General features: G+C 40.4%; 4 protein-coding genes across 14 annotated transcripts in view; 2 read left to right on the forward strand and 2 right to left on the reverse strand.

Annotated features, from left to right (window-relative positions):
- Nucleotides 1–30,732: 30,732 nt before the first annotated feature.
- RBM27 (RNA binding motif protein 27) lies at nt 30,733–102,160 on the reverse strand. Of its 5 annotated transcripts, none has more exons than XM_036070014.2 (21): nt 101,893–102,160; nt 89,501–89,619; nt 88,046–88,170; nt 82,767–82,858; nt 81,908–82,101; nt 80,751–81,011; nt 78,258–78,551; nt 76,169–76,303; nt 67,179–67,343; nt 65,387–65,536; nt 62,178–62,322; nt 61,371–61,524; nt 58,320–58,616; nt 56,105–56,245; nt 49,806–49,925; nt 48,772–48,846; nt 48,463–48,627; nt 47,110–47,214; nt 46,797–46,988; nt 32,393–32,503; nt 30,733–31,179 (listed from the first exon to the last, which is right to left on the reverse strand). In XM_036070014.2, the coding sequence occupies exons 1-21, from the start codon at nt 101,949–101,951 to the stop codon at nt 31,096–31,098; spliced, it is 3,183 nt and encodes a 1,060-aa protein (XP_035925907.1). In that variant the 5' UTR covers nt 101,952–102,160; the 3' UTR covers nt 30,733–31,095. The 5 variants fall into 5 exon arrangements, with proteins under 5 accessions (XP_035925907.1, XP_035925906.1, XP_035925909.1 ...); XM_036070013.2 differs by having other exon boundaries at nt 80,751–81,014; XM_036070016.2 differs by lacking the exon at nt 67,179–67,343.
- A 14,930-nt stretch (nt 102,161–117,090) lies between these two features.
- On the forward strand, nt 117,091–188,596 carry LARS1 (leucyl-tRNA synthetase 1). Its single transcript, XM_036070017.2, has 32 exons — nt 117,091–117,271; nt 126,356–126,474; nt 127,832–127,919; nt 128,294–128,374; nt 130,411–130,548; nt 134,042–134,203; nt 134,954–135,066; nt 135,876–135,939; nt 137,918–137,985; nt 138,089–138,314; nt 141,120–141,207; nt 141,294–141,370; nt 145,120–145,173; nt 145,967–146,107; nt 148,796–148,873; nt 153,640–153,725; nt 153,819–153,884; nt 153,982–154,064; nt 154,467–154,605; nt 154,954–155,166; nt 157,039–157,096; nt 159,919–159,982; nt 169,040–169,223; nt 170,252–170,342; nt 171,503–171,643; nt 172,668–172,808; nt 173,058–173,168; nt 176,147–176,257; nt 179,002–179,106; nt 180,739–180,834; nt 183,701–183,833; nt 188,208–188,596. Exons 1-32 carry the CDS (start codon nt 117,266–117,268, stop codon nt 188,411–188,413), a joined length of 3,531 nt encoding a protein of 1,176 aa, XP_035925910.2. The 5' UTR covers nt 117,091–117,265; the 3' UTR covers nt 188,414–188,596.
- Nucleotides 188,597–198,282: 9,686 nt separating this feature from the next.
- On the forward strand, nt 198,283–216,783 carry PLAC8L1 (PLAC8 like 1). Its single transcript, XM_078067342.1, has 4 exons — nt 198,283–198,452; nt 203,768–203,904; nt 214,951–215,087; nt 216,169–216,783. The coding sequence occupies exons 1-4, from the start codon at nt 198,331–198,333 to the stop codon at nt 216,307–216,309; spliced, it is 537 nt and encodes a 178-aa protein (XP_077923468.1). The 5' UTR covers nt 198,283–198,330; the 3' UTR covers nt 216,310–216,783.
- Nucleotides 216,784–218,246: 1,463 nt separating this feature from the next.
- The window catches only part of SH3RF2 (SH3 domain containing ring finger 2), a 127,332-nt gene continuing 57,220 nt past the window's right edge, over nt 218,247–288,358 (reverse strand). For 2 of the 7 annotated variants that reach the window (XM_078067343.1, XM_036081548.2), the window contains exons 4-11: nt 287,598–287,693; nt 280,862–281,185; nt 250,147–250,238; nt 248,699–248,869; nt 242,571–242,824; nt 239,039–239,397; nt 235,885–236,187; nt 218,247–221,884 (exon numbers count right to left, since the gene is read on the reverse strand). In XM_078067343.1, coding sequence (XP_077923469.1) covers nt 235,918–236,187; nt 239,039–239,397; nt 242,571–242,824; nt 248,699–248,869; nt 250,147–250,238; nt 280,862–281,185; nt 287,598–287,693 — 1,566 coding nt within the window. In that variant the 3' untranslated portion in view covers nt 218,247–221,884; nt 235,885–235,917. The remainder of the gene's footprint in view (nt 221,885–235,884; nt 236,188–239,038; nt 239,398–242,570; nt 242,825–248,698; nt 248,870–250,146; nt 250,239–280,861; nt 281,186–287,597; nt 287,694–288,358) is intronic. The other 5 variants (XM_078067346.1, XM_036081549.2, XM_078067345.1 and 2 more) reach the window with 5 other exon arrangements.

Genomic DNA, 288,358 nt, shown 5'->3' on the forward strand with positions numbered 1-288,358 from the left:
TGAGATGATGGGATCAATGGTGAAGGCCCAGATAGTCTTGTCCAGGAATGGCCAATACGTTTGTTATATCCTTGTGTCACTCGTAGTCAACTGGTGATGGCTGTCTGGAACTCTGTGTAAGAATAACTGGGATGGTAAGTTCAGGTGGCGGGAAAGAATACTGAGGTTGATTAGTGATGTCTGTTGCAAGTGAAGAATGGGGGAGTGGCGGCACATATTTGCTTTCTCTGGGGCAGTGGAAAGACAACAGGCAAGAAGCCCATCCAGAGAGACTCTGATTTTATTTCTACCAATAGCTGTGTAGCTTAGGCAAGTGAGCTACCTTCTCTCTGTTCCCTGATCTGTAGAACAAGGATGATAATGTATTCTTTGCTCTATTTTCCTCCCAAGTTTGCTAGTAATAATTGAATGAAATAAAATATGAGAAAGTATTTGTCACCATATAATTATATTGTAGGTTAATATTGTACTGAAAGAATTAGGCTTTAGTCTGGGCAGGGGTAGAAGAGAATTAACCAGTTTGTTTCCCTTTTTTTATGAATTTGATTTTGTTTTCCTATGCAGTCATAATACAGAGAGCACTTGTGTCAGGTAGGTCTTTTTGATGTTAAAGAGCATTCAAGGTAGGAGAAGAGTATCATAAGAATTCCTTTAAAATGAGGAAAACAGAGCTATCACCAGAACCCAGGATAGTGGGGGCTCATGGAGACTGGTTCCCAGTTCAAGATAAGGAGTGTGGTTTATGATCCAATGTCACCGTATGGCCTTATCACTGTCTCAGCAGCTGGAGTCTGATCCCCAACGTCACAACAACTCTGTCATGCTTGCTCCTCTATGTGATGTCAGTGACAGTAATCATGGTGATAAAGATAGTTATTGAGGGGCACCTGGGTGGCTCAGTTGTTAAGCATCTGCCTTCAGCTCAGGTCATGATCCCAGCGTCCTGGGATCGAGCCCCACATCGGGCTCCCTCCTCGGCGGGAAGCCTGATTCTCCCTCGGCTGCCACTCCCCCTGCTTGTGTTCCCTCTCTCTCTGTCTCTCTCTCTGTCAAATAAATAAATAAAATCTTAAAAAAAAAAAAAGATAGTTATTGATGCTGTGCCAGGCACTTCACCCAAGGCTTTACTAAGATATCTTCATTTAATCCTTCCAACCATCCCACGAGGTATTCGTATTTTAGGATGTGTTGGCTGAAGTCTTAAGAGGCTAAGCAACGCCAAGGTCACAGAGCTAGTGAAGATCACCTGAAAGCAAAATCTGGGAGAAGTTAAGATGGCAGGGTAGTAGGGGGACCCTAATCTTGCCTCATCCCTAGAACACAGCTAGATAAATATGAAAGCAAAATCTGTTGAGATCTCACCCACTGCACTCCACTACCATCCATCTCACAAGTCTCCGACTGAGATGATTTGACCACACAACAAAGAGTAATTCACCCATGGTTGGGAGTTGGATTGACAATCCCAAATGCCCCAACAGCTTGGAGCTCTGGGACTCGAGCCCCATGAACACTGGTGGAAAGAACTATTGTCTCAAGTACAAGGGTTATTTTTCAGGAACAGAGAGCCTGATAGATTCAAAGGGAGCACAATTGACCAGGGACATTGTAGTTCTACTATTCACGGGTTTTTTTTTTTTTTTAAGTACTTTGGATTAAGTTCTAGCAAGGCAGCAAAAATTAGAATTTTCTCCCATTTCACTCACATCACCTGTTTCTGTTCCCAGAACTCGTAAAATATCCATTTTGTAATATCACATTTTACAGAGCCCTTGTCCATAATGTAGACCACATCCTTTCAGCATTTACATCCTAGCAGGTAAATAACTTTCATTTTAAGAAGTTCCCATCATATGCTTCTTAAGAACTAGCTGAAGTCTATATATAGTGCAAGTGCCTGGGCCTGTCTAGACCGCCAAAAGGAACCCTCCCGCCATAGAACACAGGCTGAAGTTTGTTGAATTAACAGCCCCCTCAGTCACTGGTTTCAAAATATCTTGGGGTGCCTGGGTGGCTCAGTCGTTAAGCGTCTGCCTTCAGCTCAGGTCATGATCCCAGGGTCCTGGGATCGAGCCCCGCATCGGGCTCCCTGCTCCGCGGGAAGCCTGCTTCTCCCTCTCCCATTCCCCCTGCTTGTGTTCCCTCTCTCGCTGTGTCTCTCTCTTTCAAATAAATAAATAAATAAATCTTAAAAAAAAAAAATCTTGTTGAAACTTCACATCTTCAATTGTGTCCATTTTGCTCACAAAGTGATTATAGGAACTTCTGGATGGGGGGGACATCTGGGGGGACAGTCTAGCCAGATGAAGCTCAGCCGTTTAGTTCCAAATTCAGCTCAAGCTCCACCCTTAGGTAGAAAATTTACAAAGAGTAATTTATCTGCATCCAGAGGATAGTATTTTGTACCTAATCATAGGGTTGTTTAAAGGGGAAAGAATAAATTAATGTGCCCAACATGTTGCCTATCAGTCTGTTCCCCAGGGATCTCTTCTACTCTTGTGGATTAAAACATAACTGTTGTACATTTTGCCCGTGGCATTCAGATTTGGGTCTGTGTACCTGTGGGTGTGTCACGAGGTAGTAGTTAAGAGTGCTAGCAAGATAACTAGTGCCTCCAGTCTGTTCCTTGAAACAGAACGGGATGAGAAAGAACTTAATGGATTCAGCTCCCGAAAAGAACTTGTGGTATGATAACAACCTGCAAAAAGTTGTCAAATGCACAGGCTCGGAAAACAGAATGTTTGGATGAAACACTCTCAGCAGTTACAGAGCTGGGCCACCAGGGTCCCACCCCCACTCAGCCCACAGTCCTGGCTGGTGCTGGAAACCGTAGGTGCAGATAAGACCGTGAGCCTTCCGCCACACGGGCTCACAATCCTGCAGGTGTGAAATGCCACATCGGGACGGGTGTGCGACAATCAGAATGGCAGACAGGGAACAAGGAACATGCCTCTCCTAAACAGGGGCCCAGTGGGTACACAAAGAGGCACTGTGTACAGCTCCCTGGGAGAGGGTGGGAGATGATAACTGGAGAGCGCCAACTCTAGGGTTGGAGGGACAGGAGCCAGAATCCATGCTGCGCCTCTTCCCAGCTGTGTGACTTGGGGCAAATTAATTAACCACTCTGAGCTACAGTTCCACATTTGTAAAGTGCTATTAGTACCTACTTCCCAGGGTTAGGTGTGGACATTCATGATGATTGGTGCAGACAAATAAGTGAGTCCTTATATAGGGAAGCTCTTCTGTCACTAGCCATGCTCCCCCAATCACTCGTGGTAAAACCAGCAACAGTACTAACAGTAGCCAGTATCTCCCAGGCATCCTCTCTGGACAGGTGTCCTACTGAGTGTTTACGGGCACTGCCAACCCCACGACTGTAGGCAGCAGGTGTTACTTGTATAGCCGCGTGCCAGCATGAAAACAGATTCGTAGACTGTCAAGTAATTACGGTAATGGAGACAAGCAGTCTCCACCTGGACTTGCACCCTGGTCTGAGTGACTTCAGAGTCTGCCCAACTGAAGATGTTGCCTCCAGCGGTGGATAAAGCTGTTAAACCAGGAAGAAAAAAAAAGGGTACATAGTTGGCGGGCTCAAGTATGGGCTATGCTTAAGCAATTTGTACTTAAAAATCCCCTTTGGCGGGGGGGGCAGTGCCTGGGTGGCTCAGTCGTTAAGCGTCTGCCATCAGCTCAGGTCATGATCCCAGGGTCCTGGGATCGAGCCCCGCATCGGGCTCCCTGCTCGGCAGGAGGCCTGCTTCTCCCTCTCCCACTCCCCCTGCTTGTGTTCCCTCTCTCCTGTGTCTCTCTCTGTCAAATAAATAAATAAAATCTTAAAAAAAAAAATCCACTTTGGGGCTCCTGAGTGATTCAGTCGGTGAAGCGTCCGACTCTTGATTTCAGCTCAGGTCATGATTTCAGGGCGTGAAATCGAGCGCTCCATTGGGCTCCACACTCAGCGTGGAATCTGCTTGAGGATTCTCTCTCTCCCTCTCCTTCTGCCCGCCCCTCCGCTCTCTCTCTCTCTTTCTCTCTCAAATAAATAAATCTTTTTTAAAAATTCACTTTTAGCCTGAAAAATAGTATTTCTCTACATAACTACATAACACTTTCTTCCTTCTTACGCCGTAGCGGTCACTCCCTCGGGGTACTGCCGAGAAAGTGGGTGCTGCTGCCACAGGAAGCAGGCACTTTCAAAAGTTATAGGACTGGTGAGGGCTCCCAGAAAACTTTGCCGCGCTCTCACAGTCCCTAAGTTATAACCAGAAAACATGACTGGATAAAAAAAAATTGTTATTCTCTGCTTATTACAGGAACATTAGAAAATATAAAGAAGCACAAAGAAGGCAATAAAAGCAATTCACAACCACAAATACTCTAACATTTTCTTATATATCCTCCTGTTTTTCTCCCCCTAGACATTTGGATGCATTCATACAACTGTTGATTTCTCCCACCTTCACCCTAAGTTCTCTCCTCCCTCAGAGTGGCCTGTCCCCAAAATAGTACCACCATTTGCCTAGCTGCTCAGTGTAGTATCTAGGAATGATGTTTAATTCCTCTCTTGCTCACCCCACATCCAATCCACTGACATATCTCATCTCTCCCGCTTCCCAAATATAGCTACTTCCAAGCCCATCACCATGTCCAGACCACCACTCCTCTTGCCTTTTGACCTCCTGACTTCTACTCTTAGCTCCCTGTCTCTCTAGCTGATTTTCAAAACAATAGAGTGATTTTTTTAAAAAAAGTTTCATCATATCATACCCCTGCTCAGAACCTTCCAATAGCTTCCCATCACACTTAGAATGAAATCCAAGACAGTCCCAGGGCCTACAAAGTCCTACGTGACCTACTCCCCTCCCTCACTGCCCCTCTGATCTTCTCCTTTCCGCTCGCTGCTTTCTGCACCCAATCTCAGGAGCGACAGGACCCCAGTGGAGCCCTCTGCTGCCATTCTGAGCACATGACTTGTTTTCATGCAGGTCTCAGCTTTCTCTCTTTATGATCTGTTTCTGACCAGGTGAAACTCCATGAGAGCAGAGGACTTGGTTTACCTTGGTCTGAGGTCTCACATTCTAGTACAGTGTCCATTACCTTAGAGATGTGGATCATACGTAAGACTAAAAATTGGACTTAGTGAATGTAAAACCACAACTTTGGTAAGAGAATATATGGTCAGTAGAAGTTGGGCTATGCTGCGGTAACAAACAATGCCTACGTCTCAGTCACCTAAAATAACAAAGAATAGCTTCTCTTTCACACTTGTCCATCAAGTGTGGGGACCAGGAGGTAGTCTCTGCCCAGGGCGCCGTCACTCAGTGATGAAGGCTGACGGAATCTCTACCCTGGAGAGTTGCAAGACCATGGCTGGGAGGAAAAATGAGAGCAAATTGGACTGCTCTTTACAGGCTTCTATGGGGAATTGATATATGTTGTTTCTGCACCCATTTAATGTACCAAAGCTAGTCTCGTGGCCACCCTTAACTCCAGGGAGGCAAGGGAAGCATGATCAATCATGTGCCTAGACAGAGGGGAATCAGAAGTACAGGGTGTCCACAAAGCTGAAAACATAAGAGAATACATTTTGAATAGTTTGTTGATATTTTTTTAAAAAGATTTTATTTATTTATTTATTTGACAGAGAGAGACACAGCGAGAGAGGGAACACAAGCAGGGGGAGTGGGAGAGGGAGAAGCAGGCTTCCCGTGGAGCATGGAGCCCGATGTGGGGCTCAATCCCAGGACCCCAGCACCATGACCCGAGCCGGAGGCAGACGCTTAATGACAGAGCCACCCAGGTGCCCCAAATAGTTTGTTGATATTATAGTTCATGAAAAAATTATATTTTCTTGTTTCCAGACTTTAAATACTCTCTATTTGGTCAACAGCACTGACAACTTCCACAGTGCTGTGCAGAAAAATGTCTTTCTCATCTCTGTGGCCCTGATAAGGTATAACAGGGATCTGACCCCTATTTGTGGGAAGCGATGTTTGAGTTGAGATCTGAAGGATGAGTTGCTTCAGGGAGAAGGAAGATGTTTCAGGAAGAGTGAACTTTTTAGGCCATGGGGCTGGGTGTTGTAGGGGGAGTCAGGGAAAGAGTCAAGGGAGAGAAAGCTGGAGACTGAGTAAGAGAGGCAGGCAGGACCAGGGCTCTGCGCGCATTTGGCTAAGGGTGAGGCTGTGTATGCACGGATTATATTTGCAAAACGGGCATCAAACTAAAATTGTCTCAGAGCCTGGTTTTTTTTAACTTAACATTATATCATAAACAACTTTCCTTGTCACCATAAGCCTTAATGCAACTTATTTTTAATGACAGCACAGAACCATTATATAACCAAATCATAATTCATTTAACCAATCTCCTACCGTTCAGTTTTGAAATGGCTTCAATTTTTTCACCACTGTAAACGATGCTACAGAGAAGACCCTTGTAATTTAGTGTTTGTCTCTTCCACCATCATTCACTTGGGATGAATTGTTCAAAGCACAGTTGCTGGGTAAATGAGTACGCACATTTGTTAAGCTTTTTTTTTTTTTTTTTTAATGAATTAAAAAATTCATCCTCTGGACAGTTTGTGCCCCTGTCTACTCACACCACCAATACCACTTTCCTTTAAATGTTAAGACATCTGTAAGTTACTTTGTTTCACTATTTTCCAGCCCCATACACCATACCCGGGCAGAGGGAAGGCGAAGCGAGGAGCGAGATCTGCAAGTGCGCGGGGATACTTCCATTGAGACAAACCGGCAACACTCATATATCAGGCCATAGTTTCCAGTAAGTACCATCATCTCGTCCACAATATAGATCTCTCTAGCAGCAAACATTTAGGGGCCATATAATTCAGGAGTCGCTGTTGAAACAGATCAATGGGCCCTGCACATGATAACGAGCTTTCCCCCGCAATTGAGAGCTGGGGAGGCTGCGCCTCTCTCCACCCCGCGACTGGTCCGTGAATGGCGCGTCACCATTCAGCCCTGCCAGGGCGGCCCTGAAGCCGCGGGAGGGGAAGCAGGGCGGCTCTGCGGGCTGAGGAGAGGACTGCGTTATTAGAACTTCTCTTTCGGGCTCTGCCGCGGACTTGGGCCGTGGCCTCAGAGCCGTCTGTCTCCTTTTTCCTAGTGGTGAAATCCACAGCAGCGCTAGCTTCTCCCACGTAAGGAATCCAGGCAAGCGCTCAAAGACTTTGAACACGTCTGCGCCTCGGCAAAGGAAATTTTGTTGCCCAGGGCAATTAATTGTTTGGTGGGTTTTTTTAAGATTTTATTTATTTACTTAGAGAGAGAGAGAGAGAGAGAGAGAGAACGCGCGCGCGCAGACGCGCACACAAGCGGGGGGAGGGGCAGAGGGAGAGGGACATGTAGCACTTCAGAAAAATCTAGATTTCATGGTCAAGGAAAGAGGGCAAATCAAAATCAAGGCACCAATGAGAAATAAGAAATGTGGCAAACTGTCTTGTCTTTTGCTCTACAATGAACCAGTAGGCTAACATGATACTAAAATATGCAGCTCATTGGAGGTCTGAAAACAATGTAGAGGAAATATTTTTTCATAATTATGGAAAGATAGCAACTTATTTTTGGAAGAAAAAGATAATGAAAGCAATATAATCTACACGATTCCGTTTTTTGAAAATTGTGAGCATAAATACATGTAAATACAGCCTTCACAGAATGTATGTAAATACATTCACTAGAGGTATACACAGGAAAAGTATCAAGTGGTTGTCTGTGGGTTTTCATTTTTCTTCCTTTGGCCAATCTCTATTTTCTGGTTTTTCTACAATGAACATAAATTACTTGAGCAGTAAAAATTACTTTAAAGTAACTGATGAATATTTTAGAGGACAATGATCTCTGTGAACCTAAATAGAGAATAAACCGGGAAGCTTTCATATTCTATATATGGACATGATCCAAAACTGAGTAATATGAAATATTTGTTTTCATTGAAAAGAAGTGAGGAAGTCAAGGGGAGGGGGCATTTTCTGACTTGAAGTAAACATATTTGGGGACCTGATCAGAAATAATATTGAGGGGCACCTGGATGGCTCACATGGTTAAGCGTCTGCCTTCGGCTCAGGTCATGATCTCAGGGTACCGGGATGGAGTCCTGGGATCGAGCCCCACATCTGGCTCCCTGCTCAACGGGGAGTCTGCTTCTCCCTCTCCTTCTCCTGTTCCCCCTGCTTGTGCTCTCTCACTCTCTCTGTCAAATAAATAAACGAAATCTTAAAAAAAAAAAAGAATATTGACTTTTATATCTCCACTCAGAAAAATTCTGTTTCTAAATGTTGTTACAGATCAAATTCTCCTTCTCTGCAAACGATGTAGGTTTTACTTCCACAGAATGGATTATCTCTTCAAATTACACTAGCAGTCACCGACTTAGCACCTAGAACCGTGCAGTCCCATGTACGTCTGGAGGGCTCTCCCGGCACATCATGCGTGTCCCCACATCCCAAGTACATACTGTACCAAGTAACAGAGCTAAATGGGGTTCATCCATGACTATGATAACAAGCCTATATATGGCAGCTCCTCTTATAGATTCCTTGTTCATACCACTCCTGGGGAGGGATCAGATGAAATGTTGAGAGAATATAATGTTAATCTAACCATCATCCTTTCCCCCTTCCACTATTAGACACTCCAGTTTTGCTTTGGGGAACTAGCCCTTCTTGAACAGATACAGTCTTGGTGGGACTGTCAATCATGAGTCCTATCCTCTTCTGGTTGATGGTTTAGCATATGACTCAGGGTTGGCCAGGCAACATGAATCCTGACTGGACTGACAAGGGCTGTAGGAGCTCATTCACGACAGTTGCGACACCTAAAAGTATGGTCCCATTATTCCTGCTGCCTCAGAACTGCCTGGCTCCTGTCATTTTCTGAGATTTTCAGCCTTTTCCTCAATTCTGTATGCTACTCTATATTTTCAGTAAATTCCTTTTTTTTAATTAGCTAGATTTATTTTCTGTGGCTCATAACCAAAGAATTCAAAAAAGATAGAGACCTCTTGTCACAGACCAGCCTCTGAATCTCTGCAAAGTCACAAGATGATACTGGATGATTACTCCTGTATGGCTGGAATCAGGTGACAAGAGGTCACAAAATATCTATTATTCCCTGGAAATGAAATGAATACAAATATATATGTGTATACACACATGCGTGCATACACACAATATATATATGATATGTAAATATATTGTGTAATGAATAATATTAATGTATATAAATATATATATTTAGTAATAAAGTGCTCTGAAAATAGCACTCTTTTGATATTAAATGAGTCCCCACCACCACCATCTGCTATAAGAAGAGAAAAACATTCTGAATTATAACTAATGCAAAATAAACTAAAATTCTGGAAAACATAATCCAAAGTCATGACAATGTGGCTGCAAAAGTTTCAGTGATCCCCAGGTCAAGAGTTCCTAGAAGGGAGAGCAGGATAAAAGAAGCAAAGATGGGACAACATAACACATAGACTGCTCTAGGCTGGGAATCAAAAGAGCTGGTCTTTAGGATGTAATTCTGAAGCTGACGACTCCAGGCATTTCTGCAAGACATCACTCAGATCTAGGAAGGAGAGAGCATTATTTCTCAACCCTCTCTTTCTTTGTCCAAATTCCCATGGGACAGTTGGCTGATTCTACCCACCAATGACTGCTCAGGTCACGTGTCCATCTAGGGTTCAATCACCTGAGGTCACAGAAGGTCAAGGTCATGTCATATAAAAAAGGATGCAGAAGCCCAGCCCTGGGGGTGGAGAGGACAGTTCTGAAAGTCAGGGACAAGAGTTGGGAAAGGCTTGTCTGCTGCAGCAGGATAATTTTAGAACAAGAAGGGGGATTAGAAAACAGGTCCCTCGTTCCCAGACAAACGTTTCAGCTACCAGACCACATCATCACTTGGAATACAAATTTTCTGAGAGAGAGGGTTGCGTTAGATAATTTCCAAAGCCCAGCCAGCACTAAAGCACTGTGGTAAAGTTTCATTACAGCGTGAGGACTGCTTTGTTAGTAAACAAAGAACATTCCTTCGAAGTATTTGTTTCAGTGGGGGTAGGTATACTGCGTGGTCATAGAGTGTAGGTTTTGGAATCGGACTCTCTGGGTTCGATCCTGGCTCTCCAGGGTCCCTCCCCATCCACACATAGTCTCTGAGCCACCTCGTATGTTTTTTATGAAAGATACACGAAATAGCCGATGCGAAGAACTCGTTGCAATTCCTGGCATTTTACTTTTATGAGATATAAAAATACCACTGCTGTTATAGCAGGAAAGGATGGATGAAGAAAAGCCTTTCTCGCTCTAAGCCTGATTTCAGTTTTTAGTCCATAGTAAATCTATAATCTGATATTGACCTTTTGTGATATCAACCTGATCTCAGAAATAATTTTTTATCATGATGACCTCTTAGGATAAAGTCAGATGAACAAAACACAAATCACTATCTCATCACATAAGCATTGATCATTAATTTTTTTTAAGTGATGAGGGAAAAGGCACTTCTCAGTAAACCCTGGTTCACACAGTGAATATTAACATAACCTCCCCTCCTCCCTCCCGCCCTCCCTGCTGCCCCCACATTCTCCTCCCTTCATCCTTCCTGTGAGCATCTCCCTAGCATTGTCCTAACTCCTGTGATGTACCCTCCCAGGACTCTCTTCAATAGAGGAAAAAATACACTTTTCATTGATTTCATTTCATATACATTTATGCTGTTGGTTGGCTGCTTTTATGTTACATCCAACCTTCAGAATTCGGGTTGAATATGTCATGCCATGATGCGCAGGAGGCCTGTGGAGAGAGCGCCCCTGGACATTAATGGGAGCCGAGTACATTCAAAGGAAGAATTTTGCTTTCAGTGTATTTAACACTGTTTGCCTAGAGTTCTGTCTCCACAGGGGCTAACATCTGTGTAAAACAGCAGGGAGGGGAGCTCCTGGCCTAGGCCCTGCTGAGAACAAAGCCAGGACACCTGAGAATTAAAGAGCTCCCATCCTTCAAAGCTTTCCCAAGACTTATCATCCGTCTGTCTGTCTTGACGCTTCACGACCTGCGTCCGCACCACTGAACAATTCAGACACAGCGTCGCTGCGCAGCTTGATGAACTTGATGTAAATGGCATCATACGTATACATCTTATTGCCCCTCGCTCTTGTTGATCAGAATGACGTTCCTGAGATTTATCCACCTCGCTCTAGCTCATTCATTTTAATAGCTGGAGAGCATTTTATTGTTCATAATGTTTTATTTCTTAAGCTGAGCAGTGGGTACCTTTGGTATTTGTCCTATTCTTTTCTAAACTTTAGCGGAAGTCTGAGATAATTCATGATCTAAAGAATAAAGTGAGTGCTGTCTTGCGGGTTCTCCTGGACATACAGTGCTCCTTGCAGCCATGCTTGGCTGTCCTGGTGGGTTGCAGAGTGCCTCTCCCCACTCATCCACGTTCCTGGCTCTGTAGGCTTGAGCTCAGCAACTAATAGTTTTGCAATAAGACTAGTTGTGTTTACTGAACACTGATGCTGTGCCAGGCACCGTGCCAAGTGCTTTGAGAGGGTGATCTCACTTAGTCCTCATAACAACACTACAGGGAGGGGAGTGTCATTATTGTCCCACATTTATAGCTGAGAGAGATGAGGCTCGGAAGTTTGGTGACACGTCAGATGGCGAGGAAGGTGTAGCCAGCATTTCTTTGCAAGCAGGCCTCTCTGACTGCAAGATTCACGTTCTCATGAATCACCCCCCCATGTTTTTCCATAGTTTGTGGGGGGAGGGGTGCCTTTGGCTTGGTCTGGACACTGTTGGTTGGCCTGGCCCCTCCTCAGGACATGCTCACCCAGACACCCATGGTAGGACGGAAGGACGAAAGTAGCATTGGGATTGTGACTTCCAGCCAACCCCTTCTTCACTATAGTAAGAGTGAAGAAAATACACTTTAGGATGGTTTGATCTGCATGCTAAGATGGTTCAAAGGACCAGACACTACCCCGTATCCACTTCCACCCCACTGCACACAGGCATTTACCCAGTGGCTGTCTTCCCACACCAAGCCTCCGACCTACCGCAGGGGCTGGCCAAGTGACTTTGGGGAAGGGCCTTCAGACCTGTGAGATTTTTCTCCTAACAAGTTTATACTTAAAGTCATGGTCATTTTTCTTTTCTATTTTTTTCTCCTTTCTTCCCTTTCTTCTTCCTCTTCCTTAAATATGAAAAGCATTTACATTTTTTTTTTTAAAGATTTTATTTATTTACCTGAGAGAGGATGAGAGGAGAGAGAGAGCACATGAGAAGGGGGAGGGTCAGAGGGAGAAGCAGACTCCCTGCTGAGCAGGGAGCCCGATGCGGGACTCGATCCCGGGACTCCAGGATCATGACCTGAGCCGAAGGCAGTCGCTCAACCAACTGAGCCACCCAGGCGCCCCAGCGTTTACATTTTTTAATGCAAGGATTTTAAGTATGCCAATTTCAAATTCTTATTTTGTTTAAATGCCTGAGGAGCCTTTAAAACATGGCAGTGGCTGGACCCCTGAGAAGTCTCACTGGGGCTCTGTAGGAGGGGAAGGGTCAGGATCTTGTAGGTCACCCCGCAGTGTGCTGGGAATTCCCTCTGGTACCCTGGAGAACTCTCTGAGTTGCAACAGCCAGACAAAATAAAGCCTCTTGCATGGGTATGTATCCTCTCTAATAGAAGGTAACTTGAGGGGCGCCTGGGTGGCTCAGTCGTTAAGCATCTGCCTTCAGCTCAGGTCATGATCCCAGGGTCCTGGGAATGAGCCCCACATCGGGCTCCCTGCTCGGCGGGGAGCCTGCTTCTCCCTCTGACTGCTGCTCCCCCTGCTTGTGCGCGCTCTCTCTCTCTCTCTCTGACAAATAAATAAATAAAATCTTAAAAAAAAAAAAAAAGAAGAAGATAACTTGAAAGATATCAGGATTTGTTTGTTTGCTTGTTTTTACCAAAATTTGCACTGGCTGTGGATGAATAACTATTTAAGATCAGTGTTACAGGACCAAGCTGACAGGTGGCACCTCTCAGCTGCAACCTTCCCCCAAAATCTATTCCAACAGCCCCACAGTAGGGGGAATTCTCTTCTGTGGCATGCTACCAAAACCTAAACCAGCAGTCATGAAAGAAAAAAAAAAAGAAATCAACTTCACGCCCCTGAAAGAATCAGCAGCATTGTATTCATCAATCCTAGCCAGGAAGCTGCTCCGCTGTTTTAATAATTCCAAACGTTCTGAGGAGGACCCCTGCTCCTTGGAAAAAGGCTGTCGTAACTTCAGGCACTTGTGACAAAACCTGGGTGAATTATTAGACAATTTCATGCTGGTTTGTGGAGTGATTAAAACAAGTGGCCTTGAATGATAGCACATGTTATAAAGAGATGGAGACTTTCAGTTATAAAAGATGTATCAATCAGGGGAAAGCAAATACAAGTTAAAGTTTGATGAGCAATTGGATATGAATTGGTATTAACTCTGCTTTTTATGTCACTTTGATGTGGAGTGGATCATAAACATGGTAAGCGATACTAATAATGTATATTCACTTCAATTCAACTTTATGGCGTCATTTATTAAAGAAACCAGTATTGAGATTGAGTTGTTGGTGCACTGGTGTGCGCTCTTCGCATTGTGTACCTAACTTCGCTCGCGTCGTGTAGGCTCTCGGCCCCAGCCTGCGGGGGGCACTGCAGTTGGTTAGACGTGTGAGACCCATTGCCTGGTTTTTGCTTTATGCACCAATTCTAAATTATAGTGGAAACAGGTTTAATAGCAACCTAGGGTCTTATGCTTTTTTCCAGAATTTTTTTTTACAAGTTGCCTGCTTTTTTCTGAATTTAGACAGCAAGTTCAAGGAAAGGAATGTCTTCTTAAGGTTATTAAGTAAACACCAAATAGACACTGTAGCATACGTCTATAAATAGCCACCATGTTTTACGTCAAGTATAACCCAACACATTTTATTTCCAATATAAAAGTAATTTTTTCCAATTACAAAAATGCAAAAGTAATACATGATTACTAATAAAAGAAGAAAAAATTGTCTTCAGGGGGCACCTGAGTGTGTCAGTCATTAAGCGTCTGCCTTCGGCTCAGGTCCTGATCCCGGGGTCCTGGGATCGAGTCCCGCGTCGGGCTCCCTGCTCAGCGGGAAGCCTGCTTCTCCCTCTCCCACTCCCCCTGCTTGTGTTCCCTCTCTCACTGTGTCTCTCTCTGTCAAATAAATAAATAAAATCTTTTAAAAAAAATTAAAATGGAAGCACACTGGATAATCAGGTTCGTAATGTCATTTTTTCCTTTAATAATCCATTTGGACAATTTTTCAATTTCATTTTACCTGGATTCATAGCCCAGTTCTGCCATTTCTTCACTGTGTGACCCTGGGCAAGTTACTTAATCTCTCTGTGCTTTCTCATCTGTAAAATGGGAATAATCTTACGCACCTTAAGGAGTAGTGTAAATGTAAATGAGACATTTTTGAACACATCCTTTTAAGCTACTATTTAGTGCTTAGCACTATGACTAACATGTTCAAAAAGTTACCTCTTTTTATTAAGCCAATACTGTTTCTAATGAGTGGGGTCTAATTGGCTGCATTGCCAAACTATAATTTATTTAATCAATAGACTAATGCTGATATTTCAGGTTGACACTGACATTTCAAGAATACCTGGCATTATTACCTTGGGATAAACCTTCAGGAGCCCACATGGCTAAGAAAACATCTAAGAAATACGGCTTCTCTTTGCTGCACTGGTTGCCATGACTTAGAATTTTAGCACGGCCAGTACTTTATTACTACATTATTATTACTTGCCCCCATATGACAAATTTACTCTACTAGTTCTGTTGTTTTGTTTTAAAAATCAACCACAGTTTCCCTTTGGTTGAGTGAAAGGTAGGCCAGCTTAGAGTGAGGCTGAAAAATCACTGGAGATCTTTGGGAAGTCTAGGACGGTATTTTATTGATATTTGGGAGACAAACTTTGCCTACTCTGGGGGTCAGAAGCAGGCAAACACTGATGTGCATTGGATTTTTTCATAGAAGGAAATCTATTAATTAGGCTAATGCTCTGAGGAAAGTATTTCACCGAGCTGTTTGCCTCAGAACCTATATTTTTATTTTCTGCCCATTAATTTAAACAGATTATTCAAAGGGGATGTGTATTAATAAATAGCAAGGGAAGGGACTGAAGCTAACCTGGGGCAAGGGTTCCATCGTACATGTATGAACTTAGAGGAACGCCCATCAAGGAGTAAAATGGGCTGTTTGTACAAAGCAAAAGGAGGAAGGCAGGCGAGTGCAGAGATGGAAGGGATCCTTCTGTTCCAGATTTATTTGATTAAAAGGCAGGTTTGCTGTCATAGTTTGTAAATATGTCAGGACCATAATTACTACTCACACCACATTGGGGGGAAAAGGCAGGTTTGTGTGAAAATTAGAGAACCAGATCACAGAACAGGCACCCTGTGATGGCAGGCACTTGGCAAACAAAAGACATGTGTTGCATCTCATTAAAAGAGGTTTCCTTTCATTGCCATGGAGGGACTCAGATGTCATATTTCCCCTCCAAAGTAAATGGCCTATTTTCAAAATAGGCAGAGAGTCCCCGCTCCTTGTATCTGCTCTTAATTCAAGAAATATATCTAACGGTAGTCTAACAAGAGTCAGTTTCAGAAGAAATTAATGAGGAACATCCATTAATTATTTATGCTCTGAAACAGTAGGTCTGCTAATGTTTCTGCTAATCACCAAAGCTAAACAGATGTATCTTCATAAAGACAACCTTGAAGGATAGAGTGAGTATAAAGAGGTGCAAATAGGAGAAATCCGTCTAGGTACAGGGATGGAAGGAAGCAATACTAGTAGAAACACTGTCCCCGCCCAAGGCAGTAGTTGTTTAAACTGCAAGGCATAGGAAAATCGCCAGAGCAGGTTCTGTTCACATTTCCCAGTGTTTAAGTATTCTATCAAGCAGTAAGAATGGAAGTTGAGTGGAAGGAGGGGAGGACAAAAAGAACGAGACCACTACTCTGAAACAACTTCAAAAGCTGCCCCCTTTCCGGAGCCGTTCCAAAAGCAGCTTCTTCCGTGGCTGCTGAATGAGTGGCAAGGCTGTAAATGTTGAAATCATCGTGTACAAATCTGGATGATTCAAACCTGTGTTTTTGCTTTCACGCTGATTTGGACAGAATAAAATGTGTCTGTCCCTTTTCTGAGTTGCAAAAGTTGTGTCCGGACCTGCAGTATGGAGTGGCAGTTTGTGTGGGGCCATTTTTTTTAAGATTTTATTTATTTATTTGAGAAAGAGAGAGAAAGAGAGAGCAAGCACAAGCAGGGGGAGGGGCAGTGGGAGAAGCAGATTCCCTGCTAAGCAGGGACCCCGAAGCGGGGCTCGATCCCAGGACCCTGGAATCCTGAGCTGAAGGCAGATGCTCAACCATCTGAGCCACCCAGGTGCCCGTACATGGGGCCATTTCTGAGAGCTAGCCTGTCCGGATTGAAAGCCTGGCTCTTCCACTCACTAGCTTTGTGCTGGGGGGAGTGACCTCTGAGTACCTCAGCTTCCTGACTGGCAACATGGGATAGCAAGAGGTCCCACCACTAGGTTGTAAAATGATGCTCTTAGGACAACCCAAAATACATGCTCAGTTTTTGTGAGGTATTATTATTATATATTATTATTACTTATAGTTATTATATTCAGGACAGCTTTACTGTGGTCAATTTATGAGTGTGGCAGTAGTGGGTATTTCACACAGAATTCACATTCTGTACGTCCACAGCTTTCGTGATGGGATGATCGTGACGGTTTCCACCTTGCCTTCTAACTCACACTGTCCGTCATGATGATTTCTCATGATCCTTTGAGAACAGAATTCCCTTCATGTTCCAAGGAAGATGTACAGGTTGCTTGGTATCATCCTGGGGACCAAAATGGCGGCCACAGGAGACTGGCGTGCTAACCCTGTGCCTTCTCCAGGTGTGCCTCTTTCCATCTACACTGGAGACGGGGGATTAGTTCCTTTCGAAGGCACTTGTAGCCCTCAGACCTTGTATCCAAAGGGTCACAGGGAATGACCCCTCTTTGGGAAGGTCATCTCTGTCTTGCCTGTTGAATCATGTGTCATCAACGTATGGAGTGATCCTAGGAAGCATTTCTCATGCTGCATGCAGAATCACCCGGGGAAGTTTAAAAAACATATATGAGTATTTACATATGTATTTATTTATATTGAGTGTGCAGTGTGTAAGTGCAAGTGAGCATATGTGTTGTGTGTGTTGTGTGTGTGCATGTGTGATGTGTGCACATGTGTGGGCGTGTGTCTACTCAAGCCCCTCTCTAGGACTACCGAATTAGAATCCTCTTTGCTGGGGCCCAATAACCTGCATTTTCTGAAGCTCACTAGGAAACTTCCAGTGTACAGTCAGATTTTGGAACTACTATTCAAAGGCGAGGATTTTCTACATCCTGTGTCATAGCGCATTTGCATGTTTCTCATCGTTTGCTGTGATTAAAGAGTATCAGTATTTACAAAAGACCCGCTGTCATAAATTAGGGTGGATGTGAGCTTATCCCCGTAGCATGGACACTCTCCCTCACTCCTGTGCTCTAACACTTTCTTGCACGGCGGGAAGAGGGAGTTATGTTGCTAGTGCTGGAACCAGCATCCTGTCTCATCTCTGCAGGAGTCGGCCATGAGCGAGGGCCACTGATGGGCCGTTAGTCCATGCGGTCAAAATAATGCTTCACTTACCAGAAAAAAATGGAGGGCGGGGGGAGGACTACTTTCAGTAGCTAGCGCACTACACTCCTGAGAGTGCGTTGCTCAGGGGATTGTGCATTACCCGCCGAGGAGGTCTACACCAGACCAACAGCGTGTTCTCCCGGGGCCAGAATGCCTGTCTCACCTCTCCAACCAGAACCTGTCCCTGGCATGGGTCCACCCTCTTTCCACGGGCAACCTCTTTTGATGCCTGTGAACATTTTCCGCTCTGAGCCTGGTCAGCTGGGATGGCTGCAGCCAAGGACCCACCAGAGACTCGAGAGGAGTCATGAAACAAGACAAAAACAATAGATTCCTTTAGTATCCATCCCACCCCCTGCTTTCCACCATCCCCTGTGCATACTCCCTTAACATCAATGATCCCTGGACTAGTCATCATTAGGTTGTGAAATTAAAATAGAAATACCACAAAGAGAGGAGAGCCTATTACCTAAAACCAAGCTCTCTGGAAGTAACATTAGCTCATTTGTCCAAGTTTGGGGGAAACGGACAGGGGCTGGGCCAAGTGCGCACGCCATTAGCTGTTCTAACAAAATCAAACCCAACGTGCAGCCAAAGCTTTCTGCGTCACTTCTATGTTTTATTAAACAACACAGCCTGTCAGGCTGGGTAACTGGCGCTGCTTCCCGTACACAGACCAGCTGAATTCAGAGGTGTATGGCGACAGTATATTTAGGTCTTTCTACCCACACTGGTCAGGTTTCTGATTCCTTCTCCACACATTTCTAAACCCCAAGGACATGCTTACTCGCTCTGTGATCTGTAAAAATACATAAACTCTCACAGAGCTGAATGCAATTAATCTGAAGTGGGATCACAGGCACTTTATAAACCATAAAATGAAAAAAGGTGGGGGGGGAGTGAAGAGGTGAATTCTGATAATTCTTACATGTTTTGTGCCGCATTGAAACAAAAAAATTTTAATTTTCCTATGAAGGTATGGAAAAGTACGACTTCCAGACCACTCTTCTATTTAGCTGACCTGCACAAACTTCTGCTCAGATATTTTTACTTTAGGATAGATACTACTACCTTTAAAATGCAACACCCAGAATAGTGCCCACTACTAAAATATCTGCAGAGTGCACTGTAATAACAATTAAACCAGCTAGTGGGAGAAAGGAAGAAAATGAAATCGTTATTCCAGAATTTCTCTACCTCCCAGTGCTGCCAACCTCTGAATGCTCAGAAGAAGGAGAAAGTCCTTAGAAAAATCTTAGCTAATAACGTCATACAAAAATCAAGTTGTATGGGGGAAAAGGGCAAGGATGTTTCTTCTCTGTTTATCATATAATTTAACATACTCTTGAAACAAATGGGCAGATGACACTCACTTGTTCCGGATGTCATGCAATAAATAAGTTCTTCAAAAATTCTCCGAGTTGCTTTTCAGTATTACTACCAGTGCAAAGAGTGACAATAGCAAATGATCTTTTCCTACAGGAAAGCTCAAAACGTTCGTGTCTTCTGGGATCCCAGTGTGTAAAGTACTGTAACATTGTAAAGGTTTGAATGATTACATAATCCTTAGGTCTGTTGCCTTAAAAAAAAAAGCGCCTTGTTGGTTATAAGACAGGCTCATTTCTTTCCCTGCAAGAGCTTACTCTTTTGGGTTACAGCGTAGTTTGAGAACGGAATCCACAAGTAATATTCATGACCAGTGGAAAAGGCCCCTTCGCCTAATATTCCAGATCTAGTCCAGATAAAGCCATTATCAAAAATTTTACACCTGCTCTCCTGTTTTGATTTTAAATTTGAAGTGCAACTTCGCCTCTGGCTTCTGGGTAGTCACATTAAGTTAATCATTCCAACAATAAGAAAGAATAAGGCAGAAAACAAAGGAGAGGGACTCCCAGTGAATTACGCACACTACCCCTGGCGATCCACCACCTCCTTTCTCCCTTAAGCGAGATACTTTGCTACAGGAAATGGGTTTTAAAAAAGAAAAAGTCTTGCCGTTTTATGAATAGAGAGATGATGTCCTGAGGAAGTGTAGAGACATAAACACATCCTCAGAGAAGAAAAAGTCTCCGCCTGGTTAATGGTGTGGTAGGTTAGACATGAGGAGGGGAAGCAAGCAAGGGGAAGACTCCATCCTTTCCAGACAAAATGTGTCTGTGTATTTTCAAGTTGAGTGTTTAAAACATTTTTATCTTCCAGAATGCTCAATAAATCAATACATTTGCTTAAATGGTTACAAGAGAACCCACTAAAAAAAGAAATGTTTAATAGTTTTAATAACATGACTTTTCAGAGTTTATCATCTGGATGATAATTTTACAAAGAGGTGAGGAAAATGATAGCTTGCTTTTAAATAGTTTTCTGCCTTTTACCCAGAAACAAAAAATCCATGAACAGTTTGTGCAGTTATTTCACATACTGTGTACTAACGACGTATCTATTCAACAGCTAATTCTTGTGTCCCCCAAATAGACTCCAAATGCAAAATAGTTTCATCAACTTTTCTAACTTAATTGTTTTCCTTTGGGCTCACCGTAGAGCGTGATTCATTGACCACCTTTTTACACACAGGTATACCCATTGTACAGAAACGTGACAGCAAGGAAAAATCTCATTTTATGTAACTAAGAAATTCACATGAAAGGATTTTTCGGCCTGGAGCAAATTGTGTGGCAAATAACACAACAGCCCATGAGGGTGATTCTGAAGTATGCCTTTTAAATTCCCAAGTCACAGGGCTTGAGACTTTGGGGTGATAATTATGCTTCTCTGTGATACACTGTCAGTAGACAAAAAATACTTATCTTCTTCAGGGGAGACTGGTAGGGGGATCCTAGCCAGGAAAGCGAGCCCTTTCATTCTTCTGCAGGAGGTGACTTGGACGACTGTCAAAACACACGGTATTTGACTCAGCTCAGGGCTACGTGTAATGTGCATTTACAACCGTTAAGTCGTGAGAAAATGTCATTACCTATAGTCCAATTGTCTTTATCTGGTTGAGTAATGTGGCATATTATGGAAACATAAAAGTGCAAACTCGGGTATGAAGTATTCCCTTGTCTCCAACATTGCTAAACACAGTTATTTAAGTAATTCCCTAAGATTTAATAGCCAAAGTAGGTAGTTGAATATAACTCCATTTGGACAATTTGATGAGGCTTAGAAGATGTGCTAATAGTGGTTTACATTTCACAAAGTACTTTCAGAGGTTTTATCTCATTGAATGCTTATTGCAACCCTGTGAACATTAAATGGGTACTGATATTAAAATGCCCATTTTATTTAAGTTGAGCGTTTAAGACTAATTAATCCAAGCTTGCACAGGTAGCAGGAATTGGGATGTGAATACAGGATCAAGCAACGGTTAAAAGACTTACTGTGAAGTCAGATATAACGTGACTTTCAAACTGGACTTCGCTTCGAGACTTTGAGGTGACAGAGCCTGTCTGTGACTCACTTTTCCCTTGAACAAAAAGAGAAAAACCAGAGTATACCTCTCAGCGTTGTTGAAAGGACTAAATGAGAACGTTTGAAAACATGCAGCTCAGTGAGTCACATAAGGAACACTGAAATGGTAGCCAGGATAACTGTGACCCTAAGGCTGGGCCTCTCTTGGCCACTGTAGGGTGAGGGACGCCCCAGTTGTGGGAGATGAGTTGCCTGCCTCAGATCTTTGGGTCCTCAGGGTTCTGCCTGCCATCTCTCTTCACAAAGGGAATACTAACAGAAACACTACTACACACAGGGCGCTTGGCTGGCTCAGTTGGGGGAGCACGCGACTCTTGATTTGAGCCCCATGTTGGGCATAGAGATTACTTAAAAATAAAATCTTTTTTTTTTTTAAAGTACTACACAAAAAAGGGTACCATGCTTTAAAGAAACCAACACTCAAAAAAAAATAATTCATAGAAAATACATCAGGTAGGGGTGACTGAGTGGCTCAGTCGCTAAGCAGCTGCCTTCAGCTCAGGTCATGATCCCAGGGTCCTGGGATCAAGCCCCGCATCCGGCTCCTTGCTCAGTGGGAGGCCTGCTTCTCCCTCTCCCACTCCCCCTGCTTGTGTTCCTTCTCTCGCTGTGTCTCTGTCAAATAAATAAATAAAATAAAATAAAATAAAAAGAAAATACATCAGGTAGTAAGTCTCCACAATTCTTTTTCCAAGTTGACCATAATTTCTTAGTGCCATTAAAAGGGACTGTGCTGAAATGAAATGAAAATGAATCAAATAAAAAGCAGAGATAGTTATTATCCGCCCTGGTTCTTCCAGTCATTTACTCAACAGTTATTACAGGGCTTGTGTGTGCAGAATATTTCACCTGTCTGATCTAACATGTTTTCTTAATTTCTTATTTATGGCACACACACACACACACACACACACACAAACGGGTCATGTTTCTGGGCAAGCATGGGCAAGGAGTCCCTAGTAAAATGTTGAACAGAATCAAAACTTGTACTTTTCTCCTATTTTAAGTGTGCAAATTCTCAGGAGTCTAACTCACGTAGGCCACAAAGGGAGAAAAACAAGTGAAACCCTCTCCTGACACCAGTCCTGCGGCCCACAGTCTAGGAAGCATAAAAGCGCTGCCAGTGATGATCACTGAAACAGCAAAACGTAGGAAAACGCAGTCCTCCTGGGCTGCAGGACACGAGGTGCAAAAGAGGCTACGTGCTGGTTTTAGACGTTTAAAGTCTTCCGAACATGTCATAATGTACCAGGTAGGGTCTTGTTTTTTTTTTTTTTCTAGATATGGTCATTTCTGAGAAACTGATGGGTGCCTACAAGTCACAAACAGATTTCCAAAAATATGAAGGCCTCAGCACAGAAGCTTGCCATAAAAAGAGTTCCTGTGTAAGTAAGTCCTCGCTTCTGGCAGATTTTAATCATTTACTTCAGTCTTTAAAGTCTTCTCTTTAGCTTTATCTGACTTATCAAGAACAGTCACCAAAAATATAAAACTAAGAGTGAATGAAACTTCTTTGACATACTTGGAGCCTCAGGAGACCGCACGGCAACATTCTATTGAGCTAACTCCAAATAATGTTCACATGAGTGGCTAAAGTACAGAAATGTATAATTTATTAGGATTTAAATAAATCACAGGGAGAGAAGTGCTTTAAAATCATTGGTAGATTTAAAAAAAAAAGTAATTCTAAGGAATTAAGTTCTGTGTATAAAATTCTTGACCATCTTTAATTGAAGCAAAACATGTTGATAACGCTTTAAAAACAGCACACCTGCTTTTTTAGCATTTAATGACAATGAAATATTTGTTAATGGCAGAATCCAATTTTCAGGGGTAAACATCTAAAAATATGTACTGTTACCAGCAGAAGGTTATAATCACTGTCTTTTGTCTCAGCCATTTCCCTGAGACAGTTGGTATACTGGAAATACTCCCAATGGCTACTAAGTTTGTCAAGAATAAAAGTCTTTTTTCTGTTGAATCTAGTAGAACATGCCTAGATTCCTCATGGGCTGTCAAGGAAAAAAAAAAGTCCCCTTTCTCCCAAGGGTGCTTACATCTGCCTTTTTTTTTTTTTTTTTGCAGGTGACAATTACCACTATACAATTAGTAGTCAATAAACACTTCATAGTTGCCAAAATAGCTAAAATTAGAAATTCCCCAAGGATCTAGAATGACATTACTAAAATAAGAAATCCAAACTTGTAAAAAAAAAAATCAAATAACTCTATAAATAGAACAATGACATGAACATCAGTTTTATTCACTGAGAATATATTTTTTTAAAAAATCTATGGCATAAACATAACTATAAACGAACACTGCTATTCTCAGCACTTTCTGCCTAGAAAATTCAGTATACTATATGAAAACATCATTAAATTAAAGCATGTAAACTTATTTACGTACAACATGATTTTTTTAATGCCAAGGTTAAAAGGAAGAAGGCACCAGAAATATTGAAAAACACAAAGAAGCAAGGTAGAAATACGGCAAGATTATCATAATCCAGTTTGCCATGGGGAAAATATTTAAGATAAAATTGAAAATAAAATAAACATAGGTTATGATATAGCCAAATTAGTGTGAAATGTATCAAATTGGCTGGCTGTACACTATGGAGGTCACAGAAAATTACTTTAAAATGTTTCCCCACAAATTAGCATATATAAACTGTTGTCTATGGTTTCCAATATGCTACCTAAAAACACAGTTGTTGCTCCCCAAGGGAACTTGGTTCCAATCCAAGGCAGATGAGATAGATGGAGCCAGAATGGCAGTGTTTTGACAGACACTGATAAAAAAGGCCAGTGACATTCTATAGACTTGCAGTATTCCACTTTATTAGAAGCAGCAGAGCAAAGAGGTTAAGAGTATGAGCTCTGGAGTCAGACCAGTGTTTAAATCCTGGTCCTACCACTAAAGGCTGGAATCCACTTAACCTCTCCAAAACTCAGTTTTCAAGTTGAACAAAAGGAGGTTAGAGCACTTTCTTCAAAGGGCAGCCGCAAGCAAGAATGTAGGCAAACTTCTGAACCATTACCTGGTACACAGCCTGCATTCAATACATGCCAGTTATTTTTAAAAAGTGAATAGCTTAAAAATACCAATCAGTTTCATTGAAAACATTTACTTGGTACCATTGGTATTACAGCAAAGTCAGGCTTTATTGCTTAAGGAATCCCACAAGGAATGTACAGAGAGAATAGAAATACTGGAATGTACATATAACATATACTTCCATGATTAGTACTGATTTCATTACTTTGCAGGTTTAATGGCTTTCTCTGCGGCTTTCTGAAGATATGGCAACATTCTCATCAATACATTCCCAACTTTCTCTTTACATTTTAGGAACTGAAAAAGCTCAGGTACATAAAGCTACAAATGACACACTTGCCCAAATTTAAGAAAAGTGGCACGGAATGGGTATTTTTTATACAGGGGTTTATTGAGACCAATCAGAAACCTACAGGGCAATGTGTTTGAAAGGATAAAGTTCAGTGGCACAATGTTTGGAATATGTAGTGTTCTCACAGAGATAGCATACTTGATTTGCTTTGAATGGTTGATAGCTAAGGTAAACTCCATATGCAAACTAAAATTCAAAGCCAAATAATTTGTATTGATTCACACCCACTAAGTAGTTGCAGTTGTATGGACTTCACAGGCAGGTCTTTTATATATATAATAAATAATATCTGCAAAGTGACTTGAATTTTGTAAAAAGTAGCACCAATAGAAGAGTATTCCACTCCATTCCCTGGACAAATGACAAAAATTTAAAACTGCAAGTAGGTTTAAAGTCTCTGAGAGTTGTCTATTTAAAAAATTGAAAACTATAGGGGCACCTGGGTGCCTGGGTGGCTCAGTTGGTTAAGCATCCAACTCTTAGTTTCAGTTTAGATCACGATTTCAGGGTAGTGAGATTGAGCCCCACGTCAGGCTCTGTGCTCAGCAAGGAGTCTGCTTGAGATTCTCTCTTCCTCATCCTGTTCATGCACACGTGCACATGCGCTCCCTCTAAAATAACACCTTTGAAAAAACTGAAAACTATAAAACACCTTCATGTTCAAGAGCATCCACTAATCAATAAAGATGTCATTGTATACATTACTTCCACCTTTAATTTTAGGCCAATGGTCAACAGCACACTCCAGACTGACTACTTTTCCAAGCAAAACACAGAAGATAAAATTTTAACATTTTATATTCAAAATAGTAGTGATGACAGCAAGGGAGAGAGTGGTTTAAAAGTGCAATTCACCCTGCAATTCAAAAGTCTACTCTTTTCCAAACTGCAGTTCTGAAAGCCAAATATTGGGTCCTGACAAGAATTTTTAATAGACTATAAAACTACCAGGTGCCTACTGCATAAGGATACACATTGGTAAACTTTTTTCTCGTGTGTGTTTGTGTGTACTAGGTCACAATGCAAAATGTGTTTTTCACTGAGTTGCTGTGAAAGACTGAGTCACTGCTCCAAGGCCAGCTAAAGTTTGCCTGCTGGAGCCCCCTACAGGCTCTCAATGTTAAAAACTTCAATCCTACAGTAAATAACCCTTTTGTTCAGAAACTAGAACTCAATAGTTTATAGAGGAACAGATGTTTCCATAGATAAATAGGCAGTGTTTGGTCCAAAAACATAAACTGAACATGTGTGCAAGCTCATTCTTGAAGCCAAATCATCCTCAAGAAACCAAATGAATTTAGCAAGTTCTGTATTAGCCCTTAGATCTAATTTCATTTAAAATCGGGAGAATATATACCCGTATTTCGCAGTAATAGCTGAGGGCAAACTAAGAGAAGGAACCGCAAGGGCTTTAGAAAACTGTTAACCAGACATCCACTTTTATGAAGTTTTCACAAAGCAGTGTTAAAAAAACCAACAGAAACATGAGGAGGGTCACTGAAAAGCTTGTTTTCACACCTCCATACCCCAACAAAGGATTGTGTAAAGAACAATTTTGAAATATCAAGTCTATACTTAATAGACTCTATTATTTTAAGAACTAATGGATCATTATACCAAAGTAGTGGAACTCGATGAAGTGGTTGGAAAACTGGTGTAGAAAACACAGGCTGATTTTCATTGAAAACAAGCTAATAGGGTATAGGTTAGAGCCTTCTTCCCTTGCTCCTCTTTCATAAAAGGAAAGATAACAAAGAAAAGTTAACAGCAATGTTTATCATGCTTAATCACCACCATCATCAAAAACAAAATAAAATTGCAGAAGCCCAAGAAAAGAGTAGCTTCCATCTACAAATACCTTGCCAATAATCATCAAACACTATCCTGACCTTAATTTCAACTGTATCAAGTCACCTATATCAGAATGCTGGGACAGTTTAGTTAACCTAAGGTCGAATGCAGAATCAGGTTAAGAGGCCAAATGGTAGATGATCCTGTAGAAAGGAGATCACTTGACAGTAAGATCAATGTAGCATAAATGGTGATTCAAAACACAAGCAATAGCAGTATATTTTTTTTGACTCATTGTTAGCCCCTCACATAGATATTTGAGACTAAAATTGAAAAAAAGTGCGCTACCAATGTTGGTTCACATGTTTAAAGCTATCCTGACTCTCTCATCTAAAATGATCCCACACGTTGACATACGCTCACCCCTGTGTTTACAGTAACATAATTAGATCCAGGCTAGATAGTACACTGGGGCTTGGGATTCAAAATTTATCCTTGGCTTTAGAAGAATTGACATCAAAATCAGTAAAAACATCACATAAAACCAGTAATTGCTGTCCATAAGAGCTCCACTGTAGCAAAATATTTGCCTTGCTACCATTAAACAGATATAACTATGTTTAGAAGTATCCTTGAACCCTTCCAAATGCCCAATTAATGTTAATTATAAACATAATGCTGGTTAAATCATGTATTCAAAACAAATGGTCACACAGACCTTGCCATTTACTTAATTCATAAAATACAGATAAAATTTATTTGAAAAGAATGAAAATGAAATTTGTTCCCATTCCTTGGTATTTTCCTGTAAAATTGAGATTTAAAGAATTCTTCGTAGACAATGCCTAATCATTTGAAGGGGAATTTTATAATAAGAAAAGCAGTTTTTTTAAAATGAGAAAATAAGCCCGAATGATATACCTCCCCTTCTCATCACCATCCAGTCCTTGATGTGTATTATCACTTCCTTCTCCTGTTATTCCTTACAAATACTCATCATGACCTATCTGTAGGTCATCTCTTCAAGGTGTTCTTTCCCTTCTCTCTATTCCACTGATGGAAAATGTCCTTCCAATTCACTGGTAAGCATACTGAAAAATCTCAAGATAACATTCAAGTAACTTTTTTCATAAAAACTGTTTGTGTTTTTTGTTTCTGGGATACCAGGACCCATCCACAACCAAAAAAATATGGTTATCCAAGGTTACTCACAACTACCACTTCAATACCCTTCTCATTCATTTTTAAGACCGCCCTGTTCATTACATCTTCTTGAATTCATTGAATATTTAATAGCTAGGGACTTCGGTACCCAAATTCATATTGAGTGCATTCTCTCATGTACATGAACCCAACATGAAACACACAGGCATATCCACTGCTCACTCATTCTCACATACAAACAAGCATACACACACATTTTCTTTCTTTCCAGAACAAGCCAGAATTACAGCTCTTTCGGTGATTGTTAGAATTTTTGGAATGGTTCATAAATTTTCCAAATTATTTTAAATTTGTAATACTTTTATCTTTTTTTTCTTTTTTTCCAATTGTGAACCATTCCATATTGCATCTTTATTGCAAAAGTCAACATGCTTCTTAGAAATTCAGATTGTAATCGATAAAACAAACATTACATATATGAATTTAAATGTATAAACAGTTAGAAATTCAACAATATCTCCTATTATACTATTACACAAGTTCACAATTTTGTAAAAACTATAATACAGGCATACTATACATCAAGAGGAACCACTATTCCTTTTCACATGATTTTTTCTTCTTTTTGAAATAATGATCCATCACCACGGACCTACCTAACTAGACTGTTTCCCAATTTATCATCTTAGCTGGTGACAATGTTTTCCCAATGTTACAACACGAAGAAAGTGAGGGAAATTCTGTATTCCCTAGGGTTACCTTGTTAAGCTTGGGCAGCAACCCACTAGTAAACGAGGCTAACCTATCTAGACTGGTGGCTGTTACTGCTCATCAGCTTCTTAGATGTCATACTCATTAAAAAGAACAACATTTGCCTCAGATGGAGTATGTTATTTCCGTAAGGGAAGATGCCAGGAAAACAAACCGTGGTAGTTACTCACTTTTAAGAGAAATTCTAGGGCTTGGGGTTTTGAGGGTGGGGGTAAAAAAATCCTAAAGGAAAAAAATATACATTTAACTATTTTATGCTAACCTTAACTAAATTTTCTAATATTATATTTAACCCATATTTTGAATTCATTTTGGAGAGTCAAATATGTCTTAGACTCTTAGGACATTTTTAAATTATTTTAGTCCTATTTTAAGGTGTATTGAAAACTACACTATTTTATAGAAAGAGCTTCCAATCTTCCTGAAAACAGTGTCCGTCTATTCTTTACTTGAACACCCTTTTCTTTCATCCCCTCTCCCCCAGTAACTAAAAAGTCAAACAAATCTTCTATGCTGAGAGTATTATCAAACGATGTCAACTTTGAAGTTAAAAAAATCATATGAAAAGGAATCTCATTCTGCTAAACTGTCAGTCTACTGAAAATTTTCTTTTACAGCTCCATTAATTTACTGTAATTTTCAGTTTCCAAATACAAAAATACAACAATTCTTATTGAAATCTATACGCTGGTAGTTTTAGTACACAAAAAAACCAAACAAATTATTTACAAAATTATACAGTTTAAGAAAAAACTTTGTACAAAAAATATATAAATCCTTTGTTCCCTCTATCACGTTTAAACTGTCAGGACTCAAAATATTCACCACAATGAATCTTTCAAAATATATACCAACTGAGCCACAGACATCAAAATTTCATTAGAGATGATGGAGGAGGAAGGAGCAAGATTGCTTATTCTAGGTACCCCGTTGTAAGGTTTTCCTTTTATGAGCTTATTTTAGCTTCAGTGTTATCAGAAATATAATAACCTAGAAAAAGGAAGTCCTTATTATTGTGAAGGGAAAATTACATGAACTAAAAAATGATCCTGGTTTGAGACATCATTCCAGGAAAATACGTGGAAGAGAAAAGATAATCAGAACGTGGGATTTAACTTCTTACAGCTAGGTAAATCTAGAGTCCTGATGGTTTTAGGTTTCTTAGCGAACAGTTTCTATTTTGAGAAACAGCCTTTACCTCAGGAAACAAAATCCTTGATATAGTAATCACCAAGAACCTTCTGAAGCCAACAGGAAGTTTCAAATTTTCACACCACACATATATAAAAACATAGATGTGTATATCCTTGAAAAAGTGACATCCTATGTACATTAATCATTTTATTTTCCCAGGGGTCAATACAGTGTAGTGTTGCTCCTCTGCTTTTCCCTCTAACATTCAGAACACAAGGACATAAATTTACATATATATTTTACTTAACAGATATTCTACTCTATACAGTGTACAGTAAAAATGCACACAGTGAAGGAAACTGTCTACTGAAGGATGCATATGTTCATGGATAGCAACAAGCTACAAAATTATGAAAATATAAAGTCATCTGATCAAAGTCAAGTTATGACTCCCATTTATTACTAGCATCCCCATCCCCCTACCCCACCCCGCCCCCACCCTATCCCCAGTCACCTCACCATCATGGTTTAAATTTAGGAAAAGAATTTCAGACACTTTTTAACCCTTTTGTATAACTATTAACTAGACTGAAGCTTCGAAAAAGAAAAAAGAAAAGCTGGTGACTCTCTTCCCCCGCCCCGGAAACCTTCCATTATTCTCATCAAAACATCACTTATTTATCAAGGTGCTGGTTTAAACTTTTTATTGGGGACTGACTTTTGGTGGCTCAAAAGAATCACTTATCTCAATAGTTGGTAAGTCAGGGCTGTTAATAAAAAGGCAGGAGAAAGAAAATGGGGATAAGAAAGGGGCAAGACGTGAAAGCCTTTTACATTCTGAGAATATTTTTAAAGAGGACCAACTGAACCAATACTCACTAATTTCAAAGCAAACTAAGGGTCAGTAGCATAAATCCAGGACAGTTAATACGACAGAAGGGAAATACCATGGCGCTAGCTACCACTGCCGTACAGCATTTAAGAATACAGTCTGATTTACACTAAAATAGTACTTCTACTGCACATAAACACCCCCCCACCTCGAAAATTTAGATTGAATACAAACTGGGCTCCTCCACAGTAAAAAAAATTAAAATAAATTTACTTTTCTTCTTCCAAGACAACTCTTGAAAGCAAAAGGGTATTTTAATTACAAATATCTCCTTCTATCTGACGACCCATCCATAATAGCTGAGAGTTAAGAGATTCCAGGCGATTTTGACATTTAATGAAATTTTATCAGATTATAATCCAAAATAAAATTTCTGAACACCCTGCCATTTACATCATAATCCAACACCAATAGCAACAAAACAGGTGGTGTGGAAAATAAGGCTCTAGAGATTATCCATATCATTCCTGTGGATCTTCACAACTGTGTAAAAGTCACTAGGCCTTTGGTGCTTTAATATCATGAACAGTTATGAGATGTGTTTAAATAGCAAACTTGCTGTCCTTAAACCTACTGTGTGGAAAAGAAAAATAAAAAAAATTTTTGGCTCATTGACTTCTTTAAATAATTTTAAAAAGTTGTTCTTCTAAACAATATTCCTAAAAATTATACAGCTCGCATCAGATTTCATCTTCGCCATGAACGAGACTCATATTCATCTTCATCTTCATCATCATCATCATGCAGAAACAAATCTGAGGTCTCTGTTTCCTGAAGAAAGAGAGGGTAAAATCTGCTTAGTGGTACAAGAAAGTTAAATTATTAGGCCAAAGGACAAATAGACTAGTATACAAAACGCAGGCTGGATTTACAAGCGATGCACTCAGAGAGTATCCTTCAGGGCAAAAACACCCAAAACAGTTTTTTAACATATATATATTCTCCACCCCCTTGCTAATTTTGCTAGTTTTAATAGATTTCCATTCTAATACCATCAGGAAAATAAAGAAAATAATATATGAATGTTTAGTAGGAGAAATAAAAAAAATCTATGAAATGTTTTTGATAGAATATTAATTTAATAAAATTAAATAAATTTAAAATTAATTTTATTCCATTAACTTAAAAAGAAGGAAAATAAATGACCAACCTCCTAAACCTTTCCTTTAATATCCAATTATCTGTGAATGGAGAACATACCAATTTCCCCATGACGCCAACATTCTCAACCTTACATAAAAATCTAAAATCTTACAGTAGAAATATCTATAAACATTCCCAAAACACCAAGATTTTTCTTTCCTTTTGTTTTTAAACATGGGAAATGTTTCTGCTTTTGCTTTTTAAAATTACCCACATAGTCAGAGGACTCTTGATCAATGATAAATGCTAACATCTTTTAAAACCAAAATTACAACAAATCAGGAATAATTTACAATGTTGGCTAAGTGTCCATTTTAATAAAGAAATTAGAAATAGGGAGTAAAAAAACAAAATTATTTTTCATGTATTTTAAGAGTTTCATTATTTAGCAGTTCTATTATGTTAACTCCTTGGTTTTCATATTTCTTCCCTATTATTCCCACTTCCTTACTCTCATTTTAACCAATTGGACACAGAAGGAAAATAAGAAACTCAAATCTCTTACTTATGGTACATGAACAAAAAGCTAAAACAACCAGCTAAAATTAAATCTGTTCATGTAATCCATGTCCTCACTTACCAGAATAAAAATTTTTAGAGCACAAATAAAGCCAAATAAATGCAAAGAAAAAAGAAAAAAAAGTCTCTCCTACACCAGAAAATATCCCCCCGCAAAGAGGTTTTTATGTCTGCAACTGTTCTGATTCTTTAGTAAACTTGTAGACTAGTCTTAAGTTACTGCATGCATAAAAGAACAATATTTTATTTACTTTAATGTCAAGAAAAATCTTAATTGAGAAAAAATCTAATCTGAATGCTTATTTTCAATCGTTACATTTACCTCCTCCTTGACTTCTTCTTCCTCGGTCTCCGTGGATACAGAAGGCACCTTGGCCTTGTGCCATGATATTTGCAGCCGACGGTCTTTGAATTTTGACCCTTGGTTTGCAGTCTAAAATAGATTTTAGAAAAACACAAAAGTCTGTATTCAAATTGTATACTATTTAAAAAGTGTAATGACTTGGGGAGGAAAATATTAAAGTGGATCTATACAATCTCCAGTAAGAGCTAGAAAAAGTGAAATCCCTTCCTCCCTTTTTAAATGTACTAATTTCAATTAGTGAGCATATAGTCTATCATTAGTTTCAGATGTAGAGTTCAGGTATTCATCTGTTGCATGTAGCACCCAGTGCTCATTACATCACGTGCCCTCCTTAATGCCCATCACCCAGTTACCCGATCCGCCCACCGACCTCCCCTCTAGCAACCCTGAAGTCCCTTTTAATTAAAAAACCACATGTACTATTTTGCCCAGATAATTTATGACTTGTATTGATGTCATGTTAACTTTAAAACTTCCTCTTGGTTTAGATGATACTGTCACTCCACTTAAAAAAGTCATGATGAAAACAACAAATACTATCTTTTTTTTTTTTTTCTGCTCATGATTTTATTGACATCAGGAGTTTATTGAACAAGGGCGCCTGGGTGACTTAGTTAAGTGTCTGCCTTCAGCTGAGATCATGTTCCCAGGGTTCTGGGATTGAGTCAGTCCCGCACTGGGCTCCCTGCTCAGCGAGGAGTCTGCTTTTCCCTCTGTCCCTCTTCCCCACTCGTGCTTGCTCTCTCTCTCTCAAAAATAAATAAATATTTTTTTTACAAAAGAGTATTGAACAAGATGCTAGGATTAAAAATCTTGATCCAGCTCTACCATTAACTGGCACGTAACTGAACATAAATGAGCCTCCATAAGTTGCTTAATATCAAAGTATCTCAGTTTTCTTTTATTTTTTCCTATTTTAGGATTGCTCTAAGGAGTCCATAAGAACAATGTGAGTGTTCTATCCAAATGCACAAAACCATTGTTAGCACAATTATAAATATTAAAAGGCATTAAACCAAAAAACAAATTAATATACACCCTAACATACAAATTATTAGTGTGTAGCAAAGTATACAGCTATGCAAATGACACACTTGTTTAATCTCAAGCTTTTTAAAATTTAAATTCAATTAATTAACATATAATGTATTACTAGTTTCAGAGGCAGAGGTCAGTGATTCATCAGTCTTATATAACACCCAGTGCTCATTACATCACGTGCCCTCTCTAATGCCCATCACCCAGGCACCCCATCCCCCCACCCCCTTCCCCTCTGAAACCCTCAGTTTGTTTCCTATGATTAAGAGTCTCCTATGGTGGGGCGCCTGGGTGGCTCAGTTGTTAAGCTCAGGGTCCTGGGATCGAGCCCCGCATCGGGCACCCTGCTCCACGGGAAGCCTGCTTCTCCCTCTGCCACTCCCCCTGCTTGTGTTCCCTCTCTCGCTGTGTCTCTCTCTGTCAAATAAATAAATAAAGTCTTAAAAAAAAAAAAAGTCTCCTATGGTCACCCTCTCTGATTTCATCTTGTTTTATTTTTTCCCCTCTTCCCCTATGATCCTTTTTCAACAAATACTATCTTAATACAATTGCTGGTCTTTAGCTTTGATAATCTACATAGACTGAAAACTTAAAAGTGTAATTTTTTTTAAATGCCTATTGCTGTCACAGCATCTCTTAGAGCCCAACCCATAGCTGATAAAGCTATTCCCACTTCCTCTTCTGAAATGCCATACAAGACAAGTACCAGCCATTCTACATATTCAACAAATGTTAAACACCTACTCTCCTAACTCAAGGTAAAATTGCTCTGTTTCAAATGTATTTCTTAGTACTACCACCCAATTTCTTCCCCCCCCCAAGAAATTTCATTAAGAGAAAGCAAAAATTTCAAAGAAAAAGCAAGAGAGACAAAAGAACAGGGCCCCAAAGTATCACTGAAGTGAAAGCTCAGTCATTCCTACAGCTTTTCTATCAATGATGCTAGATTGCAGAACATCCCCAATTCTGGGTTCAATCCTGAAAAATGTAATAGAAATGGTTCTTTCTAAATATGGGGGTTCAGTCTAGTTTTTCTAGGAAAAATGCTGATAAATGTCATTAAGCTTTTGCCAAATGTTTCCACAGAACACTCAGATCACTCCATGTTAAGAGTGTATGTTCTCTCTGTCAAATAAAATCTTAAAAAGGTGGGGGTGCATGGGTGGCTGGGTCAGTTAAGCATCTGCCTTCAGCTCAGGTCATGATTCCGGAGTCCTGGGATCGAGCCCCATGGGGGGGGCCCCCCCTCCCTGCTCAGCGGGGAGTCTGCTTCTCCCACTCCCTCTGCTGCTCCCCCTGCTTGTGCTCATTCTGTCAAATAAATAAAATCTTTTTAAAAAATTAAAAATTAAAAAAAAAAAAAAGAGTAGTGCATGTTAAGCCAGATCTGTAACCAGTCAATTACTGTCTGCACAGAAATCAGCCTGTGATCTAAGGAAAAACTCTATTATCCCTGTGGGGGCTGCATTTTTATACCCTGATACCAAACATTTTAACTCAATGGGACATACTAAAATGATGTATCAAAATGGCCCCATCCAAATATATATTTACCATCTTTTTTAAAAATCAAGTAGATGCTAAGAGAGTAGCTCTCATCACCAGGAAAAAGAGAATTCTTACTATGTGAGGTGATGGATGTGAACTACACTTATTTTAGTAATCATTTCACTATATGTACATATATCAAATCATTATGTTGTATAACTTAAACTAATACAATGTTGTATGTCAATTAGATCCCAATAAACTCGGAGAAAAAGTCTGGTAATGTGTGTAGTAGACATCTTTTGCCCTTATTTGTTTAACATACACAGCCCAATTAGAGAGACTTTTTCACTATTTTGCTCACTTCGGTATTACTTGAATTCTTTCCAGCATTACTGAGGTAAAACTGACAAAACTGAAGGATATTTGTAAGTGTAAAACATGATTATCTGATATACATATAGAGTGAAGATTCTATCTAGTTCATTAACAACACATTCATTACCTCACAGTTACCTTTTTTCTGATGAGAATATTTAGGTTCTACTCTCTTAGCAAATTTTAATTATACAATACAGTGTGATCAATCATAGTCACCTTAGACTTTATTTAAAAATTTAAAAAAAGATGTATTACTTTTATAACCACAGAAAGTGATGAAGATTTTTTAACCTATATTTACTGGGTTGCCTTCCAAAGAAGGTAGCAGTTCTATCCTCCAAAAGGAATTTTAGGGCATTAAATGTACTGCATATAAACTACTGGAGGAAGAATTAGAAATTTACTTTGTATGCAGTCAGGAATTAAGAATATATAACTCCCACAATCTAACTTACAACAATAAACAAGATTAGTGATTAGAAAAATATGTATTTTAATAATACCAAGTCAAGAATTTTCGCATGTAAACTACTGGCAGGGATCTACATTAATGAAACTGATGTAATTCATTCAATAATACCATGTACATCCAACATAAATTTATACACATATACAATGAAGGATCTAGAAGAATACTCCTATCAACAGTGTTCGTAAAAATAAAGCGAAAATAACCCAAATACCTATCCACAGGAGAACTGAAGAATAAACTATGTTATATTTATAAAACTGAAAATTATACAGCAATAAAAATGGCAAACTATTGTTACATATGACATTAATGAATCTTACAAACATAATGTTAAGGGAAAAAAGCAGACACAAAAGAATACAGACTGTGTGGTTCCATTCACATTTTTAAAACAGAGTAATATTATCATCTTTAAGAACGCACATTTAGGTGATAAAACTACAGCTGGTTCTCATTATTCGCACTAGTCGTATGAAGTTCACTGCAAGCACAGAATTAGCAAATACTGAACCACTGCTCCGGGGGCCAAGAGAGGGTTAGGTTCCTATGAGCCCCTGTTCAAAATATTTTCTTCAACTGATCAATACATAACCTTGTTTTATATTTAAAGACACCTTATTTAAAATACACTGTTGATTCACTGACATTGAACTCGGCTAAAAGCACTCATTCCTGAACAAAGCTTACATAACACACGGATCTTCACCATAAGGCACATTTCAGCCTTCTTGAACTTTCAACAGTGCACTTGAGAACTACACTTGGGGGGGGCATTTCAAATAGCAAAATCACCAATGAAAAGCACAAAAATGAGAAAAATTTGGTACTAAATAGACTGCAAGAAGGACAGCTGTTTACAGTATGAGAGCTGAAACAAGAAGGGCAGAGCATCACTTTATTTGAACTGAGCTGGGAACACGTGCATCTGGTATCTCAAATTTTTCACAACTCTGTCAAAGTCTGAAAATGACCACAAAAGCACCTTGAATATTGATTTTTGATCTTACAAATAATTTTAGTAGGTAGGTTAATGTGCAAATGCAAAATCCATGAATAATAAGGATCAACTGTATAACAAAAGCAAGGAGGTGATTATCATAAAGTGAGGATAATGGTCACTTTTCTAAGGAGGAGAGAAAACAGTGACTGGAAGGGGGCTGGGAATATTCTTTTTCCTGACCTGAGGGGTAGGTATATACACATTTACCTTCTGCTAAATCACTGAATTATATACATTTCTACTTGGTATAGTTTGTTTCAGTAAGTATTTTAAATTGAGTATTACCCTTATAATTTTAAGAAAACACCAAACAGCTAAGATATTTATGTTAAAAAAGCAAGGCTTGAAATGCAGTTCTGTATTTATAATATAAGCCCACTCTGGTAAATTTTTTCAAGTGAGAGACTTTGTGTATATATTCTTATATTAATAATTTTTTTCTGTACAGCTATCTACCTTTTAAGAGTAGGCAGAGATCAAGAAAAGGGGAGATTTTTACTTCCAATTAACCATATTTTAAATGATTTGCATGTACTCTTTTGTTAAAAAGTACTTTAACAACTTTAAAACTGGCCTCTAAAATGTCACATATCTATTAAAATACATAATTTTTCTATACCCACATATATATTATCTCACACACATATCTATAATTTGGCTTGAAATAATGAAATAGTAGGCAAAAGTTAGCTCTCCATCACTATGGGACAGTTTAAATCCAGTGTGGTACATCGATGCAATGAAATACCACGCAGCCATTAAAAAGAACAGAGCAACACCACGTGCACTCATATAGCATCATTTCTATTAACAAGCTAACACATATTAAATGAAAAATGCACATGCAAGAGAGTACTGTTTAACATACCACCATTTGTGTTAAAAGAGAGACAAAATAATACATATATACAGAAAGAATATCTTCAAGAAGATATGTAAGAAACAGAAAACAATACATGCCTATGGGGAGTGAAACTGAGTGACTGGGTATAGAAGGAAACCTTATCTTTCATTGCATACACTTTTATTTCTTTTACACTTTGTACACGTGTGCCACCCCTCAAAATATATAAGATAATTCAAAAAAAATTATATACTGATATATAGGTGAATATGAGAAAATCAATTATAGGCCATCAATGAAAAGTTACATGTAGTAACTCAGAGGTACTTGGAACCTTAGAGGCAGAAGTTATGCAGAGAGAGATTTATCTAGCCCAACCATTTTCCCAGATCACAAACCGATGCCAGTTTTGTCAGTTATCATTCATCAATCACCTGACTAGCAAATATGAAAAAACAAAACTCAAATGCTATTGAGGATATAAGCAAACAGGTACTCTTATCCAATGTCACCGCAAGTATGAATTAGTACAACATTCCTGCACGGTTATTTGGCAAGCTGTCCCAAAATTTTAAATATGCATGCCTTTGATCTAGTCATCTCACTCCTACAAACCAAAGTAAAACAAGGTTCTCAACTGAGACAGTAACATTACCCTGGGGGCATTTTGGGTGTCACACAGACCGAAGAGCACTTCCTGGCATTTAACAGCAGTGCTAAAAGGTCTTGACATGTGCAGGACTGTCCCGCATAACAAATTATTCTACTCAAAATCGCCAAATCCAGTAAGATGTTATTAACATTGTTCGTAACAGCGAAAAAAAGGGAAAACATGCTAGCCATCAAATGGCAGTAAGTATCAGTAATTCACAAAAGATCTACCACTTTTTTTTTTTTTTTTTTAACAAGGCCTGAGGAAGGGCAGTCACTGAAGTGCTATTCAGAAAAGTTTCTCTGAATGTTAAATGCAGAGAAAGGGTAACTTTTGTTCTGGTAAACACAAAAGCTATTACTTGTCAAACAATAAGGTATCACTTTCATATACAGTAAAACTCTCAAATGTATTTCCACACACTTGGAAGATGGGAAAGGGTAAAAACCGTATCTAGAGAGGCTACAGGGAAAATCTAACCATATGTGAGAAGTCTTTAGTAATTACAACAGAAGTATTCCATTGTCTTACATGAAGTTCCAGGCATGAAGAAACAGGCAAATTAGAAGTTCTTGCCAGTAAGAACACAAAAATTTGAATGAATTACATAAATATTTTTGGGAGTACAGAAACAGATTTCTAAACCTTTTTACTTTCTTAAGACTCAAAATGCTCTCTGGCTACAGATAGAAGAGTGCATTGCATCCATAGTATGCAATGATACTAAAGTGATTTATTTTTTAAAGGCATAAATCCGTAAGAAAAGAGAAAATAGGAGAGAATACAACACAGCCAAAAAAACTGGGGAGCTGAAAAGCAAAAGGATTAATGTCAATATATAATGCTTATAATTTAAAAATCAAGAAGTAACAGTAAAATCACATTATTTAAAAATGAAAAAATACTCAAAAATTCAGCTAAAAGATTTAAAAGTAGACATCCTTAAAGAAGAGAAAATGAGAAATCGAGCAGGAGAATGTTTAACAACTCTGTAAATATAAGTTCATTTGGGTTTTCAAATGATGTACACATATAACTTTTAAGAAAACTAAAACATTCCTATCAAAAGAATCTAAGGTACTTAAAGTTGTTTGCTTCTTTCTGTAACTAAAATGCTTTCCAAGTCTTCTTCAATGAACATCATAGAAGACACTGTCTTGCAGAAGAATGAAACTGAACCATTCTCTTTCACCAAACACAAAAATAAACTCAAAATGGATTAAAAACCTAAATGTGAGGCCTGAAACCATAAAAATCCTAGAAGAGAGCTGAGGCAGTAATTTCTCTGCTATTGGCTGTAGCAGTGTTTTTCTAGATAGGTCTCCTGAGAGAAGGGAAATAACAGCACAAAAAATTCTGAACTACATCAAAATAAAAAGCCTCTGCACAACGAAAGGAAACAATCAATATAAAAGGCAACCTATAGAATGGGAGAAGATACTTGCAAATGACATATCCGATAAAGAGGATCCAACATACATAAAAAACTTATAAAATTCAACACCCCCCCCAAAACAAATAATCAAATTAAAAGATGGGCAAGAGAAATCAACAGACATTTCTCCAAAGAAGATATCCAGATGGCCAACAGACACATGAAAAGATGCTCAGGGGCGCCTGGGTGGCTCAGTCGTTAAGCGTCTGCCTTCAGCTCAGGTCATGATCCCAGGGTCCGGGGATCGAGCGCCACATCAGGCTCCCTGCTCAGCGGGGAGCCTGCTTCTCCCTCTCCCTCTGCCCCTCCCCCTGCTTGTGCTCACTCTCTCTGTCAAATAAATAAAATCTTAAAAAAAAAAAAAGAAAAGAAAAGATGCTCACCATCATTTATCATCAGGGAAATACAAATCAAAATTACAGTGAGGCACACCTATCAGAATGGCTTAAATCAACAACACAAGAAACAACAGGTGCTGGCAAGGATGTGGTAAAAGAGGAAGCCTCTTGCACTGTTGGTGGAAATGTAAACTGGGGGCGGTCACTGTGGAAAAGAGTATGGAGGTTCCTCACAAAGTTAAAAATATAACTACACCTCTGCCCCCCAAAAATAAAACTACCCTACAATCCAGCAATTGCACCACTGGATATTTACCCAAAGAATACAAAAACATTAAATCAAAGGAATACATGCACTTCGACATTTATAGCAGTATTATTTACAATAGCCAAATTATAGAAACAGTCCAAGTGTCCACCGACTGATGAATATATAAAGATGTGTTGTGTGTACACACAAGACACAGACAATGGAGTATTATTCAGCTATAAGAATGAAATCTTGCCATTTGCAATGACATGGATAGAACTAGAAATAGAGAGCATTGTGCTGAGCAAAGTAAGTCAGAGGAAGACAAATACCATATGACTTCACTCATATGTGGAACTGAAGAAACAAAACAAATGAGCAAAGGAAAAAAAAAAAAGAGAGAGAGAGAAAGGGGCAAACCAAGAGAAAGACTCATAACTATAGAGAACAAACTGATGGTTACCAGATGGGAGGTGGGTGGGGGATGGGTGAAGCAGGTGATGGGGATTAAGGACACTTGTCATGATGAGCACTGCATGACGTATGGAAGTGTTAAATCACCATACTGTATACTGGAAGCTAATCTTATACCGTATGTTAACTAACTGGAATTTAGATAAAACCTTAAAAAAAAAAAAAAGACACTGTGTTAGTTGTCTAAACCAACTACTTAATCTCTTTCCATTCTAATTGATCGTGATTTTTATCATTGGCCAACTGGCATATGGAACCATGACTGATTTAATTCAATCATGGTAATGGTTTCCTCAAGAGGGATTGGCTTACAAATGGGTAAGTGACAATTCTGGCTAAGACACATGAGGGCACAAGTCCTGAGTGAGAGTGGCGCATGTCAGGAGTCAGGTGGGCATGGAGGATGAGGGTTAAGGCAGGGATATTTTCCGGGAAGGTTATCTCATGATTTTAAAAAATGTCGTAAGAAAGGTACTGTTCTTTTCTGCCTTTGGACACTCTTTTTAGAGGCCGTGAAGTCTGTGGTTGCTGCAGACATCCTGGTGTCACACCATGAAGAAAAAAGCCTAAGAACAAAAGCCAACATACTAGGATACTAGAGGAAAAATATGAAAAGAAGTTGTGTGCCTGAGTTTCTGAATAAATTAAACCTAAAACCTCCTTACCTCTAGATTTCTTGAAAAGAAAGAAAATAAATGTTCACATTTCCCAAGTTATTCATATTTTACTTGTAGCCAAACACTTCTTGAAATGCATGTATTACTTTCATAATCAAGAAGAAAAAAAAAATCAAGTTCCACCCTGTATCATTGAGTGCAACAGCTAAAACACACTACACCACAGTTCAAAAATCTTGTAACTGATGAATACTACTTGAAAATGCCTAAGTGCATTTCAAGTATTCCAAACATTTAGTTTAAGTAACTCTTCTGTTGCAACTTGCCAAACCTCTCTTTTAATCAGGGGCAAAGGAAAGTACCTTAGCTCTTGTCCTGTCTGTGCCCTCAAGCAAGGCTCTATGACTTAAAATTTTCATCTTCTGACCTAAATTTTAATATTAAAATACTTAGAGGGAATTCTTCATAAAGGTCTGTATTATCCTCAGATCTCTGTCAAATTTTTAAAAGTTCTTCTTGCCAGACTGATTTTACCTTTAAAAACATAAAATTCTATTTATATGCTACATAATACTATTTTATATTTTTTAACTTAAATACTTAATATAAAAAGTAATATGATAAGCATATACCATCTCTCTGCAAACTATAGTCATCAGGCCAAATGTGATCCAGTAACTTGTTTTTGATAGCCTGTGAGCTAAGAATGGTTTTTATGTTTTTAAAAGGTTATTAAGAGTGAAAAAGAAGTTGGGGCGTCTGAGTGGCTCAGTCGTTAAGCGTCTGCCTTCGGCTCAGGTCAGGATCCCAGGGTCCTGGGATCGAGCCCCGCATCGGGCTCCCTGCTCGGCGGGAAGTCTGCTTCTCCCTCTCCCACTCCCCCTGCTTGTGTTCCCTCTCTCCCTCTGTCTCTCTCTGTCAAATAAATAAATAAAAATCTTTAAAAAAAAAAAAAAAGTGAAAAAGAAGAGAGGCACCTGGGTGGCTCAGTCAGTTAAGCGTCTGCTTTTGGCTCAGGTCATGATCTCAGGGTCCTGGGACTGAGCCCAGCATCGGGCACCCTGCTCAGCGGGGAGTCTGCTTCTCCCTTTCCCTCTGCTCCTACCCCCACATGTGCTCTCTCTCTCTCCAAATAAATAAAATCTTTAAAAAAAAAAAAAAAAAGGGAAAAAGAAGAGCACCTGGCTGGCTCAGGTGGAAGAGCATGTGACTCTTGATCTCAGGGTCCTGAGTTAGACCCCCATATTGGCTGTAGAGATTACTTAAAAATTTTTATTTTCTTTTATTTTTTTAAAGATTTTATTTATTTATTTGACAGAGAGAGACACTGCGAGAGAGGGAACACAAACGGGGGGTGGGAGAGGGAGAATTCTGCAGGCACCCCGCTGAGCAGGGAGCCCGATGCAGGGCTCGATCCCAGGACCCTGGGATCATGACCTGAGCTGAAGGCAGATGCTTAATGACTGAGCCACTCAGGTACCCCTACTTAAAAATTTTTAAAAATTAAAAAAAAAAACGTAAAAAAGAAGAGGGAGAGGGAGGAGCAGGTGAAGGAGGCGGTGGAAGAGAAGAAAACTCAAGAGACAGTATATAGTCCACAAAAACCTAAAATATTTACTATCTGGTCCTTTACAGAAAAAGTCTGCTGACCTCTGATATATGCTATTAAAATATTTATATATAGGGGTGCCTGGGTGGCTCAGTTGGTTAACCATCCAACTCTTGGTTTCAGCTCAGGTACGATCTCATGGTCATGGGATCGTCATGGGATCGAGCCCCAACTTGGGATCCCTACTCGGTGAGGAGTCTGCTTCAGATTCTCTCTCCCTCTCTGCCCTTCTCCATGCGCATGCACGCTCCCTCTCATAAAATCTTTAAAACATTTATATATTATAACATATGCTTTATGTTATATATAGTTCTCATTGTATATTAAATATATATTTTAAATATGTATATAGTTTAATTTACACATATTTTTTATGTAAGCATCTGGGATCTAAAAGCCCAACATTAATAAATATCCTCTAATTTGGTTTTAAAATATACAGTATAAAAACACTAATATGGGGGCACCTGGGTAGCTCAGTCGGTTGGGCGTCTGCCTTTGGCTCGGGTTGTGATCCCGGGATCCTGGGACTGAGCCCCACATCAGGTTCCCTGCTCCACGGGGCTCCGCGGAAGCCTGCTTCTCCTTCTCCCACTCCCCCTGCTTATGTTCCCTCTCTCCCTGTGTCTCTCTCTCTCTGTGTCAAATAAATAAATAAATAAATAAATCTTTAAAAAAAAAAACACCTAATATGGGGTGCCGGGTGGCTCAGTCAGTTAGGCACCTGCCTTCTGCTTAGGTCATGATCCCAGGGTCCTGGGATCGAGCCCTGAATCGGGCCCCCTGCTCAGTGGGGAGTCTGCTTCTCCCTTTCCCTCTGTTACTCCTCTCCACTAGTGCTCACTCGCTATCTTGCTTGCTCGCTATCTCTCTCTCTCATATAAATGAATAAAATCTTTAAAAAAAAATACTAATATTGGGGTGCCTGGGTGGCTCAGTCAGTTAAGCATCTGCCTTTGGCTCAGGTCATAATCTCAGGGTCCTGGGATCAAGCCCTGTGACCAGCTCTCTGCTCAGCGGGGAGTCCGCTTCTCCCTCTCCCTCTGCCCCCACTTGGCACGCTCTCTCTCTCTCTCTCAAATAAAATCTTTTAAAAAAACAACAACGCTAATTTTCATCCTAAACGTGAATGTGATGTTAAAAAGTCTGACTTAAGAAGTAATATATGTTCATTTGGAAAGCAAAGAAAATAGCTCCTCAGAAAGAAAGAAATGAAAAACCAACTTGAATTCTGCCAACCCAGAAATATAAATTTAACGGACTTTCATTCCAAGTTTATGTATAATCATCTTGTATCCCACTTTTTTTTAACCTAAAAGTCAATCCTGAGAATTTTCTCGTATTATTATTTAAAAACATGTTTTCAATAGCAGCAAAATGCCACTGAGAATTTAGATTGATGCTTTTTTACTATTACAAGGGGTGCTATACTTAACATCCTTACAGCTCTTATTTGCAGACAACCGTAATTCCCTTATGATAAATTCTTAGAAGTAGATTACTCGATAAAAGAATAAACTGAAGGATTCCAGAATTAGGTCCTCATACTGCAAAAGAGCTTCATTAAAACCCATCTACCATCTTTTCATACATATATGGTTCATCCATGATCCTTTCACAATCTAAGGACAATAAAAGAATACTGAAAATATCCATGTTACCTTTGCCTTTGTGGGATATGAAATACCTCAAAGAAGAGTTACCCTTTATGTTTGCTAAATCTATTTACAATGCTGTCTAGGCATATATATTTCTGTAGTTCTTTCAATGAAAACATACTACACTGCCCAATTATCCATTACTAGGGTGTGTTTCTAGTACTTCAAGACTGTCTAATAGCACCCTATTAAAACAAACAACAAAATACCATCAAAACTGATGGCAATGTCTCCTTCTTGAAGTTACCTCACCTGCATTGGCTTTGTTTGCTCCTTCCCCAAATGCCTGGACATGCCCCTTTCCACAAACCAAATGCCATATTTCAGATTTATAAATATTTGTACATGAAAATTGGTTATGAGATGCTCTAGAATGACCCCACTTATGAGAAAGACAGAGATGCATGTGAGCATGAGTTCTGGGCTAAAACTTAAACATCTACATATAGTCTCCAGAGACCCTCAAGATACAACACACAGCCTCCTACCTAACAAAGATTACCTTGTTTTTGTAACTAGAACTTTCTGCAAATTCAAATTTACAATTCCACTTTACTTCAGTATTGCTTCACCAGAGCTTGTAATGGGTCTAAATGCCCAACTTATTTGGCAAGGAGATATTAATTTTATATATTTCAACATCAAAAGACAAAAATCAACATTTACCCTGCCTCCACAAGAATACTCTACACATGTGTAGTGCTCCTCTCCCTATTTTACTCCTCAAGAAGTCACTTTAAAGCTAGTCTCCCAGTTTACAAAAAAATATGTATATACAATGATCAGACTGGTGAAAGAAACTGGCTCAAGAGTGAACAGAATGCAGCCAACAGAGCTCTCAAATCTGGACACTTTAACAACCCACCATTCTTTAAATGTCAGGGTGAAAAAGGATTAAGGGGCATCATACTAATAAGAAACAGAGTGAAGTCTTGCTCTTTAAGATTTCCTTCACCATCTTTAACACATAATAGGGCTGAAAATGGGGGCGGCCCTCAGTCGGTTGAACGTCTAACTCTTGACTTCAGCTCAGGTCATGATCTCAGGGTCGTGGGATCGAGCCCTGCATGGGGCGGTGCACTGGGCACGGAGTCTGCTTGAGATTCTCTCTCTCTCCCTCTGCCCCTCCCCCCAACTCATGCTCACTTGCTCACTCTCTAAAAAAATAATAAAAAAATAAAAATAAATAGGGCTGAAATGTTTTCTCCAAAAAAAGTCTGATGGGGCGCCTGGGTGGCTCAGTCGTTAAGCGTCTGCCTTCGGCTCAGGTCATGATCCCAGGGTCCTGGGATCGAGCCCCCCATCAGGCTCCCTGCTCTGTGGGAAGCCTGTTTCTCCCACTCCCCCTTGTGTTCCCTCTCTCGCTGTCAAATAAATAAATAAAATCTTTAACCAAAAAAAAAGTCTGAGGAATAGGGATCCCAGATGTTAACAGTCAACTGTGTGTATTTTTATCTTGGTTCTGCCACTTACTAACTGTATGATCTTGGCTGGTTTACTCTTAAGTTTTAAACTTTCATTTTCTCATCTGTATACATGGAATTTCACATGCACTTTATACAGTTATTTAAGATTAAATGAGATCATGTATGAAAACACTCTAGCACAAGTAACACTCAGTATTTATTAAATGAATGAGTGGAAAGAGGATATGCTCTGTTTAAGGAGCAAATTAAAGACAGTTATCTGTAACAAATCTCTATTTGCATGTTTATCTAAAAGTGTTTGCCACTGTATACAGAATATAATGATATATGTGTCTTATCCTAAATAAATTCTTCCTTTGAATTCTGCCTTCATCCCAGATTATTTTCACTTATTGACTATAAACACCTGGTAAACCATGTAATAACCCCCCCCCACAAAAATCAAATATTTGCTTAGAACAACTTGTCACTACAAATGCATTTAGGTGGAGTATTATGGAATTACAAAGCATGAGCTGCTTCTTGACCTTCAAATGTATTAATAAGAATTTGCTAATACCCATTTTTTTTACAACTTGATTTTCTAATCTATAAAACATTTGACATTTATACAGAATGCAGCAAAAAAATGCTGAATACAGTGCTTTTAGAGCTGCAACTGTCTACTTTAAAAACTTACTGAGAAATGCTGAAGTAATTCATCTTTCTCCTCCTCAATGAATCCCCCAACTGATAGTGCTTTGGGGCGGTGGTCCACAACCATGTGATTCAGTGAGCCCCTTCCTCTTCCTCCACGGCCTCTGCCTCTTCCTCGACCTTGAGAGGACATGGTCTTTCCTCGACCCACAGGTAAAATACCTAATCGTGCAGCCTGAGTAACAACAAAAGGTAGAATATAATATACACTGTCAGACTGAAGCCTGGAAAACAGAGGAAGAAAAAAGTATTATTTGAGGCGTTAAATGTAGTGGGTAACTCCTCTTAAATCTCACCTCAACCTGTAACTGACTGAGTTTTTTCCGTAACTCTGTTGTGTCCTCTCCTGAGGATAGCCTCTTGTGAAGGTCCAGTTCAGTATCTAATAGTTCTTTCTGAGCCTTTGGAAAAATTAAGAGTAAAAATGTATTTGTTAAAAAAAAAAAATGTATTTGTTAGATAACATCTAAGATCTTATTCAGAATAGTATACTAACAAGATGACACACATCTCTTTTGGCAAAATGAGAATAAGAGGATGCAATAAACCTGAGTGTTTTAGGGAAGGTTAACTGTGCAAAAACACATAGAGAGTATACTGACATTAGTAAAGGTATTAAGCAGTATTACTGCTTAAGATGACCTAAAAATCAGACCTTGGAAACAGTCAACTGAGAAGAGGGAGCTGAGAATAATTCTCTAATAATAAGAGTCATAAATGAAATAATCAGGCAAAATAAATTACATAGGAAATATTCGTTAATGGTACAAACATAAATAATAGCTACATAATTGCTTTCAGATTTGAACCCTACAACTATTGCCATTCTTTTTTTGGTGTGAGGGACAAACTATCCATCTTTAGATGGCGTGACCGTGAGAGAACTAACCCCCCCCATTTACTTTCTAACTTTTAAAATGTGTATATGTTCCTTCTCTAATTGGGGGACATTTCAATAAAAATATTTTATTACATTTTTTCAAAGCAATCTTGATGAAATACTTTATATCCCTCCAGTAATATAGAGAACCACAATTTCAACTGTATTATAATATTGTACATAAAAATTTGCATTCTATAGATCTGATAAAGTTATTATTCTGAGTTCTCAAAGGACCAGAAATTAATCTAAAACTCCACTCAGAGCTGTGGTATAATGGAACCACTGTGTACAGCAAGTACTCTCCTAGGGTAAGGAAACAAATGGCAATTAACAAAATTAGACTATAAATGATCTAGAACTTCTGATTAATCTTTTCAACAGAATGCCCCATTTTTACCCATATAAAGCCAATGATACCTTTTGAGTATTAAAAGAGATGGTTCCACTGTAGTATAATAGAAAAACAATCCATGAAACAGGAAAATACACTTTTTTTTTTTTTTTGCCATCACTCACTCTAGCAATTTCATCTTCAGGAAAGGGAACCAAAAATCCAGTCAAAAACACATCTTTGTTCAGAGAGGATATTACCACCTCTTTCAAAAGGCGTGCACAGAATATATAGAGACATTTTTTAAAAACTATTACTCTAATGGTCTCCCCATTAGACTATTAGCTACCTAAGGGTTTCAATGTACTTTCAAAGAGCCAAGCATATAACAGATGTTCAACAATCCTATGCTGAATGGAAAATGCAAATAGATACCTCTGTTTTTGTCTTTACTTTAGATGGTGTGGAGACTGTGGAAGATGTTTTTAATTCATCTTTCAACTGTGAGATCTTTTCACCAAGCTCTTTCAAAGTCTTCATTATGTTTGCTCTCTCTTCCGGTTTCATGTTTTTGTTCTTTTCTAGCTTAGATATTAGCATCTATAAAATAAACAGAAAAAGGTAAAACTACACTTAGTAAATTTTAATATAAATAACCCTTATAAACTTTACTATGAGGGATATCTTTGTAAAATCCATTGTATCCATCAATTCCAGCAGGCAAATAATGAGCTCTTATCTTACCTTCTGACATTCTATTTGTTTTTCTAGCACTTCTTGCCTCTTTTTCCTCATGTCTTGTTGTAGCTTCAATGCTTCCTATATGAATACATTAAAAAAATTAGTAAAGGATAACAAAATTGGCCAACGTTTGCATACATTTCATAAAATACCAACGCATTTCTTCTGGGTCTTCCCTATGCTGTACAAGAAAAATTTTGCTCCTAATCAAAACATAGCTGAAACCAGAGATGAAACCTTTAAGTATATTTTCTGCATAAGAGTTTATAACTGTACTTTAAAAAATATTTAAAATGCCGAACACTGTATCTATGACATTTACATTCACTTTTGAATGTATTTATGAAGAAAATGACATGACATGAATGTATTTATGAAGAAAAACAAGAGCTGTTCTCATTTACCAATGTAATAAGCCAATCCTTATTTTTCAAGTTTAAAGTTTAAAAAATCTGAGATGAAGCTAGAGGACAGAAGTCATAGCAAATTCTATGGATTTCTGCCAGGAAAATATTGCCTCTCACCCCTCTCTGTTAATCAAATCTCTAATTATACTGAGACAATACATATAAATACCTATTTTATTTGAAAAACTCTATTTGAGTTTAAATCTAAAATGATAATGAAACTCAGAAGTGAGTCATATGAATAACAACTACATAAATGTTTTACTTTATGTGAAACATTGTCTAACTTACAAAGCAAGAGATGAATTAAAAGAGGAAATAATGAAATAAAACTGTCTGCTTCTTTACCTTGGAGGAAAAAACAAACAAAAGAGGACAACTTAGTGTCGTTTATTTTTATACGGAAAAAATTCTTTCCTTGTGCTTGATGTAGCCACTGAAAGGCAACTGCAAAATACTTTTTTGTCTGTTCATCTCTTTTTTCCAAATGTACACTACATAAAGAAGCAGCTAAATAAACATTTTAATGTAGTTCCATAACAACATGAACTATTCAAATATGTTAACATAATCACTTAAGAATTCAATGGGTCGTTTCCTCTTTAAGGAAATTAGAATCAAGGCTGTTACCTGCTTCTTTTTAAGAACTTCTTGAACATCATGAGATTTAGACCCTGAACAAAGTTTTGAAGGTGTCTTTAAGTTTGAGGAGCTGTAAATCATTTTTGGATGGCCTGGAGCTGAAAATATCTATGAAACACAAATATAATTAAATTAAATTTTAGAAAAGCTTTCAAGTAATTTTTTAGAAAGACTGCATGTATTTTGTTTTTTTCAGGAGTTAAACTTTTTTTTACATTTAAAAACTTCATTTATAAAACGAGTTTCTTATGTATACATAAATTCAACTGTCACTCAAATATAAAAACAAAAATTAATTTTAGCAATAATGTTGTGTTTCAGAATGCAATCACATTATTCCTCTTCTCCTTATATTTTTTTAATTGAGAGAAAAAGAACTGCAGCCCCTTATATCTAGGAGCTGACCAACTACTCTGAGTGAGGCCTTACTGTCCTGTTAAACAAAAACAATTTCACAAAATATCAACCTCCAACATGGCCACTCTTGGGACCAGGATGGGGCAAGACAAAAACAAGATCACTCCACAATCATTACTGAACAGACACAAAAAAGAGGAATACTATCTAAACAGTAAAAACGACGAAGTATCTCTCTAACCTGACTAACAGGAATGACTGCAGCTTCTTTACCAATTACAGCTTTAGCCTCATTCTAGTTTTCCCTCCTTCTAGGTTAAGACTAATTAAGACATTTGATCACAGAATTACTCCTGTTTCCTTAAACCCTCCTTCAAATCACCTAACACAGGATTAAGGTACTTTGTAATCATAATCTTATTATATTTAATCAAATGTAATAATCAAACATAAGTAGTTAGATCACAGATCTGAGCAAAATGGTGGTCATCTCTACTGTGCTGGTTTTGGTATTTAGATTCCTTTCCCCTTCTGAACAGACCACTCTCCAGTTAGTCTTCCCTAAGGCATAGCAGAACTACATGGTACAGTACAATCTCTCTGGTTCAAGTCTTTCCTAACACATGCTCCTCTTTTATTTTTTAATTAAATGTATGATATAAGGGACACAGAATATAATATTGAGAAGTTCATAGAAAACTCAACTGTGTAAATAATATCATTAAATATTCATAACCAAATACAAAACTTCTCTCAATCATACAATAGCTAACTGTCCTCAAAATTAAGCTACTTTAACTACACAAGAGTCTCTGAGGTACTGTAGGAACCCTACATAGCTGAAATTTATGTTTTTATTAAAAAAAAAATGGCAACACCTACAATTTACTGAGCACTTAGTATGTATTAAACACTCCCCTTCCATGCTTTACTAACAGGAAATTTTTCAATCCCCACAGCAACTCAACTTATTGAAAAGGGAACCAATGTTCCCGAGTTATCTAATACAGCCAGTAAGAAGCAGGTCAAGTCAGTCAGGGCTGTCTGACTTCCAAATCTGTAAAATTGTCTTTGTTTTGGTATCTTTTTTTTTTTTTAAAGATTTCATTTATTTATTTGACAGAGAGAGACACAGCGAGAGAGGGAACACAAGCAGGGGGAGTGGGAGAGGGAGAAGCAGGCTTCCCGCTGAGCAGGGAACCCAATGCGGGGCTCGATCCCAGGACCCTGGGATCATGACCTGAGCCGAAGGCAGACGCTTAACGACTGAGCCACCCAGGCGCCCCGGTATCTCTTTATAATAGAATTTTTGAAAAAAAAGAGTTATATTACCAATTTGATGTATCCATCACCAAGCACCAACAATTATCGGGACATAAAATACATTAGTTCCCCCTTATCCACAGTTTGGCTTTCCATAATTTCAGTTACACGTGAGGTCAACTGTGGTCTGGAAACAGATGACCCTCTAACTCATCAGGTCATCAGTAGCCTAACACTACGTCACAATGCCTGTATCATTCACCTCACTTTACCTCATCATGTAGGCATTTTATCATCTCACATCATCACATGAATAAGGATGAGTACAGTACAATATTTTGAGAGTGACCTCTCTTTTATTAAAGTATATTGTTATAACTGTTCCATTTTATTATTGTTGTTATTCATTTCATTGTGCCTAATTTATATATTAAACTTTATTATGCATAGGATATACAGGAAAAAAAATACTATATATATAGGGTTTGGTACTATCTATGGTGTCAGGCATCCACTGGGGGTCTTGGAAAGTATCCCCTGTAGATAAGGGGAGACCACTATAATCTTGTTTTACTTAAGTCCCCAACTCCACATTCATACCAAACACCATGTTGTTCTGTCTGTAAATATTTCAGTTGTATCTTTAAAGGATAAATACCCCTTTTTTAAACATAACCACAATATGGGGAGCCTGGGTGGCTCAGTTGTTAAGCGTCTGCTTTCAGCTCAGGTCATGATCCCAGGGTTCTGGGATCAAACCCCGCATCGGACTCCCTGCTCCACGGGAAGCCTGCTTGTCCCTCTCCCACTCCCCCTGCTTGTGTTCCCTCTCTTGCTGTGTCTCTCTCCGTCAAATAAATAAAATCTTTAAAATAAATAAATAAATAGGGGCGCCTGGGTGGCTCAGTCGTTAAGCGTCTGCCTTCGGCTCAGGTCATGATCCCACGGTCCTGGGATCGAGCCCCACATCGGGCTTCCTGCTCAGTGGGAAGCCTGCTTCTCCCTCTCCCACTCCCCCTGCTTGTGTTCCCTCTCTCACTGTCTCTCTCTGTCAAATAAATGAATAAAATCTTTAAAAATAAATAAATAAACAAACAAACAAACATAACAATACCATCATTACACTTAAAAGATAATGACTCCTTAATATGATTAGATATTCACATCCTAAGACTGTATTATAATTTTCTAAACATTTTTCCCCATTTGAATTGGGATCTATTAAGGTCCATCTACTGCAACTGGTTATATCTCTTTTAAGTCTCCTTTAATACTGTTTCATTTCCCATCTCTTTCTTTTCCTTGCAAATTGCTGAAGAAACCACGTCACTCATCCTGCAATATTCACCACAGAATTATATGATACTCTGGTAACATGTTCTGCTGTCCTATGAATTTCCTTTAAATTAGTGAGTAGATCTAGAGCCTTTATGACAATTTCTCATTCTTTGACAGGATTCTAGAAATCTCTGACAACTTCATTTTCTGGCTGGATAAAATATTCTAGGATCATCTGGAATACTGTCAGCCCTAAATCTGAGGAGAGCCATTTCTTCAAGAACCCCTGGCTCCTCTGAGTGCTTGGGAGGGTGCAGGGGGTAATTACCCTTGGAATGATTATTATTTCTAGATCTTTCCAGTGAGCAGATTTAAGAAATGTTCTAGAGTTTTTTACTGCTTATTTGTTTTTTAAGATAAAACTATCTGAATTTGTATCAGTACAGTTGATCCTTGAAAAACTCAGGAGTTAAGGGGTGCTGACCCCCCATCCCACAGCCAAAAATCCACTTATTTAACTTTTGACTCCCCCAAAACTTAATAGCCTACTGTTGACCAGAAGCCTTACTGATAACATGAACAGTCAATTAATACATACTTTGTATGTTACATACTGTATTCTTATGATAATAAGCTATAGAAAATGTTTAGAAAATCGTAAGAGAAAATACATTTACAGTCTTTACTGTAATTATTTAAAAATCCATGTTTAAAAGAGCCCAGATGTCCATCAATGGATGAATGGATAAAGATGTGGTATTTATAAATATATATACTCAGCCATCAAAAAGAATGAAATCTTATGGGCACCTGGGTGGCTCAGTTGGTTAAGTGTCTACCTTCAGCTCAGGTCATGATCTCAGGATCCTGAGATCCTGAGACCCACATAGGGCTCCTTACTCAGTGGGGAGCCTTCTTCTCCCTCTCCTCCCTGCTCATGCTCTATCTCTCTGTAATAAACAAAATCTTAAAAAAAAAAAAAAAACTTGTCTGCATAAGTTTAAACACGTAATTGTGTACCAGCAAAAGAATTCTTTAAAAAAAAAAAAAGAATGAAATCTTGCCATTTGAAACAATGTGGATAGAACTAGAATGTATTATGCTAAGCAAAGTAAGTCAGAGAAAGACAAATACCATATGATTTTACTCATGTGTGGAATTTAAGAAACAAAACAGATGAACATAGGGGAAGGGAAGGAAAAATAAAATAGTATAAAAACAAAGAGGGAGATAAATCATAAGAGACCCTTAACTATAGAAAACAAACAGAGGGTGGCTAGAGGGGAGGTGGGTTGGGGGTGGGATAACTAGGTGATGGGCATTAAGGAGGGCACTTGATGTAATGAGCACTGGGGGTTATATGCAACTGATGAATCACTAAATTCTACCCCAAAATTAATAATATACCATATGTTAACTTGAATTTAAATAAAACCATAAATAAATAAATAGACAGATAAATAATGAAGATCCATGTTCAGGTGGACCTGGCACAATTCAAATCCATGCTGCTCAAGGATCAACCATACTTTCAATTCAAAGCAGGACTACAGTGTTTTTACTTAATTCCATCTACCGTACACTTCTTTTCAACCACACTAAAAATCTCAGTTGTCAGTGACAACAATATCATTCTTCATTTGATTTATCCTGCAATGCTCACAAACCAGTTTCAGAATAACAACGCTGCCAACATGACTGCTGAAAAATACTTTTTAAAATTGCTTTTTGTGGGGCGCCTGGGTGGTAGAGCTGGTTAAGTGTCCAACTCTTGGTTTCAGCTCAGGTCGAGATCTTAGGGTTGTGGGATTGAGCCCCAAGTCAGGCTCCAAGCTCAGTGCAGTCTGCTTGGGTTTCTCTCTCCCTTTCTCTGCCCCTCCCCGCCCCCCACGTGCTCACACTCATGCACACGCACTCTCTCTCAAATAAATATTTTTTAAAAATTGCTTTTTGTCCTCAGGGCTTATCTCACTACGATCTATAGTCAAGTAACTGTGTTTTAAAGTACCTTTTATGCAAACATTAGTTAATTTGTTTCATTTTTCTTTTTAATTTTGAGATGACTTTTTTCATTTTATTTTATAACTGCATTCACCATTTACATGGTTCCAAGACAAATCTCCAAAACAAGACATAGTCAAAGTTGTCTAGTTTCTTCTATTCTTGCTGTAACCACCAAGATTTAAATTTTAGGAATTAAAAAAAATTTTTTTAATTTTAGGAATTTTTGTTTCTGTTAATAAGCAAATATTTATATGTGTTCATGGGACCTACTTGTTTATACTAACAGGGCTGACTATATATGTTTTGTTCCATTTAACTTTTTTTTACCTAATATAGCCTGATGATCACCTCATGGTTCATATGAAGATACTCCTCATTCCATTGTAAAGTTGCATATACGCTCTTCTATGGATGTACTACTACATTTTAAGTAACTAGTCCCCTATTGATGGGCATCTGGGTTGTTTGCAGTCCTTTGCTATCATAAAGAGTCTACAATTACTAGCCTTGTACATACATTTTTTCACAGTTTGACAAATGTACTTTTGGCATACATTTTGAGGAGGATTACTGGTTTAGAATAAATGCATACATAATTTTGCCAGACACTGCCAAATTTGCTTTCATGGGGGTTGTACCACTTAGCATTTCCATCGGCATCTAAATCTCAAGATCTTTCTAGAAATTATCCTAGTTTACTATGTAATTTTAAAAATGGATCTAATTTTATCTTTTCTATATGGCTAGCCAGTTATCCAAACACCATTTATCAAAAACTCTGTATTTTCCCCACTGACCTAAGATACTGTTTTGACATCTAAAAATTCCTATTTGCCAATAAGTCTATTTCTCGTCTTTTATTCTGTTCCGTTGGTCTATCCATGTGCCAACTGACTTGGTTATACAGACTTCGTAATATTTTTTAATGTCTAGTAGGGCTAGTCCTCCCTTGTTCTTTTTCAGAATTTTTCAGACCCTCTTTGAAATAATCACCATTGTGGAAAGTCACTGTACAGATATATTCCTAAAAGCAAAGAAACTACTTAAAATACATTCCAAAGTTTGACTTCTGATTACGACAGAATCTTCTTCATTAAGTTCTTACTTAAAGAGGAAAAGAAATGGACTAAGAAAGACATCTATCTATTAATAAATGGCTAAAATTCTCAAATTCCTACTTTGCTTTGAATAGGAAAAAAAAATTTAGCCAATTTTTGGCAGAATCATGGAAATTAGAGAAGTATACCTGCCACACTTAGGTTAGCTCTCACATTTACCTTGATTGAAGAAACAAGACACTACAAACCTGGATGAAAGTCAATTTCTTAATTTCTCTGTGTCGCTGAACAGCTTTAAATATATCTGAGGATCGCAGAAATACATACCTGGCAATCCTCTCCAGCACCACCTGACTGATTCAATAAGTGTGATGCATCACTCTGGTTACCACTTGCATGTCCAAGACGATGTTTAACAGGAACTTTGTTAAGAACATAGGCCCCCGATGTCTGTGGTTTACTCATTATCTGCACACACAAAATAAACACATATGTGGTATAAGTTTTTAAAATGCCCAGGAATGATACAAATTCAGGGTGGTGATTACAATGGGGAAGAAAATAAAGAAATGAGAAGGGAGGGTGCTTCAATTATCTGTAAGGTTTTATTTTTTAAGTGGTACACATACAAACGATTGCTATTATCCATATTTCTATGGATGTCTGAAAAATGTCATAACAAAGTGCATGCATATATGTATATATGCTCATATAGATAAACATTTCTAATAATTTTTTTTTTTAAAGATTTTTTATTTATTTATTTGAGAGAAAGAGAATGAGAGACAGAGAGCACGAGAGGGAAGAGGGTCAGAGGGAGAAGCAGACCCCCCGCTGAGCAGGGAGCCCGACACGGGACTCGATCCCAGGACTCCAGGATCATGACCTGAGCCGAAGGCAGTTGCTTAACCAACTGAGCCACCCAGGCGCCCTATTTCTAATAATTTTTTAAATGTTCCCTTTAAGGAATTTGGGGGTTTTAACTGATGGTAGTTTATACCAATAACAGTAGTTTGGTACATGCATATATGCATATATGCTCATTTGGATAAAAACGCATGCATATATGTATATATGCTCGTACAGATAAACATTTCTAATAATTTTTTAAATGTTCCCTTTAAGGGATTTGGAGATTTTAACTGATGGTAGCTTATAACAATAACAGAACAGGGTATAATAGATCATAAAGCTGACAGTATCACTTTTATACACCATTTGGCCAACATCTAGGGGAAGCATTTGCCTTTGGGCTCTAACATGAAGTGGAACAGACAAAAGAAATCCAGGCTTAGGTGCAAATAAAAAGGACGATGACTGGAGTTAAGACTATGTATGGTAAAAATCTTTTTAAAAAAGGGGGGGGGGCGCTCGTCTGTATCATTAAGCGTCTGCCTTCGGCTCAGGTCATGATCCCAGGGTCCTGGGATCGAGCCCCGCATCGGGCTCCCTGCTCTGCGGGAAGCCTGCTTCTCCCTCTCCTACTCCCCCTGCTTGTGTTCCCTCTCACACTGTCTGTCAAATAAATAAAAATAAAATCTTTAAAATAAAAAAGAAGACTATGTACGGTAAGAAATCCTTTTTAAAAATCTGAATGCATTTAACTGAAACAAGAGAACACTAGGAAAAGGTTATCATTATCATCAATATTGGAATGGCTCTAGTGCATAGTAGTTTGTTCTTTCCTTCCTTCGTCTATTCATTCAAGCGTATTGTGAGCCAGGCCTTGTTTTAGGCACGGAAGACAGAATGAATAGACAGAATCCCCATTTTCTTGGAGGTTACATTTCAGTTAAAAGTTTTAAGAGCTTTTTTTTTTTTTTAAAGATTTTATTTATTTATTTGAGAGAGAGAATGAGAGACAGAGCATGAGAGGGAGGAGGGTCAGAGGGAGAAGCAGACTCCCTGCCGAGCAGGGAGCCCGATGCGGGACTCGATCCCGGGACTCCAGGATCATGACCTGAGCCGAAGGCAGTCGCTTAACCATCTGAGCCACCCAGGCGCCCTTTAAGAGCTTTTTAAAAGAGTTTTCTACATGGAAAAATTAAGACAGAAGAGCGGGTACAAGGATGACTGATTCTAACACAAAACAAAGCAAAAGTTCTAGATTCAGAGTTGTTTGATAGTGGACAGTTACTATATTTTAGTGCTGAGAAGAATCACTAAGGGTACTTCTTTAACATGTAGATTTATGCGCCTCATATCTAGAGACTGACTATAAGTTTGGGGAGATAAGGCCCAGGAATTTGTACCCAGGTAATCAATTCCAGTAGAAGAACAGCACTTGTCAAACTTTACAGTTCCTAAGAATCATCTGGAGAGCTTGCTTAGGCCCCAACCATAGTGATTCCAACTGAGTAAGTTGGGGTGAGGTCCAAGAAACTGCATGTCTAATAAGTTCTCAGGAGATGAGATGCTGCTCTCTGTAGATAAAACTGAGTGGCTTTAATGTAGAAGACCTAAGGACCCAAACTGAGAAACAATGATCTAGATAGAGGGTGGGACCAGAGGACCTCTCATTCTCTGTGAACCAGTGGATTACCTTCTGGATACCCCCATGTACCGTTGAGGGAGGAGACTGGGCCACCAGCACCTGCTGCTGATGAAGGTGCTGTGGCAGATGATGGTGCTGCTGTGACAGGTGACTAAGCGTTTGCTGTTGCTGCAGGAGTAGCTGTGTTGGAGACTGTAGTGCTGGCTGCTCGTTGTTTTCTCTATGCCACAGAACTCGAATGAATCGGTTGTTTAGAACTGCTTCAGTACTGGAAATGGCCTTCCTGGCCTCCTCATTAGTAAGATACTGGATGAGGGCTGCTTCTGGATCTCCCTTAAAAGCAACCTGTAAGAAAAAACAAAAGCATCAACAAAAAAACCCCACAGAAATTAACAAATAGTTAAATTCAAGTAAATTATTGATAAAGAATTCAAAAGCAGAGAACAGCCTGCTGAAATCCATTCTGAATACTTTGTAAATAAAGTTCTCCATCCTCTAAGAGATAATACGCATATTTTCCAAAATTATACATAAAAGAATATAATATTATTCAACAAATAATCCTAGTAATGTTACCTAACCACTTGGGGAAAAGTTGTTAGATCCCTCCCAGATATCTTACATTCAAATAAACTCCAGAAAAAGAAACTATTTTACAATAAACAAAAAACCTGATAAAAACACAAAGGAAAAAAGGGTGGATATCTGTATAATCTGAGTGTCTGGAAAACCTTTTTATGCATACATATAAAAGTCGGATCCATAAAGACAAAGAACAGTAGATTCTACCACATAAAATTTTAAAATCTGTCAGTCCACATATGCCCTAACCTGAATGATGAATGGAAAAAGTATTTTTAATATAGATGACAAGCAGTGCCTTAGAAAAGCACTACTGTAAATACTTTCATAAAAAATGGGCAAAGACAATAGGCATATCCAAAAAAAAACCCTACAAAAGATCTATATAAATTAGAAACCTATTTTAAAAAAGCAAATTAAAAGAAGTATAATTTTTCACATACGAAACTGGGCTAAAAAAATTTTAATGGATCCATATTACAGTGTTGATGAGGCTTCATACAGTGCATTTAGGAGTACCCATTGGCACAACCCTTTTGGAGAACAATTTGGCAGCTCAAATAAGTCTTAAAATTCTCTTTAATTCAGCAATGCATCATAAAAAAATAATGAAGGTGCAGCGACAAGGTGGCTCATCACAGCATTGTTTTTATATAAAGCAACAGAAACAAAAGAAATTCCCCAAAACAAAGAACAGTAAATAAATGATGGCCTATAGCTAGGGACTGATTTATAACCCCCCTCCCAAATTCTTATGTTGAAATCTTAACCCTCCAACGTGATTACATTTGGAGACAGGGCTTTTAGGAAATAATTAAAGTTAAATGAGGTCATAACAGTGGGGCCCTAATCAGATGGTACTGGAAGCCTTATAGAAAGAGGAAGAGCTCTCTCTCCCCTTCCACAATTCAAGGACACAGCAAGAAAGTGGCCATCTGCAAAGCAGAAAGAGAACCCTTGTCAGGAACCAAATTGGCCAGTACCTTAACTTTGGACTTCCCCCCAAATAAGTTTTTGTTGTTTAACCCACCCAGTCTATGGAATGTTTTATGGAAACCAGACGAGACTCATCTACCAAACTACATTAAGCCATCTTATTTTTCTAAATGCCATAAATAATAATGACCCAGGAAACATGTAAGAGAAAAAAAGTAATCAGAGACATTTGGTATGACTTTGTATTCTTGAAGTGTGTAAAGTATTTTTTTTTTTTTTAAAGATTTTATTTATTTATTTGACACAGAGACAGCGAGAGAAGGAACACAAGCAGGGGGAGTGGGAGAGGGAGAAGCAGGCTTCCCACCGAGCAGGGAGCCCGATGCGGGGCTCGATCCCAGGACCCTGGGATCATGACCTGAGCCGAAGGCAGTCGCCTAACCGACTGAGCCACCCAGGCGCCCCAGTGTGTAAAGTATTTTTAAAAAGAGAACATGTGGGGTGCCTGGGTGGCTCAGCTGGTTAAGCGTCTGCCTTCGGCTCAGGTCAAGATCTCAGGGTCCTGGGAACGAGCCCCGCGTCGGGCTCCCTGCTCAGTGGGGAGCCTGCTTCTCCCTCTCCCTATGCCTGCCACTCCCCTTGCTTGTGCTTTCTCTGTTAAATAAATAAAATCTTTAAAAATAAGTAAATAAATAAACAAAAATAAAAAGAGAACATGTGTAAATGTGCATATGTGTGTTCTCCCATATAAACAAATATAGTATGTCTTTTCATTAAAATATTAATAATTGTTATTGCAAAGTAGTGCTATTTAGGTGATTTGTTTTTTCACTTTTGTTTAATGTATTTCCAATCATCTATAAAATTAAACATGTACTACATTCAGACACAAAACCTGCTTAAAAATCTCTCAAAAAAAATCTTTCAAAAAGATTTGAGTTCTTTGAAATATCAAATTTCCTAATACTACTTTCTTAAACTCAGTTATATAAATCACATTTTGGTTTGATGACAACACTAACCATCAGGGGTGACTAACTGAAACTGCAAATTAATGAAACCTTCAAGTACTCTCAATCACAGCATAACACTTAACCACAAATTCATAAATTGGAGACAGAATACAAAAGCTACAATTTATGAGATATTAGATAACATGTTACACTGACTAAAATTCTCAAGATTAGACCCATCCTTAACCAATTACTATTTCACTACAATATGAGTCATTCAGTAGACAAAATTGCTATCTTAGAAATCACCAAAAATCTCACCTACCTAGTGAGAATACTAAAGCAGATTAAAAAGTCACTTGTCCTGAGATAGCACTATGAACAAAAATACGCTAACTCTGTGTCTTTCAGGAAGAAGTTGTGGATAAGAAACAAATGCATAAAAAAACAAATTCAACTTAACAATTTCATCATAAAGTTGGGCATAGAGCTATATAGTGGAGCTTAAAACACTTAGCAGAGACAATCAGACTAATTACTGGCTCATTTAAGCAAAGTGAACTTACAAGAGTAATTTCAAAGATGCGTAAAACCACATTAATTCTGTCACCAACCTAGCCACATTTACCTGGATGTTTACAATAGTTCCAAATTTGCTGAAGTGTTCGTTGAGCTTGGTAATGTTGTTCAATTCCTGAGGGATTTTCTTGACTTCTAATTTGGTGTTTGTATACTGATTCTTTCTCAAGAATCCTGGTTTACTCTGACTGTTATTCCCTTGCCTGAAAAGAATATTAATAGATCTTGATTAATTCCCCCACCTTATGCCTAGCCACGAGAAAGGCCAACAAATAATTTAAGCTTTTATGTATTGAAGTGTCATCTGTAAGACATTCTTAACATTCTTGAGAAATTATTTAACATTCTTCAGAAATTACTAAATAATTTTCACATCTTCCTTTTACATGGGAACAGAACAGGTGGAGAGAAAGAAAAAAGATTAAATAGCAAAAGATCACAAAATGAAAGAGGCCCAAATAAGAATAAAAATCATATCCTAAAGAGATTCACCACAATTACCAAGGAGTCTAACTTTAAAGCAAGGAAAGAACATCATTTTTTTTACAGAGTGTTTTTCAACTTCTGCAAAAGTATGTAAGTTTTTCTTCTTTTCTCTTCATTTCCAGTGTCTCAATAATTCTTAATACTGGGCTAGGTCTATATATAATAAATACAAATTACTAATATCTATTATTAATATTGTTAGCTCTTCCATTTTTAAGATGTTCCAATGATGCCTCTGGGAACCCTAACTTTGAGACACATAGTTTGAAAATCATTGGTTAATGACAACTCTTAATTTTCCAAATTTACTAATGCACACAAAAATAACAAAAACACCAATTAGATGTTACTAAGTAGCAAATTATCTTACTTTCCCAGCCAAGGTTTCTTTGTGAGCGGCCCTTCCAAACCACTTATAGCTCTTTTTCGGCTATCTGGTTCAAGAACTACTCTGGTTATGTTGCTATTAATTGAAACAGGAACTGGTGGTTCAGTCTGGATGACAATATTAGCAGCTGTTGGAAACAAAAATTAACATTACTAACAATGCATGGTGTTTGGGGAATTTCAAATGATTAAAATATTTAGCCTAAAAGCTAAAAAAGCACCGTGAACAGCACCCAACTACCATTTCCTTTTCAGAAATGCTTAACAGCAAGAAAAAATTATCAACTGCCTCCTTTTTCTCCTTTGTTAAAAATACAATATCCAAAATACAATATCCAAGTTTAAAAAGTCATAGGCAACTCCAATGTAATAACTGATTCAGGCAAGGATCCTCAATGGATGCAACAAAAGAAAAAAAAAAAATCAGTGAAAGACTGTTACAGAACAAGATTTTTTTTTTTAGAAATTTCTTTTTTTTTTAAGATTTTATTTATTTGAGAGAAAGAGAGTGTGCACGAGGGGGGGGGTGCACAAGAATGGGGGGAAGGATAGAAGAGAGGGAGAAGCAGGCTCCCAGCTGCCTGGGTGAGCAGGGAGCCCAATGGGGGGCTAAATCCCAGGACTCTGGGATCATGACCTGAGCCGAAGGCAGATGCTTAACCGACTGAACCACCCAGGTGCCCTGAGAACAAGATATTTATGTGGTGCCAAAGTACCACTCCACAAATGATTACACTACAAAGGAGAGATCTAACAATTATCATCTCAGGCAAGCAAACTTAGCACCATAAATATAGTGAAATTATTTGTATTCTGATGTGATTCAACAAAAAGTTCACCCAGACAGGATATTATTATGAAATTATGATTTTCCTATGTGTAGCAAAGATACTGTGCTTATATAGGACTACACCTTACTCTTGGATGTAAAATAAAGGATCTAAAGTGCACAATCTCTACAATACACTTTCAAGTAGTTCAAGAAAAAAAAAATGTGAAGGGAGAGGGGAAGAAAGAAGAAAGAGAAGAATGTACATGTATACAAGCAAGTACTCACACCCGAAGGTGATAAAACGGTAACAGATGGTAAACCTAAGTGAAGGTATTCAGATGTTCATCGTACTTCTTTTAATTTTTTGTAGGTTTAAAATTTTTCAAACTCAAAAGTTGGGAGGAAAATCCAAAGCCAATACTATAAAGTGGTATATTTCATTCACAACATTTAAGACTAAAATACTTAAAAGAAACTAACCTTACAATGGCTTATCTGTGGGTGGGAAGAGATGTGTTGAATAAAAAAGTAAGTAACACAAATCTGTGCCTGATATACTCTGAATATTCTCCTTAACTTCAGTAACTCCACCAAAAGTAAAACTAGCAGCAAAGAATAACATGTAGGGCTAGTTGTTAGGGCAGGGATGAGGGGTGGAGGAAGTATATACCATTTCACTGTGTGACAGTCAGGGAAATTGTGAGGCAAGTTCACTCATTTAACATATATTTCTTCAGCAGCTGCTATAGCTCCAACAATTTTATTAGACCTTATGCGTGAATTAGTGAATAAAGTAACTATGATCTCTGCCCTGTTATGGCCTTTCTTTTCAGAAGACTAATGGAGGAGATAGCAATTGTGATGGCATAAAGCATTCTAGAATTTGAGATGCCATTATATCTTCCCTAGAACAGTTATGATTACCTCTTAACATTGCCTCGTGCTTTTCTTTACTGAAGTGTTTTATAATAAAAGGAAAGTATAGCTAGAACTTCGATGACTTGCCAACATGACAAACCAAGCCTGCTATACAAAAACCACATGACTTCTACCTCAGTGAGATTAGCCATGAATTACTATACATGAATGCATACAAAGACCAGACTAGTGGCAAAGGGAAAACATGAATTTCTGAGAATATGATCTTCCCACTAATTTCAAGTAATCTGGTAATAATTTATGCATCATAGCACAGAAGGTAAAAGCATATTCTTCAGAATTAGATACACCTGGGTTCAAGTTCCAGTTCTGTTATTAATAGCTGTGTGACCTTGGGCAAGATCTTTAACCTCTCTAACCCTCACTGTCTTTATCTGTAAAAAGAGAATAAATATAGTACCACTTTCAAGGAGTTGTAGGAAAGGAATACAAGAGATAATAATACATATAAAAGCATTTGGTTTCATCTTGACACAAAACTGTTAGTCTGTGGTGGTAACACTGATATTAATGGCAGTAAAGAAAAGTTAATAAAAGCAAGCTAGGAAAGAAAGTAAGAACAGGAAAATGGACACTATATAATTAAATCAGGATGGCCCATGGCCAGTCATTCAAATTCAAATTAAATATTACAGATCAAACTACATAAGTAAGAAGAATTGGAATGTCATCAAACTTTCTAGCCCAATCTTTCAGAGGGGAGTAAAAAGAAGGACATCAACCCATATTAAAGGTAAATGCTTGCATTTAGTCTTTATTTTTTTACATTTAGTCTTTAAAGGTTTGTGACTATGCTTTGCAAAGGTCCTAACATATGGTTGTAATCATAAATACTAAAAAAGATCAAATGATTTTATTACAGTGTTTCAGATTCTCAGTTATTAGTATGAAGCACAGCTCTTATGATACAAAGTAGGCCCTTAAGTGATCAATTTCTCTGAGGGCAAGAGGCATGTCATTTCATCTTTCTTTACCTAATATCTAACACTGTGCCCAGTAAACAGCTAAAACAGCCTAAAGGTCTACAAAAATAGCAATTAAAAAATATAAGTACTGGGGCCCCTGGGTGGCTCAGTCGTTAAGCGTCTGTCTTCGGCTCAGGTCATGATCCCAGGATCCTGGGATCGAGCCCCGCATCGGGCTCCCTGCTCAGTGGGAGTCTGCTTCTCCCTCTCCCACTCCCCCTTGCTTGTGTTCCCTCTCTCACTGTGTCTCTCTCTGTCGAATAAATAAAATCTTTAAAATATATATATATATATATATATATAAGCATTATTTTTATTTTAAAATAAATATATTCTAATTATAGCTTTAAAATAAAATTTGGAGATACAGTTATTCAAACAAATTTACTTGATATGATTACATAGCACTCTTCAAAAAGACAATGTATAAGTAATTCTGGACTTTGGTGAGGTCTGAAATGCTATACTGAACTCCTGTATAACAAGAGCATCAAAGAAAGTATGAGGCAGTCTCACCTCTTGGATTTGCATCCATATCTCCAGATGTTAGGCCAATCAAGTTTGGGCGCTGTGTCTGTGTTCTTGAAAAGAACTGTCTGTACTGAGATCTACCAGAACTGGTAATACTAGGAGCTTCTGGATTATAACCATCTGGTTCATATGTATCTGGGGGAAAACAAAACAACAAAACACGTAACAAATCAGAGAAGTTAATTTCTCATTAACAAACAACTGCAAAAAATGAATTTTTTCTTCAACAAATATATCAACCTATACATATATATCTGAATTACAGTATATAGACATACCTGTTAGAAGTGAAAGAAATGAAAATGCTCCTGTCCCAAAACACAGATACATAGATCCATTCTTGATTACAGAGGTATTTCCAGATTTATGTACCTAGCCATTTTTATCCTCTATATTAATCACCTAATCCTAACATCAATGAACATTTTAAGAGAAACATGCACATACATGAATACAATATATAAAGGATTGGTTGAGTTTCCCCAGTTATCATGTCTCACCAATTTCCAGGTACTCTTTTAATTAGGGGGAAAATCAATCTACTAATTTGGTTATCTACATTTTAAAAGGGAGATATAATAGCTGGTTTCATACATAAAACATTTCAAATGCTTTCTTTCAAACAGCTAAATAAGATAAATTTTGGATGTCTAAACATAATCATGATCTTACTACCAACAACCTCATCAATGTCACTTTTATCACGTTCCCTTTGTTTTCTCTAAAAATACTTAATTTTTAAAATTCTATTGCTAAATAACTATTTTGTTAATGTTAAAGAAATTGAGTGTTCATCTCTAAATAGTATATATCCTCTTCATCCTACATAAAATCAAAGAACAGTAAAGATTAAGTGAAGACACTGGTTTTCCCCACTGCGCTTTAGAAGTCCTTGCATCTCTTTTTTATTTTCTTAGTGGAAAAATCTCTATGGCGTTCATAGGAAGTTTCAGCTACAAGGTAAGAGACATTCAGATCCTTAATAATGGCCAATCAGTTCTATGATTCTAAGTAGAAGATCAGCAAATTAATTATAAAAAAAAGTTTTCAGTTACTACTTGGTAGTCTTGACAGAAGATCTCCTATAGTTAAATCTCCTATAGCTGTAGAAAGTTTTAAAGAAGTTACATAATCAAATGACCTTATTCTCTAATTCCTGAGAATACACAGAACCCCTAGAAACTTAAGTCCTTAAGTCAATTATGATGAACTGAGATCCAAAGGCAAAGTGAGAAATGTTAAAAACCTCATGAGACACCCACAAAGCACTCCACACAGGTCTTCAACATGTACACGTAGGTAGGAGGGAAGAATTTTCAAGAAATCACTACATTATACACAGCCAGTCCACACATAAGGCAGAGGGGGGAAAAAAAAGACATGTTCATCCTTGATCAGCAAGAAATCAAGATGGTTTTGTTTTGTTTTTTAAAAAATTAACCTAGTTTTTCTTGAAATGTGTAACTGATTAGAAAACATTCAAGTAGATATCCTCTTCCTATTTATTGGATTAGAAATCAAAGAACTAGCATGACTTTTGTTTCTGAGGCATTAAAACTCAAAATAGAGGACACCAGAGATAACAGACACACAGGAGGCCTCATCATCTACCAACCAGTAGGGACAAATCAAAGAAGCAGAGAAACAGGGTAGAAAACTACCTAAGAGGTTTAATGGGAATTTGTGACAGCAGATCAGGATGCCAGTCACCACTTAGGCTGGCAAGCTGTGGTACAAAAGATCAGAGAGGTGGATGGCCATTTGTAGCAAAGCTTACCTGGGACCAGAGGGGTGGGGCTGGAGACTGAGGTATGGTACCCAATGGAGGATCCCATGAGGTTTCGAGGTGGCACCAAACGAGCTGCCAACAGAGGAGGCGGTGTCCCCAACTGAAGTCGCTCAGATGCAGCAGCACCATGTTCACGAGAGTACATGGGCTGTCCTACAGGGGAAAGAATAGGAGGGCAGCTGGGAATGAGAGTCACAAGCTTCTCAGGTAATGACTTACTTCCTGAGACTTCAGCCAAGAACAGAGAAAAGTACACCAATGTGAATGGCAGTCGAGAAAGGTATTACTGAGATTCTTCCTAACTCCAGAAACGGACATGCAACTGGTTAGGATGCACTGAGGTATAAAGAAAGAGTAAGAATTAGGTAGTATGACTGTATAATCTCCATCTTTCATAATCTGAAGTGAGTAACTATGTGCTAACTGTACACAAAACTGAACAGTCAACCATATCACACTATCAGACAAAGGTGCCCTAAGCTATTATTCGTGTAGAAACTTGTATCCAATAAAACATGCAGTTTTGAAGACTGTCATACCCATTAAAAACAATTCTTCTCCTAAAACTCACATAATTTCAGGTTCACACAAAACATACTCCCATATCTGAGGGCAGAAAAAAGAATAAAGAAATTAAAAAACACACACACACATACACACACCCCCCCACAAGGATACCCTCATAGAGAATAAGAAACGTTCAAAAGAAAAAAACTAAACAAGATAGTGAAAACTTGCTACCCCTTAGCAGGTGGATAACAAGTACAGACAAAGAAAAAAAGGACAAAACCTCAGATACACAGACCAAACACTGTACATATGAAATTACCTCAGACATGAGGAACCACTTTTTGAAAGAAAGGAAATTTAGTGCTCACATTTACTAATGGAAGAATGTCTGACACAATGAAGTCAAATTTGGTAGAACAGGATTTAAAAAGAAGTATCAAGGAGGAGTTTTTTTCTTTCATTGGTCACTTACTAGTATCTGTTTTACTGACTACCCCCATGAGACCTATTATAATATTTACTCAATACTTTATATCTAAAGTCAGACATTCACATGTGGCTCAAGATAAAATAAAGTGAATTTAGAATTTTTTTTACACCCAATGAATGTCCTTAACAAGTTATAAATTTCCAAAAGCTTTTTAATACACTTTAACAGAACAAGCCATAAAGCAACCACCTGATTTCATAGGAAATATAGAAGGGAAACAGATGTACTAAATTTTACTATCCTTCTCTTCCTATATATGAAGCAAAGAGGCAAGTGACAAATCATACTGTACAGCAGACCACAAAACTCTGCGCTTAGCACCAATTCTTTCAATATTTACATTTAAAAAGTCTCTTTCAATCATTACGTTACAAAAACAATCTAACATATCAACAATCTAAAAATAGTTGTAAGAATGACCTACTGCGCAGAATTTCCTGCAGAATGAAGGAGTGTACTAAAGAGAAAAATGGGGAAGTACATTCTCAGTCCATATGACTGGTTTAAGTTTTTGACACAGCATTCAATGTACCCAGTATATTTAACTAATAACTGTCTCAAAGTGAATTGAAAAGTTAAAGGCTAATTTGCGCAATGTCCCTTCAACATGAGTGACAAAGAACATGCATTTAATTTATTCAAATGAAGCCTGATGTTCTTCAACAACACCTACTGCAATCTCTAAATACTATTTAAAAACAAAAAGCTTCCTTAGACAAAAGGCTGATTCTAGGTCTGGGCAGAAAATTAAGATAAACCTGGTATACCGTCATATATATATACAACTTGTGTTTCCAGAAGCAAGACAACTATCAAACATTAGGTGTGGGGGCGCCTGGGTGGCTCAGTCGTTAAGTGTCTGCCTTTGGCTCAGGTCACGATCCCAGGGTCCTGGGATCAAGCCCCGCATCGGGCTCCCTGCTCCGCGGAAAGCCTGCTTCTCCCTCTCCCACTCCCCCTGCTTGTGTTCCCTCTCTCACTGTGTCTCTGTCAAATAAATAAATAAAAAATCTTAAAAAAAAAAAAAATTAGGTGTGTCAAAAACAAAACAATCTGCAGGAGCCAACATGAAGAGGCTCCCATGGTCAAAGATGAAACAATGTGAACACCAAAAAGGATGTAATGGGGTGAAACATATCAAACATGTTAAAAATCCATGAGTTCATAATGATCCCCTTTGGAAGATACAAGGAAAGCAGTAATTCATTATTCTGAAAACTAACAAATGAAAGGAAACAAGTATTTATCCTTTTATAAAAACTGCATTTCAAGTTAACCAAATGGTTAACACTACTGAGTTTCACTTCATAGAATGCCTGTCAATAAACGTAGAAGAAATTACAGAATTAGAATCACACTTTTATAACCCCTAATGAAACAACAGATCTAAGCAGTGATCACAAATGGCTGCTGAAACCATGAGCAACTTTTAAAATGGATGAACCAGAATGAAAACAACTGTACACACTGATCAATGTTTACAACAAAGGAAAAAACCCAACATTATGTACATCATGAAATATTGCAGTAGAAAGTACATCAATAAAATATTCATGACCAAACAAACAAACAAACAACCACACCAACCTGAATCTAAAGTCTCCAAATTTAGCCCCCAATTTACAGGAAATATAGAGGACTGAAGAATGTGTTAAATGACACAAGCGGAAGCAATATGCCAAGATCAGAATGTGAAAAAATTCTTCAGGACAATGATCTGTTTCTTAAATAAATGTCAAGGAAAAACCAAAAACCAAGGAAAAACCAAAAAACAGGTAAGGGAAATCGTTATAGATTTAAAGACTTAAGAAAGGTCTCTTCTTAATGTAATATATAACCTTGGTTGGATGCAGCTTCAAAGAACCAGCTGTAAAAGGACACCTATGATACAATTTGGAAATATGAACACTGATTGGATATTTGACAACAGTAAATATTTTGGGAGTGTGATAAAGTATTGTGGTAGTGTGTGTTTAATCCTTATCTTTTAGAGATATATACTTAAGTTCTTACTGATGAAATGTTATGTTTGGGGGTGGTTCTAAAATAATCAAGTCAGTGTTGAGTTATAGATGAAGTAAGATTAACCATGTATGTTGAGGAGTGTTGAAGCCTCTGAGTACCTGAAGATTCCTGCAGTATTTGTTTTCCTTTTGTGTATATCTGAAATTTTCCAAAATAAGTTTTTCTTAAATCAAATAGGTTACAATAATGGTGAAGGTGAGCTGGTCACAATTTATATTCATTCAGTTTAGTTCTGATGGGCATAGAGAGTGACCAGATAATTCCAAACTACAAACATCCCAAGTTCGTGCTCCTATCTTAAGTTTTTCATATATCTTACATACCTGAGAGCAAAATTTTCACATTCTTAATGTTAACTCTAGTCGGGTGAAGACAGTCTTTATGCAAACTGAAATTTTAGCTACTCTGTAATTTCCTGATTTTGTCATTTAGAGTATTCCCAGGAAAAAAATCTTAAGTTTTAAACTAAAAGCTCAATTAGGAAACAAAAAAGCTACACCTTCCAATTATTGGCCATATTTATCATGTATCTTCTGTATTAGAATCCAAGGTACCTGGCACACCATCTGAAGCTCCAGGGCCTAAACGTGCGTAGTAGGAACTCAATAGTCACTTAACGAAAGGATGAAAGCTTATTTATTAAAAGTATCCCAATGACAAGTATTTTGGATGCAACTCTGTATGTTGAAATGGGCAGTAAGATATTGAATATAAGACAAACCAAAGTAAAACACAAGAGGAGAGAAACCCCAACAATATTCAGTGACTCTACTGGATATCAATACACTTCTCTAGACATCAAAATCCATGATTCTGCACTGAGAAATGTTCCACAGAATTAAACAAGGAATCTCAAGTTTAATAGGAGTATAGTGTTTCACTAACTTTACATATTGGTAAGAGGAAATATATTTTCAGAAAGATAAAGATAATTTACATAAATTCATTTGAAGACTACAACTTCCCTTCAACCTAAAAATCAATTTGTAGAATACAGAATATTATATTCTACTATTACTTTTTCACACACTCATTAGAGTGAGCTTAGCAATCATAAAATATTCCTACTATGTCTTCTTCAAATAAACTTAAGAAACAGGTTGAATTTAAGGGAAAACAGAGAATATACTTGAAAATGGTACTGTGAAAACCAAGAATGTATACAGTGAGTTGGTTAATTCAAATTTGGGTAAAATATTTTAAGTACTTCAGAGGAAACAGTTGATTTTAATAGGTGTTACGATATTGCTCTCTTTCCATAAAATTTCAATTACATCTATTATTTAAGTCCTTTTCAGATATCTGTGACATTTTTAATTCAAGAAACAACAAAATTTCAGAGTTTTTTCTAAACTATATCCATTTGACATCACCTTTTAAATACCATTACCATGAGCCACCGATATCCTGCCCAGTTATATGATGTGGATAATTTCTTTTCTTCTGTTAATATTCAATTGGCCTTTTCCAAAACAAGTAATAACCACAGCCAAAATGACAGTTTTTTTGACAGAATTAGTTCCTTTGTCACCTCTATTTCTGAGCCACTCTGTTCATCCAGTCATAACAGCAAAATATACTGTACTTGTTTTTTTAAAAAAACATTTATTTTCCACTATTAAATTTTTTGCTTCTTAGAAGAATCATTTCTTATTCATCTGTATATTCCCAGTACCTAGCATTGAGCAGACTCCTATTTTTATCTCTAAAAATCCAGATTTCATTTTTCTCTGTATATTCCAGGTCTCTACTGACATAATTTTCATAACTAAATACCATCTGATACACTCTATCCCACTTATAAACATTTTCTATGTAATAAATTTTAAAGATAATTTTGACAATAAAATATCCGTAATTTAAACTTTCCCAACTTATTAAACTTTGAGAGCTAATACATTGTAAACATAGTTTTTTACTTCATTTGAAGTGAAGTTCTAATTTTTTTGGAAATTACTGATTATACTATTGAGGAAAGTATACCTGAACAATTTGAAAGATTTAACTTACCTGCCTAGAATGAAATTTAAAAAAAACCTTTTTAAATCAGGTGAATAGAAAGATACAAAAAAATGTATAACAAACTACATTACACCAAAAAAAAAAGTTGTACTGTTTACACTGAGATCAGAAACTATCTCCCACGTTTTCAAATTTCTCTATAAATTTTAGAATCAAAATTTAACTTTTAAAAAAGGAAGAGAGGGGCTCCTGGGTGGCTCAGTCGGTTAAGCGTCTGACTCTTGATTTCAGCTCAGGTACTGATTTCATGTGTCATGAGATCAAGCCCCATATCAGCCTTCAAGCTCAGCGGGGAGTCTCCTTGAGATTCTTTCCCTCTCCCTTTGCCCCTCCTCCCACTCACGTGGGTGCGCTCTCTTGCTCTAAAATAAATAAATCTTTAAAATAAATAAGGAAGAGAGTAGTTTGCATAGTACAAAGTTTTAAATTGTCTGATACAAATAATTCTGTAACTTTCCAAAACATTCAGTTGCCAACCAACTAAATCTCTTTAAACCGCTGATGCAATATATGAGACTATACCCTAAAGCAGTAATTCACAAATGCCAAAAGGATGTTATCACCTTTTACTGGTCGGACACAAAAAAGAAGGAAAAAATGTAATTAGCATTTCAGAAAACCAAATGTAAAAGGATAGTCTTTTAGCCTGTATTTTAATGTAAAAATTTATTTTTTAAATTGAAATGACCCTAGATATTTTCACATACAATTCTACAACGTGGCAAATAAAAAGTTGCTAACTGCACTGCTCCCCCAGATTTTCTTAAAAATGTTACCAGCATCTGAAACAGAAGTTTGGAACTTATATGTTTTAAAAGGCCTTTACACAAAATATTTTTGCTTTTAAAAAGAGAAAAATGGTGTTCAAGTAACATGAAGTTTGCCTTTTTTCATGTTGGCTCTCAAGCATGTAGCACAATGCCTGGCACACAGAAGGCATTCAATAAATACTTGCTCCATTAATGAGTATGAAGCTAAGTCATAATGGTAACTGCCAGATTTTTATAAATTAAAATCAAAATGGAATTTTTACAGGGTGAGTCACGATGTTAAATTTAACAATATTAAAATAAATGGTAATTGCCAGACTTTTTAAAAAATTCAAAACAAAATAGAATTTTTATCGTGAGTCACAATGCTAAATTTAACAGTAAGAAAATGTGCCATCTGCAACAAACTCTCAGATAAATAATCCATTTTTTGTACTTACAAGTCCAAAGGCATTAAGAAATAATGTTAAGAGATGAACTGGGGAGAATAAATGATACAGGATTGATAAATCTTGAAGCTGAGTAATAAGTATATGAGAACGCATTATACTATCTTCTTTACGTTTACGTTTAAAATTTCTCTAAAAAATGAGAGAAGCAGTAAAACAAACATGCGCTATAAAAAGACACTATAGTAGTTAGAAGACTGAGATACTAAGATGTGGTTTCTGTTCTGAGGCTCAGCTGAACATAAAATTAACATACATGAAAGAAATCTAACAGTGGGCCTGTGTACAATTATATGTCATTATGTAATAAATACTTTTTGGTCCTGTAGGAGTTTACAACAGAGCAATAATGTTCCCCATGTACTTAGAAGATTTAGGCCTTGAAAGAAGAGAAGAGAGAGCAGATTACTAGGAGTGAAGACAGGAAAAGAAAGTTGAGTCACAGGGCACCTGGGTGGCTCAGTCGGTTAAGCGTCTGCCTTCGGCTCAGGTCATGATCCCAGGGTCCTGGGATCGAGCCCCGCATCGGGCTCCCTGCTCAGTGGGAAGCCTGCTTCTCCCTCTCCCACTCCCCCTGCTTGTGCTCTCTCTCTCGCTGTCTCTCTCTCTCTGTCAAATAAATAAATAAAATCTTTAAAAAAAAAAGAAAGTTGAGTCACAACGGAGGCACAGACAAGGTATAATTGGCCTAACCAGAGAAGATACATGTGGGAGTATAGTGAAAAAAGGAGATTACCAAGAAGGGCAGGGTATATTATAGAAAGAGAAACTATAGGGAGGGGTTCATTGGTAGTCTGGGAGGAGGGGCACCTGGGTAGCTCTGTGGCTGAGCTTCAGACTCTTTATCTCAGCCCAGGTCTGGATCTCATGGTCTTGAGTTCAAGCCCTGTGTTGGGCTCCATGCTGGGCATGGAGACTACTTATAAAAAAACATATATATGTAATTTAGGGGGAAATTGTGGACACTGCAGAGTTCTCATGAGGTACTGTTCTGATTCATTTTCTCAGGAAAATTAGCTTAGCAACATTATATGGTGTGACTGAGGGGGACTGAAATATAATGGAGTCAAGAAGATTATAGCAATAACCCAAATGTGAGGTGATTCAAGTGTGGATGAGGGCAGAAGCCACAGCAGGAATAGAAAGGGACATTTCAAAGAAAAAGAGAAAGGATTTTTTGATTAACTAGATATAAATAAAGCAAAGCAATGAGTCAATCATGTCAAGGTTTCAATTCTAGGTGACTGGATGGTGTTACTTCAATTTATAAAGACACACAGGGATAGTGGAGGTAGACACTTCAAGAGAAGATAATTATGTTTGATTTCAGCAAAGTTGCAATTTAAGGAGACAACAGTAACCATAGTATTATAAAAACTAATCTTTATATTTAGCTTACTAGATGCCAAGTTCTATTCCAGATAGATGTATTAATGCATTTATTCCTCAAATATGCTTTTGAGGTGAGTAATGTTATTATTATTCCCATTTTACAGAAGAGAAAACTGAGATTCAATGAAGTAACTTGCCTACGATCACAATGACAGTTAAGTAATGGAACCAGGATTTAAACCTGGGCTTCATTATATTGCTGAATTGCCTTACCATGACATGATAAAGATGAAGAAATGTTTATGATAAATACACTGCACAAAAGATGAATTTATTCATAAAGCTACATAGCTCTGTAAATAAAAAAAATCTCGGGGCGCCTGAGTGGCTCAGTGGGTTAAATGTCTGCTTTCAGCTCAGGTCATGATCCCAGACTCAAGTCCCACATTGGGCTCCCTGCTCAGCGGAGAGTCTGCTTCTCCCTCTGACCCTTCTTCCCCTCATTCTCTCTCACTTTCTCAAATAAATAAAATCCTAAAAAAAAAAAATCTCACAATCTGACTTTTTTTTTTTTAAAGATTTTATTTATTTGACAGAGAGACACAGCAAGAGAGGGAACACAAGCAGGGGGAGTGGGAGAGGGAGAAGCAGGCTTTCCACGTAGCAGGGAGCCCAATGCAGGGCTTGATCCCAGGACCCTGGGATCATGACCTGAGCCGAAGGCAGACACTTAACGACTGAGCCACCCAGGTACCCCATAATCTGACATTTTTAACAACCAATTACCTTATTTTTGTTTCTGGAGAAAGGAATATTTTAAAAAGCTTTAAATAAACTAAAAATAACGACAAAAACACCTAAGAAATCAGAGAGAACCAAGATTTAAGAACAAATTATTATAGTTAAACATAAATGTTATAAATAGCATTGCCACTAAATATTACAGTTAAATGATGCTCTCTATCATCACTCCAACATACAAGTTAAATAATTCGGCGTATTTTATCCAACCTTTTGTATACTCTTAAAAGATAAGCCTTATGTTTTTGAAATTTAATCAGAGGAACAATTTTTGAACAGAAGCTTCAAAATAAATTTCCTTTAGAATAAGAGACTAAAACTTCAAAATACATGTCCTTCAGAAGATACTAAATGTTGCTACTTCCTTTATAGCAGAAGGCCTTGCCCTGTTCTTCCATTAGCACACAAGATAAAATACAGCCTTACAGTATAATCACACAGTAAATTGCCTTGTGAATACAAATATAATTTTTATATGGTACAGTCCATAAGAAGAAAAATTGTATTTTTTAAAAGTATGACACTGGAACTTAGCTTTTCTATACCCTAGCAATTTTAAGTCAAGCAATATTTACTTACGTTCTGATACTGTATAAAGGAGGTTCTGGGGTAAAGGAGGAGGTAGTCTTGCTCCCACTGGTGCAAGATTGGGCACTGCACTTGTCCCAGGCTGGTCACGGTTGTTTATCAAGCTTGACTGTGTTATCGGTGGTCCTAAGAATTAAAAAAAAAAAAGAAAAGAAGAAGAAAAAAGGGAGAGCATTAATGTTTCCTAACTAATAAAAATACTCACTATACTAAAACTAATTTGGATAGCCATAATTAAAGTACCTACTTTGGCATAGAACAGAATTAAGGAATTTGATAAATGCAGGCTTCAGCACTGTAAGTTGCATAATTAATTAAGATGACATTTTAGTGCTAGAACAGACAAAACAATTCTAGGGTGGAAAAAAAGGACAGTTACCTCTGGGGAGTGGGAGTGAAAAATGGCTGAGAAAGCACTTGAACAATCTTTCTGGGATAATGGTAAGCTCCTTTTTTAAAAAAAAGATTTATTGATTTATTTGAGAGAGAGAGAAAACTTGAGCAGGGGGAGGGGCAGAGGGAGAGGAAAAAAGAATCATCAAGCAGACTCCGCACTGAGCACGGAGCCCAATGCAGAGCTCCATCCCAGCACCCTGAGATCATGACCTGACCCAAAATCAAGAGTGAGACGCTTAAGATTGAGCCACCCAGGCGCCCCTGGGATAATGGTAGAGTTCTATAGAACTCTTAAGTTCTACAACATTAGGAACATGTTTAAATGTACTGATGTCTGCAACATACTAGGAAATGCATCAAAAATAATAATGGGAGAGAGAGAAAGATACGTGATAATACAAATATAGTAAAATATTAATCACAGAACCTAGATGGTGAGTATATGGGTGTTCAGTGTACAATTATTTCAACTTTTCAGTTTGCTTGAAATTTTTCATAGCAAAATGTTGGGGGAAAATGACATTCTTGGGTTTCACTTTTAAACAGAAATATTCCCACATATCACATCTTTAATTGTGACAATTTCTATATAATAAGATGCTTTTTTATCTGGGGAATAAAATCTCTAGTTGAGCTTCACAATTTTATCATTTACATGACAATGTTAAATCTATGTATCAGGTGCCTGAGTGGCTCAGTCAGTTAAGCGTCTGCCTTCGGCTCAGGTCATTATCTCAGGGTCCTGGGATCAAGCCCTGCATCGGGCTCCCTGCCCAGAGGGGAGTCTGCTTGTCCCTCTGCCTGTCCCCTGGCTTGTGCACTTGCTCGCTCTCTCTCTCAAATAAATAAAAAAAATAAAAAAAGAACCTAATGTAGCCAATGTCTCCAAACCTTTATCAACTTTAATGTATTCTATAAAGAATATTAATGCAGGAATGCTAGGTGATAGGTACATGGGTTCATGCTAAACCATTTTTGCCAACTTCTTATGAATCTATAATAATTTCAAAAATAAAAAGTTTAGGGGCATCTGCTCTCCCTCTCTCTCAAATAAATAAAATCTTTTTATAAGTTCTTCAAGAGTATTAAAATAATTTTTAAAGTCTTTTATTTTGGAAATTTTCAAATACACACAGAAGTAGAATAATATGTGTACCATATGTACTGTCATAAGATTTATTTATTTGAAAGAGAGAGAAAGAGGGAGAGCGGCGCATGAGTGGGGGAAGGAGCAAAGAGAGAAAATTTCAAGCAGATTCCCCGCTGAGTTTGGAGCCCACTGCAGGGCTCAATTTCATGACCCTGAGATCATGACCTGAGCCGAAATCAAGAGTCGGAGGCTTAATTGAGTGAGCCATCCAGGCGCCCCGAAAGAGATTTTCTTTAAAGACTAGGAAATTTCATTAAACTACTGGCATGTTCTTTTTTCTGACATCTTCAAGACAACTGGATCTTAAGATGTTGTCAACTAGCAAGATTTTGACACCCAAGATTTTTTGAAGGTACTATAAATAATCTAATACAACAGTGGATAGAATGAAGAATAACATTTTAATTACAGGAATATATTCTAAATTCTACTCTTTCAAAAACTTTAAATCTAGTATCAAGTTAGTGAAGAGATAGGTTCTTCTAAATACAATTCTTTGCTAAAGGACAAAATATTTAATGAACATGTACTTACTTGGTATGGGAAGCACAACAGAAGGCGGAGGCTGGCCATGTCCCTGGGGGACAGGAAGTCTCATACTGTGGCCAGGACCTGGACCTGGACCTGGGCCTGGGCCTGGGCCAGGGCCTGGGCCTGGGCCTGGGCCTGGCATCGGAGGCATTAACATTCCAGGAGGTGGTGGAGGAGGAAGCCCAGGAGGAGGTGGAGGGAAAGGAATCATGCTTGGCAGAGCAACTTCATCAACAACCAGGGGATCATTTCCGTGATCAAACTGACAAAGGTCACCAAGTACACAAAATCCTCTTTCTGTAAGAATATAAGAAGAATCTTATTATGATCTTAGAGTTCAGAAAACAAATAAAACAAGGCCCTGAAAAGCCTACCAATCTGATTTACAAAGTAATTTTTCTCCAAGGAATTTAAAAGCCTTAGTGTTATTCTGTTAATCATCACATATCCCTGAGGTAAGGCCTGATAGATGTACTCTCTACTTTCTATGAGACTATGCTTTGTTGAGGTAGCAAGTAACAGGGTCCAAAACAGGCTACTAGCCACTTTAGATTAACCGATTTGCCATTACAGTTTCCTAATAAAAATTCAGATTCAGGGTGCCTGGCTGGCTCAGTCAGTAGAACATGTGACCCTTGATCTTGGGGTCATGAGTTCAAGCCCTACATTGGTCGTAGAGATTACTTTAATAAAAAAAAAAAAATTCAGATTCATTTTAGCAAAGGCAGGGTATGGGGGTAAGGACTTGACAATCTATTTTCAATTATCTATTTTCATGGTATTATTCTAAATTCTACATTCTTGCTGTATCTGCAATTTGAAACTAGTTTAAAATACTTAAGTGGGGGGTCAGCTGGGTGGCTCTGTGGGTTAAGCATCCAACTTTTTTTTGGGGGGGGGATTTATTTATATTTGAGAGAGAGCATGAGCAGGGGCAAGGGGCAGAGGGAGAGGGAGAGAGAATCCCAAGCAGACTCCACACTGAGCATGAAGCCTGACGCAAGGCTCGATCCCACAACCCTGAAACCACAAAACCAAGAGTCGAGCACTTAACCGACTGCACTACTCAGGCGCCCCAAGCATCCAACTCTTGATTTCGGCTCCAGTCATGATCTCAGGGTTGTGATATTGAGCCCCAGGTCAGGCTCCATGCCAATCTCCCTCTGCCCCTCCCCCCTTAAAAAATAAATAAAATAAAACAAAACATTCAAGTGGGAAAGGGCCCTGGCTGGCTCAGTTGGTGGAATGGGTACCACCAACTCTCGGGGTTTTAAGTTTAAGCCCCAAATTGGGTATAGAGATTACTTAAAAATAAAATTCCAAAAAAAAAAAAAAAAAAGAAAGAAAATATTCAAGTGGGCATTATTTACTAGGTTATTCACAGCAGCACTGTTTATAACAACAAAATATTAGAAACACCCCAAAAGCACAATAAAGAATTAAGTTAAACATATTTTTCTACATACATATTTTTCTACATATAGAATACTTAGAAACCTAAAAAAGGTATTAAGGAAGCCCTAATGTATTAATATAGGATAACTGCCATAAAATACCACTAACTGAAAAAAACATGCAGAAGAGTATGAAGAGTGTACTAGCGTTTATGCAGAAGAGAAAATAGGGGAGACTATACGTATCTGTTTATGTACATATACATAGACTATGTTTAGAAAGATAGACAAGAAATTAATGACATTAAATTGGCCTTGGGAATGAGAACTCTGTGGCCAGGAGACCAGGGTGAGAATGAGATAATGCTTGAGTTATGATCTGATTGTATTTCCTACTTAAAAATAAAATGTAAAAATATATATTCTATATTTATAGAAAAAACATTACAATGTCTGTGATTTGCTTCAAATGATACAGGTCTGGGAGAAGCAGGAGAGAAGTATCGACGAAAACAAATTTGCCCATGACCTCCTAACTACTGATGTGAGATCATGGATACACTAGGGTTAATTACATTGTTTTGCCAACTTTTATTAATATTTAAATATTTCCATAATAAAAAATTAAAATACACACACACACACACACAGGTTCATTCAAGTGGAAAGTCAGCAAATTAAAATTTTAAGTAGGTTATAATGCTTAACAAATTCCCAGCACCAAACACTACACAAAAAAAATTACAATTCCTAATGTCTACCAAATTTTGTGGTATACTTACAGTGTTTGAAGTAACAAGAACAACAAAAAACAAACGAATGGGTCAAATTTGAACATTCTCTTAACCAGAGCCAAACTATTAAATCAAGAAAGTAAATAAGCATACGCCAAAAGAGGCTTTCCTCCTCATTCATCCCTTTTAACAAAATCTGGACTATAATGAAAAGATCTGCAATATTAACAACATTTGCTTTACTAGTACTTTTGGGTACAAGATAAATCAAGAGAATTTTTGCCATCATAAGTTCTGCATACACTAGCAATATTAGCAACATCTGCTTTACTAGTACTTTTGAGTACAATATAAAAGAGAATTTTTACCATCATAATCTCTGCATCGCCTCTTTGGTGGTGGGTTTCGACCAAAAGAATTGGAAGAGCTATGATTGTTATAGTAATTAGACCAACTCTCTGTTGTGTTTTCAGAGTGGTGCGCAGGTGCGATCACAGTAACAGTGCTGGGAATAGACTGTGCCCCAGAGGAGTACTGCTCAGAAGAGCTCGGAGGTGGTGCAGACACAGGCACATAGGAACTCTCCAAGTCATTCCTTTCACTCTTAAACTTTGATCTTTCCCTGTGCTCTGCTTCAGAGACAAAATAAAAACAAGAAACAAGATTAGACATTTATGTTAACGATGTTTATTTTCTCACGGAACAGGGAAGAAGAGTATATTGCAGTAAACTCACTGAGCTGTCCATATTTCAAAGTGCTCTCATTATTAACATATCCTAAAACCAGGAACATCAAAAACGTGACATATCTTGACCAGTAATTTGTGTAAAATCATCTTTTATAACACCAACATCAATACATAATGAAGAAAGCCTGATATTTAATAAGAAAGGTATCCAAGAACTGACTTCCAAACTGATATCCCGAGAGATCAGTGGTTGGGATCCCAGTTATCCACTTATCTTTTTTTCTTTTTAATTTTATAAACTCTAGACAACCTTAAAGCAAAACAATGGTTTTTAGTGACGGGTTGAGGGATGGAGCAGGTAGTCCTCTTCCTTCAATGATAGCTTTGTTGATTAAAAGACGGGGGGTGGGGGATGGGTTAGCCTGGTGATGGGTATTAAGAAGGGCACGTATTGAATGCAGCACTGGGTGTTATACGCAAACAATGAATCATGGAACTCTACATCAAAAACTAATAATATAATGTATGGTGATTAACATAATAAAATAAAATTTAAAAAAAAAGACATTACTTTCAATTATACAAAATGACTTTAAGTCCAGACATGTACTATGATATCCTTACAAACAGCTTTTTAGTCCAACTCCTTTGACTCCATCCTTACAAGAGAGCCCTGTCTTTGTAACAAAATTAGTATTAGGTTTCTGAGACAATTCTAGATTTTACGTTGCTCAGACATGTTAAAGGTACATGTGCGTTTAAGGGGAGTTCTAATACCCTATGACAGAGGAAGATAAGCAATACAGACTTTTTAGGAGGAAGCCTCATCTACTCACCAACATTCCTATTTGGATCCCGGTCTTTGCTGCGCCCTCTACTTCGGCTTCGGCTTCGACTCAGGCCTCGGCTCTTACTCCGACTCTTACTCCTGCCTCTTCTCCAGTCGTATTTCTCACGGTACAGTTCATTCCGCTCATAGTACCGGTCATAGTCTCTCCATTTGCCATCTTCTCTTTTTTTCTCACGTGTCCTATAATACACCGATATAAAAGCCATATGTACACTATAGAAACCAAGTATGCAAACAAATCAGGAGTATGAAATACCCTGATTCATCAAAATTCATAATCTCTGTGCTTTTTCAGAAAGCTGTAAAACCACAACATAATTCCTCTGATCCATTATATAAAAAGAAAAAACATTCCCTCAATTACACTGGGTGGGGAGAAATGAAAAAAAGAGATGAAACCAAAGTATGGGGAGGGGCAGGGGAAAAATGGAAATTCAAAACTAGAAAAGAAAAAAAGGCAGAAACACAGTTTTCCTAAACAAAAGACTAATTTTTTAATGGCAGGCTGATGAATCAACATATAAACTAACTATTTATAGTATAAAATACTATGGATGATTTTAATAGTGAGCACCCCTAACCAAATGGAACATTTCATTCATTAATATCCTCTAAGGAGACTACTCCCACCCCTGTGCTCTTGGGGAAAGCACATAATGATGACTGTTTATAAAAGGAAGAGAAAGTATGACAAAGACAAAAAATACAGAACGGAGGGAAGGAAGATAACCTCTTTATCGGTTTAGAGAGAGGCGTCGGTACATATGTTAAAAATCCCATTAATGCCCTTATGGTAACTAAAAAGCGAGTTATCAGTGTCTCCCTAATTAAATATAAACACACACCTTCGTTCACTAGATTCTGAGCGAGTCTTCTGGGGACTAGGATACTTCTTTTTTCTACCATCTCGTTCTTCCTCTGCTGGCTCCTGAAATACCTATATGAAAGCATTCAATAGGAACAAGATCAGTCCTTCTATTAATTACGAACACATCTATCTGATAATCTTTCTAGTATAAGAGAGGGCACAAATACAATGAAATACTGAAGTCAAATTATATCCAAAAAAGTTAGACAAGAGAGAGGAGTAAAAAAGATGCTGAAATTACTTTAACAGTAATACACTAATTTTTAAATGTTAATTTCTCTTTTTTTTAAGATTTATTTATTTGAGAGAGAGAGAGAGAACACACGAGAGCAGGAGGTGCAGAGGGAAGAGAATCTCAAGCAGACTCCAGAGCTGAGCATGGAGCCTGACACAGGGCTCCATCTCACGACCCTGAGATCATGACTGAGCCAAAACCAAGGGTCAGACTCTCAATGGACTGCGCCACCCAGGCGCCCCAAATGTTAATTTAAGGTAAGAAGAGCAGTGCAGGAGCAAAACAGCAATTCATCCCTTATAATAAAATCATAGAAAGAACAAGTCTTTATCTCTAAGTATCATATAGTAAAATGGGTTTATGTTTTCCTAATTATAAAATATACTCATAATTTGAGAACTGTAGATTTATTTCATAGAAAAGGTTTCAAGAATAAATGGTGAAGTTAATAAGTGCCACAAAACTACACATTTTACAAGATTTACAGAAAATGGTATTGGAATTCATGGAAATACTATCTTCTTTTAAAGCCTAACAGTTAAGACTGACCAGAAATCTGTGATTTTATTATTTTTTATAAAAGTTAATCTCAACACCAAAAATTAATGATGTAATGTATGGTGATTAACAATAAAAAATTAAAAAAAAAAAGTTAATCTCAAAACAAATATATAGCCTCTACTACAGAAAGGTGAAATAAAGTCATTTGCAAGAGCTAAACAAATGCCCACCTAATGGAGAAGCTCACTTAACAAACAGAAGTCACTGAATGGAACAGATGATAACAATTTAGTAAAACTCAGGCAACATGAAATGGTAGCCACAATACGGCAACCATATGGCACTGGTTAAAACAGGATTCATTTGTTTAGACTATATTTAAAAATCATTCTCTCTACCTATTTACAGGAAATACAGAGTATATATTATTCCCCTTGGATACGATCTGCAAATACAGACAGTAAAAACTCTACAGGACAAAAGACTGAGTTCCTTCAACAAAATAAAATTTAAGGAAAAAAAGGGGGGTGAGGAAAAGAAGACATAGAGAAAAATATAGGTAGGTTTATAAAGGGATTTAAAGATTAAGAGAAACTTAAAAGACATCAAGTTGGAAATCATTTTCCTTTTCTATATTTTGCAAGGATTTTTTTGATGGACATGTATTAACCTCTAATGGAGAAAAACTTTTCTTAAAAAGTTAAAGGATCCAGGGAGCCAGGGTGACTCGGTTGAGTGTCCGACTCTCGATTTCAGTTCAGGTCATGATCTCAGGGTCATGGGATCAAGCCCTGCATCGGGCTCTGTGCTCAGCACAGACTCTGCTTGTCCCTTTCTCTCTGCTCCTCCCCCTGCTCATGCTCTCCTTCTCTCTCTCTCTCCAAAATAAATAAATAAAATCTTCAAAAAAAAAAAAAAAAGTTAAAGGATCAAAGAGAAATAAAAACATAACATCATCTAAAAACTTGGGCATAGGGGCATCTGGGTGGCTTAGCTGGTTAAGCATCTGCCTTCAGCTCAGGTCATGATCCCAGGGTCCTGGGATTGAGCCCCACATCGGGCTCCCTGCTCACTGGGGAGCCTGCTTCTTCCTCTCCTCCCCACTCATGTGCTCTCTCTTGCTATCTCTCTCTCTCAAATAAATAAAAATCTAAATAAATAAATAATAAAAAAAAGAAATAAAAACTTGGGCATAAATGTTCACAGCAGCATTATTTCTAAAAGCAAAAAAAGGATTAACCACTTGCCTATCAACCCAAATATGCATCAACTGAGGACCTAAAAAAGAAAATGTGATATATCCATAAAATGGAATATTATTCAGCCATTAAAAAAATGAATACATGATACAACCAAATGAACCTTGAAAGCATTATGCTAAGTGAAAGAAAGAAGCCAGTCACAAAAGACTACAAATGGTATCACTCTATTTACATGAAATATCCAGAATAGGCAAATCCATAAGGAAATAAAGTAGATTAGTGGTTGCCTAAGAGAGGGGTATGGGGCTGGAGGAGAAGGTGATAGATTAATGGGTACACTGTTTCTTTTTTGGATGATGAAAATGATCTAAAATGGATCATAGTGATGGTTGCACAACTCTGAATACAATAAAAAACCACCACATTTGTACACTGTAAATAGGGGAATGGTATGGTAGGGGAGCAGTATTTCAATAACGCTATTAAAAAGTCAGAGGGCATGCACAATACGGATGAACCTCACATAATAAGCTAATGGGGTATGTGACCAGCTCAGTTGGTGGAGCATGCTACTCTTGATCTCGGGGTTGTAGGAAGTTAGAGCCCCACGTTGGGTGTAGAGATTACTTAAAAATAAAATCTTAAAAAAAAAAAGAACTAAAAAAGGCAAAACTATATGATTCCTTTTACATAAAATGGAAAAAAAACAGGAGAAACTAGTACATGGTATTAGAGGAAAGAATAGTGGTTACCCTGGAAAGAGTAAAATGAGAAGGAATAAGGAAAAGGAAATTAAAAAAATTTTTCAGAGGTGCCTGGGTGGCTCAGCTGATTAAGCAGTTAAGCGTCTGACTCTTGGTTTTGGCTCAGGACACAAACCCAGGGTCCTGGGATGGAGCCTGACGCAGGCTCTGCACTCAGTGCAGAGTCTGCTTGTCCCTCTCCTTCCCTTTGTGCTCCTCCCCCCTCCTGCATGTGTGTGTATGCATGCGCACGTGCTCGCTCTCTCTCTCAAATAAATAAAATCTTTAAAAAAAGAAATTTCAACCAACCTGGTTATTTAGATCTTGATTAAAACATATGGGGAAAAATGGACATTTATGAACAATTAGAAATTTAAACACTAGGTATCTGTTAATATTTTAAGGAGTTACTGCTATTTTTATATAAGATAAAATATTTTAAAAGATTACTTTTAAAATATAACCTTTTAGAGATGCATATTAAGTATTTATAGATAAAATGATATATCTGGGATTTGTTTCAAAATAATTTAAGAGGATGAAAACTGGCTGAAGTATAGTAAAAGACCACTGCTCATTGATCTGTAATTATTGAAGGTGAATGACTGGTATATCGAGGCTCATTTTATTATTCTGGCTTCTTTTAAATACTTTCTTTTTTTAAGATTTTATTTATTTATTTGACAGAGACACAGTGAGAGAGGGAACACAAGCAGGGGAGTGGGAGAGGGAAAAGCAGGCTTCCTGCGGAGCAGGGAGGCCGATGCAGGGCTCGATCCCAGGACCCTGGGATCATGACCTGACCCGAAGGCAGACGCTTAATGACTGAGCCACCCAGGCACCCCAAACCAGCTATCTTTCAAACAGATACTTCTAGTCCACTGAACTTCAATGACTGTAAAAAAGGACACATGGCACAAAAATTTTAACTTTTTATAAAAGATTTGACATATACACATACACCCAAAATTATACATTATCAAGTATGGCAGAAAAGTTTCCTCTTATTTCCATTACTTGAAGTAACATACTGGGAGCCTCTCCTATTTTAATAAGATATTATGAAACAATTACAAGGCATGAGCCAAAAGCAGAACTGTGACAGTGGTTTCGATTGATCTGAAATATAGTCATATTATGTTTTCTTTTAATGATGGATCAATTCAATCAGCCTAGTATTTTATGATGGAGCAGAAATGACAGCTAAATGCAATACATGATCCTTAGATTGAATCCTGTGCTGGAGGAGGAAAAAAGCTATAAAAAAGGGGACACTTTTTTGGGGGGACAAAAAAGGCAGGGGGGACATTGTTAGGTCAACTGATAAAACTGAAATACAGATAGATTAAATTATTTTATTAAAATTAAATTTACTGAAACTAATAATGATACTATAGTTATCTAAGAGGACATCCTTGGGGTGCCTGTGTGGCTCAGTCGGTTAAGCATCTGACTCTTGATCTCAGCTCAGGTCTTGATCTCACGCTAGTGAGTTCAAGCCCCACAATGGAATCCACAATGGGTGTGGAGCCTACTTAAAAAAAAAAAAAAGTAATAGAACATCCTTATTCTTATGATATGCAGAGTATCATGAGATCATGATGTATCTAACTTATTCCTAGATTAAGAACATGATGATAGTCTTGCATGTGAATATATAAAGAGAGCAAATGGGGCAAATTTTCAATAGGTGAATAAAGATAGTGCATGGAAGTTTTAGGTAGGATTCCTGTCATTTTTATGTAAGCTTAAAATTATTCCCAAATAAAAATCGTATTAATCATAATAAAAATAAAAGGTAATATTTCTGTATAATAACCAACTTTTATGTGCCAGGCAGTTGATTAGGATGTGTATGTATATAAAATCTCATTTAAACCTCAATGAAGTAAGTACTACTATGATCATCATTTTCCTGATATGAAAATGAAGCAATAAGTAACTTACTTTAGAGCACAATTTTAACTCATGCAGCCTGATTTTAGAACCCATATTCTTATCATACAACACTGTTTTGTCTATACATAAAAAAGGATTACAAATGAGCTCTAAAATTTTCCCCTCGGTTCAAACAATTAGACTGCCATAAATAATCATGTTTTTGTACTTCAACATTATAAAAACATTTTTTTTCTTCACTCATTCACAATGATATTTATAACTACATTAACTATAAAAAATACTCTCTGGTAAAAAAAGAGAAAATGGTTTGTCTATTATATGGAAATGTGTTACTTAATAATGTCTCTTAAGGTTTCATCAATACTTTACTTTTAGTCAAACTTCTACATTTAACCAAGTTTTCTTTTTCTAAAGTCCCTGAATAAGATTTCTCTGAATTCCTCAATATTACTAAAATTTCTCTTGGAACACTAAACAAGCTATCTGAAATTCTTCCAACATTTCAAGTCCAAAGAAATTAGAAGCCCTGATAAAGAATCTGTATCATGTACCAAACACAGAAACTTCAATCAACAGATAATTACTTTTAAAGAGGTCAACTTCCAACTGAAAATGATACTAGTAAAAATAGGATCTAAGAAGCCCCCAAAAGCAAAAGAAAACTTTGCATTACCTCTTCTTTAATTTCCTCTTTTTCTTGGACTGGTGGTTTTGGCTCAGGCTTAACTGGTTCCAGAGGTGGAAGGTAGTTCTTAGTATAGAGACTTTCGAACAGTTTATCCACAAAACCTGAAGTTTCTAAGGAGAAGAAATAGTATTTAAGTGTTGCACAAACAAAAACAGATGTTTGAAAACACACTCTACGGCAAAGCTGAGGAAAACAGGACATCTCAATACTGGTGGCAGAACTAAAAATGAGTCTAACCCTTATGAGGAAGAATCCCATTCTTGGGTTTTGAAACTACTGTAAACTAAATAGTAGGAATTAATATGTTTGGAAAGAAAATATCCATCTAATACTGGAGAAAGTATTAGATTTTTTATGTGTAAAAAAAAAAAAAAAAGCCTTATAATTCACCAAAAACTATGTAATACTATCTTTTCAAGTGAGAAGCCATAGTTACTATCTTTCCTTTCTCACGAGATATTTGAATTAAAGGGTACCTTCTCATACCAACTGTTAGATCAACCAGTAAGTGTGCATTATCCACATTCCTTTCATCTATTCAATAATATTTACTGAATACATTCTATGTGCCAAGCACCGTAGGTTCCAAGTCACCACTCTCAACAAAGGAAAGACAAATAGGAGGGGGGGGGGGGAGCGATACACAAAGATAAAAAGGCAAACATATAACATGGCAGGAAGTGACAAGTGCCATGAAAAACAAAATGAACCAAGACTGGGAAGTGGAGATGATGATTAGAGGCATGAGGCACTCAGGAGAAACTACTCTGAGAAGGTAACATTTGAGAAGAGACCAGAAACCATAAGAGAAGAAACCGTTTCAAGCAAGAGTAAAATGAGTTCAAAAGCCCTGAGTTGGGAACATGTTTGCCATGCTGAAAAAAAGGCAAGGGGGAAAAGGTGGCTAGAATGGAACAAGTGAGGGGAAGTGGTAGGAGATGAGGTCAGAGAATTAGCCGGGGAGGCCTTCAGGAAGCTCTGCAGGTATGGAAAGGACTTTGGTGAGAAGATGGGAAGTTAAAGGCACAAAGAGAAGAGGATCATGCCCATCTCTTCCTGGACAGCAAGAAGCTCCAGCCAAAAGGGAAAAAAAAGAAAGTAGCTTCAGTCCTAATAAGCAGTAAGCATTAGCAGCTACATTATCCACAAGTTGTCACCCCCCAACCATCAATTAGATTTTGCCACAAGCTACAGAGGACCCATTCCCCTAAAAAGCATTAGAGTTACAAATGCTTCAACAAAGGAAAGAAGCAGAGAAGAAAAGGAAAGGGGAAGAAAAGTCTTCCCAAATACATGATAAATAATTAATAGGAATGGATATATTCAAATGTTAAAGGATGCTGACTGATTTCTTTCCTTCCAAACTTTTATTTCCAAGATTTTATACAAAGTTTTAAATTTAAAATCTTAAATATGTGGCTGAAGGCACATAATAATTACCTTTTTGTAAAAAGACGTCAAGTTGATCAGCACAAAAGGCTTTCAATTCTTTCTCAGGTTTGTCCTTCTTGACCAGTGCTACAACATAGTTGGCTAAGGCTGAAGGGTCAGCATCACATCTAGTTAGACAAAGAGAAAACAAAAATTTTCAAACTTTTTTTTCAAACAGCGATGTCATTAATAAAGTCATCCCTATTTTAGAAAGATAAAGGTCTTTAAAATAAAGTGATTGCAAACAAAGGTGACTTGTATAACAGCATATACATAGTGCAAGCAAGACTGTCCTTTTCTGCTTATTTTTATAAAATTATTTGTCTATGTTCAATGTTCTAATTATACCCAGGATTTTGGACCATATGTACATTTATTTGCTCTCTCAATGGTAACAGGGAAAGGGTGGCAATTGACCCCTGAGTTGCAGGGCTGTAGAAGCACTGTTGATATCCTCAGGAACTATCTGTTGTTCCATGTGACCAACGATGAAGAACCAGGGCAAGTGGGACACCTTTCCCCCATACCTTATAACCCCAGGCACCAGCATCTAAAAATAGCGATCAAGTTCACTGATAATCTTCTCAGTATCTTAAGGATCTCTTTAAAAAATAAGAACACAAGAAGGTTGACACCTTAAATATTACTGACAAACACTCTAGCAGCTATAAGCAGGAAAGAAAAAATCTGGCACCTAGAAGAGAAAGAAAACAAGTGGCAGAAGGGCAGCAGGGACAACCTCTATCTACTTCTCTTTTCTTCCTAGTCAGTAGTAACCTATCTTTTGGTGGTGGTGGTAGTTGTTTTTTTTAAGATTTCATTTATTTATTTGTTTGTTTATTTATTTATTTGAGAGTGAGCGAGAGTGAAGAAGCACACGCAGGAGGAGCAGAAGAGGGAGAGATAGAAGCAGGCTCCTCGCTGAGCAGGGAGCCCGATGTGGGGCTCGATCCCAGGACTCCAGGATCACAGACTGAGCCAAAGGCAGACCACCCAAGCGCCCCAGTCACCGATCTTTCGACATTCAAAATCATCTATGCTAGGGCAGCACATATCAACTCCTGACATGTGGCAATCTTCAAACCCAATATTTTATCTACACTACAAGAAACAGAAAGCTTTTGTGCTCTAAATATACGTGTATATATATATATATATATATATATATATATGCATATATATATATGGGAAAATATATTTTTTAAGTAAATAAAGCAAATTTTATAAAAAGAAAAATAAAGCATCAGCACCTTTACTTCCTTCTAGTCTATATTTTTAAAGTTTATAATTCAATAAAATAGAATTTTTTTATTGCCAATATTGCTGTGGGAAAGGCTAATTCTTTGAACATCAATGCACATTTATGCACCAAATCCAAGGGAGCAAATTTCAATGACTGTCAATCTTACAAAACTCAGAGCTAATAGGGCACCTGGGTGGCTCAGTTGTTAAGCGTCTGCCTTCGGCTCAGGTCATGATCCCAGGGTCCTGTGATCGAGTCCCGCATCAGGCTCGCTTCTCCCTCTCCCACTACCCCTGCTTGTGTTCCCTCTCTCGCTGTGTCTCTCTCTGTCAAATAAATAAATAAAATTAAAAAAAAAAAAAACAACTCAAGAGCTAATAAAATAAGTTGTACTTAAGGGTCAAAGTGCACTAGGAAAGAGTGTAAGTGTGCAAGATGAGGAGCTACATATTAATAAAAACATGCAATTTAAAAGAAAGCCAGGATTTTTCTTAAGTAAAAAATGTAAATTACATTTTCAAACAGATTACCTTGGTAAACCCAACTGCTAAATTCTAAAATGGATATACAGATCAATATAAGAAAAACAAACAATCTGACCAAAAAATGAGTAGAGGGCCTAAAAAAAAAAAACCTGTCAACTATACTTCAATTAAACAAAGAAAAAATTTAAAAAGAAGAAAAAAAGAAAAAACTGGCAGAGCACCTGAATAGGTATTTTTCCAAAAAAGACATGCAAATGGCCAACAGGCATTTAAAAAGATGATCGACATCACTAGCCACCAGGAAAATGCAAATCAAAACCACAATGAGATCTCACCTCACACCTGTCAGAATGGCTATTCTCAAAAAGACAAGAGGGGTGCCTGGCGGGCTCAGGGGTTACAGCATGTGACTCTTGATCTCGGGATTTTGAATTCAAGCCCCATGTTGGGTGTAGAGATTACTTAAAAATAAAATCTCAAAAAAAAAAAAAAAAAAGACAAGAAATAACAACTGTTGGGGAGGATGTAGGGAAAAGGGAACCCTCATGCACTGCTATGGAGAACAGTATAGAGGTTCTTCAAAAAATTAAAAATAGAACTATCACATGATACAGTAATTCCACTTCTAGGTATTTACCTGAAGAAAATGAAAACACTAATTCAGAAAAACATATGCGCCCTTATGTTCATCATAGCATAATTTACAATAGCCAAGATACGGAAGCAACCAAAAATTCCACTGATAGATAAAGGAATAAAGAAGATAAAGATGACATGGTATATATAATGTATTATTACTCAGCCATAAAAAAGAATGAAATCTTGCCATTTACAACAGCATGGATGGACCTATAAGGTATATGCTAAGTGTGCTAAGTCAGAAAAAGATAAACACCGTATGATTTCACTTACATGTAGAATCTAAAAAACAAAACAAAACAGAAATGCTCATAGATACAGAAAGCAAACTGATGGCTGCCAGAGGGAAAGGGAGTTGGGGGGAGGATGGATGAAATAGGTGAGGGGGATTAAGAGATACAATCTTCCAGTTATAAAATAAGCAAGACATGGGGATGTATTTAATAGCATAGGGAATACAGTCAATAATATTCTAATAACTTTGTATGCTGACAGATTGTAATTTGACTTATTGTGGTGACCACCATACAATGTATAAATCAAATCACTGTTGTATACGTGAAACTAATCTAACACTGTATGTCAACTACTCAATCTAAAAAATACTAATACTAAATAATAAAACGAATACATAGTAGGTTCAAAAATGTTACACAGGCCATGCCCACCTTGGCTAATCCATAAATCCCTTAAAACAGAAATGTGTAGAGAGATTTAATCTCACTCCTGAAAACAGTAAGGTATTTAATCAGTATAGTTCTAATGGATCTAACATTCAAATGGAAGGGAGAGGGTAAAAAAAAAAAATCTATCACATTTCTACCTTTACGTAGAACCGTTCAGATCCTGGAAAAGGAAGATATTTTAAACAGAGAAAGAAAAGGATTTTTAAAAATAAGAATGGCAGGGGCGCCTGGGTGGCTCAGTTGGTTAAGCATCTGCCTTTGGCTCAGGTCACGATCCCCTGGTCCTGGGAATGGGCCCCTCATTGGGCTCCCTGCTCAGTGGGGAACCTGCTTCTTCCTCTCTTTGCCCTTCCCCCCACTCGTGCTCACTCGCACTCTCTCTCTCTCTCTCTCTTATGCTCTAATAAATGTATAACACCTTTAAAAATAAAAATAAATAAGAATGGTAGAAAGAGGCAATCTCATTTTTTCTGCTGTTAGGAGAACCTTCAAGGAGTCTCATGACCCAGTAGGTAGAAAGCTGGGTAATATGAGGTTTCTAGTGTGAAGCAGGCACAACATTCAGATTACTGGATAAATGAGGGGAGTTAAACAAACCCAGCTACCTTATACATGTATTTAGTATCCAGACTCTGAAAAACAAATGCAGAGTAAGGTTGCTCCTGATGAAACACATTCTGATGTGATGTGTTAAGCCTCATGATGAATAGTTACAAGAAGGTAAAAGAGCAAAAAAAAAACTAGACACCAAGAAAAAAGAGTGGTCACAGATTTTAAAAAATTTGTGCAGTATGAGTGAACAACTGATTGTTAATAACTGATGTTTAGAATTCTGTACCAAATACAAAAAGCATGTTTACAGCCAAAGGAATGGGACCATTTACATTTAAGCGCACTATGAAGGAAATTGCCAGTCTGAAATAATAAGTCACACCAATTGAATGGTGAAACTTAAATACACTGGGGAGTTTTATGCTGTAATTTTCTATACCTTTACGATTGTTCTTATTTATTCTCTCATCACCCCCTACTATATAATCTTTAAAAACCGACAATTATAATACTGCAGTAGCTATGGCACCAATGCTAACAGTAGCCCAACCAAACTTCCAGAAGTGTGTCCCCAAAATCTGAGCATGAGTAAGATTCTTGATAATTTACAAGACAAATGCAAGACCACTTCTTACTTCTCTTACCCCAGAGTATTTAAAGTCTTTTAGCTATTTATTTGTGACCAAAGCTTATGGAAATTCATTTTACATAACTGTAGGAATAAGAATATCTGGGAATGAAAAAGATTTTAAGATTTTGGATCCATGGCTATGGTAAATACACACATTTCTAGACAGAAAGGGGCTTCTAGTATAACAAAGAGATTAGAAAACATAGTAATAGTCATCTAAAGTTACTATTCTCATATAGTCTTTAAAAGGCCTTAACAGCACAATCAGTGAGTTATTATTCATTTTATAGATACCTAAATTTGTAAATATGTAAAGACAAATGAAGCGATCCACTCAAGATCAGGCAGAAAGCACACCTGTGGAATTAAAACTCAGCTACAGGGGCGCCTGGGTGGCTCAGTCGTTAAGCGTCTGCCTTCAGCTCAGGTCATGATCCCAGGGTCCTGGGATCGAGCCCCACATCGGGCTCCATGCTCCGCAGGAAGCCTGCTTCTCCCTCTCTCACTCCCACTGCTTGTGTTCCCTCTCTCACTGTGTCTGTCTCTGTCAAATAAATAAATAAAATCTTAAAAAAAAAAAAAAAACTCAGCTACAATTCCACAGAGTAAAATCTATTTTATACCACATACACCTTCCTACTGTAAATCCACATGACAATGCATTCTATGGCTCAACCAGTAGTTACCTTCCAATGAAAAGAAAGAACAAACAAAAGAAATTTCCATAAGTTTAATGGAAATTAGAAATATGAGGACTCCTTAAAATTCACATCTTGCATAATAATGTCCTAAGAACATCTTTCAATTATCTATATTTTATTTAAAAAATAAAAGTCAACTAGAATGAATTTTCATCAGGGGACGTTAATAGAAATATTGCCTTAAAAATGTCTTATCTGTAAAACCTCAAATTTGTCTTTTTCCTCCTTAATGAAATCTCCACTGCAGGTATATGACACATCTGCTATGCTGGTATATCAGCTTTACAGATTTCAGACATATACCCAATCCCGAGACCAAAGAGTAAATAAAGGTCTTTCCTTACCTTAGGCCCCAAGTCAAGAAATACTACTTAAAAATTATCAAAGTCTACTTGTTTTAGGAAAAAACCAACACTACTTAAACCTTTTCCACTTTCAGAAAAAATCTACAGGTTCTTGAATATGGGCTCAATTTTAAGTTCTACCTTGGTGTAATGTGTTCCCTCTCTCACTGTGTCTCTCTCTGTCAAATAAATAAATAAAATCTTTAAAAAAAAAGATTTTATTTACTTGAGAGAAAGAGAGACAGCATGCGCATGAGTGGGGGGAGGGGCAGAGGGAGAAGCAGACTCCCCACTGAGCAAGGAGCCCCATAGGGCTCAATCCCAGGACCCTGGGGGATCATGACCTGAGCAGAAGGCAGACACTTAACTGACTAGCCACCCAGGCATCCCTGAAAACAGCATTATTTTTAGCAGAAAAAGAAAAGAAAAAAAAAGTCAACATAACCATTCTCATTGTTAAATGTTTATGAAATATTAGGCCTCCAAAGTGATGGTTATGAAAACAATACACAAATATGAAAAATGTTTCTGATGTAAGGTCAAATGGAGAAATACAGATAAAAAATTTAAATTGATTCTGATTATAGCTATATGGAAGTTCATATACACAAGAGAAACTAGAAATAAATAAACACAAGTAATTTTATTAATTTTTTCTTTCTGCATTTTCTGGAATAGTACTTTTATTTTTACTTTGTAAGACAAAAAGTAAATATAAAAACAAAAAGTCTGCCTCTGAGATCTGTGTTCAGATTATTCCTTTGATAAAACAATATTGGAAAAACAAGTAAAGGGAGGTGGGGGGTGCCCAGCTGGCTCAGTTGGTAGAGCAACTCTCGATCTTGGGGTTTTAAGTTCAAGCCCCATGTTGGGTGTTGGCTTTACTTAAAAACAAAATCTTAAAAAAAAAAAAAAAAGAAAGAAAGAAAAGAAAAATAAGTAATATTGGAGTTGACATTTTCAATTGTTAATGTAACTATTAAGTTCTAAGAACCTGCTAACAGATACTAAAGAGAGAGAAATAATGGCACTTCTACTTTTCAAATAAAAGCTTTCATCTTCCCCTTAATTAATTAGAGGCTTTCATGAACAGAAAAAAATACTCCTAGATTTATTTTGGGTAAAAACATATATATACAGGGGCACCTGGGTGGCTCAGTTGGTTAAGCGACTGCCTTCGGCTCAGGTCATGATCCTGGAGTCCCGGGATCGAGTCCCGCATCGGGCTCCCCGCTCAGCGGGGAGTCTGCTTCTCCCTCTGATCCTACCCCTCTCATGCTCTCTGTCTCCCATTCTCTCTCAGATAAATAAATAAAATCTTTAAAAAAAAAAAAAAAAAACATATATATACATACATCTGTCATATGCAAACACCATTTTGATATTTGGACTATGGCTCACAGAGCAATAGTCACCACCTAAGTATAACCTAAAAATCAGACTAGTAAAAAAGAAAAATCTAGGGGCGCCTGGGTGGCTCAGTTGGTTAAGCGTCTGCCTTCAGCCCAAGTCATGATCCCAGGGTCCTGGGATCGAGCCGCGGCAGGCTCCCTGCTCAGCGGGAACCTGCTTCTCCCGCTGCCTGCCGCTCCCCCTGCTCCTGCACTCTCTCTCATTCTCTCTCTCTGTCAAATAAATAAAGTCTTTAAAAAAAAACTTATGTTTCAAATTGTCAACCAACCTACATATACATATAAGGACATTGATTCATTTAAACGTTTACTGACTGTTCACTAAATGCCAAGCATCTTGCTTGGTAATGGAATTACTCTGAGCAAGACAGATCTTGCCTTGCAGTCTAGTGGCCAAGAGATGAAAATGAAAACAAATAATTATGGTACAAAAAAACAAATGGTTAAAAAAAATTTAACAACGAAGTAAGTAATAACCCTGTGAGAAGATGAGACAAAGCAGTGATAGGAAACACAGAGCTATAAAAGCAACTTCTGGCTTCTAGCCTATAGCAGTTGGGCCAGGATGAAGTCAGATGTATTTAGGAGGCAGACCCAAGGACATAAGAACAAATATGTCCTTAACTTAGGATACTAAAACTTGCCAAGAAGTCTTCTGGTCAAAATAAGTCCTTTTCTGTGAAACAGTTAACAGTCTCCTTAAACAAGTCCCACAGCAGTTTAGAGGCATACTAATTCTTTGAAGTCACTAACCACATTATCAGAACTTCTCAGTCTTAAGAACATACCTCCAAAATACTCATTTCATCTTTGTAGTTTATTTATCTGAGAGGTCAGGTCTCATAGCTGCTAGGTGACAATTTTTCCTCCCATTTGAGCAGCCCCAGACATTACTAATGAGAATTTAATGTGATAAGGATTGCAAATCTATGGTAGCATGTAAACTCTAGAGTTCAACCTAAGTATAACCCCTCCACGACCACTGAGCCAATAAAATGATCTCAGTCTGTGAAGCTTATTGCTGCCTTATCCATCATACTCAGAGATGACAACATATTCAATCTCCTAGTGCACTTAAAAAGACTTTGATATGGACTGAATTCATAGAAGTGCACATCATGGCCATGGCTTTCCCTAGCAATTCCCAGTCCTACCTACAGGGCCAGCAGTGAGACTCTAGCTCTGGCATGCATTAGATTATTATTTTGTAAGTGACAGTAGAGCTTAACATTAGTAAGTAAAATTTTTTGCAAAAACAGTTTAATATATTTTCATATTTCAAAAACCATAAAATTTCATTTATATTTAATGATTCTAAGGTACACAGGCCCTTTTTATAGTCTGCACATTAATATTCATATCATATCTGTGAGGTAGGTAGAAGGCTAATATGATGAGAAAATTTAGAGAATTTCTCCAAAGTCACAGAGTAAATCAGACATAGAGACAAAACTAGAAACTAAATGCCCGATTCACATAATGATGTTTTACTACAATAGACAGATGCAAGTGTCCAAAAAGTATTACAAACCCATCACTCTTTTTAAAACATATGCCAAGACAAATTTTTATAGTAAGCCAAACGAGCAGCCTTGAATTATATGTGTTTATATATATTTAATATATCTAGTATAAATAACTTAAAACATTTCCCATTAAAGAACGTTTTTGGGTAGAAATGCATGTTTGTTATTGAAAAGTGCTTGCTTGAACTTTTTCTAAACTTTTAATTTCTTCAGTGATAAATATATCCCCTAGATTTACTTAGACTTTACTCTTAAAGGGCTCACATACTGAAAAGTGAGAAGTTATTTCTGATAGAAAGAAACCATGACATCTCCCAATTGCGCATAATCCCTACATAGTCTCTATGACTAAGATATCTAGGATATTTTGGAAGTGAAGGAAGATAAAGACCTCAAACAAGACTTGTGAGTTCAGTCTGCTCATGTAGCAGTAAGAAAAGAGATATAAACTTCTTGAGTAAGATGGTTTCTCTCTCTTAACTGCACTGCCAACAAAAATGGTACTAGGTTTTTCCCAACCAGTTAAAGGAGTCATTTCTTCCAGGAACCCTCCTTCTGTCTTTCCTCTAGTAAAAATGATAGGTCCCACATCTACAAAAGGAGTGGAATGGAAAGTAACAGATAAGCTCTACCAGCATATGATATTTCTAATTTGTCTATAGGGAATAATTACATGTAAACTGGCTTGGTTCACAAATAACCCCGCATGCCTTTGTTTCACCAGTGACAAGATGCAACATGCTTAAAAATCTTTTATAAATTTAGTTAACTAACTGTAAATTAAGCTAAATAAAACACACAACAGTGGATCACACGCAGAGACAGTATGAATCCAACATATCCACTGCAACTCCATTATCTGAAAACCTAACAACTGCTCTGAAATGCTATGTTGTAACAACATGCCAATCTGCCATGAAAATTTTCTTCAATTTGGAATATGCAAAAAGTAAATTTACAAATACAACCCATTTTAGTATATCATCTATTACATTTTAGGGTATCTAAACAAACAAAAAATAATCTCCCATGACAACATACTAAGAATGAAAATATGTGGGTGCCTGGGTGGCTCAGTCAGTTAAACGTCTGCCTTCAGCTCGGGTCCTGATCCCAGGGTCCTGGGATCGAGTCCCACACCGGGCTCCCTGCTCAGCGGGGAGTCTGCTTCTCCCTCTGCCCCTCCTTCTACTCATTCACTCAATCTTTCTCTCTCTCTCAAATAATAAATAAATAAAATCTTAAAAAAAAAGAATGAAAATATGTATGATATCGGCATTTGCTATCTCTTTCCTTTTTTTTGCATTTGTTATTTCTTATTACCACTTCCATCCAAAACCATTAGTTATATGTAGTACTTTTATTTTGTACTTCTAGGAAAGCCACCTATATTATTAAAGTTTAAAGTGATTTTTTTGCTCTTTTTAACCCTAAAAAAGTAACGAATTTTTTTTTAAAGCATGATGTGTGCTTTCAGTTGAACATGTAACTCAAAACAAATGGGGAAACCAAATTCAATCACTTTAAAGATACTTTCTACCCATGAAAATTACAGAATATCTATAAACTTATCAGTATAAACAGCCAAAAAAAGCCAAGAGAAAACACTATTGGGAGGTTTATTAAGTTCCTACCCAAACTAAATTTCCACATTAAGAAAAAAACCAGGGGTGCCTGGGTGGCTCAGTCAGTTAGCAGCTCCCTTCGGCTCAGGTCATGATCCCAGGGTCCAGGGATAGAGCCCGTAATCAGGCTCCCCGCTCAGCAGGGAGTCTGCTTCTCTCTCTCCCTCTGCCCCTCACCTCACTCGTGCGTGCTCTCTCTCAAATAAATAAAATCTTAAAAAAGAAAAGGGGCGTCTGCCTCCGGCTCAGGTCATGATCCCAGAGTCCTGGGATCAAGCCCTGCATGGGGCTCTCTGCTCAGTGGGAAACCTGCTTCTCCTTCTCTCACTCCCCCTGCTTATGTTCCCTCTCTCACTGTATCTCTCTCTGTCAAATAAATAAATAAAATCTGTAAAAAGAAAAGAAAAGGAAAAAAAAAACAAAAACCACTACCCAGAATAAAACATTTTAGGGAGCTTACAAAAGAAGGGCAATTAACTGTAAGGTTAAAACTTGTCGCCTTCTACCAAAGACACACATATTTAACTCTTTTAGAAGGATCTCTACTAATAAACTCAGAGCCTGTATGCAAAATTGTTGCACACACACACACAAGGGTTTATGTTAAATAACATGAAGGTAAAGAATTTTTAAACACAGACCTTTTTCCTTTTTCTTTTTTTTAGCCTGTTCCATATACGATCATTTTCACTACATCTATTTCCTTTGTTTCCCACCTTTGTCACAATCCATCTCCATTGCTGTGTTCCAAAACTATACTGTAGAAAAAGTATGATGCACACTCAAGAGACCCATATTCTTCTACAAAACTTTCAAGTAGACCATCACTAATATAAAACCCAAAAGTCCTAGTGTACTTTCATTCATACCTGTATTCTACTCACATACTCCTCATCCTCAGAATGTACATAGCACTTCAGACATCAAAACTCCCCTAATGCTGTCTCCTTTAACCAGCCTACCTTCAAAAGGCTGACACATCAGACTACAGGTGACTCTCTTCCTAGGTGTTAACATCCAAGAAATCAAAGTAGCAAAACAACAACAAGAAGAGTTAACAAGATTTCTCAGGAGGACCAGGAAATAGACAATCGGGGAAGTAGCTGTCTCCCAAGAGCCCCAACTTTACCATACCTCCATCCCTTCCAAACTATCCCTTATTTCCGCCTCTGAAAAACTCATTTTCACTAAAACGATCTAATCTAATGAAGCATAGCCTGCCCACCTCTTCCTCTTCTACCCCGTTTCCTTTAGTCAGTAAGTCCTCACCTCTAATAGAATAACTAAGCAGTAGAAATGAGGAGAGGGCAGGAAATGATCCCTTCCCTTCCCTTTCCATGCCTTCTTTCCCAGGAGAGTTAGATATCATCTCTCTCCCAATCCTCCCTTCACCATTCCCTCTCTTCCCTGTATGGGAGATCTCAGAAACTACATACCCCAGTACCCCAAATAAACACAAAACAATCCTACCCTCTTAAAATGGTTTTAAAACAAGCAAACAAAGCTGGTACCTCTGCTATCCCTTTGAAGCGTCCCAATATTTCTACAGCTAATACTACCGAAATATTTTTTAAAAACGAGCCCTTCTCATTTTTTTTAGCTCCTCAACAAAAATCCTACACCTCAATATCCTCAGTTGCCCTCACAATCCTTCAACAATATTTACAAAACTCTTACTCTTTCTGCTACCCTTTTATTCTTCCAATAGCTATAACTAAAAACGCTTACATGCTTCAGTTATACAACCCTTTCAAATACTCCTCCAATAATACTAAATACCAGAGTAGCCCTTTCAACCCTTAAAATTTTAAACCCCTATTTTTTCCAACCCTTAATGGTATTTAGAAGTTATTAGTCCTCCTAGCACTAACAACTCCTGGATAATATTTTAAAATCCCTTCATATCCTTGTTATCATATTTAACAGCTTTCCAGTAATTCCCAAAAACACTTCAATGCCCACATATCCCTTTCAACCACCCCATGTTTCTCAAATCCTTCAAAATTCTTGAACCCTTAGAGCTCATCAATAATCGCTATAAAGCCCTCAATGTCCCTACTATTCTTTTCTGCCCTCACGTTTTTAAAAGGCCCTCGATACTCCGCTTCTGGATCTTTTAGTCCCGTACTAATATTTGTTAATAAAGCCCTCGACATCCTGCTACACCCTTCGAGATCCCAATATTCACATTTAAAAATCCCTCGATAGCCTTGCGATCTCTCGCAGTTCTCAAATACCAAAATTTTAAATTCCCTCACTATTCCTACTACCCCTTCCAGCACCCCAATATTTATATTTAAAAAGCCCTCGCTGTCCTTGCTGCCCCCCACCCCCCACTCCGGTCCCACAGCCACACCGCCTCTACGCCCCTGGCTCTCGCTCCCCCCGCCACCGCCCCCCCCACAATGGTGATAGTACTACAGAGAAGACGTCGCCGGGACCTCCCGACCGCGGCCCCTCCGCTCCGCCCTCCCCCAGGCCGCCTCCCCTCCCCCCACGCCCCCGCGGGCCCCCAACGCCCACGTTCGCCGGCCCTGGCCCAGCCTGGCTCACTCACATCGGCTCCAGTAACTTGGCCAGCCAGGACTTGAGGGCATCCACATCCTCTATGAGCATGGTGCAGGGAAGGCGGGCTCGGCCGCCGCTCTTGTTCAGGCCTGCCGCGGGTCTCCCCTCGCCGCCTCCTCACGACCTCTTCACAGCTCCCGGTGCCCCAGCCCACCGGGCATCTTAGGAGACTTCAACCTACTCCCCCGGCCGGGGCCTAACAGGAACTAACCCAAGAGCCCTCACTCAACCTAGCCCGACGGCTCAGGCGGGCGGGAGATAGCGTCGAGTGGCGGGCGCAAGAACCAATAGAAGTAAGAGGGCTGTGCGCGCAAAGCCAATGAAAAGGCTCGCTCGCCCCGCCGGCCGGCCGTACCCAGTTAAGGAGGAGGGATATAGCAAGGTAGGTGGAGAGCTTACGTGAACTCCTGGTGCAAGATGGTATCTTGGAGAAGGTGCTGTGCCTCTTAAAGGGGCCACGGCTCCTTTTTTGACCACGCCGCCGCCCGCCGCGGAATACGGTGTCTGCTGCTGGGAGTGCCTGGGGGAACCCGGCGAGCCCCTCAGCCTGGTTCCTTCCTCTCGTTTTTTTCCTGGAAACACATTTGTGTCCCGAAATGACTCAGCTGTAGTAAATCTGCAACACAGCGTGCAATACGTTCACGTTCGACACATTACACAGAATGCAAAATTTTACTTTTTTTTTCCTTACACAATCATTTTGCTCAGCACACATGCTTGTATTTCTCGCCGCTATGCTTAAGTTACGTAGAATGCTTCTGACAACCATGCCTTGGACTCCAATAATCGTCATTTTTAAAACGTGGCGCACAGTTGTAGAAGGCTGAGGCCATTCCAGTTTTAGCAATATTTTTAATATATGCTTTATTTAGGAAGAAGGACGAGTCTAATATTTTTTTTTTTAATTCTCTTTTCACTAGATATCTAAAATTCAGTAGGGTTTTGTTTTTGTTTTTTTTCAGGAAGAACTTTGGTCAGCAAAAAAAGTTTTTAAAAATAATTTTTTTTCAATCGAAATTACCAAAATAAGCAACTTAGTTTGTACTGTGTGCGAAATTCCTTTTGAAGTTTTGAAATTACTAGCTTGGCACTGCTCTTACAGTGCTTATTCAACACTGAGCACCTGCTATATGCCAGCACTATGTAAGGCACTAGCACTTGGATTCCGAAGGTGAGCAAAACAGTCTCTCCTCTCAGAAAGCTGAACAGTTTATGGGATTATGCTTTACAATAATAACATTTTTTTAAAATACCTGATGAGCACACCCCTCCTATAATAGAGATGGGTCAGCCTAAAATAAGCAGGTATGCTATCTATGCATAGAGCAGGAAAAAGCAAACTTTCTCTTAAAAGGGCTAAATAGTAAATATCTTTGGTTTTGTGGGCTGGGAGGTCTCTGGCACCCACCCAACTCTGCCCTCTTGGCATGAACTGGCCATAGGTAATATGTAAACAAATGATTAAGGCTGTGTCTGCATAAAACTTACATAAGATTTTCAATTTTAGATAATTTTCAAATCTCACAATATATTTTCTTGATTTTCTAAAAAAACATTTAGAAGTGCAGAAGCCATTGTTAACCTTGCAGATAAACAAAAGCAGGTGCCAACCAGGGTTGGCTTGCCAGCTGCAGTTTGTGGACACCTTACATAGAATAATAAAAGCAAAATGCACTTAGAAATCATCTAATGAACTCCCTTCACTGACACCTTCTCCCCAACATTGCAAATAAGGGAAAAAGGCCAGAGACTGAGTGGTTTACCCAGAATCACACATATCTGCAGATGGAGCAGAATTTGCAATTTGCAATCTTAGCAAGCCCAGAGCTTTCCCATATCCAACTGTTGCCTCTTCCTTCTCTCCTCCTCCCCTTCTTTATGCTTATCCACATGTTTCGTTCACTTCTTCCTACTACATAGATGAGGTGTTACCCAAAAATGACAAATTAAAAAAAGAGAAATGTAAGTGATGTGATTAGGCCTAGGGCTAGGAAGGAACTTAATAGTAGTGTGATAGAAATGGAACAGGAATTGCTTTTATCACAAAAGTTTGAAAAGTTATATCCATTTATATCGATCCAGGCTTTTGGGAGTTCAGATTCCGGGAGCCTAAGAGTCAGGCATTGTAAATAATAATCCTAGCCACAGTTGTTGAGTACATACTCTGTGCTGGCCCTGTGCTAAATATTTCAATGTATTGTTGCTTCTCCTCTTCACAGTCCCCCAGTATAGTAAACAATATTCACAATGAGAAAATTGCATCCCAGAGAGATCATGAAACTAATGAGTGGAAAGGTCCAGCCTTGATTGTGTGTGTTTGATCACAAAGTCCACAACTATAACCTTCACTTAAATATCTCACTAGCAAACACTGAAATATTAACCATGTGGTTCATTCAAAATTCATCCAACAAATATGTATTATTACCCATTACCCATTACCATCTATTAGGTACTGTTCTTGGGATAGTAGAGAATAAGGCTAATAACATTAAATAGTTAACCTTAGTTAAGGTGGATGTTAAAATGGATACTTTACAAAGATTGGCTTTTCTCTCAGTTTTATCTTCACAAGAGGAGAAAGAGATGTCGATTTATCTAAGAGAGGTTATTGATATAAGGCATTGGAAAGAGAGAGTGACTACAAGAAGAATATACATCTAAACCATCCCTACTCAAACCACGTTCCCTTTCTTGGCTTGAGGGTAGCTGGGCCTCAACCAGGAAGAACTGTTAACTATACAATTTCACAGGTGTTGACAGAAATGGATAGGCCTTCCATAATCAGAGTGGATTTGCCCACAATTTTTTTTTTTTTTTTTTGGTCCTGTTCTCTAACCTGTGTCCAAGAGCTGTCCCAGATGTATGATAAGGGAGGTTAAGAGTAATTTTTCAGATTTAAATTTCTGTGTAATTTACAATCACAATTTGTCTCTCTGAAATGCAGTTAGACACAGCTTTGGTAGAATTTCAAACCAGGAGATTCATAGTTACAAACAGACCCTCTAATGCCTCTACGTTTATAGATGATCATTTAATTAAACACACATCCATCAAAATATCAGTCTCTGCTGAGTCTGGGTCACCAGTAGCAGCCCATCTGACTTAGAGAAAAGTCACTTGGGGGCACCGGCTGGCTCAGTTAGTGGAGCATGAGACTCTTGATCTTGGGGTCATGAGTTCAATTCCCACATTGGGCGTAGAGCTTACTTAAAAAAAATAATAAATAAATAAAAGTCACTTGAATCTTGGCTATGCAAAGGCAAGGTGAGTTAGCAGACAAATAGCAAGTCAATTGGAATTGTCTCTCTTCATTATGGAAATGTAGATTTGTTTTCTAGGAGAACTATGTTACAAGGGTTTTTTTTTTAAAAGATTTTATGTATTTATTTGATAGAGAGAGGGACAGTGAGAGAAGGAACAAAAGCAGGGTGAATGGGAGGGGGAGAAGCAGGCTTCCCGCTGAGCAGGGAGCCTGATGCGGGGCTCTATCCCTCATGACCTGAGCCTAAGGCAGACGCTTAACGACTGAGCCATCCAGGTGCCCCTGTTATAAGGGTTTTTTTAAAAAGTTCTGTCACACTACATAACTATAAGAATGGCTAATATAAATGGTAAAATGGGGCAGCCACTCTGAAATGCATTTTGATATTTCTCTAAAAACGAATGCAGCTACCATATGAACCAACAATTACACTCCTGAGAATTTATCCCAGAGAAATGAAAACATGTTCATGGACGAAAACCTGCATACAAGTATTTATAGCAGCTTTGTTTAAAATAGCCCCAAACTGGAATCAGCCCAGATGACCTTAAACACGTGAGTGGTTAAACAAACTGTGAGACATAGATACCATCATATGGTGGAATGCTACTCAGCAACAGAAAGGACGGAACTATTTTTTTTTTTTAAAGATTTATTTATTTGAGAGAGAGAGAATGAGAGACAGAGAGCACGAGAGGGAAGAGGATCAGAGGGAGAAGCAGTCTCCCTGCCGAGTAGGGAGCCCGATGTGGGACTCGATCCTAGGACTCCAGGACCATGACCTGAGCTGAAGGCAGTCGCTTAACCAACTGAGCCACCCAGGCGCCCATGGACGGAACTATTGATACATGCAAAAATTTGGATGAATTAATCTGAGTGAGGAAAGAAGCCAATCCTCAAAGGTTACATTGTATGGTTCCATTTATATAACATTTTGAAAATGACATAATTTTAGGAATAGAGGACAGAAGTGGGGGTGTGGAGGGAAAGTTGGTGTGGTTATTAATGGCAGCATGAGAGATCCCTGTGGTATTGGAAGTGTTCTTTTTTTTTTAGATTTTATTTATTTGAGAGAGAGAGAGAGTAAGCAAGCACGAGCGGTGGGGAGGGGTAGAGGGAGAGGAAGAAGCAGACTGCCCCCTGAGCAGGGAGCCGACACAGGGCTCCATCTCAGGACCCTAGGATCATGACCTGAGCTGGAGGCAGACCTTAACCAACTGAGCCACCCAGGTGCCCTGGAAGTGTTCTGTATCTTGACCATGGGGGTAGACACAGGAACTACAGAGATGATAATATGGTATAGAATCTAATTTATACATGTATACACACACATGCAAACATGTATAATGAATAAGTATAAAACTAAACTCATATTGATGTCAATATTCTGACTGTGATATTATACTATGGTTTTGTAAATATTACTACTGGGGAAAATTGAGAAGTGTGCAAAAGTTCTCCCTGCACTATTTCTTACAGTTACACATGACTCTACCAGTATCTCGATTAAAAAAAAGTTACTTCCCACACTGAGACCAGTGTCAATACGGAGAAAAAGTTGAAAGTAGCGTATCTGGGTATACACGTACCAGAAATAGTCTTTGCCCCATCCTCTGACTGTGTCATGGGTTCCCACTGGACCTGTGTTAAGGACCCAGGTCTAACATCCTTGCAGATTAGAAGGATATCTAGAAGAGATGTTCAAAGCTCTACTGCCGTAATGACTTTTTTTTTTTTAAAGCAGGAAACATCAACAATGAACTAACTGGACTTTGGTTCCCTCTGGCTATTCCTCTGATAATAGAAGTGAACTGCTCTCCCTTCTTTTTTTTTTTTTTTTTAAAGATTTTTTATTTATTTATTTGACAGAGAGAAACACAGCGAGAGAGGGAACACAAGCAGGGGGAGTGGGAGAGGGAGAAGCAGGCTTCCCGCGGAGCAGGGAGCCTGATGCGGGGCTCGATCCCAGGACCCTGGGATCATGACCTGAGCCGAAGGCAGCCGCTTAACGACTGAGCCACCCAGGCGCCCCTTTTTTTTTTTTTTTTTTTTTTTATTGCTCTCCCTTCTTTAGATAGAATAAGCCCCTTGGGATTTGGACACATAAAATAATAATACCTCATACTCTTGTGCCGGGGACTCTGCCAAGCAACTTCTCATGGATTAGCTTCTTTCGGTTCCTGCATTTATTCATTTATTTACTTATTTATTTAAGGGGGGAGGGCAGAGGGAGAGTGAGAGGGAGAGAGAAAATCTCAAGCAGGCTCCCTGCGTAACGCAGAGCCTGACTCGGGGCTCAGTCTCACAACCCTGAGATCAGGACCTGAGCCAAAATCAAGAGTCGGATGCTTAACCAACTGAGCCATCCAGGTGCCCTCAGTTCTTGCATTTAGCCTTTCTTTTCTTTTTTTTTTTTTTAAGTTTATTTACTTATTTTTTAGTTATCTTTATACCAATCATGGGGCTTAAACTCACAACCCCAAGATCAAGAGTTACATGCTCTTCCCAACTGAGCCAGCCAGGCAACCCTAGCCTTTCTTTCTTTCAACAAATACTGGGGGCACCTAGCTGGCTCAGTTGGTAGACCACGCGACTCTTGATCTCAGGATGGTGAGTTCAAGCCCCTTTGGGCATGAAGCCTACTTAAAAAAAAAATACTTATTGAAAACCTATAATATGCAAAGCACCGTTATAGGCCTTGGGGATATAGCAGTGAAGAAAATAGGTATTCTCTTGGAGATCTATTTTAGAGGAGGAGAATGATGCCAAATGAACAGCCATATAATATGTCAGGTGGGATATATTCTATAAAGAAAAAAAAGTAAGTGTGGGGATAGAAAGTGATGGAGAACTTAAAAGCACTCTCTGAGCAGTGGTCAGGAAGCAGTAAGGGTGTTAATCACATGGATATCTGGGAGAAGAGCTTTCCAGGGATGTGCAAAGACCTTGAGTCAGGAACTAGTTTGGCACATTTGAGGAAAGTGGGGAGCAATGGGGCTGGAGTGGAGTGAGGCAGGAGGAAAGTGATGGTAAAAGAGGTTACAGAAGTCGTTAGAGACCAGGTCATGGAGGACTCTGTTGGTCATGGTAAGGACTTCAGGTTTTTACTCTGAATGAGACTGGAATACACTGAAGGTTTTAAGCAGATGAATAAAATTATCTGATCTAGTTTTTAATTTTTTAAAACAGGATCGCAATGGCTCCCTTATGGTAATCAGGCTGGAAGGGATAAAAGCGGAGGTAGGGAAACCAGTTAGGAAATAATAATCCAAGCATAGGATGATGGTGGTTTGGACTAGAATAGCAGTGAAAGAGATGGTAAGAAGTTGGATTCTGGATATATTTTGAAAGTAGAGTCAATGAGTTTTACTGAGAGATTAATTGTTGGTATGAAACACAAAGAGGAATCAAGGATGACACCAAAGGGTTTGGCCTGAGTAACTGTCCTGAGGTGGGGAAAACAAGTGGGATGCATATTTAGAGAATGGTTGGTAGATCATGGATTCAGTATTGGACATAAAGTAGACATTACATATTTTCCTAGACATTACACATTGTGGTAGCCAGCCTCCAAGATGGCCCCCAATGATCATCACCTTCTAGTATTCACACCCATGTGTACTTTCTTCCCACACTGGATCAGGGCTTAACTGTGTAAACAACAGAATGGTCTAGAAGGAACAGCCATTGACTTCCAAGTCTAGCTTATAAAGAGCATTGTAGCTTCTACTGTGGATCTCTTGTTCTAGGGAAAGTCAGTTGCCATGTTGTATGACAATCAACCCTGTGAACAAGCCCAAACCTTGAGGAACTGAGACCTCTTACCAATAGCCACAACTAACTTTCTAGCCTTGTGAGTAAGCCATGTTAAAAGTAGATCTTCCAGCCCCAGTCAAACCTTTGGATGACTGCAGCCCTGGCCAACATTTGACTGTAATCTCATGACCCCTCAAGCCAGAACCACCTGGTCAAGTTGTTCCCAAACATCTGACCCACAGAAACTGTGAGGGATAATAAATGGTTATTGTTTGAGGTCACTAAGTTTGGGGGTAGTTTGTTAGGCATAACTGATAAATAACATAAAAATCCAAGTGGAGATGTCAAGTAGACTCTTTGGTCTGTGAGTTTGGAGTTCATAAGAAAGATTGGGCCTGGTGTTAAAAATTGAGGATTCATCAGCATGTAAATTGTGTTTAAAACCATAGGCCTGGAGGGCGCCTGGGTGGCTCAGTTGGTTAAGCGACTGCCTTCAGCTCAGGTCATGGTCCTGGAGTCCCGGGATCGAGTCCCGCATCGGGCTCCCTGCTCAGTGGGGAGTCTGCTTCTCCCTCTGACCCTCCCCGCTCTTGTGCTCTCTCTCTTTCATTCTCTTTCTCAAATAAATAAATAAAATCTTTAAAAAAAATAAAACCATAGGCCTGGATAAGATCATCTAGGGAGTGACTATATCTAGAAAGGCCATTAGGGCATTCCCCTATTTCGAAAGTAAGCTGAGGGGCACCTGGGTGGCTCAGTCGTTGAGCGTCTGCCTTCGGCTCAGGTCATGATCCCAGGGTCCTGGGATCGAGCCCTGCATCGGGCTCCCTGCTCAGCGGGAAGCCTGCTTCTCCCTCTCCCACTCCCCCTGCTTGTGTTCCCTCTCTCGCTGTGTCTCTCTCTGTCAAATAAATAAATAAAATCTTTAAAAAAAAAATTTTTTTTTTTAAAAAAGAAAGTAAGCTGAGAAGGCATGGCCATGAGGCAGCAGAACAGAGAGAAAAGAAATAGGTCTCAGGAAAGATGGAGTTTTCAACTGTGTCATATATATAGTTCTTGGATCAAGTAAAATGAAGATAAGGAATTGACCACTGATTTTGGCAGCGTGGAAATCACTGATGACCTCGATAGTTCCATGGAGTGGAAGGAATGAACCCCGGACTGGAACAGGTTCAGGAGAGGAATTAGAGATAGTAAGACAGTTCTTGTGAAGAGTTTTACTGTAAAAGGGAATAGAGCAATGACGGTACTAGAAGGCATTGTGGGATAGAGAAGATAGGGTTAGCTTGCATTTTGTTCTGTTTTTCTTTCACTTCTTTGTCTGCTTGCTTGCATTAGGTGAGATGATATGTATGGATTCAGATGAGTATGATGTAATGAAGAAAGAAAATCTGATGATGTGAGAGGCGGGGTGAGCAACTGCAACAATAAAATCTCTTAGTAGGAACAAAGAATGGGATTTAGTGTACAAATGTTGTGTAGGTCTTAACTGGAGTTCTGATTGTTCATGATATGTAGAGAAAAGAGCACCTGTTGATAGAGGTAAGAAATGTAACTCAAGGACGTTCTTTACTGATTGCTTCTATGTTTTCGGTGAATTAAGAAGAAATCATCAGTTGAATGTGAGGAGGGTATGCTGGATGTTTGGGGAGAGAGGAGTGAGGACAAAGCATCTTTGGTTTCTCAACCATTTCAAGGTCCTTCCCAACTCAGGGCCTTTCTGGTCTTTTTGCCTGGAACTCTTTTCCATATGTATTTGCATCGTTAACTTTTTCTTGTCAGCTCAAATACCACCTCATTAGGAAGGCCTTCCGAGACCATCCCATCTAAAGTGACACCTCACTTCCCTCCTCTGGTTATTTTCTGTCACATAATTCTGTTTTATCTTCCTCATTTTCATGGTCTGAAATTTTTTTATTTATTGGTTTTCTCTACCTCATCCTAACTAGAATATAAATTTTCATGGAGTCAAGAATTTTGTCCTCCTTTTTCCTTAGCACTGAAAACAAAACCTGGTAGGTAATAGATGTTCAGTAAATATTTGTTTAAAGATTTCTAAAATTTACTTGTCAGAGAGAGAGCATGCACAAGCATAGGGAGCGGCAGGCAGAGGGAGAAGCAGGCTGCCCACTGAGCAAGGAGCCCGATGCAGGACTCGATCTGGGACCCTGGGATCATGACCTGAGCAGAAGGCAGACGCTTAACCAACTGAGTCACCCAGGTGTCCCGATCCTCAGTAAATATTAATGGATGACTAATATAACATTACAGCAATATTACCAAATAAGTACTAGGTACTATTATCACCATGTTACTGTCCTAGAGGGGTCAAGTGATTTGCCCAGGGTCACACAACAAGTTTGGAAGAGAGGGGGTGGAGGGTGTCCATGATTCAAAGCCAGGCAATCTAACACTAGAGCCTGCATTCTCAGACACTATATGGAAGAACATCTAGAAAAAGATACTGACTTCTGGCTACTAAGATGTTGAGAGTGTGACCAAAAAAAAAAAAGCAGGCCTATGGTTGTGCCCCCAATTTAGATAGTTTAGAGCAGTCTCATTTCATTGATACTATAAAAAGAGGAATCTTAAATGTCATAAATGTGCAAAATAAATTTTAAAAATAAAGTCCTCGAGGGGCACCTGGGTGGCTCAGTCGGTTAACCATCCGACTCTTGATTTCCACGTGGTTCAAGATCTCCCGGTCATGAGATGAAGCCCCACATCAGCCTACTGCTGGGCATAGAGCCTGCTTGAGATTTTCTCCTTCTGTCTCCCTCTGCCCCTCCCCCCTCCCCCAACTCACTCATACGCTCTCTTGCTCTCTTCAAAAAAAAAATATATATATGTATATATATAAATATATATGGTCCTCAAAATTGGAATCTCATTAATAAATAATTGTTTGTCTTTAGCTGTTCCTTTGCTTTTTCTCCTCCCTTTCTTTCTTCCTTTCCTCCTTCCTTCCTTTCATTCCCTGAGGAGCCCTAGGACTCTGCTCCACGATGGTGATGTTAATGGTGGTGACAATTCGGATAGGTAGGCTATTTAGGAATTACAAGCAGTGTTTTGATGACTCAGGTGTCACATTTCCCATATGAGCCCATGACATGGCTGGCAATGCTTTGTGGAATGTTGACAAGATGGCAGGCTGAAGCTTATGGTTCCTGAGTCTGGAGTGGCATAGCACGAGTGAGTGATTGCTAATTCCTGAGAATTACAAGTATCACTACTTTAGCAGAAATCTAGGCAACAGAGGTTTCTCAAAATTTTAGGACCTATGAAGTGCAACTTCTCTAATTTGGTTACATTTGTCTTAATATCTAAGTCTTCCCAATTAGCATGGCTACTTGTTCCTAACTCATATCAGTCAGATTTAGAATTTCCATTTATTATTCCCTTTTGGGCTGCTATAACAAAATACCACAGGCTGGGTGTCTTATAAACAATAGAAGTTTATTTCTCATAGTTTTGGAAACTAGAGGTGTGAGATCAGGGTGCCAGCGTCAGGGCTGTCTTCAGGGTCCCACATTTTTGTTTGTTTATTCACAAAGTGGAAGGGTGTGCTGAGCTTGTGGGTTCTCTTTTTGTTTGTTTTATTTTGTTTGGGTTCTTTTTTTTTTTAAGATTTTATTTATTTATTTTAGACAGAGAGTGGGGAGAGGGGCAGAGAAAGAGGGAGAGGGAATCTCAAGCAGATCCCCTGCTGAGCTCGGAGCCCAATGCAGGGCTTGATTCTAGAACCCTGAGACCATGACCTGAGCCGAAACCATGAGTCGGATGCTCAACCAATTGAGCCACACAGGTGCCCCTGGATTCTCTTTTATAAGAGCACAAATCCCATTCATAAGGGCTCCATCCTCCCGACCTAAGCACTTTCCAAAGGCTCCACCTCTTAATACCTTCAGACTGGGCATTGGGATTTCAACATATAAATTTTGACACAAACATTGAGACCACAGCACTGATCAAACTGGCTTCCAATATTCTCCACTTCTCTTTCTTCCTTCCTTCTTTCCTTCCTTCCTTCTCTTTAGCTTAATATTTCTTGAACATTCACTTACTATGAACCAGGCATTGGGCTAATTGCCTTGCTTGGTGTAGCTCATTTTATTCTCACAGCAAGCTCAAGAGATGGGTATTATCATTATCCACATTTTACACATGAGGATCCGGAGTCCCAAGGTTGAAGGAACAGAGAGCTAGCATGGGACAGAGCGTCAGTTTAGACCCAGGCATCTTACTCCAAAGCCTTTGAGCACAACCACCACACACTCTTCCTCAGCTGCCTATTCACTGTCAAAGGCTGCACACAGAGCAACTCCAGGATCAGCTAAGCCCGGAAGTCCTAGAAGGATTCTTCCTTCTTCTCTTCATACTCATTGCTTGTATCATTACAAAAAAAAAAAAAATCCATTCACCATTCAGAAAGTGTAAAAGTAAAGACAGAATACTAATGCAGGAAAAAAAAACCAATTTAAAAACAAAAGATGTCTAACTGGGTAGGGAAGTAACAGTATTCTTTGAGTGCTGCGTACCTGTGGAACAGAAGTATTAAAAGAAGTGCCCACAATTCCTTCCTCTGACTCTGTCATCTCAAGATAGGGAAGTTAGGTAAGTATGCATGAAAAACAAACACAAAGAGACTCAGAGACAAGCTAAAGCTAATTATAGCTTTATGGATCTAAATTGAGATGTGGTGATTCAGTAGAATTTAGTAGAGTGACTGGTGGGGTGAGTTTGGACAAAAACAAAAAACAAAAAACAAAAAAAACAAGAGGAAGTGAGTTCTGTTGTGGAGTTTTGAAGAACGAGCAGTATGGTCTGACAGTTGGAGAAGGTGTATCATACAATTATATGGTGATAAGTAGCTCAGTTAGGTTAGGAAAGAGATTAATGTGGGGCACAGGTAAACTTTTCTATTTTTAATCAGACTAATGTTTATAGACCAACTTTCCTAAAATAATAATAAAATAGCTGACATCTTAAAGTTCTTACTATATGCCAGGTGTATACATATATATGTATATATGGTTTATACGCATATTATTATATGTATCCATATTATTTCTTTAATCCTCATAGGCATCCTATGAGGTACTTATTTTTATGACCCTTATTTTACAAAGTGGTTAATTGAATTGCCTGAGGTCACCCAGCTAGTAAAATGATGAACTCGGTCTGTCTGATTCAGAGCCTGAATTCTTATCCACTATGCTACCTTTCTAATTTCATTTATCTAGAAAGGGTATTCCATACAGCATAGTAAAGAACTGACAATTCTCAATTAAAAAGCCATATTACTAAGGTGTAATAAATTTCATTCTCTAAATATCTCTTGAATCTGTTTGCCTTTCTCTACCTTGATTGCCATCGCCATAATCTAAAATATCCTCACCTCTTACCTGGACAATTGCAGTAGCCTCCTTCTTGCACTTTCGCTTTCTTCCAATTCTTCTTCAGAATGAACTTTATAATACACAAATAGGGCCATGTCCCTTCCTCGCTTAAAACACTTTCATGGGTTTCCTTCTCTCCATTTGCTTCAGTGTTTGCCTCTTCCACTAGACTGCGATTGCTACGAAGGAGGCGACTGCGCCTGTCTTGTTCAAGTGTTGTATCTCCAGGCGTGCCTGGCTGGCGCATTCGGAGGAGCAAGCAACTCCTGATTTCAGGGTAGTGGGTTCAAGCCCCATGTTGGGTGTAGAGATTACTTAATAAACTTTAAAAAAAGTGGTGCATCTCCAGCACCTAGCATAGTGCCTTGTACATAGTAGAAGCTACATAAATTTTTGTTGAATGAATGGAATCCAAATGATCCTTAAAAAAAAAAGAATATTACTCATTTACATAAGAAATGGGTTAATAGGGGATAGGGGATGGGGGCATTTAAATAGGGGATAGATTTTTCATAATTTGTAATCACATAATAACCTGTTTATTTTCTTTGATGTCTCATACCCCATAAGGGCAGGAACCATGTCTGTCTTGTTCCCTACTATATCCTAGCTCTATGTCAGGTTCACAGGAGGTAACCAATGAATATCTATTGTATGAATAATTTCAATTACCAGTGTGAATTGGAAGCTGATGAATCAAAGATGACAAATAGTACAGATAAGGGCAGAATTAGAACAGGAAACTATAACCATAGTTATGGGAGATGTGGAGGATGAGGATTCTTATATTCATTCAATAAATGTTTATAAGGCCCCTACTATGTGCCAGACTCTGCTAGGCAGCCTCCGCTGTCATATAGCTTCCAGTCTAGTGATAAATAAACAAGGCAATTAAAATTCAATGAGGGGTGCCTGGGTGGCTCAGTCGGTTGAGTGTCCAACTCTTGATTTCTGCTCAGGTCAAGAACTCAGGGTGGTGAGATCAAGCCCTGCCTCAGCCCCAAGCTCAGCAGGGTGCTTGAGATTCTCACTCTCCCTCTCCCTCTGCACCCCCCGCCCCTGTCCCCTGTGCACGTGCTCTCTCTCTGTCTCTCAAATAAATACATACATGTTTTTAAAAAAATTCAGTGAGAGAAATTTCCCAAGGGAAGGCAAAAGGGTGTGCTTCAGGGAACATTTAGGAGGGGAGGACATTTAACCCAGACTTGGGCTGTCAGGAAGTATATGTCTAAATTGTTAGTAGCTAAAGTAAGAAGGTATGGAAAGTGATGGAGAGTATTTTTGTGTGTAAGAGCCCAGAGGCAGGAGAGTTACTGGTAGGTTCTCCATAGCCTAAGTTTCCTTGTTCACATCCTTTCATGTAACAAATTTTATTTTATTTATTTTTTGGAAAGATTTTATTTATTTATTTGAGAGAGAGAGAGTGTGTGCAGAGCAGGGGGGAGGGGCAGAGGGAGGGGGAGAAGACTACCTGCTGAGTTGAGAGCGCTATAGGGGACTTAGTCTCAGGATCCTGACATCATGACCTGAGCTGGAGGCAGATGATTAACAGACTGAGCCATCCAGGCGCCCCTCATGCAACAAATTTTATCGAGTCCATACCATGTGCCAGGCATCATTAGGTTATTATTAAATTTTTGTCTCATAACTAGTTATTGAAAAATATAAATATAGGGGCACCTGGGTGGCTCAGTCCGTTGAGCGTCTGCCTTGGGCTCAGGTCATGACCCCAGGGTCCTGGGATCAAGCTCCATATCGTGCTCCCTGCTCAGCGGGGAGTCTGCTTCTCCCTCTCCCTTTGCTACTCTCTCCCTCTCTGTCAAATAAATAAAATCTTTAAAAAAAAGAGAGAAAAGTATAAATATACATATACACATATACTTTTAAAGTCATTAAATTTATTAAGCTTTTTATTTAAAATTTCTTTCCCTTAGTCCTTTAGGAAGACACACTTCTGGGCTGGGCATCTACATCCCTCCCGCCCCCCCCAAAAGTGCTTTGTAGATGCTTTATAAATGTTTAGTGAATTAATAGATAAATGCAGGTGAGAGAGTACGTAATCTGACCTCAGAAAGTAAAAACCTCGGATCCTTGCTTGTCAATACATCTTTCTTCCTATGATGTATTCTACATCTGCGCTGTCCGATGATACCTTAACCACTAGCCACGCGGACCATCGAGCACTTGAAAAGTGGCTAGTGCGATTAAAGAACTCAATTTTAAATTTTACTGAATTTTAATTTAAACGTAAATAGCCACATGTGACTCGTGACTACCGGATCGGACAGCACAGCCTTAGTACAGTTGAATAGCGTGAGCTTGGCACTGGAGCCCGGTAGGTTTCAAGCCTCCACGTTTAAAAAGAGAGATTGTTAATATGGTTATAAAATGTCTGGATTCCGGGCTGTTGCATGCTATCGACAGTAGTAAATATCTGTGCACAGCGGCAAGCCATAATTAGCACCTCAGTCACTGAAGACTAATAAACCTTGCATCCTGGCATCCTGACAGACACCAAACCCAGCGCCGCAGGGTGAAAAGGTTGAAGGTCGGGGAACTCCACCTTAGCCAGGGCGCGCTCCCGAACAGCCTCATGGACTTTGTAGTTCAACATGCCAGTGACATCACTACTTGCGTGTCACCACAGCGTGACCCCTGGGTCAATTTCCGGTAGCCTGTTCCTCTCTGGGAATTGTAGTCAATAGGCGCCTGCTGGACCTTGGGTCTAGTGGTCTGGAAACTACAATTCCCGGCGGGCTCGGAGATGCGCAACGCAGTAGTTCGCAGTGGGCGGGCGATTGCCTCATCAGGTGTAAAGTGTGTGCTTCAGTGTCGTGGGAGGCCTGTCTGTCCCCCAGACGGAAGGGAAAGGTGGTAATCACTGCTTTGAGAGGATCACCGAGGTCACTGTCGTGGGGTTGCAGAGTTAGCTGGGCGGTGCCATGGCGGTGAGTTCTGGCGGGAAGAGAGTCCGCTCAGCCCGGCCCTAGAACGTGGCTGATCTGTCGGCTTTTGCCAGAAGCTAGGGGCTCCACGTGGTAGCTGTTGTCCTGAAGGGAAAAATGTTTCTCTAAAGAAGGGGAATGCCTTGACCCCCACGCTAAAGATGTGGATGTTGTGAGGATGTGCCTTTTCTTGCTAGCTGTTGAGCCAGGAGCTGGTATCTTCAACTTTACACCCTACTTAATGTTATGTGTGTTAATTTCACCGAAGTGTCTGAAACCTATTTGGAGAGAGAGGAGTAGGTAACCTCGTTCCTCCTTTTAACAAAAAATTATTGAGTGCTTCCCGGTAAAACAGTCACAAATCTCTACATTCATGGTGTTTACATGTGTTTGTGAGAGTTCCGTACTAATAAGATACACGGTAAAATATGTCAGGTGCTGGTAAGTGCTATAGAAGAAAAATAGAGCAGAAAGGGGAGACCACTGAGTGTGAGGTGGGGTAGGGCTGCAGTTTTAAAAGGGTGATCAAGAAAGGCTTTGCTAAGAAGGTGGCATTGTGGCAAAAAGGAGGTAAGGGAGCAAGCCAGGCAGCTATATGGAGGAAAAGATTTGTAGGCAGAAGCAACAATGTGAGTGAAAAGCCTAACGGACTGAGCCACCTAGGCACCCTGAGTATGGACAACTCATGAGGAATTTTATAAAGGAGAGCAGAGGATTGGGGTAATAGGTGAAGGTCAAAGGAGGACTTTTTTTTTTCTTCTTTTTTTAGAGGTAGAAATTACCCAGTGCTTGTATGCTTATGGGAATTACCCTGTAGATAGGAAAAATTAATGTGCTGTTCCTGAATAGACTAAAGGGGATGAGATCAGGTCATCAGTAGAGGGGTTAAGCAGGACCACACTCATCTATGTAACAGGAAAGAAGACAGATTGTATGGGTACACATGCATGTGGGTAAGCAGATGTGATGAGGAAGACTGAAAATTTTTTGTTCATTTCTGTTTTCTCATTGAATTAAGAGCCAAGATTACCAGCTAAAAATAAGGATAGGAGAGGAAATGTTGGAGGCTTGAGGAGAGAGGCTTGTTTAGGACATTGCTGTCATTAGAACTTTCTGTGATGAAAATGTTCTATATTTGCACTAATTTGGTAGCCACTAGCCACATGTGGCTATTGAGCACTTGAAATATGGCTGGTGCAATGGAAGGACTGAATTTTAATATAATTTTTTTTTTTAAAGATTTTATTTATTTATTTGACAGAGAGAGACACAGCGAGAGAGGGAACGCAAGCAGGGGGAGTGGGAGAGGGAGAAGCAGGCCTCCCACGGAGCGGGGAGCCTGATGCGGGGCTTGATCCCAGGACCCCGGAATCATGACCTGAGCCGAAGGCAGACGCTTAACGACTGAGCCACCCAGGCGCCCCATTATAATTTTAAAATTAAAAAGTTACATGTGGCTAGTGGCTACTGTATTGGACAGTTACACATTAAAGTTTGAGAAGCACTAGTCTAGAAGGAGTAAGTAACTAAGTGGATTTCAGAAATTAGTAGTATTGCTGGGTATCACTTGACATTAGTGGACATGATTTTAAATTGAGGCCGGTCAGCATGGTTGAATTCTTATCTCCTGCCACTTTCAGCTGTCTGGCTGAGGGAACAGAGCAGGTGCATAGGAGGGTTGGAGTTTTGCCAGGCAAGAATGGTAAAGAGAATAGTGAAGGAGTGATTATATAGATGATTTAAGGGATGGAAATAAGGACTTGTGGTGGGAGGGGCCTAAGGATTAGTGAAAAAAGGTCATGATCAATAGATCCTGTTGGGGTTGAAGAATTATTGGAGTTGGAATTCTAGTAGAGTTAAGACCAATAATATCAATAACTAACATTTCTTATGTGTCATGCTTTGTGTTTAGCATTTTATTTGAATTGTCTCATTGAGTCTTCACACTAATCTATTTGAGTTAGGCACTCTTATTTGCAGAAACCCAGGCATAGATTGCTTAACTAACAGGTCCAACTTCTCATAACTAGGACATGATGAAAGTGGATTAGAACTCGAAGAGGTTGACTCATTTCTCAGTCACTATGTCATCTTGCTTTCCAGGAAAACACATGCCTTCTGAGTCCTGGTCCAGGGCTTTTTCTTCTGTTCCAGGTTGCTCGATGACTCCCCACCAACCCCACTCCCCTACAGTGATATCCTTAGCTAATGTGGAATTTGCAGGTCTTTCTCTTTTTTTGGTGTTAATGGGAATGGGCTTTTCAGTTTGAAAGACTTTAATACATTCTTTTTTCTTTTTAAGTTTTATATTTCCTTATATAAGGAAACTGGCAACATTTCTGGTAGATATGATTGTTTTGCTTTATTTACTTCTTGGCCTCTGAAAATATTCATGTTTTACACTGTCATGATACTGGGCTCACGTTAAAGTTCATTTTATTGGAAGAATCCAGTAAGAACTCCCTTTAGAAAGAATAAGTAACAATAAAAATAATAGAAAGTACTGATTGCTTATTCTGTGCCATGCATTAGTGTTTTACATATTTTTTCATCAAAACAACCCTGTAAAAGTAGGTGCTATTTTTATCCCCATCTTACTGATGTGGAAAATAAGGCATCAGGTCTACTCAGAGGAGGAATTAGAATTCATTTGTTTCCATTCTGGAGCCCATTCTCTTAATCATTGTGCTACCCCCAGTTGTAAGCTAATGAGGAAATGTCTTTTGCAAACACCTCCCATTAGGAAAGTTTTCTCTTTCCAGAGGAAATCTTACCAATATGAAGTGTGTAAGACAATGAACATGTGATAGCATGGGTAGAATATTGAATATGTAAATACCAAACTATAATTTTCTTCACATCAGGGTAGTATTTATTTTTTAGAGCTTTTGACAGTTTTAATCTCTTCTAATTATATATCGGACTTTTAGAGGGGATCTGGGGATGTGATATAATAAACATAATAGCCAACTTAAAAAATACTGTTTTTAAACTTTCATTTGGAAAATTTAAATAGTGAACAAAACAGAGATAATAATAGTGTTAGGCACTTCCATATACCCATCACCCAACTTCAATAATTGGCAGTTCAGGGTCATCTTGTTTCATATATCCCTCCCTTGGATCCTGCCCCTCCAGATTCATTTTAGGCAAGTTCCAGGCATCATGTGTACATGTTTGACATATTTTAGTATAAGGTTTTTACATCAATACATAGTTTAGTAAGCTTTTTTAATGTAATGATAACTTCTCTTAAAACATAACCCCAATGCCATTTTCATACCTAATAAAAATCACATGATGTCTAGATGTCTCTTTGTGGTATTGGTTGACATTGTGCATTTACCCTATGTCCAGCACTATGCTAAGTTCTTCATGCATATTAAGTCTTTTAATCCTCATACTAACACTACAAGGTAGGCATAATTTTTATTCTCATTTTATAGATAGGTAGAAAAATGGAGGCTTAAAGAGTTTAAGGAATTTGCCTAGGGTTCTATAGCTAGTAAGTGGTGGAGCTAGGAGATGGCCAGAGTCCCAAGAGAAAGCAGAAATAGAAGTCAGAAGATGAGGATTTTTGTCCATCTCGATCAATTGCTGACATGACGATCTCTGAGCTTCAGATTTATCATTTTTGAGAAATGATAGCTGTTAGTCTGCCCACTTCTTAGGGTTGTTGTTAAGATCAAAAAAGTTAATGTTCATAAAAGCTTTAAGCTGCAAGATACTATGAATATATGAAAGAGTTGTTATCTATTTAGAGATTCTTTACTGGGGATGATTTTGTCCCCCTGAGAACATTTGGTCTGGAGACTGGATTATCACACCTGGGGCGTGTGCTGCTGGCATCTAGTGGCTAGAAGCCAGGAATGCTTCTAAGCATCTTAAAATGCACAAGACAAAAACAAAAAATTATTTAGCCTAAGCTGTCAATAGTGCCAAAGTTTAGAAATTCTGATCTTGGCAAATAACCTTCTAACTAATTATTATAACCAATTGTCTAGTTAAATAGCCAGTGAAGAAATTAAGGCGCAGGTTGATGGAGTGACTTTCCAAGGTTATATAACAAATTGGTGCTGGGGCCAAAGTCAGATTTCATTACAATTGACTTTGATGTTTTGAGAAGCAAATTTTTTCTGAGAAGCAGAAACCTCAAAGAAGAGTTTTTGTGTATTTAGTGTGCTCAATAATAATGAAAAGAAATATATAGTTCTAAGTAATTTGTGATGACTATTGCTTTCATGTTCTTCTTTAAATGGGTGACATGGTCCTTTTTAAGCAAAAAATATTTGTCCTGTAACTTCTTTGTCTATGGCATTGTACTTGGGGCTGAGGTGACTATAAAAGTTCTGAAAGTTGCTGTCTGCCAGGAGTTCACAGGTCAACTGGGTAAATGTCTTAGGGATCATTTGGTTGCATGCAATGGAAGCCAACTCAAGTTGGTTAAAGAGGAATTTAGTAACGATACAGTGGGATTTCATATCACTCATGACCCTAGGGTAGGAGGTACAACTAGGCTTCACGAGCTAGGCTGTTGGTATAAAGACAAGTATGTTAATATTATATTTATTATATGTGTTGCTAAATACATATATTAAATATATTAAAGTTTTATTAATATGTTAATAGTATTAACATATTAATAATCCAAAATGATAAAATTAATATTAATTAATATTAAATGTATTAGTTTTTCTCTTCAACCTTAAAGTTGGTTTATTTCTGACTTTAAAATAAATTAAAATATTTTTGTGAGCCCCTATAGGTTAGAGAGTTCAAGGAATTGGTCTAGGGTTCTATAGGAAGCCTATAGACAAAGGGTTCTATAGGCAACCCAGGCTTCTGTAGGCAACCTAGGCACTTTGCCTATTCTATTTACAGGTTAAGTCAGCTGTTAGGAGTTGTACAGGCTGTTTTTTATTTATTTTTTATTTTAAGATTTTATTTATTTATTTATTTTTTTAAAAGATTTTATTTATTTATTTGACAGAGAGAGACACAGCGAGAGGGGGAACATAAGCAGGGGGAGTGGGAGAGGGAAAAGCAGGCCTCCCACTGAGCAGGGAGCCCGATGTGGGGCTCGATCCCAGGACCCTGGGATCATGACCTGAGCCGAAGGCAGACGCTTAATGACTGAGCCACCCAGGCGCCCCTAAGATTTTATTTTTAAGTAATCTCTACACCCAATGTAGGGCTTGAACTCCCAACCCTGAGATCAAGAGTCACATGCTCTAGCGGCTGAGCCAGCCCGCCACCGTGGAGTTGTGCAGGCTCTTGTAAGGGCTAGGTGGAATCTTCTGCCTAAAACTCCTTTGCTGGAACATAGGTCCAGTCTAACTGGGAATTCATCTGGAAACATAGAAGAGTACATTTAACCACCTCTAATGCACTGCCTTAAATAAGACTGGGCTTTTGTTGTTGAAGAAAGAGAAGGAACAGGTATTGGGTAGGTGATCTGCTGTCCCTGCCATAGCTTATTTTCAAATGGTAGTCTTTGTATATTACTATTGAAAACCGGTTTGCATGTATAGAAGTAGAGAGACTTGTAACTTATAGGTTACTTGTTAGGAGGAGGGTTTTGTAGTAAGAAGGAGCAAAGGAGCTGAGGGTCTGAATGAAGGTGGTTAGCAGCAAAAATGGAAAGGAGTGAATAGATGAAGGCCCTTATTCTTTCCTGGAAAAGGAAATAACCTTATGCAACCACACTTACTTTTATGGAAATTCTTGGGAAAGAGTCCAAATTGCTTAGTACCTTGATTCACATATGCACCTAGTTCCTAGTCTGTTATTTTTTTATGGCCACAATATGCAAAAGCAGGCAATGTATTGTTCACTTCTCTTTTTTTTTTTTTTTAACATTTTATTTATTTATTTGACAGAGACACAGCAAGAGAGGGAACCCAGGCAGGGGGAGTGGGAGAGGGAGAAGCAGACTTCCCGTGGAGCAGGGAGCCCGATGCGGGGCTTCATCCCAGGACCCTGGGATCATGACCTGAGCCGAAGGCAGATGCTTAACGACTGAGCCACCCAGGCACCCCATGTTCACTTCTCTTTTAAAATCTTTAAATATTGAACAGATATTTGTTGAGAACCTGCTATAAGCTAGACCTTGAGGATATAATGAGATACAAGTTATCAGTCCCCACCATGAACAGGCTTCAGTAGTCCTGTGAGGAAGACAGACAGATACCGACACCACTGTGTCATAAGTGCTGGCATGGGGGAAATATTGGTAGGTAGGAACATATTAAGAATGGCATATCATAACCTCTTGGTGACCAGTGCAGGTGATTAGCTGAGACCTGAAGGATGAGAGAGCAAGGCAAAGAGATTGGTGAGGCATGAGGGCAGAGAAAGTACTTTGAACAGCTGCTCAGGTGACAGAGGGAGCTTGGCACATTTGGGAAAATACAGATGCCTTGATGGGCCTGCAGTGGGGGAATGAAAGAAAGGGGAGGAGGGAGGGATCTGGCAGAGATTAAACAAGAAGGGCCTGGAGTGCCAGGTTTTACAGAATAGACTTTATCCTGACAGCTACAGAGAATCTCTGAAAGGGAATTGACTTGATCAGATTTGTGTTTTGATACCATTTCCAGTCACAGCAATTATGATCTGGTCAGGGTTTATAGAAACAAAAGATTTCCTTGTCACTTTCATTTTCCTTTGGTTACTGGAGAAACTTGTTATGTCCCTGATTTTTTTTTTTTTCTAAGTAATCTTTACACCCAACAGAGGCTTGAAATCATAACCCCAGGATCAAGAGTTGCATGCTCCACTGACTGAGCCAGCCAGGCGTCCCCATGACTTCTCAAATTATGGAATTCTTTCTCATTTCCTCTCTGCCTTTGTATCAGGGTTCTTCCTTTAATCCAATATTTCACCTCCTCCTTGTAAGCTGACTTGTCCTTGTCTTGTATCTTAAACATGCTTCACCTCCTCCTTGTAAGCTGACTTGTCCTTGTCTTCTATCTTAAACATGCTTAAAAAGTAGTAAACCATTCTTTGGTTTAAATGCAGGGAACTGGGGCGCCTGGGTGGCTCAGTTGGTTAAGTGTCTGCCTTCGGCTCAGGTCATGAATCCAGGGTACTGCTCAGCGGGGAGCCTGCTTCTCTCTCTCCCTCTGCTGCTCCCCCTGCTTGTGCGTGTGCTCTCTCTCTCTCTCTCTGTCAAATAAATAAATAAAATCTTAAAAAAAAATTCAATAGCTTAAAAAAAAATGTAGGGAACTGAAAATAATAAAACAGAGCTGACAACTTTATAGTAGATTTGTACTAAATCTTTTTTTTTAAATTAATTTATTTATTTGACAGAGAGAGAGCACAAGCAGGGGAGGGGGCAGGCAGAGGGAGAGGGAGAAGCAGGCTCCCCTCAGAGCAGGTGGAGCCCGATGCGGGGCTCGATACGAGGACCCTGGGATCATGACCTGAGCCAAAGGCAGTCGCTTAACCAACGGAGCCACGCAGGCATCCCTTGTACTAAATCTTAATTTTAATACTGTTAGTTATTTTTATTACATAATACACAAAGTATATTTAAGATAGTTATTGGAGAAATAGTGTTAAGGTTGGGGTTCTGTTGACTGCACAGAATTCCTCTTTGCAAAGTGCTCAAATTTGTGTAACCATTTAGAAAACAGTTAAGAATCCAGTATATCTGTGATACGACTAGAAAGCATTTTGTTTTTTAAGTAAACTACGTCCAGTGTGGGGCTTGAACTCACAACCCTGAGATCAAGAGTCACATGCTCTACTGACTGAGCCAGCCAGATGTCCGACTTTTTTTTTAAGTAATATAAAATATATGTATAAATATATATTTAAGTAAGCTCTGTGTCCACTGTGGGGCTTGAACTCACAACTGCAAGATCAAGAGTTGCATGCTCTACTGATTGAGCTGGCCAGGTGCCCAATTGGGAAGCATTTTTTAAATTGTTGGTTGAAAGGAGAGAGGGAGGCATGATTAAAGGAGACTGAGTTGCAGGTGTTAGGTGACTTGGCAAGGTCACCTGTTTAGTAGGTTGTAAAAGTATGAGTAGAGCCCAGGGGTGCCTGGCTGGCCCAGTGAGTGGAGCATGGGACTCTTATCTCAGGGTTGTAAGTTAGAGCTCCATGTTGGGTGTAGAGATTTCTTAAAAACAAACAAACAAAAAAAAAACTTAAAAAAAAGTATGAGTAGAACCCAGATATTTTCTCATTTGAAAATGCTGCAGAATCTGGAAATGTTAGCATATAAGAAGGGGAAGAAAATCTAATTTTAGTTCAGATAACTTTATACCAGAGAATAAAATTTTAGAAACTAAAAGTAAGTTTGAAAACAGAATTAGATTTGGGGATGGTCCATTGGTATCCAGCTTTCACACTTCTCTGTTCTGTAAGTGTTCATTCCACTCCAGCTTCGGCACACTTGCTTTTAGCAGCTAATTTTTTTTTTTTTTCCCCACAGAATCAGCAACTGAGAAAGAAGCTCTGACCTTTCTTTTTTTCAGAAATAGGATGATCATGTGTGTGCTTTGCTTTCGGTTTCAGCCGAAATCAGGATGATGATGGCAATGTTGCCATGTAGATCTGATATTACTAGAGACATGCTTGCTATTCTGTTTCCTTTTAACTTCATATTAATAGTCTGTTAACCATTTGAAGAGAAGTTCTTCATCAGTTTCCTTGAAAAAAAACCATGTAGATGACTAATCTTCCCTCAGCGTCTTCCCACTGGGTCTCAGCATCCTTCTTTGGTGGGAATAATTGCAGCTTGGCCAGCAGGTACTACTCCATCCTATACTTTTCTAAGTATTTATACATTTTAACTAAATAGGAACAGTATCTATTTGACAACAGTATCTGTTTTAGTGTCTGATTTAAAAAAAAGTGTTTCAGAGCTTTTATATATTTAAGTAATTCATTGACCATCCCTTTGAGGTTTAAAGTGGACAGATCGTGATAATCATAATTTTTAATCATGTTTAAAATTCAAGATAACCATGGAAAAATTGCCTCTCAGTAAACAGCTCAGTTCTGTGAACCCACTTTTTCTAAAGCAAGCCTGTCAAAGTATAGAGTGGATTATTCTATCTCTTTTGTGTCCAATAGGAAAGAAAAGGAACAGCCAAAGTAGACTTTTTGAAGAAGATCGAGAAAGAAATCCAACAGAAATGGGATACTGAAAAAGTGTTTGAGGTCGATGCATCTAATGTAGAGAACCAGACTAGGTGAGTAATACTTTGTGAAGTTCTAGACCTTGTGTTTCTAAAACCATTGGGCACCTGGCTGGCTCAGTTAGTAGAGCATGTGACTCAAGCCCCACAATGGGCATAGAACTCACTTTATTTTTATTTTTTTCCCCTAAAGATTTTATTTATTTATTTATTTATTTATTTATTTGAGAGAGAGCGATAGCACAAGCACGGAGGGAGGAACAGGAAGAGAGAATCTCAAGCAGACTCTGGGCTGAGAATGGAGACCAATGTGCAGCTCAATCTCACAACCCTGAGATCATGACCTGAATCAAAATCAAGAGTTGGACACTTAACCAACCGAGCCACCCAGGCACCCCGTGCTTACTTTAAAAAAAAAAAAAGACTTCCAAAGGAAAGAGGATCCTAATTTCAAATGCAGAAAGTAGAAGTTACCTCCTTCAGCCTGTTTCAGACATTATAAATACACTCTGCCTTATCCTTTCCACAAAGTGGGGTGAGGAGCACACAGTACAGCTACAGTGGGCTCATCGGTTGGAGAGTGTGCCGACAGGTGTTCATTTTATTGTGCTTCATAACATGTATGTATGTTACACATTTGACTCATGAGAAGAGGATATAACATAATTAATTAAGCAGCTTTAAAAAGGTGCTTTTTAACTTAATTTACCATGTATCTTATAATACTGAAGATACTTTATTTTACCTGACGGACTTTGAATTGCTTTATATATATCTAATGAAGGCAAATCTTGTTTAGTTACTAAAACATTAAATTAATCCAGTTTCCTAAGAGTATTAAAATCATCTTTAGTAAATTATCTTTACTCAGCATTTTAGCTTAAGTTAAACCTCCAGTATTTGCTACAAGGATATTTATTTCTTTAATGTCTACCTATAAATATCTTATTCTTTCTAAATCAAAAGTAAGTTTCAATTTCAGAGGGCTTTTAATTTCCAGACTTATAAATTTAACTTAATTTAATTTTTAATTTTTAATTTATTTATTTTTAAAGATTGTATTTATTTGAGAGAGAGAGAGAGAAAGAGAGAGCATGAGCAGGGGGGAGGGGCAGAGGGAGAGGGAGAACCAATTTTAGTATATGTGCTGCCGAAGCGAGCACAAGGGAGAGGGAGAACCAGACTCCCCACTGAGCAGGGGGCCCCATGAGGGGCTGGATCCCAGGACCCCAGGGTCACGACCAGAGCCGAAGGCAGATGTGTAACTGACTGAGCCACCCAGGTGCCTCTTAAATAATAGAATTTAAACAAGTTGTTTGTAGTACGCTTTCCCTTCACCCCACCCCCTCATTGTAAAAGGAACTTAACATTTTCTTCTCTGTACTTTGTTTTTTACATGATTGTTTTGCAGCAAGGGCAAGTACTTTGTAACCTTCCCATATCCGTATATGAATGGGCGCCTTCATTTGGGACACACATTTTCTTTATCCAAATGTGAGGTAAAGTTTCCTCTGTGTATAATAAAATGGGGTGGAGGGTCTTTGATAAATACTATTTTGAAGAAAATGACATATATCGAATTTATTTCCTGTTAAGGGAACTTAGAATTCCTTAATTTTAAGCATAATTTTAATATTTTACTTCTATTAAATATTTTTATATTTAATTTGCATATGTGGTATGTAGTAAGTATAAGTAATTCCTAGGATGGTGAAAAGACAGAAAAAAGGAATAGTGGACAGAATTTTGGAATGACTTCCTTCTAAAGGAAGAGAGGAAAGGAAAACTAAATTGATAATCTTTGTGAAAAGTCAGTATTTTATATTTGTCTAGCATTTGAATTTGTAATTTAAATTTAGTTTGCTTTCTGTAGTTTGCAGTAGGATACCAGAGACTGAAAGGAAAAACTTGTCTGTTTCCCTTTGGTTTACACTGTACTGGAATGCCCATCAAGGTAAGATTGCTTTTGGGATTGGTTTCTACTCTTTTTAGGTTAAAACAAATGTGATGTCCAATTTAAGAGCTTGAAATAGGATTTTCAGATACTTATATATTATATTGCAGTGTTTTTTGAAATGAGTTGAATTTATTATTGTGAATATTAATTTTAATTTTAATTTTTTAATTTTTTATTTTTTTAAAGATTTTATTTATTTGAGAGAGAGAATGAGAGAGAGAGAGAGAGAGCACATGAGGGGGAGAGGGTCAGAGGGAGAAGCAGACTCCCTGCAGAGCAGGGAGCCCGATGCGGGACTCGATCCTGGGACTCCAGGATCATGACCTGAGCCGAAGGCAGTCGCTTAACCAACTGAGCCACCCAGGCGCCCGAAAATTAATTTTTAAAAGATACTTGAAGAAGTGCATAAAGGGCACACAGTAAGGTCTAAGTGAGCTCTAATAATTTTGATATTTCTGTTGGTGACCTTACATATTGATATTTCAACTTAGATTATAACTATTAATAAGTAAAATAGCGTGATATTTTGTGTACACATGAGGTGTAGGAAGTCAGCATCAAGTAATAAAGTTTTTTTATGTGTATCAGCTCTTTTTTTTTAGTTGTATCATATTTTCATCATGTTTGCAAAGGTCTTCGTCATAAATGTGTATTGGAAATAATTCTAAGTAAAGAAGGGGCCAGACAGTTAGAGTTGAAAGGATTTCCTAAATGCAAGAGGGTTGGGAAATTTAATTCCCATTTCTTTTGCTTCTCCAACCTTTTGTTTTGAAAAATGTCAAACCTGCAGAAAAGGTGAAAGGTTAGGAGAATGAACACCCATATACCTTTCACACGTAGTTACCAAGTATTAACATTTTGCCATAACTGCTTTAGTTCACACACATGTAATACATGCACACTTTTTTCTCTCTTTTTCTATGAACTCATTGAAAGTAAGTTGCACCCATCATGTTGTGCCACCTCCTAGTACTTTAGTGTGTATTTTTTGAGAACAAGGGCATTCTGCATCATCACAGTCTCATTGTCCCCTCCAAGAAGTTTAACATTGATGTAATATTATCTTCATCTAATCTCTAGTCAGATGTTTCTAGTTGTTCGAAAATGTCCTTTCTGGCAGTTTTTTACTCTGTGTGCTGTGGATCACACGTTGGATTTTGTTATCAGTTCTTCTTGGTTTCTTTTAGTTTGTCATGACATTGATGTCATTTGAGAGTTAGGCCAGTTATTTTATAGAATGCCCCATCATCTGAGTTTTCCGATTGTTTCTTCATGATTAGATTTGAGTGAAATATTTTGACAAGAATACTATATTGGTGAGGTAAACCTCCCGCTGTATCATATCAAAAGGCGTATATTGGTAGTTTGTATAACCTCAGATAAACCCCTTCATCTCTAGTGTGTGTTTTGTAATTTATTTATTTTATTTTTTAAAAGATTTTATTTGTCAGCGAGAGAGAGAGAAAGGGAACATGAGCAGGGGGAAGGGCAGAGGGAGAGGGAGAAGCAGGCTCCCTTCTGAGCAGGGAGCCCGATGCGGGGCTTGATCCCAGGATCCTGGAATCATGACCTGAGCCAAAGGTAGAGGCTTAACCAACTGAGCCACCCAGGCGTTCCATGTGTTTTCTAATTTAATGCCTGTCCTGTCTACCTTGCAGGCTTGAGATGATGATAGAAGATACAAGACAGTAATCTTTAAATTGAGAGATACTATTATTCATGTTGTTATTCAAAATGATAACACTATATCTTATGTATCTTGGTACTTCTAATACCTAACATATAGTATACTACATTGAGTACTTTGAATGTTGAATAAATGCTTGCTGAATAAATGAAGTAAAATACTAATTTATAAATTAGTGAATTTTGATGTACATGAATGATATCATATGGATTTTCTGTAATGATTCACATGTGTATAGATGTATTGTAGAAAATCTCAATTTTAGTTGGCCATAGAAATACCAAAAAAATTCAGATTGTTTCTGACTTGAATTTTGAACTTCACTCTAATGTTGTATTTGTTATAGGCATGTGCTGATAAGTTGAAAAGAGAAATAGAGCTTTATGGTTGCCCCCCTGATTTTCCAGATGAAGAAGAGGAAGAGGAAGATATCAATGTTAAAACAGAAGATGTAATAATTAAGGATAAAGCTAAAGGAAAAAAGGTTTGGGGTTAATACTATTTATTTTGGTTGAAATTTTATATTTTTGTCTAATTTATATTTATATTCCCAGGACCTGGCACATAAAAAGTACTCAGTAATTTTGAAAAAGTAACAAAGCCAAAAATTATCTTTCTGACTTTTTGATGGCCTTTTTCCCCTTTTTACTTTATTTTGAAATAATTTAGATATAGAGAAGGATTGCAAGGTAGAGCAGAGTTCCCTTATATTCTTTACCCAGTTCCCCTTATATAACCATGTACAGTCCTCAAAACTAAGAAATCAACACTTGAACAATACTATTCACTAAACTACAAACTTATTTGACCTTCAGTGGTTTTTTCGTTGACATCCTTATTCTGTTTGCAGGTCCAATCCAAGATCCCACATTGCATTTACTTGTTATGTCTCCTTCGTATGTCTCCTTAGTCTCTTCCATCTTTGTCTTCCATGACTTTGACACTTTTGGAGAGTACTGGTCAGATCATTTATAGAATGTCCCTCAATTTGGCTTTGTCTAATGCTTTCTCATGAGTAGAATGAGAGGTGATGTGTCCTCCTCAGTGCATCATATCAGTGAGTATATGATGTTGATATCTTACTACGGTTGACGTTAACCTTGATCATTTGGCTTTGGTGGTGTCTGCCACGTTTTTCTACTGTAAGGATTCCATTTTTTCCTTTGATTCATAAATATTTTGAGAGAGATACTTTGAGGCTATGGAAATAATATCTCCTTTTTTAAAAATATTTTATTTATTTTAGACCGAGAATGATTGAGCAAGAGTGGGGGTCAGTGCGGGGGAAGGGGCAGAGGGAAAGGGAGAGAGAGAGAATCCCAAGCAGATGCCCTGCTGAGCACAGAGCCCAATGCGGGGCTCAATCTCATGACCCTAAGATCATGACCTGAGCCAAAATCAAGAGTCAGACATTTAAGTGACTGAGCCAGCCAGGTGCCCCTGGAGATAAAATCTTCTTTTTAAATATTTTCTCACTAATTTTAGCATTTGTCAGTGGATCTTGCCTGCAACAATTGTAACTGTATTGCTCTAATGGTGATTTTCCATTTCCTTCATTCCTTCTACATTTATTACCTGGAATTCTTCTGAAAAGGAATAGTTGTCCTTTCTCCCCCATTTACTTATTTATTCAGGCTTTTTTTTTTTTTATATATCTGTGTGGGTTCATGCATATTTATTTTATTCTTTGAGTTATACTCCAGTACTTTGTGGTGTTTTGGGGCAGTTGTTATTGTTCAACTTCCTCTGGTTTTGGCCACTGAGAGTCTTTTCGGTTGGCTCCTATGTCTGTCTGACGTGCCTCCATCTTTTTTCTTTTCTAAGCACTTTATTATTTCCTAGTGCCCAACATACTCCAGGTTCATCTTGTATTTTCCCTGTTGCAGCCTGGAATCAACCACTTCTCTCAGGAATCCTGTTTCCTTTTATTGAGAAACTGTATTTAGAAACTAAGTTCTGAATGCTAGGTACACTCATTGTTTATAGCCCTTCTCAGTAGAAAGAGCAAGGAAATATATATAATAATCCTGGTAACCCACATATATGCACCTGTCTATATTTCTTTACCTATCTCTATATACATTCAAAAAGTTCATCCTACGGGGCACCTGGCTGGCTCATTTAGTAGGACATGTGACTCCTGATGTTGGGGTCATGAGTATGAGCCCCACATTTGGGGTAGAGTTTACTTTAAAAAAAAAGTTCATAGTGATACTCCTGGCTCCGTGTTATAACCATGGGCCTCATTCTAGCATTCTCCCTTTGCTAATTTGTGACTTCTTTCTCCAAACAGTGAGAAACCTGGCTCTCATTATTTATAGTATATAATTTGTTCAATCCTAGTCTACTAGTAGTTCCAGAATTGCTAACCCATACCCCTGGGAGAAACAGTTTTACTAATGAAAGTACAGTGTTTGTATATGCTTTTTGTCTACTTTTTGTCCTTAGAATCTAGTCAACACGTTCTTTTCCAAAGTTACTTTTTTTTTTTTTTTTTTTTGAGTAAGCTCTACACCCAACGTGTGGCTCAAAGTCATGGTCTCTGAGATCAAGAGTTGCATGTTCTACCAACTAAGCCAGCCAGGCACCCCCCCCAGAGTTACTTCAAAAGCTCCTTTCTTTTTAACCCACTTCAAAGTGTGGCTGTATCATATATTTATAATACTGTTAGATACATTTGTCACAGTCTACATTTCATCTTCCATTCCTCCAACATCCTGGTGGATTTTTTTTTTTTAAAGATTTTATTTATTTATTTGACAGAGAGACACAGCGAGAGAGGGAACATAAGCAGGGGGAGTGGGAGAGGAAGCAGGCTTCCCGCTGAGCAGAGAGCCCGATGCGGGGCTCGATCCCAGGACCCCGGGATCATGACCTGAGCCGGAGGCAGACGCTCAACAACTGAGCCACCCAGGTGCCCCTATCCTGGTGGATTTTTTAAACAAATGTATATACAGTAAAATTCACTCTTTGTAGTAGATAGTTGTGTTGGTTTGACAAATATGTGGAGTTATGTTCCTGACACCATAGTACCATACAGAGCAGTTCTGTCACCTCCAAAACTCCTTGCCCTGACTTTTTAGTTCTTTTTTTTTAAAGATTTATTTATTTATTTTAGAGAGAGAGAGGGAGAGAGAGCACGTTTGTGCACACTCATGCACGTATAGGTTGAAGTGGAGAGGGAGAGGAAGGGGGAAATCTTAAGCAGACTCCCTGCTGAGCATGGAGCCCAATGTAGGGCTTGATCCCATGACTCTGAGACCATGACCTGAGCTGAAATCAAGAGTTTGACGCTTAACCGACTAGGCCCCCAGGCGCTCTTCCTTTTTTTTTTTTTTTTTACGATTTTATCTATTTGTTTTAGAGAAAGTGAGCAAGTGAGCAGGGGGAGGAGTAGAAGGAGAGGGACAAGCAGACTCTGCGCTGAATGTGAAGCCAGACATGGAGCTTGATCACATGACCCCAAGATCACTACCCGAGCCAAAACCAAGAGTCGGTTGCTTAACCGACTGAGCCACCCATTTTTATAGTTTGATAGTTATTTTTATAGTTTTTATAGTTTAACTTGTTTACCCATCTCCAACCCCTGACATTTGGTTGCCTTTTTGATATTGGTAAATATTAGAAAAAGACAAAACTCTCGTTAATAGCTTATTTGTAACTAAAACAAGATACATGTGGTATTAGAAAAAAGGAAATAGAGATTGGTGCTGACATCCTATCTTTAATGATAATTCTTTATGGTTCCAATGATTTAGTTATTTCTCATATCAGAGTCTTAGTATTGGACTGTAAAATTTGGCAGACAAAATAGTATGTCAAAATCCATTAGTATTCTGACATACCAACAGCATGTTTTGGAATATAAAAAATTACCAAATCGAATATTCACTTAAAATTATTGCTATCCTGGAATTTGCTAACCATTTGTTGGTTGGTCCTTGATGGAGTTTGTTTTTATTGTTTTTTTTTTTCAGAGTAAAGCTGCTGCTAAAGCTGGATCTTCTAAATATCAGTGGGGCATTATGAAATCCCTTGGTCTCTCTGATGAAGAGATAGTCAAATTTTCTGAAGCAGAATATTGGCTTGATTATTTCCCACCACTGGCTATTCAGGATCTGAAGAGAATGGGTCTGAAGGTATGTCCATCACTCCCATAGTTTAAGAAAATATGAAGAACACATTGTGTTTATGATTATATGAGATTTGGACCACTCTTAATTTAGAATAATATATTCCACCTGTATTGCACTAATGAATTAGTACTGTTATTGTTATGGGTCTTGATGTAAGCAGTGAAGTACTTTAATATTTGTTGTATTGGAATATTTTTTTTTTAAAGATTTTATTTATATATTTGACAGAGAGCGAGAGAGCACAAGCAGAGGGTACAGCAGAGGGAGAGGGAGAGGCAGGCTCCCCACCGAGCAGGGAGCCTGATGCAGGGCTTGATCCCAGGACCCTGGGATCATGACCTGAGCTGAACGCAGATGCTTAACCATCTGAGCCACCCAGGCGCCCCTGGAATATGTTTTAATAACAATTAGTAGAAGGGAATTCTGTTCAAAGAATATGAAGAAGCCAAAGTTTAGCTTATATATTTAGGAATACTTAAAGGTATTATTTAAGTGTTCTTTCTTAATTTATTATAATTCATATATGCTTGTTATATGAATGTGCGTATTTCAAAATTGACCAATTAAACACAAGTTAATATAATTAATATATTTAATAGATGGAACCTGAAAATTGTTTTCTTTTTAATGTTTGATATAATTATAGGTTGGAAAATAAAGAGTAGAAGAGTAAATAATTGATTCGTGGGAATTCTTTTTCATAGAGACTATACAAATTTCTCAAAAATTACCTTTTTCTTTTCTCTTCTATAGGTAGACTGGCGTCGTTCCTTCATCACCACTGATGTTAATCCTTACTATGATTCATTTGTTAGGTGGCAGTTTTTAACATTAAGAGAAAGAAGCAAAATAAAATTTGGGAAGCGGTGAGTTTGTTGTCCTTCAATATAATAAAGCAAGAATCATAAGTCTTGCATTGTAATTCACTGCTTGATAGATAGCCTTCTTTTTCCCATTATCCTTTCTCATTTTGTAAATTTTTTCTTTTTGTTCTCATGTCTCATTTGTTTCCCTTTTTGTCTTACCAGTATTTTAATGCCTCTGAGCTGCTTAGTGTTTATGACAAATAAAAACAGGGAGAATAGAAGTGTTGGCTTTTTTTTTTTTAATATAATACCCAGTGCTCATTACATCACATGCCTTCCTTAATGTCCATCACCCAGTTACCCCATCCACACACCCCCCTCCCCTCCAGCAACCCTCAATTTGTTTCCTATGATTAAGAGTCTCTTATGGTTTGTCTCCCTCTTGGAGTGTTGGCTTTTATGATCTCCCTAAAGATTCTGTTCAGTATTTCCAGCCAAGCACAAAAAATTTTATTTATGTGTTAGTTTGTCCTTTTTTTCTATAAATTAAGATTCTTCCTTGATTCTGTGGATTAATTAAAAGCTACTTGTATTTCATAACTGAAATTATATTTCATAATCTTTTGTTTCATACCACAAAGCCAAGATCAGTGCATATTTTTCAGGGTATTACCTTTGATGAAGGCAGAAAGGTTTCATTAAATAACTAGGCTGGCAACTACTCATAAAAGCATAAATAATTGATGTAGACATTTGTTCAGTTAGAAGTTTTAGAAGAAATATTGTTAGATACTAGCAACAAAAGCAAATATGTTAGGATAAAACTTGTATATTACAATAATATTTGTCACTTATTGTTTATTTTTTAGGTATACCATTTATTCTCCAAAAGACGGACAGCCCTGCATGGATCATGACAGGCAAACTGGAGAGGTAATTATTTGTGACATAGAGTAGCTATTATAATATTTCATAATATGGCCATAGAGTTTACAGAATAGATCAGAAACCTGAAAATAATTTTATTCCGGTGACTGTGAAGAGGGAGGCACAGCGGCACTGTAGGTGTCTGTGTCTTGTCTAGGACCTTGTTACTCCAAGAGAGGTGCTAGGACCAGCTGCATGTGCATGTGATACAAAAGCATATTCTTTTTTTTTGACAGAAAGAGACACAGCAAGAGAGGGAACACAAGGAGGGGGAGTGGGAGAGGGAGAAGCAGGCTTCCTGCTGAGCAGGGAGCCTGATGTGGGGCTCGACCCCAGGACCCTAGGACCATGACCTGAGCCGAAGGCAGATGCCTAACAACTGACTCACCCAGGTGCCCACAAAAGCACATTCTTGGGCCTTAGCCCGAAATTGCTGAATCAGAAGCTCTGGGGGTGGAGCCCAGAAATCTGTCTCTAATAAGCTCTTGATAGGATTCACATGCAGACTAATATTTGAGAAGCACTGCTTGGAGAATACACTGTTCTAAAAAGAGCATGGGGCAAGGTAATGAGATATGTGGCTAACTGATGTACACAGATTCCATTTATACTTGTTTTGATCATGTGCCTACTTGCTTATTTCCAAAGTGCTTCTAGCCATGCATGACATCAGTTCACTCTACATTCCTGTAAGACACATTAGTAGCATTATTCCTTGTAATACTTGAGTGAAGCCAGGGTGATTTGCCTAAAGCCATAGCACAGTCAATCAGTAACAATGACAGAATCTGACCTTAGGATTCCCTATGCTGTATCTTCCTTTATTACCATCTCTGAATGCATTTGTAGTCTAGTGATTACTTTTCAAAGTCAGCTTTCAATTATGATGTAACTTACCTAATAGAAGTGAGAGTTGATCAAAATTTTGAATTTGGAAGACCGAGTTTACTGTTAACTTTTAATGTAGTCAACACCACAGCAATATCCTAAATTCCGGTAGTATGTCATAGTTTTTCAAAGCATTTTCTTGTTCATTGTCTTACCTGCTCCCCAGGACAATCCAATGTGAGTCACAGTACAGTTATTTTACAGATGAAGAAATGAAGGCTCAGAGAGACTGTGACTCCCTTGGGTCAAGCCATTAGTAATGGCCTAGGTTAGGTTTTGAATGCACATCATCTGACCCCAGGTCCAGAGTATTTCTTTGATGCCTGTGGGATTGTTTGATTACATATTCTGACTCCCATTTTGGTAAACACCGTTTTGGGTGATTATTCTAATTTTTTCCCTCTTGTCCTCCACTCTCAAGTGAGCTCTTAGCCAACTGTTTTTACATAGTAGTGTCTGGGCTTCCTTTATGGGTTCTGATCTGGTGTGGGGTGGGAGGGTGGCCTTTCAAGTCACTCTTCTTTTTTTTTTCCCCAAAGATTTTATTTATTTATTTGAGAAAGAGAGAGAAAGAGAGCACGAGCTGGAGGGGGGTGCAGTGCAGAGTGAGAGGGAGAAGCAGAGGGATCATGACCTGAGCCGAAGGCAGTCGCTTAACTGGCTGAGCCACCTAGGCACCCCTTTCAAGTCACTTCTTACACATTAGACCTTGATTTATTTTTTTAATTTATTTTTTAAAGATTTTATTTATTCATTCGAGAGAGAGCACGAGCAGGGGGGAGAGGCAGAGGGTGAGGGAGAGTCCCTGCTGAGTTGGGAGCTCGATATGGGGCTCTATCCCAGGACCCGGAGATCATGACCTGAGTGGAAGGCCCTTCAGACGCTTAACCATCTGAACCATGCTTAACCATGTGCCCTCACATTAGACTTTTATGTGAATGTAGTCATCTCCCTACTCGTAGTCTCCTCATTGGAAGAAAGAATTATTCTAACAATGCGAGAATCCATCTAAAAAATTTGACTCAGATCTCTCACATAGATTGGTGGGTTTAATCCAAGTTTTTTTATCCTCTCAAATTTTTGTTTATTTGTTTAGGGCGTGGGACCTCAGGAATATACTTTAATCAAGTTGAAAGTGCTTGAGCCATACCCATCCAAATTAAGGTAGGTTGCCAAAGAGTTATTGCTTTATCTTTTTGAAATAATAGATAGATGTGATAGAATCCACAACATTTTTTTTACATAAACATATATTTTTTCTTCTTAGTGGCCTGAAAGGGAAAAATATCTTCTTGGTAGCTGCTACTCTCAGACCTGAAACCATGTTTGGACAGACCAACTGTTGGGTTCGCCCTGATATGAAGTACATTGGGTTTGAGACGGTGAAGGGTGATATATTCATCTGCACCCAAAGAGCTGCCAGGAATATGTCATACCAGGGCTTTACCAAACACAATGGAGTGGTGCCTGTTGTTAAGGAATTAATGGGAGAGGTGAGTTGGGTAGCAAATTTTTTATTTTAGTGCTTAGATTTAGAGGAGAATTTCAGCCATGATACTTGAGGAAAGAACATTGAAAAAAATCTTTTTAATTGAGGTATACATACAATGCAGTGTGTAAATCCTAAATTTTGTATTTTGGTGCATTTTTATACGTGTGTACACTCAGGCAAGCACCACCCAAATCAAGATATAGAACAGTTCCAGTAGTCCAGAAAGTGCTGTCTTGTCCATCTTGCAGTCAGTACTTACCCCTCTTCTGCAAAGGTAACCACTGCTCTGATTTAAGTCACTGAAGATTAGTTGCTGTTCTTGAACTTTTCATTCAGAATTATATAATCTGTACTCTTTTGTGTCTGGCTTCTTTTGCTCAAATTATGTCTTTGAGATTCATACATGTTGTGTGTAGGAGTGGTTTTTTTCTTTCTTTTTGCTGTGGAGTAGTCATTGTGTAGACTATATCACCATAGCATTTTGAGTCTTATGTTTCAGTTCGGTAAGTATCTGGTTGAAAAATACAGACAGTCCTTCCTAAGAGATTTAATAGCTGCAGTAGAAGATGATTACCAGCATTCCTGGTATAGAATTGCAGCCATTTTTTTCCCTGAAGAATCTTGGTTGATGGTAACTAAATCTGGATGATTATGTAGCTTTTATCCTTACGGTTTATTTACTTATCAGTATTTCAGAGCATATTTTACTCCCTTTGGTAAATGCTGATCTTAGGTATCTTAATAAATAACATTTATTTATTTTTTAAAAAGATACTATTTATTTGAGAGAGAGAGAGAGAGCATGAGCAGGAGAGGCAGAGGGAAAAGGAGAGAGAGAATTCCGAGCATACTCTGTGCTGAGCAGAGCCTGATGCGGGGCTCGATCTCATAACCCTGAGACCATGACCTGAACCAAAACCAAGAGTCAGACGCTTAACCAACTGAGCCACCCAGGTGCCCCAATAAGTAACATTTTAAAAGAAAAAGATGAGTAGAATACTATCTCAGTTCTTTTGAATTGAGCTTTTATTTCTTGCTTATTTTGTAAACTTACTTTTGGACTAGATTGTTACACATTAGTAGAACTCAAAATTTGAAAGACAAAAAGATACAAAATATGTCCCTAGTCACTCAGTTTCCCCTTCCATAGGCATTCACTAAAATCACTGTTTTATATATCCTTCCAGAAGTATTTCACATATTTATAAGCAAATGCCTGTGTATGTATTCTTTCTCCCTCATATTATTATTTATTTACTTTTTTAAAAGATTTTATTTATTCACTTGAGAGAGAAAGAGCACACATGTATAAGCAGGGGCAGAGGCAGAGGGAGAGAGAAAGAGAATCTCAGGCAGATACCCCGCTGAGTGCAGAGCCTGACTCGGGGCTCAATCCCACTACCCTGACATGATCTCCACCAAAATCAAGAGTCAGATGCTTAACCAGTTGAGCCACGCAGGTGCCCCTCCCTCTTTTTAATATTGCAATGGCAGTATACTTAATCACATTGTTCTCTGTCTTGCTTTCTTTTTTACTTAATTATGTCTTGGTATGTGCCTTATCAGTGCAGAGCTTCCTTGTATCTTCTGTTTTACAGCCACATAGTATTCCATTGTTTGACTCTACCACAGCTTATTTAGCCATTCTCTGTAATGGATATTGGAATAGTTTGGCTTTTTCTGTGATAAGCAGTGCTGCCGCATCTCATTAGTTCCTGATGTCGGAGTTCTGTCTGAGACGTTTTTAGGAATTGTGTGAATAACACAAATATTTTCTGTTCCTAATGCAGTTTCTTTCCATGTAAATTTGAGCAGATTCTGGAGTGTGTGATATAAATAAAAAAATAGCTTGCAGCCCTTATTGAGACTGTCATGATATTTAGCCTTCACCCATGTGACTATAAGTAGCTTCTTTATGAGTAAAGTGGATGGGTGGGAACTGTGTGGAATTGAAAAGTGCATTCCTTGGCTCAGCAAGCAGCTGCAAGCGCTTTTGTTCCCATTCTAAGGGTATGGGTTCAGTATTGTTGAATCTTCGGAATTTTTTTTTTTTTTAAAGAGAAACTGGTTATATCCTTTTTCAGTTTGTCTTTGTAATCATTGTTTTAAATGGATATACAGTATTTTATTTTGTTGGTATCTCATTTTGTTAAATGATTTTCTATTCTTTAAAGTTTTAGCTGTCTCCAGGTTTTGCTGTTGTAGTTAACACAGCATTGGGCAGACTTCTCAAAGAAAAAAAGTTATTTTTTCCTTTGAGGTTAATTTCTAGGATTGGATTGCTGGGTCCAGGTTGTGTGAACATTTTTGTGTCTCTTGCTATGGTTCCTATATTGTTTTCCTCAAGGAGTACACTGTCACAAGCAATATATTAGTGTACTAATTGACTCACAACCTTACCACATTACATTTGGGTATCATAATTATTTACAACTATTTGTAGTCTAGTATGTATAAAAAATGTATTTTGTTTTACTTCATTTATTTTTTTTTTTATTTTTTTTAAAGATTTCATTTATTCGACAGAGAGAGACACAGCGAGAGAGGGAACACAAGAAGGGGGAGTGGGGAGAGGGAGAAGCAGGCTTCCCGCTGAGCAGGGAGCCCGACGCGGGGCTCGATCCCAGGACCCTGGGATCATGACCTGAGCTGAAGGCAGACGCCTAATGACTGAGCCACCCAGGCGCCCCTACTTCATTTATTTTTAAATACTAGCTTCTCAGGGCTTAAAAATATTAACACTGTTTTAAATTTTAATGGTTAAAATAAGTTTTTTCACCTTTATGCTGATCTTTTTGTTGCACAGGAAATTCTTGGTGCATCACTTTCTGCACCTTTAACATCTAATAAGGTGATCTATGTTCTTCCAATGCTCACCATTAAGGAGGATAAAGGTAAAGAGTTTATTTCTTTCTTTCTAGAAATACTTTGGTAATTGCATTCTGGTTGTATTAATTAATTGCACACTTTCTTTTATAAGGCACTGGTGTGGTCACAAGTGTTCCTTCTGACTCCCCCGATGATTTTGCTGCCCTCAGAGATCTGAAGAAAAAGCAAGTGAGTATCTGAGTTTCATGTTCTTATTTCTTCTTAATCATCTAATTAGGTACCACTGAACTATGAAATTAGGCTAAAAAGCTATCATGTATCTTTGAACTATTATCTCTGCCTTCTTTCTTGATGTTTATGTATTTTCCTTTTTTTGTATTTTAAGTATAATATTTCATAGAATCTTTTTTTAAAAGACTTTCAGAGCAGTTTTAGGTTTACAGTAAAATTGAGAGGAAGGTATAGAGATTTCCCATTTACTCCCTGCCCCCACATGTGCACAGCCTCCTCCATTATCAAAATCCCCACCAGAGGGGTGCATTTGTTACCATGATGAACCTGCATTGACACATCATAATCCACCAAAGTCTGTAGTTTACCTTAGGGTTCACTCTTGGTGGTGTATATTCTTTGGGTTTGGACAGCTGTATAATGACACAGATTCATCATTGTAATATCAGAGTATTTTCATTGCCCTAAAAATCCCATGTGGTCTTTCTGTCATCTCTCTCCCCTGTGACCCCTGGCAATCACTGATCTTTTTACGGTCTCCACAGTTTTACCTTTTCTGGAATGACATGTAGTTGGAATCATACAGTGTGTAGCTTTCTCAGATTGGCTTCTTTCAACTACTCATATGCATCTAAGGTTTCTCTGTGTCTTTTCATAGCTTGATTGCTCATTTTCTTTCTACCTGGATGTACCATAGTTTATCCATTCACTTTCTGAAGGACCTCTTGGTTGCTAATAAGCACTGGTAATTATGAATAAAGCTGCTGTATACATCCATTTGCAGGTTTTTGTGTAGACATAAGTTTTCAGCTCCTTTGGGTAAATACGAAGTTGTGTGATTGCTGGGTCCTATGGTAAGAATATATTTAGCCACCCAACTGTGTTCCAAAGTGGCTGTACTGTTTTGCATTCCCACCAGCAGTGTATAAGAGTTCTTGTTGCTCCACATCCTCACTAGCATCTGGTGTTGTCATTGTACCAGATTTTGTCCATTGTAATAGGTGTGTAGTGATATCTCTTTGTTGTTTTAATTTGCATTTTCCTGATGACATGATGTGGTCTTTTCATATGCTTATTTGCCAGCTATGTATCTTCTTTTGTTGAGGTGTGTCTGTTAAAGTCTTTGGCTCATTAAAAAATCAGATTGTTTTTTTTTTAAGATTTTGTTTCTTAGAGAAAGTGCATGAGTGCACGCACACACAAGTGTGTGTGGGGAGAGGGGCAGAGGGTGAGGGAGAAGCAGATTCTCCGCTGAGCAGGGAGCCTGATGTGGGGCTCAATCCCAGGACCCCGAGATCATGACCTGAGCCAAAGGCAGACACTTAACCTGAGCCACCTAGGCGACCTGGATTGTTTGTTTTCTTATGATTCAGTTTTGAGAATTCTGTGTATATTTTGGATAATAGTCCTTTATCAGATGTGTCTTTTGCAAATATTTTTTCCTGATCTTTGGCTTGTCTTTTATTTTAATTCCTGATCCTGTCTTTTGTAGAGCAGCTTTTAATTTTAATGATATTCAGCTTATTATTTCTTTCATGGATTGTGTCTTTGATGTTGTATCTAAAAAGGCACCACCGTACCCGTGGTCATTTAAGTTTTCACCTACATTTTCTTCTAGGAATTTTATAGTTTTGTGTTTTATATCTAGGTCTGTGATCCATTTTGAGTTATTTTTTGTGACAATATAAGGTCTGTGTCTAGATTAATTTTTTTTTTTTGCATGTGAATGTCCAGTTGTTCCAATAACATTTGTTGAAAAGACTGTCTTTGAATTACTGTATTGCCTTTGCTCCTTTATCAAAGATCAATTGACTATATTTTTAGTGTCTATTTCTGGCCTCTGTGTTGTTCCACTGAACTATTTGTCTCTTCCTTTCTTAGTACCACACTGTGTTGATTACTGTAATTTTATAGGAAGTCTAGAAGCCAGAAGCCAATTTTGTTCTTCAATACTGAGTTGACTATTTTGGGTCTTTTGCCTCTCTGTATAAACTTTGCAATCAATTTGTTGATATTCATAAAATAACTTGATGGGATTTCAGTTGAGATTACATTAAATCTGTAGGTAAGTTGGGAAGAATTGACATCTTGACAATACTGACTCTTCCAGTCCATGAACATGAAGTATCTGTCCATTTATTTAGGTTGTTTTTTTAAATTTTATTTATTTTATTTTATTTTATTTTTTTAAAGATTTTACTTATTTGACAGAGAGAGACACCGCGAGAGGGGGAGCACAAGCAGGGGGAGTGGGAGAGGGAGGAGCAGGCTTCCCGCAGAACAGGGAGCCCGATGCGGGGCTTGATCCCAGGACCCTGGGATCATGACTTGAGCCAAAGGCAGACGCTTAATGACTGAGCCACCCAGGTGTCCCTAGGTTGTTTTTTTTTTTTTTAAAGATTTTATTTATTTATTTGACAGAGAGAGAGAGAGAGACAGCGAGAGAGGGAATAGAAGCAGGGGGAGTGGGAGAGGGAGAAGCAGGCCCCCTGCTGAGCAGGGAGCCCGATGCGGGGCTCAATCCCAGGACCCTGGGATCATGACCTGAGCCGAAGGCAGATGCTTAATGACTGAGCCACCCAGGCGCCCCTTATTTAGTCTTCTGATTCTTTTCACAGAGTTTTTTGTTTTTCTGGTATAGATCTTATGTATGTATTGTTACTTTTGTACCTAAGTATTTGATTTTGGGGGGTGCTAATATAAATGTTACTTTATTTTTAATTTTGACTTCCACTTGTTCATTCTTAGTACATTGGAATGCAGTTAACTTTTGTATAATTAACTGTGTATCTTGCAACCTTGCTATAATTGTTTATTAGTTCCAGGAGTTTTTTTCCTTGATTCTTTTGGATTTTCTATATAGATGTTCCTTCCATCTGTGAACAAAGACAGCTTTATGTCTCCCTTCCCAATCTGTATACCTTTTATTTTGTATTCTTCCCTTACTGCTTTAGCAAGGATATTCAGAACGATACTGAAAAGCGGTGAGAGGGGACATCCTTGCCTCATACCTGATCTTAGTGGGAAAGCTTTGAGTTTCTCATCATTAAGTATGATGGTAGTTGTAGATTTTTTGCAGATAGTCTTTATCAAGTTTAGAAGGTCTGCATCTATTTCTGTTTATTAGGAGTTTTTATCATAAATGGGTGTTGGGTTTTTGTCAAATGCTTTTCTTGCATCTGTTGATAGGATCTTTTTAAATCTGTTTTGATGGGTTTCATAAAACTTTAAAAAAAGTTTTCTGATATTCACATTTTCATTGCAACCTGGATATGAAACTCATTTTCATTGGGGTGTGTGTGTGTGTGTGTGTGTGTGCGAATTTTTGCTTTTGGCATACTATTTTTCATCATTTAAGCCATTCACTCTAACTTAAACAGTTGAGTTTTTAAAAGTCATAGGTCCCTTCTTGAGATATTTAGTGAAATTTTATTTTTTTAATTTTTTTAAAGATTTTATTTATTTATTCATGAGAGACAGAGAGAGAGAGAGAGAGGCAGAGGGAGAAGCAGACTCCCAAGGAGCAGGGAGCCCGATGCGGGACTCGATCCCGGGACGCTGGGATCATGACCTGAGCCGAAGGCAGACACTTAACCATCTGAGCCACCCAGGCACCCTTTAGTGAAATTTTAAAAAAATATGGAGAGGAGAACAAAGAATTTAAAAAAGTTTTGGTGTTGGTTCTCTCAATGATTATGCTGGTAAAGTGCTAATCATGAGTGTTAATTTACAAAATTTTTTTGCAGGCCTTACGAGCAAAGTATGGAATTAGAGATGACATGGTCTTGCCATTTGAGCCGGTGAGTACATAGGTGACTCAGAATATCCATACCCATCTCTTTATCAGTGAAAAAAAAAGAGCTAACATTTTCCTTGTAACAAAATTGAATAATTGGTGAATGTAAGAATGAGAGGGAGTTTGCATAAGAGTTTACTTACTTTAATTTGGTATCTGCTGTCAGTTAAGAGTGAGAGAAAGACCAACAATAAGCATTTTCTTAGCGCCCGGCACCTGTAATTCTGGAACAAACGACTTTCTTAGCATCACCAATTTTATAGATGCTTATTTTGCTACTATGGCCGGCCTGTTTCCAAGCTTCTAAAGACAAAATTTTGCCATTTAAGTCATGAATGGTTATGTTTCATATTAATGCCTGGAGAAGAAAAAAATTTTAATCACTAGCAAATAACTTTCATGAAGAATCTAGAAGACTTATCATAAACCAGAAATAAGACCATCCATAAATTTAATTTAAATTGTTTACATCATTTTCCTAGTTTCACTGTTTATTATTTAGTTAATTATATGCCAGTGTGGGGTTGTGAGCTAGAGAAGGTGTGTTCTGTAGTGAGGGAGGGACAATTTGGGTGTTGGTGCAGAGAATTTGGATAGTTCCTGTGGAGGAGAATAGGAAGACACATTCACATCTGGATGTTAGTCACTGTGATTGCCTGATGTGTGTTGCTTCTGTAATGATATATAAAATCTGAAATGGCTTCATTGGACAGTAGAGGCGAGAGGATTATGCCCCATGGGGCTGTTTTTATGTTCATTCAGTGTGAGTAAGTTCCCAACATTGCTGTTCTTTGCAGGTGCCAATCATTGAAATCCCAGGTTTTGGAAATCTTTCTGCTGTAACCGTTTGTGATGATTTGAAAGTTCAAAGCCAGAATGACCGAGAAAAACTTGCAGAAGCAAAGGAGAAGTTATATCTAAAAGGGTTTTATGATGGTGTAAGTAATAATTTTTTAGTTTTGCTCTAATTTTTTCAGTGATTTAGAAAAAAATAGAAAAGTTCAGGATAGTTTCAACTATATACTGATTTGAGAGAGATTAATATGAGACTGTGTTCTTCTGTTTCCAGATTTCTTTTTTATTATTTATTTATTTTAAAGATTTTTTTTTTTTAAAGATTTTATTTATTTATTTGACAGAGAGAGAGATAGCGAGAGCAGGAACACAAGCAGGGGGAGTGGGAGAGGGAGAAGCAGGCTTCCTGCCGAGCAGGGAGCCCGATGTGGGACTCGATCCCAGGACCCTGGGATCATGACCTGAGCCGAAGGCAGACGCTTAATGACTGAGCCACCCAGGTGCCCTATTTTAAAGATTTTTTTTTTTTTTTTTAAAGATTTTATTTATTTATTTGACAGAGAGATAGAGAGAGAGAACAAGTAGGCAGAGAGGCAGGCGGAGGGAGAGGGAGAAGCAGGCTCCCCGGCGAGCAGGGAGCCCGATGCGGGGCTCAATCCCAGGACCCTGGGATCATGACCTGAGCCGAAGGCAGCTGCTTAACCAACTGAGCCACCCAGGCGCCCCTATTTTAAAGATTTTTATTTAATTGAGAGAGAGAGAGAGAGAGGAGAGACAGAGCACAAGCAGGGGGAGGGGCAGAGGGAGAGGGAGAAGCAGGCTCCCCTCTGAGCAGGGAGCCCAACTTGGGGCTCGATCCCAGGACCCCATGATCATGACCTGAGCCAAAGGCAGACACCTAACGACTGAGCCACCCAGGTACCCTTCCAGATTTCTTTTTTCTTTTTTTTTTTTTTTAAAGATTTTATTTATTTATCCGACAGAGAGACAGACAGAAGAGCACAAGCAGAGGGAGTGGCAGAGGGAGAGGGAGAAGCAGGCTCTGCACTGAGCAGGGAACCCAATGTGGGACTCGATCCCAGGACCCTGAGATCATGACCCGAGCCGAAGGCAGACGCCCAACCATCTGAGCCACCCAGGCGCCCCTAGATTTCTTTTTTTAATCTATTTTTTATCCGATAGCATTTACAGAAATTATATTTTTGTGCCCTCTAGGAATCTCTAAGAAATGAGTTTACTGAGAAGATTATTTAAAGTTCATATTATTTTGCAGTAAATTCCATAGATTTATTGCATAGACAATACCTGGTTCCTTCTTTTGCTCTTTTAATTGAGGAGTTCATATTTTAAATTAGCAATTTTATTCAGTTCATTAATTTACTTACTAATGCATACTAAATGTCAGGTGAGCACAAAAACATGTTTTAAACCTCTCTTTTCTCCTTAATTGTGCATATGTTAATGTGGCTTACATTTCCATGGAAAGAAGACTAAGCTAGAGAAAGTAAAAATCCAGCCAAGTTGCTATGACTTGAGGTTGAAATGAAGATTTTTTAAGGCCATGAATGAGAATTCTTTATTTTTACCTTTACTCTCATTTTTCTAGATAATCAACAATTGGTTATATATCTTTTTTTAAGTGACTTACACATTTTGGGTGATAATAAAAGCCACCACTTATATAGCACTTACATGTTAACTTATTTAAATCTCAAAATAACCTTGTGAAGTAGGCAGTATTCCATTTTATAGATGAGGAAATAGAAGTACTAAAATATTAAGTAATTTACCTAAGATCAGCCAGATAGGTAGCCAGTGGCAGAACTGGTACTCACACTGGGCAGCTTGGCTCTAGGATTTGTGCCTGCTTGCTTATTTATTTATTTATTTATTTGAGAGAGAGTACGGGCATGTGCAAGTGGGGTGGGGGCAGGAGCAGAGGGAGAGGGAGAGAGAGAATCTTAAGCAGGCTCCACACGCAGCACAGAGCCCGAGGCGGGGCTCAGTCTCACAACCATGAGATCAGGACCTGAGCCGAAATCAAGAGTCAAACACTCAACCGACTGAGCCACCCAGGTGCCCCTAAGATTTATGCTCTTAACCACTGTACTGTGATGATCAATAAGTATAATTTTATAATGATGAATTAAATAGATAATAAAGCACTTTGGCATGGTAGAGGGTTTGGAGGGTCAAAAAAGAACTTGTGTCTTTTCCATTTAAGATAGAAGCTATTTCAGAGAGAAATAGGAGTCACATAGCTGAAGATCAGAACATCAGCTAGAAGGGATTGTGTGGCTTAGATCTGTGACAACAATGGGCAAGCTAATACTTGGCCCTAGAATTAAATTTCCTCACTACATAAAAGGCAGAGTTGGAAAACAGGCCTTCCTGTAAGGGCTAGGTTTATCACATGGCCAAGCAAAGGAAAATGCTCGCTGGCAACAGGCAGAGTTGGAAACAGAAGTCTAAATGGGGCTGAGCGGCATGCACTCAGTTCATTTTCCCAAAGCCTTCAGGAATGAGGTGAGTGAGCATATTGAAATTCTCTCCACATGGAAATCTGAGAAGTGGGAAGTGAGGGTTCCTTCCTAATCATGTTCATGGTAGCTATCCTAGTTACACCAAAAGAGAAGCAAGTGTGTTGTAAATATTAGTTGTCTAAGCTATGGCAAAATAAAAACTTAAGATTATAAATGTGATAAATTTCACACTAAAAATATCTTGGTTGCAGATGGAAGTAAATTCAGTTAGGAAAAAGTTTGGAGGGAACACAAAGCAAATTTTAATTGTTTTGTCTGTTTTTTTCCCCCCACTTCTCATTCTTTTAGGTAATGTTGGTGGATGGATTTAAAGGACAGAAGGTCCAAGATGTAAAGAAGACTATTCAGAAAAAGATGATTGACACTGTATGTGATAGGCTATCCTCTGAAGGCTGGTTTAGGAGAAAACCTTTTAGTATCTTTTTTTTTTTTTTTTAAGATTTTATTTATTTATTTGACAGAGAGAGGCACAGTGAGAGAGGGACACAAGCAGGGGCAGAGGGTGAGGGAGAAGCAGGCCCCCCGCCGAGCAGGGAGCCCAATGCGGGGCTCGATCCCAGGACCCTGGGATCATGACCAGAGCCGAAGGCAGATGCTTAACGACTAAGCCACCCAGGCGCCCCTAGGAGAAAACCTTTTAGTTAATAGACTTCACTGTTAATTAGTGGTGAGTTCTGTAATAGAACCTGGAGCTGAATTAAAGATAAATAATTTTGTGGCAGAAAATAGGAGACTTATTTAGCAATTCATTTAACTTGAACATCCCACCTGTAATGTTGATGAGTGTAGTGCTATAAAGTTGGCATGTGCAAAGCACAAACGGAGAACTTTAATGATGCTTCCTGGCAGCGGCCATTTAAGATACTGGTAGTTACAGTTCTCTTTGTGTAGTGCTTTACTTTTTACTTCATTGTTTTTCTTCCCCCTCTGTCTTCATTTTTGTTGAAACTTTTTTTCTGTTGTGCTGCTTAATTAGTTTTTAAATTAAATTTTGATTTCTGACAGTTGTATATGGCCTTAGTACAGAGAGACAGTGGTCTGTAAAGCTTATTAAAATAAAAAACCAGCAGTTTCCTCTCCATCCTTCCACATTGTCTTAAGTTTCTCTTCCTTGAACAGGCTTACTTTTAACTGTTTCAGTTGCTTCTTTTAATATTAACCTCTATCTCTTACAGATCTATAATCTAAATGCTAATACAATTTCTGAATTTTGTTTTTCAGTTTTAGGCATTAGCTATTGACTTCGTACTGTAGAAAATCAAGATTTAACTCTTCCTTATAACTGTGTCTTTCTTTCTAACCTCACCATTTGTGTATACTTTTCTACCTCCTGTCTTCCTAGCATAGGTGTATTATAACTTGTGAGAGCAGTACTACAAAAATGTACATTTTAGAGGCATCACTGATCCACAATGAAGTGTACAATGAGAACTTTTCTTCCCAGCTTTCATTTTCCCCTGGCGTTAGTAATTGTCTTTTTTTTTTTTCTTCCTTTAAAATATATCAATACTCCATCCCCAAACTCTGCCCTGTTTATTTCTTCTCTTAATACTTTCACACATCAATATGCTATTGGTTCCCTCTTGGAGAAAGTTCTCCCAGAGCCTTCTGTCCTATTTTAATCTGGACTAGTTGCTTACTCTCCTGGTGCACAAATGTCATCTGGGATCTTTCTCCACTATTACTAAGAATTTCCTTTGTTTCTCTTGAGTTGGACCTGTTGTTTCCTTGATCCCATTGCTGCTGCTTTATTATTTACTCTCTCATTTTGGTGAAGCTCTGCTTCTAGTGGCTTTCCTGAAAAAGGGTACCTGGAAGGTAAATTTTTGCGAGCTTCCATCTCTGAAATATCTTTAGTCTGTCTTCATACTTGATAGGTTGGGGACAGAATTCTAGATTGAAAGTAATTTTGCCGTTGAATTTAATGGACATTACCCCTGGTGTTCTGTTTCAGTAATGTTGCTGAGAAGTCCAAAACCATTTTGGTAATAACTGATTTTTTGTTAATGGCCTGTTTTTTCCCTTCCTCTGGAAGCTTCTAGAATCTTCTTTTTCTTCCCAGTATTCTGAAATTTCATGATTTACCTTGGTGTAGGTCAATTTTTATTAATTTTTGTGGGTGCTTGGTGGATTCCTTCAGTTTGGAGACTTAATTTGCTTTAATTTTGGGAAAATTTCTTGACTTTTTCTTTGATTGTTTATCTCTTTCTGTTCTTTATTTTCTTTTTCTGAATTCTAATTATTCAGATATTGGTTCTCTTGATTCTGGAAGTCCTTTTCTTTCTGGGAGAGTTCTCAACTTTTTCTCCCTATAAGGTTTTGTTTGTTAACTCTGTGTTTTTTATATCTGCTATTTCTGAGCATGTGGAAAAGTTTTTTTCTTGGTATGGAAAATTCAAATTTATAAAAAGTGGAGAGTAGTATGACGAATTCCTATATACCTGTTATCCACCTTTGAAATTACCAACTCAGGGCCAGTTTAAGAGCTTATTCTTGCTATCTGATTGATCCTTTTTTATGGGATGCTACTCCTGTTTCATGGATGTGAAATCTTAATCTCTTATTTCTCTGAGAAAGGTTGTTGATATTTAAGAGTAGGTACAAAAAGGTGATCAGGATCTTTTTGCATGTGAGTAGGGCTTCACTGGGGGAGATCTAGAAGGGCTGTTTGGGAAAAAAAAATAGAAGGGCTGTTTGGGTCTTGGGAAGCCTTTTTTTTTTTAAATTTCTTTTTTTTTTATTATGTTAGTCACCATATAGTACATCATTAGTTTTTGATGTAGTGTTCCATGATTCATTGTTTGTGTATAACACCCAGTGCTCCATGCAATACGTGCCCTCCTTAATACCCATCACCGGGCTAACCCATCCGCCCACCCCCCTCCCCTCTAAAATCCTCAATTTGTTTCAGAATCTATAGTCTCCCATGGTTCTTCTCCCCCTCGATTTCCCCCCCTTCATTTTTCCCTTCCTTCTCCTAATGTCCTCCATGCTGTTCCTTATGTTCCACAAATAAGTGAAACCATATGATAATTGACTTTCTCTGCTTGACTTATTTCACTTAGCATAACCCCCTCCAGTTCTATCCATGTCGATGCAAATGGTGGGTATTCATCCTTTCTGATGGCTGAGTAATATTCCATTGTATATATGGCCACATCTTCTTTATCCATTCATCTGTTGAAGGGCATCTTGGCTCTTTCCACAGTTTGGCTGTTGTGGATATTGCTGCTATGAACGTTGGGGTGCATTTGGCCCTTCTTTTCACTACATCTGTGTCTTTGGGGTAAATACCCAGGAGTGTAATTGCTGGGTCATAGGGTAACTCTATTTTTAATTTTTTGAGGAACCTCCACACTGTTTTCCCCAAAGTGGCTGTACCAACTTGCATTCCCACCAATAGTGTAAGAGAGTTCCCTTGGGGAAGCCTTTATGTTAGCCTTGATATTAGAGCTTCTTGGATTTGTTAGATTCCTCCCAAAAGAGTCTTCCAGTTTCTGGCTTAAAAGAGCTAAGCTAACTGAGCATTCTGGGAGTTGAAAAGATTGCTAGGGGGAATACCAATCCCCAGTGTGCTGACTTTCCGGTTAATTCATTTATTCCCACTGTGATACCCATAGCCTCAACTTAGTTGGTTGAGTTATTCTCTCATCCTCTCCAAAAAAATATACCTTCATTGTTCTGCTGGCATAGGGAGGGGCAGTTGCAAATCTGTATAGTGTGGGATTAGGGTATCTGGGGTTCTAACCTCTTCTTTAAAAACTTCAGTTAGTCCTCTTACTTTCAGCCTCATGTTGCCTCTGCTTCCAGAACTATCTTGTACCACAAATTGTTGAGTTTTTTGGAGGTTCTGTAATGCAAATTGGATGGCTTTTCACCTTCTCTGCTCTGGTTTAGGATTCAGCTAGCTTTCTTCAGCCTGCTAAATATCCTGTTTTTTAGTTTCGAAAATTTGATTGATATTATTTTTTGTCCTATTGTTTTGTCTCTGTAAGTTCATGCTGTCAGAAAAAAGAAAAACCCTCTTTGTTGTCATTTTGTTGAAATTTTGAGAGGCAGTAGAGTTAAATGTCTGTTTTTAATTTACCATCTTTAAACCAAAGTCCTAGCTATTTAACAGTTTGAAGAATTACATTAAAAACACAGAAAAAGGAATCATTTTATGAATAACAATGTTGGATTTATTTTTAAAAATAGCCTGATAAGTTTGGGACCATAATATGTTAAGAGATATTTATAGTTGATAAATAATTAAATTCATGGTTAGTTTTCTAATGGGCTTTTTTTTTTTTTTTTTAAAGATTTTATTTATTTGACAGAGAGAGACACAGTGAGAGAGGGAGTGGGAGAGGGAGAAGCAGGCTCTCCGCCGAGCAGGGAGCCCGACGCGGGGCTCGATCCCAGGACCCTGGGATCACGACCTGAGCCGAAGGCAGACGCTTAACGACTGAGCCACCCAGGCGCCCCTAGTGGGCATTTTTCATGACACTATAAATCTTTAGCAACAATATTTTCCATGTTTAATTTTTGTGCGTCTGTTTTTTTAAAAGCAGTGGTTCCATGCATTTAATTTCATAATTTTTTATATTTTTATTCTAACAAGGATAAAAGGCTTCCATAGGCAGTCTGACCTTCAGACCACAGAATTAGAAACTATTGAACATCTTTTACATTCTACTGAAAAGGAATAATCTAATATAGGAAAGATGATCTGTTGACAAAGATGCTCACCTTTTCAAAAGCAAATGTTGTATAGAAAGAAAGGCAGATAACTTCTACTGGGAAGAGGGAAGACATAACGAACATGTGGGGTTTGGGTTATGGGTGGTGTAACATTTTTTTTTTTTTTTTAAGATTTTTTTAATTTGTTCATTCGAGACACAGAGATACAGAGAGAAAGAGAGAACACGAACAGAAGGAGAAGCAGAGGGAGGGGGAGAAGCAGGCCCCCCACTGAGCAGGGAGCCCGATGTGGGGCTCCATCCCAGGACCCTGGGATCATGACCTGAGCTGAAGGCAGACGCTTAACCATCTGAGCCACCCAGGCGCCCCAACATTTTTTTAAGTTGTTTTTATTATCCCTGAGGAATAGAGATTGACTTAATATCTGATATATTTTTGCTTTTGTTTAGGGAGATGCATTTATTTACATGGAACCAGAGAAGCAAGTTATGTCCAGATCTTCAGATGAATGTGTCGTGGCCCTGTGTGATCAGTGGTTAGTCTCTCTTACAGAAAGAAATTTCCTTCAGTCACTTTACTTATCCTTTTGACTTTTATTTTTTTTTTAATCAATCTTTTCACTCCCAAGGTACTTGGATTATGGAGAAGAGAACTGGAAAAAACAGGCATCCCAGTGCTTGAAGGGACTGGAAACGTAAGAAGGGAAAAAGTGATGAGGGAAGGGAGAGGAGATGAGAAATGTGGAAGATACTGAATGTGAAGGAAGGCACTTTATCTTTCACTCTCTCCAGATTCTGTGAGGAGACCAGGAGGAATTTTGAAGCTACCTTAGGTTGGCTACAAGAGCATGCTTGCTCGAGAACTTATGGTTTAGGTAATGTATACTTCAAATTCTTCTGTTTGAATGACTTTGCCAATTACATGGCAAATTAGCACTTTTACCTTTTCTCCCTCTTTTGTATTATTTTTCTGAATTGGAAGTGAGAGGCTTCAGTTAGAGGGTGAAGGGAACTAAGAGGTGATGCCCTACCATCTACCTGGTGGTAGAAGTATGACCCACATAACTTTATGGATTTTTTTTTTAATAGAAAGTTTCTAGTGCTTTAGCCATTTGGTTTTTTATTTACCAGTCTATTTTATTAAGTATTCAAGCACATTTAAGACCTTCTTAAAATAAGGAGCTTTGTAAATGCTGTATGCTTTGAAAATGTGGATTCTCTAGATGAAGTGTCTCTCGAGTTCCTCATGCATTGATGTTTTTCTTTTTATCTTGCAGGTACTCGTCTGCCCTGGGATGAGCAGTGGCTGATCGAATCACTCTCTGATTCCACTATTTACATGGCATTTTACACAGTTGCACACCTGCTGCAGGGGGGGGACTTGCGTGGACAGGCAGAGTCTCCGCTGGGCATCAGGTTGGTAAATGGATGAGGCAAAGGAGTGTAGTTTGTTAGCAAGGGATAGGATCTTTTGATTTACACACTGAAAGTTCTTTTTTTTTTATTATTTAGTTTTCATAAGAATTCATTTAGCAGAATTTTGTTACGATGTTTTCATTTTTTTGCTGCTACACTGAGAAAAAGTAATAAATAGTCCCTCTCCTGTTGTTACCATTCTTCATTCTTATCTGAGTCTATTGTCATCATTTGTTAGTGTAACTATATTAAGAGAGAGATTCCTACTTCATGATTAGATGAAAATATTAATTCTTTCAAAGAAATTACCTATATATTTTGTTGTTGTTTGTTTTATTTTTAATACAGACCGCAACAGATGACCAAGGAGGTTTGGGATTATGTTTTCTTCAGGGAGGCTCCATTTCCTAAGACTCAGATCCCAAAGGAAAAATTAGATCAGTTAAAGCAGGAATTTGAGTTCTGGTATCCTGTGGATCTCCGAGTGTCTGGCAAGGATCTTGTTCCAAATCATCTCTCATTTTACCTTTATAATCATGTGGCTATGTGGCCAGAACAAAGGTGAGTGCTAAAAAGGCTGTAGATTAAATTTATGCCTTGCGGCTTCAAATATTTAAAAAGTTACTATGCAGGGTATAGTTAGGTTTGCCAGTTGCCTTCTTTTTCTTCTGTTAAATGTATACTGAAGCAGAAAGCACACCTTCTCCTATCTGTTACATCTAGAAATCCTCATACTTACTTTGGGCTCACCAAAGCACGTCACATTTCATACCTTGACAGCCTTTCAGTACTTTATTTGACGTGTTTTGTGACTCTGACCTCTTAGGTACAGAAATAAAGGTGATTTAAGACAGAGCCTAGAACATTAGAATTGGAAGGAAACATCCCTTTAGAGCTCAGAGCCCCAAGGTTACAGCATTAGTTGGTAGCGGTATTCTTTTTTTTCTTTTTTTTTTTTTTTTTGAGAGAGCATGGAGGGGAGGGGCAGAGGGAGAGGACGTGAAAGAATGTTAAACAGGCTCCACATCCAGCATGGAGCCTGACACAGCGTTTGATCCCGTGAGATGCCTGAGATCATGACCTGAGCCGAAACCAAGAGTTGGACACCTAATTGACTGAGCCACCCAGGTGTCCCTGGTAGTGGTATTTTGACTAGAGTCTGAATCTAAGCAGCATTTTTAATCCTGTGTGCTCAAAAGTAATCCTTCTATCATCTTCCCTCTTGACCCAGATATGTCTCTGTGCCTTTCCTTCCAGTCTCTCAAGTAGCCTATAAAATAGACCCCTCCCTCTGTTCAAATTTCATTGCCTATCACCAAAACAATCTCATGTGACTTCCTGTATTTAGAATGAGATTACATTTTCTTTCTCAAGAATAAAAGGAAGATTTCAAAGTAGAGGAATAGAATAAATCTGATGTGGTTCTTGTTATCCGATTCTTTTGTTGTTATTGTTTAAAATGTATTTTTCGGAGAAATTGGGTATCTCAGAAGTACTTGTTGGTAATATGGTTGAGGCTTCATCCCTTTGCATCAAGTTTTTGACATGTATTAGATTTTACAAATTATAGGTAAGTAATAACATCAGGTACTTGTAAGTCATAATGATCAGTAACACCAGGCACTGTTCTAATCACAACAACTCATTTAATTTTCATTACAACTTTTCGAGGAAGGTCTATAATATCCTCGTTTTACAGACAAGAAACCTTACTGAGGCATAGAGAGCTCAAATAATTCACCCTGAGTTACCCAGCAATGGCAGAATAAGGATGCAGTCTGGCTCAGGACTCTTGTTCCCAACCACTATCCTCGCATAATCTCATTGCTAGAATGAATGAGTGGTACATACATAGTTCAAAAATTCGAACAGGTCATAAAAGAAAAAAGTAAAAAGGGAACTTTGGCCCCATGCCCCCACATCACTCTACTTCCCATAGGTAATCCCTGCCACTGCTTTCTTATGATTTCTTCTGGATGACATGTTTCTGAAAAAAACCAGCATCAGATTATTTATTTAAGTAATCTCTACCCCAGCGTGGGCCTCGAACTCACGACCCCAAGAGCAAGAGTCATGCTCTTCTGACTGAGCCAGCCAGGCGCCCCATGCTTATTTTTTTTTTTTAATTATACAAAGATGCCACATTGTAGACACTTTTTTTCCCCATGTAATGTTTCTAAGATCTATTTATATTCACACATCTAGCCCTGCCTGAATGAATTACATAGTATTTCATTGTATGCCTATGTAACCAGGCCTTTACTAATGGACACTTCTTGTTTTCATTTGTTTCCTGTTATGAGCAGGACTCAGTACATTTGAACATTTGTCTTAGCAGACTGTTATAAATCTTTCAGCATTTACCTCAACTTTTTAAGCTTAAACTTGAACCTTAAAGTTTTGTTTTCTGTCTTTAAACATTTACCTATAAAGTGACAAATGGCCTGCTGCTGTGAGAGCAAATGGACATCTCCTCCTCAACTCTGAGAAGGTAAGAAAGTTTAAAATTCTGCAGAAAACTTTTCAGATGTAAGAAGTTGTACTTTTTTTTTTTTTAAGATTTTATTTATTTATTTGAGAGAGAATGAGAGAGCGAGAGCATGAGATGGCGGAGAGTCAGAGGAAGAAGCAGACTCCCTGATGAGCAGGGAGCCCGATGCGGGACTTGATCCTGGGACTCCAGGATTGTCACCTGAGCTGAAGGCAGTCGCCCAACCAACTGAGCCACCTAGGCTCCTCAGAAGTTGTACTTTTTAAAGAAATGAAGAGGATAAAAATCAGTGTTAATCTTCCATTTAAAATGTTCAAGACTACCAGCATAAATTGGGGAGTGATTGGAGTAAATAGTATTAACTGAGGGGAGGGACTGGGAAAACTTACCTATTTTAACATTTGTATTTAGAATGATAGAAGGTGACACAAATTGTGACTGGAGGAGAGAGAGAGGGAGAGAGATAAGAAATATAAAAATCCTAGCATTGTGACCCTAGAATATCTTTCTCATTAAGTTGAGAAAATAATTTGGTGGGATTTGTTCTATACTGTGGTCAGCCACTGAATTAAAATAATAGAACTTTGGAATTTGTTGGATTCTTAACTGTTATTTAATGCTTCTTCCCAGGCAGTGTACTATATATCTCTCTATACTACTACTGCTTCCGGTATTGTTAAAACTACTAATATATATGATTTTTCATAGGCTATGTAAGACTTTATCTCATTAATCAATGTCTTCAAACCTCATGACAAAGCCCTTGCTTACCCTGTGATGCTTTTGTGCACATTTGAAAAGGGTACCCCTCCTCACCTAAACTGAAAATTGCTTTGTTATTTATTTCTTAGTGATAATATTTGTAGCAAGTTGATTTTGTTACAATCAGTGAATTTTGCTACAAATGATGGAATATTAATTGGAAAAGAGTATTCTTTGCTATAAATATCTGTCATAATGGAAATAGGTGTAGATTTATTTTATTTTTATTTTTTTAAATATTATATTTATTTATTTGAGAGAGAGAGAATGAGAGAGAGCACATGAGAGGGGGGAGGGTCAGAGGGAGAAGCAGACTCCCTGCCGAGCAGGGAGCCCGATGTGGGACTCAATCCAGGGGCTCCAGGATCATGACCTGAGTCAAAGGCAGTCGCTTAACCAACTGAGCCACCCAGGCGCCCAGAAAATAGGTATAGATTTAAACAAATAGCAGATGGTATGAATTGCAAAATGAAATATCATTTTTAACTGGCGCCCTAATATTGAAAAGGAATAAAAAAGTTCATTTAAAATAATCTCTCTTTTTTTTTTTAAAGATTTTATTTATTTATTTGACAGAGAGAGACACAGCGAGAGAGGGAACACAAGCAGGGGGAGTGGGAGAGGGAGAAGCAGGCTCCCCGCCGAGCAGGGAGCCCGATGCGGGGCTCGATCCCAGGACCCTGGGATCATGACCTGAGCCGAGGGCAGACGCCTTAACGACTGAGCCACCCAGGCGCCCGCATTTAAAATAATCTCTATATTGGGGGTGCCTGGGTGGCTCAGTCGGTTAGGCGTCTGCCTTTGGCTCAGGTCATGATCCCAGGGTCCTGGGATCGAGCCCCGCATCGGGCTCCCTGCTCGGCGGGGAGCCTGCTTCTCCCTCTTTCTCTGCCTGCTGCTCTGCCTGCTTGTGTTCTCTCTCTCTGTCAAATAAATAAAAATCTTTAAAAAAAAAAATCTCTATATTAGACTGAAAAACAGCTCTTTGATTAGAAGCATGGGCTCTTTTATAGATTTTTTAGATCAACAAGGACTTTTGGTTATCAAACTCATTTTTTACTTTGTAAGGCAAAGTAGCACTATATATATACATTTTCATGTTTGTATATATGTGTATGTGTGTATATAAATATAAATTGTGTTATAACGTGGCATTTTCTTTGGTCTCAACGTTGTTGTACTATACATTGTACTGATTTTATTAGAACTAGATACTTTATTGCCATGTAGTAGAAGACTGGATTATCACCTCTCTTTGGTATCAGCAAAGTTCTGATAAAGACAACAAATTCTTTTCTTTTTAAAGATTTTATTTATTTATTTGAGAGACAGACCAGGAGAGCAAGTGAGAGAGAGCAAGAGAGCACATGCAGGGGGAGAGGCAGAGGGAGAAGGAGAAGCAGATTCCCTGCTGAGCAGGGAGCCCAATGTGGGATTCGGTCCCAGGTCCCCGGGATCATGACCTGAACTGAAGGCAGACCCTTACCCGACTGAGCCACCCAGGTGCCCCAAAGACAGCAAATCCTTAAATAGTAAAGATTGGCAGGCCGTGCACAGTGCATCCTTAAATGCGGTGTCCTTAGGTAGAGCACAACTTGAAACAACCACTTGTTGTGAAGCCAGCGAAGTTCCCTAAAACCCTAACTCTGATGTCATATGCTAGTCCATTCATTTCTGAATGATTCTCATTGCTCCAAAGCTCTTCTTTATGACCAGCTGTAATGTTCCAGAGATATTGTGGAATCATTATGCATGTCTAAACCGATTCCTAGGGGGCAGTATGGCCTACTGGAAAGAGTAGTGCATTGAGTATCAGACTTGAGACCTGTCCTAGCTCCGTCCCTGCCTAGCTGAGTGACCTAGATAAGTCACTCTATTAACTGGATTTCAGTTTCCACCTCTGTAAAATTAGTGCAAGATATCTTTTGCTTTCCCCCTCTAATTTTTTTTTTTTGTCTTTATTTGATTGTGGCTAACTTACTTACTTTGATTTGGCTGATTTGGTTTATTTTATTTATATATATTCTTAATAATGCCTGATCATTGACTTTCTGTTTCAGATGTCGAAGTCCACAGGCAACTTCCTCACCTTGACCCAAGCGATTGACAAATTTTCAGCCGATGGTGAGTATTATTGCTATTATATAGGGTCTGATTCTTTTCAGATTATAGAAGGCAAGTTAAAATTATTGTTTCGGTTTTACTGCTTTTTTCTTTGCTTTTTCCAGTACTTGAAAATACATTTTCTTTTGTGTATAAACAATGTAAGAATTGCTGATGTTGATCTGTTTAGGAACAAATTCAAGCTAAGATTGTTAGAGTCTTTTTTAAAAAGAAACTCACTGTAATTGCTACCTGGCTTGTTTCTAATTTCTTACTACTTGTAAGATTAAAGAGTTGGTTTGTAGAGATGTTGACTATGAAGGTTTTCCAATTTCCTTCATACTTGATATAAATATAGGTGACTTGAACCTGGGGTCATTTGTTTTTTTCAAGAAATATTTTCTCCTTGGCCTCAGTACTGATTTCATCATTACTTTGTCCAGGGAAGAAATGCACTGTCTGATCTGAAGGAACCATTCATTGCTTTGGTCCTCATGGCATGTCTTTCCATGGATCTTGGCTTAGCACAGTTTGAGGCCATGCTGAAGGGATTGGGAAAGAACTAACCTAACTAACTTTGAGAAACAGTGTTTTGACTGGACGCTGTAAGCCAAAAAGAACTACACACAAATACTGTAATTAGTAAAACTATTTCTTACATGAGGTGTAGGTTAGCAATTCTGAAACTAATTTTATGTGTGGACTGGGATTGAACAAATAAATTTATTGTAGATGAAAGCTCACTATTAAAAAAGATACAGATAATAAAGGGGGAATGCTAGAATGTACCCTGTGTTGTTGGATTGAAATTGGCAATTTCCAATGGTTTTAATTTTATATACAGACAGAATGATGTAAAAACAATGTAGATGTAGGGGCGCCTGGGTGGCTCAGATGGTTAAGCGTCTGCCTTTGGCTCAGGTCATGATCCCAGGGTCGGGGGTTCAAGCCCTGCATCGGGCTCCCTGCTTGGCGGGGAGCCTGCTTCTCCCTCTCCCTCTACTTTTCCCCCTGCTTGTGCTCTCTTGCTCTCTCTGTCAGATAAATAAATAAAATCTAAAAAATAAAATAAAATAAAGACTGAGAGTAATAAAAAGAGATATTGTATAACAATAATTAGTTACAAGGTGTAATGAGAAATAACAAAAAATACTGTGGCGGGGGCCAGCATAGGGGGCGGGGGGACCGAAAAGAATAACACTCACTGAAAGGAGCAAGAAGAAATGCCGCAGACTTTTCAGTTTTTCTATTAAATGACTATTGTGTTGGTGATAATAACAATCTTGACATGGCTCAGAGGATAAAAAAAAAAAAAAGTAAAAAAAAAAACGTAGCTGTATATGGTAGGTTAGTATACGTGCATACATTTCCCTAGCCGTGTCTGCTGAGAGGGCTTATGAGCAGTGACACACTAGTAGCAGGGACACACCTGGCATTTAGATCTTGGTTTCTAAATACCATTCTCCAATAAATGGAACTTGGGTGCCTGGGAGAAGTGATTGATTGGCGGGCTGGAGTAGGAAAAATACAAGATGAGCATGAAGCATCTTAGGGTGCCAGAGAATAAGGAAATGTTTCAGTAAGGATGAGGACATTTGCAAGGACACAGATTTATTTAAGACAGAAGATTGTGGCAGAGTAGGAGGAGGACCCTAGGCTTGCCTTGTCCCATGCATACAAGTAGATAATTACCAAATCATCCTAAATACCCCAGAAATCTGTCTGAAGACTAGCAGAACAAACTCCACAACTAAAGACAGTGGAGAGGGTATACTGAAGAAGGTAGGAAGTGCAGAGATGTGGTTTGGGAGAGAAACAGGTCATGGCCACTGACAGGGGGTGGGGAGGTAGGTAGGCACAGTTGCAGAGAAGGGCAAGAGACAAACTAGTACACAGGGGAGTGCACAGGGAAAACAAATCCCCATAGCAATTGGCTTGGAAAGTGAGAGGGCCAAAATTTCATGAGTTCTTGAAACCAATGGAGCTTAAAGCCTGGAGTTTTAAAGGTCACTGTGCTTGGCTCTGGGAGAGCTCAGAGCACATTGGGGCTGCTCTTGGAGAGAAGGCTAGCAAACATGGTGTAGACATATAGAATGGAAAGTGATCTGAAGAGTGCCTGGGGCACACAGTGGGGAGGTTAGTTGCATGTCACAGAGAGGCAGTGTTCACAGAGAAACCCTTCCAGGAGCAAAGGAATTGGCAGGTGCCGATTCCCTTCCCCACCCCTTAGCATATGCATAGGGCCACCTGCAGGAAGCAGCACAGTGCTGACACTTGCCACCTAACTTGCTTACACCAAGCCCCACCCCTCCATGCTCTGGTAAAACTACCCCTCCCAGTCATGCTTGCCTCAGTCAAGCCAGCCTGGCAGGCTCCCTTCCCCAGAAGACCAGCTCAAACCCCTGCCCACACTGTGTTTCTCACCCTAAGAGTTTGATGTGTCCTTGGTTCTGGCAGCGACAGATCTCATTTCACAAGCAGATCAGAGCACACCTATTTAAAATGCCACCACTTTGAGGCCAGGGACCAAACACTGCCCACAACAAGCAAAGAGAGGCTTTGCAGACCACTGGCCTGAAGGATAAAGTGGCCAGGACAAAACGGCACATGCAGCACATTGGAGACACTCCTAGGAGCACCAGGCCCTGGGGAACAGGGGATACTACACAGTAGGGCACTACAGAACATCTTCATAAGGCCATCACCCTCAAGAACAGGAGACATAGCTGACTTTCCTAACACACAGAAATAGGCACAGAGATTTAGACAAAATGAGAAGACAGAGAAATTTGTTCCAAATGAAGGAACAGGACAAAGCCATGGCTGGAGATCTAAGTGAAACAGATAAAAGTCACATGCCTGATAGAGAATTTGAAGCAGTGATCATAAGGATACTCACTGGACTTGAGAAAAGAGTGGAGGACATCCCTGAGACCGTTAACACAGAGATAAGGAATACCATAACAGAGAAAAAGGCTCAGTAGACAAAATGAGAAAGATGCTTGATGGAATGAACAGCAGGCTAGAAGAAGCAGAAGAATGAATTAATGACCTAGAAGACAGAGTAATGGAAAGTAATCAAACTGAACAAAAGAGGAGAAAAGAATTATGCAAAATGAGAATAGACTTAGGAAACTCAGTGGCTCCATCAAATGTAATAACGTTTGTATTTTTAAATAATCTCGACGCCCAACATGGGGCTCGAACTCACAACCCTGAGATCAAGAGTTGCATGCTCCACCAACAGAGCCAGGCAGGTGCTCTTACAAGAGACTCATTTTAGACCTAAAGACACCTGCAGATTGAAAGTGAGGGGATGGAGAAACATATGTCATGCAAATGGATGTCAAAGGAAAGCCAGAGTAGCAATTCTTATATGGACAAAATAGATTTTAAAACAAAGACTATAACAAGAGTTAAAGAAGGATACCATATAATAATAAAGGGGACAGTCCAACAAGAAAATGTAAGAATTGTAAATATGCACCCAAATACATAAAAAGCTAGTAACAAACATAAAGGAACTAATTGATAATAATGCTATAATAGTAGGGGACTTTCACACCCACTTACATCAATGGACAGATCATCTAAACAGAAAATCAACAAGGAAACAATGGCTTTGAATGACACACTGGAATGGATGGATTTAACAGATATGTTCAGAACATTCTGTTCTAAAGCAGCACAATACACATTCTTTTCAAGTACACATGGAACATTCTCCAGAATAGATCACATATTAGGCCACAAAAAAAGCCTCAACAAATTTAAAAAGATTGAAGTCATACCATGCATCTTTTCTGACCACAATGCTCTGAAAGTCAGAAGTCAAAGCCAGAAGTCAATTACAAGAAAAAAACCTGGGGCGCCTGGGTGGCTCAGTTGGTTAAGCGACTGCCTTCGGCTGAGGTCATGATCCTGGAGTCCCGGGATCGAGTCCCACATCGGGCTCCCTGCTCAGCGCCGGGTCTGCTTCTCCCTCTGACCCTCTTCCCTCTCGTGCTCTCTGTCTCTCATTCTCTCTCTCTCTCAAATAAATAAATAAAATCTTTAAAAAAAACAAAACAGAACAAGAATAAAACCTGGAAAGACCACAGATACATGGAGGTTAAATAACATGCTACTAAACAATGAGTGTGTCAACTAGGAAATAAAAGAAGAAATAAAAAAGTACATGGAAACAAATGAAAATGAAAACAACGGTTCAAAACCTTTGGGACAAAGCAAAAGCAGTTCTAAGAGGGAAATTTATAGCAGTACAGGCCTACCTCAAGAAGCAAGAAAAATCTCACATAAACAACTTGACCTTATACCTAAAGGAGCCAGAAAAAGAACAACAAACTAACCCTAAAACCAGCAGAAGGAAGGAAATAATAAAGATTAGAGTAGAAATAAATGATAGAGAAACTAAAAAACAATAGAACAGATCAATGAAACCAGGAGCTAATTATTTGAAAAAAATCAATAAAATTGATAAACCTATAGTCAGACTCATCAAGAAAAAAAGAGAAAAGGCCCAAATAAATAAAATCGCAAGTGAGAGAGGAGAAATAACAACAAACATCACAAAAAATTAGAATATTATGAAAAACTCTATGCCAACAAATTGGACAACCTAAAAGAAATGGATAAATTCCTACAAACGTATAACCTCCCAAAACTGAAACAGGAAGAAATAGAAAATTTGAATAGATCGATTACCAGCCAAGAAATTGAATCCATAATAAAAAAACTCCCAACAAACATAAGTCCAGGACCAGATGTCTTCATGGGTGAATTCTACCAAATATTGATTGATTGATTGATTTTATTTTTAAGCGATCTCTATACCGAATGTGGAGCTCAAACTCACAATCCTGAGATCAAGAGGCGCATGCTCCACCGACTGAGCCAGCCAGGCGCCCCTCCCACCAAACATTTAAAGAAGAGTTAATACCTATTCTTCTTATACTATTTTTTTTTTTTTAAAGATTTTATTTATTTATTTGACAGAGAGAGAGACAGAGAGGGAACACAAGCAGGGGGAGTGGGAGAGGGAGAAGCAGGCTTCCTGCTGAGCAGGAAGCCTGATGTGGGGCTCGATTCCAGGACCTTGGGATTATGACGTGACCTGAAGGCAGCCACTTAACTGACTGAGCCACCCAGGTGCCCCTCTTCCCATACTATTCTGAAAAATAGAAAAGGCAGAAGATCTTCCACATTTATTCTATAAGGCCAACATTAGCCTGATACCAAAACCAGATAAAGACACCACAAAAAGAGCAAGAAAGGCCAGTATCTCTGATAAATAGAGATGCAGAAATCCTCAACGAAATATTAGCAAACTGACTCCAACAATATATTAAAAAAAAAAAATCATTCACCATGATCAAGTGGGATTTATTCCTGGGTTGCACGGGTGGTTCAGTATTCACAAATCAATAAACATGATACATCATACCAGTAAGAGAAAGGATAACCATATGATTGTTTCAGTAGATGCAGAAAAAGCATCTGACAAAGTACAACATCCATTCATGATAAAAACCTTAAACAAAGTAGGTTTAGAGGGAACATACCTCAACATAATAAAGGCCTTAAATGAAAAATCCACAGCTAACATCATCCTTAATGGTGAAAAGCCGAGAGCCTTTCCCCGTAAGGTCAGAATCAATACAAGGATGTCCACACTCACCACTTTTATTCAATATAGTACTGGAAGTCCTATCCACAGCAGTCAGACAACTTGCAGATGATATGGTACTGTATATAGACAACCTGAAAGACTCCACCAAAAAACTGCTAGAACTGATACACGAATTAAGTAAAGTCTCAGGATACAAAATATATCTACAGAAGTCTGTTGTGTTTCTATATACCAGTAATGAGCCAGCAGGAAGAGAAGTTAAGAAAACAATCTCATTTACAATTGCATCCAAAATAATAAGAAACCTAGGAATAAACCTAACCAAAGAGGTGGAAGACCTGTACTCTGAAAACTATAAAACACTGATGAAGGAAATTGAAGATCTCAGAAGGAAATGGAAAGATATTCCATGCTCATGGATTGGAAGAACAAATTTTTTTTTTTAATTTTATTTATTTATTTGACAGAGAGAGACACAGCGAGAGAGGGAACACAAGCAGGGGGAGTGGAAGAGGGAGAAGCAGGCTTCCTGCAGAGTAGGAAGCCCGATGCGGGGCTCGATCCCAGGACCCTGGGATCATGACCTGAGCCGAAGGCAGATGCTTAACGACTGAGCCACCCAGGTGCCCCGGAAGAACAAATGTTTTTAGAATATCTCTGCTACCCAAAGAAATGGCTAAAATCAACAACACAAGGAACAACAGGTGTTGGTGAGGATGTGGAGAAAAAGGAAGGCTTGTGCCCTGTTGGTGGGAATGGAAAGTGGTGCAGCCACTGTGGAAAATACTATGGAGGTTCCTCAACAAGTTAAAAATTGAACTACCTTATGATCCAGTAATTGTATTACTGGGCTTTTACCCAAAAAACACAAAAACACTAAATTCAAAGAGATACATGCACCCCTATGTTTATAGCAGCATTGTTTATAATAGTCAAGATACGGTAACAGTTCAAGTGTCCATCGATTGATGAATAGATAAAGAAGATGTGGTATGTATACACACACACACACTCATGCACACTGGAATATTATTCAGCCATAAAAAGAATGAAATCTTGCCATTTGCAACCACATGGATGGAGCTAGAGAGTATAATATGAAGTGAAGTAAGTCAGAGAAAGACAAATACCATATGATTTCATTCATGTGGAATTTAAAAAACAAAACAGATGAATATATGGTGGGGGAGGAGGCGGTGGAAAAAGGGAGAGAGAGAGGGAGAGAAGCCATAAGAGACTTTTTTTTTTTTTAAAGATTTTATTTATTTATTTGACAGCGAGAGAGAGAACACAAGCAGGGGGAGCAGCAGAGGGAGAGGGAGAAGCAGGCTTCCCGCTGAGCAGGGAGCCCGATGCGGGGCTTGATCCCAGGACTCTGGGATCATGACCTGAGCCGAAGGCAGACGCTTAACGACTGAGCCACCCAGGCACCCCAAATATTTTATTTATTTATTTGTTAGAGCACGAGCAGGGGGAGGGGCAGAGGAAGAAGCAGACTCCCCACTGAGCAAAGAGCCTGATGTGGGACTCGATCCCAGGACCCTGAGATCATGACCTGAGCTGAAGGCAGATGCTTAACTGACTGAGCCACTCAGGTGTCCCCATAAGAGACTCTTAACGATAGAGAACAAACTGATGGTTACCAGCGGGGAGGGGGGTGGGGAGATGGGCAAAATACGATGATGTGGATTAAGGAATATGCTTATTGTGATGAGTACTGGGTGATTAAGGTGAAAAGAAAAAAGAAAGGTACGGGAGCCAACTGGAAGGAGCTCTCAATTATCCAAGCTAGAACAATTTAAGAAATAAATTGATAGTGTTGGATTGTAACCCAGTGAATAGGTTGAATATTTGTGAGTCCATATGGATCTAAATAATAGTTGAATAAATGAGTAAGTGGGGGAGTAGGGGCAGCTCTTCCTTTCCGAAGAGTTCATATTAATAAATGTATAAAGACTGAGTGAAATACAAAATCACCATTAGGCAAAAATTACAGTAATAATTGTTATAGGCAAGATCTGCCAATGATTGCCAAAATCAATGGGTGTACGTTTCTGGAAGAAACAAGATGTTTGTATATTCTCAGAGTATTTCTGCCAAGATATTTTTTTAATCACAAAAAGAAAAACAGTTTACAGTCAAGAAAACTTGACAGACACTACCTCAGTGATGAAAGCTTGCAACACCAGTAATAAGTCACATCAATATCATGTACCTCCCTGGTAGTGATGCCCTGAGAAGACACACAGCATCACTTTTGGGATATTCTTGCCAGAGGTTCATAAGCTCAGTCTAATCATGAGGAAAATCAGACAAACCAAGTTTGGAGAAATTCTATTAAATAACTGACTAGTACTCATCAAAAATGTCAAGGTCATGAAAGACAAAGACTGAGGAACTGTCACAGATTTGAGGAGACCAAGAAGATAAAATGATTAAATGCAATGTAGTTTTCTGGATTGGCTCCTGCAACAGAAATAGGGTATTAGAAGAAAAACCGGTGAAATTTGAATAAGGTCTATAGGTGTACTAATGTTAGCTTCTGGTTTTGAAACCATGGTTATGTAAGTTGTTAACATTAGGGAAGCCCATTAAATGGTTTATGTCTATTCTCTTGCTGTCTTTGCACCTTTTCTTTAAGCATAAAATTATTTCAAATAAAAAGAAATGTTTTGAGCTTCTTGTATATTGGAAAGCATATTTAATGCATCCATAACTTAATGTTACATGTTCTCATCTCCCCCCTTTTAGGCACAAATGGTGCCACAATACATACTCTTCTGAACTTTTCCTTTTTCACTTATCACTTCATATTTGAGATCACTCCATATTGATACATAAAGAATTTTCCACATTCTTTTGCAGCAATACGGTGTTCCATTGGAAGGATGTCTTGTAATTTAATCAGGGTCTTTTTAATGTTTTTTTCAATATTTTAGAATGGAAGATTTTGGTTGAAAAGTAAAATTTTGTTAGAAAACTTAGGAGCATCTGCTTTTAGAAAGAAGAAATTAAAATGTATTTTTGTATATGTAAGGCACCAGTGTGTTCTCTCATGCATTAAAATACAATATTTTGCTGCCACTAAATGAGGCTGAGATGTTGATAGGGGTCTGTATTTCCAGTTTATCATTTTCTTCCTCTCCTTCATTCAAGACCACTTTACCTCATTAACTCAACCAATGTGCCTGCGAAGAAACATATATTGATGCTAAGTGTATGCAAATCAATACAGGTGATTCACATATTTGAACAACATTGTGGATCCTACTTTTGGTGGCTCTTATTTTTGTTGTTGATCCATGGCAGTCGTTTAAAGCATCTGCTATTTCTTAATTTCGATGTAGGTTTTGCAGTATACCCAACTGCAAAGTATACCCATCGTTGATAGTCACTAACCACATTTCTTCTTCGTCTTCTTCTTCTTCATTGTCGTCCTCCTCCTCCAGGAATGCGTTTGGCTCTGGCTGATGCCGGTGACACCGTTGAAGATGCTAACTTTGTGGAAGCCATGGCCGATGCAGGCATCCTCCGTCTGTACACCTGGTTGGAGTGGGTGAAAGAAATGGTGGCCAACTGGGACAGTCTGAGAAGTGGGCCTGCCAGCACCTTCAATGATAGAGTTTTTGCCAGGTGATCTGTCGACTCCAGCCCGTGGTACTTTAGAGTTGCCTAGTCCTCCTGCACTTTTAAGTTTTTTTTTTTCCCTCCTAAAATAAATTAGATGTTAATAATAGCTACTATTCATTGCAAGCTTACTTGTTCTAGGTACTCTGCTAAGTGCTTTGCATCCATTATCTGATTTTAGCTTCACAGCTTATATGATAAAGATATTTGCTCTATTTTATAGTTAAAGAAATTGAAGCTTAGAAAAATTAAGTATTTTATTAAATGCTTCAAAGCTAGTGATTTCAGTTGGGGGTTATGAATTTGCTTCTTTCTCATAACCATTTTACCATGCTGTCTTGCATTAGAGAAGGGCAGCATGGTTAAATGAAAAGTAGATTCGAAGAAAAAGAGAGATGGCAATTTTTTTCTTTTAAAAAACATTTATCATCATCTTTGTATCAGGAGCCATCTTAAGAACTGATTCCCATTACAAAGGTGAATGGGACTTGATCCTTCACTCTAGTTTAGCAGGAGAAGAAAACACTTATCGAACCCATTACAAGTATAGTTATAGGGATAGAGGGAATTTACAGGAGATGGCATGTGCATTCTGGGTTTCTTGAAAAATAAATGGATTTTTACAGGGAGAGGAGAAAGCCATGGAAAGAGTGATATTTATTTGAGGTACAGTATATGGAGGGTAGAGTAGGAGATCAGACACATTGGGGCCAGATTAGGCTAAATTATGAAAGGCCTTTGGTAGCATGAGAAAATTTTTTTTAATATCCAATGTCACTTGTTTAAAATGCAGCAAGTAAACCTGACCACCTTTGTTAAGCTAGCATTTTGGGCTTCCTAATAAAGTTTCCATCCAGAAATTTTTAGACAAGGACATCGTTAACTGTGTTGCAGTTAAGTGGGTTTGTGGTTGAGTGGTCTTAAATGTTTCAGGCGTTGTTCCTGTTTTACTGTTCACTAGTATATGGGGCAGTTTTTTATATCTTTGTGTACTTGCATTTAAACTCAGTTATCTTTTTTTCCCTATTCTATAGTGAGATGAATGCAGGAATTATAAAAACAGATCAAAATTATGAAAAGATGCTGTTTAAAGAAGCTTTGAAAACAGGGTTTTTTGAGTTTCAGGTAGGCTATTTTAGTAGTTATAAAATATGTTAGTGTGGATATGATGTATTTCACCCTTTTTCCCTCCTGCTATAATCTAAAGTGGAGACTGAAAATATTGCCACGCAATTTTTAAATTCTTCAGTGGATTGTGGTTTTAAATAATTTTCTTTGATCCTCTATTGTGTTTATTTAAGTATTTCTGTTTCTAATTGAGCTATGAGTTAATAAAGAGGTTAAATCTACAAATCAGCCACATTTTCCAGGAGAACATTCTTATTTTTATTTTTTTATTTTTTATTTTTCAAAGATTTTATCCATTCATTTGACAGAGAGAGAGCACAAGCAGGGGGAGCAGCAGGCAGAGGGGGAGGGAGAAGCAGGCTCCCCGCCTGAGCAGGGAGCCAGACATGGGGCTCGATCCAAGGATCCCTGGATCATGATGACCGGAGCTGAAGGTAGACACTTAACGGAGCCACCAGGTGCCCCCAGGAGAACATTTTTAAATTGATAAAGGCAAAATTGTAACTAATTGCCTTTAGTTTGAAATCAAGCATTTTCTGATGTTTTCCACAAGGTGTCAGTGTTTCCTTAAGTTTGGCAGTTCAAGGGCTTAAAAATGTAGGTTTCCTCAATCAGTTTTGTAAAATATCACATTGGGATTTATGTAACTTGGTTTTCATAGATGTGGTTAAATAAGGATAAGTGCTGAACATAGCAATGTGTCCTATTTATAGCCTTTTTGATACTTAATATCTTTCTTATAGGCTGTTCAGAGTATCATCAGCCCTTAATACACGTGCAACTTCTATGTCTGTTACAAAATGTCTTTTTAAAAAATTTTTCTTGAGAATCATTAATATAAAACCATAATATCCTTTGACAAGGATTGATGAACATTTAATTGCAAGTTGTTAAAAATGTAAAACCAGGGCACCTGGCTGGCTCAGTCGGTAGAGCTTTTGACACTTGATCTCGAGGTTGTGGGTTCGAGCCCCACATTGGGTGTAGAGATCACTTAAAAAAAAATGAAGTAAAACCTTTATGAGAATTCATTATGGAATTTTTGAAAGACTAAAAGCTTAAAAATGCATTAAAATAGAGGCACTGGATTTTTTTCTTTTAATTTTATTTTAAAGAAGTTTGGGGAGAAAAATGGCAAATAATTTCACATCTTACAGGCTGCAAAAGATAAATACCGTGAATTGGCCATAGAAGGGATGCACAGAGACCTTGTGTTCCGCTTTATTGAAGTTCAAACACTTCTCTTGGCTCCGTTCTGTCCACATTTGTGTGAGCACATCTGGACGCTGCTGGGAAAGGTACCTGTATGTGGTTAAGATGTTGTGGGCTGTTTTGATTTGGCCTTATTAAATAAATACAGTAATAATGTTACTTAAGAAGAAAAGACTGAAAAAAATATTTCAGGAATAATGTTGGATTCATCATCTTGTAATTATTACAACAGGTTAAACTGAAGCTACCTCCTCTTTAGACAGATACATCGTGTGTGTGCCTTTATTTATATACACACAGTGGATGTATTTTAAAAACATGTGACTGCATTTTGTTTAGCTCATAATTCTTGTTAGGAAATGTTAAAGTACATTTGAATATATTTAAAAAATACATTTAATTTGAATACATGTATAACTAATACTGTTTTTCCAACTGTTAAAAAGGTGAAAATATTGAGAATGATATAAACGGCTGTTATGAGCAGCTTATAAACAAAGATGGAAGTGTATATTTGCATAAATATTTTTGTTTTATATAAAATTTCTGGCATATGTAGGGCTGCATATTCAGGGATATTGTATTAGTCTCCTTACTGTGAGGATAAATGCAATTATTTCTCCTAGGCTTGTAGATAAACAGATTGGCTGGTTTAATAATTTCTTTTCATCTTTATTAGTCAGGCTCTTTTGTATTTTTTAACGCATGAACAGTGTAAAAATGTGCTCGTGATGCATATACCAAATAGCTATGCTTTCAATACTGTATGTATTAATAGGATAAAAACTGAGAGTGTATATAATTTATGTAATAATGATTAAATTTAGGCAAATTAGCATTACATAATTTTCTTTGAAAGTGAGCATATGTGTGTGGGTATTAATACACTTGTACAAATGGATGCTAATTAAGAATGTAGAGTCAGACTTCACAGCTTGAATTCTAGGGAACATTAGATCAGGGGCTGTGGAAGTGTGTTATGGGTAGTCAGGTTTGAACTCCGAGCGCGCAATTACAGATGGTAGCCTTGGTATGGAACTGTAATCAAGAACCATAAAATAGTTGTGTGGCTTTAATCCCACTGAACTTTTTTTTTTTTTCTCCTTAAAGCCTGACTCCATTATGAGTGCTTCATGGCCTCTGGCAGGTCCCGTGGATGAAGCCTTGATACGTTCCTCACAGTATCTCATGGAAGTAGCACATGACCTTAGATTGCGACTCAAGAACTATATGATGCCAGCTAAGGGGAAGGTGAAGGCATTTTTTTTTTTTAAAGGTTGTTGTTTTAAAGTGATTAGTCAGGTAACATTTACTAGTAATGAAAATTAAGACCACTATCATTCAAATGTGTCCGGCTCTCTTTACTGCTAATGCAGTTTTGGAGGATGTGTATGCTTCTTAATGTTAAAAGCAATAGTGGTATATACCGGGAGAGGGATCTTTCATTTTTGGTGTATACAAGAGTGATCAAATGTTTTTTCCCTTTCTTTTGCCCTGTAGAAGACTGACAAGCAGCCACCTCAGAAACCTTCACATTGCACCATCTATGTGGCGAAGAACTATCCTTCTTGGCAACATACCACCCTTTCAGTGCTGCGTGATCACTTCGAGGTGATGCTCTCAGCAGACGTTCCCCCAGCGTTGTTGTGTCCTGCCTGTGCTGTTGTTGTTTTAGGATGTTGGTAGTGTCTGAGAGAAGGAAGACAGGCAACTTCGTGTAGTTACCCTTAGGCATGGAGTGTTTTTTGTTAGCCGTGCTGGCTCTTAAGTGGTTGCTGAGGGAAAAGTTGCCGTCTTTTTTATCATTTCTGAAACTTTCATACAAAAATATAGTGGATCTAGTCATATGTAATTAAAAGGTGTGGGACTTTCTCATATGTGGTTAAAATTATGAAGCAAAAGGACTGAGTTTGCCATTTGGGTTTGTTCTGACTTGAACACTGGGATTCATGAAGCCTTCACCTCATTATGTTTCAAAAAATTTGAAGCTTGGCTTTTGAGTGATTTAAAACAAAATGGTCAATTTAATAATTACCTATAGAAATGGAGAGCTGAATGTTTTTGGCTCTGTCAGGTAAATAGCTGTTAAATATGATTGTTGTGTTTAAAGGAAACTCAATATTTAAGCATAGTTCTAAGTTTTCCTGAAGAAAAAAATCCATCTACCTTTTTTCTTTCACATTCAAAATATGGAAACAAAGTATATGTTGTGGAATTTTTGCTCATGTTATTAAGAAGAGGTATCCATAGACACAAATTGTTAAGGTGCACTGAAAGAAGAGAAGGAGAGAGAGAAAATACAGTGATTATGGGCAAAACATAAAGTGATAACTGAAGGAAAATCCTTAGCTTTGATTTTTGAGAACTTTATTGAGATTTTGTTTCAGAAATTTTCATAGTTAAAAAATACTCAGAAAAACTTTTACATTTGGAAATTTGATGGAAGGAGAAGAGTGTTTTTGTATTCCTCGTGAGCTTATTTTTGTGGAAAGCTACTTCATTTGATTGTGTATAATCGAAATAGAATTTAGGGGCACCTGGGTGCTCAGTCGGTTAAGTGTCTGCCTTCGACTCAGGTCATGATCCCAGGGTCCTGGGATCAAGCCCCACATCAGGCTTCTTGCTCAGTGGGAGCCTGCTTCTCCCTCACTCTCCCTCTGCAGCTCCCCCTTCTCATGCTCTTTCTCTCTCTCTCTCTCTCAAATAAATAAATAAATGAAATCTTAAAAAAAAAAAGAAAATAGAATTTAGTCTTTAGAATTGCTTGCAGATTTTGACGTATGGCAAGTAAATAAGTAAAAGCCACTTTGGTAGGTAGAAAAATGATATCATGCCTTAGTGGGTTACATATTCATAACAGCATTTTCAAGGAAGTGGTCAGAACTAAATATAGAATGTAATGTCCCAGATATTTAAAAATGCATCTTTTATTAAAAACTGCTATTCTTTTAGAAGTTACAGTTTTATTTAGTAATTATTGACTAGATATATGGTTTAAAAGCAACATCATTTTCTGGCATTATTTGGAATGATCAGCTTTCTTTTAAATTTTTGTTTGTTTTCATCTAAAAGAACTGAAAGAATGTTAGTTTATGATCAAGGAAGATATTCTTTTCTTTTTTTCTTTTTTAATTTTTTATTGTTATGTTAATCCCCATACATTACATCATTAGTTTTAGATGTAGTGTTCCATGATTCATTGTTTGTGCATAACACCCAGTGCTCCATGCAGAACGTGCCCTCCTCAATACCCATCACCAGGCTAACCCATCCTCCCGCCCCCCTCCCCTCTAGAACCCTCAGTTTGTTTTTCAGAGTCCATCATCTCTCATGGTTCGTCTACCCCTCCGATTTCCCCCCCTTCATTCTTCCCCTCCTGCTACCTTCTTCTTTTTTTTTTTCTTAACATATATTGCATTATTTGTTTCAGAGGTACAGATCTGAGATTCAACAGTCTTGCACAATTCACAGCGCTTACCAGAGCACATACCCTCCCCAGTGTCTATCACCCAGTCACCCCATCCCTCCCACCCCACCCCCCACTCCAGCAACCCTCAGTTTGTTTCCTGAGATTAAGAATTCCTCATATCAGTGAGGTCATATGATACATGTCTTTCTCTGTTTGACTTATTTCAAGGAAGATATTCTTATGTTGTATGTGGCACCTTTTTGGTGGTATAAGGAAGAGCAGTGTTTCCTACCCTCTTTTCTCTTTCATATGTATTTCAAAGCAGCACATTGACAAGTGGAGGAAATATTTTCCCCCTGTACTTTAGTAAAGGTTAGAATTAAAAGTAAACGTATTATTGGAAGTCTTAACTATACAATACTTTTCATTTAGATTCATTCCCAACCTTTGGCTTTGATGCCATGCTTTTTACAATAAGGAGAAAATAAGTCACCCCAAATTCTGAAACAGCCACTTGCTTCATTTCTCACTCTGTAGAAGGGTACAGTTGTGTTTGCAGAAATGAATTTAAATTCAGGCAGCACATTTGGGACTCTGTGCATATTAATGATACATGATACAGGCATTTATTTGTGGCTAGATAGAAATGATACTATTTTTAACAGGTGGATAGCCAGAGACTCTTTTTTTTTTTTTCTACCTTAGTGGTAACAGTTTATAAGGAAGAGTATTCAAAAGCAGACATTCTATAAATCTTGTATAATAGTGCAGTTTTCATTTTGATATGACTAGTGAAGTGTTTTTACAAGTTTAGAGACAAACAAGATCTTTATAAGACTGTTTTGTTTTCTCACCCAGTGAGATCTAATGTTACAATCCTGGAGGTGTTCTTAGTGTAAGGAAAAATTAAATATTCAGCAGGATGCACCTGTTTTCTCCTTTACCCTAAAAAACATGTATCTTTTAACTTTAGAGGGAATGGGAGACTCCCTTCTATATTACACGTTCACCTTTCACTTCCCCAGGATGTGTGGGGTTGCTTCCTTTTCTACTGTTTTCCAGCAGACTGGTCAAGGCCACCATTCTGTGTCTGGCTGACTTCCTACGTACAGGCACATCTACTATTATGTGTTATCTTTAAAATATTTTTCTCCACATTCTTCCCCAATGTTTTTTTTAGGCCAACAGTGGAAAATTGCCTGATAACAAAGTCATTGCTAGTGAACTGGGCAATTTGCCAGAGTTGAAGAAATACATGAAGAAAGTGATGCCGTTTGTTGCCATGATTAAGGTAAGCTGTGGACTTCATGTAGTTAGGACTCTTTAGATAGGATAGTGGAAGGAACGGGAAAACTTTGGGTATAGTCTCTCCCAGGAAATCTGCTAAAAATAGTCTTTTTGATCAGTAGTTGTGAGAAATGAGTGATCATTTTGGGGGTTTATCTGTAAAATTGCTGAGTATTTGGAAATATGCATTATGGAAGAAAAACTGATTTGGAATTGCTCACTAAATGATTCTCTTCATGTTCTACCTCCTTTTCTGTTCGGCAGGGAGGCGTATTCTTTTGGCTTACATTAGGGTGTTTTTATTAGATCCTGTTACTGGAACAAAGATACTACATTTGTATAGGTTTAGCTTAACAGGATAAACATTGTTTATCGTGGTTAGACCGGAGTTTCTCAACAGTGGTCCTATTGATATTGTGGGCCGATAGTTCTCTGGTGGGAGGCTGCCCTGTGCATTATAGGATGTTTAGCAGTGTCTTTGTCTTCTACCCACTAGATGCCAATAGAATGTCCTCCTCACCCGCTCAAGTTGTGACAGCCAAAAATTCTCTAGTCATTGCTAAATGTCTCTGGGGACATAATCTGCTCCCACCCCCTACCACTCCCATTGAGAATCATTGCATTAGACTCAGCTTTCTTCATAGAAATAACAGATTTATTTGATTTCTTAGAGAAACAGAAAGAAGGCTGTATGTTGCTTAAGATCTCAGGCTCTGGGGTCAGACAGATCTTGGTCCAAATCCTTTTTGTCTGTCACTTCTTAGTTTTTAGACCTTTGACAAATCACTTAAATTCTCTGGGTCACATTGTTTTTCATCTATAAAATGAGGAAATTGATAGAACCTACATTTTAGGAGTGCTGTGAGGAGTAAATGAAATAATATATTTAACACACTTTAATACTTTCTCTCAAAAAGTAGGCTCAGTGAATGTTTTTTTAAAATGTAAATTAGTGGGTCTTCCAGGCTGCTAGGAACATAGTGGTTATTCTTGTAGTTTAGATTCATTCTTGAATCTTATTCTAAGCTATAGATGCCTGCCGGTGACCAAAACTTTTAGCTTGTCCTGTATGGAGTAGATTATATTCTTAGGAAAACCTTTTTGCTCTCCTAGATTAGAATCAACTCTCTGAGACTTATGGTCTTTGAAGTTTCAGAAATAATTTAGAATCTTGGATTGACTTACACCAATCAAGTTATAATATATCTGCCGATATGCTCGTAATTCATTGGTTCCCTACTTTAGCTAGTGCCATTGGTCAGAATGCCAGATTCATTGTCAATTTGTGGATTCAACAAAATATCTCATTGTGGGGTGGGTTTTTTTTTCAAGATTTTATTTATTTATTTGTCAGGGAGAGAGAAAGCGTGCGCGAGAGAGCATGAGCAGGGAGGAGGGGCAGAGGGAGAGGGAGAAGCAGGCTCCCCGCTGAGCAAGGAGCCTGATGCGGGACTTGATCCCAGAACCCTGAGATCATGACCTGAGCTGAGCTGGCAGATGTTTAACCCACTGAGCCATCCAGCTGTCCCAAAATATTTCATTGTTGATTGCAAAGGCAATTAAGTTTGATGATGTACTTTACAGATTCCAGTGAAACTGATTTGAAAAGTTCTGTAGTTAAATGATACTAGATTCAAGAGTTGGCTTTTAGGGGCGCCTGGGTGGCTCAGTTGGTTAAGTGACTGCCTTCAGCTCAGGTCATGATCCCAGGGTCCTGGGATCGAGCCCCACGTCGGGCTCCTGGCTCAGCGGGGAGCCTGCTTCTCCCTCTCCCTCTGCCTGCTGCTCTGCCTACTTGTGCTGTCTCTGTCAAATTAATAAATAAAATCTTAAAAAAAGAAAAAAAAAAGAGTTGGCTTTTAGACAACCAGTGTTAGTCTGGTTCAGTAGTAATATATTTTTTTCAGTAATATTGGGGATGTGCTAGGCATATTAGTAGTTTGAAACTTTGCAAAGTGTTTTGTAAATCTGAGAATAAGAAAATGGCTTCTAGGACTTTTTCAGAGGAAAAGAAACAACTTGGACAGTAAATGAGAAGAGTGAATATTAGGAATCATGTCAGGTAACTTTCACGTAAGTGCAGTGCATGCTAGGCAGTTAGCTATACTTGTGCATATGAACTTGGATCTCGAAGGTCACATTTTCTTTGGCAAATACTTTGTTTCATGTTCAAGAAAATTAAGAATAAATTGTTTTTCACATGCCACAGGATTATTTCAGTACCCATATGACTTAAAAATTTTTTTTGATTTGTAGAAATTTTGTGTTTATTATTAATGCACTCTTCTCTGAATTAGCTTTAAAGATGTGTTATCTTAGAAAATTAAAAAAATTTTTTTTTCTTTTTGGTTACCTAAAGAGATTATTTCCGCACATTTGTTTGATTCCTTGTCACAGTGAATTCTTTGGGTTTGCATATTAATTCATTCTAAATAAACAATGATAAAATCATATTTCTTTTTTTTTTTTTTTTTTTCATATTTCTTTTATAAATGAAAACCTTGTCCTTCCGGTCTTTTCAGTGTTGCCTTAATCTTATCATACTTCAAGTGATAATTATTCTGAGCCAATAATTTCATTAACAAGCAAGCATAGATAGGGAAACCATGAGTCCAAGGCCTTTCCTTTAGCTGTTCAAATTTGAAGATTTTATCAGTTGAGAGAAGAATGATTGCTTTGGAGGAAGTGGATTCTTTTCAACGTATCCTTAATATGATTTTTATTTTTCAAAACTGTTTTGGCTCTTAGGAAAATCTGGAGAAGATGGGACCTCGTGTTCTGGATTTGCAGTTAGAATTTGATGAGCAGGCAGTACTGATGGAGAATGTAGTCTACCTGACCAATTCCCTTGAGGTAGGATGGGCCAAGGATTTAGTTAACTATAGTAAATATAATCCAGTTCTTTTTGTTTTATAATAAAGCTTTTTGTGAACATCTTCTATGTTTAGTATCTTTGCCAAATATACTTGTCAAAAATATTTTTGGAGGGAAAGAGATTGGGTGGGTATACAAGTTTCAGGAAGAAAAAATAGCGTGATCGTATTCCATTTATCAATTATTTTATACATAAAATCTCTCATATTATGGAAGAATTGCTTCTTTTTTTCCCCCTTCTCGTTTATACCTCAGATTTACAGAATTGACTTAATTAGAATCCTTTGTTCATGAGGTATTATCATAGGTCCATGCCTGACCCTGTTTTGTTTTGTTTTAAAGTTAGTAATGTAATGAACACCCATGAATCTACTACTCAACTCAAGAACTAAAACATTACGGATAGCTTTGACTTTTCTGGGGAGTTTCTCCCCATTCCATTTTTCTGCCCCAATCACTTTATATAGATTCTAAAAAATGCAGTCTCTCAGATAACTCAGGCAGAAGGGAAGATAATTTGCTCTAGGAAACTGTTAGAGGACTCAAAAAAGTGGTTCTTGTTATAATGAAGACACTTAACTTAAAAAATGCAGGTTTAGATTTTGAATGAAATTGTTCCATGAAAGGGGTGCTTGGGTGGCTTAGTGATTAAGTGTCTTCCTTTGGCTCAGGTCATGATCCTGGGGTCTTGGGATTGAGTCCCACATTGGGCTCCCTGCTCAGCGGGGAGCCTGCTTCTCCCTCTCCCTCTGCCCCTCCCCCTGCTTGTGTGCTCTCTCTCAAATAAATAAATAAAATCTTTAAAAAAAAAAAAATTGTTCCATGAAACATGGTAATTAATGGAAGAAAGTTATTTCTAAATAAGCATTTTATGTCATATAATTATAAATGAGTTAAATAAATTACTAAGTATTGGTAGATAATTATTTTGTTTATATTTCTAAACGTTCATATGTATTCCTGGAGGTCCAAAAAGTTTTTGAATTTTTTTACTGGGACAATGGGGACCCTTTTATTGAGGGTCATCTTATATTCAGGCATATACAGTATGCTACATTTCTGAGTTTTTTCATTTATTTAAGTGAAAGTCTTTTATAAAAAAATAAAATTAAGCGGAAGTCTTTTATTCTCAAATGCTAAATTTCCGAACTTTTATTTATTCAAGCGGAAGCCTTTTATGCTGATCTCATTTTCTCTTATACAGCAGATAGATGCCAGATTTCATTATAGAAAGTGGTGAACATGACTATGTAAATAATAATACTATGAGACAAATAATTGATTATAGATTTCATTTAGTGTTTGTATGGAAAATAATAAAATTGCACACTGTTTTCTTAAAACTTTTAATTAAAGAATTTTTTTTTTGATGGACATGTAAATGATTTAGTCTCTTGCTCTTCAAACAATGTTATGCCATGGGAGCGTTTGATCCTGAGTTTCAGAGTGCTCTCTCAGTCCTGTCCTGTGCCTGGCTGGTTTTCTGAAGAATGCACACATCATTTCGTGTTAAGTGGAGAACCTAGTTTTTGCTCCTTGGGGAAATGAGGTGATGATTAATTTCAATCATATTAAGTGATACTAATGACTTTCATTTTCCCTCCTATTTAGCTAGAACACATAGAAGTCAAGTTTGCCTCCGAAGCAGAAGATAAAGTCAGGGAAGACTGCTGTCCTGGGAAACCACTTAATGTTTTTAGAACAGAAGTAAGTTGAAAGAATCTCACTGAATCATTGCATTTTAGAGCTAGAAGAGACCTTAGATATTACATCCAAGCCCACCATTTAAAGATGGAAGAAAGTGAGGTGCAGAGACGTGAAGTGATTGCTTTGGTCTAGACCACATAATTTGTTAGAATGAAGCTGGGTTTGAGCTCTTCTAATTCCCTGGTTGGCACTATGCTCACTTTCCTTTGCTCTTATGGGTGGCATCGGATGTTATTGTGGGTTTAAAATCAAAATATGATTTTTAAAACCTGAATTTTTTTTTTTTAATTTTAATTCCAGTATAGTTAGCATATAGCGTTGTATTAGTTTCGGATATACAATATAGTGATTCAGCAATGCTATACATTACTCAGGGCTCATCATGATAAATGTACTCTTAGTACCTTTCACCTCTTCTACCCATCCCCTCACCATCTCCCCTCTGGCAATCATCAGTTTGTTCTCTATAGTTAAAAGTCTGTTTTTTTGGTTTGTCTCTTTTTTCTTTGTTCATTTGTTTCTTAAAGACCACACATGAGTGAAATCATATGGTATTTGTCTTTCTCTAACTGACTTATTTCACTTAATATTATACTCTCTAGATCCATCCATGTTGTCGGAAATAGCAAGATGACATTCTTTTTTATGGCTGAATAATATTCCATTCTGTATATAACACATCTTCTTTATCCATTCATCAATTGATGGACACGGGCTGCTTCCATAATTTGGCTGTTGTAAATAATGCTGCAATGAACATAGGAGTGTATATATCCTTTGGAATTAGCGTTTTCATTTCCTTTGGGTAAATACCCAGTAGTGGAATCACTGGGTCATATGTTAGTTTGATTTTAAACTTTCTGAGGAACTTATGTACTGTTTTCTAGAATTGCTGCAACAGTTTGCAGTCCCACCAACAGTGCACAAGGGTTCCTTTTTCTCCACATCCTCACCAATACTTGTTTCTTGTGTTGTTGATTTTAGCCATTCTGACAGGTGTGAGGTAGTATCTTTTTGTGGTTTTGATTTGCATTTCCCTGATGATGAGTGATGAGCATCTTTTCATGTATCTGTTGGCCATCTGGATGTTTTCTTTGGAAACATATCTATTCATGTCTTCTGCCCATTTTTAATTGGATTATTTGTGTTTTTAATTGTGGTTATTATTGGTATTGAGTTGTATTAGTTCTTTATATATTTTGGGTACTAACCCTTTATCAGATATGTCATTTGCAAATGACAGTCAATAAGTTGTCTTTTAGTTTTTGTTGGTTCTTTCCTTTGCTGTACAGAAGCTTTCTATTTTGGTGTAGTCCCAATAGCTTATTTTTGCTTTTGTTTCCCTTGCCTCAGGAGACATATCTAGAAAAATATTGTTACAGCTGATGTCAGAGAAATTACTGCTCTGCTCTCTTCAAGGATTTTTATGGTTTCAGGTCTCACATTTAGGTTCTTAATCCATTTTGAGTTTATTTTTGTGTCAAAACCTGACTTTTATTAAAAAATAGACTGGAAATGGAAATGTAAGGTTTTTCTGAAACAGTGAAGAGGAGCTTTCATACTTTAGATGAGTCTTGGTTTGATAATGTTATTCAAGACTTTTTGACTTCTGGCATAAACCAGATTGATGAATCATCTTATGCTATACTAGAATTGCTTTTTTTTCCCCTTATTTTTTGGCCAGTATTGGTGAAGAAAAGCAGATTTTGGAGTTTTGGGAGATTCTCTTTATTTAGTCTCAAAAAATCCATTGCCCAGTGGAGTGCAATTGTGAGAACCCATAAAATGCCCTACTTTTCTTGAGAAGCGGAGGACTTATAAGTATCCTATTACTTTTACCACATTTAATTGAAAATGCAACAAAGAGGAAAAGCTTATTTTGAAAGAATGAGGTAATCATGATCATGAATATCTGCTGAATTTATCATCGTATTATGAATATTCTCATTACATTAAAATACGGTGGCTTTTTAAAGTGCAGGCCTTCAGCTCATGGATAGGTACATGAAATAGAGCTCCCTGTACAAATGTTTCTTTTCTTTTTTTTTTTTTTCTAAGATTTGTTTATTTTAGAGACAGAGTACGCACACACATGCATGCGCAAATGGGATAGGGACAGAGGGAGAGAGAGAGAAGCAGACTCCTCGCTGAGCACAGAGCCTGACCTGGGTCTCCATCCCACGACCCCGAGATCACAATCTGAGCCGAAATCAAGAGTTGGGTGCTTAACCAAGTGAGCCACCGAGGTGCCCCACTGATAGGTTTCTTTAGAGATACTTTAAAACGTTCTATTAAGCTACTATGTCTTTAAGTCTTTCATAAGACTTAGTTGACTTTTTCCACTTAAAATAATGAGCAGGGTCTTTGACTATATAGCTTATATAATGTAGGACATAGTATGGCGTATGACTGAGTTTAATTCTGGCTCTGCCTCTTATTGGCTATGTGACCTTGAAGTACTTTTTTTAATGTTTCTGGTTCTCAGCTTCTTATCTGTGAAAAGGGGTTTTAAAGAGCTACCTTTCAGGATATAGGAATAATGTCTATAAATTGTTTAGTACAGTGCCTGGTACACAGTAGAAATTCAATAAATGATGGGAGTTGAAGAGGAGAAAATGTAATTACTGTTATTATCCATCATCAGTATTTATATATGTACTCAGAGTCATTTTTATCTAGGCATTTGGTTGTAAGCATGAGCTTTTGTACATTTTCTCTTTTATATTTGAGTATCCCTTGGTCTTGATTTTAGAATACCAGAATTAAATTTTTCATTGGGCATTAAAAATTGAGCAGAGATTTTCTCTCCCTCAGCAGTATTCAAGTTTAATTTCATATAACAGTCATTTTCTCTTTATTTTCCTAGCCTGGTGTGGCAGTTTCCCTAGTGAATCCCCAGCCATCCAACGGCCACTTCTCAACCAAAATTGAAATCAGGCAAGGAGATAACCGCGATTCTATAATCAGGCGTTTAATGAAAATGGACCGAGGAATCAAAGGTAAGTGGTTTCCCTGAAATGCACATTTGGTAGTAGTTTGTTGGTTAGGATGGGTTCTAAGCAGAGGGAAGAAAGAAGAGTAGCTGGCCTGCTTAGGGACAGCAGTGTCATGTTGTGCAAAGAATACTAGACTCTGAATCAGGAAACCTGTTTTCTCTTTGGGACATTGTGGCTGTGTAGCTTGGTGACTTAGCCATGTCACTTAAACTCTAAACTGATCTCTCAGTAAAATGAGGATAGTGGATTAGATATTTTTCTAAGTCTCCATCTAGCTTTCAAATTGTAACAAGCAATTTCTATCTCTTAGAGGTTTTTAGATTGAAGGCACACATGTACTTAATATTTTAAACTAACCTGCCTACTAGGTCTGTTCCTGGGGAAGGAAAAGAGAAACAGTAGAACTTGTTGAGTGTCTGCCATTTATTAGCCATTTAATCCTTTAACTTCCTGAAAATGGAGAGGGTATTTTCATTCCCTTTTACAGATGATGACATGGAGCTCAGAAAGACTAAATAACAAGGGAGATTTCGTTCAGGTATCCTGGAGCTGGAATTCAAATTCAGGTCTTTTTGACTGCAAAGCTTGTGTTCTTTCTTCTAAACAATGTGTTTCCAGCTAAAATATGTAAATAATCTTAATTTCTTATCAAGATTAAGTCTAGATCTTCCATGATTAGATTTAATATAATAATTTATAGCTTCTTTTTTTTAAATCACTTAGCCAGGTCTGAGGCTGAGTGGGGTGTGAAGGGAATTAGTGTATCTCTTTATTATTTTTCTTCCAAATTATAAAGACAACTTAATCTTGAGATTCCCTGTTTTGCATTCTCTCTCTTTTCTTGATGGCAATCAAGAGTTGATTGGGTCACATTCTATCAGTATAGAAATTTTCTGAAAAGATTTAGAAATCCGAGACAGTAACCTAATTTATGGAACTATATTCAGGTCAGCAATATTACATTAACATAGAAGACTTAAAATAGCCCTTTGGAATTCATTCTACAGGTATTTTTTTGTTCTCTTGAGGTCATTCATGCATCTTCTGTGGACATTTCTTGAGAGACTCTCAACATAGCGTATGTAGTATATATGTAGAGACTCCTGCGTATGTACTAAGGCTTTGGGGACTCCACAAAGTACTGTTCATTAGGAGGCTGCATCTAGTGAAAGAGTAGGGCCGAGCTATTCAAGTACATGATCACAATCTAAGGAGGAACTGCTGTGTACAGTAAGGGAGATATAGATAAAGTTGATAGCACAGAAGAAGGTGAGATTATTTCCAGCTGTGGTGATCAGGCATGAATCACAGAGAAAATAACCATTTGGATGTGACCTTGGAAGTTATACCTGGGAGGGGGAGGGGGAAGGGGGAAGGGCATGTCAGCGGGAGGGATGCTCTCATGTTTTGCTATGTAGGAGCAGCATATTAGGGCTAGGGATTTTTCATTTGTAAACATTTTTTTAAATTGTAAAATACATGTAACATGAAATTAACCATTTTAGTCCTTCTTAAGTGTACAGTTCAGTGGTATAAATACGTTTACATTGTTGTGCAACCATCACATTATTCACCTCCAGAACTTTTTCATCATCCCGCACTGAAACCCTGTGCCCATTTAATAACACCTCCCCATTGTCCCTCCCTCTAGTCCCTGGTAACCACTGTTCTACTTTCTGTCTCTTTGTATTCAACTATTCTAGATACCTTGTATAAGTGGCATCATGAAACAGTGAGTAAGTGGCTTATTTTGCTTAGCAAAATGTCAAGGTTCATCCATGTTGTTATAGACATATATCATGTTCTCTTGGTAAACGAGGTAGTGCCATTCTTAGAACTTTCAGGCCACAGAAAGCAGAATTTGGAAACTTTGAAATATGAACGTACAAGGAAGCCATCTTGTGGCCTTCCATTTGGCTGTTCTATATTGCATATATTCGGTCATGAGAAGATTTTGTAATAGGTAGAACTCTTATCTTTGAAGAACATTGTGGTGGCTTTTAAAGAAAATAGATAGTTCTGTGGACCCACTGGGTAGGATTATTATGAAGTTATAGCATGTAATAAGATGTTTTCCTATATTGGAAATTGTATTTTGTAATGTTACAACTGCCTCCCTTTTAAATATGCTCAGATACAGGACTGATGAGGTTCTTCAGAATTGTACTGAAATGTGTTTTCTGTATCTCATCTTTTCTCACTAAGCTTCCGGCATAATTCTTACATCCTTTGTCATACTAGCTGTGAATAATATTATCATAAAGTACTTAAGTTTGATGTTCGTAGCTGCTATGAATTTTCGAAAATGGATAGAAATGTTAGGGTGGAATTTGAAATTGATACTCCTTCAAGTATCTGCAGAAGAGCTCTAACCTTGAGACTTCTCCAAAAGCCCTCAGGATGCTTTGATATATAAGGGGGCTAAGTATATTGAGTGTATGAGACGGGAAGGGAGTGAAATTCAGTAACATATTTCTCATTCTGTTTGCTGCAGTAGCCAGTAAGTCGTCCAATTAGTGCCAATTGCATTGAGGGTGATTATGATCTAGGTCCAGGAGGAACTGGAGTGTAACCATCATTTCTCTCCACAAAGGCCACTGAGTAACTATTTGATGATAATGACTTTAAATCACTCCCAGCCCATGCCGCATATGAACTGATAACATGGAGGTGAAAGGCTGCATTTCACATTATCAGTCCCTAGGGACTGTCAGTCAGTCTCATCTTTTCTCTACGTGCCTTAATTCTTGCGTAGTTGCAGACTTAAATTTCTGCATTTTCAATGATGAGAGAGGTCTGCAATAAGAAAAGAGAGTAAAACCACTAAGAAAGCTCCAAGAATTATTGGCAGTAATGAGCTACATGGTGAAACATCAAATATGTTTTGTCACTTAGATGCCTGATTTAGTATTAAGGCTTCTTTGAATAGTTTGATTCAGAATTGATGGGAATGATGAGGGAGTTCTGTTTCAGAGAGGAATGGGGAGAGAGAGAGAGAAGGATAGAGAAAGAGAGCGAGGGGGGGAGGTGCAGATCTGCAGTAAACGCCTTATGCATAAAATCTCCTGGCAGAACTTCACACTGCTTCCATAGCAAAATATTTAGTATCACCAGTGTGCATGTTGAAATGTAATAGCTGTTAAAATGAATTGTATTTTTTCCCCCAAATAAGACTGTCTGGCCAGGTTTGCCTTCATAGTGGTCTTGGATAATTATTCTGTAAGCTTCAATATCCCTACGCTAAACGTACAGTCTTTCAGTCTTTGTTTCCCAAAGAGAATATAATGCCTGGATAACTTGTACTCCTGGCATAGCCACCAGCTGCATTAATGTCTGCTTTTATCTCTTATCCCTCTCATGCTAAGCTTCATACTCTCAAGGCAGCATGAGGGAGTGTAGCTCATGGACCACCTAGCAATCTGCTTTAGAAAGGGGTGCGAACTAATTCAGAAAATACCTTCTATTTCTGCGGATCGAGTTAAGTATAACTAGCCATGCTACACGTAGAGTGAGATATAAACCCAGAATCAGCATTTGTAGTCACTTATGTTGTTTTTCTACTGTATAAAATAAAAGCATTTGATGTCGGGATGCCTCAGAATTGCTGAAATAAATAAATTTTTTTTCAGGCTCAGTTGTTGGCAGGATTGTTGGATCATAAATTTGTTCAAGGGCCAAGTGCTTTCTTTGCCAGGAGCCATCTTATCAGCTCGCACAAGAGCAGATCAGGAAAATCTCAAGCAGGGCAGGGTTGGAGTGCATCCAGAAGCTCAAAACTCAGAAAGCTGTGCCCTTTTCCCCGTCCTTCTCCGTCTCTCCTTGTCTCTCACCAGCTTGTCTCTCACCAGCTTGTCTCTCACCAGCTCACCAGTCTCTACCAACACTTTTCATCCTTGGAGCAAAACAAGGAACTGGTAATGCTGTTTCTTAGAGTAGTAATTCTTTCTCTAGAAGTATCTTTTGAAAAAAGCTACGACTCTCGCAGTTTTAATGTATCCCAGGAACCAAGACAAGAAAGAGAAAGAAGTTTTAGACCTACTGATATTTTGAAAATTGGTTAATTGAAGCATATAAAAAGTGATTTGAGAAACCATATAGGATAATGGTCAAAAATATACTCAATCCTTCCTCGTGGTTTATAATTCAAGGTGAGGTGTTACATGGAATCTCTGCCTCTTTGGTCTGGGTAGAAGCTAACAGGAGGATTTGTTAGATTTAGCTCTGCTTTCTGAAATTGAGTCTTATTTAATAATCTCATGAAAATATCTTTTAGATAAACAACCAGTGTGTTTAAAGCTTGAATTGTCAGGCTCAGGCATGGGTTTGAGGCAGTGACTGTAATTAAATGCTCATATTGATCATCTTTTTTTGCTATAGACCTTTCTAAAGTGAAGCTGATGAGATTTGATGATCCACTGTTGGGGCCTCGGCGAGTTCCTGTCCTGGGAAAAGAGCACACTGGGAAGACCCCCATTTCTGAGCATGCTGTTTTCCACGTGGACCTCATGAGCAAGAAAATTCATCTCACTGAAAATGGGCTAGGGGCAGATATTGGTGATACAATTATCTATCTGGTTCATTAAACTCATGCAGATTGGAGATATGTCCTGGTTTCTGGGGATGTGACTATTCTGTGTCTACAGATTGGGTATAAGGACCTTAGGCTGGACCTTAAAAGACTTCATTTCTAACCATCAAATTCTGTAATCATAGTTACACCAAGTCATCTTGGATTCCTAACCTAATAAATTTTTTTTTTTTTCCTTCTTGGGACCTCTGAGAGTAGTTTGTACCATACTTTTTTTTCTTTCTAACAAACTATTGCTATAAAAAAACAACTACAAACTATTGCTATTTCCCAGAAGCTTCTAGTCTTTCAGATTAATACAAAAATGTCAGTGTGTTTCTTTTTGAGGTGTAGTTTATACTACTTATGAAGGCTAAGGATCATCTAACAACTTTTTATATTATACCATTATGGAGTTAGTTATATTTCTTCTTTAAAAAGAAAAACTGAATTAGCTAGTTTTACTTTTTAAAGGGCAGAACTCTTATGATGATTTAAAAAAACACAGAATATTTTGACTTAACAAGTATTTTGTATAAGAAACAAATAGGTTTTACATTTATAAGAATTCTTCTAGCTTTAATATATTCGATTAACCATCAATAGTATTTTTTTAGGGCTAACATCAATAATTTATAAGCAGTTTATAATGATTTACACTAAATTTAGGCATTTTAAGAGAGGATTTTCCACCCCCCAGAAATCTGCCATTTGTTAGATTTGTCTCAAGTCCAGTTGTGTTTAAAGATCATGTCTGCTGTATTGCAGATTTATTGTTTTACTCCTGTGGAATGTCTTTTGATGTTATCTGTGCCATTCTGCTTCATATGAGGAAGAATATTAGGTATTGACTGACACTAGAGAAAAATATTTTCATTTCTTTAAGGGTTCAATATGGGCAAAGACTGGGTGGCTCAGTCGGTTAAGTGTCTGACTCTTGATTTTGGCTCAGGTCATGATCTCAGGGTAGTGAGATCCAGACTGCATTGCCACCTGTGCTCACTGGGGAGTCGGCTTGAGATTCTCTCCCTCTATCCCTCCCCCACTCACATGCACGCATGCACTCTCTCTCGAGTAAATTAATCTTAAAAAAAAAAAAAAGACAGTATGGGCAAAGACCAATTCTGATGACTGTAAGGAACCTGAGTTCTAATTTTCAGGTTAAGTCAAGAGATTATACTGAGCTGCTGCTGCTTTGTTTTTTTTAAAAAAATTTTATTTATTCATTTGACAGAGAGAGAGATAGCGACAGCAGGAACACAAGCAGGGGGAGTGGGAGAGGGAGAAGCAGGCTTCCCACTGAGCCGGGAGCCTGAAGCGGGGCTCGATCCCAGGACCCTGGGATCATGACCTGAGCCGAAGGCAGACGCCCAACGACTGAGCCACCCAGGTGCCCCGATACTGAGCTTCTTTATTTTGCAACAGTTTGACATTACTGGACCACACTGAATGCTTTATCATAGATTGATTGAAGTAAGTCATTTCATATTAGAACTGAAAGATCCCTTAGAGGTCAAGTGCAAGTCATCCTTTATCTGGTAAGGGCTGGCAGCATAGCATAGCAGGTAAAGTTACATGCTCTGAAGTCAGACTAGCTAGGTTAGATTTCCACTTCTTCCATTTGCTACTTGGGTGATTTTGGCCAGTTACTCAGCCTCAGTTTCTTCATCTGTAAAATGGAAGTAATAATGTGTCTAGCTACTTTCTAGACTTAGCATGAGATTCTAGGGAAACCATATATATAACATAGTACCTGGCACGTGGTAAGCCTTTAGTAGGTGTTACTGATTAATAATGGTAATAATATAATAATAAATCCAGGATGTATTGGTTTAAGATTATTATAGGCTATAATCATGTCCTTTGTGTTGGTTTCTATGGGGCCACTGTTTTGTTGCTTGCCCTCTAGATTCTTTTGCTGCTCCCTCAATCTGTATAGCCATAGTTATTCCCTAAATCAAGTAATCTTTCCTGGTGCCTAAATACAAACTCACTTATGTTTAACTTAGGTAAATTAAACTATATGTGTGTGGCAAAAAACAAAAAGCAAACAAGAAGGATGGAAAATAATTTTAGTATTGTGGATTATTACCTATTTTATTAGATGAGCTGATGAACTTAGATTTAATGTGAGTTGGGATTCATAGATCCTTTGTTCTTGCAGGCTCAATTCCTTGGTGTCTCTCTTAGAATGAGCATCTTGCTGGGCTAAATATACTTCTTGTGTTTAAAGATACGTAAGTTTTGGGGCGCCTGGGTGGCTCAGTTGGTTAAGCGACTGCCTTCGGCTCAGGTCATGATCCTGGAGTCCCTGGATCGAGTCCCGCATTGGGCTCCCTGCTCGGCAGGGAGTCTGCTTCTCCCTCTGACCCTCCCCCCTCTCATGTGCTCTCTCTCATTCTCTCTCTCTCAAATAAATAAATAAAATCTTTAAAAAAAAAAAAAAAGATACGTAAGTTTTGTACAAGAAAGCCTGTAAGCATAAGCCCATTGCTTCATCTGGTGCTCAACTGAAGAAACAGCAGTTAATTGAATTGCTTTAGGAAAAACAAGCTGCATTGGGCTTACTATATTGATAGGAGATTGGTATCTTCCTAAAGGATTTTAATTCTTCTTGAGTTGTGAGATATGCACACACACAAAAAGTGAGTAACAAGAAATATATAATATACACTCAAAATATGAAAAATATAAACAATTAAATTAGGAAAAATATTACAGCAACAAAACAATTTATCAACAGAGCAAAACCTATGTAATCACATTCAAAGAACAGTACAACACCAGCACCTCAGAAGCCTACTTGTGCCTCCTCCCATAAAGACATGCTTGTGTCCCAGTCAGTATAAATCAGTTTTTATATATGTTTTTTTTTAACTGACATCTTTAAAAAATTTTTTTTAATTTAAATTCAATTTAACATACACTGTCAGATCTTTTTTTCTTCTTCAGCTAACTGTTTTTATACATGTTCTATGTGAATCTGAAAAGAATGTTTATTCTGCAATCATAATGTTCTGTATATGTCCTTTGGGTCATGGTTGTAGATTGAACTGTTCAAATCTGTATCCTACTGTTTTGTTTTCTTTTTTTTTTTTTTTTTTTTAAGATTTTATTTATTTATTTGACAGAGAGAGACATAGCGAGAGAGGGAACACAAGCAGGGGGAGTGGGAGAGGGAGAAGCAGGCTTCCCCGCGGTGCAGGGAGCCCGATGTGGGGCTCGATCCCAGGACCCCGGGATCACGACCTGAGCCGAAGGCAGACGCTTAACGACTGAGCCACCCAGGCGCCCTGTTTTGTTTTCTTGCTTTGTTTTTGAGAGGTGTGCTAAAATCTCCCAAGATCATGGATTTATTCTTCTTACAGTTCAGACAGCTTTTTGTTGTATATATTTTGATGCTGTTTTATTAGGTGCATATACATTTAAATTCTCTTATCTTCCTGGTAAATTGAACTTTTTCTAGTTGGGAAGTGAATTGAACTTTTTCTAGTTGGGAAGTGTTCCTCTGTTTTTAGAAATTTTTTTTTGCCTAAAGGCGATGATATTAATATAATAACATCAGTTTTCTTTTGGTTAGTGTTCATGTGGAATCTTTCTCTATCCATTTACTTTTAACCTTCTGTAGCTTTAACATTTATTTTGACAAATTTTAAACCTACAGCAAAGTTAAAAGAATTGGCCAATAAGCATCCATATACCTATCACCTAGATTTACCAATTGCTAACATTTTGCCACCTTTGCTTTCTCTCTCTCTACACATTTTTTTTTAAATAAACTTTTTATTTTGGAATACTTTTATATAGAAGTTGCATCTATTGTACAGAGAGTTCTTGTATACCCTTCACAGTTTCCCCTCGTGTTAACAGACATTTTATATAGCCTTGGTTCAGTTATCAGAACTAAACAGTTAACGTTGGTATTTTACTATTAACTCAATTATAGGCTTTATTTGGATTTCACCAGTTTTTGCACTGATGTCATTTTACTATTACTATTACAGGATCCAATCCAGGATACCATTTTGCATTTAGAATATACTTTTTTTTTTTTTAAGATTTTTATTTATTTATTTGACAGAGAGAGACACAGCAAGAGAGGGAACACAAACAGGGGGAGTGGGAGAGGGAGAAGCAGGCTTCCCGCTGAGCAGGGAGCCCGACATGGGGCTCAATCCCAGGACCCTGGGATCATGACCTGAGCTGAAGGCAGACGCTTAACGACTGAGCCACCCAGGCGCCCCTGCATTTAGAATATACTTTAAAAAAATTCTGAACCATTTCACAGTAAGTTGCACAGATCATGACACTTTACCTTTTAATATGTTGGCATGTAATTCCTAAGATCTAGGACATTTTCCTGTATAATCACTATACGTGTGTGTATGTGTATGTGTGTGTGTATACACATATTTTGCTCAAGAAATTTAACATGATGCAGTAATAATAGGTAGTAAACTTTCCTAATAAAAATGAAGTAATAAAATTTTCCCAATAACTCATCAATAATATTTAACTCTTAGGATCTAATCAAAGATTAAGCATTACATTTTGTGGTCATGTCTCTTGACTTCCTTCAAACTAAGACAATTTCTCAGCTTTCTTTTCTTTTTTGATATTTCATGACAGTAACATTTTTGAAGACTCCATGGCAATTGTTATTAGTTTGCCTCACAATCTGGATTTGTCTATTTTCTCATTATTAGATCCAGATTTAAAATTCTTGACAAGCTTGGCTACATGGGTGATGTTTCCCATTGTATCACATCAGGATTGACATACTGATATATTGTAGGTGTGTTCACATCACTGGTTAAAGTGGTATCTTCAGATTTCCCCATTGGAAAGGAACTTTTTCCCTTTTATAATTAATAAGGTGATGATTTTGAGACTTACGTGAATATCCTATTTACCTACAAACTTTGAGGAAATGGCAGCATTCATTCGTCATCTTTCTGCCATTTATTATTACATTGATAGTTATAATAAGGAGAGTTCTTAATTTTGTCAGTTCTTTTACATTTATTAGATACAGTTCTTCTGTAAAGAAGAGGTTTCCCTTTTGCCCTCAATTTTTTTCTTTCACCGTTTTCAAAACACTGTGGACTGATTTATTTTTTTTTTTCATACATGCTATAATCTCAATAAATTTACTCATTTGGACTATTAGTGACTTCAGAATTACCAATCCAGTACTATTATTAGCAATAAATCTACTAAGTAGAGTTCAGGTTTTTTTGAATAAGTAAAATACACAGTTCAAAAGTCAAAACTTGATCCATTTAGAGAACTTTTACTTTCTTGTACCATATTCCCTCCCCTGCTGTATAGCTAACCATTTTCATTAGTTTCTTCATTGTCTTTCCTGTGTTTCTTTTTCCAAAAATAAGCAAATATTTATATGTACTTTTTAAAAATTGAAGTATAGTTGACATACAATGTTACACTAGTTTTAGGGGTACAATATAGTGATTCAGCAAGTCTGTAAGTTTTGCTATTCTCACAAGTGTAGCTACCGTCTGTCACCATACAACGCTATTACGGTCCCACTGACTACGTTCCCTGTGCTGTACCTTTTGTCCCAGTGACTGACTTGTTCCATAACCGGAAGCCTGTATCTCCCACCCCCCTTCACCCATTTGTCCATCCCTCCGCCCTCTGCCCTCTGGCAACCATCAGTTTGTCCTCTCTCTATATGTACTTTAATTTCTCTTTTCTCATACAAGAACGCAGCATGTTATATATAATTATTTTACACATTGCTTTTTTAAGTTAGTGCATAGACATCTTCTTTCCTTCTCCTCCTCCTTTTCCGCCCTCCCCCCTCCTGTCTCTTCTTTTCTCCCTGCTTTGTGTCATACTGTTGTGAAAGTGTATCACAATTTGTTCACCTGGTCTCCTATGGATGGGCATTTAGATTGTTTCTGAGCTTTTTCTATTTTATAGACTTTGTATAGAATTACATAGTGAGTAACTTTGTGAATATGTGGTTTTATATTTGTGGCGGTGTATCTTTTTTTCTTTTTTTTAAGATTTTATTTTTAAGTAATCTCTACACCCAATGTGGGGTTTGAACTCACAACCCCGAGATCAAGAGTCGCTTGCTCCCCCGATTGAGCCAGCCAGGCATCCCTGTGGAGGTGTATCTTAAGAGTAAATTTCTAGCAGGAGGCTTGTAGGTCTGAGAGTAAATGAGTACGTAATTTTGTTAGCCTATAATCTGGGCAAAAAGGCATTTTGGGCAGAAGGTAGAGCAGGTATAAAGGCTCTGAGGCAGAATGTGTAGCTGGTGTGCTGAAGGAATTGCATAGAAGCCACCTGAAGAAACAGATGAGAAGCGGCCTGCTGAAGATCCTGTGCACTCGTGGCAGAGCTAAACTAGGGCTCTAGTCTCCATACTTCCCATTCATTGCAGCACACTTAAAAAAAAAATTTTTTTTTAAGTAGGCTCCATGCCCAGTGTGGAGCCCACCGTAGGGCTTGAACCCGCCACCCAGAGATCAAGACCCGAGCCGAGTTCAAGAGGCGGACACCTAATGGACTGAACCACCCAGGCGCCCCTGCAAGCCACTTACTAAACAAGAATGCATACAGGCCAAACAGGAATGTGTTGTCAGGGCTCTGAGAGGAGGGAGAAGATACGGAGCAGGGTGAGCACTTCACAGGTGAAGCAGAGCATAAAGGATGGTTAGGACTGGGGTAGCAGTTGGAGCAGAGCAGTGCACCTTCCCGACTCTTAGAACTCGGTGTGGGTAAGGGCTTGGAAGCGAAAACAAGTATGCGCTTGTTGGGGAGATAATGCCAGGAATGGAATGTTTGTCTGGGAGAAATGAGAGGATAACTGGAAGCAGGTTAAGTAAATCAGGCCTTATAAAGATTCTCAGATTCCAGGATGAAATTTGAAGTTGATTTGTCTGCAGAGTCACTGCAGGTTTTGGTGTGGAGATGAGATAGTATGGTTTTGTGTCTTCTCTAGTTTGTGGTCATTGTGTCCATCTCTTTTTATCTTGAGAAAGTCATTCATTTAGTTGTTCTAATGACTATTTAGTAGAGATCAATGTGCCTGGCTCTGGTAGGGTCTCAGTGTTCGCTGATACTTGGTTACACTCTTTCCTCTCCTTGCTGTCTTTGGACCTAACTTCATCTCTGTATTAGAAAATACTCAGATCCCACCCAAAACTTGCAGGATCAACTAAGATTTCTCATTGCCCACTGTTAGGCTTACAGCTTGATTGGTTATAAGGTGGGAACCCCTTCTCTCACTTCCAGAAAGCAAAACAACAGGAGAGGAATGATCCTTGCCCCTAAGGGCTTAGGAATGTGACAGGGGAGTACTTCCTGCATTTTCATTCTGGAGGACTAAGTGGTGATTTGTTCTTCTATCCCCCGTTGTCCTTATCCTGCGGTTCAGTCTAGAACTGTGCTGTACACTAGTGTAGCCACTAACCACATGTGTGTAGAGCACTTGAGAGGTGGCGAGTCTGAACTGAGGTGTGCTGTTTTAAAGTGTAGAACATGCTTTCACTTTCAAAGACTTGGCATGACAAAGAGAATATAAAATGTCTCAGTAATGATAGTCTTTTTTATTGATTACATGCTGAAATAATGCTTTGAATAAATTGTGTTAAAATACATTAAAATTAATTTCATCTTTTTTTTACTTTTTATTTTTTTTTTTATTTTTTTTATTTTTTTTAAAGATTTTATTTATTTATTTGCGAGAGAGAGAATGAGAGACAGAGAGCATGAGAGGGAGGAGGGTCAGAGGGAGAAGCAGACTCCCTGCCGAGCAGGGAGCCCGATGCGGGACTCGATCCCGGGACTCCAGGATCATGACCTGAGCCGAAGGCAGTCGCTTAACCAACTGAGCCACCCAGGCGCCCTTTTTTACTTTTTAAAAACATGAAATTTAAAGTTGCATCTGTGGCTTACGTTATATTTCTGTTGGACAGTGGTCTAGAGACTTGATGAAATTTAGACATTATTTCGTATTGCATTGTACCAAGAGGTACATAATATGAGTTTGTCCCACTCTTAATGATAACTAAATTTGGTATTTTCCAAAACTGTATTTTAAATATATACTTTGATCACTTTCAGAACTTTCCATTATAAAGGTGTTTGTGTGTGTATATATATATGTGTGTGTGCATATGTATATATATGTGTGTGTGTGTATATATATATATATATATATATATATATATATATATATTAAGGTATGTATTTTTGAAATTACTTCCAGAGTTTTTGTTGTAACGATACTTAAAAAAAAACACTCAGAACTTTCCATTTTAAAGATAGATTTTGAGTATTTCTGGAACTCTCCAGAGTTAAGATACATTTTTTTCTTTTGCAATGAGAAATCTGTGGAGTGATATTTTGGCACCTTGGGAACATCCTCTTTCCATTCTTTTTTACCTAATGGTTTTAGTGCCCCTTCAAGATCCTTTCCTGAATAAGTTATGTTGGATGCTATTCAACATGGTGATTTTTAAATGCTGTTATTTCTTTTTTATATACAGTTGTCATTCTTCTGTAAAGAAGAACATTCTTTTTCTTCTTTCTCTTTTTCATTTTATTTTTAGGTGGAAGAGCTATGTGGCCTACAGCTTAGTTGGTTCATACAATAGATGTTTGATTAGAAAAGTGAAGTACAAATGAAATTTTAAAAGACAGAATCAGCGTACATGGACAATGGTTGTCCACTCCTTAAAGGAATCTTATTGTAAATCTTTTTTTGCAAAGCTAGTAATCACCTGTTAATTTCTGTTATCCTTACAAACTGGAATTTTCATATATAGCACATTTGTTCAACAAATTACTGAGTGCTTATTCTGTTGCAGACACTGTGTTAAGCACTTAGATTGGAGTGGTAAGCAGAAGAAAAATGGCTGTCCTTCATGTAAGACGCATCCTTCTAGATGAGGAGACAGACAGCCCAGAACCCAGTGAGTGAAGGCAATTAGGAAGCTGTATCTGAAGAATCTTGATTTGGGAGGTGTTATACAGGCTTTTCCTCACAAACCTGCTCAAATAAATGCTTTGAAATTCAGAACCTTCAACAGTCATTCTCCGTGGGTCCGATGTGAAGAATATATAGTATAGTTGGCAGTTCCCTGCTGTTGTCTTTCTGTTTTGTTTTGTTTTTTTTTTAAGATTTTATTTATTTATTTGAGAGAGAGAATGAGAGATAGAGAGCACAAGAGGGAAGAGGGTCAGAGGGAGAAGCAGACCCCCCGCTGAGCAGGGAGCCCGATGTGGGACTCGATCCCGGGACTCTAGGATCATGACCTGAGCCGAAGGCAGTCGCTTAACCAACTGAGCCACCCAGGCGCCCTGCTGTTGTCTTTCTGATGGAACCCTGAATTAAGATTGTAGACCTCTTCCCTCAATTGCAATTTTTTCTCAAGTTTTTTTCCTCTCTGGACATTTTCCCAGCATTGCTGGGGTCCACACCTGCGTAAGGCATGTCCCAGAGACATACTTCAGGGACTCCTAATACCCTGAACATGGACATGTCCAGTTAGATGTGTACGTGTCTTTATTTTTATTTTTTTATTTTTTTAAAGATTTTATTTATTTGACAGAGACACAGCGAGAGAGGGAACACAAGCAGGGGGAGTGGGAGAGAGAGAAGCAGGCTCCTCGCTGAGCAGGGAGCCCAATGCAGGGCTCGATCCCAGGACCCTGGGATCATGACCCGAGCCGAAGGCAGACGCTTAACAACTGAGCCACCCAGGCGCCCCTGTGTGTACGTGTCTTTAAAGAAATAAGATGTCTGTTAGTAAAGTGCTGTGACCTCAGATTCCAGAATATCAACGCAACATTCTTTAGAAGAGATGCTTCACTTTGGATGAATCTAAGTTCAGAATCAGTCAACCTCTTGTCAAAGGGAGAAGGAGAGTCCCAGCGACAGGAAAGCACCTCACTATGAATTGGTTTGGAAATTACTTCTCTAAATTTCCTGAGGATGTTTCTTTTCTCAACGTACACTCACCTCTGTTGCTTTCACTCATCTCATCTGAAGATGAACATTTTATTTCTAGTATGAGGTAGAGAGTTGGTGATTTTTTTTTTTTCTATTAACTTTTTCTTTTTGGGTAGCATATCAAATCTCTCTCTCTGTCTCTGTCTCTCTGTCTAAAAATCAGTCTCCTCTTATGAGGAGCCAAGAGAAGAAAACTGGGCTTGGTAAGAAAGTAGTTGCTATCATTTTCTATGGGTGCTTGGAAAGGGGCAACTGATCAGTTCCTTCAGTCCCTGCTTGGATAGCGAAAAGAAGGGCTGGCTTGGGTGAAAGGGTGTCTCTTTATTCTTAACTTTCAATGTTGAACCCTGACCAAGTGAAACTTGACTTCTGGTGGCTGCCAGTAGTTTCTAGTCCTTTGAAATCAAAACTCCAGGGCTTTGGCTTCACTTAAGTTTGAAGTAATCAAGGAAGCCTGGGTAGAAAGCAGAATGAACCCTTTTTAGTTTTGCAAGTTTCATCAAGGAAGAGGGTGATAGGAACCTCCCCCCTCAGGCTGAAGCACCAGGCAAGTGCGGACATGGGGTGGGGAATGCGCTTAGCAGCGGCGAGAAGAGAACAGAGTGAGGTCAGAAAGGGGGGAGGGTATGCATCTCTTGCATCTCCCAGCACCGGGCCTCTTGCCTCGTGCTTCGAGTCAGCCTTCTTCTCTCACCAGTTGAAGCCTCCCTCTATTGCTTGTCTCTTAGGGTGACTAAACTTCTTGGTTCACCTGGGGATGTCCTGAGTTTAGCCCTGAAAGTTCTCCCTCCTGGGAAAACCGTTAGTCCTGGGAAAACTGGATGATGGGTCACTGGGATCGAAGTTTTAGGTATTTGGGCAGCACGTGTGACACCTGAGAAACTGCCCCACAGCTCCTGCCTCCATTCTCTGTTTCTCAGGAAAGGGTACAGAAGGCCCTAGGCCAAGTGCAGGATCATGAAGTTAAATAACAGTAGCCGCCACCCACTGCAAGCCTACTGTGTGCCCGGAGCGTGATCTTGTTGAATCCTCAAGGCCACTGCGGAGGGAGGATGTTTCCTATCCAGTTTTATGGGAGAGAGACCAGAGCTGAGGGCGGTGACGACTTGTGTTCCCCAAGGTCAGCCAAGTAGAAGGCAGCTGGGCCACATGTGAATTTTGGTGTGCCTGGGCCTAAAATCTGTCCTCTTTCCACTCAATGAAGAACTTGCTGAATTTGATGGCAAATGGACAGCTGCTCTGGTGTAGCAGAGCTCTGCGACCGTCCGCCTCGTCCACGGTTTCCAGACTCTTTCCTATTAGAAGATTCCCCGGAGTATCCACTGAGCTAACAGCTGTGCAGGGAGCTACAGCAGTGCTTTAGTCTGATACCTGAAGCAGCCCCTGATAAACTATTCAGGTTTTAAAGGAATTGAGAAGTGCCTGGCACATAGAGGGTGCTCAGTCAAGGGTAGCTGTGCTTGTTTTTTGTTTTTTTTTTAAGAAAAATTTTTAAAGATTTTATTTATTTAATTGACAGAGAGACAAAGAGGGAACACAAGCAGGGGGAGTGGGAGAGGGAGAAGCAGGCTTCCCGCGGAGCAGGGAGCCCGATGCGGGGCTCGATCCCAGGACCCTGGGATCATGACCTGAGCTGAAGGCAGACGCTTAGCGACTGAGCCACCCAGGTGCCCCTGTACTTGGTATTTTCATTATGACACACAAACTATAATCTTGAGCTGAATTTTTTAGCCAATGCATGTCAATTGAAACATTTTAATAAAAAATCACCAAAGATTCAGGGTATCAAGATAATCAGTAGTATACTTGCTGAGTTCAAAGTTAGGCAAACACAAAAAACTTTTTTTCCCCCACCAAGGAGAAGCTATTCTCTTTGCTGTTTGATTTGGAATAGAGGACAGGCTTCCTTGCCATCATAAAAGGCTGAGCTAGAAGCAGAAAATTCTATTCTAGGGCTGCAAGCTGTAAATGGTTCATTTCAGGGGAAAATCTAATCCAGGGGCTTAGCCCTAAGAAATTCTTCTGCTCAAGTCAGAGATAATTGGAAGCTCTTAGTATAAGGATGGAAACCCCAGATTGTGAGCATCACATTGAGCGGTAAATGCCCTAGTCTGTGTGGAGGGATGCAGGAAGCTTTGAGGCTCCTCTCTGCTTTTATTTCCTCTCTCCACACCTGAGAAGTGTACCTTTGCTAGAGAGGGAAACACAGTTAAGATCATATAATTGATGACTAGATTTGAGGAGGACTCAAAGATAAAGGAAGAGATAATGGACATTCAGTTTGGTCCAGTTCACCAAATAACTACATGCCCGCCAGGTATCGGGTAGTGTGCTGGATTCCGGGGTTAAGGGGGGGGAGCAGCTTGTGCCTGCTGACCCCAAGGAGCTCACACGGGAGCAGAGGAAATAAGACAGGCATAAGATGGTTTCTTCAGCACCAGTTTGAAATCTTCATAGCTGTCTTAGTCCACTCTGAGCTTCCATAACACAATACCATAGACTGGCTGGCCTCGTGAACCGAAATTTATTCACTCACTTTTCTGTAGGCTAGAAGTGAGTGCAAGGTCACGGTGTCCGTGTGATCGGGTTCTGGGGAGGGCTCTCCACCTGGTTTGTAGCCTTCTCGATGGGTGCTTATGTGGCCTTTTTACATGGCAATTTTATCAGCCCAGGCTCCCACTGCTATTCCTCACTTAACTGTAATCACCTAAAAGCGCTGTCTCCAAATATAGTCACACTGGGGGCTGGGGCTTCAACATATGACTTTGGGGGAACACAGTTCAGTTCATACCATGGGCCCGAACCCACATTGTAACAAACCTATTAAAGTGTATCCATACCACACATTATATCCATACTTTCCCTGCTATACAATTAAGTGAAAGGATTTTTATAATTTTGCCTTTGAAATTATTTGGCTCTCCGTGATTAGTTCATTTTACGATTGGCTCTTGTTTCTCAGCAATCATTCATACTTGGGATTTTTTTTGCAAATGAGAATTCTAAATTGTTTTTATTTTTAATTTTTTTTTTGAAGATTTTATTTATTTATTTGACAGAGAGAGAGAGAGCGAGAGCAGGAACACATCAGGGCGAGTGGGAGAGGGAGAAGCAGGCTTCCTGCCGAGCAGGGAGCCCGATGCGGGACTCAATCCCAGGACCCCGGGATCATGACCTGAGCCAAAGGCAGATGCTTAACGACTCAGCCTCCCAGGTGCCCCTCTAAATTGTTTTTAAATGTAATAAAATATTTGTGAATCTGTGAATTTGACAGTTAATGAGATTGGCATAATGCTAGATTTCTGTGTTTAGTTGAGCATTAACTAATTTTGCAGTCTGTTTTGCAGTTTTTATATTTTGGAGCCAGTACTTTATTCCAGGTCTCAAATACTGTTGCAGGCTCTTGAAAAGCTCATTAGCCTCTAAGCATTGTCTCTAAATGCCTAAGGGATGAAGGGGTTGGGCTTGTTTATAGCTCCACTTTGTCCTCTGGACATGTAGCTCCTGACCTTAACCTCTCTTGCAGCTCATGTCTCCTTGGCGCTGAAGACCGGCTATGTTCCAGCCGTCCTCTTCCCCACCAGCCTCCCTCCTACTCTGTGTTCTTTGCCATCTCTCTCACGTTGACACCCCCACCCACCCCGTGGGAGACTCAGAGGCTGTTGTGGCCATCAGTGGGCCTCATACCCCCCTGTGTCAGGTTTCAGGCTGGCTGGTGTCAGGATGACTGCATAGGTATTGCTGGCAACCTTGTTAAGAATCTCGATTTCTGTACCTCTTGTCTGGAGACCAGCATTGTTGGCCTGGGTGAGGCTTGGGCATTTGTTTTGTTAACAAGCTAATGTGTTTATTAAAAGCACATCAGGTTTGTAAGGCGTGGACGTGGGCAGTGTTGGTAGAATGAAAGAGATGTGGATCTTAATAACAAGAACAATGCACCCCCATTGGATTTATCGCCCTGATTTAGAGGTTCTCAAAGGGCCCTTCTGCTGTTTCCAAGATGCCCCCAGGGTGTTGCCTTAAGGGTGCTCGGGAATGTCCCTCTGGCCTCCAGGCCATGTGTCACAGGTGCTGAGCCCTGGTGAGTAGTCCTGTAACAGCAGCTGTTACAGGAAGAAATTCTGCTGTCTCTTGTTTATTTTGTCTCGTATGTGAGGCAGGCTCTTTCTTTAATTCTTCACAACACACCAGAGACAGGTACAAACTGTTAATGAGGCTTGCCAAAAGGGAAGCACAAAGTAGAAAAATTACTACCATGTACAGGCTCACACTCATTCTAGTGCGGTCCCTCGACCATCCTCTTGGTCTGCCCCTTCCAGAGGCTAGGTACAGCTTACCCTTCACTGTGGGACTCGCCCCAAGTATCCCCATGGTAGGAGCTCAGGCAAAACCGGCTTTCGGCCCCCAGAAAGAGAAGGGAATTTTTCCACCTCACTTTTGAAGACTATCCCCTGGGCCCATATTTTCTACTTCAGAATGATAACGTGGAATATCTATTCCCTTCAGAGAAAACTAACCCAAAGTTGTATTTTGTGCCCCCCAACCCCAGACAATCGTATAGTACTTTGACATCAGGATATCTTCTGGGGCGCTTGGGTGGCTCAGTGGGTTAAGCATCCCACTCCTGCTTTCAGCTCAGGTCATGATCTCAGGGTTGTGAGATCCAGCCCTGTGTCAGGCTCCTCACTCAGTGGGGAGTCTGCTTGAGAGTCTCTCTCTCCCTCTGCCCTTCCCCCACCAAAATAAATAAATAAATACATCTTTAAACAAAAAAAGACATCTTCTGAAGTCTTGGTTGTTCACTTAAATGATACGGCGTGTTCAACTTCCACAGCCTAGTCCCGATTTCTATGCCCAAGTGTCTTCAGCGAAGGCTCAAAACCCTGGGGGTGCAGCCTCACTCAGGACAACTTGTTAAACACATTCTAGACACAGCAAACTAATTATATGTCCTTCATTCAACACAATAATCCTATGAGGTCATCTTTTTTAATCTTACATTCGAACAAACAGAAACAGAGACGTTAAGCAACAGCCAAGGTCAAGCTGCCAGGAAGTGACAAGCCGGCATTTGAACTGAGGCCTCTTGGTTCCAAATTTGTGGATTTAGCTATTACAGAACACTGAGAAACACTAAGGAAGTAGGCTGGACCTTAAAGGTGAATGACAGGGTCTGGAATAATCATGCCGTTAATAGAGGGCAAAGTCAGGGGAGAAGCGGGAAGGGGGGCAGATGGTGAGGAGCTTGGGCTACAAATTAGGAGCCACTTGACATCACTGGGTCCCTTTCTCCTCTTTATCACTCTGTCTTGGCTTAATGGTTATCCTTCTGAACCATTGCCTTTGTTTTCAAGTGAATCACTGTTTTTGACTCTCCAGGAGCCATGGGCCAGCTCAGGCTGTGGTGAAGCAGCCTCTCCGGGGAACCCCTGGCAGGACCACCATCACAGCGATTGTCCAGACTGGGGGAGACTGGAGCACCGGCCTCTTCAGTGTCTGCAGAGACAGGAGAATCTGTACGTGTTCCCTCTTTATTCAAGTCCTCCTTGACTGTTTTCTTTCCCAAAGCATCCCTGGGTGCGGGAGCTACGTCAGGCACAAGGACAGAAATGTAATGGCTTTAGAATAACCGGACTAATCTCCTAGTGACTCACGTGCACTCCTCGGCAGGAAAAATCTTGCTTTTCAGGGATGGGGATGCTTTTACAGAATAAGCGGTGACTTCATAGATGTTTTAAATGACAAAATCCACTGTTGGCAAAGGTGCATGAAATGGGCTCCCCCATCTGCTGCTGGTGGGAGGATACATTGGTATAACCTTCCTGCCGGATGGTTTAGCAATACGTATAAAAAGAACCTCAAGTGTTATATAGCTTTTGGCCCAGTAATTACATTTTTAGGCATTTAGTCTAAGGAAATAAATCACGTGCAAAGATTTAGCAATGTTAACTTCTGCAGCATTGGTTATAATGGCAACAATCTGGAATGACCTAAAATGTTTGATGGGGGTACACATATAATGAGTTATTATACAGCCATGAAAAGTCACATTGTAGAATAACATTGAATGGGATGAAAGATGTTGTGGTACGTTTTTAAGTTAAAGAAGCAGACTGTAGAACTAAGCACGTTAGACACCATTTTTTGGTGGGGGGATATTTTTAAAATACCTGGACGGATACAAATACAAATGTTTATGACATGCCTCCAGATGGCAGGCTAATGAGTAATTTTTATTTTCTTTTTTGCTTATCTCTTTCTAGTATTTCTAGGAGGAATATGTAGTACTCTTATAAGAACAAGAATAATCACAAAAAGCCCCCTATGTTGACTGGAATATTTTCAGATGCTCTTTCAGCTCTAGAGAGGTACCAATAACACTCTTCTAGCTACATGATTTCCCCTGGGAATGAAGTTCAAAGCATATCGATTCTATTTTTATCTTAGGACATTCTGACTCGTCTCTGGTACCACGTCAGCATCCCCTTCCGGGTCCTGCCTTTGCAGATGCTAGGGAGCATCTCAGCCACAGAGTCTTTCTGGGGGATGCTGGGTGGCTGGGGGGAGGTCTCTGTTGGATAAGTGTTAATCACTAGCATTCAAAATCCAGCAGACCCTGGATCTACTATTTTTGAAGAATATGGCTTTCTCTGCCCTTTGCTGATTTTTGGAAAGATCTGGATTCATTCCTAAAGCCTCACAGGATTGATCAGAGACCCACCTGAGCTGTTACATGGTCCAAGTCCCTATTCAGCAGAGTCTTACAGAGGCTAAAGCTCTCCCGCCATGTTTTGGTGCTCTGGTCCTCTACGCTTGAGCCCTTCACTGTTTGCCTGGGCCCCACAGAGAAGAGACTGCCTCCATCCCTGTCCCTCTGCCCATCTGACGCTGAGCTCAGCAGGTTTCTTCCTGCCTCTGCTACCCGTGTGGACTTCTGATCAGATAATGATGGCAGCCATTCTCTGATTCTCTCAGCTTTCTTCCTCGTTCTCTTCCAGATACTCTGACTTCAGTTGTCCCCTGTACTGAGGTACAGAGAAGGCAGAATAGCCATGTGGAGATGTGGAGACCTAGCGTGGAAATGGGAAGTGGACCATTTTCCTTTCCTAGCTTGTAGTTGGGGGTTAGGGGGTCATCAGTGCATTTTCAAGTAGGGCAAAGCCTAGAATATAGTGTGGTGGGGAGGAGAACATGTTTATGTCAGATGAGACCTTGCCTCGAATCTTAGCTCTGCCTCTTACTGGCTATTTGACCTTGAACAAATTCTCTGGGTCTTCATGTTGCCCTCTCTAAAGTGAGGATAATAAAAGTGCTCACCTCAGGGGTTGCTGTTAACATTAAAACATAATGCCTAGAACCCATTCTTAACACTGGCTTAGAATTTAACTGGATCAGGGTTTTTTTTTTTTTTTTTGGTTGCACGCTCTACTGGGTTGAATAGTCCTTTCAAAATTCATGTCCACCTCTAACTTCTGAATGTGACCTTATTTGGAAATGGGGTTTCTGCAGTGTAGTCAAGTTAAAAAAGAGGTTCTACTACATTAGGGTAGATCCTAATCCAATGGCTGGTGTTTCTCATAAGAAACAGGAAATTTGAACACAAACACTCAGAAGAGAAAGCCATGGGAAGACAGAGGCAGAGATTAGAATAATGCATCCATAAGCCAAAGAATGCAAGGATTGCCAGCATCCACCAAAAGCTTGGAGAGAGGCATGGAATAGACTTTTCCTCAAAACTTCTGGAAGGAACAAACCCTTAAGTTCATACTCCTAGCCTCCAGAATTCTCCAGTGAGAAAATAATTTTTTTTTAAGTTTTTATTTAAATTCCAGTTAGCTAACATACAGTGGAATATTAGTTTCAGGCATACAATTTAGTGATTTAACACATCCATACAACACCTGGTGCTCATCACGACAAGTGTCCTCCTTAATCCTCATCACCTGTTTCACCCATCCCTTCACCCGCCTCCCCTCTGATAAGTGTCAGTTTGTGAGAGAATCATTTCTGTTGCTTAAAGGTGCCCAGTTAGTGGTATTTGTTATGGCAGCTCTAGGAAACTAATACACAAACAAACATTGGATTTCATTTGAAGGCTTTGGGGTAGCTCACAGAACCAAAAAATCAACTAAAAACTAAGCTCAGAAGGGACAAGCTGCATTATCAGGAGCTCGCTGACACTCTGATCAACTCCAAACGTTTTTATTTGTTTTTCCTTCTGAGAATTGATGGAGCAGCTGGAGTTCATTTTGCCAGGCTTAGGTCATTCCGAAGAACAGTCCTATCAGTATTGCCCTCAGTAGTGAAGGGATGATTTTCCCAAATTACTACTGGGGTGCTGTCATCCAGGGATGCCCAACAAGTGCACAACAATGCACTTAGTGAATCTGAGATATTAATATTATTGTGACTATACGTTGTTATTATCCTCTAGCGTGTTGAGAGCAAAGAGTAGAGTCAGGAGGGATAGACTGGCTGCTGCAGTGTGATTTCTACTCCATCCCAAGAGCACCTAAAAAGTTGGCTAAAGAAACAACCATCCTCACCACCCCCCTGCCTTAAACGCTGCTTCACTACTTGGCTTTGTCCCTCACCCCCATTAATGTGCAGACCAACCGCACTCTGTCTTCTGAGGATTCCTGCTGGTCCGTTTGAGAGCCCATTCTGGAGACAAGGTGAGAAGGGAGGATGTGAGGAGAAATAGAACATTCTTTACATTTTGGCATGATCCGTGGAGAAGGGGCCATGGATATACAGTACAAGGTGATCTGGAATGTTCTGGGTCCCAGTGGTTATTCCCGGATGGACCTCCCTTTTATGACTGCTCACAGTGTCTCGAAGCCGGCTCAGAAGAAAACTTCGAGGTGATATCGCCTTAAACGCTCATCCTCTGCGCTGTCATTCCCAGGACACAGGTGGAATGTAAGTGCTATGGATCCTGGGCTTCTTTCCTTGTTTAAAAGGGCTACTTTATCCACAAAATTTCATTTCAAGCCAGCCACTGTATAAATAGTTGTGACAAACTTGGGAACAAAAAAGAGCTGCTTTCCATGACTTTGTCCATGCCAGATTCCCATCCTGGGACAGCTTTCCATTACATGTTGAAAATTATTGCTACAATTTGTCATCCATTAAGCAAAGGATATGTTAGGAACAGCAGTGATTTCCATTTCTTTTTGACGTTTTGCTTCTTCATGTTATTGCAATTACATTTTTTATTTTTATTTTTTATTTATTTTAAAGATTTTATTTATTTGAGAGTGAGAGAGAGAGCGCGAGAGAGAGCACAAGCAGGGGGAGGGTCAGAGGGAGAAGCAGACTCCCCGCTGAGCAGGGAGCCCGATGCGGGACTTGGTCCTGGGACTCCGGGATCATGACCTGAGCTCAAGGCAGACGCTTAGCCAACTGAGCCACGCAGGTGTCCACAATTACATTTTTAAAACTGCCTCCCTCTTCCCACCTGGGCGCTTTTATCTGCATTCACAGTGCACTGGGGTGTTTCTGAGTCCTTTGGAGATGGGGTTGCTGAAAGCTCAGCTGTGAAGATAAAGCCACAGGGAAATGAGTGGCTGCTAAATGTTGTCGTGGGTGAGAGGCGAGGTATCCCGGCTTTGGGAATGTTTGTGATGGTGCACCAGAGAAGGTTTGTGTGGAAGGTTTAATCCACATTGGTTTGTAATTCAATATTTAGAGTTCCTACCCCTGTGTAGACAGGTGATGGGTGTTACAGACGTCATAGTGAATAAGACAGAGAAGGTTTCATAGAGGAGATAGACAATAAGCAAAATAATGGCAGTTGTGATAAGTGCCATAAAAGAAAGAAATAGGGTATTATGGAAGGAAACTAGGAGAGTGGGGTCAGGGATGGCCTCTTCGAGGAACCAACTTAAAGCCGATACTGAAAGATGGGAGGAAACCAGCCACTCAGATCGCCTCCCTGTGGAGGGCACCGTAAGCACTGCGGGGGTGAGGAGCTTGGTGTGACTAGTAGTCACCAGGTACCCAGGATGCATAGAATGAAGTGGGCCAGGATTTTCTTTGGTTTTCTGGAAGAGGAAAAAAGCATTGAAAAGGCCTCAGATTGGGATCTGTGTCCCTGAACTATATCTTGGGTAAAGTGTACCTCTCTCAAAGCACACACCACTGCTGTCTTGCTCAGCCCTGCTGTGCCCAGCAGAGTGCCTGGTCCATAGGAGGCACTGAAAAATGTTTGCTGAACAACCCATCAATGAATGAATTTTAACCTGTATTCTCACTGGATTCTTTCTTTCTTGCCCTTCATTGAAAGAATCATAAATCCTCTGAGTCGGAAGGGGTACTGGGGTCAGGTGATTTGGCCTCTCACCTGCTTGTCTAAGCCTCCCCTGCACTATGCCTGGCAAGAACAGCTTTGGCTTTCTGAGCATTTCTAGGAAGGAGGGCTTTTCTCCTTGGGAGTCAGCTCAGTGCTTTAAAAAAAAAGGGGGGGCGCCTGGGTGGCTCAGTTGGTTAAGTTTCTGCCTTCTGCTCAGGTCATGATCCTGGGGTCTTGGATTGAGCCCCATGTCAGGCTCCCTGTTCAACAGGGAGTCTGCTTTTCCCTCTCCCTCTGCTGCTCCCCCTGCTTGTGCGCACACTGTCAAATAAATAAAATCTTAAAAAAAAGAGAGAGATTTTGAATAGTTTAGCATGCACCTGATGCAAAATTCAAAAGCACCTACCCCTTTGATAGATTTGCCATCTGTCCACCCAGTTCCCTGCAGAGGCAACTACTCTTACCTGAGCCGAAATACTGTCTGTAAGCTTGTAAAGATATAAAATAATTTTAAGTGAAAGTAGATTATTCTTTTTATTATAAAACTATCATGTAATCATCATAAAAAAGAAAACTACAGAGACAAAAGAACAAAAACCAGTATCCTGTAATCCCAGCTGTTGGAGATAATCATTGTTAATATTTTGGTACCTCTCCTTCCAGATTTTTTGCTGTACGTGTATTTATATAATTTCTAGAAATAATAGAATTGTAAACACACCCAATATTTTAAATTGCTGCATAGATTCTGTTGTATGAAGGTACCATAATTTATTTATCCAGAAATCCATTGGTGTACCTTAATGTGGTTTCCAGACATTTTGATGTTCAAACCAACACTCCGTGAATGTCTTTGTACAGATGGCATTTTGCATGTGTGTGAGTTTACCTGTTGGGCAATTGCTGAGGAATAAACCTGCCTATCAAATAGTATGTACCATTTTAAATCTTGATAGATCCTGCCAACTGGATCTCCATTTGGAAGTTGTACTAACCTACACTCCCACCCACAATGTATGACTGTGCCCATTTCTTTCTTGAGCATCTCTTACAGTTCGGTGGTTCTGCCTTTTTGTAATAATTGATCTGAACTATGCGTCGCTGCACTTTCCACCCACCTTTCCTACTTCTGCTCTCTGGGGCTCCACACTCTGGTTCTGTGTAGGCTTTTTCTTTTTCTCTCGACTCGCCTGTGAGTAAGAAGGATGAATAATAAATCACATTCCATGCATGAGGGTGGAGCCCATCTCAGGGGACAGGCCCGGAACATTTAGGCAGTGGATGCTTATATAACCACCAGGCCTTTGGATGTAATGTAAGAGGAAGAGGCTGAATTTCTAGCTCAAATCCCTTTTGAGCCCAAGTCCCTTAAAATAAACAAGTAAATAAAATATAATATATATTTGCATATATGTATATACACAAATAACACATGAGTATGTTCACCTTGTAAAAAAATGAAACATTACAGAAAAGGAAATCATGTCTCCTCTTTTAATCAGTTTGAAGGGTTTCCTTCCAGATCTTTGTCTCTGTGTTTATATATGTAGCCTTTAGTAATATGTACTATTGTTTTGTAACTCTTTAAACAAAGCATAAATAGTATTATGCTGTATGTATCATTATGCAATTTGATTATTTTTTTAAAAGATTATTTATTTATTTATTTGAAAGAGAGACAGCGAGAGAGGGAACACAAGCAGGGGGAGTGGGAGAGGGAGCTTGACGTGGGGCTCGATCCCAGGACCCCGGGATTATGACCTGAGCCGAAGGCAGACGCTTAACAACTAAGCCACCCAGGTGCCCCTCAATTTGATTATTTTTTGAGGATTTTTTTAAAAGATTTATTTATTTGAGAGAGAGAGCAGGAGTGGGAGGGGCAGAGGGACAGGGAAAGAGAATCTCCAGTGGACCCCTTGCTGAGCATGGAGCTTGATGTGGGGCTCGATCTCATGACCCTGAGATCACAACCTGAGCAGAAACCAAGAGTTGGCCTCCCAACTGACGGTGCCACCCAGGCGCCCCTTAAGATTTTATTTATTTATTTATTTATTTGAGAAAGAGAGACCACGAGTGGGAGAGGGGCAGAGGGAGAGAATCTCCAGCAGACTCCATGCTGAGCGTTGGAGCCTGATGGAGGGCTCGATCTCATGACCCTGAGTTCATGATCTGAGCCAAAATCAAGAGTCAGATGCTTAACCAACAGAGCCACTGAGGCGCCCCTGAAATTTGATTTTTTTTAACTCAAAATATGTCTTAGAGATTTAACTCTGTTGGTACTTAATCTTTCACTGCATTCTTAATTATTCCATAGTATGATTTACACCATTGTGGCTTATTTACACTTTCATCTATTAGTGCACATTGAAATTTTAAATTTCAAGCTACAAATAATGCTGCAGTGGACATCCCCGTAACAGCCTCTTACTCTAGGGTAGACGCTCACAAGTGGAATTACTAGATCCTAGTGTACTTAAAATTTTACTAGATTCACCCAAGTTGCCTTCAAAAGGGCTATGTACCTATTTCTCTATGGTTTTCCCACAATGTAAATACTGAAAAATTGGCAGCTTTCATGCCAATATGCATTTCCCTGATGACTAGCTTTTCATGGTTGTTATTGGCCATTTGTGTTTCCTGTTTGGTAAATTATCTGCTCATGTCCTATCCCCATTTTCTTCTTTTGTTTAATCCTTTATATATTGATTTGTAGGAATTTACAACTATGTTGCAATATTTTCTCCTAGAGACTCTTTAAGACAGTATCCCATGGTCCCACTCTTGCCCATTCCTCTTGAGGTGTGAGCCAAGAGTTTTTAATCCCACTCAATCCACTGTGTAGGGCTGTAACATCTGACAAAAAGGAACTTTCCTAAAGTTGCATGATGTAAGAGCATCCCACAGGAATAAATACAAATTAGTGGTAGTGAGGATACCGTCTCGGAGCACACAAATCCACAACCATTGTGACACGCTAAATACGTAAAACATGAGAACATATGGTGTTGTGTGTAGTAGTTAAGACTTTTGGGCTAGACTACCTGAGTTCAAATCTGGCTTCTGCTCCTTCCTAATAAACGTATCCCTCTGCCTGTCAGTTTGCTCATCCATTAAAATGGACACAATAAGAGTATCTGTATTTTAAGATTGTTGTGAGAATTAAGTGAGTTAATGAATGCAATGTATTTTTAGCAGGGCTTGGCACATGGTGAAGTCTAATGTTAGCTATTACATAATAAGAATTTGGCTTTCATACCTTTTTTTTTTTTTTAATCCCATCTGACTACTGTCCCAAGGTAACTGAATGTGCATTTGGTGTGTTGCTTTCAGCATCTAGTAACTGCATCCTAGTGAACACTTAGATAACATGGTTATCTGATGGAAAGGATTAAAAATAAAAATAACAGCATGTATTTTTTAAAAAGACATACCAGTCATAAAGATAAGATACAGGAGTTCCAATGCACAAAACAACGTCTTTACAATATACTTACTGAGGGTGGTGGGCATTTCTCCTTGCCAATGATAGCGGTGCAGCTCAGGTGATTGTGTAAACACAATTTATTATTCACTTAGCTTGCCAGCTTTATAATTATGCAATTTTTGATTAATTTTTTATTTGCAGGCATTTGCACTATTTCATAATCCATGCATAAAATGAGATTTGATTGATTTTTTTTGTATGTGCCATGATTTCCAAGTCTCCTAATTCAAGGTTGCCTGCAATATGACCGCTGTGAACTTGCAGGAAGTTGACTGGGCCATCTGTCCTCTGCGCTGTTCATCCCAGTGGTCGGTGCGGGGTAGGGCCTTCTGATCTAGCTGGGAGTAATGATTTTTTTTTTTTTTAAATGTGGGGCAAAACATCTCAGACTCACTCAAGGCCGAATTCAGAATTTGTTTTGGGGCAAGGGACACCTGTAGTACGTGATTTAGCGGATTATCTCATGACTCCTAAATGGATGAAATAGATGTTCTGTTTCCCAAAGACAGGCTGCTCCTTACCCTCCTCCCCGCAGAGTCCTCATGCCCTGTGGGCACGTGTGCTACCTCAGCCCCTCACAGCCAGGGTGAAGTCCACAACCCTGGAACATCATTCTGAGCTTCTAGGATATAACAGCATTCCTCGCATTTTGCTTTTTTGTCACTGAATCTGGGAGTGGGACTTTGTACTCGCACCTTTTGGGGAGGGAGGGCAGGACAGGTAGCAGAGACAGGCCCTTGACAGGAAGTTCTAGTGCTAGTGACATGGTACATGAGCCTCTTTGTTGGGTGCACTAAAAGGCTGTGGTCATTACTATTTCATACTCACTGAAATGGCTAAAATCAAAAGGACCAACGGTTGCAAATGTTGGTGAGGCCATGGAACAACTAGAATTCTCGTCCATTGCTGGTGGGATCGTTAAATGGTGCAAATATTTATGTCTTGTCAAGTTCAACATAAATCCACATCCAGGAATCCACCTACAGGGAATGAAAATGTATGTCTGCATGAAGACCTGTACAGGAACGTTCATAGTACATATTCACAATAGCAGAGAATGGAATAGCTTGTGAGAGTACGGAGAAACGGTTTGTGTGTTATGGAACCTGGACTGGATCGCCCGACGGAAGAACCAAGCGGCACCCGGAGATCTTGGAGGATAGGAGGTTTATTTAACGCCGGCGGGCTCAGAGGACAGTGAGCTCCAAAGGTCTGAGTCCCCAGCACAAAGGGGGTAATTTATACCCTTCTACTTCCGCATACTTGGCACTTCTGGCGCATGCGCGAAGCGGGGCAGGGAGAGGAACCCGGATTGGTGTGCGCGCGGGAAGCAGAGCGGGGAGAAGAACCCAGAAGAGCCCCAGGGCAGGGGCTGGGACTCTCTTGCTGGCTCGGTTGGCCATCTTAGGACACAGATTTCCCTTATCATGTGCAGTATTCATACGTTGGATTACTACTCAGCAACGATGAAGAACGCACTACACACATAACAGCAAAGATGAACCTCAGGAAACATGTTGAATAAAAGAAGGTGGATATAAAAGTAAACATGGTTCCCTTAATATGAAGTCCAAGAAGAGGTAAAACTTATCAATGGGAAGAGAAATCAGAGCAGTGGTTGCCTCTGGAGTGGGGATGGGAGGATTGGGATCGTCTGGGAAGGGGCACAAGGGAACTCTGAGGGCAATATTCTACTTGTTCTGTTACTTGGGTGAGAATGTGATTGTCACAAGTCACCCAACAAAACATTTACAGTCTGTTCATTTTCTTGTATATAAATTATGTCTGAAAATATTTATTGCATACATGCGTTAAAGGTATCGGTTAGCTTTTTGGTATTTATTTAATTTTTTTGCTGTTTTATAGTCCTAATTATTTGTGTTCTTCAAGGTCATCCTCATTTGCGATGCTAGATGACATAACGTCTTAACTGTGTATGAGGAATTCTTAACCCGCAGTCTGTTGATAGCTTTCAGTGGATCCTTGGACCCCACAAAATTGAATGCACAATTTTGCACGTCTATGTATTTTTCTGTTCCCTTGAGGAGTGACTTCATAGCTACCACCATACTCTCAAAAGGGTCTGTGACCCAAAACGTATTTAAAACAGAACCTCTGCGTTAGATGGTTCATGCAGAATGTGTAAGAAACAGTATCAGGATTTAAAGATCAATGAATGAATCAATGACAAACTGTTTCCAGTTGATGTTCAAGGAACCAATCCTCTAATAGTTACAGATTAAAACTGGCAGATGTCAGTGGCCCCATGAAACTAGCAAAAATTAGAGTAACCTTCTGGCCCGAGAAATAGAATACAGTCCTGATGAGAATAGCAGGCAGAATCAGTGCACCATAAAAGAGCTTTCAATCACATTTACAGAGAAAGACGCCTGCTATTCACAAGTATCATATACTGGGTCTATTTTAAATATTGAAAATAGATAGATGAACATAATAGAAGCAACAGCTACGATTCAACTGTAAAAAATTATTTAATGCTTTTCTCTTGACAGGAAAAAACAATTACCATAGTGAACGCTGACAGAATTGTATCAGGTTCAGCTTTGCCAGTGTTTAACAAAAGAAGACAATTTTGATGTGGGCTCGGTTATGGCAATTTTCATCCACTGAGTTTTGACAATTGGTTATTCATTTTCAGTCCCTGATTGCAGGGAGACAGTGTGGTATTAAATGGATGGCATCGGGTTGTAAATGCTCTTTGAGATGTGAAGTTGCTCTGGGCACATCTGAGAACCGTGGCTTTCTTTTATGTGTTATTGACAGGTTTCTGTGGTCTGTTTTGTCCAATGTGCCTTGAGTGTGACATCGCCAGGCATCATGGAGAGTGCCTTTGTTGGCCACTGTTACCCGGGTCCACCTTTGCACTGAGAATTGGCACCAGAGAGAGACATAAAATACGGGTAAGTGTGTTTGAATGTGTATGTGAACTTGGATCTATATAAGAACCTAAATGTCTTTCAAACCCGTGGTTTAAAAAAAAAAAAAAAAAAAGTCTGGGTGAGAATGCTTAAAAACACCAGACTTAGTGGAAGACTGGGAAAGGAAAGGGAAGAAATTTCTGATTTCATTCATAGGAACCAAAATGCCACATGATGAAAGGTATTTCCAAGGGGTACCTATTATAATGCTGATGTTGGGTCAATGGGCTGCTTCTGTTTCTCTGTCTCTCACTGCATCTGGTATATTGCACCAAATTTGGAGGATATACTTAGGATGGTCTAAGTGAAAATGAAGACTATGGGGCATCCGCAGAGTTCACTTTGGGGGCTCCCTGGGGATGCTTCAAAGAGCTCATCACTTTCCGGTGCAGCTGAGCCTGAGGTACAATGAGAGACTGAGCAGAGACAAGTCATACATATCAGGATGTGGACAGTTAAAAATAAAAAAGACATCTTATATATTCATGTGGAATGATCCCTAAAATATATTTCAAGTGAATAAAAAGTACAAGACACAGAAGTATGCAACTATTGACGTAGAAGGACTATAGATGTACTTGTGTGGACATAGAATTTATCTGCAAGTGTAGATACAAACCTGCCCACAACAGTTGCCCTCAGATAACTTAAGTGGGTGGCTAGGACAGCTGTGGAAGAGGGAGGTACTTTTTACTTCCTGTGCCTTCTTCCTGTGAGAATGTTGGACCATAGGCATTTAGTACCCATTCCAAAGAAATGAAGGAATTATAAGTATTACGTCTTAATAGAAAAAAAAAAAAAAAAAGCTGTTGACAGAGAAACCAGTGGTTTCAAGTGTGAAGTTTGTAGCAAAAGCCCTAAGTGAGGCCAGGTCTCTGAGCTGCAAGGATTGATAAGCAGTTGAGCTGCTTGGCACTTGGGGTCCTGCCGGAGCGGTGTCCCCGGGCGTTCCTTTAGGGCATTGACTTGGTGGAACTCGGAAGCAGTGGGTGGGATAGGCCCCTGGGTGATGGCACTGAGCCTGTGTGATTGCGCCGGGACAGAGACGTGGGTCTTCCCCTAGGGCACCCTGTGTGAGGACTGGCTCGCCGTGCACTGCTGTTGGCCCTTTTCCATCTGTCAGGTGGCCCGGGAGCTCAAGATGAGGGCCTCCCGACTCTACGAAATCTATGCAGCTCCTTCAACCAAGGACAACCTTATTTGACAGAGCGAGAAAACGCCTCCTCCTTACCCCCCTCACCCTCCTCTCAAACCCCTCTTAGAAGAGAGATTGTTCTTAAGCTTTCACGGAAATAATAAGAAAATAAATGATTTCTCCCCTACTGTCTTTGCTTTCATTCTTTCTTCACACACACCTCCGATGAAGTCTCTCTGGCATTTGTCTGGATCTGCTATTCCAGCCTCGCCACCTAGAGATGAGCTTGTGCCTTCCACACCTGCCTGGAGTTGGAGAAGGTTGCATTTTCCCTCATCTTCCTACCACCATCCTTCCCTGGGAAGCTTTCTTCTGCTAACCCCCTTCACCCACAGAGCCAGTAGTGGGGCAGGAGATAGTTAATCTTAGTTAGCACCTGGTCTGGACACTAAGTCTCACTAAAACAGAGAAGCATCGTCCTTCCCTTGTCCTGACTCCTTCAGTCCCCACCGCATGAAGGAGACGGCCTCAGGTGGCTGCCGATTTGAACACTCTCCAACACTGGCGGGTCTTCGGCCCCAAGCTCGAAGCCTTAGGTGGGCAGCTGAATTGGTCTGCCTGGCCCCCCCGCCCCCCGCCCCCCCCCCCCCCGCCAAAAAAAGATATGTTGAAGTCCTAACTCCTGGTGAGTGTGGCCTTACTTGGAAACAGGGTCCTGCAGATGTAATTAAGCTAAGATGAGTCATTAGGGCGGGCCCAAATCCAGCGTGACTGATGTCCTCACAAGAAGAGAGGAGGCACAAAGACAGACACACAGCGGGAAGACAGCCATGTGAGGACGCAGAGATCGGAGCGATGCAGCCACAAACCACGGGATGCCTGGGGTGACCGGAAGCTGGAAGAGGCAAGGGAGGTCTTGGAGGGAGCATCGCCCTGCCCACATCTTGATTTTGGACTTGAAGCCTCCAGACCGGGGGAGATTGAGTTTCACTCGTAAGCCAGCCAGTTTGCAGCACTTAGTTACCGAAGTCCTGGGAAGCTGTACGCTGCCCGTCAGCCCCAGGAATGAAATACGGCTTTTGTCAGGGCGGCGGCACAGAACAGGGCTGATGAGCCTGTGTCCTGAAGCCCGAACTGCCGCCCGCATTTGCTGAGTGTGTAACTATGGCAAATTTTCTAATGCCCCTGTGCCTCAGTTTCTTCATCTGTAAAAGGATGATGCTGAACTCAGAGGGCTGTGAGGATTCTAACAAGTCAGGACTCTTAGCCCACTGCCTGGCAAGTAGCAAGGACTCAGTAAACAGGAGTTGTTATAACAATTTAACTGCTACCTTATATTCACAGCAAATTATGTTAGTTTTCCATTTACAGCTGGGATATAAAGTTTTCTTTTCAATTAAATTTTAGATTAAAATGGAATCCATTTGAATAATCTTAAGTAAGTAACAGTATGGATGGTTGGTGGATGCGGCAAACATTTTGAAAGGTGGTGAAGCTCATTTTAGTGGCCACTTGTCTCTATGCCAGGTCCTGTTCAAAGTGCTCTACCGTGTTTTAAGACGTTTAACCTTACACCCCCCAAGAAGATGCTATGAGAGCTCCCTTTTCCAGAAAAGGAACCGGAGCCACAGAGTAGCTAAGTGATTTGCCCACGGCCACATAGCGGTGAGGCGCCAGGCAGGCAGGTTCTTGAGGCTGCGCTCCCGCCCTCCGCGCTAAGCAAGCGGAGAAGCCTTCTGGCCGAGGTCTTTCTGGGCCCTCGGGGTTGTACAGCTGGGAGTTTGCTCTCCGGAGACGAACCCGGCCTGGGGAGCTCCAAGAGGCCGCGGCGGCCGTCCGCACAGACCCCCAGCCGGCCCCGTCTGGCACAGTGGTGCCTCTCCTCCCGGCCCTCCCTTTCGGACGTCCTGAGCAGCCGCCAGGGAAAGAAATGCTCAACGTTGATATTGAACCCTCGATAACACGCTCCCCCTCCAAGCCAGCTCCTGAAAACACCAGGCCCGAGGGACAGCTAACCCGGCTTTATTGTTCCATGCTAAAACACACATCAGGCTTCTCAGGCTTACAGCTGGGACTTGTACTCAGTTCTGACGAAGGGGACTTGGGTAATGTCCCCACGTTGACATGATGGGCACCCCCCTCCCCACGTGGAAAGCAGATGGTACTGCGGGCCCTGGTCTCTGGCGTGGGTCTCCTGAGCTGGTGGGAGCTGCAGGTGGATGTGTCCAGCAAGGGGACCCTTGTTTCCCTTGGCTTCTTCTCCTTAGTCTGGCTAGGAAAGAGCAAACTCAACACTTCATCAGAGCCACAAACCCAAACAAAACACTGGGCTCCAAAAAGCAGTGGTTCTACCACCAAATCACAGAACAGAAAACAGAATTAGTATGTGAATGGTTCTTTGAAAGCTGATGGTGGAGAGTGGTCCCAAAGCAAGGCAGCTTAGGGCCCTGACTTCTGGTTTCCTCCAGATCATGTCAAGTGCAAGAAAAAAAAGGACCAAAAATACGTGTGTTCTTCCCGGGAGAAAAGTGAACCAACACCCAATATTTAAGTGAGAGACAACAACTCTGGTATTAAACTTCCCATTTCCTCAGACCTGCAAAAAGCTGTCAGTGGCAGAAATCCAAGGGTTTCCCAACAGTGAAGGCATGTTCCATGTATTTTTTTTTTTCACTAGAAAATTTCTTTTGGTTTTCAGAGTTGCAAAGTATGGAACAGATCTCTGATGACTCCGCATGGGCAAACAACATGACACACAAGCAACACACATTTCAAAGTAATCCATACAGATTATTATAAATTACAAAACCAGAAAACACATAAAACCCCACCAAAGTTCTTGCCTTCACAGTGGAATATACTAAGGAAATAAGCTGCCAGCCTTGGAACTTTCTATTTTTTTGGAACAAAGATATGAAAACTTTATAATTCCTTAAGTGTCCCCTGCTCTATAAAATGATTTTTTATAAGTTTCTATATTTTATATATCTAAGCTTTATTTATACAATAGTCCATAATGGTTAAGATTTTACACCCTATTTCATAAACATCACTCACATACATATTACCTCATCAAGATTCTCTTTTGGTCTATTAAAAACACTGTACTTAAAAAAACAAGACACAAGAGTCTATAGGTTCTCTGCTTGCATCTCCATGGGGGAGCGAATTTTTCTCCCCTTCCGTTTTGTCTTTCTGCTTTTTCCCCTAAACGACACCCTCTCCCGAGCCACATGGAATAAGAAGCAACAATTCCAGAGGATGAAATCCAGACTCTGTGGTTAGCAAACTCTTCTAGGGTATTCTAGGGTAAATTTCTGGGCTGACCTCATTCTGACCATTCTAATTCATCCTCACCCGCTTCCCACTCCTTCCACCACTTTTTGGCCCATGACTTTTTGGAATCTCTATGGTGGAATTGACAGTCCGGATGAAAACTTTAGGAAACAGGGAGAGTGGGGTGCTTTTCTTAAGCCTCTGTTTGGCTGGCAACAAATCAGATTCTTCATTTAATGTTTTTAAAAAAATATTTGGTCTCTTGGCTAAGCAGATTCAAAGGAAAAGCTAAATTTCCATGAAACCCTCCACTTGATAAGTCATGGAAAATTCCCAGAGACTTAAAAAACAGCAAGTGTGCAAATTAGGAATGATTTCCTGTTGCTGTCAATGGGAGAGGAAGAAGAAAGAAAATGTGAGAAGCAGCAAATGGGAATGAGAGGCCCTTGAACACGAGGCTGTAATTAGCTAATGTGGTCTAATGGTTTCTGGGGACTCAAAGATGTTGTGTGTTTACCTCCGCCCCCAATTTATACAACTTGCTTTTGTGTGGGCAGCTTGCCTGTACTTTACCTTTCCAAGCATTATCTATAAAAATAAAATTCCTTCCAACTCTGATAATTAAATGACTTTTCTCTGGAAAATGAAGTCACCGAAACCTATTTATAGGTGGGCTGTAGGGCCTCATGGTAGTAACAAGTAGATTCCAGAATCTGAAGGTAGCATCTCTGGATCCTTTGCTACTGGGGCTAAAGAGGAGCCAACCAAACCTGAATTCATCCCAGAGGAAATGGAACCAACATTGAGTCAGAGGAGTTAAGAGAGAAGGGACGACAGACAGTTGGCAACAGCATCACTGACCATGTGTGAGAGGCAGTGTCATCCCTGAATTATCCTTTCTGTGGTCTCTCCATACCTCTTAGCTTCTCACTCACCACCTGGCAGATAAAGCCAATTACTTTGGGGTTGTTGTTGCTTATTATCACTTTCCCCTGGGGTTAACTGAGAGGAAGGTGTGGCTAAAAAGTCCAAGTTACTCATTTAATTAAGAGATGGGTGGTAGTTTGAGTCCTGCATGTGGCAGCTTCACATAGAAGAAAGCATTCCTGTAACCACAAAATATATTCCTTACTCTGCTCAGGGTTTGGCTGATGCTTGCTCCTGCTTACAAGCAGGACTGCATGACAGGCTGAGGTGGTTTCTGTGAAAAATTACAATCCTGAACTTTAAAACAACCAATGTATCCAAATACTGTTGTGTTCTTATCATTGTCTTTAATAATCAGGGCAGCGTGTGCTTTTAAAAATGAAATTCTCATTGATGTCTTAAGATAGGGGATGGCCCGAGGAGGCTCAGGCTACTTCTGAATTGCATTTATCGGGACTGTGGCTCTCTCTGGTTAACACGGATAATTTAAAATTTGTATTTTAGGGTAGGGGACCTTGCTGGCTTAGTTGGGAGACCGTGTGACTCTTGATCTCAGGGTTGAGTTTGAGCCCCATGCTGGTTGTAAAATTTGTATTTTAGAGTTTTTTAAACCAGGCGTAGAAGATCTTCTAATGACTTGCCCTTTAAAATGACTTGTTCCTGAGCAAAACAGAATACATGGTTTAAGTGATTTTGTATCTTTAGACTTCAAATAGCCTCTCTGTAATCTGTGGTAGCTCTCTTCATGGATTTTTCTTCTGAAATTCTTTATGTACCAAGTCCTCATTTCTTTAATCAGTATATTCTAGCAGAAACCCTCTTGATCAGTGTCAGGGGTGGGGGGAAGATAGCATGGAATTGGATTAGAAAAGAACACAGATGTGGTGAAGGACTCAGGATGTTTGCGGGGAGTCAGGAGAGGGGGTTAGAGCTAGGGGCATTGTGAAGAGGCACTGGCCTCTTTGGCTCGACTGTCCAAGAGGAGAATATCATGCCGGCCCCTGCCCACACTGCTCCAAAGGTGAGCTGCATAGACTGGCCAGTCACAGAGCTGGAAGGAATTTGATGGCTAGTCTTTTCATTTGTCAGTTAGGTGCCAAGGTGTGAGAAATTGGCAAGATAAAGTTTGGCTCTGACAAAAGACAGAATAATAGGAGGGGTGGGAGTTTGCTGTAACATGGAACAGCCTGTGAGTCATGCGCTGTTCCCTCTCCGGCTCACCACCCACAGATGCTCTAGATGAGGACAGATGTGTTCCTTCTCCTCTTGCCCTTCTGCCCCAGAGGCCGGCCTGTTGGTATTCCGGTACCATCCCTGATGTCTGAGGACTATCACATGGTCCACAAACTCCATTGAGCAGTTTCCATCCAAGCAGATCATGTGTTCTCTTCAGTATCCCAGTTGTTGCTAGCTCCTCCTGGGAAGATGACCAAGGCAGGGTCTGTGAAGGTGAAAAAGATTTCAGAATCTATTCTGTGAGTGCACCCTGGAAAGAACTATAGCTCTTTAAAATTATTAAGCCTTTTGGACACATGTCTTTCTTTTCATTTCACAGAAGAGGTGTTCATCCTATCGGGAGGTACACAGCGTCTAGTTCCCCACTCCTGGTGATGCTAACTGTGGTCTTTTGGTTAAAGTGGTTTTCTACCGGGCTTCTCCACTATCAAGTTGCTGTTCTCCTCTTTGTGATTAATAAGTGTCATGACAGGAAATACTCTGAGCTCTTCAAGCTTTCATCCACTAATTTTAATATCTACTGATGATTCTTGCATGAACCAAGTATTAGCCTAGTGGCTGCCAAATGGTAATTTTTAAAAAATTCCATCATTCTTTCTACATTTAGTAGTTGGCACTCTACTATATGGAAAAGCTTTTCCTTATATTTATATAGCATGGACTCAGGGACTTCTATCTGATGCGAAAGATTATTATCTGTTACTGCCAAAAATGAGTAATCTGAGTCTAATGATGGAGAAACATCAGACAAACCCCAATGGAGAGAGATTCTACAAAATAAAAGTCCTATATTCTTCAAAATGTTAAGGCCATAGAAGACAGTGAATCTTGAGGAACTGCTCCAGATTGAAAGAAACTAAAGAGAGATGGTAATTAAATGCATTATGTGATCCTGGATGGGATCCTAGATAAGACATTACATTTTCTTTTTCTGTGAAGGAAAAAGAGTAGACAATAGAAAACATAGCAGGATAATTAAATAAGATCTGTTGACTAGTTAACAGTTCTTTATCAGTGTTACCATCCTGGTTTTGGTCATTGTATTGTGGTTATGTAAGAGCACATCCTTGTTTAGGGGACATGCTGAAATGTTTAGGGATAGATGGGCATTTGATTTTCAACTTATTCTCAAATGGTTCGGAAAAATTATATATATATATATATATATAATTTACATTAAATATTTATGTAATATTTAATTAATATATATTATATAAGACCATATATGAGAGAGAAAATCAAAACAAACATGGTAAGATGTTAATATCTAGGGCATCTTGCTTTGAAGGGTATTTAGGAATTCTTTGTACTTTTTCAGCAGTATTTTTATAAGTCTGAACTCCTTTCAAAAACAAAAAGTTAAAATCCATGAGCCCCCAGAATTCCTCCAAGGCCTCACTCTACTTGGATGGCCAAACTCAACCTGCATCCCCACTGTCCCCACGTATGTAACCAGTGTCGTCCTTGCCCTGTCCAGCCAGCAGGCCCTTTTCTCTCCCTGAGGCCGAGAAGGTTCAGAAGGAAGGGCAGCAACAGCTCGGGCTGCCCCTGTCCAGGTGAGGGCAGGCTGTCTGAACACCCAGCCCGGGGGCTGGCTGTTCTCCATGACTATGCTGCTTGGCTCCTGGCCCTCCTGAGTGCAAGTGAAGTCCCAGCTGATCATGCTGAAGGGGGACAGGAGAATGCCTAAAGACTGATGGGAAACTGGTCCAAAAGCGTTTAGCAAGACTTGCCTTCTGAAGGACTCAGCCCCAGTCTGTCCATGAGCGAGTTCCCATGAAAACCCAGTAAAACCGGAAGTGAGCAGGAGAGGGAGTTGGCCATCTCTTGCCCATTTGCTTTCATCTGGGCCTGATTTCTTTTCTCTCTGAGGACTCCAGCTGATTTAACAGAGCAGTTTTCTCTTTGGGGAAACTTCAATGATGTTCACAGTTTTGTTCTTTGCAGGATGGCGTTGGACCCATCTTGCCAGCAATTTATGGGAAACACTGAGGCTTCCCCAAACCCCCACTCTCCAAAGGCAGGGCTCTGATCCATCGCTACAGAGTCAGTCCTGAAGAAGCCTTGAGTTTTCCAGCAGGCAGCTGCATTTGGACTCAAAACCGAGCTTCTTTGAGCTCGCAGGGCCTGCAAATGCAACGCAGCGTTTACTCATTTGCTGACGTGCTCCATTCAGCGCCAACAGCACGGAAGGGCTGTCAGAGTCTCCAGGTGGCTGTTTACATTCAGCGGGAGAAGCAGGCATGAATACGAAGTCTGTGATTACTAGGATGCATTCTGCGACCGCCATGTCAGTAAGTGACATAGGATTTGCAATTATGCTCTCTTCACTGTATACCGCCCAGCGTGGGCAGGAATTTTATCCTGCTGTTCGTGACTTTTAGCCCTTGAAAGGGAAGCCACCTGTGTGGGATATATCCTGCTTCTCTTCCGTGTACCTAAATTCGTGCTTGTGCTGGTCCTGGGCACATGTCTTTGGAGATGGGTTAATATCACTTGGGCCCAGAAAATGGCTGCTTTCATCTGCAGATCAGGCCCGGTGTCAGCAGTGGGGAGCGTGTCCTCTGAGACCAAAGGCAAGGTGATTTGAGATAATGGCATCTGGATTTCAAGGAAGTGGTGGTGGTTTGTTTGCTCTTTTAACTACATTTATTGTGATGTAACATTTCTGAGAGCAAGTGCAGGGGCAGGAAAGTAATAAGGAGGTAACTGCCGAGGGAAGGCTGGCTTCCCCATTAATCTGACCTTCCAGGTTGTGCTAAATGATGTAGGAAGAACTTCAACTTGAAGATCGACTGACATTTTAATAGGCACCCAAAAATCCCATCTGTGGTGGGAGGTGTGAATTTATCTATGGCTGGCCAAGCGTGGTTGGGGGAAGCAGCCCTTGTTAGTGCTGGGGCTACTAGCAAGGGGTTTTAGGATTAGGCAGGTAGTAACTCTTTGTTTACTGAGTGCTCAGAAGACAAGCCTATTTGAAGTAGAAAAACCTGATGTCTGCAGGAAAGCTTTTATGTTTCATTGTAAATGAGGTGGCAAGCAGTTAGCAGCATAGACTGGAGTCAGATTGCCTGGGTTTATTCCCGAACTCCACCAGTTCCTAGCTGTGTGGCCCTGTGGAAGTTATGTACTTGCTCTAGGTCTTAGCTCCTTTATCCGTAAAACGGGCATAGTAATAGTATTTACTTTGTATGGTTGTGGTGAGACGTTTAAATCAGTAAATATAAGTTAAGCACAAAGAACAGTGTCTGGCATATAGTAGGGGATCTGTAATTGTTGGCGCGAGAAAGTATCATGATAAATTAAGAGACCTCTTGAAAGCTGTTTCTTGTGATCCTGCTTCTTGATTATCTCCAAGAATGGAAAACGCTACAGGTGGAGACAGGTCATTAAATGGGCTCATTGTCACACTCACTGCTCCAGTTTCCTTTGCCTTAAAGACCTAAATCTCTGTTCTCTCCGTTGAGTTTTGACAATTTCACACACTAATCTAAAAATAAGGATAACAACTTTAGGGGCGCCTGCATGGCTCAGATGGTTAAGCGTCTGCCTTCGGCTCAGGTCGAGCCCCATGTCAGGCTCCATGCTCCGTGGGGAGCCTGCTTCTCCCTCTCCCTCTAACTGCTCCCTTTGCTTGTGCTCTCTCACTCTGTCAAATAAATAAATAAAAACTTAAAAAAAAATAATTTTAGATGGTTGCTGTGTCTTATTCTCCTCATTATATGGATGAGAACATTGAGACTCAGAGAAGTGAAGTGACTTGCCCAAAGTCACACAGTGAGTCACACCCGGGATATAAGTCAAGTGTTTCAGTTCCGTAGCCTGGGCTCTTCCCTGATCTTCCAGAGAAAGACTGGGGCTGGAGGTGGGGAGGAGCAGAGGGAGGAGGCGGGAGGCTCCCAACTAATAGTGTTTTCAGAGTGAGTGAGTGCGCATGGAAATTCAGTGCGGAGATCCTAATGATAATGAAGCAGATGACAGTGCTTGCTTCGGCAGCACATACACTAAAAATGAAGCAGATGACAGGCCCTGACTACACAATTCCAAACAACCGTCCTCACTGCTTTTAAAAAATGACAGATTGCTGTTTGCTTGCTGCGCAGTCGTTGCTTAAAGAGCTATGAGGGCCTGTCCCCTTGGAAGGTGTTCGGATCCTACAGGCCTGGAATGCTAGTGCTTAGGCCCAGCCCCTTGTTTTCGAGGTGGGGAACGGGGCTGGAGAAAGGGCAACCACTTGCCTCTATGCTTGTGGCATCTCTCCTGAGCTCCTCCTGCCTACACGAGGGTCTTTTTTGGCAGGAACAAAGAGGATGGACCTATTCTTCAGTTGTTGGTTCAACACGTATTTATCGTATGATGAAAATGTTGGATAAATGAACGAATCTCCTTGACATTTGAGCTTGTTTCTCTTCGCCTTGCCATGTCTGGTTCCTTCTCGGTCTTCAATCTCAGCTCACGTCACCTCCTTTAGAGAAACCTTTCCTGGTCACTCTACCTAATGTGGCTCGTCCCCCTCAGCCATTCTTTGGTCGCTTTGTGTCCTTTGTAACATCTATCACAGAGAAGCTGTCCTGTGTGTGTGTTGACCATTTACTGCCCTTCACGAAGGCAGGAGCTCTCCTTGCACGGTTCACTGCTGCATCCCAGCTCTATGGTATAAAACCCGCACACGCTCGGTGCTCAAGCCATGTTTGTTGGGTAGAAATGAATGGATAAGGGAGTGAGGTGACACTGATGTCTACCCAGGAGGAAAACATTCTGTGACCTTACATGGGGGTGCGGTGAGAGCTAGGATGCTGGCCTGCAGCCCTTGGTCATCACGGTGCATCCAACAGGAGTGGCACTCATCGGCACATGCATTTTCTGAATTACAAAGTGTGCCAGGGACATGTAATTTCTGTTAACTGGCACCAAGGAGGAGGGGTTTTCATCAAAATCCCAGCCAGCTGGAAGCACGTCCATGTTAGACCTATCTGCAAGGCAGAATGGACATGTCATCAACGCCGTCCGCCTTCTGAAGCTGCAAGTCCCCAAAGACACCGCACCTGTGCCCTCACCGGCTGGGCCCGGGCGCACAGACAAGCCTATACCTCACACCTCCAACGGGTGAGGAGGGGATGAGGTGGGGGCAATCAGAAGAGGAAAGACTCATGGGCGTTATGGCAGAAGATGCATTGAAAATAACTGTCATATTACCTCAACCCTGGGCTGTTTACCAGCTTATGTGAAAAGTGAAGAGAACAAAAATCCGAGATTTCTAGTCTTACAGAGCCAGCCCTGCTGCTTCCTTACCATGAACTTAGATGAGTGATGTATCCTCTGAGCCTCAGTTGTTTGATCTAATAAATAGGGGATCCTAACACTTAACTCATGGAATTGTTGTGAGGATTCACTGGGAAACATGCATGTGAGTAATCATGATAGTTGACACCACAGATCGATTTATATGTGCCGGGCACCATGCTAATGACTTTACATCCATTCTCTCATTTCCTCGCCACCACACCACTCCAAGAACAGCAATTACTACCTGCATCTTACAAGCCAGGGGACTAAAAGCTGCGGAGATTCAATGACTTGCCCACAGTGGCACAGGGAGGAAACACAGAGCCTGGATTTGAATTTGGGTTACCTGGCTTGCTGCGCTCTTCCCCACCCTGTAAGTGACCCCCCGAGGGGTCAGTGCAGTACCTGCATGGAGCACACGTCTAATGAATGGCAGCTAGTAAGAGTCTGTTCTCCTACTTAGCGTTTCCGCTGCTCACCTGCCTTCAAGCCTCTGTCATGCCCGCAGACTCCTCCGACAGCTATCACTTCTAGATTCCTCGTGCATGCCAGCAGCTGGCCTCCCCGCTCCCTTCATGTTCCCTATGACCCTAGGAAGTGCTGATATATTGTTGTCACTCTTCAGATGAGTCAAGAAAGTCTCAGAGAGGTTAGTTAGCTTGGTCCAAGGTCAGAGAGTCAAGATGACCAGGATCTGAACCCAGGGATTTGTGATTCCAGAGTCCAGGTGCTTTCTCTCCACATGGCAAACAACATTTCTCCATGCTAACATCTTTCAGAACCTGTTTCTCCTCCCTGAAGCCCCCTGACAACTGAAACTCGCCTTCGTTGCTCCCCTCCTTCTCATTTCTGTTCGTACAATAGAGTCTAGTTTTTACTCTCCAATTTTGAATTGTGCCTCCATATTCATTTATTGGTAGTAACTACCATTTATCAAACCCTTCGATGTACTCCATACAACGATCGGAGCTGTACATGCATGATTTCATTTAATCCTGCCGACAGCCCGATGAGGTGGAGGTTCTGATACCCATTTTACAGATGGGAAAACAGGTTTAGGGAGGTGTTGTAACTTATCCAAGGTTGTTTAGTCATTTGCCAAAGGAAACATAACTTGGGAGTGACAATGCTGGGACAGAAACCCAGATGACTTGGTTCCAAAACCCATCACCTGAGTTATTATTATTATATTTCTTCTCCAATCTCACAAAGTCCTAGTGGATTGGGAACATAGCTGGTGTAGCTACCCCCAAATCCTTGCTGACCAAAGCTTTAAAATCTAGTCCTTTGATGGAGGTCTCCATGATGAAGCCCTAGGCTCTCAGAATTGCCAGCATCTAAAAACAGCTTAAGCTTAAAAAAGAATTGAGCTCATAAATAGAATATGCAGAACAGGATATTTGGAAATATGGTTCTGATATCTAAAATTCCCTTCCAACCAGTGTCGCCCCTTCTGACCGACTGCTCTGCTCCTTGTCATGGAAGCTGGTGCTATCTCTCTCAAGCTGTGACTGACATGTCCTCTTCATGCAGTGAAGTTTTTTCCAGCTCTCTCCTTGACATAGATGTAAAACATCTCCCCAAAGAACTGGGACTGGGGAAGGGCTAGGAATCGGGGGTAGGTACCACCCTTTGAAGGCGCTATTGATTTGAATTCCTCTTTGGTCCTCCAGGTGGTTTTGCTGCCTCCTTACTTTTAGATGCAAACTTGCTTTTGCTTTCTTTGTGAAGGTCTGCTGACTGCCACTAGCTCTCACAGTCCTCTTGGGTGGTCCAGGGAGTCGCTGTGTTCATGGGGAGGGCATCAGGATGGCTCTGGCCTCCAGGACACATGTGACCTACAGCAAACTCTGACGTCACAAATGCCCTTCATCAAGTCTGTCGGTCATGCTAGCACTGATTCTAATAGCATTAACTGAAGAGACACAAAATGGCTTTTGCAAATGCCTTTTGCCTTTCTCCCTGGGTCTTGGCTAGCATCCCTTTTAGTCTTTACCGGGTGGTAGCTCTTGTCCATCCCACAGTGACCCTGTTTGCATAATTAGCTTGCATCTGTGGCTGTGTATTTACTCCTGAAAGCAATCACCTTTGAACTCTGGATAAATACCAGCAGGGAACACTGGAAGATGTTCTTGGTCTCGAGCCCTCTTGTTCCCACAGAGAAGACGAAAGTGGAGGGTCATTTTGGAAATCATATCCCCCATCTTCTAGGTCTCTGTTCTGTATCATTTAGAGTGAGGACAGGCAAAACCAGAAATAAACTCACGGAGAGGGAGAGATCTAGGGAATGCAAAATGATTATCGTGCTTTGACGTCAATGATCCAGAACCACACTGCAAGCTTCCGTTCTTTTTCAAGTTGCTTGGTTGTGTCTGGCTGCCCTCGGAGCAGGGGTACATTTGCTTTTTGGATATCTCTGTATAGAACACTCTCAGTTACCTTCCTTCCCACCACTACTTCTTGATTGCAAGACCCGTATAGTTTTAATCTGGGTGGGCTGGACCCTCTGAATTAAACCATCCTCTGACCCTGTCCCCACCCACATCCCTGTGATTTCAGAAGCACATACCCATTTCTGTAACTTCTCCAGCCTCAACCATGTTGTGTATTAATAGTTGCCATTGAACAAGAGGGACGCAGTGATTTAAGATTAAGGTCTGGGCTTAGAGTTCTGGATTCTAGTCCTTGTTGCCTTGGGCCGGTCATTTGACTTCTGAGCCTTAACTGTAATCTCTAAAATAGGATAATGCGATACCTCTTCTCATAGGGTTGGATAGAATTAGATAGCATAATGCATGTAAAGTCCTTGGTACATAGTAGGTGCTCAGTAAATGGTGACAATTATTGCTGGATGATAAGTCAGAGACAATTTTTTTTTTTTTTTAGTAGTCTCCCTAAAACTAATCACGAAACCTAACATAAGGCATTGAAACATTCTGAATCTCAGTTTCTTGATCTGTAGTCAGGGGACAAGAATAGCTTTTCCCTGCAGACTTCACAAGGTTCTTAGGAGACTTTGTTTCAGCAGCAGCCAGATCTGTTTTGGTTGCAGATTCTGAGGAGCTGCTTCTGGTTTCTGTAGTTGGCTCCCCAGAGGGGCCAGGCAAGGCCCAGAGGAGGGCCACCTGGAAAGCCCTATACTCAAATGGTTCAGGCACAGCCACAACCCATATTTTACCTATTTGGGAGCAGCAAGATCTCTCTAAGCAGCTGTACTGGGAAGAATGAGTATAAAAATCCCTCTAAACTAGAACTTCTTAAAACCAGACATGCTGTACATCAAAATCTCAATTCCCAGCAATGACTCAAAGCCTTAGAATCCCAGTGACAGAGGCCAGACGGGAGTTCAAATATTCGGCGGGGTTTCTATGGCCTCAGGTTGTGATACCTGCTTTGACTAGTTTTACTGAACAGATCTATGAGCCGCACTGAAAATTCCATATGGTACATGTGCGGAAAACGTGCAAGGGAATGGTAAGCATGGAGTTCAGGATAGCGGTTGTGAGGGAAGTGGGGAGGAGGGGAAGAAGGAATGAGATTGGATGAAGCACACAGCAGGCTCCAATGGACTGGATAATGATTACTTTTTAAAAAGCTAGATGGTAGGTATATGGTTATTTGTTTCATAATAATATATATATATATATATATATATATATATATATATATATATATACCATTTAATTAAAAAAACGGGAGAAAGGCAGAAAGGAGCCCCCAGATCCAGTAAAATTACTAAGAAACACCACTCTGTGAGGCCCATATATATTTTCTCTCTCCTGTGAACCACTGAACCCCCACAGTCTCTCACGGAGCCTGATCCAGAGTGGGTGATGGATAACTGGTGTTGAATGAATGAATGAATGGATGGATGGGTGAATCTGGAATGCTCCCCTACGCCCCCCGCCCCCGTCACCTTTGATCCCACCTCTGTTGCATTCTATTTGTCAAAGTGTAGGTCAATAGGCAGAAGGGCTTCCTGAGAACATTTTGTTTCTGCTCTGGTCTAGGACACAATACTATGGCCTGGCAAACAGATGGCTTGATCATTTAACATTGTTCTATTTCAAGCAAAATGTCCTTGCAAGGTTTATTCTCAGGGACACCGAGCTGCTGCAAGGATCTTTGGAGTTAACTCCTCTAGTTTGGTCTTGCCTGCCCAGCACATTCCACGAGCCACTGGCATTCACGGTCACCCGAGAGGTTGCTGGAAGTGCTCACACTCACTACGCTCGGCCCAAGGCAGAACTGGGGTCTTTACTGTCCAGACGTAAGCAAGAGGCGCCTGTGGGAGCAGCTGTTGGCCTGGCTCAGCCCAGCTTGCTCAGCGCTTGCTCCCAGCGGAGATGTAATAGGACTCTGCTCTGCTGCCTGCCACAGCCGGTCGCTTCCCACAGAGGCAGTGAGGCTGGTCTGTATGGGCAGAGGTGGGTGAGAGGGTGGGGATCACGCCTGCTCATCTTACCGAGACAAGTGACATCCATACCTGCTTAACTGATGCCAGAGGAGCTGGGAAGCTAAAGGGCATTGCTTGGACCTGTGAAAATGTTTGCTAAAAAAAGGTGGAGACCAGTGAGCAAGGAAGTGCCCACCCTCCAAGTCAGCTCCTTTCCTAAGCCAAGGGCCTGATGGAAGTGATTACCAAGGGCTGGACAGTGGCTGGGAAGAGTGCTGGGCTTGATAGCAGTGCTCGTAATCTCTGAGGGACCTTTTTGGGCCTTATTCTCTATAACAGGGTAATAGTCAAGATTTTTAACCTCTATGGTGTAGGCACTAGCCAGTGAGAATGAAGAAGAGCGTTATTGCTGAAGGTCTCAGCTGTCCCGGGCCTGAGCTCTTAGGCTGTTGGAAGGAAGAGCGATGGGGAGAATGTGGAGAAAGGGCCAGGGGGCAGGAGTGGGGAGAGGCCTCGGGGAGCTCCGAGCATCCACTGTTTACCTATCACCACAGGCATTGTTCAATATGTCGGCAACCAGTGTGGCTACAGTCCTGTCCTACTGTACGGTATGAGAAAGGTAGATTTGATTCTTATATGTCGGAATCACTTGGGGAGTATGCTGACAACACAGATGCCTAGACCCCACCTCAAAACTGTTGGCCCTGTTAGGCCCAGACTAAGCTTACTACACTCGTGAGACCCGAGTGCCTGGATCAGCTGATCAACTTTCACGGCGTCCCTGAAGACTGACTGAAATGACGTTCCGCACACAGACTCCAGGAGAACATGCCTAATTCACATGTAGGTCTGTGAGTGAGCGAAGCAGGGTGGGGGGGACTGTGGCAAACTGAAGAGTGCATGTCCATCTGACTACAGCTTGCCCCTGACCCGGCCCTGCTGGATCGCTGCTGTTCTGGAACGGCAGGCCTGGGGTGGATGGACCTTCCAAAGTTTCACCGGAAGTTGGAAGTCAGTGAGCCTGTATTTACTGGGTCAGTTCTGCATCTCACCAACTCACAGGTGGGGCACTGCTTTAAGCTCTTGTTGCTGCAAAAGCCCTGTGTATGGGATGGTGGAAGGTAGAGGAGGTGTAGCTGGTCCCACATGAGAGGAAGGAGACGAGCCCTAGGTGAGGGTCCTAATGCTGCTTAAGGAGACCATTCCCTCAAGTCTGGCCCTAGCCCGGGCTCCTGGGTGGCTCAGTCGGTTACTTAACCATCTACCTTCGGCTCAGGTCATGATCCCAGGGTCCTGGGATCGAGTCCCATGTCGGGCTCCCTGCTCTGCAGGGAGTGTGCTTCTCCCTCTGCCCCTCCCTCTGCTTGTGCTCTCTCTCAAATAAATAAAATCTTAAAAAAAAAAAAAGTATGGTCCTAGGAGTGTGTTCTCAGCTGGCTGTGCCCCTCCATCACCTCTCAGATGTCCCCCTGACCCCACCCCCAATCAGAGCCTGCTCTCAGCACCTTTCCTAGTGCTCAGATGCCAGGGTCTGATCATGAGGTGAAGGGGCACCTTCCTAGTGACTCAGTCTTGGCTGAGGGATGGAGCTCTCACAGGATGGGATATTTGTCTTCAGACATGAGGTACTTGGTTCTACTTGGGATCCCTGCAATGTTCCACAAAGGAGTGGATTCCTCTAAATGTAAGAGAACTTGGCTTGATTACTGCAAGTGCTAAATGCTTCTTTCTCTGCTTGGAATATCCCTCCCCCACCCCTTTTGCTATCTGACTCCTATTCATCATTCAGGACTTAGCCTACCCTGTGCTCTGACCTCTATGTCGGGGCTATACTCATTTCCTTTTAGCACCACCGCCCTGGCCATGCCCTTGTTTAGGCTTCCTCACCTGGAATTTCAGTGGCCTGCTCCCTTAAAAACATTCAAGTCTGACATGTGTGAGGTGTGTGCTGCATCACTTGATAATACTACGTCAGTTAATCCTCAGGACAGCCCATGGAGACTGGCGCTATTATCATTCCACTATTATCAGTGAGACTGGCTCAGAGAGGTTAAGTAACTTGACCAACGTCATGTGGCTAGCACGTGGTAATGGGGATTTGAACCCAGTCTGCATGTGGCCGAGCCTGCATCTGCATCCGTTACACTATGTCACGTCCCTGCGGCTGGGAGTCAGTGGCCTGGGCTCAAGGTGCCTCTCTTCGTTCACAAAGCACAGTCCCATGTTGGGCTCTGAGGTCAGAGAGCTTGAACTTGGGGCGTGGGCAGCTGTCAAACCCACTCTGCTACTCTCTGTGGCTACCCTTTGTGCCTCGGCTTCCCTGGCTCTGTCCTGGGGACAGTTAGAGCTGCCTTAGGAGGTAACGGCAGACATTAAAGGAGAGGATGTGTCTGTTGTCCTCACTGCGGTGCCCAGCACACAGGAACTGTCTGAAACATGGTGGTGGAATAAATGATTGGAGGTGCCCGTGAGTTCAGAAATAACTCTCTCTTGCTCCTTTCAAATCCTCATATGACTGCCCGGAGATGGGGTTTGGTTTGGGAGGGAGTAAGTGTGATGCTGGGCATTGGTGAGGAGTCTGAAATGGGGGTGGCAAGCCTTTCGAATTGTTGACATTTCTCAGAAAGGTTACCCAATAAAGACAGTGGGCAATTGGAAGAATATTCTGTTTCATGTGGAAGGCGAGGACCGTGTCTCCGTTACTCCTGTCCAACCGCTTGTCAGCCACAGCAGTTAAAAGTTAACTGGATCCACTGCTCCTGAGGCACAGTCTGAATATCTGCTTGGCTGGTCACAACATCTGCCACTCGGGTGTAGAGTAGGATTACTAAACCCATTGCTAAACTCATACAGGGTGTTCTTTTGACAAATACAGGATGCCTCCCTGTCCTTGTGACTTTTTCCCAGTTCTCCATCTGGATAATTATATTCAGCTCAGTGAAGCAAGGAGTTGGTCATCTCACAGAAAACTCTAGAACGTGTTACCATGTTGGCTCTACCAACTCCAAAGTTCTGACACCTGTGCAGTATTCCTTGGCAGGATTATGGTTTTGTTTTCATTTTATTAATATCTGGAAAAGTATGTGGACAATTCAGTTTTCCAAGTGTGTGTGTGTGGGGTATGTAAAAGATCAATGTTTTTAATCCCAGGATTTCAAGAACTGTCCAGGGGAAAGGTCTAATTAGACCTGCCTTGTTTTTTTAATGACACCCAGCCTTAGCGGCAAATGGCATTTATGCACTGAAGAGCCCACCTTCATGAGCGTGCAGTGGATGTTAAATCACCGCAGTCAAGTCTAAGGAGGACTAATGGGTTGTCTTACAACATTGCCTCAGCTCTCGGGGGTGCCCCCTCAACCCTGTTTGCAAGGCGCTCGCTTCGGCCCCATCTCGGTGGGGTCGCCTCGTTTTGCAGGCTCCGTCCTTCTGTCCCCACTTATCAGGAGTGTCAAAGCCGCCCTTCCCCCCCCTTTTCCCTTCTTCCCTGACACTGTCCCCCACCTCCCCATCTTTGTCTTTCTCTCTCATACCCACCCCCCACCTTCTCTCTACCCTCCCTCTTCTCCTCCTCCTCCCTTCCCTCTCCAACCTTCTTTGCCCCGTCTCTGTTCTAGCAGCTGTCCTCCACGAAGTGTCCCCACTCCAGCCTTGGGCTGGTACCTTCTCCCTGACCTTGCTGCCTTATACCATGGTCCGGTGAAACAGCCAGTCTACCCCAAATGAGAAGAAATCAGAGAAGGTAAAGAATGTTGTAATGCAAACGGAATATATATCTAAACTCAAACCCCTTACACAGTTGTCTTGAAGCATGCTGTGTTTTCTTGGAGAAGTCAGACTAGAACCAGGACAAATGAATTATCCATAATTCCATACAGGACCCTATCCATAGCCCTGAGCTTCCTGCTTAAGTATCGTATAGGATTATACATGGGAAAACAGATTCAGAAGTTTAAAGTATGATCATAGCTTCCTCTCTGACCTTCTTGTTTGGACCAAATCCAGTAAGCGGACTCCCTTTGGTTTTAGAGGACTCTCAGAATGATCAGAGTATCCATCTCACACCCTCCCCCAGATTCCCCCTTTGCAGCCAGGATTACGACTCAATGGAGGGAACAACATGGCAGCCACTAGTGGCCAGTGTGCAGAAGTTCTGATGCTTGTTGAGAACACGGTGATGAGGTCAAAGAAACAATGCCAACATTCCCACCACTGTGACACCCCTGGCTGAAGCCCCTTTTAGGGCACCATAGAAATTCTACACAGAACACAAGGGATGAGGCTGCACACTCCATGGAGGGTAGGCAAGACTGTCTCCCACTCCTTGGTCTGAGTGGTGGCCTTGCTGCCTCAAATCGTTATGTTTGCAAGGCCGCATGCTTTATCTTCCCAGCCAGGGCAGGACTCCCTGCTCCCACCTTTCCTTTCCCAGAGGTAACATGGGCAGAACAAGGACCCAGGCTCAAGTAGCCAAAGAATGGCAGGACGCCATCAGTGGAGGCAGACTGTATTTAAATGCAATTCACCTCTTTGGGGTCTGGGAAAAGCCACCCGTAGATTCATTTGCTGGGAAACACGGTCTGTGTGGCCGAAGCAGTGGACACCGGGGTCATGGTCTTGCCCAAACTTGACTTCCTTCGAAGGTCTGTCTGCTGTCCGGAATGGCAGCCGCTTCGGTGGGCGAATAGGACGTTCATCTCTGTGGGGGCGGCTTCAGGCTGGGACCCCTTAGGGGTGGCGGGCTGTTCAGGCTTTCCTGAGGTGGGATGGGAGGTGTACTGTTTGGCAGGAGGAGGACTGTAATTCTGAAATCTCACGGTTTTGACTTGCTGCAAGAAAAAGGAGAGCAAAGGGGCCCAGGTGAGGTGGGAGCTGTGCTGGTTTCCCCGGGACTCGACTCGTGCTGTTTCTCAACACTTGCCCCTCCTTAAAATGCCTCATTTCTGTGTTCATTCAGCAAATACTTGTGTCTTATGAGGGTCTGCTCTGCATCGTGCTGTGGTGGTGGAGGTGTCAGATGCTAGGGGAGGTGTGGAGCACTCTCGAGCCGCGGCTGGGATGGGGTAGCCACAGAAGGCCTCCTAGAGAGGGAGCTATTTAAATGGAGAACTGAAGAATGACAAATTACGTAGGAGAAATGGGAGGGGCAGCCCCTTGAGGAAAGCGCTGAGGCAAGAGGCTAGAGTTCCTTCCAGAAAGTACAAGAGGTTCGCCTTCCCTCTCTCCCCTCCGCCTGCCATTAAGACCTATCTCAGGGCCACCTCTTCTTTAAGGCACCCCCCTGCTGACTCCAGCTTATAAGTTTCATAACAGCCTTATATCCTCAGAGCAGAGTTCTGCTGGCTGAATGTCGTCCGCAGAGTGTTTGAGAGTTTGATTTAGTGGCCAACACACAAAAATCGGGTAATGGCATTGAAAAATCAGAATTTCATATGTCTCTTAAAAAATCAAAGATCTATTGCGCTGAGGCCTGTGCCCTCTTCTGACAACAGCTGCCTGGAGCTGATTAGCAGGCCCCCCTTTTCACGGGAGGCACGGTCTCCCCTTCTCTCCCTCTTTCTTTCACCTCTCCATGCCTGTTCTGTCTCTACCTTGTACCAACAGGTATTTGCTTCAGCACATCCCTGATTTAGGGCTTAATGCTGTTCTGAGCCACTGTTTAGAAATCATTTCTGTTTTCCATGAAATTGGCTCCTAGTGTCCCCCACCGAGAATGCAAGTTTCTTCATACTTTTGACCCTCATCATATCTTGCAGAGGTCTGGGCACTTATTAAATGCTGATAATTCGAGGGCTGTATTTAACAGCCTGGGGTAAAGGGCAACTGGGGCTTGGAAAACAGAATTATTTGAATACTAAAATTTAGAAAAAGAACTCCCAACATTTATATCAGTCAACACTAACTTTTTCCAAATGCCTTTCCTTACAAGCTGATAGCTTAGCATGAAGAGCATGAGTTTTTCTATCAGATCTGGATTCTACTCCAGACACTCCCATGTATCAGCTATGTGCCTTTGGGTAATGTACTATAACTCCTTAAGCCTCCATGTCCTCATTTTAGAATGAGGATGACAACAATAATACCTACTACAGAGGGTTACTGTCAGGATTAAATGAGATGAGACATGTCAAGTCCTCAGCACAGTGCCTGCCAGGTTGTTAGCATTCAGTAAATGCCTAACAAAGAGGAGGAAACCACATCATCTTTCCTTCTGGAGTGGAATGGGTAATGGTGCTGGTGTTGATGGTGATGGTGGTGATGATGGTGATGATAGTGGAGGTGATGGTGGTGGTGATGCTGAGGGTGATGGTCATGGTGGGGTTGCTGGTGAGGGTGATGGTGGTGGTGGGGTGGTGGTGATGGTGATGGTGCTGAGGGTGATGGTCGTGGTGGGGGTGCTGGTGAGGGTGATGGTGGTGGTGGGGTGGTGGTGATGGTGATGGTGCTGAGGGTGATGGTCGTGGTGGGGGTGCTGGTGAGGGTGATGGTGGTGGTGGGGTGGTGGTGATGGTGATGGTGCTGAGGGTGATGGTTGTGATGGGGGTGATGGTGGTGATGGTGGTGGTGATGGTGCTGAGGGTGATGGTGGTGATGACAGTGGTGGTGGAGGTGATGGTGGTAGTGGTGCCGAGGGTGATGGTGATGGTGCAGAGAGTGATAGTCATGGTGGAGGATGCTGGTGAGGGTGATGGTGGTGGTGGTGGTGATGATGGTGCTGGGGATGATGGTGGTGGTGGTGGTGCTGAGGGTGATGGTGGTGGTGCTGAGGGTGATGGTGATGGTGGGGGTGCTGATGAGGGTGATGGTGGTGGGGATGATGGTGATGGTGGTGGTAGGGATGGTGGTGGTATTGATGGTGGTGATGGTAGTGGTGGTAGGGATGATGGTGGTGTTGATGGTGGTGATAGTAGTGGTGGTGGGGATGATGATGGTAGTAGTGGTGGTGATGGTCAATAAAGTAAAAGATAACAATCACCTAATTTTCTTAATGTCACCTCCCCTATCTCACTGTTCCTCCCGCCTCAAGGGTATTAATGAGAACCTAAGACTTTTACAAAAACTCATGTCTCTAGTGGGAAAAGCCCTGGACTAGAAGTTAAAAGATCTGACCCTCTGTCACAGAGGTCACAGTAAAAGTTAGTTGTTGGAGTCATAATTTGCTGTGACCTTGATAAATCACTTAAATTCTCCCGTGTCTCAGTTTTGCCTCTTCTGTATCATGAACACTTGTGTAAGCACTTTACACATCTTCTCTGGTTTCATCTTCACATCAATCCTATGAGGCTGTTACTATTCTTACTGCTATTTTACAGATTAGGCAAAAAGAGTCTCGGAAACGTGATGTGTTTTGGCCAAGTCACCAGATAGCAAGCAGCTGATCTGGAATTCAAATCAAGATGTGTCTGATGCCAAAGCCATGTTTTTTCTACCTCACCTGTGGGGCTCGAAAGAACTATGTATGAAATATTCAGGAAGCATAAAGGGGATCTAGTAGGACATCCGCAGAGGGTGTGAATGGTCTGAGGGAGTTTGTGTGTGTGGGGGAGCACTGTGTGTGAGGATTGTTTTGAGGCTGCGATTTTGATTCTTTGTCCACTAAAACAAATCTCAGGAGCTGGGACACTGTGCAAAGTTAGGGATATAAAGAGTCCGGCCCCCCTAGTGTCACCTCACGCCTACCTTTTCGACGCCATTTCTTGAGTTTTCTGGTTTCACCAGGATCGATGGTGGGGCAGATGCAGGTGGTTTAGGTAGAGGCTCACTCTTGATGGGGATTTCCTTGCCTTCCATGATGAGGGAACTGGCTGCGGAGTGGATCCTGGTGTCACTGCCCCTGCTGGCGCATGTGAGGGCAGGCTCCCCAGTGGGAGTGGGCTTAGGTCCCAGTTCTGCCACCACTGTCGAGGCTGAGGAGGGGACCCCCTGCGGCTGGTAGAACTGGAACTGCTGAGGCCGTACGACCATGGTGGGACTGCGTCTGAGGGAGCCCACCACGAGGGCGGGGATCCCTGACTGGACGGGTCTCTGCAGGGATCCATCTGAGGAATTATATGACACTGATATCAGCATCGGGGGCTGCTGACAGCAGGCTGGGCTGGGGTTGTGTAAGCCATGTGTCCTGATATCCCAGAATAGTTAAGTGCTTTCCCCATTTGAGCGTGCTCACATTCTCTCAGGGTCTTTCAAAGGTGACCTTATTCTTTTTTTAGTGCTGTTTGCTGATGCTGGCAGGAAATAACTGGCTAGCCAAACGTTTGGTGGGGGGGGGGGAGGGGGAGGTGGCGCTGTCAGAAGGTACATGACTCCCATTTGTCTCCTCTCTCCCTCACACACACGCGCACACGGGCACCCCGGCTCTCTCACTTCAGGCCTAGCGGTTGGAAAGTGAAGAAGACAAACCTAAAGAGACAGCTTCACAGTGAGAAGCCAACAAGAGGCATGCAAACCAAAGAGGAAACGAAAGACAGAGACAGAAAGAAAGAGACAGAAGAAATTGAGAAACACGAGACTCAGTCAAGTGGGAGGGATGCAGGGAGGGAGAGAGGGAAGCAGAGAGGGCGGGACGGGGCTCTGACCAGGTATTTGAAGAAGCTGCAGGCATGTGGCCGTGGGATCACTTTTGTTGGGGGCCATGGGGAGGAAGGCTAAGTGGAATTAAGGGAGGGTGTGTGCAGGCAAACGTGACACCACATGGAAGCAAATCTGGAAAGGTTCAGGCTGTGTGTGGATGACAGAGGTTCTGGCACAGACTTACTCCCAGGGAGCCTGGGACAAGTGAGCGCCACCCCTCCTGGCATCTCAGCCCCTCGGATGTAAACTGGAGGTGATGGCGATGTCTCACAGGGCCGACAGGCTTACGTTTTATGATGTGTGCAAAGTGTCAGCACAGTGCCTGGAACCTAGTAAATGCCCCGTGTTTGTTAGCTCTCGTTGGTTTTGGGTAAAGGATGGCAAACCCTAAAAATATAAGGTCCAGGAGTGTGATTTTATCCCTTCCTTGAGCTTTATTTTGTTTTGTTTTGTTAACTGCGATGATCCTCCCTCAGTAACAGGAAGTCATTCCTTCCCCGCAAATTCTCTGAAGACCGGAGGCCTCCATCCCTTGGGCATATTGTCTTGTATGGGACCAGGGGAACAGTCGGGACTTCGGTGCACTCGGCAGGGGGACAGGAGAAACACCCTGAGAAGCACTGCAGTCCACTTCTCCAGAAGGGTCTCCGAGCATTTAGGGAGCCATAGGGGACATCCAGTCAGAGATGTGAGTCTTTGTGATAGCCTGTGGACACGTGTATGAATCAGTCATCTGTGTCCAGCACAGAGGGCCTGAGCCAAGGCCGTGTTCTGCGTTGCGACTCTTTGTCAGGCCGGACGTGAACGTGAAAAGCAGAACGCTCACTAAACACAGTCGGTGCTCCCAGCTGCGGTGAGCAAGCCTGGCGCCATTTACACAAGTCTGCCCTTTCAATGTAGACATTTATTTTTCCACTGACAGCCCTATGAGGCGCACAGTCAATTCTCCTGTCATTTCTCTTCGCTGTGGGTAGATTGATAGCTTGACCAGCCTCACCTTGGGAAAAGGGAGAGAGAAAGCCTCCGGGACCTGAGAAAGTCAAAGCAGCCCTGGGCAGACATGTCCTTAGGTTCCTGGAAATGTGTGAAAAATTGGTTTTATGCCTCATCTATTTATCTTGTTGGCTCCTAATTTCCAAGGGATTTAATGTTTTATCACATGTGCATACAATGCAAGCAGTGAAAACTCCAAGCCAATCAAGATCTCTGCCAAGGTAGAGAAGGAGTGTGTGAAAGGAAATGTGAGCAATTGCCAATAGGACACAATTCTCAGCACTCCTAAGTGGTCTCAACCGAGTGTGAACATGTCAACACTGAGTCAGTTCACGCACTGGATGGACCAAAGATGACTTGCGTAGTTGTAGTAGCCATGATCGTACTGAGAAGATGATCATCCTATACAAACAGTCAGGATTTCTTGAGACTTATTATGTGCCAGGGACTGTGCCATCAGTCTTACATGGATTATTTTACTAAATCTGCACAGTAACCCTGATGAGGTAGGTACAACTTTTATTTCCACTTTATAAATGAGAAAACTGAAGACTGAAGAGGTCCAGTCACTTGCCCACGGCTGCTGTGGTGGATCATTCAGTACAGGGTTTGTGTGGGGGAGGGGAGAGGCCGGAGCAAGGGCCAAGTGGGGAGGAAGGAGGTGGGGGGGTAGAGGCAGTACAATGAGAGTGGAGGTCAGGCAGGTGGTCAGGTGAAAGCACTGGGAGAGGGTGGGGCGAAGACATTTGTTTTAATTTTCTTGGCACATTTTCCTGGGTGGCATACTATCCCACATGTCACCCTCTTGCTTTGACCAGCCATACTGTACTTTCATATTTAATCGTCTTTTAAGATAGCAAGGGAGACTGCAGAGCCCAGTTTAAGTCAGAGGGTGTAGAATAAATCAGATTTGCTTTGTGTGGCTCATGGTCTTCCAGAGAGGTATGCAAATTATAGAAGCTTCATGTTTTGTAGAAAAATGGGTTTCAAACACTTTGTAAAATCCCTGAAAATGATGTCTTACGTAGAAGTTCAATATGTCAGGAGACAAAAGTTTTGCCATGTGAGCAATGTGGATGTTATACAGGTAAAAACAAAAGCAAGGTGCAGAGCAGTGCAGTAGGTATGATTATAAGCTACTATTCATGTACATGGAAGAGCACTTGGGATAGGGGTTAAGGATATGAAGACTTATTTTTATACAATATAATTTTTTTAAACCTTGTGTATATATTAAATAACAAAGCAAGATTTAGGAGCTCTGAGAATTGACTCCTTAACCCTCTTTGCTTCTTTCCCCATCCTTCCCATGTTTCCCTTTTGGCACCCCTGAGCATAGTTTGAGAAGCATGATCCAGCAAGTACTTTGCTTGTTCTGTCTTAACTGGGGCCAGCCTCCACCTTGGCTGTGTTCTAATCATATGTTGGCACTCAGGGCTGCTATCATCCCAGCCATTCAGTATACAGGGATGGAGTGACCAAGGGCATGACCTTAAGTCGGTCTGGCTTTATCCAGTAAAACCAGTCACTATTAGGGAATTAAAAGCACCCTTTACAAAGGCTTGTTTTAAAGCCAAGATCTCATTTCTGCAAAAGGTGCTCTGTCTACCCCAGAGTCCGATCCCCTCACTTAGCTCTAGGCACGTACCTCTCTGCCACCACTTACTCTTTCTCATGCTGCTCCGCCCGGATTTCCGAAGAGAGCCCCGTCCTAAAGTCCCTGGGCTGGCCGTGCTCCTCACAGGGTCGACTATGGCGGTGGGCACAAAGATGGACTTGAAGGGCCGGTTCTGCCGGGGATCACCTTCTGAAATGCTGCCTTGGGATGACACAGAGGAGTTGGATAATGTCCATGTGGCGTAGAGACCAGGACTCCGAGAATCTGGAAAACTAGATGTCTTTCTGGTTGTTGCAAGCATTTTAAAGAGAAGAAATAAAGAAAATGCTCAGTCAAGAGTCCTATTTTAAAAACCTCTCCGCTCTCAACCATATACTAAATGTGGCCTCTCTCCATCCTCTTCCTATCCATATATACTCCCTTTATCAACCACACGGGCTTAACTACGTAGGCCTCACCTCCTACAGCTGGGTCCCTGTGTGGGCGTGCTGAGGGCAGGGACAGGATCTCAGATTGAGGCCCTGATGGAACAGGAAGGCTTGAATTTTGTCATTATTCACTCCAGCTCTGATTACTCTTGAGCCCATGAGCTCAGAGCACAAGATCTTGTATGTGTTCAACTTGCTTTGCAGTTCTGATTTATTTCTTTCTTATTTATTTATTTGAGAGTGGGGTGGGGGAGGAGCAGAGGGAGAGGAATAAGCAGACTGCACTGAGTGCAGAGCCCAGCATGGGGTTCTATCTCACAACCTTGAGATCATGACCCGAGCCAAAATCAAGAGTCGGACGCTTAACTGATTGAGCCACCCAGGTGCCCCAAAATTCTGATTTCTTATTCATTCAGTGACTTTTCCACCGGATGCTAAACTCTTTGAAGGCAGAGATTTTATATGACTTATTTTATATCCTCTGTGTTCTGCATATACTGCTTATTAACAAATGTTTGTTGAATGGCTCTTGTGATGCTTTCGGCACTGATGCCAGTCATCTGGGCTAACACGTGTTGAGCACTTACTGTATGCTGGGCATTGGGCAGTGCTTTGCCCACATTGGCCTGCGGGTTCTTCACAACAGCCTTCTGAGGTAGGTACTATTAGTGCCACTATTTTATAGAGGAGAAAACTGAGACTTATAGTTACTTGGCCAAGCATCTACTAGACCTGAGATTTGAACCCAAGTCCAGGCTGGCCCTCTGCTCTACCACGGAAGTGTATCGTCTTACCACTGAGCATGCCCCGTCCTGGCTGGTTAAAGCCTTCATTATTTAGGTAGCAAGGAAAAGCCTGCATCCTGCTTGAAAGAAACAATCTAGGGCTGGGGGTAGGCCCTACACATGCCTTCTGAAGACCCTAATTCTTCAGCTTTGGGCTCTGAGTTTGAAAAACAGTATCAAAGTTTTATAGAACAGCAATCCCTTGTCAGTTGTTTCCAGCTTGCTACTCCCTGAACCCCACGGGGAATGGCTGTCATTTTACACACCCTTCTTGCCCTTTTACAAATCCTACCCCAAGATCACAGCCGCTCCCGAGCAGTCCATGGATCAGCTTGTCACTCTGTTGATGAAATAACCTCTGCTAACTCCCCGGGAAGGACTGACTTGCCCAAGGCCCTGGCTCAGAGGTGCCCTCCCTGGTGGCCTTCCCGTTAATGTCCTTGGGTTTCTCTTTGGGGAATTTTCCCTTATATTCCTCCTCCTTTTCTCTCTGCCTTTTGCCTGAAAAAAGCGGTATGGAGCTTAACAATGAGCCAGCCTGTTGTACGAAGTCAGGTGAGGCATCATTTAATAGGGTCCACTCTGCCCACGAAACAGATCCAGCCAGATGCCCAGGATGATGCTTGCAGTAAGGGGCCTCCTACCCATGGATGACACCCTGCCTCATGTCCCTGGGGATGTGGTCAGTGAAGGGAATGGGCTGCCCGCCAGTAAGAGCTCCAGACTATTTTCTGGAGCCAAGGGCTGAGCAGTGGAGAGAAATCCCCAGCACTGACCTCCATGGCAAAGGGCTGCATCTGCCCGTCTTTTGAACAGAGGCCTCAAGATGTTGGATCCTGTAAAATGGGCTGGCAACAGGAAAGACATTTCCAAAACGGTTCCCAGCAGCAGCAGGTGCAGCCTTTTCCTCCCTCGGTAATTAAAAGGCTCACTTGCTGAATCTTAAATGAAAACCCTTCCAGTCTGGTCAGCTCTAGTCTCTCTATAGTTAGTCCTAAAGCTCTGGCAGGTCCAGTTTATTAGGGAATAATGCTAATAAGAGCAAACGAGCAAATGCTCAGGGGGCACCTCATACTTTTGAGCCCTGGCTCTTTTTTTTTTTTTAATTTTATTTATTTCTCAGAGAGAGAGAGAGCATAAAGCAGGGGGAGGGGCAGGCAGACGGAGAAGCAGGCTCCCCGCTGAGCAAGGAGCTCAATGTGGGGCTCCATCCCCAGACCCTGGGACCTGAGCCGAAGGCAGATGCTTAACTACTGACTGAGCCACCCAGGCGTCCCAAGCCCTGGCTCTTTTATAAAAGGCTGTACTCTACACCAAGGGGGCTGGTGGCAGTGAGAGGCATCACTGCAAACAGAAAAACAAAGATTGGGGGAGAGCCTCACACATACACAGAACCAAAGAGCCGAAAGGGGCCTTGTACATGTAGTCCAACCCCTTAGTCCTAACACAACCTGCTAAAAGTAGGACAAAGGACAACAATATTCAGCCCTCCCACAGTGGAAAGGGTGGTCAAGAACAAGGGTGAGCTGCTCCCAGGTAGAAAAATTGGGCATATGTCACCCATGTCTAAGATCGGTGACAATGGGACCTTTCTTTGCATTGGGGGCCACCAGGGAGAACTTCACACACAGGAAGCACTGATCCTCTGTCACCCAACAGCCCTCCAGAGAATATACTCTGACAGGGACTTGCTCTTCTTGGAAATGCTGGTTCCCTAGAAGCAAACACACCCATCCATATAAGTGGCACCTCAGTATACACATGTTCAGGATTCTCTGAACTCGAGATGGGGGACATATTCAATGGCAACCTATGGCTGACACTCCATCCACTGTTTGACATGCTGCCGTCTTGGAGCGGGTGAGTCTAGATGCTCATGATTTGCCTAAGGACACAATAGGTGTACCCAGGAGAAAAGCCAAGATGGAGGGAAAGGGAAGCTGGAGTCTTGAAATCCACTGGAATGGAATCCTACGTGCATTCTAGTTAGGGTAACCATTTGTCCAGCTTTTCCTAGGAGAGTCTCAGTTTACACCTGTTCTCCTGGTGTATTAAAAGTGTGTGTCTCTTTTCTTCTTAAAAGTGTCCTAGTTTGGGGGGCGCCTGGGTGGCTCAGACGGTTAAGCGTCTGCCTTCGGCTCAGGTCATGATCCCAGGGTCCTGGGATCGAGTCCCGCATCGGGCTCCCTGCTAGGCGGGGAGCCTGCTTCTCCCTCTGCCTCTGCCTCTCTCTCTCTCTCTCTCTCTCTCTCTGACTCTCATGAATAAATAAATAAAACATTTAAAAAAAAAAAGTGTCCTAGTTTGGGTGACAAATTACATGGTCACTCTTATTCTAAAGGTTTTTTTTTTTTTTCTTCCGTAGAATAACCAGGACTTTGGGCTAAGGCCTGATGCATAAGCAAATGACCTAGTAGTAGACATAGTCCCTAGAGAATTCCTGTCATGGAGGAAACGGTCATAAGTTAGGGTGGGCATCTTCCTTGCTCTTCATTGGCACGTTTAGACCATTCTCCCACCCTCCCCAGCTTTGACTGGTTAGTATCAGACTCTACCACCTGCCACTCTACCTTGTTACCATTTTCTCTCTCAGCCTCTCCCCTCATTTCATGAAGGTTTTAGTTTCTGGCTCACTGTCATTCTCTCTAATGCAACTGATCCTACCGAGATGATTTCATCTAGTCCCAGGGCTTTAAATACCATTTCAAGCCCAGACCTTCTTCCTTAAAATGCTGGGCTTGTGTACTCAACCATTTTCCAACATCTCTACTGGGATTACTAAAGGCATCTAAGACTTAATCTGTGGCCAGCTGAGCTTTTGCTCCCCTGCCGCCCACCTCTCAGAACCCATTCCTCTCGGTTTTCCCGAACCTCTCAGTAAAAGGCAACTCCATTTTCCAGTTACTCAGGGCAAAAAAGGAGGACTCACATTGACTCTTCTATTCTTTCACACCCAATATTTCATTTGTCAGAAAATCCTGTTGTGACTACCTTCAAAGTATACCCAGAATTTAACCACTTCTCCCTGTCTCCATGGCTGACACGTTGGCTCAGTTCACCCTCACCTTTCCTCCAGATTATTATAATATCCTTTTAATTAGTCTCTGTGCTTCCTATGGTTTACTCTCAAGCCAGCAACTACAGGGATTCCGGTTAAAATGTAAGTTAGATCATGTCACTTTTATGCTCAAAACCCTGCAATAGCGTTAAAGCCAAATTCCTCATTATGCCTTAGGAAATTATAGATGATCTGTTGCGATTCTGACCTCATCTACTGCTAACGTCCCCCTCACTTGTTCTGATCCAGTCCTATTGGCCTTCAGGTCAGGCATACTCCTACTTCAGGGCAATGGTACTTGCTGTTCCCGTGGTGTGGAATACACCTGCCTCATTTCCTTCCTTCCTCCTTCTCAGTAAGGCCATTCCTGACCAACATATGAAAGTTTTAATCACCACTCCCCACCACAAATTCTATCCTGCTTTTCTGATTTTTCTTCTTAGCCCTTACTGTTAACACACCATATATGTTGCTTATATATCTTGTTTATTTGTCTGTCTGTCCCACTAGAATGTAAGCTCCAGTGGGCAGAGATTTTGTGCAATGGTGTTTCTCCAGTGTCTAGAAAGGTGCCTGACAAATAGTTTGTGTTCAATAAATATTTGCTGAATGAATGAACTAACGCATCAGTTAAAGACACACTTAGTTTGTGTATGGAGATTTTGCAACTTTCTAACAAATTCCAAGAACCTTCCATTGCAGGAAATAACTTCTACTCTAACCTTCTGCCATGTGAAGAAATCATTTTATATAAGCCTGGATCTATGAAAACCCAGAGTTTGCCCATACTCTTCCTAGAAAGGGGGTCTACCACCTCACCAGCCAACCTTACTGGAAAAATATATGCATTAGAAAGTGTAGCCTTTTACTGAACCAAAACCTTCTAAGATGCATCCACTGGTTCACTGCCCCCTCAGGAAACAGATTTCCTGTCTACACAGCCTGTTATGGTCCCTCTGGCCCTCGTCTTCTGCAGCTTAACCCTAGTTTCTCTATCAGTTTCTCCTGTGATGTACTTTTCTGTCTCCTCACCATCATTGTTGCCCTTCTCCGGACACCGGGCCCCACCTACATGAAGGTCCCCCAAACTGGACATAGGACTCCAGGTCTGACCCCCAGAGAGTGCAGTGGGTTATCACTTTCCTCAGAGGTATGTCATAAAGGCAGCATTTGGTGTGTGGGGATGGCCCCACTGCCTTGTGACACGCTGCACCTGGGCTGGCGTGGGGTGGGGATAGGAGGAGCCACGGGCGGTGCTGGGACCCCTGTGCCTCCGTGGTCATGGTCCGAGCAGCCAGACAGAGTGGAAGTGTCAGGTGTGCCAGAGAATGGAAAAGGCTGGGAAGGCTGTGAGGGACACGGACCTCCAGGGTAACCTGCCTGCGGCCTGGGGTGTGGATGGACAGGTGGTGGTCTGAGTCACGGAAACTTGCCTACTGGCTTAGTGTCCTAGGAAGTTTCCCAAGATGCTCTGAGGGTCTTCTGATCATCGCAGGTTCCCATTATTCGACTAGATGGGAGTGTCAGGGGGCGGGATGTGAATGGGATTTGGGGGGTTTATACAGTGAAAACCTGAAACCCCATTCTTGAGCAGGTTGCTTAACTCTGTACATCACTTTCCTCATCTGGAAAATACTATCTACCTTACGGGAAGGACTCTTGGGCCCAGGCAATGAGGTAAAAGATGAGAAAGTGCTTGTAAAATGTGAAGAGCTATAAAAAAGATAATTTGTTACTATTAAAAAAAAATAAAGTGTTAGGGGGTTACTAGGGCTACTTCTTGGCCCACGCTGTGAACGAGCACTGAGTCCTTCAGCGATGCAACCCACAGATGGCCCCCGGCCTTGGTGACCCAACCTCTGCTGCCTGAGAACGGAGGGGACGCACCTGAAAATGGGGATGACATAGTTGTTGGGGAAGATGCCGACCCGCCCAGTGACCAAGGAGACGCCCCTGAGCCAGCCGTCCGGGTACTTGCCCAGGACCCTGATGCCTTCTCCCTTCTGCAGGTCCAGCTCGTCTGGTCCGTGGGCTGAGTAGGAGTGCAGGGCTACAAACCTGGGGAGACAAGGGAACTGGTGAAGAAGGTGAGCATGCCTGGCAGAGGGCCATGGAACCAGCAGAGGGCGAAGGGAAGCAGAACCTCAGGGACCCCTGTCCCCTGGGTCAGTGATAACAAACTTCTTCAGGACGGAAGGCAGGCAGTGGTGACGGAGCATGGCAGTGAAGCAGCTGCGGAGGGCCCACACCCCTGCCCTCCCCGACTCCTGCATCCTCCATAGAGTGCCACACAGCTGGGAGTTGCTAAGCTAGGCCACCCTGGCATTTTGACAGTGGGGAGAGCAGCCGAGGACAGAGACAGGAGCTGGTGACCAGGGATTAGTGGCAGAGCCTGGTCTCGAACCTAGAAGTGATGGCTACTGCTCAGGGTGCTTTTTCATACTGCTCAGAGTATCACCCGAGAAAATGGTTGCAGCCAGCAAGTTAAGGGAAAGGAGAGGTCACAAGCCTCTCTGATCCACTCCCTCTCCTGACAGTGAGGACATGTTTGACCCCCAGGAGTGGCTTAATGTAGGCAGGGACGTGCGAATCGGGAGGCAGGAGTTGACTTTAGTCTGTGAGCACACAGTGGATCCTGGCTGCGTGGTGGGCTGGAGGGGAATGGGCTTGTAACATCGCAAGATGTCCCTGGGGGAGAGCAGTGACTTTCACTCTCCAGTCCGCACAGGAGTCAGGCAGATAAATAACATCGAGGTAGGCGTCGTGGGGGAGGGGGGGAGACACTAGCGAGGCTGTGAAAGTGAGAATATCTGCCTGAGTAAAAGCATTAAAAAGAACTCACGTTGGCTTGCCAGATTCAGGTTACCAGTGTATGGCCTCAGGATGGACATCAAGAAGTCCTTCTAGACTCCAAGGACTATGAGACACTGGGAGGTTTTATCAAAGGAGCTGGGGGCGTGTTCTCATCCACAAGGTTTTCCCCCTCTAAAATGCTATATTTATTTTCCGCTGATCCTAAAGCAGTATCTATTTATGACACAACATTTTGAATCTGAAGGAAGTCAGTAGAAATTGCTCAATATCCAACCTCCCAGCAGTGTTTTCGTGTATACTCTTCCAGTTTCTTTCTACTGTTGTAGAATAATGAGTTAGGTTGATGTGGTTTACCAATTTGTGTTTTTCAGCATTATTTCCATTGAAGGATACAAAGGAAGGGGAGCTCTTGTCTCTCTGGATGGGATGGTTTGGGAGTGGTGATGCTTGGCGGCAGAGGGATGGCCATGAGGACCCCTCTGGCCAGGACCTGGACATGGAGGGCTGAGCTTGTTACTCACATGTTCGCTGAGAGGTGTTTCTGGGAGCTGGGCAGACTGACGATGGCTGTGGAATGTCCTGGGGAGGCAGGTACAGGGTGGTAAGTGCTGACCTACATAGACAGAAAAGACAGCCAAGCAGAACCAGTGAGTGCCATAAGCCAGGCCCACAGCAGAGCTGCTGCCGAAAGGCCTGACACAGCTGAAAACCAAGAGCCATGCCCAGTGCCGCCCATCGTGCATCTTTGCTGTGGTTTGGGGCTGTGGGCAGAGTGGGTGGGGCTATACTGGTTTATGGCCTGCTGGGGTGGCATGCCAGGACTGCATTCCAAAAGACTGCTCAGATATGGCAGAAGATGAAGACTCATCCAGTTTCCAGTCAACAGGGCACTGCCAGGCTCCTTGATCTTTGTCCCCCTGGCTTCTCCCCACCCCCCTCCCAGTACACTCACCCGCTCTATGGAAACGTACTCTCAGAAAATGATATGATGGCTGCTAATGAGAACATAACACTGGCCAGGCACTTCTAAGTGCTTTACAAGTATCAGCTAATTTAATCCTTACTAAAGGTGCTATTATCATCCCTAATTTTGGAAGAGAAACTGAGGGAAGGATCATTTAATTAGTAAGAAATCAAATTTTAAACCAGGGTAATCTAGGTCCTGAGCCCACACTCTTACTAGTGCTAGTATTAACACACACACAGACACACCAGTTTATCCAGTGATTTATGAAAGGTGAATCTGAATAGTGTTCACTTAGGATGAAAGAGGGAGCAACAGTGCTAGACACACCCAGAAACTACTCTCCTGGCACCCTGCCTGTGTGACCTATGACCTTGCTCACTTCCTTCTTGGCACCTCTCACAGAGGTGACTGCCCCCGCCACTAGGCTGTAAGTTCCATGCGGGCAGGGACTCTCTCTGGTTCATCCTTGTCTTTTCTATGTGTTCAGTATGTACTTGTAGCTTAAAGAACAAATAAATGAATGAAAAGTTCTTCCTACCCAGCAGACCAAGGACTGATGTAATCTCAACCATCTCCATGTCACCCAGAGTAAATACATTCAATCTATCTTCAGTTATCCCCCCATGAGTGAGGGTAACTGTGTATGTGTGCCTTTTTAGGACTATGCTTTTCGGGTACAACTCTTGTTTGTGTATGTGTGTTTGGGCAAGAGGGAATGCGTTATTGAGTGCATGTGTCTCTGGTTCTGTGTTTGTGCACAGCCCATCACAATTGTACGCGCTTGTGCAACAGCATTGGTCTGTTTTATGTCTGATTACGTTCACACATGTGAGTCTGTGGGTTGATATGCGTGTGTACCGTGTGTGACTGTCTGTACAAGAGCCTGTGATTGTAAATGTCTGTGTGGGATTCTATGTGTATGTGGGTGAGCTCTAGAGGTATGTGCCGGTAGGCATGACTTGGTAGTTTTGTGTGTGTTCTTTGCTGACAATTGTCTGAAGATGTGTATGCTGTGTATGTATGTTTTACAGTTCGAGGATATAGTTACAGGATCAGAGAACCATTCCAGTCAGATAATAACAAGGGTTGGGGAGAACATAGAGAAACTGAAACTCTCATACAGTTGCTGGTGGGAAGGAATGTAATATGGTGTCACTCCTTTGGAAAATAGTCTGGTGGTTCCTCAAATGATTAAGCAGAATTAGCATTAGACCCAGTAAGTCCACTCCTAGTACATACCCAGGAGACATGAAATTATATGTCTACATAAAAACTTATACATGAATGTTTTTAGCAGCATTGCTCATAATAGCCAAAAGGTGGAAATAACCCAAATGTCCATCAACTGATGAATGGATAAACAAGATGTGGTGGATCTGTACAATGGAATACTATTCAGCCATAAAAGGAATGAAGTATTGATACATGTTAGAACATGGATAAACCTTGAAAACATTATGCTAAATGAAAGAAGCCAGATCCAAAGACCATATTATATAATTCCATTTATTAAAATGTTCAGAATAGACAAATCTGTAGAGATAGAAAGTAGATTAGGGGTTGGGGATAAGAAGGGTTATGGGAGTGGTAGTTAAAGAGTACAGGGTTTCTTTTGGAGGTGATGAAGTGTTGTAAAGTTGTGGTAATGGTTGTACATATCCATGAATATGTTAAAAACCACTAAATTGCACACTTTAAAATGGGTGAACTGTCTGGCAGGTGAAGTATATCTAAGTAAGCTCTTAAAAAAAAAAAAAAAACATTCCATTAGTCACCTATCTAGCACTAACACTGCATAAAGTGCTCTGAGCTTTGCAATCAAATATTGTCACACCAGTTCTCTTAAACAAAGAAGACAAGTTGCCAGCTTTGGGCTAGGCTGCTCCTTCCCTGTGACTGGGCAAGATAAATCCCTGCTGGGCTTGGGAGATGTGCCAAGGGGAGAGCCTTGTTATGTGAACAATTAATCTTATGTTCTTGGAGACGGTTGGACCACTGATTAAGCAGGATGCACTTCACTTAATACCCATGACTTTCCAGTGTTGTGTTTGAGTAAAAAGCCCTTCTATATGTAAACACTATTAATCATTTAGGGAGGAGGAACATGCCAGAATGCAAAGCCATCCCTCCATGACACCAGGCTTTTTATTTCTCTAGGTGTTCATCTGGAGAGGGGGGTCCTTCCCCCTTTTTGGAACACTAAACCTAGGCAGGACTAAGATCAGCAGGCTTGTGATGGAGTGCTTTCTGATATGGAATGGGAAGTGAGGCCAGATTCTCAGGTTTTGAGGTGTCCTGGAGGAGAAGGGAGAACATGTGTGGACAAGGGGGAAAGAGGCAAAGGAGGAGGGAGAGAAGGGGAGATCATGGACAACTCTGGGGGCAGGGGTGTGTTTCTCAGGAACTGGGACGGGGACCTAGTGGGAGAAAGAAGTAGAGCCAGAGGGATAGAGGAAGGAAGGAAGAAGAAAAGGCAGATGAAAAAATATCAGAATAACTCTTACAACCCATATAGAAGATGGCAAACAACCCAATCAAAAATGGGTAAAGATGCCACAAAAGAAGTTCTATCAAGTGGCCAAGAAGCACTTGAAAATATGCTCAACATCAGCCAATTATGAGGAAAATGTGAGGTAAAACTACCATGAGATACCACTACACACCTATGAGAATGGCTAGAATTAAAAAGACTGACCATATCAAGTGTTGGTGAGAATGTGGAGCAACTGTAACTCATACTGCTGGTCAAATGTAAAATGGTGCCACCACATTGGAAAACAAGTTGGCCATTTGTTATAAAGTTAAATATACACGTACCACACTACTCAGCAATCCTACTCATAAGTAGTTATCAAAGTAAAATGAAAACATATGTCCATACAAGGACTCGTACATGAATGTTCTCAGTGGCTTTATTCATTTTAGCCCCAAACTGGAAATAAACCAAATGCCAATCAACTGGTGAATGAATGAACAAACTGTGTTACAACCACAGTGGAATACTCCTTGGCAATACATGCAATGGTGTGGATAAATCTTAACATCATCTTAAGCAGCAGGACACATAAGACTACATATTCTTTTTTTTTTTTAAAGATTTTATTTATTTATTTGACAGAGAGAGACACAGAGAGAGAGGGAACACAAGCAGGGGGAGTGGGAGAGGGAGAAGCAGGCTTCCCGCGGAGCAGGGAGCCCGATGCGGGGCTCGATCCCAGGACCCTGGGATCATGACCTGAGCCGAAGGCAGACGCCTAACGACTGAGCCACCCAGGTGCCCCATAAGACTACATATTCTGTGATGCCATTTATATGACATTCTTAAAAATGCCCAAACTATAGTAACAGAAAACGGAGCATTGCCAATGGTCAGGGGTGAGGGGAGAGGACTGACTGCAAAGGGGCACAAGAAAACTTTCTGGGGTGATGGAACTGTTCTGTATCTTGATTTTGGTAGTCATCACATGCCTTTATACTTCTGCCAGAAGTCATTGAACTGTATCCTTAAAATGGTTGAACTTAAATGTATGTGACTACAGCTCAATAAAACTGATAAAAAATACGAATATAGGGGCACCTGGGTGGCTCAGTCGGTTAAGCGTCTGCCTTCAGCTCAGGTCATGATTTCAGGCTCCTGGGATGGAGCCCTGCTTCGGGCTCCCTGCTCAGCAGGGAGTCTGCTTCTCTCTCTCTCTCTCTCTCTCTCTCTCTCTGCCCCTCCTCCCTGCCCATTTTCTCTCTCTCTCTCTCAAATAAATAAATAAAAATCTTTAAAAAGATATGAATATATTATCTAGTTGGCAGGAAAATCCAAGTAGCCTGAGCTTGACCCAACCCAAGCCCTGGGGCTGGTCAGAGGAGGGGATAGGGATGGTTCAGCTTATTGATGGGCAGCTAGCAAGTGATCCTTATGGCAGAGGGCCACCTGAATAGGAGAGAAATCAAGAACGGAAACCTATCGATCGGACACAATCTCAATAAATAAGGCCCAAAGAAAAGGAACGAATGAATGAACAAATGAATGAATGAATGAACAAACACGAACAAATGAAGTGATAGGAAAAGAGAGCAAGATAAAGACAGAGGAGAGAGAAACTGGCCAGGAAGGAGGACAGACAGAACAAGACAGAAATGAATGCCCCACCCGGTAAATCGGGACAACTAGGTTGATGGCCAGCTTCTGAGGAGGCAAGTGTGTTCCTGTCACAAGACTGAGTGAACGGGCCTCTGATGGGATCAGTTGTGACCTCAGGTCCCTATGCCACAAGGGACATGCGGCCAGATGGGAGGTCTTCCAGCAACTGGTGCTTCCTGGCATAGCGTCTGGGGGCTTGAGCGGGGTCAGACAGAGGGTGCATATTTGAGGGCGGGGTGGATATTTCTGCTACAGTCTAAAAACATTTTTTCCTCTTTTTGGAAGGAAATGACTCATTTAAAAGAAGCTTTATCAGTAGCAGAAGAATCCACAGCTGCGTGGCTTCTGGGTGTTTCCTGGTCTTGAGGTGTTAAACGAGGCTGAGGAAGCAGGCACAGAGTCTGGCACAGAGTTGCTGCAACATTCTGCGGGCCCCAGTGCCTTCCCCAGCGGCCACACACGGTGTGCAGGATGTGGCTCCAACTCGGGAGTCTGGAGGGGAGGTCTAGCTTAGTATTCAGGCATGTGGGTCTAGCACTTGCCAGGGTTTGTGATTGGGGCAAGTGACTCAATTCTGTGGGTCCTCCATGTCCTCATCTGTAAAATGGGGGCAGTAATGGTAGTTGTCTCAGAGCTGTTATGAGGATTAACGAAAGTAATCCATGTAAGTTATTGAGCACACTGTCAGAGCTCAATAAATGCTACTTATTTCCATCTGGAAAGAGATTAGCTGCTGCACGGGGTGGGGATGGGGTGGGTGGAGCATCTATGTTCTTTTATGCAACAGCCCTGCACGGTCTGAACTGAAAGCAGGACCCAGGCGTGTGGTGGGGGATGGGAAGAAGCAACCCTATTCCTCCGGAGGAGAATGTCCCCAACTCTCCAAAAGCTCAGTTTGCTGTCTGCCCCCCACCCATACCGTGGCGCTCAGCTATTTCCCGCAGGGCTCATGGCTTTTGGTAACTTAGTGGGCACGGGGCGACTGTCTTCCTCAAGGAGCGTGAACTACTCTGGAGCCCATTGTGCTTCTGCATCCCCGCACACCCAGGAGCTAACAAGGGCCTCGAACCTACAGTGTTCACTCAGGGTTAGGAGAAGGGCTGCATTTAGAGACAGAAATCAGGTATTAGGTGATAGTGTCTGTACCCACCACTACGGATAATTTGGAGTCGACTATCCAACTTTATAAAGCTAAAAACTCATTCCCTTGTACAGATTAAAAGAGTCTTAAGAGCCGCATTCGCAATTGCAGTGTGTGGACCTTATCTGGTCCTAGCACTGGGGTTAATGCAGCGAACAAGGCAGTTAAATCCATAATTATACGAGCATGAGGTGTGCTGAGGTGGGGGAAGTTCAAGGTGCTCGGGGTGCTGCCAGGAGAGGCTTGCCTTGAGCTCCAAGAGGGTTTGTGATTGTACCCTGTAATTCCAGTGCTAACTTCTATACCATATTCATGGTCATTCTCCCCATTTTTACCAATGATGAAACGCAGGTAAGAAGTTTACATGATTTTGTGGAGATGGCCGGCAAATGGGTGGTCAGGTTGACACTGGAAGTGAGAACCCCAGAGCCCTTTCTGTAGGACACCAAGGTTAACACTATTTCCTTTTTTTTTTTTTTAAGATTTATTTATTTTAGAGATAGAGAGACAGAGACAGACCATGAGCGGGAGGGAGAGAAAATCTCAAGCAGACTCTGTACTGAGCATGGAGCCCAATGTGGGGCTCAATCTCATGACCCTGAGATCATGACCTGAGCCAAAATCAAGAGTCGGACGCTTCACCAACTGCGCCACCCAGGCGCCCCAACACTTCATTTCTATATTTCGATATGGCTAAAGGGGTCCTATATACGAGGCAGGTTTGTGCACCCTAGATAAAAACCATCCTGCCAAATTCAACGTTCTGTTTCTGTGCTCATGAATATGTTACATTCATGATGACTACCATCCCTGTCCAGTGCCCCATGTAATGTGGAACAGATCTGAAGGCTGGTAGAATAGTGTTATTTTTTGTTTTTCTTCTTCCTTCTCTGGCAGAACCAAGGTCCCAAGAGAGTCAGGGCTCCTTCTGCCAGCCTGCTCTCTTTTCTTTCCATCTCAGTCTCTGTCAGAGCCAGCTCAGCCTGATGAGCAAGACGTGGGCACCCAGTGCTGTGTATTTGTCCTGTGAGTAAAAACGCTGTCTGAGAAAGAGAACTCATTTATGAGTTGGCAGCAGGTCCCTTTAGGTCTACCTCAAAAAAAAAAAAAAAATCTTCTAAAGTACACAGATACGTCAGCAAAGTATCTGTGAAGACTACTAAGTTTATGTCTCCTAGGTAGTCATCAAAGCCTCGAATATTCCCTGTGATCTGGCTTCTGCTTCACCTTCCTACGCTCCCCGCTCCCCCTCACTTCTTCACTTCCTTTAGCCTTGGGTCTTTTCTCAGCTCCCTGAGCAGGTCACACTCACTTTCTGCCTCCCCTGACCTTTGCAGACCCCCCAGCCCCCATCTCTGCTCTGCTATTTTCCTTTGTTATGGAAATTTTAAATGATAAATATATTATGCATACAGTAAGTGTATATAATTTTATGTATCACTGAAAGAAGAATAATAAAACTAACACCTGTATACATACCATCCAATGTAAGAAACAATAAAAATAGTATTGACAGGCCTCCTGCATATTCCTCCATAATCAGATCCCTGCCCGCCTTCCTATAACTACAGTGCTGAAATTGGTGTTCATCATTCCAGTGCTTTTCTATGTAATTTTACCACTGTGGCATACATCCCTAAACAACATGTTGTTTAAATTTGCCTGTTTTTGAACACGGTATGAATGGGATTCACGTTGAGCATATTCTTCTCTGAGTTGCACCTTTGGCTCAATACTACGTTTTTGTGGTGGATTTTTACTGCCAGTGTGTATTTCACTGCATGCATATACCACCATTTAACCATCCTATCATTTATGTGTCATTTGGGTGATTTTCAATTTGGGGCTGTTATGAACGATGTTGCTATGAACATTCTTGTATATGTCCCCTGTGCGCCCCCGTCCCCCTGCAAGAGCTTCTCCACGATACATACCCACAAGTAGAATTGATGGGCCATAGGGTATGAGCCTGCTCAGTTTTATTAGGTAATAACAAATTGTTTCCCAGTGTGGCTGTAACAATTTACACTTCCACCAGCAGCAAATGGCAGTTCCTGTTATCCCATAATCTCGCCAGCATGTGGTAATGCCCTGCTTTTTAATACCTGTCTATGGTGGGTGTGAAATGATATCTCGTTGTGGTTTCAAATTAATTTCTCTGAGTACTAATGAGCTTGAGTTTCTTTTCAAACGTGTATGGGCCATTCTTGTGTCTTGTATGAAATGCCTGTTCATGTCCTTTGTCTATTTTTTCTCCTCAGGTTATTTATTATTTTCTTAAGTTATGGAGTTCTAATATTTTGGAGATGAATTCTTTGTAACTTGTATTTTTACTCTGCGGTGTCTTTTGATAAACTGAAGTTCTTATTTTTAATACAGTCAAATTTACAATATATTCCCTTGTGGTTTATACTTTTAAAAAATCTTGAATATGATTTTTTTTATCCCAAGGTCATAAAGATGTACTTCTCTATAGTCTTCTAAAAGTTTTATAGTTTTCCTTTTCACATTTAAGTCTTTAATCCACCTGGAATTGATTTTTGACAAGGGAGGAATCCAATTTCATCTTTTTCCACAAGGATACCCAATTAGCCAAATGCCATAGTTCATCCTTCCCTTCTGATCTGCAAAGCCTGCTCTGCCATAAATCAAGTCTCCATGCTATGTCTTTTTCTGGGCTCTCCAGTATGTTCCATTGGTTTAATAGGATGCCTATGTTAAATCCATGCTATCTTAATTACTGCAGCTTTGAAATAAAATTTGGTATCTGATAGGGTAGGTCCTCACCCCAACCAGATTCCATCTTCTTCTTTAGAACTATCTTGGCTATTATCTTTTCTTCCATTAGAATTTTAGAATCACCTTTTGAGTTCCAAACAACCTACTGGGATTTGAATTTATAGATAAATCTAAGGGGAATCATCTTTAAGATTATTGAATCTTCCTATTCAAAAGTATGGCAAAATTCTTCATTTATTTTAGGTCTAATGTCTTTCAATAAAATATTATAAATTGTTTCCAAAAAGGGCTTGCATCTCTTTTGTTGGATTTATTCCTAGAGATTTAAACAATTTAGTTGCTGTTATAAATGGTATCTTTTTTTTTTTAAGATTCTATTTATTTGAGAGAGAGAGAAAGAGAGAGGGAAGAGCAGGGAGGGAGGGACAAGTAGACTCCTCGCTGAGCAGGGAGCCCGACAAAGGGCTCAATCCCACCACCCTCAGATCATGACCTGAGTAGATCAATAGTCGGACGCTTAACCGACTGAGCCACCCAAGCGCCCATGTAAGTGATATCTTTTTAAGAAAATATTTTCTATTTGTTTTCTTTTTAGAGTACAGAAATGTAATTAACTTTTTTGTATTGATTTGTAACCAGGACTGTTGCTAAAGTCATATTTATTCCTAATACATTTTTTTCAGATTCTTCTGAGTTTTCTATATAGACAATATTGTCCACAAATAATGACAGCTACATTTCTTCCTTTCAAATACTTAACCTTTTACTTCTTTTTCTTGCCTTACTATACTGGCCAGGTACTCTGGGAGGGACAGTGTTGAGCAGAGCATATTGGGCATTCATTCTGTTCTTTTTCTAAGCTTAAGGGGAATGCCTTTAACAGTGAACCATTAGGTATGATGTTTGCTGTAGGTTTTTATAAATTACATTTATCAAGTTAAGGAAGTTCCCATTTATTCCTAGTTTGCTAAGATTTTAAAAATATATGTATAAGGAATGGATATAGAATTTTTTCAAACTTTTTTTTTTCTATAGGTATAAAGAAGGTCACATGGTTTTTCTCCTTTAATCTGTTAATGTGATAAATTACATCAATTAATTTTGGAAGGTTAAGTCAACCTTTCAATCTTAAGAAAAACCTACATTAATCATGATGTATCCTATTTTTGTATGTTCCTGGGTTCAGTTTGCTAATACACACTTGAGGGTTTTGCATCTATGTTTAAGAGTGAGGTAGAGTTCAGATTTTCCTTTCTTACATTGTTTTCTGGTTTTGATATTAAGGATATATTAGCTCATGAAATGAGTTGGGGGATGTCTTCTTTTCTTTCTTTCTTTAGAAGAGCTTACAAAGGGTGAAAGAATTCACCTGTAAACCTGTCAGGATCTGGGTTTTCTTTGTGGGAAGAGTTAAAAAAAAAAAAAAAGATTTATTTATTTATTTATGAGAGAGAGAGAGAGAGAGAGAGAGAGAGAGAGAGAACATGCAAGGATGGAGGGACAGAGGGAGAGAGAGAGAGAATCTCAAGCAGACTCTATGCTGAGCTTGGAGCCCAATGTGGGGCTGGATCCCAGGACCCTGAGATAATGACCTGAGCTGAAACCAAGAGTCAGATGCTTAACCAACTGGGCCACCAGTGGGAAGATTTTAAATTTCTTTAATGTTGTAATACTATTCTAAAGGGTTGCCAACAGCTGTTTACCAGATGTAAAATGTTTTTCATTAATCCTGTTTGCTGAAGATACATTCCTGGTTAATTTATTTTCCTGATGGCTTCTGTTGGGAGAAAAGATGATGCTTGGAATATCTGCATAGACGCTTGGAAATTCAGGCAACATGGATCCCCATAATGTCAGTTCAAGTCCTTAGAGTCTCCAGAGTCCCACTCCTTTAGTCAAGAACAGCCCTATATAACAGTCACTGACTGTGTGGATTTCTGTAACTCCATGAGACTCTATGCAGCCATGGCTAAGAGGATGAACTTGTGGGCTGTCTGAAGTGAGTTTGAATTCTGGCACTATGACCTATTGGCTGTGTGAAGCTTAGATTTAAATATTCTGAGTCATAGTTTCCTCATCTCTAAAAGGGGGTAGTAGATAGTCATAGCGACCTCCTAGAATTCTTGTGAGAATTCAATCAGAACATGCATGCAAAGTACTTCGCACAATGTCTGGCTGATACGAAGTACCCAGTAAATCCTCACCATTGTAACTATGATGAGATGGGAGACATACAGGACAGATTTATGAGAAGAGGATGGTGACAGGCCTATCTCACTGGGATGCATTTAAGAAGGAAATATTCATTTTCTAGGACACAAGGGCCCCCACAATAGTCCAGATTCCCTTTGAGGAAGACTCAGTGATGGGAGACTGACCATGTGTTTGGGACAGGAATTCAGGAGTCTCTTTCCTGACACTGGATTGGGCTAATCTCATGCACCCAAAGGATTCCAGAAAACGGTAAGGTCTAGCATCTCTCCTTAGCTATGCTCTGCATTGGCTTCTTGGGACAAAGATGAAAATGCAACCCATGCCTCAAACCACAAAGACAAAAATCCTCTTCTTTAAGCTGGGTCCTTTGGTTGGGCACAGTGACCCTGGCCCCACCACTCCCCCTTCCATTTTCTACCTCATGCTTTCCTGAGCCTAGCAGCCTGCTGCCTTGCAGGCAGGTTTTAGCACCAAAGCAGAGTCTGATGGGGTGCATACTATTAGGGCTTGTTCAAAGGCCAGGGTATACCCAAACCTTAATTATAACCCTTGCCCTCCTAGTCCTAACAGTCCACTTAAGAACTAACTGCATGGCAATAATTATAATTAAATCCTCTCACTGGGCTTCGTTAAAGGCCATAAAATTTAAACAAGCAAAGTTCCTCTTAAATTTGCTGGGGGTCCTCTCATGGCACTTATTCAAAGAAGATGCTTGTTATGCATCTACTAAGGACCAAGTGCCGAGCTAGGTCTTAAGGATTGGTGACAAAGGCCAGGGCTCACCAGGATGGTGCAGACGGTATGTATAAGAAATCTGTCTATCCTACACCAGGGTCCTGCCCTCACATTTGCCAGACAAGAGCATCCCACAGAAGAGCAGTCTCTGAATATTTAGAAATTTAGAAATACTCCACTCACTTCTGATAGACTACATGTAGTTCTTAGAAAGTGGCTTTCTATGGTGAAGAGAGAAGGGCTTACAGTTCTTTCCTGAGCTAAGGAAAATGGACCCACAGGGACAGTTGGATGGGGAGAGTAGCAGACCAAAAGCAGTCAGGAGACAAGATAGCATAATTGTGAGGAACTCTGGGTCTGCATTCAGATTTTCCCAGGTATGGCTCCCCACTTTGTTACTCTTTCATGGAGTAACCCTGGGCAAGCTATTGAACCTGCCCTCTCCTAAATTCCTTCATCTAGTTTAGGTGAGGTTTGGTACTTTTTCTCTAAGGACTTGGCAATTTTTATGGGTCTGACTTTGGGGGAGAGAGCTGGAGAGGCAAACTGAAGTAGGACTGAGAATTAATTTTAGAAATCCCTTCTAAAGAATTTAGTGAGCCCAGAAATCAATGGACAATGTCAAATTCACTTGGCATCTTCCGAAAGTTCACTTCTTGCCATGTGTTTGTTGTCTCTTAACATTTTTTAACTTTCTCAAAGGATATCACTGCAACCACGATGGACATTTTCATTTTTTAGAAAATTTTTTAATTTTAGAATTAGGGATTTAGAAAATAAATAAATAAATAAATCTTTATTTATTTGAGAGAGAGAGCACGCTTGCTTGCAAGTGGGGGCAGGGGCAGAAGGAGAGGGAGAGAGAGAGAGAGAATCTCAAGCAGACTCCCCGCTGAGCACAGAGCCAGACATGGGGCTCGATTTTATGATCCTGAGATCATGACCTGAGCTGACATCAAGAGTCAGAGGCTTAACCAGCTAAGCCACCCAGCCACCCCTCAATGGACAGTTTTAAAAAGAGCAAAAAGATAATTGCGCACTGCTCCACCACATTATCAAAGCAGTTGTCTTTGTTCCCTTTGAGTAAGTCCCCTCAATAAATGAAGGATTTATGATCTTAGAAAGTGTAGGATCTGGAACCCTCAAAGACTGATAGCTTGTTTTGGTGGCAAGTCTGCCTTTCTCTTCTGCATTGCTGTCATAGGAGACACCTGGGGAGACACCCCGTGCAGAGGCTAAGCCCTCTGATGTGGTTGGTCATGTAACAATTTTTCCTTCTCATGGGATTGATAGGATGTGGCTACAAAGTCCTTTCTAAAGACAGGCTCAGGGATGTACAATGAGTGAAAAGGACTTGTGACATTTCCCAAGCCAGTGCTTCAAGCCCCTTTCTGGATAGCATGCTTGTTGTCTTTGTGATTCTGCAGGAGAGAGAAGCTTCTTCTCTTGTCTCAAATTAGATTTAAATAGTTTTGATTGGCTGCCACTGCAGACCACCCTCCCCGCCCAGAGAGCCACGCCTGTGGTACTCAGGAGGCTGAAGGCCCTTTGAGCGAGCACTCTGCTATCTTCTCCCTTTGCTCAGTGAACCACTCATGCCCAGGGCCCCAGGCTGTTTGTACAATTGATGCATCTCAGCTTCCAGGGCACTGCATTTTACAGCAAACAGAGAGTAAAGCCTTTCCAGGTGTCATGATACCTGCTAAAAAGGGATGAAGACACAGACTTGCATTCAGGACGGGAGCCCTAATTTTGGTCTGTCCTTAGAACAACTGTGAAAGTATTATTTGTATCCCCAGGCTTTAGAACAATACCTCAGCACTCAATGAAGAAGGCTGGTGTCTAAACCCTTTGGGGCAGCTGTGAAGAAACTTCTCCCAGTTCTCTCTTCTGTTGGTGTTAAGAATTTGCTAACACCAAACAATCAAGGTATATTTTTGGGAGAAGTTTTCCTTCTTGTTTTTTACCTTCCCTAGACGTTCCCTAACTCAGCCTCTTTTCCCAACAATGGTTTTCCACAAAGGGTGGGTGTCATTTCTCTCAAAAGAAGGCTATGTGCCATGCCCGTGGGTTTTGACTAGCAGACCTCCATTCACATTTGGAGAGCAATGATTTGGGAATGTGTGATGCCTTCCACTCAGCAAGGGTACTGAGTGTTCTGATCCCTAGGTGAGGCAACGTGAGCGTGAGGTCGAAAAGAAGGCACAGTCCCCGCCCTTAAGGGGTGTATAATCTCACTGAGATAAAATGGGGAATACCCGAACAGATTTGGGAAATCACGTAGCCACGAAGGCTAGTACTTACAGAATGCTTGCTGGGGGCCCCCCATTCCTGAGCACTCTGTCATTGCATATAATCCTCCCAACATACCAAACGGCTAAATTCTATTACTATCATTACCATTCCCACTTTACAGATGAGAAAGTCAAGGCAAAAATGTATTAAAGTCATTTTCCCAAGGCCATAAGAGCCCACAAGTAGGCTGAGCTGGGATTCAAAACTAAAAATCCTGACGTTAGGGGCGCCTGGCTGGCTCAGTTGGAAAAGCATGTGACTCTTGATCTCCGGGTTGTAAGTTCGAGCCCCATGCTGGGTGTAGAGATTACTTAAATAAATAAACCTAAAAAAATAAAAGTAAAATAAAGTAAAAATCCCGACTTGATAGCTGGCGCTCTTAGAGCTCCCTTTGGTATGTGAAGCTGTGTGTGTATTTTGGAGGCTGGACCAAGTGACACTGGCGGGGAAGGCGGGAGGGTTCTCAGGGTGCAGGAGTCAGGGAGGGCTGGAACCCTCACACAAGCCCTCGTTAGCTCCCTGTACCTCAGCTGCCAGGCCGAGCCAGGAAGGGTCTGTGCGGTTTCCCGGAACTGTGCAGAGATGTCTGAGAAGCGATTTCCCAGGCACGGAGGTTCTAGGCCATATGTTTACGGCTTTCCTGAGAAGCAGGCAGCAGGACGCCAGGCTGGGCTCTGGCTCTAACAGGAGAGGACTGACTACATTGGGATAGTCACACATGCTCAGAGGGCCACTGGCCAAAACAAAGATGTTACCACACCCAACGTCACTTTACCCCATCACAGGCCGGATAAAATGGCTGTCCCTTATATAATAATCACACTTTTTGTTTTTGTTTTTTTTTTAAAGTGCTGTGGCCAGGGGACTCAGGTTCATACTAACTGTGTGAAATCTTGAACAACCTGAAGGCCCCTCCCCTTGGCTTTAGAACCCTAGTATGTGGGAGCTGGAAAGGACCCTGAAGATAATTTCCTTTCATTGCCTGAGCCTCAGAGAGGGGAAATGGTGTGCTGAAGGTCCCATGTGCCAGGGGGTAGGAGAGTTAGGTCAGGCCCACCACTGGGAGAGGGAATCATGTCCCGGTAGCTGGTTCAAGTGGTTGGTTTACTTGTTTTCCAGACAGTGTTTCACTCATTTTCAACAAATCTTTATTGAGATTTCCATGTGCCTGTCTCTGTCCTCATGGAGCTTACCTTCTAGTGAGGGAGCAGGCGAAACCACAAAAACACACCAAACCAAAAGCGAGAAAACAAAGTATGTACTATAGAGGAAACAGAGTAACTGCAGGGACCTGCTTTAGATAGGGTGCATTCGAGTCCACGTTTTCCTCCCTGGCTAGGATGACCTTGGGCATGAGCTTCACCCCAAACCAACATGTTGCCCATCCCTTGCACCCGGGATTGTGCCTTTGGGGTAGGTCCTTTCACCTGTAGCACATGGAAGAGATGGGGCTGAGGATGCATCAGCTGAAGGTGTATTTTTTTCCATATATGGGAGGGAAGCCACAGTCTCAGAGGCATGGCTGTCTGGCTCCAAGCCCAAGGGTGCAGGTGCTTTTGTCCTTCTGACAGAAGCCTCAGATACTAAAGCACTAAAGGATGGGCACACCCTCAGCAAGGGAGGGCATCGATGAAGTTCAAAATCCCATGGCTGGCAGGGCATGAACAAGCAAGGCAAAGTGACGAGATCAGCAGAACTTGGCAGTGACGCCCTGTATCCTCCTTATGTGGCATTTGTGAGACCCCGTAGCCTGCACTCACTTGCTCACTCATAGATCCCACCTTCTTACATTCACTTATATTCTTATTTCTTTGTTTAAGCTCTCATTTTTATAAAAATTCCCTCAGTCATACACTCATTTATGTCTTCTTTCGTCCAGCCCCTCAAGCTCTTAATCAGTCATTAATTCATACATTTATTCAGTCTCTTGTTTAGGTTTATTGACTCATACACATTGGCACACATACATTTGCTGGGTTTCACTCGCTTCCTCACTCACACATTCTACTAACATTTACCAAACACATCTCGTGTCAAGCTCACCTGGGCTTACCCTGGAGGGGTCAGAGGGCATCAGTTACCCTGTCCTTATGGAGTTACTGGCCATAAGGCAGCTTTTAGGTAAATCCCAAAATGAGGTGTGAAATGACAGATGTGCGCCTGGAGGCACAGATCAGTTATTGTGGGAGTTCAGGTGGTGCCCTCTTAGGCATCTGGGGACCCTTCTTCCCTGCAGTGCCAGAGGTGACCAGATACATATGGTCTCACAAAGGCATTAAGGACCTCAGAAGTTGCTAGACCAGTGGGTATTTGCATTTTAGAGGAGGAGAGAGGGAGCAATGTTTTAGCCCAGGGGTCGGTAAACATTCTCTGGTAAAGGGTCAGATAGTAAATACTTTAGGCTTTGTGGGTCTCTGTCACAGCTACTCAATGCGGCCACAGATAAAACATAAAGAGCATGGCTGTGCACCAACAAACCTTTAGTTTGGGACACTGAAAATGGAATTTCATAGAATTTTTACATGTCATGGAGTATTCTTCTTCTTTTGATTTCCCCCCATTTAAAACTATAAATACTGGGGCACCTGCCTGGCTCAGTTGGTGGAGCATGTGACTCTTGATCTTGGGGTTGTGGGTTTGAGCCCCACGTTGGGTATAGAGATTACTTAAAAAATAAAATCTTAACAAAAAAATAACACTGTAAATACCATTCTTAGATTATGGGCCGTACAAAACCAGGCTATGGGCTGCATTTGGACTGTGGGCTGTAGTTTGCCAATCTCAGTTTAGCTCAAAGAATGAATGAACCATGGCTAGGTGCCAGGTGGTGGAAACAGTTTGGGGTGGATAGTCCTTCTCCCCATGGCGGCATTCTCTCCTCAGGTAGAGTGATGAAAGCCCAGCAAGCATGTCATGCCAGGCAGAGGGAATGTGACTTTCAAAGGCAGTCTCCGACCTCATTAATGTTCCTGTGCACTTGAAACTGATGCAGGAGAATGACTGAACCAATGAGCTCTCTCCCTGACCCAGTATGTGCTAGCTCACATGTTTAGGGGTTGCCTCCCAGTGCTTGCCCAGGACTTGGCACATAAGAGGGACTCAGTAAATCTTTGTGGCAGGCACACCATGCTTGTGAACAGGACCACAAAGGCAGTGAGCCTTCTGTAATATGTGCCAGCTCAGGTCAAGACAGAGGTGGTGGGGAAAGGCCTAAGAGCAGAGTTAGGGAGCCTGATCTGAGCCTAGCTGGTTGGGAATGATTTGTTCAAGTTTCTGACTCTGCCCTCTGTGTCCTCAGGGTTGCCCCAGACTCAGCCGTGAGAAAGCACATCTTCCCTAGCCGAAGTGTCTGGAAACAGACAAACTGGTGTTTGCAATATTCTTTGCATATGTAAGCAGGTTTCATTATGCATCTAGTTGTGCAATTTTCCACCAGGGCTTGATTGTTTTGGAGTGGGAAGAGAGGATGAAGGATGGATATTGTATCTCCCAAATTTTGTGCTTTGAAATATTATAAACATTTTTTTCTCTAAAAGAAAATGGCCTATTTCCTTGTAAGTTTCCCTTTTCTTTTTTGAGAACACTATTCCTCATCAAAAATAAAATTCATGAAGCATTAACAAAGGGTTTCAATAGGGGCCCATATCTTGCTTTTCCATGGGAATCATCTAAGAACATGCCCCTTCTGTAGAAATCCTCATCTGTGAAGAAGACTTGTTTGTCAGTATGAGCTAAAGGATATAGCACAGTTGCTTATTTGCTGAATAAACCCAGATGTACCCCTAGCCTAGTGTAGTCCCCAGATCATGCGAGAGGGGAAGACACAGAATCACTGAATCTTGGATTATGGGCCTGTACATGATGGCAAACTCATGGCATTTCCTATTCCTGGGTCCATAACAGATACTGCTAGTCAATCCCATCCTTCTTCCCAACTGAGCCTGGTTCCTGCCCCAGAATCACTCCTAAATTAAGTCAGCATGTGAGAAGTCCCACTCTAGTGGCTTGGGTGGGCAAAGAGCAGGGGCTTGGAGGAGAGTCAGACCCAGGTTCTGACCCAACCCTGAAATGTAATTGCTGAGGAACTTTGAATTAGTTCCTTAGCCTCTCTGAGTCTCAGTTCTTCCCCTGAAAATGGAAATAATAACATCTCTTCACAATATCCAGAGGCCAAGATGTATGTGAGACCCTGGCACCGGGTCTGGCACATGCTACCCGCGCCATAAAATTAGCTTCTTTCCTTTTCCGTTGAGCAGTGTGGCAAGGGGACCTGTTCCAGCAGTCTACGCGATATACAGCCCCTCCCCTTGCTGCAGCCGGCGCACCTTCATCTGTCTGCACATTCCAGTGACAGCACTGGCACATCTACCCGTCCCACATTTGGAAAGTTCCAGGTTTCTCCAAGGCCCTTATACTGTTGGCCTGTGTTTGGAAAGGGGGTCTGCCGTGGCGACCCAGAGGGGCATTTACCTCGCACACGTCTGACGTTAGCTGCCATTTATTGTGCACTGACTCTGTGCCAGGCCCTGGCTATGTCCTTTACCTCACTTATTACCAGCTAGGGCTGATCTCAACCCTGGGGACCATTTGACAATGTCTGGAAACGTTTTTCTTGCCACAGCTGAGTGGTGGGTGCTGCCGGCCTCCAGTGGGCAGAGGCCAGGGATGCTGCCCAACCCCGACAGTGCACAGGTTCCCTCCCACAACGAGGAAGTACCTGGCCCCAAATGGCCACCGTGCTGGGGCCGAGCTCTCCTGTCTGTGAATATCTCACTCAGGGCTCTAACACGTCTATGTGAAAGGCGCTATCCGTTTTACCACTTTAAGACGCAGAAACTTGAGCCCTTGCATTGTTGAGCCACATGGCCAAGGTCACTGTGCCCTTAAGGGATATCATCGCCCCACACGTTGCTCTCTGCTGTCCTCCGCGTGTCCGACTGCTGCCCCGCACACCTCGCCTTCTCTTGCCCTTCTATGGTATGCTGCTGGTTCTGTGAGGGGAGAGCGCGCGAGGGAGCGTGCCTGCACATGAGTGGCGGCCCTGCTGGCCTTGGCCACCAATTACCCCTGCGTCTGGCTCCCAGAGCTGAAGAGTTTGGGCTCAAATGTCCGAGGTGCAAGCCCGGCTGCTCCCTCTTGCAGCTGGGCAGGGCTGGGCCTCCGGAGTGGCTCACCTGCCAGGATTAATTGGGCGAAGTGATGATGTCAAGTTTAACTTCTCGCTGGAGAAATGCTGACTCGAGGAAGCAAGCGGAGCAGCAGGGCTCATTACCGAACCTGCTGTGGTCACCAGAAACCAGCGAGGCCTCTCCCCAGAGGACCTCGGGGAGCTCGGGCCGGGCAGGGAGCCGAGGAGGACAGGTGTGGCCACGCACCGGGAGTGCTGGCATTTGCCGCCTGACTTCTGGAGAAAGGGAACTGGGCTGCCAGGGCGGAGGTGAGGTGCTTGTGGGGCCTTGCTTCACCTGTTTGTTTTTTAGTGAGCTCCATGCCCGCTGCGGGGCTTGGACTCACGACCCCGAGATCAAGGGTCACACACTCTGCTGACGGAGCCGGCCAGGTGCCCCACTTCACCTGCTACTTTAACCTGGCTGCCTCTGTCATCCTTCAGTCTCGCCCTGAAGATCACTTCGTCTGACCTTGCAGATGAGGTGGGCCCTCCCTGACAAACTCCCTTCATTCCCCATCCGTAACTCACAGCACTTCACACACTCGCAGTCTTGTAATCAAGTATGCATCGTACTCGGTTTCCCACTGGTCTTCCCCACTAGCCTGCAGGTTCGTTAAGAATAGGGACCATGTCTGTCTCGTCCACCATATCGTGTGTGCCTGGTGCTTGGCAGGCACCCAGAAATTCTTTGTTGGCTGCTTCATTGATGGGCTGTGAGCAGCTTGGGCAACTACCCAGGTGAGGATGGGGCTCACAGAAAAAGCTGAAAGGTACATGCAGAAGATGGTGGGCAGACAGCCCTGCCTCAGTCTCCACCCTGGTCTCTTTTGTCCAAAGCCTTTCTTCCTGGAGTCATTTTTGGTTTCCCTCCCATGGGTTCCCCTTGGGATTACAGGGTCTGAGCTGAGCATGTACAACTGCCCCAGGGGCCCCCTAGATATAAGCCAAAAGTCAGTCCCTTCTCTTCTTCTGAAATTGTCACTGCTTATCAAGGGAGCAAAGGGGCTTTTGGAAGCCTCTGTGCTGCGAGGCAGGCTCCAACAGATCATCCTCTGAAGTATGTGGCTCGTGAATGTCATTCTCAGCGAGGCCTGGGGATGGGGGATGGTTACAGCTTCCTGACTTGACCCAGCATTAATAACAGAGGGAACGTTTATTGAGCTATTTACCACTGCCAAACCCTGGCCAGTATCTCATATACATGTACTGCCTTGTTTTATCCTCATAGCAATCTTATGGGGTTAGAAAAAAATTACCATGAGTTCCATTTCACGGCTGGAACAACTGAGGCCCAGAGAGATTATGTAACTTGCCCAATGTTATACTGCTCAGTAAGAGGCAGAGTGAGAGTTTCATCCCGGATCTGGCGGTCCCCAAAGCCCACATTTTCTCACTATAGTGCCTGGGCTGAGAAACGTTGCTAGAAAGCTCTGCCTCAGAGAAGTCTACCTGACACCTGCTGGGGCTGAGAAAGCTTTGTAGTAGGCAGAAAGGACGCAGGTCTCTTGTGTGATGGCGTGCTTGAGCACAAGGAGGGATCACAACAATGACCATCATGAACTAAATAGAGGAACAGGTTTTCATGGTGTTACCTAGCTTCCAAATGCGCTCTTAATGAATTAAGCAACATAATACTCTGCCAGATGAGTTTTGTTCTTTCACCTAGAAAACGAGGAAGCTGGGATCTGGAGAGGCAAAATGCCTCCCCAAGGCCATGCAGCTGATGTGTGGGAGCACTCAGATCAGATTCTCTGTGGCCTAACTGGTCCGTGATGGCACGTCCAGTGATGATGGCACCTGTCTTATGCTAATAATGGCTACCGCCACCTGGGACTGTAGGACCCAAGGATGAGACATTAAATGATATATGATTCTGTCCTAATTCTGTCATAAACTGCAATTATTTCACTTAAGTGTTTTTGGAAGACCTTGAGTCTGTCATAGAAGTACCTTTTTTCTGCCAGTTTTCTTATGTATAAAATAAGACAAGATCACCCCCATATCTGCTAGTAGTTGTGAAAAATACACCTTAGGAAATTCAGCTCAGGAGGGACATCTAGATTTTTGAAGATGTTTGGCTCATTGCCTGCTTTAAGTCAGGGGTTCTCCTCAGTCACACAAATGATGCTATAGTCTCAAAGGTCTGCTGGGAGGAAAGAAGGTAGTAGCAATGGCTATAGGTAGTTGCAATGACTCTGCATGGAAGGACCCACCCATTTTGCAGATGAGGACACCACGGCTCAATGGGGTATGGTACTCAGTTCAGTGTCACTTAGGTATTAGATGGCAAAGCTATGGCATGAAGCTTTGCCTGACTCAAAGCCTTTTTGTTTATACTAAGCTGCCTTCCTCTATAGGGAAGAATAAAAACCAAACCAAAACCCAACAGTAATAGGTTCCATAGGCTCCTTCAGTATTCATTATATTCACATATTCATTTTCTCACAGTCTATGTGATGGGAGAGACTTCTCCTTGGAACTCATGAAATCCTTCGTGTTCTGATTTATGTTCTGTTCCTCTTCTGGACCCAGGAATATATACTCAAGTATATGAACCCAAGTTTGAGAAAATAAAATCAACACTCATTCCCACATTAATCCTTTCTTTTCCAGGCTGAACAGACCCAGGTCTTTTCTCCTGGTCTTAGCCCAGGGGTGGGAAGCAGACCTCAAGAGGGGTGGGAGGGTGAGCACGCCGCTGAAGAGACCAGGATGCTGGGCTGGCCTGAGAACATGATAAGGATGTAAACAGGAAGACTGGCACAGGCAGGCATGGGGAGATTAGCCCAGCTGGCAGCGGCCAGCGGAAAAAGGGTAGTAGCAGTTCAGTGATGGCAAACATGTCAAGAGAGAAGGTGGTGAGAAATGAGTCTTGTCTTTGAGCTAGGGAAATGCCCAGGAACAAACAAGGAAGAGAGAGAGAGAGAAACAGAGAGACAGAGACAGAGGGATATAGTGGTTGAGGCAGGAGCTTCGGATTGCTCAATATATGCTGAGCGCCTACGATATACAGGTTTGGAAATCTGTGAAATAATGTAGGTACGACTCACAGTATAGCATCTTACATGTAATCAGCCCTCAGAAAGTAGTAGTCAGTCTCGTAGAAGAACTGCAGCTTAAAACAACTTAGGAAGAATGATAGCTTTGGAATGTCACCATTTGCAACCCCAAATGAATGTTCATGAATGGCACCTCAAACCATTAGGTGAAATGCTGATGGGGAATCGATTTTAATGCAAAATGAGAGACATTCTTTTTTCATGTAAAAGAATGAATTTGGATCCTCACAACATATACAAAAATTAACTCCAAGTGCATCATACCTAAATGTAAAACTAGAAAACTCTTAGATGAAAATGTAGGGTAAATCCTGGTGAACTTGGATTAGGCAATGGATTCTTAGATATGACACCAAAAGTACAAGCAACGAAGGAAAGAATAGATGAATTGGACATCATTGTTAATTAAAACTTTTGTGCTTCAAAGGACACCCCCAGGAACATGAAAAAGCAACCAAAGAATAGGAAATAAATTGTGCAAGTCATGTATCTGATAAGGGACATGCACCTGGCATATATGTACATAAGTACAGAATTCTTAAACTCAGTAATAAGATAAATGACCCAATTAAAAGATACAGCAAAGAATATGAATAGACAGTTCTCTAAAGAATATGCATATCCATTAAACACACAAACAGATGCTTAGCCATCAAGGAAATGCAAATCAAAACCACAGTGGATACCACTTCATACCCACTAAGATGGCTATAATAAAATGAGTGTTGGTGAAGATGTAGAGAAACTGGAACCCTCATAAACTATTGGTGAGAATATAAAATGGTGCAATCATTTGGGAAAAGAGTTGGCAGTTCCTCAAACAGTTAGACATAAAGTTACCATATGATCTAGTAATTCCACTCCTAGTTATATAACCATATGAAAACATGTGCCCACACAAAAACCTGTACACAAATGTTCACAGCAGGATTATTTATAATACTAAAAAGTGAAAAAACCCCAGATGTCCATCAACTGATGAATGGATAAACAAAATGTGGTATATCCACAGAATATTCTACACAATGGAATGTTATCAACCATAAAAAGGAATGAAGTATTGACACCTGCTACAACAGATGAGCTTTGAAACATAATGCCAAGTGAAAGAAGCTAGCCACAAACAACCAGATACCGTGTGATTCTGCTTATATAAAATGAGCAGAACAGGCAAACCTATAGAGACAGAAAGTAAATGAGTGTTGCCTTGGGCTGAGTTGGGGGGTGGAGGGAAATGGGGGGCAAGGGGGTGATGGCTAAGAGGTGTGGGGTTTCTTTTTGGAATAAAGAAAATGTTTTATGGTAATGGATGCACAACTCTATGAATATATTATTAAAAGCCAATGAATTATGCACTTAAACAAGACAAAAACCGAAAAAAGAAGTACTTAGCGCTATCTATGAGGTATTCTTGCCAAAGTCAAGCCTAAAGCTGACTAAGCCTCTAGACCTAAATACCAGTTTACAGAAAGCACAGGAGAGAGGAATGTGTTAAACACTGCTGTGAAGATGCAACTGGCAATACCCAGAATGCAAAAATCCAACAAGACAAACTACCTGGCTTCTTCAACACATGCATGGCTAAGGACAAAACAAGGAGAGAGAGGGAACTTGGAATAAAAGAAATCTAAGAGACGTATCAACCCAATACAAAGTGTTTACCTCATTTGGATGCCATATAAACAAATCAACTGTAAAAAAAATTTATAAGGCAAATATGGACATTTGAACACTGGCTGAATATTTAATGTTTTTAAGAAATCACTGCCCATACATGATGTAATGAGCACTGGGTATTATATAAGACTGATGAATCACTGAACTCCTCTGAAACTAATAATACGTTATATGTTAATTGAATTTAAATAAAAAAAAAAAGAAACACTGCTCATTTTCTAATGTGTGATAATGGTATCCTGGTGATGTTAAACTCTTAGAAAAAAATACTAAAATCTGTAAAGAGATACAGAGATACGTGTGGATGAAATGATAGGATGTCTAAGCTCTGCTTCAAAATAACCCAATTGGGGAGCAGGTTCATGAGTGGGGCTGTAGCTGAAGTCAGACTGGCCCGTGAGTGGATAATCACTGATACTTGGTGTTGTGTACATGAGGGTTCATTATACTCTTCTTTCTACTTTTACATATGTTTAAAATTTTCCATTATAAAAAGTTTAAAAACATGTACAGCATAGTGACTGAAGAGAAATCTAGCAACTAACATCTAAGAAATTTTGACTGCTAAAATATTTAATAATAACAATAATTAAAGTGCTAGCCAAGTACTTTACAAGTACTTTACGTTACCTCTTCGGATTTTCCCAACAATCTTTTGAGGTAGAGGTTACTCCTGTTCCTGATGGAACCCTAAGCTCAGAGTGGCTACTGACCCACCCCAAGTCTCACCATTGAGATGGGGAAGGGGTGTCTGGGTCCAAGGCCAGAGGGATTTCTCCTGTACAAAACACCTTCTCTCGGAGCTCGTGATAGCTCTTGACCCGGGTGGGGTCTGGCGGAGTAGGGGGCGGCAGACGTGCTGTGTCCTTTCTTGTTGTCAGGTGTCCACCAGGGAACTCGTGCTCAGGCGTTACTGATAATTCATGAGAAGTTTAAGGGGCTGTCTCCAGCCAGGGGTACACGCTTGAAAATTTAACAAACATATTTCAAGCACCTAGTAGGCTCCACAGAAGGCACTTTGGGGCAGATAATGATGACATGGGACAAAACGGTTTGAGCGGACAGCTAGCCACTGGATGGAGCCTTCCCACTTTTCTAGCCACAACTCTCTGGGATCACCCCAGTCAGTTCAAGAGTGCTTTGATAACTTCATTTATGAGGAGGGATTTGCTGAGTGAAAACTGGAAAGATGGAAAATTTATATTGGGAGATATTAACATAAGACTATAAGCACAGGATAAATCTATTTCTGTAAATTACCTTAGAAGGAGGGTTAGCTAGAATCTTAAGCATAAATTAGTACTGAGACTGTTTCTAAAGAAAGAAATTAACCTTTTAAAAAAAGATTTTATTTATTTATTTGACAGAGAGAGAGACAGCAAGAGAGGGAACACAAGCAGGGGGAGTGGGAGAGGGAGAAGTAGGCCTCCCGCTGAGCAGGGAGCCCCATGCAGGACTCGATCCCAGGACCCCCGGATCATGACCTGAGCCGAAGGCAGACGCTTAACTACTGAGCCACTCAGGTGCCCCAACTTTTTTTTTTCTTAAAGATATTATTTATTTATTTGAGAGAGAGAGAGAGAGATAGTGAGAGAGAAAGCACGAGCAGGGGGGAGAAGGAGAAGCAGACTCCCCGCTGAGCAGGGAGCCTGACGTGGGGCTCGATCCCAGGACCCTGGGATCATGGCCTAAGCCGAAGGCACTCAACCCAACTGAGCCACCCAGGTGCCCAGGAAAAAAATTATCTTAATACTAAGTAAAAACCATCTCTCATGGCAGTCCTGAGTACCATAAAATCAGTCTGAGAAACTCCCATGAAAGAGAGAAAGGGAAAGGATCTGGACTTATAGTTCAAGCTCATAAAAGTTACTTTATTCAGACAGGATTCAAATATAGGATTGAAAGGAAAGTCGGCCTTACAGACTTCAGAATTCCCCAAGGTCTGTGACAGCTCATCTTCCCAGGAGCCCAGGAAGGATGCTTGGACTTGTCATTATCATCCTGGGATGGGATGGAGGAGGCATGGGGGAGGGAATCATTCCTACCCTGACTTCTGTGACCTGCCATTTTCCTCTCTGTCTTATCTCTTCTGTTTTCTGGGTAATCAGAAGAAGGGATAGGGATTGGTAATTATTTTAAAAAGTCAGACGTCTCTGACTTTGTTTTTAATTCTTGAGGCAAAAAGTGTTATTAGAAATCTTTACTGGGGTTTTGGAAAGTCAGCAGTAACATAAATGAACAAAACACCATCCCCGCCCTTAAGAAGTATTCAATCTTGGTGAGCATGGTGATAAGATATATGTGCGGTATTGATAGTGCAAAGAAGAATGTTATAACTCTAGTATAAACAATAAGATATATGTGCGGTATTGATAGTGCAAAGAAGAATGTTATAACTCTAGTATAAACAATATGCTGTGAACACAGGGGGAGATATTAATTCTGCCGGGAGAACTGGCAAGAAGTTCCTTGAAGAAATGGTATGCATATGGGCCTTTGGTATGTGGATATGATTGTGACAGGTGAATGCACCAAAAATAAATTCCAAGAGAAATAGCCTTTAATTTAATCATCAAACATTTGTTCATTGCCCATAATAATGCAGGCACTATGCCGGGTACAAGGACAAAAAGCAGAGAGGTGGCCTAGTATATACATATTGTGCTTAAAAATATCAAGTAAATCACTGCAACTTTTGTGTGTGCACACTTGTGTGTGTATATGTGCATGCACATGCATACATTTTCATGCGGGTGTGTGTGTGTGTAGTGGGTATGGGGATCTGGGAGTGCTGGAGGGGGGACTGTAGCCAGATCATGGAGGGTCTAGAATGCCTTAACTTATTTAGGGGAGAGAGCACAGGTCTGCCCTCAAATCCTGGCTCTGTTTCTCACTGCGAGACTTCAGGCAAGTTACCTAATCTTTCTGTCCCTGGGTTTTCCTAGTTGGTAAAATGGGCATACAAGCACTATCCTGAACAGTTGTGACGATAGTCAGAATGTCTGCAAATCATCATTATGGTTTCTGACTTTCAGTGGCCACTCAATAAACAGCAGGTATTACTTCTGGGATCTGTAGGGAATGACTGGCAGTTTGGGCAAGAAAAGCAGCTGAAATGGATTTGGGTTTTCAAGAAGTTGTGATAGAGGCCATGATTGGAAGAATGGGCGGGGGTGAAGGGGTGGGTGGGGTGAGGTGTGGTGATTGAGTCTGAGCTCTGGGAGACCAGGGAGGAGGCTGAAACAATGGTCTAGGCAAGAGATGAGGACCCAAACAAAGACACTGGGATGGAATGGACAGAAGCTATAAAACTATTCAGGGGGCAAAATGAGCTTGCTGACTAACTGGATGTAAGAGGTGAGGGAAGGAGAAAACTCTGGAATGATGACAGGCTTTCTAGTTATCCAGCAGTTCCACTAACCTGGACCTGTGGTACAGGAAGAGGGGCAGGCTGAAGGAGGGAGGTTGGGGGACAAGTAGTGGTGGGGGAGGGGAGGAATGGGGGGTATACTGAGGGACCAGAACCTCTTAGGAAGCCCGGTGTTAGAGAAAACAAGAATGCCTCATTGTTCTGTGAATGCGGGAGAAATGGGGCAAGCAGCCTCCACATCGTAAACAAGTGAATTTCAGAATCTTTAGGGTGGGCCTGGCAATTGTGACTTCCACTGCTGAAGGATTTTTTTCTAACTTGTGTCCCGTGCAGTTGACTTTCTCCTTCTAAGGCATCCCTTCTCAGTGCAGACCTAGAGATCATCTTCAGAACTCTCCCAAAGGCCAACTCCATGGGTTCCAGTCCTCCTGCTTAACCTCCTCCACCACAGTTTCCCAGAGAACCTACTCAGCCTCTTCAGGTCTAATCCTGAATTGTTTTCAAGTACAGTTGTATTTAGTGCAAAGTTCATCCTTGAGGTCATTTCCTGACATTCTAGCCAAATGTGTCAGGTGGTTTCCCACAGGTGAGAAGACACAACAACAACAGGAAAACAAAATTCCTTGCTCTGGCCTCTCTTTTCATACACTTCTGTGAACATAAAACGGGTATCACTTATCATACATGGAAGATAACCCATCAGACAATATGATAAAAATGTTCAGTGTTATTCAGTTCAGAGATGGGCAATAGCTTGCCTCAAGCCCTGGCCCTCAGGCCTTGCTCTTTCCTCCTTCCAGAGGCTGATTATTAGCAAGCACCAGCACCAAACTGGGACCTTCCTAATATCATCCAGGGGCTTGGGGAAAATTGGAAAAGCAAGAGCTTTCTCAGTCTATAGGTCTGTTGTTACACTCTGAGTCTCTGTCCTGCTAGAGTCAATGTGGGTACCAGCAGGCCCTAGTCCCATGTTAGGAAGCCCTAACTCCACTGCAGTCAGTCATTTTTTTGTGTCCCTGCTAGATTGGGAGTTCCTTGATGACAAGAGCTTACTCGTGGTGACTTCAGCAGCATATGCGATGGTTGGACACAGCTGATAGTTCATAAAGGAACAAAGTGATAGTAAATGAAAACCTTTAGGTGTAAAAGACTTAGGACAAATTCTTTACTGGAGAATGGGGTGGCCAGGGAAGACAGTGCTGGAGGGCCTGGGAGTCTAAAGGGAGTCTGGTGAAGAGTCTGAGAGGAGGGGGGCTACAGACATCCAAGATGAACTACACCGACATCCTAATAGCGTTGCCTGATGACGTCTCTGTTGATGGCACAGTGCAGTGACAAGAGTGTATGTTCGAGAATCAGACAATTCTAGGGTTAATCCAAACTCTCACTGTTTACTAATTACATGAACTATGACCATATTATTTTGGGGGGACCTTAATTACCTTGCTGTAAAGTGGTGATAATACCTCCCCTACAAAGGCTCTTACCATCTTTTGGGATAGAGGGCAGGATTTAGGAGACCAGCAGCGAATAAAGACTTTGCTATCAGAGGATATCATCCTATCTATTTCTCTATCATCAATCATACTAGTCTCAGTAAGTGTTCAAGGTTATTGCTGCTGTTCTTGTTGTATTGGTAGTAGAATCCCCAGCACTCATTATGGTCGCTAGCATGCTGTAAGCACCCAACAGACGTTTATTGGTTGAAAGAGTTACGCTGACCTGTGTGAGCTTTCTACAGGAAACTATTCCTCCTCCAGTTTTCCCTGAGTATATGTCACCACCATCTGCCTAGATGTTTAAGTCAAAAGTCTTGATTCCTTGATTTGGAGTGCCTACTAGGACTAGGCACTGTGCAGGGTGGTGGGATGGGGAAGGTAAGGGAAGCTTGAAAGGATGTTAGAGAAAAAAGGAAGCAAAAGAACTTGTCATTTGCTCAATTTTTTACTTTTTTTAGATGTAGCTGATAAGTGAAGCCTTAATGTTTTTTACAACACCTGGGCAAACATGTAGAAATACTTATAATCCACAGCCATCTGAATCGAGAAAGACTATCAATACTGTGCATAGGTTCCCTGGGAATAGGATATGCAAATGCCCTACTTTGGAATTCTCACCATCTGTGAAAACGAGGAAGAAACATTATTTATTTATTTATTTTATTAAAAAATTTTTTTTGGGGGGGATACTATTTATTTTAAATCCTACTGGGATTCTCTACTCTGGTCCAGCCTCCAGGAGAGGTAAATGACTGGAAAGAAGAATTATAAAGGCACATGAAAAGTGACTCTTGGCTAAATCTTTTGGGAAACCAACTTACAGCTGAGTGAGCTTGCTTATATCCACTGAGTGTGGGCTGTACTTTCTATATCTATCTCTCTCTATAAAAAAATGGCTTCAGAAAAATTCAGTTAGTCTTTGGCTTAGTTGTAAATCACTAGGCCCCTCATTTTAGAGAGAGAGAGAGAGAGAGAGAGAGAGAGACAGAGTGTGTGTGTGTGTGTGTGTGTGGTGGAGTGAGAATTTTGGGCAAAAGCGTGTACGTACTTGTAAAAAAGCATTTGGAATGTGTGTGTAGGAAGGGAACTTTATGGTTCTTTATGTAAGGAGAGAGTACGTGGAGGGGAAGATGTATTTGTGTGTGTGTGTGAGTGTATGTTGTGCAGGTGGTGGGCTGAAGGACATGAGCAGTCAGCCTCTTAGAGATCCAGACAGTGGTGTAAGATACAAAATGTCGTAGATGGAGATTGTTTTCGTTTCAGACCAGCACACGGGTCTTTGAGAAGCCCTTGACTTTCTCCTCCTCCTTGTCTTGTTAAAGAGGGATTAGAGTCCAATTAAGTCCTTTAATCCCAAGGTAGAGATTCATGTTTTAAAACAAGATTTACAGCTTCAAAAAAAATACATCAGTGCAAGTTGAAGTTTGTCCTTTCAAGTTGCCACCTGCATGGTTCCAAAGAGTGTTTTCAACAGAATCCCCAACATGCAGTTGTTCTTAATTACTTTGCCTCATACCTCCAGTCCTTCATCTTTCAAAGTACCCTTCAACCTAAATAGCCACATGCTGTTAGAAGTACTTCTGCTTCTGGATTGCCACAGTCGCCCCTTGGCTTATCTCCCTGCAGTTGGCAATTCAGTGTCCGGGCTTAATAATAACAGTACTAAGAGCCAGTGCTCATGGGTGTTCAGTTATGTGCCAGGCATCGTGCTAAGCACTTTGCATGTATTATTTTATTTCACTTTTCACTGCAGATTACGGAGCCAGTCCTGAAAACAGCTAGTACCCACAGTTTCCCTTTTTCTCTTTTCCTTCCTTTCCACATGATGCCACAGGACAGGAAAGTGAAGCTCTAATCGTGATGCCAAAACCCACTCTGGAAAATGGGTGCCATATTTGGAGGGAAGTTCTTTAAGGGACAGGAACCATGTCATGGCTTTTGGCATGGGAAAGCAAAGTATCTGTGAGGATCTGGCAACTTGTTTAACTCTTCTTGGCCTCAGTTTTCTCACCTGTGAAATGGGGATAACAGTAATAATACCTAACTCAAGAGGCTGTTTCAAGGACAACATGAGATCATGTGTCTACAGCTCTGACACATAATACACACGGCAGTAGTTACTATGAATGCATTATGGATGCTCAGCAAGTACCAGATATCCAATATTGCTTGTGACATGGTGTGTATGACCTGCCTAATACCAAGGTACCCTTATCCCAGCGGTCTGTTTCCTACCTGCCCCACAGAGCTGGGAGGAACATCTGCTTTCTCCATGTGCTGGGTGATCACAGAGGGGTTGCTGGAGCTGATGAGCACTGGGGTGCTGATCTCCACCATATGGCGCCCTGAGGGAGAATGGACCATCCTGTTGAGAGTGTTCAAGGCTGTTGTGATGGAGAACTGGCCAGGCTCCTTCCTCCTGGGCCCAGGGCCCCTTCGCAGGGTGGGCGTGTTGGTTGCTTTGCCTTGGGAGGATGAGGGCACCAGTGACAGGCTCTTCGTGCGGGCTGACTGCCGGCCTTTGTTCTTCTCTAGAAGGTGTCTTGCAGTGAGGTTTGGCTGAAAACACAGAAGGTCCATGAGAAGCTAGTCTTCCTGATCTAGTGTGAGCAGCTAAGTCCTACCCAGGTTAGTCTGACACCAATTCAGATGCTACCATCATCTTTGGTCAAATTCCACCTTTTAGCAATACGTCCCAGCTACTTTGCTCTATCAGTATACTCTGACAACTCTCTTGCAAAGTAGGTACTGCTCTTATTCTTCACTGCGGGCCACAGGGGTTAAAAATAAGCCATGATACTCTTCCCCGATTGGGAGCAGTCTTCCTTCACCCATTTCTCCCAGGCACACCCCTACCCTTTTCCTCTTTTAGCCACTCCTGAATGCACCTGGGTGGGCTGCAGCCCCTGTGCTCTCCCACTGTGGCACTTTACACACCACACTGCAATCATTTCCCTTTTGTTCCCCCACCCCCACCCCGGACTGGCAGCTACCTGAGGGCAGTGAGCTCACACATGTCCATCTCTGCCATATCCCACAGGGGGTGCTCAGTGAGTGTTTGTGCAATCATGTGTGCATGAAGTTGCTCAGGTTTATACATCTGAGAAGCAACTGCACCAGAATGTAAATCCATTCAGAACTTTGAATCTTTATGCTAAGACCATCTTTTACTACTTCCTTTAAACACTTTCATCTCCCCACCATTCTTTCTTATTCCATACCTCTTAGTCTGTGATATGCTGGTAAATCAAGAGAAGAGAAGAGAAGAGAAGAGAAGAGAAGAGAAGAGAAGAGAAGAGAAGAGAAGAGAGGAGAGGAGAGGAGAGGAGAGAGGAGAGGAGAGGAGAGGAGAGAGGAGAGGAGAGGAGAGAAGAGAAAAAAAAGAGCATGCCCTGTTTTGTAGAGTTTAGTAATTTCAATGGTATAAATATATACCAATGGTTTACAACTAGCTAGCAAAATTCCTGAAAATGTAAAAGCCAGCTCTTGCAATCTAGTTCTAGCTCTAGCACAACCACTGACTGTGCTATATTTTGAGTTCAGTTCCTTCGGAAGGCTGAGATATGCTGACAAAGTTGCCCTCCCAAGCCACGTCTCATTCTAATGTAGAGATTCAACTATAAAGGTAAAAGGGAGTTTGCCCATTTAAGAACTTTTTATGACAGTGTGCAAATGATTAAAATAGCCAATATAGAAAATTTTAAAGAGGAGGTAGTTCCTACCCCAAGAAGCTTATTACTGTGAAAAAGAAAATCATCAGGTAGGGGAAGTGGCATTATTATGTCTACTTTAAAGATGAGAGAGCTGTGGCCCAGAAGGGGTGATTTATAAATGGCACAGCCAGTAAACAGACAACAGAACAAGAAAATATCAGATAGAAATAAGTTCTTTGACATGATAGAGAGTGGCAGGGGGAGGTGCCTACTTTGGGGGGGAGGTCAAGGAAATCCCACTGAGAAGGTGACATTTAACCAAGACACAGATGACAAGAAGGAGCCAGCCATGTGAAGATGGGGTAAGAATATTCCAAACAGAGGGATCATAACCTAGTGGGAAGATCCTAAAGAGGGAAAAACAGAAAGAAACAGAAGCTGGACCAGAGAGAGTGAGGAGCAGGTAGTAAAGAGACCACAGAGACAGGCAGGGGCTGGGTCCCAAAAGTCCTGGGAGGCTCAAGTTTATTCAAAGTGTAATAGGAAGCCTCTGGCAGCATTAGGTTGAGGAGTGACACGATCTGATTTATGTTTTTAAAAGCTCATGCTACGGTTTGGCAGTTTCTTACCAAGTTAAACCCATACTTAGCATCTGACCCAGTCATCCCACTCCTACGTAATTACTGAAGAGACAGGAAAACTTATGCCCACTCAAAAATCGGTATGCAAATGTTTATAGTACTTTACTCATAGTTGCTAACAACTGGAAATGACTGCATTGTCTTTCAACTGGTGCATGGACAAACAAACTCTGGCACATCCATACAGTGGAATACGGCTCATCAATATAAACGGACAAACTACAGACCCACACAACAACATGGGTGAGTCCAAAATGCTTTGTGCTAAGTGAAAGAAGCCAGACTCAAAGGCTACATTCTGTATGATTCCAATGATAGGACATTCTGGAAAAGGAAAATTATAGGAGCAGAAACCAGATCAGCGGTTGCCAACAGTTGGGAATCAGGGAAGGGGCTGACAACAGAGTCAGCATGCTGTTGTATTTTGGTGGTGGTGGGGGTGTTGGAACTATTCCATTTTGATGGGAGTGTATGCATTTACCAAAATGTATAGAAGTGGACACCAAAAAGAGTAAATTTTACTGTATGCAAATAAAAAGAAACACATAAAAGCTCATTCTGGCTGTTATTCAGAAGTGCCAGCCCAGAAGTAGGGAGACCAGCTAGGAAGTTCCAGAAATTGTCTAGGCAAACTCTGATGGCAGTCTGGACTAGGGACAATGTTTTAAGTTCCCCAGCGCACTGATCCCTCCATTGTTCACCCAGTAAGAGGACAATATATATTCTTTGAGTTGAATGAGTAGAGTTCTTTACGGTCATTCACAGCTACAACGAAATAGGTTGATTTTTTTTTTTTTTTGTCTCTACCTAATTGTTCTGTCCCCAGGTGAGCAACACCAGTGTTTTCATAAGCAACATTGACAAAGGGCTCTGTGTGACTCTTGGTCTGCCCTGTGCTCTGCCAACATGATTAATAGCTCAGTTGGGGGAGGATTACACAGCTCTTAAATTTATACCCACTCATTTGAAACAATATCCTTGAGGTTCATTGGGCTGAGCAAGGTTCACATAACCCAGGCAGGCCTCATTGGAGAAGTCCTGACAGGAATGGGTATAAGCTCAGTATTTGTTTTACCACCTTTTTATCCAGGTGCTATTCAATAAATCAAATGATACATTAACAAGAAAAATCCTGTTTATGCAGAAAAGAAAACCACAACAAAAACCCACGTCACTCTTACAAGAAAGCTTTCCTTCTTTCCAATTGCTTTGCATGGCACTGGTAATTCAAAACTTATTTAAAGAGTTCTCAGCAAGTGCTAGTCTTAATGAAATGACTGGAGTCAAAATTTAAGTACTGCTTTAAAAAGCTCAATTTAGATTTCAAGTAATTTTTGAAAATCAGGTTCCCAGATTACAGCAACCACTTGATTATCTTTTTCCCCTCCTAGCAATTAGGAGAATAAATGAAGCAATGGCTAGTTTGATGATAATCTTGAGGGTTCTTGTAATCACTAATTTTAGAGGTGAAGTGGTGGGGAGAGTGTCCAAATGAATAATCATTAAATGTAGAAGTTTTGGAAAAAAGGGTATCAGAGATGGGTAATAAAATCAATGGTCCTTTCCCCCTCAGAGCTATGGAGAAGCTTCTTGAAATAACGCAGGGGACCGTGCAAACTCTAAAATGCAAAAACTGAACCACCTCCTATGTATTCAGCTAGGTATTAACTGTAGCTGATCTCTGTCCTTGGAGACTTAACCACTGTCTCCCCATCACTATTAACTGTTCCTCTTTAGCAGATGTTGCTTGACCCAGCAAATGCCTCCACCACTAACCTAGGCACATAAAACAGAAAGTGAGGCATGCATTCTTGACCACTTCTTCTGCCCTGTTCCTCACTTCCATCAACCTCTAAGTCCTGTGGATCTACCTCCTAAATGGTGTTTGAATCTGTCCACTTGTTTCCAATCTCCTGGTCCAACCCACTGTCATCTTGTAACTGAGCCATGGGTGCACTGGCCTCCTAATTGGTATTTCTGCTTTTTCCTCTTCAAATTATTCTTCCCATTGTAGCCAGAAGAGCAGTCTTTAATAAACCCAGGTCTGATGGAGTTACTGAGTCTCTTAAAATCTTTCGATGGTGTCTACTGACTTCTGGATCAAGTCCAAACTTTTTATGATACGGCAGAGACCACGATATTTACTCGACAGTCCTTGTACTCCCCTGTACTTCTCAGCTGCCTTGAAGACAGGTGGAGCTAGGGGACTGGTTCAGGCGATGAGTGGAGTAACAAGTGTAACTTCTGAGCTGAGGCATTTACTGATGTACAACTCATTCTTCCTTACTCCTCCCTTGCCGTGAAAACTGGGGAAGTCCATGTGTTCCAGATGGCAACTACAAGATGGCTCAACCTCAGTGTGGGTTCTGGAGTGACTCTGTGAGCAGAGCCTCTCATGGTCCTGTGCCGAACATGTAATGTGGGTGAGAAGAAAGTTTATCTTTATTGAGCCATTGACAGTTTGGGGCTGTTTATTACCATAGCATAACTGAGCTCATCCTGACTCATACAGGATGATTTATAAAGCCCTCTGTGATCTGTCTCCCACTTACTTCCCTGGCTGCCTCGTGTCATTCTCTTACTCTCTAAGCTCCATCTCTAGGATTCTTTTGGACCTTTGGGTTCCCTACACTTCCTCATCCCGTAGGACTTTTGCACATGTTACCTTCATTCCCTAAAGCACGCTTCCCTCCATGCTCACCTACATAGCTCCTAATCATCTGTCTGATCTTTGCTTAAAAGGCATTTGCTGACTCCCTTCCCACAGAAGTTGCACATCATTCCCTCCCTCCCCCACTTAGTTCCCTCTCCTTCACTCTTTGCATCATTCATTACACTTAGAATTACTTGATTAATGTCTGACTTTACAATCCCTGAAAGTAGGGACCCACATCTCTCTGTATCTTTAGACCTTAGCCTAGGACCTGACTTAGCAGGTATGCAATGTAAAATTAGTTGAATGACTGAATATACATATATAGGACAGGGTCACACTGAATGGTTTGTTTTCTAAATTTTGTCTCTTCGTTCACTCGCTAAGCTAATTTTTTTTGCAGAGTACCTGTTCTGTATTAGTCTGACCTGTGCGGTATAAGCACACAGCCATCAGGTGTTTAGAGAAGGCAGAGATAACTGAGTGGTCACCGAGAGGTGAAATTTTATGGAAGAAGCAGGTTTCTAGTTGAGCCTTGTAACCTGAGTGAGATTTGAACAGGTAAAGAGAATTGGGTATGTGTGCCTCAAAGGGGCCTCAGCAAGAGAAAAAGCACTGATAATTAGAATATTGTTTACTAGAGATTGTAAGGACACCAGCCTCTCGGGATTCATCCTCTTTCCTTCCCTTCCATTTTTCATCCCGTCAACATTGATTGAGTGGGAAGAGCTATGGAGAACCTTGCAAGCTGGAATGGTGTTCTGGGCACACCATTTGCTTCAGAACCTGTTTTGGCTCTTAAGAATGAAAGAATTGGTCCCTATATCTCCAACTATGCCTCTGTCTGTTTTCACCCTACCTTCCTAAAGGGTGGAAAGCGTGCCTTTTACTGTATTCGTAGCTCCCCACTGCTCACTTTTAATGCTTTATGCCTGGTAAGCATCCAATTAATGCAGTTAAACAATGGAACCTCTCTTTTAAATTTGTAATGACTTGCCTCAAGCTAGGGTGAAGCTCGAGGATAATGAGGTTAGGAACTCCAGGTTATAGTATTACATTTGAGAAGTAGGTAGACATAGTCTAGCATGTGGTCTTCCTTTGTTTTCTTTTTAAAGTAGCTTAAAAAAACTGAGAAGGAATATATCAATATGCTCATTTCTGAAGATTTATAAAATACAAGTTGCAGAAGAAAATGAAAATTATCTAGAATTTCACTATCTGGTGATCACCACTGTTAATATTTTTGTACATATCCTTCCAGTCCTCTATCCATTTATATATACACACACATATTTATAAGTCTAGTTTCGTACAGTTCCATTTATTTATTGTGGTAAAAAACACATGACATAAATTTACCCTAATAACCATTTTAAAGTATATGATTCAGTAGTGTTGAGTATATTCATATTGTTGTGAAACAGATCTTCAGGACTTTCTGACCTCCTAATCCAATACTCTATACCCATTAAACTTTATTTTATTTACCAAGAAATCATAAACCTTTTTCCATAATACCAAATACTCAATGATATTGACTACTTTTCTTTAACATAAATTTTAATGGGTATATATTTTTTCATCACCCTAATTTTTAAAAATGAAATTCTTATTGTCGGATATTTAGATTATTTCTGGTTTTTCACCATTACACACAAGGCTTTGGTGAACACTCTGTACATATATCTTTGCATACTTGTTTGAATTTTTCTCTACAATAAACTCTCAGATGTGGAATTGCTGAATCAAAGGAGATGGAGGTTTTTAATGTTATTGATACGGGTTTATTTGAGTTTGGGCATGAGAAATTGCAAAATTTACACTCTCATCGGCAGAATAAAAAGGCCCATTTCCCCACACTCTTACCAGAACTGGGTGTTATCTTCTGGCATCTTTTCTTTGGAGACCTTAGTTAATTTTTGAAATAAGGCTCTTATCAAAAAGGTATTTTTCTCAGGCATCCCTGTGGCACGTGTGTATTTTGGAGTGAGCATGCATTTGATGTAGACTTGATACTGACGTACCTCTACAAACAAGATCGGGAAGATGCCTACTTGATCCCCTAACTTGCCTTCTGCCCAATTCTCATCCACTCGGCTGATCACCGTGATGATATCATCCTGAAAGAGACAAAGTCTCAAGGTCACCATTTGCTCTTGGTTTTCAGGTGGTGAAAGCTTTCAGTGGAGATCAGTGTGGAATCCCAGATGGTGTAAGGTGCAAGAAATGTTAACTCTTTCATAATTTAGTTATAAAATCTTCCTCTATAAAGGGCAGCATTTGGGCCACCAAGATGGCAAGAGGAGTAGAAATAATTTGGAGGACCAGTGGAATCCAATTGAAAATTCCAAATTTTCAATCAGCAGCAGAATCTGGGCTTTAGTTTATATTAATCTGATGGAGAAATCAGTATGGGAGCCATAGGGAGAGAGATTTCTAGCTTAGCAAAAGGAAGAATAAATTTCATTCTAATTTTGAAGATTTTTCAGAACCTATTCAACTTTAAAATTTTTTTTTTATTTTTAGTAATCTCTACATCCTTTTGGGGCTTGGGCTCACAACCCCGAGATCAAGAGTTGCATGCTCCACCGACTGAGCCAGCCAGGCACCCTTATTCAATTTTTAATGGATCAGATATAAGGTGGCTTTTTATTCAAAATTTTCTTATTATAAAAGGTTATATGTAGATTTGTAGAAACATTAGGAAATACAGTAAAAAAACCTAACTCTACTACAATATAGATATAACCATTGTTAACATCCCTGTTAGCACATTTCCCCCCAG

The sequence above is a fragment of the Halichoerus grypus genome, chromosome 2, assembly GCF_964656455.1.
Source record: "Halichoerus grypus chromosome 2, mHalGry1.hap1.1, whole genome shotgun sequence".
Lineage (NCBI taxonomy): Eukaryota > Metazoa > Chordata > Mammalia > Carnivora > Phocidae > Halichoerus > Halichoerus grypus.

Excerpts from the sequence above, each read along its gene's own strand:
- RBM27 (XM_036070013.2), bottom strand. The coding sequence starts at position 101,951 with ATGCTCATAGAGGATGTGGATGCCCTCAAGTCCTGGCTGGCCAAGTTA. Across the intron at positions 88,171-89,500 it reads TGACGTCTTTTTACAAAAAG|AAACTTCAGGTTTTGTGGAT; the intron begins GTAATTATTATG and ends TCTTCTCCTTAG. Across the intron at positions 49,926-56,104 it reads GTGCTGGAGAGGATTGCCAG|ATATTTTCAGCTCCAGGCCA; the intron begins GTATGTATTTCT and ends TGTGTTTCATAG.
- PLAC8L1 (XM_078067342.1), top strand. The coding sequence starts at position 198,331 with ATGAATTGGTTTGGAAATTACTTCTCTAAATTTCCTGAGGATGTTTCT. Across the intron at positions 198,453-203,767 it reads CATTTTATTTCTAGTATGAG|GAGCCATGGGCCAGCTCAGG; the intron begins GTAGAGAGTTGG and ends TTGACTCTCCAG. Across the intron at positions 203,905-214,950 it reads CTGCAGAGACAGGAGAATCT|GTTTCTGTGGTCTGTTTTGT; the intron begins GTACGTGTTCCC and ends TGTTATTGACAG.
- LARS1 (XM_036070017.2), top strand. Across the intron at positions 135,940-137,917 it reads ATGACAGGCAAACTGGAGAG|GGCGTGGGACCTCAGGAATA; the intron begins GTAATTATTTGT and ends TTATTTGTTTAG. Across the intron at positions 148,874-153,639 it reads AGAAAAAGATGATTGACACT|GGAGATGCATTTATTTACAT; the intron begins GTATGTGATAGG and ends GCTTTTGTTTAG.